The following is a 283559-nucleotide window of genomic DNA, read 5'->3' as shown; positions in this document are numbered from 1 at the left end:
CAGGGCTCTTTCTTGATCTGAGTGATCACAAGGGTTTTCCTGGTTGTTGTTTTCACTGCAGGTCTGACAAAGGGGAAAGAAAAGTTTTCCTTGAGGTCCCTTGTAATGCACCATTGGTATAAACAAACCCCTAGGAGGGAAGACAGTTGCTTTGATCAGACCAAAATAGTTTTGAGGTAAGTCAAAGTCGCGGTGAATAATTTCCGGATGCCCCATAGGATAGCATGAGGAACTCACTGCATGAGGATTAAGGGATGTAAAATCTACAAATCCTATTGTCTCGTCGGGTTGCGCTACATACCGCAATGTCAAAGCATTGGTACGGCCTCCATACAAGGCCTGTCGTGGTTCCAGGGGTTCTGGTGACAGAGATGCTTGTTCTAGGTCCCAAGAAACAAAGAGATCTTCTGTTGAATCTGACAATTAATCTTGATGGTTGTACAGTCGTCTCAAATAAAACTGTGAAGGACCTCGGTGTTACTCTGGACCCTGATCTCTCTTTTGATGAACATATCAAGACTGTTTCAAGGACAGCTTTTTTCCATCTACGTAACATTGCAAAAATCAGAAACTTTCTGTCCAAAAATTATGCAGAAAAATGAATCCATGCTTTTGTTACTTCTAGGTTAGACTACTGCAATGCTCTACTTTTTTACCCGGATAAAGCAATAAATAAACTTCAGTTAGTGCTAAATATGGCTGCTAGAATCCTGACTAGAACCAAAAAAAATTATCATATTACTAGCCTCCCTACACTGTCTTCCTGTTAAGGCAAGGGCTGATTTCAAGGTTTTACTGCTAACCTACAAAGCATTACATGGGCTTGCACCTACCTATCTTTCTGATTTGGTCCTGCCATAGATTCCTACACGTACGCTATGGTCACAAGACGCAGGCCTCCTAATTGTCCCTAGAATTTCTAAGCAAACAGCTGGAGGCAGGGCTTTCTCCTATAGAGCTCCATTTTTATGGAATGGTCTGCCTACCCATGTGAGAGACGCAAACTCGGTCTCAACCTTTAAGTCTTTACTGAAGACTTATCTCTTCAATGGGTCATATGATTGAGTGTAGTCTGGCCCAGGAGTGTGCAACGAACCGCCCTTGCTGTCTCTGCCTGGCCGGTTCCCCTCTTTCCACTGGGATTCTCTGCCTCTAACCCTATTACAGGGGCTGAGTCACTGGCTTACTGGTGCTCTTTCATGTCGTCCCTAGGAGGCGTGCCTCACTTGAGTGGGTTGAGTCACTGATTTTCCTGTCTGGGTTGGCGTCCCCCCTTGGGTTGTGCCCTGGCGGAGTTCTTTGTGGGCTATACTCGGCCTTGTCTCAGGATGGTAAGTTGGTGGTTGAAGATATCCCTCTAGTGGTGTAGGGGCTGTGCTTTGGCAAAGTGGGTGGGGTTATATCCTTCCTGTTTGGCCCTGTCCGGGGGTATCATCGGATGGGGCCACAGTGCCTCCTGACCCCTCCTGTCTCAGCCTCCAGTATTTATGCTGCAGTAGTTTATGTGTCGGGGGGCTAGGGTCAGTTTGTTATATCTGGAGTACTTCTCCTGTCTTATCCGGTGTCCTGTGTGAATTTAAGTATGCTCTCTCTAATTCTCTCTTTCTTTCTCTCTCTCGGAGGACCTGAGCCCAGGACCATGCCTCAGGACTACCTGGCATGATGACTGCAGTCCACCTGGCCAACTGTTCTGTCTGTGATTATTATTATATGACCATGCTGGTCATTTATGAACATTTGAACATCTTGGCCATGTTCTGTTATAATCTCCATCCGGCACAGCCAGAAGAGAACTGGCCACCCCTCATAGCCTGGTTCCTCTCTAGGTTTCTTCCTAGGTTTTGGCCTTTCTAGGGAGTTTTTCCTAGCCACCGTGCTTCTACACCTACATTGCTTGCTGTTTGGGGTTTTAGGCTGGGTTTCTGTACAGCACTTTGAGATATCAGCTGATGTACGAAGGGCTATGAGGGGGGGGGATCAGACTTTTTGAGGGCGGTCCATTCATGCTCCCACAACACCTCCACTTTTAACCTGTAAGTAGCCTGTAAAGAATCCAATTTGTCTTGAAACTCTTGGTACATTTCCCCAAAAGTCTTTTGGGTTAGGACACACATGGCCTGGGGCACAAAGCAAGATTTACAACCGTGGAAGAGACAACCGTTGTACTCATACACGGTCTCAACCCCATCAATCTGCGTATACATCTACATGGTAAGCGCTAAACGCCTTCTCCCCCCGATTCAAAGCATGTTGAATAAAAATATATTTATCCTGGGCGTCAGTAGTTGTCAGGCGAGGGGATAGCTATAGATGCTGTAGGTAGAAAGTGTGTACGATAGGTTTTCATGCATGCAATCGTTGTTCAACTCCAGGGGTCAGTGCCTGCATCTTTGATTACCTCTTCTCTGAATCTGAGGCATCCTTCACGAAGTATAACCACATCATTGTCACAGTATGATTCCATCTCTTTATGGAAATCAAAGGTGCTATGTCTTACTGTCTCGTACCACGTCATGAATCTCTCACACTCTTTGGGAGACATTTGATCACACCCGTACATTTCGGGTCTGGGATAAGATCCAATATAATGTACATTCTCCTCAGATGTGAAGAAGTGGGGGAACCAGCCTTTCACAGAGTTTTCAAAACCCAAGGCCTCTGGCATTTGAGCCAATCTCATGGGTAAGAAGCTTAAACTTTCAATGTATCTCTGGTTTAAGGCGGGGTCTACAAACACAAGATTTTACTATCTTCAGCTATGACACTGGGTGCAACTCCTTGCTGTATCAAGGGGTTCAGAAAAAGGTAGGAGTCATAGGCTCTAGCATTGTACGCTATAAACGTGAAGTTTCTGTACTGTTTCGCATTTGCATACGAGTTTCTGTAAGTGTTTTAGAAAGAGCAGTGCACAATTGGGTCCCTCTGCCAACCACTTTTCACCCTTGAAAGTCATGGTAGATACAAAAATAGGCAAATGAACCCCCAATTGCTGATTTGTCTCAAAATCATCTTCAGCCAAGGGATGAAAATAACACTCGTGGCACTTCTTGAACCACTTCTTGTAATTGCAATGGCATTAATGTCACAACTGTTTACAGATTTACAGGCCTTGTGGTGCCATGTTTCAATTTTGTGTTTTTCGTAACAGTCGGCCGAACGACATGTGCGGTGGCAATCCTCACAGGGTGTCAAGTTTAAGGGTTGCATAGGACAATTTTAATCCAGACAGACTGAACAGTTATAATGGCACGAGTGCCCCCCCATTCGGGTGTAGCCGGTATAGCACGATGGACAGACATATGGTGCGCCTAAAATGGCATAGTAATGTTCTTTTTGCACATAAAAGTACAGAATCTGACTGAGGATGAGGTTGGGGGTTGTTTTGGAATTTCAAGAGAGCTGCATTAGCTCTACTGTGGTACAAAACCACAATCTTGATATTCAGAAAGTTTTCAAATTTGACTATGTCAGAGAAAGCCACAGCATCCTGTATACCTAGACCCACGGCCGTTTGGAGCTCTCTAGCCTTTTGTAACGCCGCTAGATCAGTACATCTAGAGTTGAGTAAATGGGATAGGCCTATTGCAAAGGATAGCTTATTACCAGGATTGTGAACGTTTATGAGGTAGGCCCTTTTATTGCTTATGATTTCTGATTTCCTTCTCTGACCCCCACCACCCTGGGGTTGGTGTATTATTTGCACTACAAGCTCGAGGGTCCTATCGGCTATGACGGATACATTTGACTGAACAAGTCGTTCTAGCAGTGCGATAAATTGTTCAAGATCTGCTTCGCCATTGGGTAAAATAAGAGATACTGTGTTATGCAGGCTATCTCCACAAATGTCCAACTGTAAGACATCACAAGGTTCGCCATAATCTCTTGCCCTGTCTAACAATTTGTTCAGGGTATCCAATATCATTGCATAAAACACAGCATAGCCAAGATTCTGATTCACCCATGTGAAATTGAAAAACTGTCGAATCTCTGTAATGTTGAATTTATTTCAGTACACAACTCGGACACTTCTATCAATACCATCTCCCTCCTGATTTATTAGACAATTTTCCAATTCCTCAAAAACATCATATTGCGTTTCAGACTCTTCTGACCTGTGCGTTAATGGCTGGTTTTATGGGGGGTCCAATGTAGAACATCTTAGGCTCTCGTTCATCTGGGTAATTATCGATATGAGGGCTTTGGGAATCTGTGATAACAGGTTTTCATCGGTCGGCCCTGACTCATTCATACGATTAATAATTTCTATGAGTTCGGCTGGAATCTGTGATGATATGTTTTCATCTATCGGTATTATGTCTGTTACCCCCGCCTCGTTCATATGTTTAATTATAGCTTGGAGTTCTGGCGGTATCTATGATAAGAGGCTTTCAACTGTCTCAATTATGTCTGTTGGCTCAGCCATTTGGATAATTAATTATGTGTGTTCTTGGGTTATTCTGGAAGGATCCATGTTACATATATGATTTTAGCGCCTGTATTTGCATTTTTTAATCGGATTGCTGTTTAACATACGTGGAATTGTTCTATGCCAGAAGGATAGATCCTGACGGTATTGTCGCTCGAGTAAAACCCCCATTCGTTTGTGTAGAGCCCTGGAAAAGGCTGTTAGAGCCCTGGAAAAGGCTGTGAAAAACCTAGCTTGTTCTATTTCAGATCCGGGTGTTTCCACCAAAGAATTGGCTGAATCAAGAAGGTTGGCCGCATCCCATAAAAGCCGGTCGTCTGCCTCTGAAATGTCATTTAAAACGGTGAAATCCTCCGGTTTGGTTGTGTCATTGGGAATGTTTGGTGAGCCGGAATCCTCCGCGTGCTCTAGATGTGTGAGGTCTTCTGTGCCGTTGTACGCCGGGGAGGAGTCTGAAAGAAAATAAGACATACAAAAAATGTTATTAAACATAAAAATATGTTAGATAAAAAAATGTCAAATACATTTCGGGTATAATACTATATATTAACAATACATACTTAAAATACCTCTACTTTTTTGACGAGGGCTGTTCTGACGAATTGCGGAAACCGGGGGGTCTTGACTTTTCTTCATCAAGCATTCCCGATTCTGTCGGGCCTGTCTCGTGGAGTCTGAAAAAACATTATTTGTCCTTGTTTTAACATATTCAAGCCTAGAAATTTATAAATAATAAAATATGTATAACTAATAACATATATATATATATATATATATATATAATGGCTTCATACCGTGTCCATGGAGTGCCGTCTCGTGAAGCCGCAAGTTCCCTGCCCAGTAGTACTTTTCGGAACGGGATGATTCTGAGACATGTACTTGAGCCCGAGTTGTGCGTTGCTTGTTTGGGTCTGGAATGTGGAGCGAGCTGGTGGAGGTTCCCGGGGGAGTTGACGGGACGTTTAAATCCTCTGTTCTCTGTGTGTTTAAAAAATTTTTTGTACAGAACGGGAGAATAGCATCTGTGTCATCTGATGTGTCAACTGCTCCTCCGAAGTCGTTCAGGGTCCATAAGGAGCCCGTTATCCTTCTTGGCTGTATGTCTGCTGTAAACACAAAAATAGTTTTTAGTATAGGGTGTACACTTTTTGTTTTTTTAATGTATTAATATTCTTGTGTATGTGATTATTGGACTTACGTCTACAATAATGTGACGGGGATTGGTAGCATGCGTTTTTCTCCTGCGAATCTAACGCTGTCTGTTCCAGATCAATTAACCCTCTGAGCAGCTGCGATAAGGATGTAGAACCTACAAACGTTAGATTATATTAACATTTATTTATCCTACACATATATATATATATATATATATATATATATATATATATATATATATATATATATATACAGTGAGGAAGAAAGTATTTAGTTAGCCACCAATTGTGCAAGTTCTCCCACTTAAAAAGATGAGAGAGGCCTGTAATAAAAAATCCAGAAAATCACATTGTAGGATTTTTAATGAATTTATTTGCAAATTATGGTGGAAAATAAGTATTTGGTCACCTACAAACAAGCAAGATTTCTGGCTCTCACAGACCTGTAACTTCTTCTTTAAGAGGCTCCTCTGCCCTGCACTCGTTACCTGTATTAATGGCACCTGTTTGAACTTGTTATCAGTATAAAAGACACCTGTCCACAACCTCAAACAGTCACACTCTAAACTCCACTATGGCCAAGACCAAAGAGCTGTCAAAGGACACCAGAAACAAAATTGTAGACCTGCACCAGGCTGGGAAGACTGAATCTGCGATAGGTAAGCAGCTTGGTTTGAAGAAATCAACTGTGGGAGCAATTATTAGGAATTGGAAGACATACAAGACCACTGATAATCTCCCTCGATCTGGGGCTCCACGCAAGATCTCACCCCGTGGGGTAAAAATGATCACAAGAACAGTGAGCAAAAATCCCAGATTTACCACACGGGGGGACCTAGTGAATGACCTGCAGAGAGCTGGGACCAAAGTCAGTGCCAGACGTGTCCCACTGCTTAAGCCAGTACATGTCCAGGCCCGTCTGAAGTTTGCTAGAGAGCATGTGGATGATCCAGAAGAAGATTGGGAGAATGTCATATGGTCAGATGAAACCAAAATATAACTTTTTGGTAAAAACTCAACTCGTCGTGTTTGGAGGACAAAGAATGCTGAGTTGCGTCCAAAGAACACCATACCTACTGTGAAGCATGGGGGTGGAAACATCATGCTTTGAGGCTGTTTTTCTGCAAAGGGACCAGGACGACTGATCCGTGTAAAGGACAGAATGAATGGGGCCATGTATCGTGAGATTTTGAGTGAAAACCTCCTTCCATCAGCAAGGGCATTGAAGATGAAACGTGGCTGGGTCTTTCAGCATGACAATGATCCCAAACACATCGCCCGGGCAACGAAGGAGTGGCTTCGTAAGAAGCATTTCAAGGTCCTGGAGTGGACTAGCCAGTCTCCGGATCTCAACCCCATAGAAAATCCTTAGAGGGAGTTGAAAGTCCATGTTGCCCAGCAACAGCCCCAAAACATCACTGCTCTAGAGGAGATCTGCATGGAGGAGCGGGCCAAAATACCAGCAACAGTGTGTGAAAACCTTGTGAAGACTTAAAGAAAACGTTTGACCTCTGTCATTGCCAACAAAGGGTATACAACATAAAGTATTAAGGTAAACTTTTGTCATTGACCAAATACTTATTTTCCACCATAATTTGCAAATAAATTCATAAAAAATCCTAAAATGTGATTTTCTGGAATTTATTTTCTCATTTTGTCTGTCATAGTTGACCTATGATGAAAATTACAGGCCTCTCTCATGTTTTTAAGTGGGAGAACTTGCACAATTGGTGGCTGACTAAATACTTTTTTGCCCAACTGTATATATATATATACATTTTTAACTTATAAGAATACATGCATGAATGGGAAATAATTTCAGCCTCTCGATGTGCAAAACTGATAGAGACATACCCCAAGCGACTTACAGCTGTAATCGCAGCAAAAGGTGGTGCTACAAAGTATTAACTTAAGGGGGCTGAATAATTTTGCACGCCCAATTTTTCAGTTTTTGATTTGTTAAAAAAGTTTGAAATATCCAATAAATGTCGTTCCACTTCATGATTGTGTCCCACTTGTTGTGGGGAAAAAAAATACAGTTTTATATCTTTGTTTGAAGCCTGAAATGTGGCAAAAGGTCGCAAAGTTCAAGGGGGCCGAATACTTTCGCAAGGCACTGTATCTTCAACACTGTCACAAACAATATGGAAGCTGTCTGAATAGGATTATAAAAGATATTTGTTATAAAATCAACATTTACCTAATGCTCATGTGTCCCCCAAACCAATTCAATTATTATAAATATAAAATGTACTGTATGTAAAATCTAAAAAATTTACTATATTAAACCCTGACATAGCGGGCCCATCATTTAAATGTAAAAAAATACTTTCAATTCAGAATTTTTACATAAATCTAATCTTCTTGGGATTGTCCTTAACATTTCAGACTGAGCTCAGAAAACATTCCATTCATATTTATTCATCTTTGCCATTTTACTTAACAAATATTGTCAAGTTATGGGGTTGAGACTAGGGTGACAGGGTTGAATACTGTAACGGGGTTGAAGAGGCATCAGTTTCCATATAAACTAGTTTAGTTTACTATCATAATCCTTCCAAGATTTACCCCAAAACATTGCATTTCATTGTATGCAACCATGTAATAAGGACATTAGATATATTTAGAATAGTCTGGGTTTTATTAACCAAACTGTAGTAAATATCGAAACAAATAAAAACACAGGCATTAGGGAAATGAATAACATTCAACAGGTTTCATCAGAGAAGTTAAACATGTCATCATACTGTAGGAACATTTTCCAAGGGCATTTCGAATGCGAGAACAGCTGTAACTACAACACTAATGTCAACATGACTATCCTTCTTCTCAGGAGCACCATATTCATTCATTCATGGTTTTCTTCATGAGAGTCTGGCCCACACATTTATCTCAACCTCTAAGTGGTGGGATGTCACATATTCTTGGGGTGGAATCATCTCAAGGACTTCATCAAACTGATACCAGTGGATGTCGTCTCGAGAAGGCCATAAAAATCTGTTCGGTTCTACATGATGCATACTGTACATTTTACTTGTACACTAATTTCAGTGCGAAGTGTGAAGATTAAACAACCAACGGGACATTAAAAACTGTAACATCTTATGCTTTACGGAGTTGTGGCTGATCAATGACAATATCAACAGATAGCTGGCTGGTTATACGATGTACCGGCAGGATAGAACAGCAGCATCTGGTAAGACAAGGGGCGGCGGTTTATGTATTTTTGTAAACAACAGCTGGTGAATGATATCTAAGGAAGTCTCAAGCTATTGCTCGCCTGAGGTAGAGTTTCTCATGATAAGCTGCAGAACACATTAGATACCAAGAGAGTTTTCATCTCTATTCTTTGTAGCTGTTTTACATACCACCCCAGTCAGAGGCTGGCACTAAGATAGCATTGAATGAGCTGTATTCTGCCATAAGCAAACTAGAAAACGCTCACCCAGAGGCGGCGCTCCTAGTTGCCGGGGACTTTAATGCAGGGAAACATAAATCAGTTTTACTAAATTTCTATCAGCATGTTAAATGTGCTACCAGAGGGAAAAGAACTCTGGATCACCTATACTCCAGACACAGAGATGCATTCAAAGCTCTCCCTCGCCCTCCATTTGGCAAATCTGACCATAATTCCATCCTCCTGATTCCTGCTTATGAGCTAAAATTAAAGCAGGAAGCACCAGTAACTAGATCAATAAAAAGTGGTCAGATGAAGCAGATGCTAAGCTACAGGACTGTTTTGCTAGCACAGACTGGAATATGTTCCGGGATTCCTCCAATGGCATTGAGGAGTACACCACATCTGTCATTTGCTTCATCAATAAGTGCATTGATGACCTTGTCCCCACAGTAACCATACGTACATACCCCAACCAGAAGCCATGGATGACAGGCAGCATCTGCAATGAGCTAAATGCTAATGCTAGGAGCGGGACTCTAACCCGGAAGCTTATAAGAAATCCCGCTATGCCCTCCGACGAATCATCAAACAGGCAAAGCAGGATTAAGATCGAGTTGTACTACACCGGCTCTGACGCTCGTCGGATGTGACAGGGCCTGCAAACCATTGCAGACTACAAAGGGAAGCACAGCCGAGAGCTGCCCAGTGACACGAGCCTACCGGACGAGCTAAACTACTTCTATGCTCGCTTCGAGGCCTGAAACAGGCATGAGAGCACCAGCTGTACCGGAAGACTGTATGATCACGCTGTTCACAGCCGATGTGAGTAAGACCTTCAGACAGGTCAACATTCACAAGGCCGCAGGGCCAGACGGATTACCAGGAAGTGTACTGCGAGCATTCAATGCCTAACTAGCAAGTGTCTTCACTGATATTTTCAACCTCTCTCTGTCGAGTCTGTAATACCAACATGTTTTAAGCAGACCATCATGGTCCCTGTGCCCAAGAACACTAAGATAACCTGCCTAAATGACTACCGACCAGTAGCACTCGCATCGGTAGCCATGAAGTGCTTTGAAAGGCTGGTAATGGCTCACATTAACATATTATCCCAGAATCCCTAGAACCACTCCAATTTGCATACCGCCCCAACAGATCCACAGATGATGCAATCTCCATTGCACTCCACACTGCCCTTTCACACCTGGACAAAAAGAACACTTATGTGAGAATGCTATTCATTGAAGGAATGATGGATGGCGCTAAATACAGGGAAATTCTTGAGGGAAACCTGTTTCAGTCTTCCAGAGATTTGAGACTGGGACGGCAGTTTCACCTTCCAGCAGGACAATGACCCTAAGCATACTGCTAAAGCAACACTTGAGTGGTTTAACACTGTCTGTGTGGGTGGTCCATTTCAGTTTGTCAGTTATGTGTATGCCAAGGAACTTGAAGCTTTCCACCTTCTCCACTGCGGTCCCGTCGATGTAGATATGGGGATGCACCCTGCCGTTTCCTGAAGTCCGTCATCTCCTTTGTTTTGTTGACGATGACTGAGAGGTTGTTTTCCAGGCAACACACTGCCAGACCAGCTCACCAATTAACACAGAGATTATTAACATTACATGATTTGATTTGCTAATGGACAAGGATCAGCTGGAATGGAATGCTAGGAACACTAAGGGACTGTGTGTGTATGCGAGAGAGAGAGAGAGAGAGAGAGAGAGAGAGAGAGAGGAGATAGAGAGTGCGTGTAAGTAAGAGACTCATATCTCCCTCACTAGCTTTAAGCACCAGCTGTCAGAGCAGCTCACAGATCACTGCACCTGTACATAGCCAATCTGTAAATAGCCCATCCAACTACCTCATCACCATGTTGTTATTTTATTATTCTCCTTTGCACCCCAGTACTGCTATTTGCACACTCATCTTCTGCACATCTATCACCCCAGTGTTTAATTTGCCATACTGTAATAATTTCACCACTATGGCATACTTATTGCCTTACCCCCTTATCCTACCTCATTTGCACACACTGTATATATACTTTCTCTATATGTGTGTTTATTCCATGTGGTACTCTGTGTTGTTGTTTGTGTCGCACTGCGTTGCTTTATCTTGGCCAGGTCGCAGTTGTAAATGAGAACTTGTTCTCAACTAGCCTACCTGGTTAAATAAGGGTGACATAAATAAATAAAAGAGAAAAAAGAGACCATGAGAAATAAAGAGGGAGAGAGATCAACACAGCAATAGAAAGGGAAATGTCTTGTCAGAGGCAGGATGGATGTTATGGAGAGTTAGAGGTCTTCTGGCCTGTACAGACTGCTTTCTCCCATCGTAAACACCCTGTACATAGAGCAGGCCATAGAGGACATTCAATAAAATGATGTGACATAAAAGACTAAACTGCTCAGATACATACATTACCCAACCATACCTGGCTGAGATGACAACTGAATCCTCATCCTCTGTAATCTAGTAGTATTATGGTATGTCCCTGTGGGATATTGAGGAAATCAGTGATAGTAATGGCAGATGACTGGATGTGGTTTTGCTATAAAGGAGCAGGTCAGAGAGGTAACGAGAGGTATCTAATGATAACACGTGTCACGAAGGATGTTTCACACAGTGAACCCCTCTCGCCTAATAAGTAACGTTGCCTGAGACCTGAAGACTTACGTTAGTGCCTAGTGCTAATGCCTTTTTAGCTCAAAGGGCATGCAATTATCCAAATGACATTGCAGTTATAAGCTAACACTAGTCACTTACCAACGGTTTACACCACCAATAACAAAGGCAAGCACCATCATTGCATCATATTGAACTTTTATTTAAAACAACAATGACACCGAAGTTAAAAATAAATGTTCCAGTGAGAAGTATTAAAAAAACTGAGGTAACAATTCAAGTGAACAGTTATCTCCAATGAAACAGTTTTAAAATACATCAGTGCATTAAAATGTGAAACAGAGAATGGACCCCACAGGACATACTAGTTAAATAGTGGGATCCTTCACAGGCCAGACAAAATCAGTCACAAAATTCATAAACTAGCTACATCGTTGTATAAGTACTGTTGGCTTTAAAATAGCTCAGAGCATCACATAAAACAGAGAACTAGCTCCAAATGCATACATAGGAAATGCTTACCAAGACAGACAGGGGTTAAGTCAGTGTGTTATGTGAGGAGTTTGATGTTGGTTTGTTCGCTGGCAAGATTTCCACATTCATTCTACTATAGTCTATATATTAAAAGTATACATTTTTCAATACCCACACTACCTTTCAAAAGTTTGGGATCACTTAGAAATGTCCTTGTTTTTGAAAGAAAATTTTGTTTTGTTCATTAATATAACATCAAATTGATCAGAAATACAGTGTAGACATTGTTAATGTTGTAAATGACTATTGTAGCTGGAAACGGCTGATTTCTTTATATGGAATATCTACATATGCCCATTATCAGAAGGCCAGCATCCCGGAGTCGCCTCTTCACTGTTGACGTTGAGACTGGTGTTTTGTGGGTACTATTTAATGAAGCTGTCAGTTGAGGACTTGTGAGGCGTCTGTTTCTCAAACTAGACACACGAATGTACTTGTCCTCTTGCTCAGTTGAACACCGGGGCCTCCCACTCCTCTTTCTATTCTGGTTAGAGACAGTTTAAACTGTTCTGTGAAGGGAGTAGTACACAGCGTTGTACGAGATCTTCAGTTTCTTGGCAATTTCTCGTATGGAATAGCCTTCAATTTCTCAGAACAAGAATAGACTGACGAGTTTCAGAAGAAAGATCTTTGTTTCTGGCCATTTTGAGCCTGTAATTGAACCCACAAATGCTGATGCTCCAGATACTCAACTAGTCTATAGAAGGACAGTTTTATTGCTTCTTTAAAATCAGGACAACAGTTTTCAGCTGTGCTAACATAATTGCAAAAGGGTTTTCTAATGATCAATTAGCCTTTTTAAAATGCTCAACTTGGATTAGCTAACACAATGTGTCATGGGAACACAGGAGTGATGTTTGCTGATAATGGGACTCTGCACGCCTATGTAGATATTCCATTCCAGCTACAATAGTCATTTACAATATTAACAATGTCAACACTGTACTTCTGATCAATTTGATGTTATTTAAATGGACAAAAAAAATGTGCTTTTCTTTCAAAAACAAGGACATTTCTATGTGACCCCAAACTTTTGAACGGCAGTGTATGTTCCAGTATAATGTTTAACAGACATGTTTACGACCGCACTCTCAAAAGACAATCTAAGTAACATGTTATCTCTAATGTTAAGATCTCTTAGAACTCATTCTGGTCTACACACCACTTGTTATATGTTTAATAGCGGTATTTGCTTCCCGAGGTAATGCCTAGGCTTTAGCTCAAACAGGCTAGAAGATCCAGCTGGTTTTAAGAATGGAAAACTGACAAAATATACATTGTTCTTCATTTCACCATAGGTTTTAGAGTCCATATTATCTAAATGTCTATGGAGATCTTGTCCCCCGTGAGTCCATAATCTAACCGTCTCCTCCCCTCCAATAGGAAGGTAAGCACCGCTGTCCAGCGTTGTCCTAGCGACCGTGGCCGAGTCTCGCAGGTAGGTTTGAAGTAGGTGGTAGTCCCAATGGCGATGGCGTCAAACTGTTCCGTCAACAACCACACCTCCCAAAGGATTGTCAGAACGTTCATTATCGTCAGGGAGACCACCCAGAACTGTGCAGCTACTGCCCTAACCAATGACTGGTCCTCGAGGGACACCACGACCACATACAGGTGGTAAGTTGCCACGGCAATGAAAAGGAAGTGTGCTGTGGCCATGGAGAGGATAAAGATGATGAAGAGGCGGTGATTGCCACCGCCAACACAGCGGTTCAGGAACAGGCAGTGGTGGTCGTAATCCCTCACACACACATCACACAATTTACAGTGTTTAGTATGGTCTGGCTGGAACAACTAGATGGAGAGAGAGGGAATAGCAGTGAGAAATACTAATCTTTTCTATAATCATATCATATATAAATATGCCAAATTTGAGTTAACTAGAAATGGCAGAATGCCATAAACCTATCTTCGTAAAAGAAAACTGCTGAATGGATCGAGGCGCTCTTTGATGAGCATTTAGGGAATGTAGTTCTCTGTGGATGTGCACAGTTTCGTTCAAGAATATTGAGGATTGACGAGTCAACTTAGCATGCATTGCCCAATCAACACTTACTATAGTCGCCACTATAATACCATGACAAAAGGAGGGCAGGATAAACTGGCCACAACTCAATTCTCAGCTGCAACACTAACTTAAACTTGCTCTCCTCATGTTACAGTAGATACAGAACCTCTGTCTGTTTCAACTCATAATAAAGATTTGATTGACTGGTTCTTCTCACCTCACAGTAGATGCAGAACCTCTGAGGATTCTGGTTGTTCTCCAGCAGGTCTGTTATGGAGGAGTAGCGAGGATCTGCATCTCCCGGTCCCAACTCTCCAGGATCCTGGGTTAGAACCATCCAGAACAAGACCAGAACCACAGAGAACTGGACCAGCGACACATGACCCAGGACACCATCACCCCACAAGCGTCACAGTGGGTTAAGACTCAACCAACATTATAAACTGGGTGGTTCGAGCCCTGAATGCTGATTGGATGACAGCCGTGGTATAACAGACCATATACCAAGAGTATGACAAAACATTTATTTTACTGCTGTAATTACGTTGGTAACCAGTTTATAAGAGCAATAAGGCCCCTTGGATGTTTGTGGTATGCAGCCAATATACCACAGCTAAGGGCTGTAATCAAGGCATTCTGCATTGCGTCGTGCAGAAGAACAGCCCTTAGCCGTGGTATATTGGCCATATACACCCCCTCGTGCATTATTGCTTAAATATACTAGATGTAGGCTACATACATATGATGTATGATGGATAGTCAGTGTAAAGAATATTTATCATAATTCAGCTACAGAATAATTGACCACAACCTCCAGTAACTACAGTCACTAGCAAGATTTGCAATTTGATTTGGTTAAAGCCACAGTCTTCATCAGGCATTCAATGTATGTGAAAAGTATATACTTTGTAATAGAATTAGGCAGTACATGATATTAGGTAATATACTATCACTGTAATATAAAGGATATTAGGCGGTAGTATTCTATAGTAGAAGCAGACTAGAGAGTGGAACAATCCAGCTATCACAGTCCCTAGGTAGACGGGGTTGGCCAACCTGCAACACAACATAGGACAGGTAATGGAACAAAGACCAATACAATGGATTAATTTACTGTATAGTGCAGATACACAGTGTCTATACCTCTGGTAGGTCGTCATGCGGTGGAACTGGGAAAATATACTCCTGGCCAGCCAGGGGAAGAGGACGGCGCACGTTATCCCTCCGTAGCCCCCCAACATTGTTGCGATAATCAGAATAGCTCCTCCAATCAGACATGGGAAGAATAACGTCCAGTAGTAAAGGACTGGATGCATGCACGCGCAAACACACACACCCAGAGAGAGAGACCCACGCATACACACAATTATACAGAGAAACACAATTCAATGTCACACAATGTTCATTACAGTTAAACTTATCACAGCCTCAGCACTTACGGTGGGACTCATCAGGTTTGTTGAATGGTGGCTCCCTCATGTAGCGGGTCAGTAGTTTGGTCAGCTGCAAGTGTCTGTGGAAATACAACCCCAACATAATAAAGATGGTTAAAATGTTAAACTGATGTTTCAGGTGACGGTATGGCAATGGGACAGTTAGAAGGACAGAAGACGTTGACAGTGGAATACAATTCCTGGGTTGTATTCATTAGGTTACACAATGGAAAACGTTTAAAAAATGTTTCACAAGATGAAAATAAAAATTACATTTTGGTCAGTTTTTTCCCGTTTTGTGCCTAATGAACAAAACCAATTTGAAGGTAAATGTTATAGATATTGGGACCCACCTGAATGTCTTTCCCTGCCTGCAGAGGTCCAGAGGCGTGTGTCCGCTATAGGTCTTCAAGTGCAGCATCCTGAAGCCGGATCTCTGTAACAGTGTCCAACACACCTCTACACAGCCCCTCTCAGCTGCCACATGGACCGCTGTCAACCCATCCTCATCCACAGTCTCCACCATACACCTCTGCCACACACACAAACAAAAAATACTTTAAAACAGTGCAGCAACAATCCTAAAACGCTGAAGGATACTACTGCCGAGGGCTCCATCGGGCTCCAGATCTTTCAGCAAAGAGCGCATGTCACAGAGATTCAGCACCATTCTAGTGGACAGCGACGTCCACTAGAAAGTCAGCACCACATAACCGAGGACAGTGGCCATCTCAGGTGCAGTCAGTCGTCACCAAGAGAGGACACGATAAGTATGCAATCTCCATCCCTTCACTCATATGAATAATAAATATGGTATAATAAATATGGTGGGAACTCCAGATTGCCCATGCCTCCACAAATCCAATGCTTTTAGGAGAAAGGAGATATTATTGGTACACGACCCACAATCTTACATGCCCTGTTCGTAAGAGATAATGTGATTTGAGGAACGGAACTCTAAGGAAAACTCCATAGCAAAACTCCCCAATAGAAGTGAAACATGAAAGTCATCATCGGACTTACTTACCAAGCAAGTGTGTATGTCTCACCTTTCCTCGGAGCAGGTAACGGACCACCTCAGTGTTGCCAGTATCAGCAGCCAGGTGTAGAGGTGTAACATGGTACATGTCTCCATCACACCACCTAAACAGTCCTGTCTCCCACAGGTACTGCATCGCTACACTGGGAGACACAACTCGGGGTTAGAGCGTGTGTGTTTTGATGTGTGTGCATGCGTGTGTATAATAAAAAGCTGGAGCTGGAGCACACCCAGAGAAAATAATTTTATGTAGAGGTACTGACTCTGAAAACTAACAGTAAGCTATAAATATAAATGGAGGGTCGCACACGCTATATACAGTACCAGTCAAACGTTTGGAAACACATACTCATTGAAAGGTTTTTCTTTATTTGTTTTACTATTTTCTACAATGTAGAATAATGAAGACATCAAAACTATGAAATACACAAGGAATCATGTAGTAATCAAAAAAAGTGTTAAACAAATCAAAATATATTTTATATTTGAGATTCTTCAAAGTAGCCACCCTTTGCCTTGATGACAGCTTTGCACACTCTTGGCATTCTCAACCATCCTCATGAGGTAGTCACCTGGAATGCATTTCAATTAACAGGTGTCCCTTGTTAAAAGTTAATTTGTCTTTTTTTTCTTCTTTTTTTTTGAGCCAATCAGTTGTGTTGTGAGGTAGGGATGGTAAACAGAAGATAGGCTTTTACCAAATAGAGCTAAGTCCATATTATTGCAAGAACAGCCAAAATAAACAAAGACAACGACAGTCATCATTACTTTAAGACATGAAGGTGAGAAAATTTCAAGAACCATCAAGCGCTATGAAGAAACTGGCTCTCATGAGGACCACCACAGGAAAGGAAGACCCAGAGTTGCCTCTGCTGCAGAGGATATGTTTATTAGAGTTAACTGCACATCAGACTGCAGCCCAAATAAATGCTTCACAGAGTTCAAGTAACAGACACATCTCAACATCAACTGTTCAGAGGAGACTGCATGAATCAGGCCTTCATGATCGAATTGCTGCAAAGAAACCATTACTAAAGGACACCAATAATAAGAAGAGACTTGCTTGGTCCAAGAAACATGAGCAATGGACATTAGACCGGTGGAAATCTGTCCTTAATAATAATAATGTATATATATAATGAGTCCAAATTTGAGATGTTTGGTTCCAACAGCCGTGTCTTTGTGAGACGCAGTGTACAGTGGTTCCTCCTTTCAAAGTTGCGTCATACAGCGGTACACCTTGCGGGCTGCTGCAGCATTCTGCGGCACATTATTTATTTGTCAGACATTTTTTCTGTTAATACAAGTTATTGCTAGTGTGAGCACCAGAGGGCATCTTTGAGAATCATTTGATAGTCTTCTGCATTGGCATTGACAGAGAATTTAAAACCTTTTTGTAATAACATAGTATATGGGATTGATTTTAATAAGACATTTGGCTTAATATATTTGTTTAATATTATGGTGTTTCTATTCAGAGAAAAACAAAACACTCAGGGTTTCCATGTGAATGGAATGTAAAATATGGCGCTGTACAACGGGGGAAGGAGTAGGCTGTCCTTGTAAATAAGAATTTGTTCTTAACTGACTTGCCTAGTTAAATAAAGGTTACACTAAGGGCATAACATTTTTGCACCCGAATGTTCTAATACTCAAACGGAGATTAAGTGAAAATTTAAATCTCATTGATTTATCAAGACCAGTCCCCATGTTTGCCTCAGTACAGAGCGAAACCTTGCTGAAATAGTGCTAAAATAAATAATAGATTTTTGCTTCTAACTTCAATATGCTCCTTAAATAAATAAGACCTACACCATTTTTAACAGAACATTACTCAACACTAGTGAGACTCCTATGGCCTGTGGTAGGCCTACAGTATATCGGCAAATATTTTTTCAATGATGTGACTCTCCGCCAATAATTACATTTAGAGGATTTTCCATGAGATATTCTCACAGATCCTAAGGGGCTTTTATATAATTCTGAATGAATTTATAACAATAAAAAATGTACTTTTGTTATTGACCAAATACCTTATTTTCCACCATAATTTGCAAATAAATTCATAAAAAAATCCTACAATGTGATTTTCTGTCATAGTTGAAGTGTACCTATGATGACAATTACAGGCCTCTCTCATCTTTTTAAGTGGGAGAACTTGCACAATTGGTGGCTGACTAAATACTTTTTTGCCCCACTGTATGTATGTGAACCCTTTGGATTTCTGCATAAATTGGTCATAAAATGTGATCTGATCTTCATCTAAGTCACAACAATAGATAAACACAGTGTGCTTAAACTAATAACACACAAATTATTGTACTTTTCATGTCTATATTGAATAAATAATTTAAACATTCAGTGTAGGTTAGAAAAAGTATGTGTACCCCTTGGATAATGACTTTTCCAAAAGCTAATTTGAGTAGGAGTCAGCTAACCTGGAGACCAATCTATGAGACGAGATTGGAGATGTTGGTTAAAGTTGCTCTGCCCTATAAAACTCACAAAATGTGAGTTTGCTATTCACAACAAGCAGTGCCTGATGTGAACCACACCTCGGATAAAAGATATCTCAGAAGTCCTCAAATTAAGAATTGTTGACTTACATAAAGCTGGAAAGGGTTACAAAAGTATCTCTAAAAGTCTTGATGTTCATCAGTCTACAGTAAGACAAATTGTCTATAAATGGAGAGAGTTCAGCATTGTTGCTACGCTACCTAGGAGAGGCCATCCTGCAAAGAGGACTGCAAGAGCACAGAGCAGAATGCTCAATGAGGTTAAGAAGAATCCTGGAGTGTCAGCTAAAGATTTACAGAGATCTATGGAACATGCTCACATGTCTGTTGACGAGTCTACGATACGTAAAACACTAATGAATAATGGTGTTCCATGTGAGGACACCACAGACAAAGCCACTACGGTCCAAAAGAAACATTGCTGCAAGTCTGAAGTTCGCAAAAGAGCACCTGGATGTTCCACAGCGCTACTGGCAAAATATTCTGTGGACAGATTAAACTAAAGTTGAGTTGTTTGGAAGAAACACACAACACTATGTGAGGAGAAAAGGCACTGCACACCAACATCAAAACCTCATTCCAACTGTAAAGTATGGTGGAGGGATTATCATGGTTTGGGGCTGCTTTGCTGCCTCAGGGCCTGGACAGCTTGCTATCAAGACATTTTGCAGGAGAATGTAAGGATATCTGTCCGCCAATTGAAGCTCAACAGAAGTTGGGTGATGTAACAGGAAAACGACCCATAACACTGAAGTAACAGAATGGCTTCAACAGAAGAAAATACGCCTTCTGGAGAGTCCTGACCTCAACCCGATTTAGATGATGTGGTATGACCTCAAAAGAGCAGTTCACCCCAGACATCCCAAAAATATTGCTGAACTGAAACAGTTTTGTAAAGAGGAATGGTCCAAAATTCCCCCTGACCATTATGCAGATCTGATCCGCAACTACAGAAAATGTTTGGTTGAGGTTATTTCTGCTAAAGGAGGGACAACCAGTTATTAAATCCAAGGGTTCACATACTTTTCCCACTCTGCACTGTGAATATTTACATGGTGTGTTCAATAAAGGAATTAATGTATAATTGCTTGTGTGTTATTAGTTTAAGCACACTGTGTTTGTGTATTGTTGCGACTGAGATGAAGATCAGATACAATTTTATGACCAATTTATGCAGAAATCCAGGTAACTCCAAAGGGTTCACATACTTTTTCTTGCCACTGTATTTATATATAAATAATATATATATATATTACAGTGTGTGACTCTTTATGTATATAGTTTATGAATATCATATCTCATATGTTATGACATCATGTCACTTATGCACTATATATATATACAGTATACTGAAGAACCCCTTGACTTTTTCCACATTTTGTTACATTACTGCCTTATTCTAAAATGGATTAAATATATTTTTTCCCCTCATCAATTTACACACAATACACCATAATGGTAAAGCAAAAATGTGACCGACTGGCTCAAATCGGTCTTATGTAGCAAAATGTGAAATGGTGTTTCTTACATTGGACAAAGTAGAGACTCCGAGCTATAAAATTTTATTTTATTCACTACATTTGAGGAACAATGGGAAAGTAATTCTGCTTTGAAACTTGATAAAACTGAATTTTGAGAAAATGGCTGTTGAATATTTTGGTACACCTACTGGAGAGCTCTTCTTTGTCTACAACCATTCAGCATCGTTCACACCCTCTTAAGCTTTAGCCCCGCCCGTAAACTCAGAGCGTTGTCAGATTATCAATTTGTCAATTCAGAGCGTTTCGCTCTCAGAGAATTCAGAGTGCACACTGGATGCTCTGGCCGAGGAGTAGGGTTGATCTGAGCATTCTGTACTAATAACAGCAGTCAAGCACCCAAGCTAACTGGCTAACGTTGGCTAGCTACTTCCAGACACAAATAAGAGAACAGCTCACTCTGACCCTTTTATTCGCCCTAGCAGAGCTGGTTAGGCTGTTTTATGTTATTCAGGGTGTTGGTGACAGCAACTGTGCTGCTGGCAACAATTTAATGACACTTTTTCATCAGTTATTCTGCTCTCTGGCACACTCAGACGAGAGTGCCCCCAAAATCGGGGGAGTAGATAGCCAGAGAGAATTTACTATCAACAGTTGTCCCAGTGACATCATGAACATTCTTTTGAAATGGTTACTTGCATAGTGGAGTCTTTTGTTAAGACATGTTGCTAGCTAGCTAAACAATGAACCATAATCCCAACTCATGACGTTACTACCCTGCATGAATCTGCAGGTAGCTAACGAACCAGGTTTAATGTTAGCTAGCTAACATTAGGCTATAACTACCAAAGCAAATGGCTGAGATACGAATAATATTACTACACAGACCATATGTGTAACGTTAGCTAGCGAGCCAGCCAGCTAATGTTAGTTAGATAGCCAACAGTACACTAACTTTAAATTAAAATTACTTTGAAAAAAATTGAAATGTGTAATACCTGAAAATGTAGCTACAGTGGTTCTTCTTTTAAAAGTTGCGTCGTACTGCAGCACAGCTTGCGGGCTGCCGCAAAATTCTATGGCACGTTATTTAAGTGTCAGCTATTGTTGCCATTAATGCTAGTTAGTGCTAGTTTGACCACCAGAGGATATCTTTGAGAAGTGTTTGACTGTTTTTAATATTGGCTGTACTAGAGAATTTTAAAACTTTTTTTGTAAGAACATAGTATATGGGATTGATTTTAAGAAATGTAGTTTAATTAATTTGATTAACATTATGGTGTTTCCATTCCAAGAAAAACAAAAAATGATTCTGAATCAGGCACTGTTTGTCAGATGTAACACTAAACAAGGATTAGATGGAGGCAGACGTTATAGGAAGAGCCATTAATGTGTAGCTGAGGGAAAGGTGGGAATAAGAAATAGAGAAAAAGTTTTGTTAACACGGGGAGGTGGGGGGGAAACAGTGACTGGCTTTTAAAAATTGGCGCTGTACAAAGTAACTGGTCGGGAGTAGGCTACTAACTGAGATTCAGTGCAAATAAAAATCTATAATTAAAAATAGATTCATCAAGACCAGTCCCGATGCTTGTCTGAAATAGTTGGCCACACGCGGGTAGGCTATTGCTTCAAATCCTATTATAACAATTGGATGACATTGCGTGTTCCAGTAAGCAACAATTTGTTGCCTTCATTAGCCTACTTTATTCTTCAAAGAACTCCAGCACAGAGAAGAGAAAGGAGCCTAAAAAAATCAACAATAAAGCGATTTAATTCACAAATGCATTTGACTATTTTTAATATTGACCATCAACCAAAAACACAGCATCAACCGTGGTATTCCATTTCTAGCGAGACTATTCAAGCCATCAACTCACTGATGGATGAAGATGAACGATCGGCAAAGGCCATCTGGAATCTGCTGGCATCAAGGCACAATGTCACCATCGCTTTAATCACAGTCAGAAGACAGTTGAAGAAACCGGGTGGACTTATAGAAAGGCTTGGTAAAGACATTTTATATAAATCACACACACCACCGTTCAAGTTTGGGGTCAGTTAGAAATGTCCTTGTTTTTGAAAGAAAATCACATGTTTTGGCCATTAAAATAACATCAAATTGATCAGAAATACAGTGTAGACATTGTTAATGTTGTAAATGACCATGGTAGCAGAATGTTTTTAATGGAATAAAATAGAAAGAATAGAAAGAGGAGTGGGAGGCCCCGGTGTAAAACTGAACAAGTACATTAGAGTGTCTAGTTTGAGAAACAGAAGCCACACAAGTCCTCTGGGATGCTGGCCTTCTAGGCAGAGTTGCAAAGAAAAAGCCATATCTCAGACTGGCCAATAAAAAGAAAAGATTAAGATGGGCAAAAGAACACAGACACTGGACAGAGGAACTCTGCCTAGAAGGCCAGCATCCCAGAGTCGCCTCTCACTGTTGACATTGAGACTAGTGTTTTGCTGGTACTATTTAATGAAGCTGCCAGTAAATTTCTCGCCAGGGACCAGGCCCATATTTGATTTTTGATGGTAAGTTTAGCTATTTACAAAGCCAAAGGTATACAAAATACTGTAGCCTACACCTCACGGACTGCTATGTGCTCCACAATAATTCACTGTTGCCTCATTTTTCAGGTATCATGGCTCGAGATTTCTTTGAGGAAGAAATCATCAAGAAATACGCTGGACCCTACGTCAGAGAGGTGTTTCTGGGTACACATGGTTTCTTTCAAAGTAGAATTATAGCAATATTTTGTTCCGTTTAGGCCTATTTACATGTATATTTCTATTATTGTACCTAATTTTGTCTTTAAGGATAAATTTATTTTTTTATTCTCCAAATACAGACAATGACCCAAACATACCGCCGCCCAGGATTGCATTGTAAATGAGGGCATAAACTGGGTCTAGACACCAGAAGAGTAAGTAGACCTTTATGTAGTAAAATAAAGGTTAAATAAAAATAAATAAACAAATAAATAAAATACCTACAACACATTACTCAACACTAGTGAGACTCATGTCGCCTACGGTAAGACTACAATTTATCTAAAAATCTACTGAAAACATTCTTGGTACATTGGTACATCGAAAATCTCTCCCAAACTATTTTGCAATCTATATGGCACAGCTGTCAATTTTTTGGTCCTTAAATTAAACTGGTATATATTTGCATTCATCACAATTTTCTTTAAATAATTTTGGTCTTTAATGCAGGGCCGACAGACAAGTTCTTACTTTTTATTTAAAATTTTTATTTTACTGAAATTGCAACCAACTTTCTATGGCTTGTTTAAAAAAAATATATATATTTTGGACAGGATTTCGTTTCAAATAACCGAAAGTGAGAGATTGTAATCTGAATAAAGGGAAAAAGGCCATTCTTGAACATGGGCTGAGACATTCTTACTCATTTGTAAATAAAGCCAGTTACTTATTTAGAATGATTCATTTCTGTTTTTAGAGGGAGAGAAACCAAAAGCCCACCGTGGCTATTTTTCAGAAATCGTCAGTTCAAATATCAAGTTAAATTACCCATTGTATTTACCCAAGTTCTCTCTTAACTCCAGGACCACCGACAGTTTTTTTGTTGCTGCCTGATACAGGACTCTAGTACCAGAGAAGAGACTCTTAGACTGAAAACGGCTCCATTAATTGCCACAGTTTAGACTACCAACAGATCAGCGTTCTAACTCCCCCTTGTGATAGTGTGGTGTAATGACAGAATGCCACCATCTACCACTAACAGCGAGGCACAAGCTCGTAACTTTTAAAGGAAGAACCACTGTAGCTAGACTATCTGTATACATGGATGGACGCGTCTCCCTCTCTGTCACGGATGCCATGGTTGCCCTTATTTTACCTACACATACTGACCAGCTCAAATAGACAGAAGCATGCTACATGGCAGACCAATCCAAACTCATCAGCATGTCCAGCCCACTCCTTATCTCAGAAAATCATGGCTAGTGGGAAGGTTGCTGACTTTTTCTGTGGCTAAACCAACTAGGCTCATAATTTAACAATTGTATTTGTATTTACAGATGGCATACAGGTTTGCTACTTAGGCACATGAAAGTTCACATATTACAGAAAGCATTTCTACCCCCCCCCACCCCAAAAAGCCTAGTTTCCTGAAACGAGTCATAAACAGGTTTTAGAAATGTTTGCAAATGTATAAAAAAACAAAAACATTTTTACATTTACTTACATAAGTATTCAGACCCTTTACTCAGTACTTTGTTGAAGCACCTTTGGCAGTGATTACAGCCTCAAGTTTTATTGGGTATGACACTACAAGCGTGACACACCTGTATTTGGGGAGTTTCTCCCATTCTTCTCTGCAGACCCTCTCAAGCTCTGTCAGGTTGGATGGGGCGCGTCACTGCACAGCTATTTTCAGGTCTCTCCAGAGATGTTTGATCGGGTTCAAGTCTGGGCTCTGGCTGGGCCACTCAAGGACATGCAGTCCCAAAGCCACTCCTGCGTTCTCTTGGCTGTGTGCTGGCTGTGTGTTGTCCTGTTGGAAGGTGAACCTTCACCCCAGTCTGAGGTCCTGACCACTCTGAGTAGGTTTTCATCAAGGATCTCTTTATACTTTGCTCTGTTCATCTTTCCCTCGATCTTGACTAGTCTCCCAGTTCCTGCTGCTGAAATACATCCCCACAGCATGATGCTGCACTGTTGGGATGGTGCAAGGTTTCCTCCAGACGTGATGCTTGGTATTCAGGCCAAATAGTTCAATCTTGGTTTCATTAGACCAGAGAATCTTGTTTCTTATGGTCTGAGAGTCCTTTAGGTGTCCTTTTGGCAAACTCCAAGCAGGCTGTCATGTGCCTTTTACAGAGGAGTGGCTCCTTTCTGGCCACTCCACCATAAAGGCCTGATTGTCCTTCGGTTCTCCCATCTCCACAGAGGAACTCTGGAGCTATGTTGAAGTGACCAGCTGGTTCTTGGTCATCTCCCTGACCAAGGCCCTTCTCCCCAGAGAAGGGTTATGCTCTGACATACTCTGCAAACTGTAGGACCTTATATAGACAGGTGTATGCCTTTCCAAATCATGTCCAAGTTGTAGAAAAATCTCAAGGATGATCAAGGGAAACAGAATGCACCGCTCAATTTCGAGCCTCATAGCAAAGGGTCTGAATACGTATGTACATTTCTGTAGATTTTTTAAATTTTGCAAACATTTCTAAAAACCTGTTTTCGCTTTGTCATTATTGGGTATTGTGTGTAGATTGATTAGGGACATTTTATATTTAATCCATTTTAGAATAAGGCTGTAATGCAACAAAATGTGGAAAAGGTCAAGGGGTCTGAATACTTTCAGAATGTACCGTCTATAAACGCAACATGTAAAGTGTTATTCCCATGTATCATGAGCTCAAATAAACATCCCACCCCCCCAACATCTCTGTTGGTGAGCATTTCTCTTTCCTAAGATGATCCATCCATGTGACAGGTGTGGCATATCAAAAAGCTGATTAAACAGAATGGTCGTTACACAGGTGCACCTTGTGTTGGGGACAATAAAAGGCAACTCTAAAATGTGCCATTTTGTCACACCACACCATGCCACAGATGTCTCAAGTTTTGAGGGACTCCAGGACTGTCCACCTGAGCTGTTGCCAGAGAATTGAATGTTAATTTCTCTACCACAAGCCGCCTCCGTCATTTTAGAGGATTTGGCAGTGAGTCCAAACGGCCTCACAACCACAGACCACGTGTAAACACGCCACCGCAGGACCTCCACATCCGGCTTCTTCACCTGTGGGATCATCTGAGGGGAGGGAGGGGGTTTGCTGAGGAGTATTTCTGTCTGTAATAAAGCCCGTTTGTAGCTGGGTCTGGCTGCCCTGTGGGTGGGCCTGGGCACCCATGGCCCACCCATGCCCGCACCTGCCCAGTCATGTGTAACCCATAGATTAGGGCCTAATGAATTTATTTAAATGTAATGATTTACTTATATGAACTGTAACTCAGTAAAAATCTTTTAAATGGTTGCATTTAGATTGTTGCGTTTATATCTTGGTTCAGTATATATACACACACACATATTTTTTTTTACTTGTATCGTGCTTTTCAAAGAATTCTAAAGTGCATAAAAAGTTAAACAACAAACAAAACATTTTAATGATGGAGAATTAAAATCTGTCGGCTTGGGATGAAGTTGATATATAATATATAACATTATGCAGCTATGTGTGTGTGTTAATGTCTGTTTATGTGTGTATGTGTGTGTGTGTGTGTATTTACATGTTCCCTCCACATACTCCATGGTGTAGGGCGGTTTTGCCCTGATGGTCTACCATGCGCAGGTCAGCTCCATGCTGCATCATCTGGTGCATCACGTATACATTACCATGCCTAGAGAGACAGATACATTACCATCAATAACATATTAATAGCATTAAATAGTAGTACAATTCCATTTCTCCCTGAAGTGCATACTCAGTCACTCCCCCTCAAGCATTTAAAAGCATTGGATTGATGTAAGTACAGGCTGGAGGGAGGTTTAACCATATTTCTTACACCAGTCCTCTCCATTTACATCCATGAGGGTGACTGTATGAATGCACACTTCAGAGAGAAGAAGAGAGGGGAATTTCTAGAAGAGAGCGGCATTTCTGCTCCAGGTGCCTTGGGCTGACACAATTACCATATAACCAACGGTTACGGATGAAGACCATCATGAAAATAAAATAACTGCTGTAACATGGACTCTTAACAACGTGATGAAACGTTGTTGCTCCTTGCTGAAACAAGCAAGGTGTTGTAGCAAACGAGTCTTTGGTTTCCTAGGCAACGCCCCACTCCCTGCAGCAGCAGCACACATAGAAACAGAATGAATAGAACAGGGTTGGAACCTTTAACCCCGGTAATTTGACTGGTAAACTCATGGGTACACTCGCAATTGCTGCCTGGTAATTGTGATGCAATAATTTCCATGGTAATGTAAAATGTTCATTCAAATGATGATGTGGCTCATGCAATGGAATGTATTTTTTATAATGTCAGTTGAGTTGAATCAACAAATCAAAGCAAATATTGATGGGTAAATGTTCTGCTTTTACTTCCTACTTTAACTTCCAGCTTTGCTCCTATGGGTACACTCCCAATGGCCACCCATTACACCATCATTGACTTGAATGGGTACACCAGTTCTATTCATTCTATGAGAAAATGTGTCTTCATTTATTTATTTTTTATATTTGAACGGTCATTACGGTGACCGCAGTCATTTGGCTAGTCAATTACCTTCACCCAAAATTCCATGCCCGTCACAGCCCTTACAGGGGCCCAACGCTCTTCCCCTAGTCCCTTTCCACAGATTTAATAGGAGTGGATAGTGGGGCTTACCCAGTCCAATCAGTGTTTACTGACCTGCAGGCGAAATGGAAGGCTGTCATTCCTGCATCACAGGTCAGGTTGGGGTCAGCTCCGTTGCTTAGCAACATGTCAACCATGGCACGGTTACCATGGAGGCACGCAAAGTGGAGAGGACTAAAACCACCCCAACCTACACACACACACACACACACGACAAGTCTCATCAGCGTGAAAAGCCTGTGTTTTGCTGTTAAAAGGAGACAGTCTTGACTGAAGAACTATAGAGAAGATATTGAACATCTCACAGTAAAATAAATGTTGGTGTTTAAAGATGCTTCAAGTACTATGACTGTAAATGATCACATTTATACTATTACTTTGAGATAGTGTCACTCCCTAACCACCCAAAGAGCAGTAGGCCTACTATTGTCTCTTTACTACAGTCAGGAGCTGAAAAGTGTCTGAGAGAATAGACTGAACAACTACCCATCTCAGATCATTGATAAAACACAGACAAGTTAAGGTATCGCTCTCTATGACAAGGAGACATCAGCAGTCAGGTGTCATCAACTTGCCATTGTTAAAACTTGACATAATTAAAACTAGGCCTAATATGGCCAGTAGTTTTAAGATAGTTAGATTGGTTATATAAAGCAAAATCTGCTGCCTGTACCAAAGCAATTTACTCATGCATATTTGATGCAACTAAGTGACTGGGTAATACATGCTAATGGTAAAGATCTGACGACAGACATCTTTACTGACATCCTTTTTATTCAGCATTTAACTACAGAAAGTAATAACACATTCCCTAGAATAATGGTATGGTAAGCACCTTTCCCGGAAGTGACATTGGAATAGGCTACAGTCGGGTAGAGCTAGGCTAGTTGGAAAAAAAGAATCCATCCCCCATTTTCCCCAAATGTGTGTGCAGTAAATTATATAGGCTAATGCATACTCCAAACATGCATAGGTAATCCTTACCTTTCTCTTTGAGGATAGATCGATCATGTTGAATAATATGTGCACAATGTTCAACGTTCCCTCGTTGAACACAGTCAAAAATGTCCCCATCGACACTAGGCATTGGAAGCATTATGCGAATACTGCATACGATAGACCCCTGTGCCGCCTGACTATTACTCTGTCAACGTAAACAAAATATCCATAAAGAGACGATACATTGTAACAACAATTACACATTCATTTAACAGAGATCCTACGCGACTAAGTAGCTGGATATTTTATTGTGGTGAAAAACGATTGTACTGCAGTAGGCATGACAGACTCCGCCTAGGGAATCTGATTGGATAGAGACACATGTGACCTGGCTCTGCATTTTTGTAATCTCAATATGGGATCGTCACTAGTTACCACAGCCAAAAAGTCATAAAAACCGCCTATTTCGACAATGTATCTTCTTAAAATATGATTTAAAACCTAACCACACTGTTAACCTTATGCATAACGCTAACCTTAAATTAAGACCAAAAAGCACATTTCTGTTTTAATTTTTACTATAGCCAATTATGACTGTGTGGCTGTGGTAACTTGAGAGTATGGACTCGCCGATTTATATCCGTGAAACTGAAACATTCAAAATGAATTGTCTTTCATTGAATGCGCTATTTAAACATAAATTAATGTTGCTGGTTGTGGCTGCAAACGTTGCCAGTCGGATAAACGCCTACCTCAAGACACGGGACTGTTAAAGTTTCACTCAACGTTGAATAACAATAATATTGTGTCAACATTTCAACGCTTTGGACTGGAGCGGCCTGAAAAAGAACACAAGAATATGGTGTCATTGAAATCATAACCTCAGAATAAAGACAGTAGGTTGGCAATGTTTAATAACCACTTGCTCAATTTACTGTTCAGCGGTAAGTCAGTGGCAAAATTTAGGGGATAATATACGTGTATTGGTAGAAAGCTTTTGTTGATACCAAAAGTTAGGAACGTTTCGGTTGATTGACACTTCAGGCAAACAAATAAAAGGCATTTATTAAGGTAAATAGACCTATATATGACTTGCCTATCTATTTAAAACCCTGAACACATTTAAAACTGTGAAAGACATAGTTTATGCAAATTTAACTGCCCAGTTTGAATCAAAACACATTTTATTGGTCACATAAACATGGTCAGCAGATGTTAATGGGAGTGTAGCGAAATGCTTGTGCTTCTAGGTCCGACAATGCAGTAATATCTAACAAGTAATCTAACAAATTCACAACAACTACCTTATACACACAAATGCAAAGGGGTGAATAAGAATATATACAGTGGGGCAAAAAAGTATTTAGTCAGCCACCAATTGTGCAAGTTCTCCCACTTAAAAAGATGAGAGAGTCCTGTAATTTTCATCATGGGTACACTTCAACTATGACAGACAAAATGAGATTTTTTCCCCCAGAAAATCACATTGTAGGATTTTTAATTTATTTGCAAATTATGGTGGAAAATAAGTATTTGGTCAATAACAAAAGTTTATCTCAATACTTTGTTATATACCCTATGTTGGCAAATGACAGAGGTCAAACGTTTTCTGTAAGTCTTCACAAGGTTTACACACACGGTTGCTGGTATTTTGGCCCATTCCTCCATGCAGATCTCCTCTAGAGCAGTGATGTTTTGGGGCTGTTGCTGGGCAACACAGACTTTCAACTCCCTCCAAAGATTTTTTATGGGGTTGAGATCTGGAGACTGGCTAGGCCACTCCAGGACCTTGAAATGCTCCTTACGAAGCCACTCCTTCGTTGCCCAAGTGGTGTGTTTGGGATCATTGTCATTCTGAAAGACCCAGCCACGTTTCATCTTCAATGCCCTTGCTGATTGGAAGGAGGTTTTCACTCAAAATCTCACGATACATGGCCCCATTCATTCTTTCCATTACACAGATCAGTCATCCTGGTCCCTTTGCAGAAAAACAGCCCCAAAGCATGATGTTTCCACCCCATGCTTCACAGTAGGTATGGTGTTCTTTGGAAGCAACTCAGCATTCTTTGTCCTCCAAACACGAGTTGAGTTTTTACCAAAAAGTTATATTTTGGTTTCATCTGACCATATGACATTCTCCCAATCTTCTTCTGGATCATCCAAATGCTCTCTAGCAAACTTCAGACGGGCCTGGACATGTAGTGGCTTAAGCAGGGGGACACGTCTGGCACTGCAGGATTTGAGTCCCTGGCGGCGTAGTGTGTTACTGATGGTAGGCTTTGTTACTTTGGTCCCAGCTCTCTGTAGGTCATTCACTAGGTCCCCCTGTGTGGTTCTGGGATTTTTGCTCACCGTTCTTGTGATCATTTTTACCCCACGGGGTGAGATCTTGCGTGGAGCCCCAAATCGAGGGAGATTTTCAGGGGTCTTGTATGTCTTCCATTTCCTAATAATTACTCCCACAGTTGATTTCTTCAAACCAAGATGCGTACCTATTGCAGATTCAGTCTTCCCAGCCTGGTGCAGGTCTACAATGTTGTTTCTGGTGTCCTTTGACAGTTCTTTGGTCTTGGCCATAGTGGAGTTTGGAGTGTGACTGTTTGAGGTTGTGGACAGGTGTCTTTTATACTGATAACAAGTTCAAACAGGTGCCATTAATACAGGTAACGAGTGGATTGTGCATCTGTAAAATTTTGGGAGTGTTTTAGGTGACAAGCCACATTTCTTCAGCCTCCTGAGGTTGAAGAGGTGCTGTTGCACCTTCTTCACCACGCTGTCTGTGTGGGTGGACCATTTCAGTTTGTCCGTGATGTGTACGCCAAGGAACTTAAAACTTTCCTCCTTCTCCACTACTGTCCCGTCGATGTGGATGGGGGCTCCATCTGCTGTTTCCTGAAGTCCACGATCATCTCCTTTGTTTTGTTGACATTAAGTGAGAGGTTATTTTCCTGACACCACACTCCCAGGGCCCTCACCTCCTCCCTGTAGGCCGTCTCGTCGTTGTTGGTAGTCATGCCTACCACTGTAGTGTCGTCTGCAAACTTGATGATTGAGTTGGAAGCGTGCATGGTCAAGCAGTCATGGGTGAACAGGGAGTACAGGAGAGGGCTGAGGATGCACCCTTGTGGGGGACCCAGTGTTGAGGATCAGCGGGGTGGAGATCAAATCAAATTTATACATAAAGCTCTTCTTACATCAGCTGATATCTCAAAGTGCTGTACAGAAACCCAGCCTAAAACCCCAAACAGCAAGCAATGCAGGTTCAGAAGCACGGTGGCTAGGAAAATCTCCCTAGAAAGGCCAGAACCTAGGAAGAAACCTAGAGAGGATCCAGGCTATAACAGAACAACAACAGAACACTTATAACAGAACATGGCCAAGATGTTCAAGTGTTCATAGATGACCAAATAAGGGTCAAATAATAATAATCACAGTGGTTGTCGAGGGGCAACAGGTCAGCACCTCAGAAGTAAATGGCTGGCTTTTCATAGCTGATCATTCAGAGTATGTCTACCACTCCTGCTGTCTCCAGAGAGTTGCAAAACAGCAGGTCTGGGACAAGTAGCACGTCCGGTGAACAGGTCAGGGTTCCATAGCCGCAGGCAAAACAGTTGAAACTGGTGCAGCAGCACGGCCAGGTGGACTGGGGACAGCAAGGAGTCATCAGGCCAGGTAGTCCTGAGGCATGGTCCTGGGCTCAGGTCCTCCGAGAAAGAAAGAGAGAGAATTAGAGAGAGCATACTTAAATTCACACAGGACACCAGATAAGACAGGAGAAGTACTCCAGATATAACAAACTGACCCTAGCCCCCTGACACAAACTACTGCTGCATAAATACTGGAGGCTGAGACAGGAGGGGTCAGGAGACACTGTGGCCCCATCCGATGATACCCCTGGACAGCCCCAAACAGGAATGATATAACACCACCCACTTTGCCAAAGCACAGCCCCCACACCACTAGAGGGATATCTTCAACCACCAACTTACCATCCTGAGACAAGGCTGAGTATAGCCCACAAAGAACTCCGCCAGGGCACAACCTAAGGGGGGTGCCAACCCACACAGGAAGGTCACGTCAGTGACTCAACCCACTCAAGTGACGCACCCCTCCTAGGGACGGCATGGAAGAGCACCATTGACTACACTCAATCATAGGACCTACTGAAGAGATGAGTCTTCAATAAAGACTTAAAGGTTGAGACAGAGCTTGCATCTCTCACATGGGCAGGCAGACCATTCCATACAAATTGAGCTCTATAAGAGAAAGCCCTTCCTCCAGCTGTTTGCTTAGAAATTCTAGGGACAGTAAGGAGGCATGCGTCTTGTGACCGTAGCAAACGTGTAGGTATGAACGGCAGGACCAAATCGGAAAGATGGGTAGAAGCAAGCCCATGTAATGCTTTGTAGGTTAGCAGGAAAACCTTGAAATCAGCCCTTGCCTTAACAGGAAGCCAGTGTAGAGAGGCTAGCACTGGAGTAATATAATAAAACATTTTGTTTTTTGTCCAGATTCTAGCAGCCGTGTTTAGCACTATTATTTAGTGCTTTATCCGGGTAGCCGGAAAGTAGAGCATTGCAGTAGTCTAACCTAGAAGTGACAAAAGCATGGATTAATTTTTCTGCATAATTTTTGGACAGAAAGTTTCTGATTTTTTCAATTTTATGTAGATGGAAAAAAGCTGTCCTTGAAACAGTCTTGATATGTTCGTCAAATGAGAGATCAGGGTCCAGAGTAACGCCGAGGTCCTTCACAGATTTATTTGAGATGACTGTACAACCATCAAGATTAATTGTCAGATTGAACAGAATATATCTTTGTTTCTTGGGGCCTAGAACAAGCATCTCTGTTTTGTCTGAGTTTAAAAGTAGAACATTTGCCCCCATCCACTTCCTTATGTCTGGGCAACACGGGGGCAATTTTGGGGCTTGTACAGCTGCGTGTCATCCGCATAGCAGTGAAAGTTAACATTATGTTTTCGAATGACATCACCAAGAGGTAAAATATACAATGAAAACAACAGTGGTCCTAAAACGGAACCTTGAGGAACACCAAAATGTACAGTTGATTTGTCAGGGGACAAACCATCCACAGAGACAAACTAATATCTTTCCGACAGATAAGATCTAAACCAGGCCACAACTTGTCCGTGTGAGACACATTTGGGTTTCCAATTTCTCCAAAAGAATGTGGTGATTGATGGTATCAAAAGCAGCACTAAGGTCTGGGAGCACAAGGACAGATGCAGAGCCTTGGTCTGACGCCATTAAAAGGTCATTTACCACCTTCACAAGTGCAGTCTCAGTGTTATGATGGGGTTTAAAACCAGAATGAAGGATTTCGTATACATTGTTTGTCTTCAGGAAGGCAGTGAGTTGCTACGCAACAGCTTTTTCAAACAATTTTGAGAGGATTGAGTTATTCGATATAGGCCGATAGTTTTTATATTTTCTGGGTCATGGTTTGGCTTTTTCAAGAGAGGCTTTATTACTGCCACTTTTAGTGAGTTTGGTACACATCTGGTGGATAGAGAGCTGTTTATTATGTTCAACATAGGAGGACCAAGCACAGGAAGCAGCTCTTTCAGTAGTTTAGTTGGAATAGGGTCCAGTATGCAGCTTGAAGGTTTAGAGGCCATTATTATTTTCATCATTGTGTCAAGAGATATAGTACTAAAACACTTGAGTGTCTCCCTTGATCCTAGGTCCTGTCAGAGTTGTGCAGACTCAGGACAACTGAGCTTTGGAAGAATAGGCAGATTTAAAGAGGAGTCTGAAATTTGCTTTCTAATGATCATGATCTTTTTCTCAAAGAAGTTCATGAATTTATCACTGCTGAAGTGAAAGCCATCCTCTCTTGTGGAATGCTGCTTTTTAGTTTGCTTTGTGACAGTATCAAAAATACATTTTGAATTGTTCTTATTTTCCTCAATTAATTTGGAAAAATGGAATGATCGAGCAGCAGTGAGGGCTCTACGACACCAGTTTGGTGTGGCGCCATTTCCATTCCAATTTTCTGAAAGCTTCCTTCAGAGCTCGGGTATTTTCTGTATACCATGGAGCTAGATTCTTATGACAAATGTTTTTTTGTTTTTAGGGGTGTGACTGCATCTAGGGTATTGCACAAGGTTATATTGAGTTCCTCAGTTAGGTGGTTAATGGATTTTTATACTCTGACATCCGTGGGTAGGCAGAGGGAGTCTGGAAGGGAATCTAGAAATCTTTGGGTTGTCTGAGAATTTATAGCACGACTTTTGATGATCCTTGGTTGGGATCTGAGCAGATTATTTGTTGCGATTGCAAACGTAATAAAATGGTGGTCCGATAGTCCAGGATTATGAGGAAAAACATTAAAATCTACAACATTTATTCCACGGGACAAAACTAGGTCCAGAGTATAACTGTGGCAGTGAGTAGGTCCAGAGACATGTTGGACAAAACCCACTGAGTCGATGATGGCTCCGAAATCCTTTTGGAGTGGGTCTGTGGACTTTTCCATGTGAATATTAAAGTCACCAAAAATTAGAATATTATTTGCCATGACTATATGGTCCGATAGAAACTCAGTGAGGAACGCTGTATATGGCCCAGGAGGCCTGTAAACAGTAGCTGTAAAAAGTAATTGAGGAGGCTGCATAGATTTCATGACTAGAAGCTCAAAAGATGAAAACGTTTAATTTTTTTTGTAAATCCTTTGCGGGATGTGTGGGGCATACGGTCACTAGTGTAACCAGAATGTGAGGCCTCATTTAACACAGTAAATTCATCAGGCTTAAGCCATGTTTCAGTCAGGCCAATCACATCAAGATTATGATCAGTGATTAGTTCACTGACTATAACTGCTTTGAAAGTGAGGGATCTAACATTAAGTAGCCCTATTTTGAGATGTGAGGTATCACACTCTCTTTCAATAATGGCAGGAATGGAGGAGGTCTTTATTCTAGTGAGATTGCTAAGGTGAACACCACCATATTTAGTTTTGACCAACCTAGGTTGAGGCACAGACACGGTCTCAATGGGGATAGCTGAGCTGACTACACTGACTGTGCTAGTAGCAGCCTCCCTAAGCTGGCAGGCTGGCTAAGAGCCTGCTGCCTGGCCTGCACCCTATCTCATTGTGGAGCTGGTGGAGTTAGAGCCCTGTCTATGTTTGTCGATAAGATGAGAGCACCCCTCCAGCTAGGATGGAGTCCGTCACTCCTCAACAGGAGGGTGAGTCCCAGAATGAGGGCCAATTATCTACAAATTCTATCGTTTGGGAGTGGCAGAAAACAATGCATGAAGAAACCGGGTGGCTGTACCGACTCTGACAACATATCCCGAGTGAGTCATGTTTCCTTGAAACAGAGTATGTTACAATCTCTGATGTCTCCCATCTTGTTATCTAGAGATTGGACATCGGTGAGTAATATGCTCGGGAGCGGTGGATGATGTGCTCGCCTTCTGAGTCTGACCAGTAGGCCGCTCCGACTGCCTCTCTTACGGCGACTGCGTTGTTTTGGGTCAGCCTCTGGGATAAGATCCCATGTCCAGGGTGGAGGTCCGAACAAAGGATCCGCTTCGGGAAAGACGTATTCCTGGTCGCAATGTTGGTATGTTGACATCGCTTTTATATCCAATAGTTCTTCCCGGCTGTATGTAATAACACTTGAGTTTTTCTGGGCTAACAATGTAAGAAATAATACATTAAAAAAACAAATAACTACATAGTTTCCTAAGGACTTGAAGCAAGGTGACCAAATACATCTTAAATACATTAAATACCCATATACCACAAACCCCCGAGGTGCCTTATTACTAATATAAACTGGTTACCAATGTAATTAGAGCAGTAAAAATAAACGTTTTGTCATACCCATGGTATATGGTCTGATATACCATGGCTGTCAGCCAATCAGCATTCAGGGCTCGAACCAACAGTTCAAAAAGGCCTATGTCTAATTAACCTATTTCACTATAGTCCTTTGTTGTACCTGCACATTTATATACTGAACAACAATATAAATGCAACAATTTCAACGATTTTACTGAGTTACAGTTCATATAAGGAAATCAGTCAATTTAAAGAAATTCATTAGGCCCTAATCTATGGATTTCATGACTGGGCAAGGGTGCAGCCATGGGTGGGACCTGGGAAGGCATAGGCCTACCCACTGGGGAGCTAGGTCCAGCCAATCAGAATGAGTTTTTCCCCACAAAGGGGCTTTATTACGGACTGAATACTTCTCAGTTGTCCAGGTGGCTGGTCTCAGATGAACCCGCAGGGGAAGAAGCTGGATGTGGAGGTCCTGGGTGTGAGTGGTTACACGTGGTCTGCGGTTGTGAGGCCTGTTGGACGTACTGCCAAATTCTCTTAAATGATGTTGGAGGCAGCTTATGGTAGAGAAATTAACATTCAATTCTCTGGCATCAGCTCTGTTGGACATTCCTGCAAACAGCATGCCGATTGCACAATCCCTCAAAACTTGAGACATCTATGGCATTTTGTTGTGTGACAAAACTGCACATTTTGGAGTGGTATTTTATTGTCCCCAGCACAAGTTGCATCTGTGTAATGATCATGCTGTTTAATCAGCTTCTGGATTATCTTGGCAAAGGAGAAATGCTCACTAACAAGGATGTAAACAAATTTGTGCAAAGAAATGTAGAGAAATTAGGTTTTGTGCGTATGGAAAAAAACATGGGACCAACACTTAACATGTTGCATTTAATATTTTTGGTCACTATGGTTTACACACCACATGATGGTGCTATCTACAAGGACTAGTGGCAGGCTTCTCCATACACACAGCACTAGTATTACAATGTATAGCAATTATGAGAATTAAAGAGAATTAAAGAGCAACTGACCCTAAAAAAACAAAAAATCCCTTTGAAAATGGCCAATATGGCATCGGTATGTGTCAGAAAAATGTAGTATAGTGTCAAAATTGACGACAATGTGTAAATAGGATAATATTGGTCCCTAATGTCAGTCTCGTCTAAAACTGAGTTTGGAACCTGAGTGTGTCACAACGAGTAAATGAAGGTTGGGTTTGGATTACAATAATAACAACAATTCATGCCCTCCTTTGCCAAGTTCCATGTGCAAATCGCCCTTCCACCCACAGCTTCCCTCGCTCCGGTTCGACAATGAAGAGGTGGATTTGGCACATGCCCACTTGTTTTAAAACAATACTTAGATTATTTCCAAACAAGGGATGGACATTTTAACTTTTTTGACTGTTTGAGTACTAGAGTACTCAACAACAAAAATATATACATAAAAAATGTGCGCATTTATCTATATGTCAAAAGTGAGCCACAATGCCTAATTTATCATAACCACCAGATAGTGAATCCTAATTGCTAAATTGCCTCATACTGTACATTGTGCTCCAGTCCATACTGTCAAAAACAAGTTTAATTTAAGAAGACCACAAGTGGGGCTCTTAGTGCTCAATCTAATTCGTGCTCATAGGCCTAACAGACACATGTTTAAACTTGCAAACTTTTGATAGGCTTTAACAGCTGCATATGATCAAGATATCAAAGTGTCACTAACCAAAAAGTTAACAATAGGCCTATACCTCATGTCTTGAAAAGGCCTATAGCAGTATACAGGAAGATTAAGGAGTATTGAATTAATTGGAATGACTGCAAATCTGACAGACTCGTTTTTATTTAAAGATATAGCCTAATTGTATTATTATCTGTAGTAGAAGACAATGGGTTAGAAGAGGCCTACATAACCAACCCAAAAAGAAAAATGCAACATCCATTTATGACCAGCTATGTAAACTCTAACATTGATTTACCCTGCAATAGATGTTGTTCAATTGGTAAAATGAATTTGTGTCTTATTCTAATGTCTCTTAATGTGCTACTCCACCTCTTTTTAACCACATTTTTTATTATATCCAGCACAATACCGGTGTCTACATACACTAAGTGGCTAGTTTATTAGGTTCACCCATCTAGTACCCAGCTAGTACCTCCAGAACAGCCTGAATCCATTGGAGAATGGAAATGTTTCTCAATTGGTATCAAGGTACCTTATATGTGCCAGGAAAACATTCCCCGCATCATTACATTCCCGCCACCAGCACGTACCGTTAACACTGGGCAGGATGGGGCCATGGACTCATGCTGCTTACTTACGCCAAATCCTGACTCAACAGTAACCGGTATTCATAGGACCAGGCAAAGCTTTTACACTCCTCAAATGTCCAGTATTGGTGATCGCGTGCGCACTGGAGCCGCTTCTTCTCATTTTTAGCTGATAGGAGTGGAACCAGGTGTGGTCATCTGCTGAAATAGCCCATCCATGACAAGACTCGATGAGTTGTGCGTGTCGAGATACCATTCGGCGCACCGCTGTTTTACTGTGCCGTTTTTTGCCTGTTTGTGGCCCGCCTGTTAGCTTGCATGATTCTTGCCATTCTCCTTCAACCTCACATCAATGAGCTATTTTTCTCCCACAGGACTGCTGCTGACTGGATGTTTTTTGTTTGTAGCACTGTTCTCGGTGAACCCTAGACACTGTAGTGTGTGAAAATCTCTGAAGGCCGGCCGTTTCTGAGATACTGGAACCGGGGCGCATGGTACCAACGATCATGCTGCGCTCAAAGTCGTTTAGGTCACTCGTTTTGCCCATTCTAACGTTCAATTGAACAGTAACTGAATGCCTCAATGCCTGTCTGTCTGCTTTATATAGCAAGCCACGGCCATGTGACTCACTGTCCGTAGGAGACTGTCTGCTCCGACAGGAGTGTATGTGAACTGGCCAGGAGTGTATGTGAAAACGGTGCATTTCTTCGTTTTGTAGAATAAATATATAAAGTTAAAAAGTTATACGTGATAACATAATCAAAAGTTTAAAAAAAAAATGTAAAGCTGTTTTTCAAACATTATGAGAGTTAAAGTGGTGGGGAAAAATAAAATACCCTCCCTCTGGATAGAAACTTGTTTATAAAATGTCACAGATAAGCATTTTTTAGGACCTTTCTTATCTTTTTAACCACAGATCATAGAAATGCACAGTTTTCACATAAATAGACACTGTTATTGTGCTGGAGATAAGGACTATGAAGTTGAAGAGTAGCGGAATTCCCCTTTAAGGGGAAAGTAAATCTGAAAGTAACAGATTACGTTACTGAGTTTGGGTAATCTAAAGGTTACATTACAAGTAACTGTAACGGCCAAATCAGGAAGTGCGGTTCTCCTTTAACTACTTCCTCACCCTTTGAGAAAGCTACAACAACTGAATGAAAAACTATAGCATTACACAAAGTGATTGCCTTTGATGTAGACTACAGTCACTTCTAAACTTTTACATAGTTCCTGGAGTGCATGTTTAGTGTGACTAAAAGACCAGTACTTATGAAGTAATGATCATTAATATGGACATATTTCCTCAGCTTGAGTTCTCTTATGTGTAGAGAACATTGGCATGTATTCATGGATGCCAAGGGAAGCCAGGCTTCCACAAAACAATTGACCAAGAAAAAAACATACAAAATACTGTATCTTCCGTCTCTCTGTGTTTCATAAATGTCCTTCAATTCGCAAGAGGCTGAATGTATCTTACCAGAGAAAGCATCTGAGTGAACGAAACAGTGCCCCTCTGTCTCAGTAGCGCCCCTCTGATGCTGTCTGGTCAGAAAGAGTTGGACATTGTTGCCGCCAATAGCATTGAATGCAAGGGAACCCAGCGAGCATTTGGCCTCCCTTGATGAAAAAATAATAAAATAATAGCCAATCAGCATTGAGCTAAACTGAGTAAGCTCAGCTGTGAATGGTCCTGGCCCACCAAAAAAAAGTGTCAATGGAAGCCAGTTTGGATTTGGCCAAACGTCATTATCGACCAAAATAAAATATAATTGTTGTATCTTGTGTTGTTGTCTTCCGGTGTCTAGCGAGCTAGCTAGAATTGTCCCTTTCCGAGATTAGACATGGATGGAGATAGGGATTTGGCATTGTGGTTTTACTTCATTCTCCGTACTGGCCAATGATTATAATGGCGATTCTGATCCAACCATAAATTCATAAATTGTGCCCCTTGGCTGAGAAGATGGAAGTTCAACATGAATCTAGGTGTAGTATGCTAATGTTAACTAGTTGGCCTGGTGCATCGTCGCCCATGAAAGGTAGTTAGGCTAGCGTGCAAGCATTTTAGCCAGGTAGCCTAGGACAACAAAAACTAAAGGCGTGTACTATATGACAGAGTCATAGACCATATAGTCAACATGAAAGAGGAGGATGACATTGGTGTTTCTCTACAGGCAGGATGAATCAACATGCTTTGTCTACTTACACACACACACACACACACACTCACAGAAATCTGTACCATGGACAGCCACATCATATTTACCTGAAGTTGATTGGACTAAATCATTTTTGGCATCTTTTAGTTATCACTGTATTAGATTAAGCAGAAGTGATTTGATTATGTTAAAATGGTGCTGGAATAGTGGCGGCAGCTCCTGTTTTCTTTGCGACTTGCGGTAAACATTAGCTTGCTTGACCATGCTGTAGGTCATTTTTGTCAACTGTTAGTTACATGCGATATGTTTTGTGGACTTCAACAGACATGTTGTTGCTCTCCTGTTTTGTAATGAAACATATACAGTATGTGGTTGAATTTATTCTGCAACTGTGTCTCCTTATTGTCTCAGCCTTTGGCCTATTAAAAACAAAAAAACAATGTTTTAAGCACAGGAGGTTGGTGGCACCTTAATTGGGGAGGACGGGCTCGTGGTAATGGCTGGAGCAGAATCAGTGGAATGGTATCAAATACATCAAACACAGCCTCCACTGGTTTTAAGTGAGAATAGGCATTGGTCTGAAGCTGAAAAACAAAGGAAATTCACATGAGTACTACAATGCCTATTCCGCCAATGCTCTACAAAGGTTTTCCAGCACATAGCTTTGACTTACTACAGTAGCTACGTTGGTATTGCACTTCAAACTATGTGTAGGCAAGTTGCTTGGGATTCAAACCTTCTCAAACACACTAATTAGAGGAGGTGTTTCCACAATAATGTGATTTGAACCACACACAAAGGTAAAGAATTGGATTCTTCACACATTATCTCATTAAGACATTATCTCATGAAGCTACCTTTTCATGCTTTTTAAAATTAAATAAATGCAAGCTTTGCTTTTATACTTAGACCTTCAGGCTTGATTGAGCTGTTTTGTCTTGTAGTAAGGAGTTTCATGCCCGTATTTCTTTATTTTAGCAAAACATGTAATGTAAACATGTAAAAAATCATAACATCCCTTTTTGATAAGTAGGTGCCCAACATAACAACAGGTGGTGGTGCGTTGGACACAGTAGTTCAGATAGATAAGTTACTATGCCTGCCTGCATTCCTGATTTCTGTTACTGTTAGCTTACCTACAGTATGTAATATTGAATTAAGCTCAGAACCACTTGTGTTTCAAACATAGTCCTGTTTTATCAATTGCTGTGCTGATCAATGGATAGTTTATTACCTCTGTCCAAATAATATGTAGCTTAGATATATTTGTACAATAATACACATTTACAATAGGCCTATATCTAAAAATACATACAGCCAAATTATATAGATACAGTGCCTTCGGAAAGTATTCAGACCCCTTGACTTTTTCCACATTTTGTTAGGTTACAGCCTTATTCTAAAATTAATTAAGTACATTTTTTTCATCATCAATCTACACACAATACCCCCATAATGTTTTTAACCATTTTTAACCATTTTTGTCTAATTTAGATATATTTTTTAATGGAAGTATTTAATTTACAGGTATAGGTATTCAGACCCTTTACTCAGTACTTTGCTGAAGCACCTTTGGCAGTGATTACAGCTTCGATACTACTTGGGTATGACTCTACAAGCATGGCATACCTGTATTTGGAGAGTTTCTCCCATTCTTCTCTGCAGATCCTTTCAATCACTGTCAGGTTGGATAGGGAGCATTGCTGCACAGCTATTTTCAGGTCTTTCCAGAGATGTTCAATGAGGTTTAATTCCAGGCTCTTGCTGGGCCACTCAAGAACATTCAGAGACTTGTCCTGAAGCCACTCCTGTGTTGTCTTGGCTGTGTGCTTAGGGTGGTTGTCCTGTTGGAAGGTGAACCTTCACCCCAGTCTAAGATCCTGAGAGTTCTGGAGCAGGTTTTCATCAAGGATCGCTCTGTACTTTGCTCCATTCACCAGCCTCAAAGTCCCTGCCGCTGAAAAACATCCCCACAGCATGATGCTGCCACCACCATGCTTCACCGTAGGGATGGTGCCAGGTTTCCTCCAGACATGGTGCTTGGCATTTCGGCCAAAGTGTTCAATCTTGGTTTCATCAGACCACTCTCATGGTCTGAGAGTCCTTTAGGTGCCATTTGGCAAACTCCAAGCAGGCTGTCATGTGCCTTTTACTGAGGAGTGGCTTCCATCTGGCCACTTTACCATAAAGGCCTATTGGTAGAGTGCTGTAGAGATTTTTTATTTTACCTTTTTTTATCTAGCTAAGTCAGTTAATGATCTAGGAACAGTGGGTTAACTGCCATTTTCAGGGGCTGAACGACAGATTTTTACCTTGTCAGCTTGGGGATTCGATCTTTCAACCTCTCAGTTACTAGTCCAACGCTCTAAACACGAGGCTACCTAGGTTCTCCCATCTCCACAGAGGAACTCTAGAGCTCTGTCAGAGTGTCCATCGGGTTCTTGGTCACCTCCCTGACCAAGGCCCTTCTCCCACGATTGCTCAGTTTGGACGGCCGGCAGCTCTAGGAAGAGTGTTGGTGGTTCCAAACTTTTCCAAGGTCCAAGGTTGCCATGCTTATTTCCCTGTTGACGGGGCAGGCGTTGGAATGGGCTTTGGCCATTTGGGAGAGATGAGAGGAGAAGCTGGATTCCTATGCGAGGTTTATGGCTTTGTTCAGAGGAGTCTTCAATAATCCACCAGGGGACAGGGGTGAGCCCCTAACTCCAACTATGGCCGTAGGACCAGACAGTTTACCAGGATCTCCGGAAGTTTTTATCCAAGACCAGCACCACCTGTCTCCCTCTTCATCGCCCCTGAGACTGTGCCATCGACCTGCTAACAAACTCTGCGTCTCCGCAAAGCTGCATCTACCCCCTGTCGGTGGCTGAAACCAAGGCTCTGAAGAAGAACATCCAGAAGGCTCTCCTACAGGGTTTAATTTGCCCATCCACCTCCCTTGTGATGGCTGGTTTCTTCTTCGTGGTCTTTGTCCGTGTATAGACTACAATGCCATCACCACCAAGTACCGCTAGTTCCTCCCGGCCACCATTGAACAGCTCCGCGGTGCCTAGTTTTTTAAAACCAAAATGGACCTGTGGAGTGCCTACAATTTGATCCACACCCGGGAGGGGGATGAATGGAAGACGGCCTTCAGCACGGTGTCTGGGCAATATGAGTACTTGGTGATGTCTTATGGTTTAGCCAATGCTTCATCGGTGTTCCTTGCATTCGTGAACAAGGTGTTTCGGGACATGCTTGGGCGCCAAGTGGTCATGTATGTCGATTATATCCTGATCTACTTGGCCACCTTGGAGGAGCACATCGCCCACGTCCGGGTAGTCCTGGGACGCATCCTGGAGAACCATCTGTACATGAAAGCGGAGAAGTGCCAGTTCCATCAGGTCGCTGTCTCCTTCTTGGGATATCAGATCAGCCCACAATGAGTAGTTATGGAGGAAAGGAAGGTAGATGCGATCAGGTCATGGCCAGTCCCAACCACCATAAAGCGTTTGCCAACTTTTACCGCCACTTCATCAGGAACTTCAGCTCTATCACCTCTCCTCTCAACTCTCTCCTCAAAGGAAGTTGGCATGGAATCCTGCAGCTGATGAGGCCTTCTGCCTGCTGAAGGGGCATTTCAGCTCCACCCGTTGCTGAAACATCCAGACCCTACACGGCCCTACGTGGTGGAGATGGACACCTCAGAAGTGAGCGTGGGGGCCGTCCTATCACAATGCCAAGGTAATCCACAAAGACTGTATCCATGTGCAGACTACTCTAAAAAACTATCTCCTGCAGAGAGGTACTATGACGTCAGTGATCGGGAACACCTGGTGGTGAAGTTGGCACTAGAGGATTGGAGACACTGGCTGGAGGGCGCCACGGACCCATTTCTCATCCTCACCAACCATTGGATCTTGGAGTACATACGGACAGCGAGACGGTTGAACTCGCGCCAGACAAGGTGGGCCCTTTTCTTTGCCAAGGGGAAGTTGAATCTAGTATTCTGCCCAGGTTCAAAGTACATCAAAGCCGATGCCATGTCCCAACGTCACGATTCAGGAGAGGTTCTTGTCCTGAGTGGTCCCATCATATCGCCCTCCCGAATCATTGCCCCCATGCTCTGGGACATAGACGTGGACATCTGCCAGGTTGTGGAGAGGGAACTGCCACCGGCTACCTCTCCTCCGGAGCTCACCTACATTCCCACAGAGGTAAGGGATCGGCTTTTGACCTGGGCGTATACATCCCTTGCCGCTGGACACCCAGGCATCACCTGCACCACTCAATCCATCTCCATTAAGTACTGGTTGCCCACCTTGGCACAGTACGCCTCCTACAATGTCAACTCCTGCTCCGTATGTACCCAAACCAGGTTTCCCTGGAACGCACCAGCAGGGAAACTCCTTCCCCTCCCTGTGCCTCAGCAGACTTGGATCCATCTGTCAATACATTTTGTCACTGATCTTCCCCTGTTTGGTGGTTTCACCACTGTTATAAATGATGTGGACAGATTCTTCAAATGCTGTCGTTATATCCCTCTCTCTGGTCTCCCTACTGCCCCTCCAGGTCGCTGAGGCACTGTTTCAGTAGGTCTTCTCACACTATGGCCTTCTCGAGGATATCGTCTTCGACTGTGATCCCCAATTCACGTCATGTGTATGGAGAGCCTTGATGGGGGTCATGGTCATCCTCATGTATCAGTACAGGCCTCAGTCCAATGGGCAGGTGTAGTGGACCAACCAGGAGCTGGGGAGGTTGCTGAAGAGTCACTGTCAGGACCGTCAAAGGGAGTGGGCCCAATTTCTTCCCTGGGCGGAATACGCCCAGAACTCACTTCGTCACTCCTCCACCTTGTTGTCTCCCTCCCAGTGCATGTTGGGGTACTAGCCGGCCCTGGCTCCGTGGACCCAGTGCCAGACCGAAGCCCCTGCGGTGGATGAGTGGTGCCGGCGCGCAGGAGAGGTTTGGGAAGCTGCCCACTTGAGGCTCCAATGCACCATCCGGTGCAAGAAGGAGCGGGTGGACCGCCACCGCAATGAGGCACCCGTTTAACATTTTGGTGATCACATCTGGCTCTCCACCAGGAACCTCCTGCTCTGCCTGCCCTGCAGAAGCTGAGTCCCCAGTTTGTGCGGCCATTCAAAGTCCTCTTGAGGGTCAATTACCGATTAGAGCTTCCCAAAGACTATCGGATCTCACAATTTTTTCACGTTTCCCTCCTCAGGCCGGTGGTTCCTGTTCCCCTTGTTGATGCCGTCCCCCACAACACCCATCCACTTCCCCTGGGCATCGAGTGTAGTCCTGCCTATGCTGTCAGGTCCCTTCTGAACTCCAGACATCATGGGGTCGGCTCCAGTACCTGGTGGACTGGGAGGTTCATGGTCCAGACAATCTAGATCCCAACATAATCCGAGACTTCCACCTTTGTCGTCCTTTGCCATCCGGACCAGCCAGCTCCTCGTCCTTCTGTGCCATCCTCCTGGTCAGCGTCGTCCTGCGGCTTGTGCCGCGCATCCACTCCCGCTCCTCCTGTCACGTCCACTTCCTCTCCGGCGCTCTACGTCGCCGGTCTACTAACCACTGGTCCTCGCACCCCATCCATTATGCACACCTGTGCCTCATTAGGTACACCTGGACTTCATCACCTTCGTGATTACTTCCCCTTTACATAGCACTCTGTTGTTATCACCCACCAGGCAATATTGTTTATGTTTTCATGTTTAGACGCTTTCTTGTTTTGTATCATTCAATGTGCCGTCCTCGTAATTAAACTCACTAATTGCTCTTGCTTTCTGACTCCCTGCATCTACGTTACACTGACAGATTTTCAATCTGTGTGATCTCAAACAGCCTACTGTCACTCACAAATTCACAGACTAGCGGCAAATAAACTTGAACAAAGCGGAATCAGGAAATGAATGCCCACTCTCCATTGCTATTCATTGCAGATCCCGCCTTCATTCTGCTTTGATCAACCTTTTTTTGCCTCGGTGTGGGAATCTGGTCCGGCGATAGGCTACTTCGTTTTATAGAGGAGCCGGTACGCAATTCCCCCCAAAATTTGAAGTGCTAGTATGGCGCTCTGGACAGCTCCGGCCGAAGTCAAGCACTGACCATTACACTATGAATCTTGATTTTAACACCTTGACTTTGACAGACCATTTAAATGTCTGGAAGCATTAGTTCCAAAACTACTTAGTTCATTCACTCAATAGTGATTGCATGTTTATTAATCTTGTTTGGATAGAATATAATAGTGTAAAACAATTGATTTGTTACAAACATACTAATTTCATCAAGAAGTTAAACATGTTAGCAAGCTGGCTGGCTGCAACCTGATCTCATAGCATTTAGTATTATTCTGTACGTAAATCCGAGACACTCCATTTAGTATGATATGTTACGCAATTATCACAACACAGGTTGTAATATGGCTTTTTTTCTGGCTTGGCTTCTCTGGTGCTTTTATGCACACATCGCTACTTGTAGGGAAGTGCTAATCATAGAAAAACATATTTTGTTGATGTTTGGCAACATGTTTGTCCTGCTTTCATTACTCCTCATCACCACAAGTAACATGACAGGTCTATAAAAAGCCAAACAGGTCTCTTTTGCAGTCAAAATGTGGAGTGGCGAGAGCTTGGAGGGTTCCGCCATAGTTACCAGAACAACAGGGTTCTTCACTTCTGCTTTCGGCTCGTAGGAAATGAAGCACATGACCTGGCCCTGCTGATGTAAGACGGAGCAAAGTTCAGATCAGACCACTCTTGCTCTCTCTCTGCAGATTACTGAAGGGACTGCTGTAGTGGAGGAGACACAGATTAGTGAGAGGTTTGAGGACTCACACATACACACACTGTACTGAAGGGCTAGAGTAGTCATGTCCCTAATGGTCAAAGCCTGCATGCCCTGACATGGGAACAGAGAGAGGGAAAGGGAAAGAGAGAGAGAACCCTTGTTTGGATTTAACAACTCCGATCCCCCTGGCTGTCAGTGGACTCATAGATGACTCTCACACAGGTAGGTACAGTTACACTATATACTATGGGCGTGCTCTGAGACTAGACTTGTCAGGCTGTCTTTGTGCCAGGATGAGATTTTATTACAGTGAGGTTGTATTATAGCAAAGTTTTTTTGTGTGTGTGTGTTTGGGAGAACAGGTTTATGTTCTCGTGAACAGACATATTGCTCCTCCACTCAATACTGCTTTGCTGTACTGGAACGAACCAGTTCTGTCATGGTATGAGGAAGAGCTTAGCGAAGGGAAAGAGAGAGAGAGAGGGCTAGAGAGAAAGAACAGCGCTTGGTCCCCTTACATGGTTTTCACAGATCAACTTCAACTTCATGTGAAGCTCATTCTCATTACTCAGTTATGTTTAAATCTGTTTCTGTGTGTACCAATATAGCAGGGATAATGGGCAGCACAAAAGGCCCTGTGTGAATGTGTGTGTGTGTGTGTGTTCGCTTGATCACCGTAGTTCCTAAACACATCACCCCCCACACACACACACAAACACACGGGACAACCAGTATGAGCAAACAGAAGCAGATTTCCTTCCCTGCAGCAAGCCCAGTGTTACATCACAAGACAACAATTACATCTTAATGTGACTGTGAACAGCTGATAGGGAGAGCGTGTGCGTGTGTTCCCTCACCGCTGCGTGGGAGACTAGTACGAGATGTAGAAGGATTAGTCAGTGATGTCATAAATCTCAACATTCTTCAGAAATTAAAGTGCCGGTGATCCAAAAGGTGAGCTAATCTCTTAATGAATTGAACCAAATGATTTGAACAGTTAGCTGGCTCCCAGATGTACGTTTGTGTTGCATTTCATTCTAACCCCTTACCGTTCATATCTCTTTATAGTGCACTTTCAAATCACACACTAAAGGAGTTCATTAGGCACACTTAGTTCCTCTGGTGTGTTCCAGTTCGTCTTTATTGTGAGTCACATGGTGATTATCTCAGAAAAAGAAAATTGAGAAAATTCAGAGGTCTGTGTTTATTGTAGGAACTAGGGTTGTGAAATTCCAGAAACATATCTCCCTCCATGATTCCCTTCATGCGTATTTGCTCCTGATTCTGGGAATCCTCCAACCTGTTTTTCTGACAAACATGGGAAAGTTTCTATAATTTTGCAACACTAGTTGGGACCTATAGGTGTTGTCATGCTCACCCTTCTCACTCTGAGCTGTTGACTGCTTAGAGGTTGATAAAAATTGTGGTCAGACGGGGTCTATCAGTAGTCTAGCTTTCTCTCTTTATTTCCCTAGGTGAGCTGTTTATAGAGGGATTGCCATTCTGCAAACAGATGTGTCCAACACTGATTATAATCTATTCATTAATCAAATCAAATCAAATGTATTTATATAGCCCTTCGTACATCAGCTGATATCAGCCTAAAACCCCAAACCCAAGCCTAAAACCCCAAACAGCAAGCAATGCAGGTGTAGAAGCACGGTGGCTAGGAAAGGCCAAAACCTAGGAAGAAACCTAGAGAGGAACCAGGCTATGAGGGCTGGCCAGTCCTCTTCTGGCTGTGCCAGGTGGAGATTATAACAGAACATGGCCAAGATGTTCAAAGGTTCATAAATGACCAGCATGGTCAAATAATAATTTTCACAGGCAGAACAGTTGAAACTGGAGCAGCAGCACGGCCAGGTGGACTGGGGAAAGCAAGGAGTCATCAGGCCAGGTAGTCCTGAGGCATGGTCCTGGGCTCAGGTCCTCCGAGAAAGAAAGAGAGAGAATTAGAGAGAGCATACTTAAATTCACACAGGACACCAGATAAGACAGGAGAAGTACTCCAGATATAACAAACTGACCCTAGCCCCCTGACACAAACTACTGCTGCATAAATACTGGAGGCTGAGACAGGAGGGGTCAGGAGACACTGTGTCCCCATCCGATGATACCCCTGGACAGCCCCAAACAGGAATGATATAACACCACCCACTTTGCCAAAGCACAGCCCCCACACCACTAGAGGGATATCTTCAACCACCAACTTACCATCCTGAGACAAGGCTGAGTATAGCCCACAAAGAACTCCGCCAGGGCACAACCTAAGGGGGGGCGCCAACCCAGACAGGAAGATCACGTCAGTGACTCAACCCACTCAAGTGAGGCACCCCTCCTAGGGACGGCATGAAAGAGCACCAGTAAGCCAGTGACTCAGCCCCTGTAATAGGGTTAGAGGCAGAGAATCCCAGTGGAATGAGGGGAACCGGCCAGGCAGAGACAGCAAGGGCGGTTCGTTGCTCCAGAGCCTTTCCATTCACCTTCACACTCCTGGGCCAGACTACACTCAATCATATGACCCACTGAAGAGATGAGTCTTCAGTAAAGACTTAAAGGTTGAGACCGAGTTTGCGACTCTCACATGGGTAGGCAGACCATTCCATAAAAATGGAGCTCTATAGGAGAAAGCCCTGCCTCCAGCTGTTTGCTTAGAAATTCTAGGGACAATTAGGAGGTCTGCGTCTTGTGACCGTAGCGTACGTGTAGGTATGTACGGCAGGACCAAATCAGAGAGATATGTAGGTGCAAGCCCATGTAATGCTTTGTAGGTTAGCAGTAAAACCTTTAAATCAGCCCTTTCCTTGACAGGAATCCAGTGTAGGGAGGCTAGCACTGGAGTAATATGATCACATTTTGGGGTTCTAGTCAGGATTCTAGCAGCCGTATTTAGCACTAACTGAAGTTTATTTATTGCTTTATCCGGGTAGCCGGAAAGTAGAGCATTGCAGTAGTCTAACCTAGAAGTAACAAAATCATGGATAAATTACCAACCGGGAACTCTGGAAAAACTGGGGATTTAGGGAATATTCTGGAATTTTGCAAACTTAGGTTGACTATCCCAAACACTCTGAACCACCCCCCCACCCCATTGTCTTTCAGTCTCTCTCTTTCTCTATTTCACTCTCTGTCTCTCCTCTCTGTTTGTCTGTCAGGAGCAGATGGCTGACGTGGAGAGGATCAACAAGGAGACAGGGGAGCTGAGCGCTTCAGGGGAGCTAGCTGCCCCCCTGGATCTGAAGGAGGGAGGGGGGGGGAGGGAGGTGGAGGACCCCAGCCCCATCCCCTACTGGTCCTTCGAGAGATGCTCCAACAGATGGAGACACACACACACAAGGATAGTATGAACACCTCTGGCCAGAAACACACACACCTCTCCCCTGACCACACACATACCAAAAAGGAAACCATGGACCAGAGCGAGATAGACACACCCCTCCCCCTCGACCAAAAAGAGGAACACTTGCGCCGAGTCCTGCCTCTCTACATACAGGTACAGTACTGTGGTGTCTCTGGTCCCATATGTGTTTGTGCGATCTTGCCAACTTTTGTGGTTATTGTCATGCCAAACAGCCACAGGAGTTGGCTATATGTCACAAACAGATGTGGGAGCAGGCTAGGTATCCCCTTGCTATCTTTCTCTCTAACTATAGGAAATGGCCATTATCAGATCATGTTGGTTGACTCTAATGATAAAGTCACTTCTTTACTATAACCCAATCAGAGACCCTTTGACTATGCTTATAGACAAACTGATAGGATTTATCCTACGATTTCCTCCCATAATAGCAAGTTAATGACAATGACAATCATACTGTCCTTTGGCTGAATTCCAGCACTGATCGGTGTGCCCATTGAGCAGGCTGCTGTGTGCATGCGAGCGAGTGTGTGCGCACGTGTGCCCATTGATCTGGTCAGAACCATGGTGATAACCGTAGCCACAGGCGTAAGCAGTCTCTGAGTCTTTCCCTTGAACTAAAGGAGGGAGTTTTCATGTGTGACTGGTGTGTGTATGCAAACACAGGCTCCATGATCTGCGCAATGGGATTTCACCAGTATATAGGGGCCCATTCAAACACATCACCCATATCCATATCTTCTTACAGGTTTCAATGCAGACACTATACATCTGGTGTTGTGTATTTGTGGAGTTGGTATTGTATGTCTGGTATTTGTGTAGTTGTTATTTGGTGTATCTGATTCTGCAGTGTATAAAAAGAGAAACGAAACCTGCATCTGTGCTTCTGCTAAATACTAATTAATTGCATCCACTATTCCAGTATGCCTTGGCTCAGGTTTTTATCTGTATCAATACATTTACTGCCATAAGACTATTCACTGTAAAGTAAACTAGCAACACTCAATGCTAGCTAAACCTAACTACAGTAACCATCTCTCCCTCCCTCTCTCTCTCTCTCTCTCTCTCTCTCTCTCCCTTCCCTCTCTCCCTCTCTTTCTACTGTAGGTATGTGAAAGTGGTGGTGGGACAGAGGAGCTGGATCTGAGGAGTCTAGCTGTTCTGACTGCAAACACTGTGGTCTCCAACATCCATGCCATACTGGCAGAAAAACCTGCAGGTATGTTATGGTCATCATGCCTTTATTATGGTTATGGCATGACTTCCCTCTGTGTTCTGCTCAGTCACATTTCTCTGATAAACTTTACTGGGTTACTGCAGGTTATTAGAAGGAAGTGTGTGCGAGGTGAGCATGCTTGCGTGTTAGTACTACCTGACTTCTTTAGAGAAGTGGATACTTCTGTTTTTAATTCCCAACTATGTTTTCATGTTGTACTGTATGTCATGTTTCTCTGTTGTGTGTTTCTCTGCTGTACCAGAACCTCTATACAGATAACATAGTGTCTTGAAGTTATTGGTTTAATAGTTTAGTGTTTACATACCAGCACTGTACAGTAAATGTACTAGAGCAACTCTTTAGAAAGTCAACAATACAGTGTGGTTTAAAAACTCAGTCAAACTGAATAACAAAACCGAAATATACCTCATGCAGACCTTGGTGTTTGAGACTAGAAAGTGAAAGTAGTTTCAGTGGATGGTAAAAATACTATTATTATTTTTAACCTCTGCGTTAGAACAGGCTCTCTGAGAACTCTGATAGGATTCTTTTCCTATCCACTAGGCACTTCAAGTAGATCTGAAAGGAATGGCTACACACAGTGTAAGAAATATGGTAGTAGCTTCTCCACCTTGCCCTTTGATAAGCTTCAGTGTCTAAGGTCAGGTGTTATGGGGTTGTTCCTGGACAGATTTGTATGTGTTTCTACGCCTTTGGGTGTATCTGTGATTCTAACCCTTGTTGTGTCTCCTCTCCTAGAGGAGGCTCGCTACGAGGTGCAGCAGTTCTTCCAGAGAAGAGACGAGACGGACAACACAGACGATATAGACAACAGTGAGATAGACAGCAGGGAGACAGACAGGACAGAGGAGACAGACAGGGGAGAGTCACACAGCCAGACAACACAGACAGACAATGCAGGATGGCTTCTGTTGAAGACTCTGTCTTTCCTGACTGCTACAAACTCTGCTGTGAGTGAAGTTAAACATGTTTGAATCTAAAGCATGGCTACCCTGATCCTTTAACAGACTGACTGTGGTTTACCACATTATAGTTTAAGCTGTGTACTGTAGCCTGAAGTCCCAGGTAACTGGAAGTGAAACATCTGGAAACTCCCAGTGTTGTTTAGTTAAATGATGATTCAGTGTGTGTTAATAAATCAGAGTTGTTCCAGTGCATAGGTCTTGGCAAGCCCCTCACAGACAGACATCTCCTTGGTGGCATATTTTTAGTAAGCAATGCAAATGTGTTTTTGTTGTCAGTTACACGTTTTAAAGGCAAGTCATAAAAGCTGATCAGATTTAATCTTGCTAAGAGTAAAAGTTCCTCCTTTTTTATTTTATTTGTGTTTTTTCTCTCTTTAGGAATTGCTCTATTCAATAAAGTATATATATATATATAAAGTATACATATATTGTGTTCTCTTTCTCTGGGAGGTGATTTGGTCAGTAAAGTCAAATTGTTGTGTGTTCTTCACTATTTTTAGGAATTGATGTCTGTAGTAAAGCCAGGTCTGCCGGCGGCCCTGGTGAAGTGTCTCTACCTGCTAGTGTGTCTACCGTCCCGGAAGGAGAGTGCAGCAGTAGAGGAGACCTTTCAAGAACTGCTCATACAGGTGAGTTCTCTAGTCTATTTCAGCGGTATCCTCAAGGTTAGAGAGGCTGGCCAGTAAGAGCATGGTTGTCTGTTCAAATCCCAGTGCTGATAGAGAATATCAGTCCATAGTGAACAGTGCTGGCAATCAAATCTCAGGTGGTCCATTGTAGCTCAGTTATGGCACTTTGGCGCTTACAATAGTGGGTTTGGTTCCCGGGTCCAAACATATGTAAAAAAAAAGGTATGCATACATTACTAAGTTGCTTTGTATAAAAGCGTCTGCTAAATTATCTATATTATTATTAATATACTACTGTCATGTGACCTTGATCAAGGCACTTAACCCCTAACCTCCTCTCCTCCTTAGGTCCTGTTACAGCTGTGCTGTCACCCTTCCAGTGTGGAGGAGATGGTGGAGACTGAGGAGTTGCAGTGTCTGATCATCTCGCTCACATCACTACACGACCAGACTAGTGCCCCCTGGAGGCACCAGGCATCACGTGTTCTCAGAGCTGTCTCTGCTGCTAAGACACCCAATACCGTCCCCTTCCTACAGGGTGAGCTGAAGTGCAAAAAGTATCATTTTAGTAGTCAATTACACTAATATATTCAGTATTAGTGGCCCATGCAAGAATCAAACCCACAAGCTTGTTGTTGCAACCACTATGCTCAGAACAACAAACATGGTTCTCAGGTAGATATTGAACAGGAGTTGAGTTGAGAAGAAAGGGCTGACATTATCATCAGAGTCAACCAACATGATCTGATAATGGGCATTTCCTATTATTATTATTTTTTAAATGTTTTCCTAATCAATGCAACACTGGTGTTTGATTGCAACATACAATTCCTCAATTGAGAGTGGTAGTGAGTCTATATCAGTTTAGCTTCAATTTTCGCTTGGATATTTTTCCCATCAGTGATGTAAACCAAAATTGGTTCTGTGAAAGTTCCAACATTCCTTAGGTCGTGGCAAATGTTCTCATAACAAAATAACTGACCAGTCGTGGTGATGATTATAGAATATTTGTATAAAACATTCACCTGATGTTGCAACAACGCTCCTAGAAAACATTTATTATGTTCTTTAAAGGTTCCCAGAATGATTAATTAGGTTGTGGGAACAGTCTGCCGAGAACAATGTGTGGACATCACATTAGATATGTTCCCAAAACATAAAAATGGTCCATTTGGGTGGATGATTCTACAATGTTTATTTTTGGGTGCAGAAAAACATTCACAGAATGTTTCATTAGGTTGTTGAAATATCATGTGGACATGACAAGAGATATGGTCCCAAAACACAAACATTATTACAATATTTCTATCAGGTTGCAAAAAAAACATTTGCCTGATGTTGCAAGAACATTCCCAAAACACATTTTTTTCTGTCCTTTAAAAGTTCATAAAACATTTATTTAGGTTGTGGGAATATTGTACAGATATGACAAGAGATGGTTTAGTTGTGCTGACATTCAGATAATGTTTGTATCAGGGTGCAAAAAACGTTCCTTTGATGTTGCAAGAATGCTGACAGAACAGCCTTTCTGAGTTCTTTAAAGGTTCCCAGAATATTTAATGAGGTTGTGGGAACAGTGTGGGTACAATACAAGAAATAGGTTCCCAAAACAGAAAATATGCTCAGTTGTGATGACATTCATACAATGTTTAAGTTAGGTTGCACAGGATATTCTCTTAATGCTGTAAGAATTAAATACATTTTTATGCTGTTCATAGCATATTTGTTTTAGATTTAACATAATGTTCAATTTATGTTCGCGCAATATACATTTTACCTGGTCTTGGAGGTCCTCATAACATTTCAAGAACATTTAGAAAATTGTATATTTAAGTTTTACCTAATACAGATGTAGGATCTTAATATTATCACTCTTTTGTTGCTGAAAATTTTCCAGCACTACAGGAAATGCAAACTTGTAGTGTATTTGAGTTTTAAAAAGGCTTCTTAAGTTTGTAATTTCCACTTTGAAATGTCTGACTTTATTTGCCCTAATGAACCGTTTATCAACCCCTACAAAAATGTCCATTAATTATAATGAACATAAAAATGGACATTTCCTGTAGCCACAGGATGATTTTTCTGCTGTAGCCAACTGGCTCAATTAAGAGTGTTAAGTGTTAAGTGTTTTGACTTCCGGCGCCGACAGAGATGGCCGCCTCGCTTCGCGTTCCTAGGAAACTATGCAGTTTTTTGTTTTTTTACGTGTTATTTCTTACATTAGTACCCCAGGTCATCTTAGGTTTCATTACATACAGTCGAGAAGAACTACTGAATATAATATCAGCGTCAACTCACCATCAGTACGACCAAGAATATGTTTTTCGCGACGCGGATCCTGTGTTCTGCCTTACAAACAGGACAACGGAGTGGATCCCATGCAGCGACCCAAAAAAACGACTCCGAAAAAGAGGGAAACGAGGCGGTCTTCTGGTCAGACTCCGGAGACGGGCACACCGTGCACCACTCCCTAGCATTCTTCTTGCCAATGTCCAGTCTCTTGACAACAAGGTTGATGAAATCCGAGCAAGGGTAGCATTCCAGAGGGACATCAGAGACTGTAACGTTCTTTGCTTCAAGGAAACATGGCTCACTGGAGAGACGCTATCCGAGGCGGTGCAGCCAACGGGTTTCTCCACGCATCGCGCCGACAGAAACAAACAACATTTCTGGTAAGAAGAGGGGCGGGGCGTATGCCTTATGGCTAACGTGACATGGTGTGATGAAAGAAACATACAGGAACTCAAATCCTTCTGTTCACCTGATTTAGAATTCCTCACAATCAAATGTAGACCGCATTATCTACCAAGAGAATTCTCTTCGATTATAATCACAACCGTATATATCCCCCCCCAAGCAGACACATCGATGGCTCTGAACGAACTTTGCAAACTGGAAACCATTTATCCGGAGGCTGCATTCATTGTAGCTGGGGATTTTAACAAGGCTAATCTGAAAACAAGACTCTCTAAATTTTATCAGCATATCGATTGCGCAACCAAGGGTGGAAAGACCTTGGATCATTGTTACTCTAACTTCTGCGACGCATATAAGGCCCTGCCCCGCCCCCCTTTCGGAAAAGCTGACCACGACTCCATTTTGTTGATCCCTGCCTACAGACAGAAACTAAAACAAGAGGCTCCCACGCTGAGGTCTGTCCAACGCTGGTCCGACCAAGCTGACTCCACACTCCAAGACTGCTTCCATCACGTGGACTGAGAGATGTTTCGTATTGCGTCAGATAACAATATTGACGAATACGCTGATTCGGTGTGCGAGTTCATTAGAACGTGCGTTGAAGATGTCATTCCCATAGCAACGATTAAAACATTCCCTAACCAGAAACCGTGGATTGATGGCAGCATTCGCGTGAAACTGAAAGCGCGAACCACAGCTTTTAATCAGGGCAAGGTGTCTGGTAACATGACCGAATACAAACAGTGCAGCTATTCCCTCCGCAAGGCTATCAAACAAGCTAAGCGTCAGTACAGAGACAAAGTAGAATCTCAATTCAACGGCTCAGACACAAGAGGCATGTGGCAGGGTCTACAGTCAATCACGGACTACAGGAAGAAATCCAGCCCAGTCACGGACCAGGATGTCTTGCTCCCAGGCAGACTAAATAACTTTTTTGCCCGCTTTGAGGACAATACAGTGCCACTGACACGGCCTGCAACGAAAACATGCAGTCTCTCCTTCACTGCAGCCGAGGTGAGTAAGACATTTAAACGTGTTAACCCTCGCAAGGCTGCAGGCCCAGACGGCATCCCCAGCCTCGCCCTCAGAGCATGCGCAGACCAGCTGGCCGGTGTGTTTACGGACATATTCAATCAATCCCTATACCAGTCTGCTGTTCCCACATGCTTCAAGAGGGCCACCATTGTTCCTGTTCCCAAGAAAGCTAAGGTAACTGAGCTAAACGACTACCGCCCCGTAGCACTCACTTCCGTCATCATGAAGTGCTTTGAGAGACTAGTCAAGGACCATATCACCTCCACCCTACCTGACACCCTAGACCCACTCCAATTTGCTTACCGCCCAAATAGGTCCACAGACGATGCAATCTCAACCACACTGCACACTGCCCTAACCCATCTGGACAAGAGGAATACCTATGTGAGAATGCTGTTCATCGACTACAGCTCGGCATTCAACACCATAGTACCCTCCAAGCTCATCATCAAGCTCGAGACCCTGGGTCTCGACCCCGCCCTGTGCAACTGGGTACTGGACTTCCTGACGGGCCGCCCCCAGGTGGTGAGGGTAGGCAACAACATCTCCTCCCCGCTGATCCTCAACACTGGGGCCCCACAAGGGTGCGTTCTGAGCCCTCTCCTGTACTCCCTGTTCACCCACGACTGCGTGGCCACGCACGCCTCCAACTCAATCATCAAGTTTGCGGACGACACAACAGTGGTAGGCTTGATTACCAACAACGACGAGACGGCCTACAGGGAGGAGGTGAGGGCCCTCGGAGTGTGGTGTCAGGAAAATAACCTCACACTCAACGTCAACAAAACTAAGGAGATGATTGTGGACTTCAGGAAACAGCAGAGGGAACACCCCCCTATCCACATCGATGGAACAGTAGTGGAGAGGGTAGCAAGTTTTAAGTTCCTCGGCATACACATCACAGACAAACTGAATTGGTCCACTCACACAGACAGCATCGTGAAGAAGGCGCAGCGGCGCCTCTTCAACCTCAGGAGGCTGAAGAAATTCGGCTTGTCACCAAAAGCACTCACAAACTTCTACAGATGCACAATCGAGAGCATCCTGGCGGGCTGTATCACCGCCTGGTACGGCAACTGCCCCGCCCTCAACCGTAAGGCTCTCCAGAGGGTAGTGAGGTCTGCACAACGCATCACCGGGGGCAAACTACCTGCCCTCCAGGACACCTACACCACCCGATGTTACAGGAAGGCCATAAAGATCATCAAGGACATCAACCACCCGAGCCACTGCCTGTTCACCCCACTATCATCCAGAAGGCGAGGTCAGTACAGGTGACCTCATCAAAGCTGGGACCGAGAGACTGAAAAACAGCTTCTATCTCAAGGCCATCAGACTGTTAAACAGCCACCACTAACATTGAGTGGCTGCTGCCAACACACTGACACTGACTCAACTCCAGCCACTTTAATAATGGGAATTGATGGGAAATAATGTAAATATATCACTAGCCACTTTAAACAATGCTACCTTATATAATGTTACTTACCCTACATTATTCATCTCATATGCATACGTAGATACTGTACTCTATATCATCGACTGCATCCTTATGTAATGCATGTATCACTAGCCACTTTAACTATGCCACTTTGTTTACATACTCATCTCATATGTATATACTGTACTCGATACCATCTACTGTATCTTGCCTATGCTGCTCTGTACCATCACTCATTCATATATCCTTATGTACATATTCTTTATCCCCTTACACTGTGTATAAGACAGTAGTTTTGGAATTGTTAGTTAGATTATTTGTTGGTTATTACTGCATTGTCGGAACTAGGGACACATGGCATTTTGATTTAATTCGTAGAACATTCGAATAGCATTTAATCATACAATTGCAGCTGGGGAATGGTGTATGGTGTTTGTAGGCTTTACAATAACTTAGACTACAGGTCCACTGGGCGTTAGTTCAAGTAGCCTACTTAGGCTACGTGCAGGTTACAGCGCAACTCATGTGGGTTATAATACATTTGCATATTTGTAGGGGGTACATGTATCTTTCATGAGGGGAATTTTTTTTATTTGTATAAATTGTTTTATTATATGTTCAATGCAACCAATAGGCTGAATAAGGTGTTGGTTTCTTCAGTGCCTGTGTGGTCCACTGGTTACAGCTGGTGACCCTGACACTCATATGCCAGAGTTGGCATGGGTTCGAATCTAACTCACTGCCATTAGAATTTTTTTGTGGAACTAGTACTAGTTACTCTCTGTGGGTTGTACTGAGTGCTCTTACTCAAATAATTTCTAAAGGAAATAACTTAATTTTTACTCCATGACATTTTACCAAATAACTTCAGTTACATAGATTTATATTATTATATTGTCGCTGTCGAATGAAAACCTCACAACTCCACTTTTGATGATTTCAATTTTTTGCATGAATGTATACTATTGGTTCTCCTTTTCAAGTTTTACGTTTATGTCACGTCTGTATGAACATTTCATGACCCCTTGACCAATGAAATGTATTCAAAATAGCTTGTCATCAAAACTCTTAAATCAATTGGCTCTGTCTTGGAAATTCAAAATTTCCATCCATCACAAGTTGTTCGTCAAACCCTGTATCTCCACCAAGGCTCTTGAAGTGAAGCGCAGGTCTTCACTCCTGAGGATATTTTTGTTCATGGGTTCTTAGCCAGAGATAAGTTGGATCAGAGGTAAGTTGGACTTTATTCATGTTTGGTATTTCTCAGATATAATTCTGCTGTTTATATTGTGTTTTGAGGGCAAGTGCAAATAAATGATCTGCTTGTTGGCTAACTAGCCACCTTGTCATTGGCATAAAGTGTGAACAGATTAATCAGATGTTTGTGGCAGTAGGTAACTAGCTATCACATTAGGTTGCCAGTAGATATAAGCTGGCTAAACTAGCTAGCTGCAGTGTCATCCAGGTAGCTAGCTAATGTTAGCTTGATCAACTGCTCAGTCCAGCGCAGCATCCTCCCATTGCACTCTCTCAATCTGTGTGTGTCTAAATGTCATTCTGTTTTTATGACCAGGTCTATAAGCACATCTGTCATACAGTCAGTGTATCATCTCAGTAAGTTTTTTGAGCCATAAACTAGAAATACATTTTTTTGTGTGTGTCTTTTTATTTACAGCTTGTAGCGACACAACCCGAGGGGTAGGAGAATGGGCCAGCCAAGAAAATAAAATACCCTTCAAAGTGGAAAGGAGAGGTTTGGAAGAGGAGGTGGATGGAGGGTAAATTCTAGTGTACATTAAAAATATAATTGAGTTGGCAATTGATAACGGCACTATTTGATTATTTATTACTCACCTTGATGTTTAATTCCATGCTGAAATGTGTCTGATTTACATACTAGTAACATGACTGATAGTGAATATTCAATATAGATTTTTGTTTGACTGTTGTAACACTTACCAGATCCTCCTTGAAAAATTAAACATCACACATAACTTTGAATAAGACCGTAATTGAAACTGTACAGTCTACAGACTTTGTTTAATGTTAGTCTTCATTGGCAACTATCTGTGCTGGAGGACACTAAAAGATGGTGCTGGCAGGCTTAAATTATAAATTAATGTCAAATCAATTGCACTAAGTTGTTGTTTTTGTTTGCTATCACAGTTTACCAGAAGTTGTAAACAATTACCAAACTAAATGTGTAACTAGTACTTAAGTAGTTTTCTGACCGTATACTTTTTTACTCTTTCTTGAGTAGTTTCTTAAGCGGACTACTTTTACTTGACTTCATTTCAATCTAAGTAATAGTACTTTTACTTCAGTACAGATTTTCAGTACTCAACCCACCTCTGCAAATTATATATATAAAATGTGTGCAAGCATCCACACTGGAAGAAAGCTTATCGTTCCACAGTAGGCCTACATCTGTCAATCATCTGATAGCCCAAATCAGCTCATCAACTCAGCCATGAAAACACAAAAGGTAAACTACTATCAGTTTTCGCACCTTTCATTATGTGACAATGGATAGGTTAACGGGTATTCTACAAAATGTAGACTATTAGAATATGATCAATTAACAAAGGGCCAATTACAACTATTGATGGCACTAGATTATCACCAGCTGATGTTTCATTAACTATTAATATGCTCTAAATTCACCCGCAATGCTGATCTCAATTTCAACCATTATAGGTCACCTCATTTACCGCTCCCTAAAAGCTGATGTCAGTGATACCTGTGGTGGTTCATTTCTTTACTATCAAATGAGGAGAGACAAACTTATCACACAAGTCAGAGTTATACTTGAACTAAATCTTTAATAGTGAGAGCTTTGCAATAGCGATGGCTGGTCAACGAATCACCGTCTCTGATAATTCATTGAGAGCGGTGAGACAAAAGTACAAAGGTCTTTTATAGCCACGATACACCCCTTTCAACCAAGATGACGAACAACAGATATATAGAATGGGTCACAAGGTTAAGATCTGTATGAAAGATCCTATAATACATAACAGACAGTATCTGCTGTGTCAACAGTTTTCATTGTATAGACCAGTGTCTGGCCCTCCGACTCCAAACTGGAACCATCTCTCCCTGGTACGGTATAGAACAGAAACATTAACCCATGCTCTGGAATGTTCTTTAGGTTTTATCACCCAATAGACATCGTAAATCTCCTGTCAGTGTTATCTCCCAGAGGCCCATCCTCAGTAGAACACACACACAATAGTTAAGAATACTCTATTCTGTTGACTAAAACAACCATTTTATGCAATAAAAGTATTATAACATAATCTTGCAATTATGCCACCATATGCCTTAGTCAAAGATATGTATATAATGACAAGATGCTCATGTCTCTAACAATGGGAGTTGTTTTCCCAAAGGCAGGAAGGCAGGCGAGAAGTTTAGGTCTGCATATTAAGCCCATAGAAACGCATTGGGCTTATTCGCCTCTTCTTCTCTTCCTTAGTCCTGCTTGCAACCAAAGTCTTTCAAGATATGTTCGTACTCTGGTTGGTGTTGTCATTGGAACAACTAAGTAATTTTTTTGACAAGCATTTCGTACAAAATAAATAAATAATTTATGCGTTTACCATGGCTAATCTACTATAGCAATTTACCAGACAACTTATATAAATTAAAACTGTTGGTGTAGCCTGTTGTTATTATTTTATTTGTTTCCTATTTATATTATCCAAAAGTGTTTGGTATGGTAATTTCCTATCAATATCGGGGGTAAAACAATCCCTGGACTGTCCACATTTGAAATGTGTAACTAAATCGGGGCGGCAGGGTAGCCTAGTGGTTAGAGCATTGGACTAGTAACTGAAAGGTTGCAAGTTCAAATCCCTGAACTGACAAGGTACAAAATCTGTCGTTCTGCCACTGAACAAGCAGTTAACCCACTGTTCCTAGGCCGTCATTGAAAATAAGAATTTGTTCTTAACTGAGTTGCCTAGTAAAATAAAGGTAAAAAAAAAAGTAAATTGGTAACATGGCAACGCCAACACGGTAAGGCTATATTTACACACTGAAGGCAGCGGCCCTAACCACTAAACCACACCGCAACTGAACTCAATTTGGACAGTTCATTCGTAACCTTAGGATACACTTCACATTTGTATGTCGTAGCTTAGTGGAAACCAATATCTATCTTGTGATATTAAGATATATATAACGATGGTGGTTGATGTGTATGGCTGCATTTCAGATACATTTTTGCACATTTGAATGTTCCAGTAATTGGACCTAAGCCTAGTGTTTGAGCGAACGAGAATATTATTTTGATAGCAGGCCTGATCCCAATGACTCAACTGCCCCTGCATAGAGAGAAAGATAACTGCTCATTTTCAAGGAATCACAAGGCTCAATAGAATTTCCTGATGATGCAGCAAGAAAATTCTCTGCAACAAGAATGATCAAGTTAAGATCCGACATCTGTATGTTGACTGCACATAATTTAATTAATAGGACATTTGAACAGCATTTATTCATATAAACAAAACCATATTTTTTACACATCATATGTTGACACATGAGGTTTGAACCCGTAAATGGGTTTTTTCTCAGTATATAGCCATGGCAGTATGGTCAATCAGGAATTCCATGCTTCCCTTTTAACCTTATTAGACATAACTAACCCTGGAAAATACCAGTAACTGTGTTATTCACCATCACTTCACCATCCTCTTTATACAGTGCTTTCAGAAAGTATTCACACCCCTCACTTTTTCCACATTTTGTTGTGTTACAGCCTGAATTTAAAATGTATTAAATTGAGATTTTGTGTCACTGACCTACACACAATACCCCACAATGTCAAAGTGGAATTTTGTTTGTAGAAAATGAATGAAATTAATAAAAACATAATGCTGAAATGTCTTCAGTCAATAAGTATTCAACGCCTTTGTTATGGCAAGCCTAAATAAGTTCAGATGTGCTTAACAAATCACATGATTTGCATGGACTCATTCCGTGTTCAATAGTAGTGTTAAACATGATTTATGAATGACACCCCATCTCTGTAACCTACATATACAATTATATGTCAGTTCCCTCGACCGAGTAGTGAATTTCAAGCACAGATTCAACCACAAAGACCAAGGAGGTTTTTCAATACCTCGCAAAGAAGGGTACCGATTGGTAGATTTGTTAAAATCTAAAAAGCAGGTGCTGAATATCCCTTTGGGCATGGTGAAATTATTAAAAACACTTTGGATGGTGTATTAATCCACCCAATCACTACAAAGATACAGGCATCCTTCCTAACTCAGTTGCCGGAGAGGAAGGAAACTGCTTAGGGATTTCACCATGAGGCCAATTTTAAAACACTTACAGAGTTTAATGGTTTTGATATGAGAACTCAGGATGGATCACCAAAATTGTAGTTACTCCACAATACTAACCTAAATGACAGAGTGAATAAAAATATTACAAAACATATATCCTGTTTGCAAAAGGCACTTAATTAATACTGCAAAAAATGTGGCAAAGAAATACATTTTTTGACCTAAATACAAAGTGTTTGGGGCATATCCAACACAACACATACTTTTCAAGCATTGTTTGTGCATTGCCAATCAGGGGTGCCAGTAATTTTGGATACCACTGTATGTAATTAATCAGCTTCTTGACATGCCCAACTGTCAGGTGGATGGATTATCTTGGCAAAGGAGAAATGCTCAATAACAGGACTGTAAACACATTTGTACTCAAAATTTGAGAGAAATTAGCTTTCTGTTCGTATGGAACATTTCTGGGATCTTTTATTTCAACTCATGAAACATGGTACCAACACTTTACATGTTGGGTTTATATTTTTGTGTGGTGTAGTTTGAAGGTCTGTATTTAAGAAGGACATGAATACACAATAATATGAGTTAAAGGCTTTCAACACCTGTGGTGAAGAAAGAAAATCATAAAATGTAGTGTTTTAAGTACACCGCATATGAAGTGAAAAGGAACATTTTAATTACAAGGCCACAGCTATCCTCTAGTGACGCAGAGGGTTCATGATCTGGCTCCAGATCCAAAGATTGCAGGTTCAATCCACTATTTTCTTTAACCATGTTTCTTTTGAAAAAAAAAGTGAAATTGAGGCTCAAATACTAAAAGAGTATATTTCGTTCAGTTGTATAAATCCAGTCAGAAATGCAGTGGTGGAAAAAGTATCCAGTTGTCATCCTTATAGAACCTAACAGAAAATGACCCAGTAAAATATACTTGAGTAAAAGTCTAAAAGTTTTTGGTTTTAAATATACTTAAGTATCAAAAGTAAAAGTACGAATAATAAAAAAATCCTAATATTAAGAAAACCAGATGGAACAATTTTCTTGTTTTTTTAATGGATAGCCAGGGGCACACTCCAACACTCCGACATAATTTACAAACACAGCATTTGTGTTTAATGAGTCTGACAGATCAGAGGCAGTGGGGATGACCAGGGATGTGTGTGAATTGGACAATTTTCTGTCCTGCTAAGCATTCAAAATGTAACATGTACTTTTGGGTGTCAGGGAAAATGTATGGAGTAAAAAGTACAATATTTTCTTTAGGAATGTAGTGAGTAAAAGTAAAAGTTGTCAATAATATAAATAGTAAAGTACAGATACCCATAAAAATGACTTAAGTAGTACTTTAAAGTATTGTTACTTAAGTACTTTACAACACTGCAGAACCTGTAAAAAATAGAACTTTGTGTAAAAATTGACTCTTCAACTTTAAAAGACGCACCCTATATAATTCCTACTTTGAGATGATTGATATGGTCCCCACTGGCTTATTTTTCATGATCTGAAAAGCAAAAGCAAAGCAGCATACAGCATATAAAGAGGATGGGTGAAGTGATTGATGGTGAATAACCTAGTTACCAGTATTGCGATGGGTTTGTTATGTCTAAGAAGACTAAAAGGGAAGCATATAATTGCTGATTGACCATACTGCCATTGCTATATACTGATAAAAGAAAATGTGGTCCCTTGTGGAGCAGAGGATAAAAGACCTGGTTAAACATTGGTTAAGTTAATATTTTAAACATTGCAGGAATAAATTATGTTCAAATGTCCTATGAATTAAATAATGTGCAGCTTGTCAGCATAAGTGTAACATATATGGTTGTGTTTATATGATTAAATTCTGTTCAAATGTCCTATGAATTAAATAATGTGCAGGTTATCAACATATGAAGTGTAAAAAATATGGTTGCGTTTGTATGATAAAATTCTATTCAAATGTCCTATAAATTAAATTAAAATGCCATGTGTCTCTATATCACCTACAATACTGTCCTCAAATGCAAATTGAAAAAAATCTGGAGAGAAAATTAATGGGGATGTATTCCAATCAGCTTTCCCATGCGGCGAATGTGTGGTAGTATTAGGTCAAACGTAAATATATAATTTTATAAATGTTCTTGAAATGTTTTGAGTAAAATGTATATTGAGTGAACATCAATGGAATAACATTTTAAACCTAAAACAAATATGATATGAACATCATAAAAACTGACTTATTTCATTCTTACAACATTAAGGGAATGTCCTGTGCAACCTGGGGCGGCAGGTATCCTAGTGGTTAGCGAATTGGACCAGTAAGGTTGCTGGATCAATTCCCCTGGCTGACAAGGTAAAAATCTGTGGTTCTGCCCCTGAACCCACTGTTCCCCGGCAGGCCGTCATTGTAAATAATAATTTGTTCTTATCATTGTACATAATAAATTGTTCTTATCTGACTTGCCTAGACAAATGTTATCACAACTGAGCATATTTTGTGTTTTGGGAACCTATCTCTTGTAATGTACCTACACTGTTCATACAACCTAACTACATGTTCTGGGAACCTTTAAAGGCTGTTCTGTCAACATTTTTGCAACATCAAAGGACTTTTTTGTGCACCCTGATACAAATATTATCTGAACGTCAGTACAACTGGACAGTTTTTGTGTTTTGGAAATATACCTCTTGTCACATCCCCACAATGTTACCACAACCTAATGAAACATAATGGTAAGACTATGGATCATTTTGCTATTTGATTTTGAATTTTAGGACGCATTTAGGTATCTATTTGTTATTGTTATTATTTGATAAAATATTGAATTTTGAACCATCTAAATATTGAACCATCCAAAAAACAATTCCATATGTTAGCTTAGGCGACTTAGACTTTTAGAGGTTAATTGGGTTATAGAAACATTCTTCCAACATCAGTTTTATACAAACATTCCAAAATCATCACCACAAATGAACAGTTTTTGTGTTATGAGAACATTTGCTGCGACCTAACGAATGTTCTAGGAACTTTCACAGAACCAATTTTGGTTTTCTGATAAAACATTACTGGTACATTGTGTTATTACGTAAACAGGAAACCTAATGAAAACTTTTGAGGAATTTTCTGTGGTGGTTGTTGGACAAAAGATACTAGAACTTAATGGGAATCTTAGCTAATGTTATAGGAATGTTCAGTTTGCTGGGATGCAGTAATCACCAGAACATTAAGACCACTGACCTTATTGATGGGATGATTTTCCTCTCAGGAACGTGGGTAAAGATAAGCAGCAGTCACCAGAGCCCCAGGTCTCATGACAAACACAGAAGTAGACATTCACATGATATCCACTCAGACCTCATTATCTACTTAGCTGTTCCCATACACAGCCCAGAGCACAGAACATGACTGTTGTCTGGTTTGTTTTGGTGATCGTTATCAGTTTGTTTTGGTCATGGAGGACATATGTAAGGGATAATCAACGAGGGGCTATGCATTCTATGGAAAATCAGGAATGTGCGAAATGTGTTCCGCAACGCGCTAGTGGAGTGAAACGGAATTTACCTTCCACAGAGCTGCTTATTTTCCCATAGAATGCATAGCCCCTAGAGCCCATAGTTGATTATCCATGGCTATAATTTAACACATTTCCCGCAAGTGAAGTAGCTAGCAAGTTTACTAGATATAGTAGCTACAGTAGTTGCCTTGGTAACCAAACAGACTTGCTAGTTTAGCTAACCTTACCATCAGTCCTAGCTTGCTATTATGAAAATCGAATTCAACAATGTCAACAATGTTTACAATTCAACTTTTGCTTTCAAAAATAGCTCAAACATTGAACATGTAAGATTGAAATAGCCATTGAATTCTACCGTGCTGATATACCGGCGTTAGAGGAAAATAATGCACACTCTAGAATGCCCTTCAAGCAATAATAGTGGCACTCTATTTTTACTTTTTATTTAACCTTTATTTAATTAAAACTTCTTGAGTGTAGGGGGCAGGATTTTCGTTTTTGGCTAAAAAACATACCCATTTGAAACTGCCTATTTCTCAGACCCAGAAACTATAATGTGCATATAATTGTCAGATTAGGATAGAAAACACTCAACATATTGTCTGTGAGTATAACAGAACTGATATTGCAGGCGAAACCCTGAGGAAAATCAAACCAGGAAGTGGCTTCTATTTTGAAAGCTCCATGTTCCATAGCCTGCCTTCGCTCCATTTAAAGGGATATCAAACAGATTCCTTTCCCCATGGCTTCCTCAAGGTGTCAACAGTCGTTAGACAGTTTCAGGCTTCATTTTGAAAATTGAGTGAGAAAGATAACATTGTGTCAGTGTTTTGCTTGCGCAACAGAGTGGGGCAGCCATTGTCTCTCCCTCTCCTATTGAAAAAGCGAGAGTCCCGGTTGAAATATTATCGATTATATATTTTAAATACAACCTAAGGATTGATTATAAAAAACGTTTGACATGTTTCTATGGACATTACGGATACTATTTGGAATTTTCTTCTGCGATGTCATGACCGCTCGAGCATGTGTATTTCTGAACATAATGCGCCAAACAAATGGAGGTATTTTGGATATAAAAATAATCTTTATGGAACAAAAGGAACATTTATTTTGTAACTGGGAGTCTCGTGAGTGCAAACATCCGAAGATCATCAAAGGTAAGTGATTTAATCTATTGCTTTTCTGACTTTCGTGACCAATCTACTTGGCTGCTAGGTGTTTGTAATATTTTGTCTACTGAGAGAGATGTTCTTACATAAACGCTTGTTATGCTTTTGCCGAAAAGCTGTATTGAAATCTGACACACCAGGTGGATTAACAACAACCTAAGCTGTGTTTTGCTATATTGCACTTGTGATTTCATGAAAATTAAATATGTTTAGTAATTTAATTTGAATTTGGCGCCCTGCAATTCAGTGGGTGTTGATGAAAATGATCCCGCTAACGGGATGGGTGCGTCAAGAACTAGGCAAGCCAGTTAAGATCAAAGTCTTATTTACAATGATGGCCTACCCCGGCCAAACCTTAACCCGGACGACCCTGGGCCAATTGTGCACAGCCTTATGGGACTCCCAATCACTTCAGGTTGTGATACAGCCTGGAATATAATCAATATAATAATAATACTGTGCTAGTGTTTTATTTAATGCTATGGTTTTGGTGATGATGGGTGATTTGTTTTGGTGATGGTGAAGGCATTCAGGCAATGTGTCTGATGTGTATTTGTATGGTTAAATACTTGATTTACTCAATGTATGATTCATAGACCCTGTAACCCCTGCTCTCTCTCTCTCTCTCTCTCTCTCTCTCTCTATATATATATATATATATATATATATATATATATATTCTATTTCTCCACTCTCTCCTCAGCTAAGAACTGTGTGCGTATCTGTATTCAGAACCTGCAGCGTATCAGTGATCGTGCCCCAGCTCCAGTCTTAGCTGAGGTGGCTGTCACAGTGTTCAGCTTCATCAGAGACTCCTACCAGCTCAACCCTGCTCTGTTCACCGAGCTTGAAAATAACGATGGATACATTGTCTTACAGGCCATCATGACCCGGTGAGTTAGAGAGAAGGAGATGGGGGAGGGAATTGAGGGAGAAAGAGAGGGTGAGGAAGGATGATGGTGAGGGAGAGAAAGGGAGTGTTTAAAGGTGGGAGGGAGAGGGACAGAGTAAAAACATCTGTCTTTATTGAAAGCGTCAGTAGGGGAACTTATCCAGATTTCTTGGAAATATGGCTTCCAGGAATAAAGGTGCGTGCAACAGACATAATGTAATTTGATTTATTTTTGGGTTAAAGACAATTCTGCCCACAACACAATGCTATTTATGTCTCTGCAGTTTGTCTGCTTACAGATATATGGCTACAAATAATATTTTATCTTTCACTTTTTATCTAGACCCTTTACTGTGTCTCTTTCACACTCTCTCCGTGCCATTAATTCCCAATTTTTCACAATGGCAGGTGTGAGGAGGGTGTGCCTGCGGAGGAGTTTGGTCCAGTAGAGGACCTGTTATCTCTGCTAGCGTCTTTGTGTCTGTTTGGGAGGTCAGAGCTGAAGGTGGCGCTCTGTGTCACCAACCCTCAGCCACCTGGCTTCAAGTTTGACCCCTCACTCACCACAGGTAAGAAAACACTTCCTTTTATTCTCCCCCCTCCTGCCCCCATTTCCCCCACACTTTACAAGAACAAATGTAGGTGGGTTAATGGGAAACCTTTGTATGCCTCCCACCTCCAAACACTCCTCTACCCCTTCCCACACTCTTCCCTTGTACTCCCCAAACAGTCTCCTTCTCCCCTCCCTTGCTCCACCTCTCAGGTTAACAGGAGCCATGAGGTGATTATGTCCAAGATGATGAAGTGTCTGCAGTCCTAACTCTGTTAACAGACACACTGCATTCATAAAACACCACCGCACAGAGGCTACCCATCTATCACACACACACACACACACACACACACACACACACACACACACACACACACACACACACACACACACACACACACACACACACACACACACACACAGAGAGAGCCCATATATCACCTACAGGAGCACCTCTCTCACCAGCGTTGAGACAAGGGTATTTTAGGATGATCTTATTTGTCTGTGATATGATTTTCATTACAGGTGAAAATTAATCTTATTACAAACTACTTATATCTTTATTTACCACAAACATATCCATGTCCCTGCTCCTAAATCTAAGACCATCTCGGGAATATTCTGACAATGCTGTGCTTCCAAACTTTATCCGTCCGGATAATGATATTTTCCCAATTTTTTTATGCAACTTAACACATTCGTTATCTATCAATCTATGTGAGCGTAACTCGATTCCCTTGGTTATTTTCTCCTGTTTATGTTAATTGTTCAACCGTCATTGCTCTATGGAATTGAGCAAAATATGATAAATGGTTCCTAAACTAAAACATAACTTTGCTTAAATTGACCTTTGAGTAATGCCATAAGATTATTTTCACATATATTACTTTGTCAGCTGCATGGGAATGTATTTCCGGTCCCCTTTTCAGTCAACATCAAACACAAAACAAACATATTTTTCCAGGTAGGGATAGTGGTCATAGGCACTATAACTAACCAGCCCAGCCAGTGTCTTTCTATGTGAAACAAATCCTCATTGACTGAACCTTTTTTTGGGGTGTCTGTCGCTCTTCTTCGACCTAGGGGAAACACTGCTCCTAGTTTATTACACTTTTACATATGTGTTTCTATCTGAGCCTAGTTAAACCTTCTGCTTCAGGCTTTCTATCCTTGTGTCATAAGACGCAGTGCAGAGGGTCTGCACAAAAATATTTTCCTATGATGTGTTCTCAGTTTTGAGCAAATTACAGGAAGGAGATGATGAGAGGATTAAGGCACTTAGTACTTTTGAGATTCCCACAATAATGTATTTTTTTCCCCCTCATTTTTAACCCCTGTCCTTCCAGGCTCTGCGGTAAGGAACCTATCAGCGTTCCGTTTGCTCCAGGGTTCCTTCCAGCGGTCAGAGGACTGTGTTTTCTGCAGCCAGATCCTAAGCACCATCAGGACTGTGTGGTCATGGAACAGGGCCAACTTCTTCCTGTTAGAGTGGACTGTTCAATCACTGGCTCAGCTAGCTCAGTGTGTTTCGAAGAAACCACCTCCTGTACACAGACTGTTCTTCTCTATGTTAGAGATGGTGGGTTGAGTGACACATGCACCTGTGGGCAAGTAGGCACATACACACACATGCGTGCACAAGCACACACACTTGCATGCACACAAGGTAACTTCACTTGTTAAGTACATACACACAAAATCTGCATCAGAATCTATCAATGTCCTGTCATTCAAGGAAGCTATCCCCTTAACAATCTTTACATTTATAGTTCTCCATCCATGACTTCATATGTCCGTTATGTTGAATGAATTGCGCAATTGATCATTTGGTAAAATACTTATCTGTTGATTCACCACTATTGACTGAACTATCCTGTGAATGTGTCTGTCCAGGTGGCATTCCATCTTAATTACATCCCCCACGAGGCTGTGCGTGCGGTGCAGGCGGTGCTGAAGCAGGGCTGGGCAGGGGCCGGGGCCGGAGGGGCACAGTTTGGAGTGGCTGCCCTCGGCTGCTTCCACAGGTTTAAATTTAGGAATAAACTTTATTGATCCCCAAAGGTTAAATTGGATTCATCCCCAGTAAAAGACACATTGATTATTTTATAAATGACTATATGACTGGGATGAAACAATATGCACTCAGTGGAAAGTTTATTAGGTACACTTCCCCACACTATTACGCCACCATCCTGTACTGTTGACACCAGGCAGGATGGGGCCATGGACTCATGCTGTTTACGCCAAATCCTGACTCAGCCATCAGCATGAAGCAATCGGACCTGGCAATGTTTTTCCATGCCTCAGTTGTCCAGTGTTGGTGATCGCGTGCCCACTGGAGCCTCTTAATCTGCTGTAATAGCCCATTCGTGACAAAGACCGACAAGTTGTGTGTTCCGAGATGCCGTTCTGCACACCACTGTTGTACTGCGCTTTTATTTGCCTGTTTATGTCCCGCCTGAGAGCTTGCATGAGTCTTGACATTCTCCTTTGACCTCTCTCATCAATTATCTTTTTTTCGCCCACAGGAATACAGCTGACTTTGAGCATCATACCATGCTCAAAGTCGCTTAGGTCACTCGTTTTGCTCATTTTAACATTCAATCGAACAGTAACTGAATGCCTCGATGCCTGTCTGTCTACTTTATATAACCACAGCCACGTGACTCACTGTCTGTATGAGTAAACCATTTTAGTGAATGGGGTGGTGTACCGAAAAAACTGGCCACTGAGTGTATATTCATAGTAATATTTTACAGTATACAGTGCATTCAGAAAGTATTCAGACCCCTTGACTTTTTCTACATTTTGTTACGTTAAAGCCTTATTTAAAAATGTATTAAATTGTTGTTGTTCTTCTCATCAATTTACACACAATACCCCATAATGACAAAAGTTCAACCTTGGATTCATCAGACTAAAGTCCTTTAGGTGCCTTTTGGTAACACCAAGTGAGCTGTCATGTGCCTTTTTCTGAGGAGTTTGTTCTGTTTGAACACTCTACCATAAAGGCCTGATTGGTGGAGTCCTTCTGGAAGGTTCTCCCATCTCCACAGAGGAACTCTGGAGCTCTGTCAGAGTGACCATCGGGCGTCCCGAGTGGCACAGTGGTCTAAAGGCATTGTACCGCAGTGCTAGCTGTGCCGCTAGAGATCCTGGTTCGAGTCCAGGCTCTGTCGCAGCCGGCCACGACAGGGAGACTCGTGGGGCTGCGCACAATTGGCCCAGCGTCATCCGGGTTAGGGGAGGATTTGGCCATCAGGGATGTTCTTGTCCCATCGCGCTCTAGCAACTCCTGTGGAAGGCCGGGCGCAATGCACTCTGACATGGTCACCAGGTGTGTGGTGTTTCCCTCGACACATTGGTGCAGCTGGCTTCCGGGTTAAGCGGGCATTGTGTCAAGAAGTAGTGCGGCTTGGTTGGATTGTGGTTCGGAGGACGCTCGGCTCTCGACCTTCGCCTCTCCCATGTCCGTACAGGAGTTGCAACAATGGGACAAGACTGTAACTACCAATTGGATGACATGAAATTGGGGAGGAAATAAATATATATATAAAAAAAAGTGACCATCGGGTTCTTGGTCACCTCCTTGAAGAATGCCCTTCTCCCCCAATCACTCAGTTTAGCCAGGTGGCCAGCCCTAGGAAGAGTCTTGGTGATTCCAAACTTCTTCCATTTAAGAATGAGGGAGTTCTTGGGGACCTTCAATGCCGCAGATATTTTTTGGTATCCTGTGCCTCGACACACACAATCCTGTCTCATCGCTCTACAGAGAATTCCTTCGATCTCATGGCTCGGTTTTTGCTCTGACATGCACTGTCAACTGTGGGACCTTATATAGACTGGTGTGGACCTTTCCAAATCATGTCCAATTAATTGAATTTACCACAGGTGGACTCCAATGAAGTTGTAGAAACATCTCAAGGATGAAAAATGGAAAAAAGATGCACCTGAGCTCAATTTCGATTCTCATAGCAAGGTTCTGAATACTTATGTAAATAAGGTATTTCTTTTTAATACATTGGCAAAAAACTGAGAATCTGTTTTCCTTTCATCATTATGGGGTATTGTGTGTAGATTGATGAGGGAAAAAAATAATTTAATACATTTTTGAATAAGTGTAACGTCGATGCAGGGAGTCAGGAAGCATGTGCAGTTAGTGAGTGTAATATGAACCAACATAGCACAATACAATACAAGAGAAACGTATGACAAGGAAACATAACCAAAACTGCCTGATAACTGACAAGAAAAGAGTGCCATATAAAGGGCATCAGCGAGTAATTAAGTCCAGATGTGACTGATGATGAGATGCAGGTGTGCGTAAATATGGGTTGCCAGGACCGGTGCTTAGTAGACCGGCGACGTCGAGCGCCGGAGAGGGGGAGCGGGAGTCCAGAAGTGATTTGACGGTATAGGCAGGGTTCTCTTCAATGTCCAAGGGAGGCGGAGGGGTGTTGTGGGGGATGGCATCAGCCAGGGGTCAGGGGCCCCTGGTCTGAGGAGGGAAACATGAAAAGAAGGTGAGATCCGATAGTTATTGGGGAGTTGTAATCTGTAAGTTACCTCGTTGACCCTCCGGAGGACCTTGAACGGCCCCACAAACCAGGGACTCAGCTTCTTAGAGGACAGGCAGAGCGAGAGGTTCCTGGTGGAGAGCCAGACACGATCACCAGGATGGAACACAGGAGCCTCACTGACGGTGGATGGCACGCTAAAATCTCACGAGGGCATCGTTTCATACCTCTGCTGCGCACCTGAACCACTCGTCCACCACAGGAGGTTCGGTCTGGATCGGATTCCACGGAGCCAGTGCCGGCTGATAACCCAGAACACACTGGAAGGGAGTCAGCTTAGTGGAGGAGTGTCCAAATTAATTCTGGGCGTATTCAGCCCAAGGAAGGAATGGGGCCCACTCCCCCTGCTGGTCCTGGCAGTGAATCCTCAGGAACCTCCCCAGCTCCTGGTTCATCATCTCCACCTGCCTGTTAGATTGAGGCTGGTACCCAGAAGTGAGACTGACTGTGACCCCAGCTTCTCCATGAAAGCCTTCCTCCGGATGGTGAAAGTGCCGGAAGACCTGCTGGAACAGTACCTCAGCGACCCGGAGAGCGTTAGGGAGACCAGAGAGAGAGATGAAACTACATGATTTTGAGAATCTGTCCACAACCACCAAAATGGTGGTGAAACCGTCAGACAAGGGGAGATCAGTGATTACATAAATTGATAGATGAGACCAGGGATGCTGTGGCACAGGAAGGGGAAGGAGTTTTCCTGCTGGAGCATGCGGGTGAGATTTATATTGAGTACATACTGAACTTGACATGAGTTGACATAGTGTGCAACGTCCTGTGCCAAAGTGGGCCACCATTATTTCTCAGAAAGGGATTGAGTGCTGCGGGTGACACCTGGGTGTCCAGAGGCGAGGGATGTGTGTGCCCAGGTCAGCAACCGATCTCTAACCCCTGTTGGGACGTAAATACGCTCCGGAGGACCGATTGATGAGCTGGCGGACACACACAGGGCCCTTTACCAATGTGGAAACACAGGGACAGGGAAAGCAGGTCCTCCGACATCTTGGTCCCCAGGCGGTAATCCTCCTCTCTGACCAGGAGATGGTGGGATTATGGAGTTGGAGCCACAGGAGGCCAATGATGACTTTGTGCATGGGTGTGGAGGTGAAGAGGAAGGAAAGGTTTTCCTGGTGCTTGGGTCCCACAGTGAGGGTGAGTGGAACTGTGACGTGTGTAATAGTGCCGGATCCCAATGGTCGTATATCTAACGCTTGGACCAGAAATAGAGAAGAGAGCGGGTATGAGGTGATGTGCAGGGAGGAGGCAAAGGTCTCGTCAATAAAATTCCCTGTGTCACCAGAACCCTTTAGAGCTGTAGAAACAATAGATGAGGGACCGCCTCCTAGTGAAATCGATACTGAAAAAGGTTTGACGGACAGTGATGATGATGGAGTACTCATGCCTAACCCAGGAAGTCCCTCTGCTCTCGTGGATTCCGGGTTGGGATGAACCAGACACCGTTGAAGCTGGTGCCCTTCCTGGCCGCAATAGGGACAGAACCCTAACTGCCTCCGATGGCGTCGCTCAGCCGCGGGGAGGCTTGTGGCCATGGGTTCAGGCTCTGACGCAGAACAGTCAACGAAGGAGGGAGAGAGGTGATGGGGGTGCTGATGCTCCCGAAGGAGGTTATCCAGACGAATGGCCATCGCGATGAGTGTGTCCAAGGTTAGATTTTCATCTCAGCAAGCCATCTCCGTCTGGACTTCTTTGCGCAATCCTCTTCTGAATAGGGTGCAGAGCGCCGGATCATTCCATCCACTGGATGCTGCCACTGTCCTCTCTGCCCTCCGGTGAATGGTGGAAGACCCTGAACCCCTCATAGGAACCCAGATCCTCTTCTCTCTCAGACGGCCATAGCCCACTCCGACGCCCGTCCGGTCAGCAGGGAAATAACCGGGGCAACCTTGGACCTGTCTGTGGTGGGAACTCCCAACTGATGAGTGAAATAGAGGGAGCACTGGAGTAGGAAACCACGGCATTTGGAGGGAGACCCGTAATATTTGTCCGGGAGGGACAAACGGGGATCGCTGACCTGGGTGGACTGTTGGATGGGGCTTGGGTGCTGGCACGCTGGGTCGACTTGTGGTAGAGAATCCTCCGCTTGTTGGAGGTGACGCCCCTCCGGAAATGTCGAGATGTTGAAAAATGTGGAGGACCTCATCCATAGCCATCCGCAGTTGTGCCAGGTGTTCATAGTGTTGGCGAAGTAAGTGTCCCTGTTCGCTGACTATCTGGGAGATGTCCTGATTAACTGATGCTTCCATATTTTGAGGCAGTATTCTGTAACGTCGATGCAGGGAGTCAAGAAGCAGGTGCAGTTAGTGAGTTTAATATGAACAAACATACAAAACAAGACAAACGTCTGACAAAGAAACATAACCAACACTACCTGATAACTGATAACAAAAAAATAATTATATTAAGGGTAAGTAGTCAGGGAGTAATGAAGTCCAGGTGTGACTGGTGATGAGACGCAGGTGTGCGTAAAGATGGGTTTCCAGGACCGGTGGTTAGTAGACCTGCGACATCGAGCGCCGGAGAGGGAGAGCGGGAGTAGACGTGGCAAGGCTGAAACGTAACAAAATGTGGAACATTCAAGGGGTCTGAATGCCTTCCAAATGCACTGTATATCCAGTTACTCATTGCGTATTTATACCTTGTGTAATTATTTTTATATTACTTCTCTAGTCGTCTCTCTGCATTGTTGGGAAGGGTCCGTAAGTAAGCTTTTCACTGTTAGTCTACACTAGTTTACGAAGCATGTGACAAATCAAATTTGATTGGATTTGACTTTAGTTTAAAATATACAAAATCTCTTCCATTCCTCTTCAGGTTGACAGTGCGTAGTGGTCTGCTAGCGGAGGTTCTCAGTGATGGAGGTCTGTTGGAACTTCTGCTTGGAGAATTACGCAGGAGGGCCAAGATACTCAGGAAGGCTAGAGGAGCAGGTATGTTATTGTAACAATGATGTTACCACATATAGAGCCTATAGAGCCTTTCACTCTTCCTCACAGTGATCTCATCTCTCTCTGTCAGGTCCCCAAGATCAGTCAGCTGTAGAGGACAATGAGAGAGCTCTCACCACCAGCATGCTCACAGTAGTGGCTGCCCTCACCCTACGCTCCATCAGAAACACAGGTAAGTGTCGGAATCTGGTCTAGCAGTAGTGCAACCAACATTGCACCCAAAGGCACTGGTCCGATCCCTGGGTCCACCACTAGCCACTTTCCTCTCATCTGTCTCCCCTCGCTTTTATATCTGCGTCTATCCAAAGAAATGCTACAATCTATCAGGTACACACATCCCGATCACTCTCCAGCTCTCTCCCGCTCTCTCGCTTTCTCTCTTCCCCGCTCTCTCAGTGTCAGTCCGTGACCTTGGGATGGTTCCCTACATAAAGATATTTCTAGATGAGGAGCAGTACAGAGGACCAACCCTCAGCATCCTGGAGCAGCTGTCAGAGATAAACCCTGACGAGTTTATGTCTACGGCTATAGGAGCTCTCTGTTCCTCTACACAACAGGAGCTGGGGCTCAAACAAGACCTGCTGCAGGTACACACACAGACATTGATCTCTCTCTAATGTTTTATGGATTGTTTTCAGAAACACATTTTGCTAAAGCATGAGGAGAAATGACAGCCAACAAAAAACACGTGAGGGTCTCGACTAATCTGCAGATTTCATTTTCACGTCAAATTTTAACAAATTGTAACATGTTTAAAACATAATAAGGCAGTGAATTTGTTATCCCATCCTCCAGGAGCTTTATTGCATTATAGATAAATGCAGATTGATTAGCTGATACAGGTTTAGCTGTTAGCCGGGGCGCTATTTGATTACCCCTGCAGCCCTGTGCTGTAGCTCTATGAAGATTAGGACCTCTATCACATCAGAGAATGGCTGATAAACCTGATTAGGTCTAAGTGAGTTAGCGACTTACTGTACGTGTCTATTTTTATAGATCAGAATGAGAGGGGTACTAACTCGCAGACGATATATGTGTGTATGGGTGTGTGTGTGTGTGTGGTGGTGGGGTGTTTGTGTGTTTGGTGTGTGTGCGAGTGTGTGTATTTGTATACGAGTTTGTGTGAGTGTGTGTGCGCGAGTGTGTCTATGTGCGTTAACTTGATTAAAGCAGGTGGCAGTCAGATTTAGTGTGACCTGGTTTGGCGTGTGTTGAGAGCCATTGTGATTAGTCTAATTCTTGTTAATCACATTTCTCTCTGCGTTCTGCCACACACATTGCCTATCAGATGGATTAGACCACTAAATTAGATGAAGCTAATCACATTTAGCTTAGTCCTCAACAACGGTTACCCCAAATAATTTATGATTTTGTTATTTATTTATGTCAGGACTATTTTTCATCCCTTCATGACCTGCTTGTTTTAATTGGCCGGATAGAACCGAAGAGATAAGCTCGCATTTAGCTTTGTTTACTTATTGATAGGCAATTGAATGCATTATACATTATTACTCAAAATGTTTACACAGTGCCGAGTGAAAGTCTACACACCCCTTGCACAGATTCACATTTTGCTGCCTTAAAAAATCAATCTAAAAAGGGATAAAAAATAAAATTAAAATATGTCTTGATTGGGTATGTCCCCACACCCCATAGTTTATACTTGGTGGAAGCACCTTTGGCGGCAATTACAATGACTTTCCATGAGGCGTTGAGTGTTCTTGAGTAGTCTACTCTCAGTCCTGACTTGAGTCTGCTTGAAAGATTTGAAAATGACTGTCCATCAATGATTCTAAACCAAATTTACTGAGCATGAGCAATTTTGACAAAAACAATTAATATATGTTGCCTTAATTAAGAGTTGTGTGAAGTTGGTAGAATCTTATTCAAAATTATTCACAGCTGTAGTTGCTGCCAAAGGGGCTTCCACAAAGTATTAACTTTGGGGTAAGAATGTACTGTAAGCTCACTTCGCAGCTAGCTTGAAATCTTGCCGATGGAACTATCCAATTGGAACCTCTCGTGTAGTTCAATTGTTTTGCATGTTGTCAAGCGGGCAGTTAAGTGTGTTGGTAAGGTAGAGGACCCTGGTACAAGCCCAGTCAGAGGTAAGTCCAGGGTGGCAGCACTATATGCTAAGTTAGCATACTGACACTGGTTTTATAAAGACATGAGCAATCAAGACATATTTCTTTTACATTTTTAGAAATTAAGAAAATGTTCTAAAATGTTTCTTTCACTTTGAAAGTGGAGCAGGTTGTGTAGATAACTAGTAAAAAAAAGCAGAAAAAAATGAGTGCAAGGGGTGTAGACTTTCACTAGGCATTATACATATCTAGATGTTGGTCAGTGATGCCTTTTTGACAACATACTCCCAAACCTCAAACATCCCAAAGAGAATACTGTGTGTGAGCTGAATAGTTTGGTCCAGGCTATTCTGTTTGTGCTGTCTGTAAAGGGTTAATTCTGTATGGGTCAAGTTCAATAACCTCAATCTATGCCTGTAAACTTGCCATATAATCTTCTCAATAGCCATGTTAACTGGACTTTCTCGATCTGCCTCATCCACAGAACTGTATAATATAACATAGTCTACCTTGTTTGTTAGATAGTCAGAGAGGACTAAAGCACAAATGGAGCCAGATGTGTGTGTGTACATTTTCTGTAAGTGAATTCTCTCTCTGTGTTCTCCAGTCAGTTTTGAAGGTTCTGGAGAGACCTAACAGTTGGGGGGCGTTTCGACATGCGCGGGGCTTCACCGGCCTGCTGTCCCTGGTGGTGGACATGGAGGGGGCTCTGAGTGACCCCACTCAGGGTGGGGTGTGGGGTGCTAAGGGGCAGCAGGGGATACTAGACCTCCTCTTCCTCACCCTACACACCCTCGCCCTAGCTGTCCACGTACACCCTGTCAACTCACACCAGTTCCAGGTAAGTAACACCACAGTACTGTGATGTCATTAATTCAAATGAGGTGTCCAATAACCTCGTAAGCCAAAGGATGGGTTGTATGAAAGTGACCAGACATGAAAATAATTCATTAATTTGTTCCAGGCTGAAGGGTTCTACGAGAGGCTGGCTGAAGCCTTACTACGGCTGGGTTGTTTCCAGACTGAGGGCTGGGAGGCAACAGAGAGGATGGAGGGCCACACTGGGGGTATGATGAGTAGGGGCCTGGGCCAGAGATGGGGTCAGAGAGAAACAGAGGACAATCATTCACTTGGGAGGAGCTTCCACCAGTTTCTGGAGCTGTCTGAGACCCCAGTGCTCACCTCCCTCTCTTCCACCTCCAAGCCACCCCTGCCTCCCCCTTTACAGACCTGTATCAGGCTCCTCTCCTACCTGGACCAATTAGCTACAGGGACCTACGCTGCCCTTGAGATGACAGCAGGACATGTGGGAGAGAAGAGAGAGGAGGGGGGAGATGGAGAGACCCAGGGGGGTGGTGGTGGAGGAGAGAGGCTGCAGACTGTGCCACCAACCCGAAAGACTTCACAGACACCAGAGGATGAACTACCGGGGGGATCCAGACCTGCAGGCCACAGCGTCGCTGTTGTCTGCTCTGAGACTAACTACAGGTGGAACTGTTGTTTCTTGTTAAAGAGATACACTATCGTACCAGAGTATCTCTATTTCAATGTCCATCTATATCTATCTCCCTTTATATCTATCTCCTTCTACTTTCCTTCTCATTCTCCCCCTCCCTTTCCATCTTCACCTCCCTATATATTACAGTGGTTTTCTTCTAAGCTTTTACAGTGCATTCAGAAAGTATTCAGACCTCAGATCTGGGGAAAGGTACCAAAAAAATGTCTACAGTATTGAAAGTCCCAAATAACACAGTGGCCTCATTCTTTGTTATTTTGGAACAACCAAGATTTTCCTAGAGCTGGCCGCCCAGCTAAACTGAGAAATCGGAGGAGAAGGCCTTAGTCACGGAGGTAAAAGAACTCCAGAGTTCCTCTGTTGAGATGGGAGAACCTTCCAGAAGGACAACCATCTCTGCAGCACTCCACCAATCAGGCCTTTATGGTAGAGTGGCCAGACGGAAGCCACTCCTCAGTAAAAGGCACATGACAACCCGCTTGGAGTTTTCCAAAAGGTATCTAAAGGTCTCAGACCATGAGAAACAAGATTCTCTGGTCTGATGAAACCAAGATTGAACTCTTTGGGCTGAATGCCAGGCGTCACGTCTTGAGGAAACCAGGCACCAGCCCTACAGCGAAACATGATGGTGGCAGCATCATGGTGTGGGGGTGTGTCAGCGACAGGGACTGGGAGACTAGTCAGGATCGAGGGAAAGATGAAAACCTGCTCCAGAGCACTCAGGACCTCATACTGGGGCGAAGGTTTACCTCCCAACAGGACAACAACGTTAAGCACACTGCCAAGACAAAGCAGGACTGGCTTCAGGACAAGTATCTGAATATCCTTGAGTGGCCCAGGCAGAACCCGATCAAACATCTATGGAGAGGCCTGGAAATAGCTGTGCAGAGACGCTTCCCATTGAACCTGAAAGAGCTTGAGAGAATCTGCAGAGAAGAATTGGAGAAACTCCCCAAATACAGGTGTGCCAAGCTTGTAGCATCATAACTAAGAAGAGTCGAGGCTGTAACCACTACCAAAGGTGTTTCAATACTTATGTAAATGTGATATTTCATTTTTTTATTTTTCAAAAAATTCTAAAAACCTTTGATTTTGCTTTGTCATTATGGAGTATTATAGGTAAATTGATGTGGGGGGGAAAAGTATTTAATCCATTTTAAAATAAGGCTGTAATGTATCAAAATGTGGAAAAAGTCAAGGGTCCTGAATACTTTCCGAATGTACTGTATATTCCAGGTTGTTGCATGAGTGTTAATTTCTCTCGTACCCAATCTACCAGAGGCCAAGCAAGATTGCTTCATATTATAATTACGTTATAACTATGTGATACTATGTATCTGTGGGTTTATGGGTTCAGGTTTACCTGTGACCAGACCATACTGTATCCTGGAGCCCTCAGGGTCATCATGACTCTCCTGCCTCATGTCTTTACTGCAGAGGATCCACAGGTAACCTATCAGCAGACCGACTACACTGCTCTGTCATATGCAGGAATCAATTCAGGAATCAGTTAGAATTAATTCACGCTGTATTGCTCTTTCATATTATGTAGAAATCAATGAATTGGAATTCAACTCAGTTCAGTTCAATTGGATTACTCATAGCTCCTCTCTTCTCAGACTGCTTTGCTGTCATTTGAATTTTACTCAATTTGGTTAAATTGAACTCTTCATCATTCCTCCTCTCCCCCAGCTGTCAGTGGAGGTCCAGTACTCAGTAGCCCACCACCTCCAGGTGATGGTAACATCAGAGAAGAACCGGCAGATTGTCTGCAAGGGGGGTTTGGTGTCCACTCTACTAACCCACTGTCGAAGCATTCTGCTCAGGCCGGACCACCCACTATACCTGCCTGACACACGCATCCTAGAGAAAATCTCCTCACACTCCATCTCCCACATAGACCTCAGGTCAGCTGCTTTTCTTGGCACCAAGCTGGGGTGTGTATACGTATTAGGCACCAAATGGCAGAAAATGGACTGAAACAGGGAAGGACTATCTGGACACGCGTTTCCGCTTTCTGATTCAATAAGTTTTAAAACATTGTCCCTGTGTTGATCTCACTACCCACCATTGAGGAATCTTTTTTGTATTTAAAATGGATAGTTCACCCCAAAATCAAAGCTTGACAAATGTTATCTTACCTCTTATTTCCTTCTCCTCCAGGCGTTTCCTGTGTCTTTGTGATCCTCTGATGTGCCAAGCTAACAAAATTGCTGCCACCTCTGCTCCAGAATCCAACACACAATGCCCCTTTTCTCCCTCCAATGGTAAAGATACAGAACTTTTATCTTATTTTAAGTCCTGCACTAGCACTGTTGATTCAACTAATAAGGTCATAATTATATGACCATTTGAATCAGCTGTGCTAATTCTAGAATACATCAAAGAAGTGGACTGGCTAGGGGTAGTCGAGGAGTGGTTTGGGAAACACTGGTCTAGAGGGAGCAGACAGCATTTGAAATGTTGCACATCTGTGTTCCAAAAGGTGTAGCTTTTAACTTTAGGCCTATACTGTATGTAGTCTTTACATGTACTTCTGTAATTGCTCATGAAATAAACATGGTTGTAATCGCATAATTTATCTAATTTTGCAGGCCACAGCCCAGAGAAGGCAGACAGCTTAACAGATAGTGAGACCACCACTCGCTCCATCATGAAGCGCTCTTTTAGCCTGCTGAGCTCCTCTCCTCCTATTGGCTCTCCTGTCGGCCAGCCCCTCCCCCTGCACCAAATCATTAGCCTAGTCTCTATGACGTCACCAAGAAGCTTCCGACCACACCGAGTCTCCACCTCTCCGGCCTTTGTGGAGTTTGATATGACTGAGAGTGGCTATGGGTGAGTCCACTGTACTGGGTAGGTTGGAAGTGGGATTGGTTCTGATAGGTTTGCATAGGATTCCAATGATTCACTAGCCTGATCCCAGATCTGTTTGTGATGTCTTGCCAACTTCTATGGTCATTGTCATACGAAATGTTCTTTTGCTCACCATTGATTTGACAATGACGTGTGTTTCTGTGTGTGTGTGCATGTCTGTGTGTGTGTGTTTTCAGATGTCTATTTCTACCATCCCTGGCTACAGTGAAAGGTGTCAATGCTGACTCCATCCCAACAGGGGGGATAGGAGGAGGTAAGACAGGAGGGGAGGGAGTTCACCTAGTACTGTATCAACTATGTTTTACTTTTAACAACTATATGTTTTCCTATTTTACTTGTTTAAATGGATTTGCTTTGAAAATGCTGTATGACCTATGTTTGGTTTACTTTATCTCTGCTTGTCCCCTCTCCTCCTCCTCCTCTTCCATTCAACCAGACTGTCGTGGTTTCCCTCCGGCAGCAGGCCTGTCATATTCCTGCTGGTTCCTGATCAGCAAGTTCAGTTCAGCCTGTGATTCCCACCCGATCTGGCTGCTGTCTGTGGTGCGCCATATGTCCCGTGCCGAACAGCAGTATGTCTGTCTGTCTGTCTCCATCTCAGCCAGCGATGGATGTTTGGTCATCTCAACTGAGGAGGAGCCTTTCACCTTCCTGGGTAAAGACATGTTAAAGAGACATTGGAATGACCTAAACCTGTGCTGTAATGTTTTCTTTGGCACAATATGCTATTTACTAAAAAATACACCAATCCCAAACCAACCTCTCGACCAGGGGTGTCAAACTCATTTTTGGAGGGCCTAGTGTGTGCTGGTTTTTGGTGTTTCCTTTCAATTAAGACCCAGACAACCAGGTGAGGGGAGTTTCTAACTAATCAATGACATTAATTCATCAATCAAGTCCAAGGAAGGAGCGGAAACCCGCAAACACTTGGACCTCCGTGCAATGAATTAGACACGTGCTTTAGAACAATGTTCCGGCTAAGATGTGCGTGTGCACGCACTTCCTCCAGGAATGCCATGCAGAAGAAATGCAGTGCCGCACAGAAACGCAAGAGATTGAAATTCACTGAGTTCGCCCCATAAGTTTACACTATGTACACTACCGGTCAAAAGTTTTAGTTTTACATACTCATTCGAGGGTTTTTATTTATTTTTACTATTTTCCACATTGTAGAATAATAGTGAAGACATCAAAACTATGAAATAACACATATGGAATCATGTTGTAACCAAATAAGTGTTCAACAAATCAACATATATTTTAGATATTTGATTCTTCAATTAGCCACATTTGCCTTGATGACAGCTTTGCACACTCTTGGCATTCTCTCAAACTTTTTGATGATGTATCAATCAATCAAATGTTTTTATTTAGCCCTTTTTACATCAGCCGATGTCACAAAGTGCTATACAGAAACCCAGCCTATAACCCCAAACAGCATCAATTTAGGTGTAGAAGCACGGTGGCTAGGAAAAACTCCCTAGAAAGGCAGGAACCTATGAAGAAACATAGAGAGGAACCAGGCTCTGACGGGTGGCCAGTCCCCTTCTGGCTGTGCCGGTGGAGATTATAACAATACATGGCCATGATGTTAAAACATTCATAGATGACCAGCAGGGTCAAATAATAATAATCACAGTGGTTATAATCACAGGGTGCAACAGATCAGCACCTCAGGAGTAAATGTCAGTTGGCTTTTCATAGCCGATCATTCAGAGTTAGAGACAGCAGGTGCGGTAAAGAGTCGAAAACAACATATCCAGGACAAGTTAGCATGTCCAGTGAACAGGTCAGGGTTCCGTAGCCGCAGGCAGAACAGTTGAAAATGGAGCAGCAGCACGAGCAGGTGGACTTGGGATAGCAAGGAGTCATCAGGGCAGGTAGTCCTGAGGCATGGTCCTAGGGCTCAGGTCCTCCGGGAGAAAATAAGGAGAAAGAGAGAATTAGAGGGAGCATACATAAATTCACAAAGGACACCAGATATAACAGACTGACCCTAGCCCCCTCGACACGAACTATTGCAGCATAATTACTGGGGGCTGAGACAGGAGGGGTCGGGAGACACTGTGGCCAAGTCAAACTATACCCCCGGAGAGGGCCAACCAGGCAGGATATAACCACACCCACTTTGCCAAAGCACAGCCCCCATACCACTAGAGGAATATCTTAAACCACCAATTTATAGCCCACAAAGATCTCACCCACGGCACAAACCCGAGGGGGGCGCCAACCTGGACAGGAAGATCACGTCATCAACCCACTCAAGTGATGCACCCCTCCTTGGGACGGCATAGAAGAGCACCAGTAAGCCAGTGATTCAGCCCCTGTAATAGGGTTAGAGGCAGAGAGTCCCAGTGGAGAGAGGTTGAACCGGCCAGGCAGAGACAGCAAGGGTGGTTCGTCGCTCCAGTGCCTTTCCGTTCACCTTCACACCCCTGGGCCAGTCTACACTTATTCATAGGTCCTATTGAAGAGATGACTCTTCAATAAAGACTTAAAGGTCGAGACCGAGTCTGCTTCTCTCACATGGATAGGCAGACCATTCCATTAAAATGGAGCTCTGTTTTAGAAAGCCCTGCCTCCCGCTGTTTGCTTACAAATTCTAGGGATAATAAGGAGGCCTGCTTCTTGTAACAGTAGTGTACAATGTAGGTATGTACAGCAGGAACAAATCAGAAAGATAGATAGGAGCAAGCCCATGTAATGCGTTGTAGGTTAGCAGTAAAACCTTGAAATCAGCCCTAGCCTTAACAGGAAGCCAGTGTAGAGAGGCTAGCACTGTAATATGATCAATTTTTTTTGGTTCTAGTCAAGATTCTAGCAGCTGTGTTTAGCACTAACTGAAGTTTATTTAGTGTCGCTAGAAAGTAGAGCATTGCAGTAGTCTAATCTAGAAGTGATAAAAGCATGGATGAACTTTTCTGCATCATTTTTGGACAGAAAGTTTTAGATTTTTGCAATGTTACGTAGATGAAAAAAAGCTGTCCTTGAAACAGTCTTGATATGTTCATCAAAAGAGAGACCAGAGTCCAGAGAAACACCAAGGTCCTTCACAGTTTTAATTAAGACGACTGTACAACCATCAAGATTAATTGTCAGATCCAACAGAATATCTCTTTGTTTCTTTGGACCTAGAACTAGCATCTCTGTTTTTTCTGAGTTTAAAAGTAAAACATTTTCCCCATCCACTTCCTTAGGTCTGAAATACAGGCTTCCAGGTAGGGCAATTTTGGGGCTTCACCATGTTTCATCGAAATGTATCGTCCTCACAGCAGTGAAAGGTGGAAGGTGGAGGGAGTCTAGAAGGGCATCTTGGAATCTTTGGGTTGTCTGAGAATTTATAGCACGGCTTCTGATGATCCTTGGTTGGGGCCTGAACAGATTATTTGTTGTGATTGCAAACATAATACAATGGTGGTCCGATAGTCCAGGATTATGAGGAAAAACATTTAGATCCACAATATTTATTCCACGGGACAAAACTAGGTCCAGAGTATGACTGTGGCAGTGAGTAGGTACGGAGACATGTTGGACAAAACCAACTGAGTTGATGATGCCTCCAAAAGCCTTTTGGAGTGGGTCTGTGAACTTTTCCATGTGAATATTAAAGTCACCAAAAATGTGAATATTATCTGCCATGACTACAAGGTCCGATAGGAATTCAGGGAACTCAGTGAGGAACGCTGTATACGGCCCAGGAGGCCTGTAAACAGTAGCTATAAAAGGTGATTGAGTAGGCTGCATAGATCACATAACTAGAAGCTCAAAAGACGAAAACAGTATTTAAAAAAATTAATATATATTTGGTATTTTAAATGTTAGCAACACAGGGGATATGGTCACTAGTGTAGGAAGAGGAGAGGCCTCATATTACATAGTAAATTCATCATGCTTAAAAGCCATGTTTCAGTCAGGCCAATCACATCAAGATTATAATCAGTCATTATTTCATGGACTATAACTGCCTTGGAAGTGAAGGATCTAACATTAAGTAGCCCTATTTTGAAATGTGAGATATCACAATCTCTTTCAATAATGACATGAATGGAAGAGGTCTTTATTCCAGTGAGATTGCTAAGGCAAACACCGCCATGTTTAGTTTTGCCCAACCGAGATCGAGGCACAGTCAGTGACTGTGCCTAGGCACTGACTGTGCTCGTGGCAGACTCCACTAAGCTGGCAGGCTGGCCAACAGCCTGCTGCCTGGCCTGCACCCTATCTCATTGTGGAGCTAGAGGAGTTAGAGCCCTGGCTATGTTCATAGATAAGATGAGAGCACCCCTCCAGCTAGGATGGAGTCCGTCACTCCTCAGCAGGCCAGGCGTGTTCCTGTTTGTGGGTGAGTCCCAGATAGAAGGCCAATTATCTACAAATTCTATCTTTTGGGAGGGACAGAAAACAATTTTCAACCAGTGATTGAGTTGTGAGACTCTGCTGTAGAGCTCATCACTCCCCCTAACTGGGAGGGGGCCAGAGTCAATTACTCAATGCCGAAACATCTTTCTAGCTGACTTACACGCTGAGGCTATGATGTGCTTGGTGACCGCTGACTGTTTCATCCTAATATCATTGTTGCCGACGTGGATAACAATATCCCTATACACTGGCAGATGGGATGGTAGCGTCCCACCTGGCCAACATCCGGTGAAATTGCAGAGCGTGAAATTCAAACTACAGAATTATAAATATTTAACTTTCATAAAATCACAAGTGTAATACATTCTTGTTAATCCAGCCGCTGTGTCAGATTTCAAAAAGGCTTTACGGCGAAAGCACACCATGCGATTATCTGAGGACAGATCATACAAAAGCATGAAAAACATATTTCAACCAGGCAGGTGTGCCACGAAAGTCAGAATTAGCGAAATAATAAATGCCTTACCTTTGATGCTCTTCTTCTGTTGGCACTCCAAAAGGTCCCAGATACATCACAAATGGTCCTTTTGTTTGATAATGTCCTTCTTTAAATACATAAAAACTCAGATTAGCTGGTGTGCTTCATTCAGTCAATAATCCACCTAGTTTCCTTCCATCAAAATGCATTACAAAATGAATCCCAAACGTTAATAATAAACTTTTCCAAAAAAGTCAAACAACGTTTATAATCAAACCTTAAGATACAATTTAAGACGGAGAATCGTTATTGTCTTTACCGGAGAAAAATACCAAAGGAAGCGCTCTCTTTCACGCGCTTCGAAACACTACAGCCAAAATGGGAGCCACCTAGAAAAACTACAATGTCTGGCTCATTTTTCCAAAAACCAGCATGAAACTCTTTCTAAAGACTGTTGACATCGAGTGGAAGCCCTAGGAACTGCAATCTGGGAGGATTTCGCCTTATAATAAAAGTGAAAGCCTTTGAAAACAGTCGTAGGCTGACATTTTTGGGGGGAGATGGTTTGTCCTCGGGGTTTTGCCTGCCATATCAGTTCTGCTATACTCACAGGCATAATTTTAACCTCTTGATCCTACTTGAGACGCAGACGTCCCAACTAGAGCTCTGGAAATGCAAATGCGCTACGCTAAACGCTAATAGTATTAGTTAAAACGCAAACGTTCATTAAAATACACATGCTTGGTATTGAATTAAAGCTACACTCGTTGTGAATCCAGGCACCAAGTCAGATTTTTAAAATGCTTTTCGGCGAAAGCATGAGAAGCTATTATCTGATAGCATGTAACACCCCCAAAGACCCGTAGGGGATGTAAACAAAAGAATTAGCATAGTCGGCGCTACACAAACCGCACAATAAAATATAAAACATTCATTACAAAGTCGACGATAAACTTTCACAAAACACTTCGAAATACCTTTCTAATGCAACTTTAGGTATTACTACACGTTAATAAGCTATAAAAATCATCAGGAGGCGATGTAAATTCGATAGCTGGTCGTCTGGAAAAAATGTCCGGAAAAACACCGAGCCGATGCATCAAGTTGGTGGTCGGAGGGAATCGGTTCCCTTTGGTCGGATCTACCAAGAATCAAATCAGAATCAAATGAGAAGACTCTATACATCCTGTGGAAGCTGTAGGTATGGCAACCTCGGCCTCATTTAATACGGTTCACCTTTAACAATTGGTTGAAGTGGCGGATGGATATTTTTTTCCATCTCCAGTGATCAGATTTTCCTGCGCTTTTCGATGAAACAGACGTTCTGTTATAGTCACAGCCGTGATTTAAACAGTTTTAGAAACGTCTGAGTGTTTTCTATCCACACATACTAATCATATGCATATACTATATTCCTGGCATGAGTAGCAGGACGCCAAAATGTTGCGCGATTTTTAACAGAATGTTCGAAAAAGTAGGGGGTCGGCTTAATTTACAGTTTAAAACACTTTAGTGTTTTCTATCCAAATCTCCCAATTATATGCATATCCTAGCTTCTGAGCCTGAGTAACAGGCACGCTTTTCATCCGAATAGAAAATACGCTTTTCATCCGGATAGAAAATACTGCCCCTTACCCAAGAGAGGTTAACCAGCACCATCTTCAGATTACCCTTAACTTCGGTAGCCTTACCTTCTGGTAAAACAGTGACTAAATGCTGGATGATTCTTTTTAAATCTAATACTGCGGTTAAAGGAGTCGCCAATGACTAGGGTTTTCAATTTGTCAGAGTTAATGGTGGGAGGCTTACGGCATCTCAGACCCCGTAACGGGAGGAGGAGAGACCAGAGAAGGCTCGGCCTCTGACTCTGACTCGTTGCTTAATGAGGAGAACCAGTTGACAGTTTCTGTCGGCTGAATGAGCAGCACTGGTTGAGCATTCCTACAGCACTTCCTTCCAGAAGCCATGAGAAACTTGTCCGGCTGCGGGGACTGTAAGGGGATTTGTACTCCTATCTGTACTTACTGGTGGCACAGATGCTGTTTCGTCCTTTTCTACACTTAAATTACCCTTGCCTAACAATTGCGTCTGAAGCTGGGCTTGCAGCATGGCAATCCTCACCTAAAGGTGATCGTTCTCCTGTGTATTTTTTTTATTTCACCTTTATTTAACCAGGTAGGCAAGTTGAGAACAAGTTCTCATTTGCAACTGTAACCAAGATAAAGCAAAGCAGCTCGACACATACAACAACACAGAGTTACACGTGGAATAAACAAACACAGTCAATAATAGTGAGGGAGATATGAGTCTCCAGCTTAAACAATGGAATGATAGATGCCTTATGACTAATACTGGGGTGCAAAGTAAATAAATAAATGTGGTATGTGAGGTCACAGATGGGCTAACAGTGATCTGTGAGCTGCTCTGACAGGAACTAGTGGCGCCGACAGAGATGGGTGTGATCATAACCATACAGGAACTCCGGCGCCGACAGAGATGGCCGTTCCTAGGAAACTATGCAGTTTTGTTTTTTTACGTGTTATTTCTTACATTAGTACCCCAGGTCATCTTAGGTTTCATTACATACAGTCGAGAAGAACTACTGAATATAAGATCAGCGTCAACTCACCATCAGTACGACCAAGAATATGTTTTTCGCGACGCGGATCCTGTGTTCTGCCTTACAAACAGGACAACGGAGTGGATTCCATGCAGCGACCCAAAAAACGACTCTGAAAAAGAGGGAAACGAGGCGGTCTTCTGGTCAGACTCCGGAGACGGGCACACCGTGCACCACTCCCTAGCATTCTTCTTGCCAATGTCCAGTCTCTTGACAACAAGGTTGATGAAATCCGAGCAAGGGTAGCATTCCAGAGGGACATCAGAGACTGTAACGTTCTTTGCTTCACGGAAACATGGCTCACTGGAGAGACGCTATCCGAGGCGGTGCAGCCAGCGGGTTTCTCCACGCATCGCGCCGACAAACATCTTTCTGGTAAGAAGAGGGGTGGGGGCGTATGCCTTATGACTAACGTGACATGGTGTGATGAAAGAAACATACAGGAACTCAAATCCTTCTGTTCACCTGATTTAGAATTCCTCACAATCAAATGTAGACCGCATTATCTACCAAGAGAATTCTCTTCGATTATAATCACAGCCGTATATATCCCCCCCAAGCAGACACATCGATGGCTCTGAACGAACCTGCAAACTGGAAACGATTTATCCGGAGGCTGCATTCATTGTAGCTGGGGATTTTAACAAGGCTAATCTGAAAACAAGACTCCCTAAATTTTATCAGCATATCGATTGCGCAACCAGGGGTGGAAAGACCTTGGATCATTGTTACTCTAACTTCCGCGACGCATATAAGGCCCTGCCCCGCCCCCCTTTCGGAAAAGCTGACCACGACTCCATTTTGTTGATCCCTGCCTACAGACAGAAACTAAAACAAGAGGCTCCCACGCTGAGGTCTGTCCAACGCTGGTCCGACCAAGCTGACTCCACACTCCAAGACTGCTTCCATCACGTGGACTGGGACATGTTTCGTATTGCGTCAGATAACAATATTGACGAATACGCTGATTTGGTGTGCGAGTTCATTAGAACGTGCGTTGAAGATGTCGTTCCCATAGCAACGATTAAAACATTCCCTAACCAGAGACTGTGGATTGATGGCAGCATTCGTGTGTAACTGAAAGCGCAAACCACTGCTTTTAATCAGGGCAACGTGTCTGGTAACATGACTGAATACAAACAGTGCAGCTATTCCCTCCGCAAGGCTATCAAACAAGCTAAGCGTCAGTACAGAGACAAAGTAGAATCTCAATTCAACGGCTCAGACACAAGAGGCATGTGGCAGGGTCTACAGTCAATCACGGACTACAGGAAGCAATCCAGCCCAGTCACGGACCAGGATGTCTTGCTCCCAGGCAGACTAAATAACTTTTTGCCCGCTTTGAGGACAATACAGTGCCACTGACACGGCCTGCAATGAAAACATGCGGTCTCTCCTTCACTGCAGCCGAGGTGAGTAAGACATTTAAACGTGTTAACCCTCGCAAGGCTGCAGGCCCAGACGGCATCCCCAGCCGCGCCCTCAGAGCATGCGCAGACCAGCTGGCCGGTGTGTTTACGGACATATTCAATCAATCCCTATACCAGTCTGCTGTTCCCACATGCTTCAAGAGGGCCACCATTGTTCCTGTTCCCAAGAAAGCTAAGTTAACTGAGCTAAACGACTACCGCCCCGTAGCACTCACATCCGTCATCATGAAGTGCTTTGAGAGACTAGTCAAGGACCATATCACCTCCACCCTACCTGACACCCTAGACCCACTCCAATTTGCTTACCGCCCAAATAGGTCCACAGACGATGCAATCTCAACCACACTGCACACTGCCCTAACCCATCTGGACAAGAGGAATACCTATGTGAGAATGCTGTTCATCGACTACAGCTCGGCATTCAACACCATAGTACCCTCCAAGCTCGTCATCAAGCTCGAGACCCTGGGTCTCGACCCCGCCCTGTGCAACTGGGTACTGGACTTCCTGACGGGCCGCCCCCAGGTGGTGAGGGTAGGCAACAACATCTCCTCCCCGCTGATCCTCAACACTGGGGCCCCACAAGGGTGCGTTCTGAGCCCTCTCCTGTACTCCCTGTTCACCCACGACTGCGTGGCCACGCACGCCTCCAACTCAATCATCAAGTTTGCGGACGACACAACAGTGGTAGGCATGATTACCAACAACGACGAGATGGCCTACAGGGAGGAGGTGAGGGCCCTCGGAGTGTGGTGTCAGGAAAATAACCTCACACTCAACGTCAACAAAACTAAGGAGATGATTGTGGACTTCAGGAAACAGCAGAGGGAACACCCCCCTATCCACATTGATGGAACAGTAGTGGAGAGGGTAGCAAGTTTTAAGTTCCTCGGCATACACATCACAGACCAACTGAATTGGTCCACTCACACAGACAGCATCGTGAAGAAGGCGCAGCGGCGCCTCTTCAACCTCAGGAGGCTGAAGAAATTTGGCTTGTCACCAAAAGCACTCACAAACTTCTACAGATGCACAATCGAGAGCATCCTGGCGGGCTGTATCACCACCTGGTACGGCAACTGCTCCGCCCTCAACCGTAAGGCTCTCCAGAGGGTAGTGAGGTCTGCACAACGCATCACCGGGGGCAAACTACCTGCCCTCCAGGACACCTACACCACCCGATGTTACAGGAAGGCCATAAAGATCATCAAGGACATCAACCACCCGAGCCACTGCCTGTTCACCCCGCTATCATCCAGAAGGCGAGGTCAGTACAGGTGCATCAAAGCTGGGACCGAGAGACTGAAAAACAGCTTCTATCTCAAGGCCATCAGACTGTTAAACAGCCACCACTAACATTGAGTGGCTGCTGCCAACACACTGACACTGACTCAACTCCAGCCACTTTAATAATGGGAATTGATGGGAAATGATGTAAATATATAAACAATGCTACCTTATATAATGTTACTTACCCTACATTATTCATCTCATATGCATACGTATATACTGTACTCTATATCATCGACTGCATCCTTATGTAATGCATGTATCACTAGCCACTTTAACTATGCCACTTTGTTTACATACTCATCTCATATGTATATACTGTACTCGATATCAGCTACTGTATCTTGCCTATGCTGCTCTGTACCATCACTCATTCATATATCCTTATGTACATATTCTTTATCCCCTTACACTGTGTATAAGACAGTAGTTTTGGAATTGTTAGTTAGATTACTTGTTGGTTATTACTGCATTGTCGGAACTAGAAGCACAAGCATTTCGCTACACTCGCATTAACATCTGCTAACCATGTGTATGTGACAAATAAAAATTTGATTTGATTTGATTTTTGCAGTTTGTTCCAGTCATTGGCAGCAGAGAACTAGAAGGATAGGCGGCCAAAGGAAGAATTGGCTTTGGGGGTGACCAATGAGATATACCTGCTGGAGCGCGTGCTATGGGTGGGTGCTGCTATGGTGACCAGTGAGCTGAGATAAGGCGGGGCGTTACCTAGCAGAGACTTGTAGATGACCTGGAGCCGGTGGGTTTGGCGACGAGTGTGAAGCGAGGGCCAGCCAACAAGAGCATACAGGTCGCAGTGGTGGGTAGTATATTGGGCTTTGGTGACAAAACGGTTGGCACTGTGATAGACTGCATCCAATTTGTTGAGAGGAGTGTTGGAGGCTATTTTGAAAATTACATCCCCGAAGTCTAAGATCGGTAGGATGGTCAGTTTGACAAGGGTATGTTTGGCAGCATGAGTGAAGGATGCTTTGTTGCGAAATAGGAAACCGATTCTGGATTTAATTTTGTATTGGAGATGCTTAATGTGAGTCTGGAATGAAAGTTTACAGTCTAACCAGGCACCTAGGTAGCGGAGAACGTACAGTGGGATTTGAAATGGTCGGTAATCTGTTTGTAAAATTTGGCTTTCGAAGACCTTAGAAAGGCAGGGTAGGATAGATATAGGTCAGTTTGGGTCTAGAGTGTCTCCCCCTTTGAAGAGGGGAATGACTGCGGCAGCTTTCCAATCTTTGGGCATCTCAGACGATACGAAAGAGATGTTGAACAGGCTTGTAATAGGGGTTGCAACAATTTTGGCAGATCATTTTAGAAAGAGAGGGTCCAGTTTGTCTAGCCCGGCTGATTTGTGGGGGTCCAGATTTTACAGCTATTTCAGACCATCAGCTATCTGGATTTGAGTGAAGGAGAAATGGGGGAGGCTTGGGTGAGTTACTGTGGGGGGTGGAGGGCTGTTGATCAGGGTAGGGGTAACCAGGTGGAAAGCATGGCCAGCTGTAGAAAAATGGTTATTGAAATTCTCAATTATAATGGATTTATCGGTGGTGACAGAGTTTCCTAGCCTCAGTGCAGTGGGCAGCTGGGAGGAGGTGCTGTTATTCTCCATGGACTTTACAGTGTCCCAGAACCTTTTTGAGTTTGTGCTACAGGATGCAAATTTCTGCTTGCAAAAGCTAGCCTTAGCTTTCGTAACTGCGTGTTTATATTGGTTCCTAACTTCCCTGAAAAGTTCCATATCACGGGGGCTATTCGATGCTAATGCAGAACGCCACAGGATGTTTTAGTGCTGGTCAAGGGCAGTCAGGTCTGGAGAGAACCCAGGGCTATATCTGTTCCTGGTTCTACATTTTTTTGAATGGGGCATGCTTATTTAAGATGGTGAGATGGTATTATGAGTACAGCGACTGCAATTAGAAGGCATAATGTTAATTTTACTACTTAGCTTTGGCTGGTGGAGGTCCTGTAGAACCATGGTCAGATAAAGCGTCCGGGGGGAAAAGTTGTATGAAAGTTGAGCGAGGGAAAAAAATAAAAAATAAAACGTAATTAAAAAGTAAAAACTGTCAAGTTGGCAGGTAGCAAAGTTACGCTAGCAACGAAATGCACTGCAGCACGTAAACAAGTTAACAAGATGTGACAGGAAATTACGTCAGCAGTGATAACTGTGTATCAGGCGTACCTTCTTGGAAAGGCTTACAGAATGTAGTCACCTGGAAGTTCATTTGTGGAATTTCTTTCCTTCTTAATAATGCGTTTTAGGCAATCAGTTGTGTTATGACAAGGAAGGGGGGTATACAGAAGATAGCCCTATTTGGTAAAAGACCAAGTCCATATTATGGCAAGAACCTCTCAAATAAGCAAAGAGAAATTACTTTCAGACATCAATGTCAGTCAATATGCAAAATTTCAAGAACTTCGAAAGTTTCTTCAAGTTCAGTCGCAGAAACCATCAAACGCTATAATGAAATTGGCTCTCATGACGACCCCCACAGGAATGGAAGACCCAGAGTTACCTCTGCTGCAGAGGATAAGTTCATTAGAGTTACCAGCCTCAGAAATTGCAGCCAAAATAAATTCTTCACAGAGTTCAAGTAACAGACATATTTTGATTTGTTTAACATTTTTTTGGTTACTACATGATTTGTGTTATTTCATAGTTGTAATGTCTTCACTATTATTCTACAATGTAGGAAATGGTAAAGATAAAGAAAAACCCTTGAATGAGTAGGTGTTCGAAATTTTTTGACCGGTAGTGTAGATCAATGTTTTTTCTGCGATCGGATCAACATTACATCAACCGCTTTTCAATGCAACACACCAAAACAAATCTAACTTTGCAAGATTGAGTCTGTGATTTTGTTGTAGGCAGAGCTAAAGCGCAACGGAGTAGAATTCTATTGGCTGGGGTAGCCGACTAGCAGTCTTCAATCATGCTTTTCAGATCAGAGCTGCGCTTGTGCGCATTTGTTTATATTCTTTGCTAGTTACCGAGTTATTAGCCCAGTTTTGTCTAAGTATAGATCAGCAATGGGGATACTGCTTCCTAAAAGAGCACAAAACGTGTCGGCTACATTTCAAGCTGTCTTTGAAAACCTAGTCAGGTAAAAAGTTGATGTCTTAATTAAAGGGGCAGTGTTTGAGATTGAAATTGTGTGTTTTACATCGGATAAAAGTAGAGACTCAGAGCTACAAAATGGTATATCATACACTGCAGTTGAGGAACAATGGCAAAGTAATTATTCTTAGAAAGTTGATTAATGTTTTAGTACCCCTACTGGAGAGCTCTTCTTTGTCTACACCGATTCAGCATCGTTCACACTCTCTTAAGCCGTAGCCCCACCCTTCTATTTAAGGGGTCACATGAGGCCATGTGGTAAACACATGCTATATCAAATAGAATGTAAGTGTATTTGTCACATGCACAGGATACAGAACGTGTAAATAGTACAGTGAAGTGGTAGCTTACATAGTAGCAATATCAAAAACAAAGTGTTTAAATTGATGGGTCATGTGAAGGAAATGCTATAACCACTTCCCAGCCACATCTACTGTAGCTAAGTGTATGGGTCACTATTGTCTTGACATGTACACATCTTCATGAAATACACACCTGGCTAATTTGATGGATCATGTAATCATCCGGCTGAAGTGGAGTCTTTTGTTTAGACATATAGCTAGCTAGCTAAACAATGAACTGGCATAATCCCAACTCATACTACTACCAATACAAACATTGTCATAGCTGTGGTATGATTCTTCAGGTAGCTAACAAACTATGTGCAATGTTAGCTAGCTAACATTAGGCTACAACTAGCAATGAAAATGGCTTTCTGATTCAAATAATATTACTAATCAGACTATACACAGACTAATTTAACATTTTTGTTCATATTTATGGATGGAATACAAGTTTGTTATTAAGGCACATGAAAGATCACATGTTCCAGAAGGCATTTCTATAAAAAAAACACTTTTTTATAAAAATAAATAAATAGTTGTTTACATTCAAATGCCGCTCCTGTGAAGTAGTTATAAAAATAAATAAATAGTTGTTTACATTCAAATGCCGCTCCTGTGAAGTAGTGACGTGCGACATACGCCTAGTTTCCAAAATGACTCACATATAGGTTACTGTAGGCTATATCATATAAATCAAAAGCTATATCCATGTGAAAATGTAATGGGATTTTCTATTTACTATTTATTGGTTACTGTTTAAAACTGTAAGGGTACAAGCCTCAGTGTTCACTGTGTCGTGTCTTTGGCATCATTAAATTGAAGACTGGTAGCTCTCATGCTTGAAAAGGTTGTAGACCCCTGCCCTACACCCTGTGCACTTCGAAATTTGAGAGGATTTGATTGGTATAAACATTATGATATAACTTCCAACTATCTTATGACAGGGCAAGGAAGAGAGATTACCATTATTGCTTACACCTGTCAAATTCTTTCAGATATCCACAAGTGGTCTAGAGGTCAATTTGGGATTGGGGCTATGATTGCTCTGAATTACCTAATTTTAGAAAGATTTAGCAAAAGGTGGATTTTTGTAATTTTAGTTGATTACTGTTTGATCTGGACTGCAACTCCTTCTGTGATTGATTGATTGTTGTATAATTGATTGATGTATTAATTGCCAGATATGATGGAGCCAGAGGTGCGGACCCCCAGCCCACTGCCAGGTTCTCTGAGGTTCAAATGCTCCAGTCAGCTGACCCCAGGTCAGTGGCACCATCTGGCCATTGTCATGGCGAAGGACGTGAAGAAGAGCTGTAAGGTCACGGCCCACCTCAATGGGGAACTGGTGGGAGCAGCAAAGGTACAGCAGTAGGAGAGAGTAAATTCATCCATTTTACATTGAAAGATGATCGAATAAACTTCTGTTGTGTTGGAGGCCATTGGCGATTTTTCCGCTGCTGCTGTGATTTTTAGCTGTAGCTCATGTCATTGGTTGAAGTACTGTCTACTCCCTTACTCACTCTGTGCTGTGAAAATGCAGAGAACTCTCTATGTGTTCTGATTCGCTGTCAGATGCTGTACATCCAACCGTTCCCGGGTCAGTACATTTCCATGGAACCCACGGCGGTGATTGACGTGTGTGCATTCATTGGAACGCCGTCTATATGGAAACAGCACGCTTCGTTGGTGTGGCGCGTCGGGCCCACCTACCTGTTTGAGGAAGTGCTGAGTCCAGGGGCTGTAGGAGTCATCTACAACCAGGGAACAGCCTACTTGGGAAACTACCTGGCTCTACGCAACACAGGTGTTTGTCTGATCATTAACTGGCCATGGACTCAAGACCGTGTAGTCAATTTACTTAAAGCTTGCAGATACTGTATAACACATTATGATTCCTTTAGCATCTACGACCCCTTATAATCTATTAGAATCATCTCATGATGACCTTGACATATGCCAGCCATTTTGAGTCAGTTGTGTTTCCAGAAATACAGAAACATATTTGAGTCAGTTGTGTTACCAATGTCAGTTTGACCAGGATTTGTGTCTGACAATGTAATTCTGTAATTCTATGTGTTCATCTAGGCTCTGGCCCAGACCTCCTCCCTTTCAGGCTGGTCCCTGAGGAGAGGATCTCATTTGGCATCAACCCGGCTGTAGCAACTTTAACCACGGTAGCAAAGATACGAGAAAGCTACAACGAGGTGGACTGCCGTCTCATCGCCAAAGAGGTAAAGAGGGTCCAGCGCTGTCTTCATGATGCCCGATCAGAAATACGGGGTCCTACTAATCACCCCAAACAACCACAAACAGGTACCCTAAACAACCACAAACAGGTACCCCAAACAACCACAAACAGGTAACACAAACAACCCCAAACAACCACAAACAGTTACCCCCCAAAAACTAAAATGACCACAAACAACCCGAAACATACCCTAAACAACCACAAACAATGAGAAGCATCCAACTGCAGATATGCGTGCTGAGGCCACCTGCCGGGTAGTCTAGAAAGATGGTTGAATAAATTCAGGATTCCCTGAACATAACCTACTTCTCTTAACCTGATAAGGGAGTCTGGGATTTCTTTGTTCCAGGGCTGCTGCTTCTCGCTTAAGTAATTAGGCTAAGCACAGCACAGATTGGTTGGTCCGACAACTGTCGCGGGTACGCAACATACAAAAAGGTCCTCATGATGATGACAAAAAAAAACTCAAATTTGGAGTCAAACGACAGAGTTCAATATTTCAAGTCTAGAACAAGAAACAATTGTAACAACATACAATGAATATGTTCACAAATTTACTACGGATGTAATTCACCGAAACACATCGGTCCCTGATTCAAATGTTTAAGATATGACTGCATTGGACCCCAAGAAAATAGATTCAAACATTAGGAATCATTGATTTTGCTCATATTACTTTCTTTCTACCTAGTGAAAAATGCATAATCTTTTGTGACAACTGATGCGCCCTGGCCTTTAGTGTCAAACTAAGTATGTAGTTGTGTTGACAGTCATTGATATTCAAGTCATTTTGCATCCCGAACAGCCCTAAGGAATGTCAGTAGCCTAGTCAAACTACGCACTGTGACGAGCTTCATGCTCTGACCAAGGTGAGGTAGGCGGCCTGTTTCTTGCACATACAGTTGAAGTCGGAAGTTTACATACACTTAGGTGTATGTAAACAGGTACAAAAGTATCTATATCCACAGTAAAATGAGTGCTACATGTATATCGACATAACCTGAATTTCCGCTCAGCAAGGAAGATGCCACTGCTCCAAAACCGCCATAAAAAAAGCCAGAATACGGTTTGCAACTGCACATGGGGACAAAGATCGTACTTTTTGGAGAAATGTCCTCTGGTCTGATGAAACAAAAATAGAACTGTTTGGCCATAATGACCATCGTTATGTTTGGAGGAAAAAGGGGGAGGCTTGCAAGCCGAAGAACATCATCCCAACCGTGAAGCACGGGGGTAGCAGCATCATGTTGTGGGGGTGCTTTGCTGCAGGAGGGACTGGTGCATGTCACAAAATAGATGGCATCATGAGGTAGGAACATTTGGTGGATATTTTGAAGCAACATCTCAAGACATCAGTTAAAGTTAAGTTAAAGCTTGGTTGCAAATGGGTCTTCCAGATGGACAATGACCCCAAGCATACTTCCAAAGTTGTGGCAAAATGGCTTAAGAACAACAAAGTCAAGGTTTTGGAGTGGCCATCACAAAGCCCTAACCTCAACCCTATAGAACATTTGTGGGCAGAGCTGGAAAAAGTGTATGTGAGCATGGAGGCCTTACAAACCTGACTCAGTTACACCATCTCTGTCAGGAGGAATGGGCCAATATTGGGAAGCTTGTGGAAGGCTACCCAAAACGTTTGAACCAAGTTAAACAATTTAAAGGCAATGCTACCAAATACTAATTTAGTGTATGTAAACCTTTGACTGCTGGGATGTGATGAAAGAAAGAAATGCTGAAATAAATCATTGTCTCTACTCTCTCTATTCTGACATTTCACATTCTTAAAATAAAGTGGTAATCCTAACTGACCTAAGACAGGGAATTTTTACTACGATTAAATGTCAGGAATTGTGAAAAACTGAGTTTAAATGTACTTGGCTAAGGTGTATATAAACTTCCAACTTCAATTGTATGTGTGGAAACTTCAGCATTCAAACACTAAATTGCTTGCACAATATTATGCTTTATTAGCTGTGACAATCTATGTAATTTTGTACATTATTGTTATCTATGCACTGTTGAAAAGCGTGATTTACTGGAGTTAAAGTAAGCTACCGGAGACACAACTCTCATCTAGCTGTACATGCTGAATGGGGCTTACTTTATATTTATTTTGAATGTTCAGGTAGACCATCAGCAATAGTTTTGGTAGTTAGCTTTAAACAATCAGTATACAGTGCATTCGAAAAGTATTCAGACCCCTTGACTTTTTCCACCTTGATTCAGTTTTATGTAGTAAAATGTGAAATGGTGTATTTTACATTGGATAAAAGTAGAGACTCAAAGCTACAAAATGGCATATCATACACGGCATTTTAGGAACAATAGGAAAGTAATTCTGTTTTGAAAGTTGATTCACTTGTTAACAAACGTTTGAGAAAATTGCTTTTGAATGTTTTGGTATCTAGTGAAGTGCTCCTCTTTGACTGCACCCATTCAGCATCATTCACACCCTCTTTAGCTTTAGCCCCACCCATCTCGTTTCGCTCTCGTAGCGCACAATTGACGCTCTGGCCGATGATTTGTTTACCGCTGGATAAAATTAAAACAGCCTAACCAGCTCTGCTAGCAACAATTGTTGTACACACGTGACATGACGTTAGCTAACGAGCCAGCCAGCTAACGTTAGCTAGTTAAACAACTATGAATAAAGTACCAACAATGCCTAACATTAGGCTCTAACTAGAAAAGCAAACGGCTCTGGGAAACAAATAATAACGTTCGCTAGGGAGCCAGCCAGCTAACGTTAGCTAGATAGCTAACAGTACACATCAGCTTAAGACATATAGCTAGCTAGCTAGGTAAACAAAGAACCTAGCTAGGTAAACAAGGTTTAAGACCACGCACGTCACGTAACGTTAGCTAACGAGACAGCCAGCTAATGTTAGCTAGTTAAACAACAATGAACAAAGTGCCAATAATGCCACAGTGCGGGCAGCTAACCAACCAGGTCCAATGTTAGCTAGCTAACATTAGGCTCTAACTAGAAAAGCAAACGGCTCTGGGAAATAAATAATAACGTCAGCTAGGGAGCCAGCCAGCTAATGTTAGCTAGCTAGCTAACAGTACACTTTAGCTTAAAAGGAAACCACTTTCTGTCAAAATTAGAAATTAGAAATTAGAAAAATGTCATTTCTGAAAATGTAGCTAGCTAACTCCAGACGGTCTTGCATACATCATCATGCATGATGGCCGCGTCTCCCTGTCAGGAATACCATACCACGTTTGCTCTTAGTTTGAAGATGTAATCCGGAGACAGGTGTTTTCTCCTTCTCTTTAGCTATCATACTCCTTTGATTTCAAAACTTGATCCTCCAGAAAGTGGAGAGCAACTCTTATGCAGTTCCACAACACAATCATTTTTTTTAAAGCCGCATTTCGAAAAGATTACCAGCACAGACTGACGAGCTCAAAAAGACAGAAGCTTTCAATATGGCAAACTAATCCTCTCTCCTCTCTCGGCATGTCCAGCCCACTCATTATCTCAGCCAGTGATGGCTAGTGGAAAGGTTGCTCACTTTTTCTGTGGGTTAACCAACAAGGCTCGTAATTTAACAATTTAATTTGTATTTACAGATGGTATAGAAGTTTGTTATTAAGGTACAAATTTCACATGTTCGAGAAGGCATTTCTGCCCAAAATACGCATTTTGATAAAAAACACATTTTTTACTTTAAAACGGCTCTCCTGTGAAGTCGTGACTTGCGACATACGCCTAGTTTCCTGAATCGGGTCACATTTTGTTACATTACAGCCTTATTCTAAAATTGATCAAATATTTTTTTTCCTCATCAATCTACACACAATATCCCATAATGACCATGTTTTTGCAAATGTATTACAAATAAGAAACTGAAATACCTTATTTAGATACGTTTTCAGACCCTTTGCTATGAGACTCGACATTGAGCTCAGGTGCATACTGTTTCCATTGATCATCCTTGAGATGTTTCTTCAACTTGAATCACCTGTGGTAAATTCAATTGATTGGACATGATTTGGAAAAGCACAACCCTGTGTATATAAGTCAAATCAGTTCAAAATACATGTCAGAGTAAAAACCAAGCAATGAGGTCAAAGGAATTGTCTGTAGAGTTCCGAGACAGGATTGTGTCGAGGCACAGATCTGGGTAAGGGTACCAAAACATTTCTGCAGCATTGAAAGTCCTCAAGGACACAGTGACCTCCATTCTTAAATGGAAGAAGTTTGGAGCCGCTAAGACTCTTCCTAGAGCTGGCCGCCCTGCCAAACAGAGCAATCTGGGTAAGAAGGACCTTGGTTAGGGAGCTGACCAAAAACCTGATGGTCACTCTAGCAGAGCTCCAGAGTACCTCTCTGGAAATGGGAGAACCTTCCAGAAAGACAACCATTTCTGCATCACTCCACCAATCAGGCCTTTATGGTAGAGTGGCCAGACGGAAGCCACTTCTCAGTTAAAGGAACACGACAGCCCGCTTGGAGTTTGCCAAATGGCACCTAAAGGACTCTCAGACCATGAGAAACATGATTCTCGGGTCTGATGAAACCAAGATTGAACTCTTTGGTCGACAAGTCTCTGAATGACCTTGAGTGACCCAGCCAGAGCCCTTGACTTGAACCCAATCGAGCATCTCTGGAGATACCGAAAATAGCTGTGCAGTGATGCTCCCCATCCAACCTCACAGAGCTTGAGAGGATCTGCAGAGAAGAATGGGAGAAACTCCCAAAATACCGTTGTGCAAAGCTTATAGCGTCATAACTAAGAAGAAACGAGGCTAAAAAAAGGTGCTTCAACAAAGTACTGAGTAAATGGTCTGAATACTTATGTAAATGTCATAGTTCAGGTTTATTTTTATTTTTATACACTACCGTTCAAAAGTTTGGGGTCACTTAGAAATGTCCTTGTTTTTGAAAAAAACAAACATATTTTGTCTATTAAAATAATGTCAAATTGATCAGAAATACAGTGTAGACATTGTAAATGTTGTAAATTACTTTTGTAGCTGCATTTCTTTATGGAATATCTACATAGGCGTACAGAGGCACATTATCAGCAACCATCACTCCTGTGTTCCAATTGCACGTTGTGTTAGCTAATCCAAGTTTATCATTTTAAAAGCCCCATTGATCATTAGAAAGCCCTTTTGCAATTAAGTTAGCACAGCTGAAAACTGTTGGCCTGATTGAAGAAGCAATAAAACTGGCCTTTAGACTAGTTGAGTATCAGCAGCATCAACATTTGTGGGTTCGATTACAAACTCAAAATGGCTAGAAAGAAGGACTTTCTTCTGAAACTCAGCAGTCTATTCATGTTCTGAGAAAAAAAGGCTATTCCATGCGAGAAATTGCCAAGAAACTGAAGATTTCATACAACGCTGTGTACTGCTTCCTTCACAGTACAACGGTCACCTAATAATCCCCAGTTAACAATTGGCTCATTCATCCCCCTCCTTTCCCCTGTAACTATTCCCCAGGTCGTTGCTATAAATGAGAATGTGTTCTCAGTCAACTTACCTGGTAAAATAACAGGTAAATAAAAAAACAGCGCAAACTGTCTCTAACCAGAATAGAAAGAGGAGTGGGAGGTCCCGGTGCATAACTAAGCAAGAGGACAAGTACATTAGAATGTCTAGTTTGAGAAACAGACACCTCACAAGTCCTCTACTGGCAGCTTCATTAAATAGTACCCGCAAAACACCAGTCTCAACGTCAACAGTGAAGGCGTGACTCCAGGATGCTGGCCTGTCTTTTCTTATTATCTGCTAAGCCATTACAATTAAGTAAGTAAACCTCCAATTGTTCTCCACTATTCCACCCGTTAAACCCTTCCCCATCCCAAGTTGGGTTGTCATCCCAGTGACCAGCAGACCAGTGACCAGTCATCCCAGTGACACCCCACCAGGGCCCCGAGAGATCAGGTAGCCATCCCTCGAAAAGAGCACACAGTGCCACCCACAGAATAGAAGCAGATCAACCACCAAAATAATTTCCAACATCCTCACCTCAATTTGTATTATATATAGTTATCAAAACATATACAGTACCAGTCAAAAGTTTGGACACACCTACTCATTCAAGGGTTTTTCTTTATTTCTACTATTTTCTACATTGTAGAATGATAGTGAATAAATCAAAACTATGAAATAACACATGGAATCATGTACTAACCAAAAAAGTGTTAAACAAATCAAAATAAATGTTATATTTGACATTATTCAAAGTAACCACCCTTTCTCTCAACCAGCTTCACTTGGAATTATTTTCTTGAAGGAGTTCCCACATATGCTGAGCACTTGTTGGCTGCTTTTCCTTCACTCTGCTGTCCAACTCATCCCAAACCATCTCAATTGGGTTGAGGTCTTGTAATTGTGGAGGCCAAGTAATCTGGTGCAGCACTCCATCATTCTCCTTCTTGGTGAAATAGCCCTTACACAGCCTGATTGTGGTCATTGTCCTGTTGAAAAACAAATTGATATTCCCACTAAGCGCAAACCAGATTGGATGGGGTATTGCTGCAGAATGCTGTGGTGGCCATGCTGGTTAAGTGTGCCTTGAATTCTAAATAAATCACAGACAGTGTCACCAGCAAAGCACCCCCACACCAACACACCTCCTTTTCAAAGTAGCAAAAAAAATAACAGCAATTACAATTCCCCAAAAATATTTTTTATGTTCATTGTAGTGTCAGCTATGCCTTTATATTATTTATATTCAAGAATAAAGCCAATAATTTATTTTTATTGCGATTTATATGAATGTACCCTAGTAAAATGTAATTCAATATAACACCGTGTTTATTTTTTAATTTTTTAAATTTTATGCCCATTTTTCATAATCACAAAGTTATATATCCATTCTCAGACTGGCAGAAATATAACTACCCAGATAAAAATCACATTATTTTATTTTGAATACCACATGATGAAAAAATTCCTGCCTTACACTGAAAGAAAAATGAGTCAACTAAACTAAGTTATTGTATTTTAATATAAAATACTGGTGTTATACTGTATGACAATATTTTGTTGCCCTGAATGACACAATAAATACATGAATTATTTGACCTTTGCATGCCCTTTCGTAATTTGTCACTTTTTTGTTGTGATTGTTTTAAGTTGCATTTCCAGTTGGAGAATTTTCTTCTTTAGTTCTCATTTTTCCTTTTGCAGCCGCTTGCAATGCTTTGATACCTTTTTCACTTTTTCTGGAGTGGAGGAAGCAAGTGGTTGAGATTGAGGCTCAAGGGATTGCTCTAGTTTTGGAGTCAAGGACTCAGATGGTTGCTCCAGCTCTGGAGGTGCAGATTCATGTTGTACTTTTACAAGTTGTTCAGGGGGCTGCTCAAAAGAGTTTCCTTCAGTGGATACTGGAGTTAAGTTCATCACCACATTCATTTGTTTGATTTTTTCACGGCACCTTCTCTGATTTAGTCTCCATTTCACCTCTTTTTAAAAAAAGAGAATTTAAGATGGAGAATAGTATGTTCATTACCGGTGATAAATAACAAAGTGCGCGCCCTCACCGACACGCTGCGCCACAACACTACAGCCATAATGTGAGCCACATAGAAAAACTACAAATTCTAGTTCATTTTTCAATATCCCCAAAATGTCAATTTATTTGTTGCGTTTGATTCAGAAAAACACCGGTTCCAAATCGCCCAACATGACTACAAATGATCTAATAAAGTACCTGTAATCTTGGTCCAAACATTTCAAACAACTTTCCTAATCCAACTTTAGGTATTTTAAAATTTAAATAATCGATCAAATTTAAGACGGGATAAACTGTGTTCAATAGAGGATAAAATGAAAGAGGAGCGAGCGCCAGGTCGCGCGCCCCAAACAAAAGAGTCCACTTGGCTCGACTCCAGAAAGGAAAGGGCTACTTCTTCATTATTCAAAGGAAAACATCAACCAACTTCTAAAGACTGTTGACATCTAGTGGCAGCCATAGGAACTGCAAGCATATTTCTATTAAAACGGGCTTGCCATAGAAAACTAATGGAAAACAGATTCATCTCAAAATAAAAAGTTTCACCTGCCAAATCAGTTCTGTTATACTCACAGACATTATTCAAGCAGTTTTAGAAATTTCAGAGTGTTTTCTATCCAATTCTACTAATGATATGCATATCCTAGCTTCTGGGCCTGAGTAGCATGCAGTTTACTTTGGGAACGCTTTTCATCCGGATGTGAAAATACTGCCCCCTATCAGGATAACAAAGCTACTGTCATTCATATTGTCATTCATTTTGGGTGACATTGTGGTATAGCATGAAACTTTTGTTGTGCTGAAGGTCAAAAGTGTGATACTGAAGGACGGATTTCATCCATAAACATATTTAACAGGCAGTTCCTTGGCCACCTATGTAAAGTAATGACCTTGACCTATAAAGATTATCCTTACTTTTCATATTTTTCATAGCTTTTTATAAAATAATATCATTATAAGAATGTTTTCTGTGTTGTACTGAAAGACATGCGGTTTTGTTACAAAGGTTACTAAATGGTGAAATGGAGAAATCACCACATTTTTCAGAGAGATTTACTCACCTCATCACATTGATAGAGGGTCTTCAATGGGTCTTCTTTGTGATGTCACATGATTACTATCATGTGATATGCTTTAAAATGGCTTTTTCCTTTGTTATACTGAATGACATTGATGAAGCGCAAAAATACAAAAAAAAGTTATTCAAGTTTTAAAATATTTTTTAGATACAATATGTCGCCCATTATTCTATATATTGTGATTTAATGTTATATTTATACATGTTTATCTTTTTATGTTAAATGAATGGCCTTCGGACACCAAATTTACTCGCCTCGTCTTTCACCCAACTACACATGCAGAGAAAATTTGTTAAACTAGTCTGCGTCTCACAAAGACATGGCGGTTGGAAACAAAAATCAAAAATTCAGACCAAAGGACAGATTTCCACCGCTTGAACTTATCCTCTGCAGCAGAGGTAACTCTGGGTCTTCCTTTCCTTTCGTGGTCCTCGTGAGAGCCAGTTTCATCATAGCGCTTAATGGTTTTTGCGACTGCACTTTCAAAGTTCTTGACGTTTTCCGGATTGACTGACCTTTATGTCTTAAGGTAACGATAGACTGTCGTTTCTCTTTGCTTATTTGAGCTGTTTTTGCCATAATATGGACTTGATCTTTTACCAAATAGGGCTGTCTTCTGTATACCACCCCTACCATGCCACAAGACAACTGATTTGCTCAGATGCATTAAGAAGGAAAGACATTCCACAAATGAGCTTTTAGCGAGGCAGACCTGTTAATTGAAATGTATTCTAGGTGACTACCTCATGAAGCTGGTAGAGAGAATGCCAAGAGTGTGCAAAGCTGTCATCAAGGTAAAGGGTAGCTACTTTGAAGAATCTCAAATTTAAAATATATTGGATTTTTGGATACTTCATGATTCCATATATGTTATTTCAGTCTTCACTATTATTCTACAATTTAGAAAATAGTTAAAATTAAAGAAAAACCCTGGAATGAGTAGATGTGTCCAAACTTTTGACTGGTACTGTATATTTATACAAATCTTGCATATCTTACTTTCCACAATTAACAAATAATATGCGTAATAATGTAAGCAGTTCATGTGAAGGATTGTTACCTATAACCAGTATTGCCATTACAAAGAATACATTTTTGGCAAGCAATTATTATTTTAGCAAACAGTTATTGTGATTCATCCAATATTGGCACTAACATCCTAACCCCATAGCAACAGATGTGGGACACACACACACACACACACACACACACACACACACACACACACACACACACACACACACACACACACACACACACACACACACACACTCATACATACTAGACCCCTTTCCCCCATAAACAACCACAGGCTCAGATGTTGTTTCATCCCCGAGCCCAACTCAAGAAAATACTTGATGTGCGAATGCATATACAGTTGCAGCTGTTTGAGAAGGCATGCAAAACAGAACAAAAATTATTTGATTAAACAATATCTAGTCCTAGATAATTGAGCTCGCATACCCCCCTTCCCTCCAACCCACACATGCTTGTCCCCTGATGTGACCCATCTTCCCAAGTACCTCTGTGCAGTCAGACCTTTGATCATTTCCTGCCACCAGGGCCACAATAATTGGCCCCCTCTCTGATTGTCCGAGTGTGACCACTTCCCCATGGGTTACTGCAGCTACTGTTGCTAGCACTGTCACTACTTGGGTAGGGGCACCTCACCGGAATTTCCACCGACTAGGTACAAGGTCGTCAAGGTTCTCATTAGCAGCTTTGAGAAATTCCTTGTATATTATGCTCACCAATCAGGGGGCTTTGGCTTTGTAGGACCAACCCTGCCAGGCAGGCTCAGAATCTTGAGGGGGCGGTGCTGCTTTAGTGGGTCTCTTACTGCATTTATCTTTCTGTTTTTGATTGTGTATAGGCTACTCACAGTAGGCCCATGAAACAGATAAGGACTTTTAATTAATTGATAGGACAATTAATTAAATTATCTATATTTATAATTTATTTTAAAATGTATATACCATATCTGCACAAAGTTGAAAGCTCTCTCTCACAACCCCTGCTCGCAGACACACATGGTATTTGCAACTATTTTCACTCAACTCTACATTTTTCCAAACACAAAAACACACACCCAACCTTCCATCACAATACACCCGCACATACCCACATACTTGACATTATGTATTGCGATTCTCACGATTCTATATGTATTGCGATTCGATACTGTGATCAGTCATGGAAATCAAAGTGCTGAAAACACCCTATTGGCTCCCTATTTAATAGGAAGATAGAGAACAGGCTATGAAGGAACAATACTGGAGTTTTGGTGCAGGTACAGCCAACTAGCACAAAAATAACATTGCGATATTGTCAGCTTTTACCTGGGAACGAACGAGAGAGAGCTTGGTTTTTTGTTTTAGTGCCCTTTGGATTGGTGATGTTTGAAAAATTATTTGGTTAAAAGAAATTATGCAAAAGAGGTGGTAAACAAATCAGGCTGCTCGGGGCTGATTGGTTGAAATACTCTAAATCGAGAAATGTTGTGACTAAACATAACATAAAATATGAAATTATATTACCAAACCAAGATAAATGACATACAACACAATGGAAAAAGACTTTGGAGTACCTAAATAATATCATGGGCAGAAAACACAATTAATCTCTATCGTTCATTGAAGTTGATGGCTAATTTACAACAAAACCTTTCAATATTGCCAATCATTGAAATGACTATTTCACTAGTACAATGCACAAACTCAGAAGTTAAATTACAACATTGAACAGTGAACCATCCAATTTGTGTATAACATTTCTAATAATGAATGAGAATGATTGATGTTTTGAATTTGGTCAAGTTAATGTGGGAGAGGTAGAAAAACTATTGTTATCCATCAATAATGATAAGCCACAAGGTATAGACAACCTTGATGGGAAACTATTGAGAATGGTATCACACTGTATTGCCACCCCTGTTTGCTATATCTTTAACCAAAGCCTAAAGGAGTGTGTGTGTTCGCATGTGTGGAAGGAAGCTATAGCAAAACACCCTTTCCTGGCTCTAACAGCCGCCCAATCAGTTTCCTGCATGTTCTTAGTAAACTGATGGAGAGAATTGTGTTTGACCAAATACAATAATCTTTTTTCAGAGAAGAAGTTAACCCTTTAGACCCCATTAGAATTACAGAATGCTGCTGTAGCTTACTGAGGATTTTCAAGATAAAGCTCATGTTCTCACACATTCTTAACAAACAGACATAGCAAAAAAAAGTTTACTTAGTTTTAAAGAGTACAACCTCTCTTTAATGACACTGCATTCATGTCAATAGGAATAAAACAAATGTTGTCTTCCATTGTGTGAAGACACCCCTTATCAAAATGTACCAAGTATAATATATTTATAAATGTTATTTACATATAAATAAATAAATAAAATATCCAAAATGTGACCAAAGGACAATATTCAAAAAGTATTTCAAAACCCGTGCAAAGTGGGCAATTTGATTGACGATGATTCTTTCTTCTGTAACAATGAAAAATGCGAACAACTATTCAGAGACTATTGGAAAATGTAGGTAACCTCTCTCAATACGATTTAGTAGAGACCAGGCCTGACACCAAATGTAGAAATAGTAGCCTACTTTGACAACAATTCAATTAATGCAACAAGTATTAGAAAGTGTTAGCAATTGATGCTATTCTACAATAACACAAACCCCAAAGCAAATCGGGGGGAGGAAAATAGGTTTATTCGAAGAGGACAAATCAAAGATGTTATGCTGGAAGGTCTCCCTTTCCTCAGATTTTTCTCCAACGAACAAAGGGACAGGACGCCATTTATAACCCCACACCCTAGCCTGGGGTTGACCAATCAGAAGGCCTTGCAGTACAACTGGGCCGAAGGCCCAGACTCAATGTACCCATAGCACACGTTGCTCTGGGTTCAGGAGGGACATTCCACAGATTCTAAACAGCTGTTGAACTGAAACCCAACTCCTATTTACATTTCCCTAGGTACTCTTGTTTTTAGTCCTCTCATCCTCTTATCTTCTGCGTTGTGTATTTATCTTCAAAATATTCTTATAATTGCGACAGATCAACAGACAAGATACAAAACACAACTGCTCAGAGAAAATAAAAGATTTGTAGGACAAATTAATATTTCACAATGTCACCTTAGTGTTTGCATTCAGCCTACAACATGTCATGGAACTTCTGGAAGCACTCCCCATCCTGCAAAGTGGCACAGAACACTTAGAGCACTCAAAGGAGCCTGCTTTCAAATTAGTTACAACTCAGTCCACACGTACTGGTGCCACACTCTTGGCTCCCCTCTTCATGCCACTGTAGCCATATCACAAAATGAATGCACAAGCTGCATTTTGAATGCCTTCAGGGACCAGTGTATGCGGTTTCTGGGAAGAGGCTTTTGCAGGGCCCCCCACACAATGTACTCATTTATGATGACAATGTTGAGCTTCCCCCAAAACACATACTTCCACTATTTTCAGCCTGTGCGTCCAACATTGTAATAGCTCCTCAATTGGTCAAGATGGTCAACCTTGGCCATTTTCTTGTTGTAATCCATTACAAGCTCTGGAACAGATATAACTTCCTAACACTTCCTCTTAGAGCTACCCGCCTACTTTTTTCAATTTCCACCTGAAGAAATACCCAAATCTAACTGCCTGTAGCTCTGGCCCAGAAGCAAGGATATGCATATTCTTGGTACCATTTGAAAGAAAACACTCTGCAGTTTGTGTAAATGTGAATTGAATATAACACAATAGATCTGGTTTAGATAATACAATGAAAAAAAACATTTATTTTTATTTTTATTGTTGTATCATAATCTTTAAAATGAACAAGATAAAACAAACATTCAAAACAAACATTCAGATAGGATGATGGGGACAATTTCAGTGAAAATTATAAGAGGGCAACAGTACTTGTGCAACGTTTCAGAATGATAACTTCCAAAATGAGTGTGCTACATGACATTTATCATGAAGTCACCCAGGTGTCCCACACAAGTAGCCCAAATGTACCCAAGTGGCCAAATTGGTGAAGGTATACATTGAAACAAATAACTATATACAAAATGCCAAAATTGTATTCTAACACACCCCCCCCAAAAAATTGAGAAAAATAAATGGGGAAAAAAATAGGAAGAAAAAAATATATACATTTACAAAATAACATGGGTAACTATTTACACACTTTCAATATTATGAAGACCCTCAGTCCTCCAAATATAGCAAATCAAATGTATTTATTTAGCCCTTCGTACATCAGCTAATATCTCAGAAACTCAGCCTAAAACCCCAAACAGCAAGCAATGCAGGTGTAGAAGCACGGTGGCTAGGAAAAACTCCCTAGAAAAGGCCAAAACCTAGGAAGAAACCTAGAGAGGAGCCAGGCTATGAGGGGTGGACAGTCCTCTTCTGGCTGTGCCGGGTGGAGATTATAACAGAACATGGCCAAGATTTTCAAACGTTCATAGATGACCAGCAGGGTGAAATAATAATAAATAATAATCACAGTAGTTGTAGAGGATGCAACAGGACAGCACCTCTAGAGTAAATATGAACAGTTTAGGGTTCCATAGCCGCAGGAAGAACAGTCGAAACTGGAACAGCAGCAAGGCCAGGTGGACTGGGGACAGCAAGGTGTCATCATGCCAGGTAGTCCTGACGCATGGTCCTAGGGCTCAGGTCCTCCGAGAGAGAGAAAGAGAGAATTAGAGAGAGCATACTTAAGTTCACACAGGACACCAGATAAGACAGAGGAAGTTCTCCAGATATAACAGACTGACCCTAGCCCCCCGACACATAAACTACTGCAGCATAAATACTGGAGGCTGAGACAGGAGGGGTCAGGAAACACTGTGGCCCCATCCGATGAGACCCCCGGACAGTGCCAAACAGGAAGGATATAACATCACCCACTTTGTCAAAGCTCTACACAATATTGGGCTGCTGAGGTATAATAAACAGATATATACATATAGAGTACAGGGAACATAAGGTTGAATATATTATTATAGACCTGCTACATCTACTGTCTCTTTTCTATTATGAAATTTCAGCTAGATCTACTGTCTCTGTTATATTATGACAGAGCATCTAGATCTACTGTCTTTATTATATTACAACAGACCAGCTGTATCTACTGTCTCCATTTCACTTTGGCCATTGTTGTGGGCCTGCCCTCCACTCAACAGCCTCAAATAGGCTATTTCATTTCACAAATAATATTTTCTATTGTTAATTTCAAACAACGGCATTAGCATGGGAGGAACTTACCAGTCCAAAACGGTGACATTGTTCCTCTTCTGCAGGCACGTAACAGATTATACACAATGGCTACAACGGTGTCCTCTCCGTTCAAAAAATATTCCTCCACTTGGGAAGCGCTAAATGAATCGTCCTACAACAATCTCTCTCACTTTTATGATCAATTTCTTCTAAAATTGTGTGTACATCTGTATATCTAGACTTAGATTTAGCTTTCCCTGACTTAGTTGCCATACTGATTGATATATAAACAGCTGAATCTGCGCGTTTACCAAAACAACGCTGTGCGTAAAATGCGTTGCCCCTTCCGGAATAAAACTTCAATAGCGAATGACTCTCTTTACGCTGCCGTTTACGACATGGGTTGGTCTTCCAACACACAACCATTGCATATTGCCGCTTACCTCAGCTCATTGGCTATCTACCCAGCTAGATTTCAAGACGATCAGTGGTCATTGGGTTAAAATACAGTCAGTCATATAATTGGTGCACAATGAGCTCGTCACTCGTTGTCTTCCAATCGTTTTTTTCCCGGGTCAATATGTCCCACAAAATGACCCATCAAGTTTGGTTGTGTTACAAACAAACAGTTGATTGCAAGGAAACCAAACATGACTGGATAAAGTCAGGTATAGTCTGTGTATTTACGTTGGATGTTTCGTCGAAAATTGAATGACACGAAATTCAATGAGATAAGCGTTCACAAAATGTTTTGTGTTAGGCAATTAAAAATGGATTTAACTGAACAAAAGACCATTCATTGTGTAACAATGAGCCTTGGGATTGCAAACAGAGCAAGATCTTCAAAGGTAAACAATTTATTTCAATGCAATCTGTGATTTTGTTACGCAAGAGCTGGTTGAACAAGTAGTTTGATACGGGGGTCTGTGCTCAGATAATCGCATCGTATTCTTTCGCTGTAAATCCTTTTTTAAATCTGACAACGCAGTTGGATTAGCAAGATTCTAGGCTTTTGAAGCATGCGAGACACTTGTATTTTCAGGAATGTTTAATTTGACTATTTGTGGCGAACACCGTATGTTGTCGAATTCAAACCCGGATCCGGTATGGGTGGTTCAGAGAGGTTAAAACAACTCCAAAATCCCTGCCACTTTCACTTTAGGCCCAGGCTATGTGGTACAAGGGTGAATTGTGGAACTTGGGGTAGACACACTCCATGGAAATGTAAGCTCCCGTCTCAGGTGTGTTCTACCTCTTCTCCTCCCTCTTCCTCCTCCACTCTCTGCTTCATCCTCTCACTCTGCTTTGTCCTCTCCCTCCTCCTCTCCCTCCCCTCCTCCTCTCCATGTTCTTCTCCCTTCACTCTCCTCTCCCTCCTCTTCACTCTCCTCTTCCTCTCTCCTCTCCTTCACTCTCCTCTTCCTCTCTCCCTCTACTCTCCCTCCTCTTCACTCTCCTCTTTCTCTCTCCCTCCACTCTCCTCTCGCTCCACTCCTCCCTCCACATCTCTATCCCTCCAATCATCTGTAACTCCTTATCCTCCCTGCCTTTTGCTGCTAAGCCCTGATTCTCCATATCACTTCCTTCACTTTCACTGACCTAGAGGAACATAGTAACAGAGGGAGAGAAGCAAAAAATAGGATACAATTGTGGTCAGGAACATAATCTCTCTCTCCCTTTCACACTGTTTCTCTCTTCCTTCCGCTCTCTCTTTTTCCTCAACCATACACATATTAGGAAGAGAGTAATGGATTTCCATAATAAATTATGTGATACAGTTACATGACTCCCATCCCCCCCCCCACACACGCACACACACACACTCTCCTCCAATCAACTCTTGCTTTCTTGCCTGACAGACTACCTATAGTGTATGCTGGAAACTTTGGGTTTATTTTTTATTAAAACAAAACGTTTGATCATTAAATACGTATACCGAACTTGTTTCTAAGTGGACTCTGCGACGAGGTTAGCTTTCATCCGCCAGGACCACTATTTCTTGTCCCGGAATCCTGCTTACAGTTTGAAGCCTGCTTGACTGAGATGCTAAGCTGCTAGCCATCAAGCTAACGAAGTTGGTACCAGAGGAGTTTTTGCAATGGAGCCCTCTTTGTCTGGAGAAATAAATGAACAGTTCCAGTGCTGTAGGAGCTTTATCTACTATGCTTTATTTCGGGACAAACTGGATCACTCAGTTCCAAGGTGGCATCCTTGATCACGCACGTCGCTAGCCTACGTTAGAAACTGGGGAAAACGCAGAGTGGAATGTTTACATTTTCTACGCCGGTGGCTGGAAGGCGTTCGCGCTTGTTGGATACATCTCCGCCTTGTCGTTTGTCGTTATCCGACTGGTCGGTGTTGCCCAGAGCTCCCCATCAAAGGAGCACAGCAAGAGGAGCAAGGCAATCAACGTTGGTCGCATGTCACGAGCCGTGGAAGCCGAGGCCTCCCGCAAAGCAGTCTACACTCCCAACGAGAGGCCCCGTGAGGATACAAACAACGAATAGTTTCGCTGTCCTGGAGCCTGATCTTCCTGCACCTTCGATGCTGGGCGTGCCCATGTCTTCAACCACAGTGCCTACTACTACGATTTCGTAGTCGACAAACTTTCGTCCCTGCTTTGTATCGAGCGGGGCTCCTCCATCTGTCGGAGGCCTGCACCAGGTGCCGGGAGCAACCGTTCCTGGTGCAAAAACAATGTCCTATCCTGGAGATCGAATAAATTACATTACTAAGCTGCTCCCGAATGTACTACGTCAGGACATGGAAATCGATTATATTTCGTAGTCCATGTGGGTTTAGTGACATTATGAAGGGCAGCTCTGAACAGTTGAAACTGGATTTTAAAGGGCTGATTGACTCTCTGCTAGACACTAACAAAAGACCCATCATATCTGGCCGTGTGCCCTCTCTGAATTGTGGCATTGAATGCTTTAGCAGGATTTTTCTCTTCACAACTGGCTACGTGATTATTGCAGCTAAATGGGTGTACCTTTTGTTGACAATTTAGATACCTTTTGGAAACAAACAACACATTTTATAAGGAGGAAGGGATCCACCCTATCATTTGTGTTCCTGGATCCTTTCACAGCATTATAAGGCTGCGTTGAGACAATGACTTATCAATGACCCAAGCCCAGCTCAGCTAATCCCTACCATTGTGATGCAGAGTTGTCATAATGCTTCAACAAATGTACATTACACCAAGGGCGTTGGTAGACACAATGTAAGTAACCAAATGTCCCTCTAACTGCTCTGAATGCCACTGCTGATCCTACAGCTATTGTATGCAGTAATCATGTGCCTACAAACCAGATGCATACTGTTAGCACTGAGGCGGTGTGCCCTAGGAGGAAGACCATTGTGTGCAGCTCACCCTGCACTAACATAAATAACATGAGCATATCTACTTCTGCTAAGCCTCCCAGTAAATCAATACAAACAAGTAAGCATCCCAGAAGAAAAATGCTCAAAATAGCCCCAGTTAACATACAGTGGGGCAAAAAAGTTTAATCTTCAATGCCCTTGCTGATGGAAGGAGGTTTTCACTCAAAATCTCACGATACATGGCCCCATTCATTCTTTCCTATACACGGATCAGTCGTCCTGGTCCCTTTGCAGAAAAACAGCCCCAAAGCATGATGTTTCCACCCCCATGCTTCACAGTAGGTATGGTGTTCTTTGGATGCAACTCAGCATTCTTTGTCCTCCAAACATGACGAGTTGAGTTTTTACCAAAAAGTTATATTTTGGTTTCATCTGACCATATGATATTCTCCCAATCTTCTTTTGGATCATCCAAATGCTCTCTAGCAAACTTCAGACGAGCCTGGACATGTACTGGCTTAAGCAGGGGGACAAGTCTGGCACTGCAGGATTTGAGTCCCTGGCGGTGTAGTGTGTTACTGATGGTAGGCTTTGTTACTTTGGTCCCAGCTCTCTGCAGGTCATTCACTAGGTCCCCCCGTGTGGTTCTGGGATTTTTGCTCACCGTTCTTGTGATCATTTTTACCCCACGGGGTGAGATCTTGCGTGGAGCCCCAGATCGAGGGAGATTATCAGTGGTCTTGTATGTCTTCCATTTCCTAATAATTGCTCCCACAGTTGATTTCTTCAAACCACGCTGCTTACCTATTGCAGATTCAGACTTCCCAGCCTGGTGCAGGTCTACAATTTTGTTTCTGGTGTCCTTTGACAGCTCTTTGGTCTTGGCCATAGTGGAGTTTGGAGTGTGACTGTTTGAGGTTGTGGACAGGTGTCTTTTATACTGATAACAAGTTCAAACAGGTGCCATTAATACAGGTAACGAGTGGAGGACAGAGGAGCCTCTTAAAGAAGAAGTTACAGGTCTGTGAGAGCCAGAAATCTTGCTTGTTTGTAGGTGACCAAATACTTATTTCCCACCATAATTTGCAAATAAATTCATAAAAAATCCTACAATGTGATTTTCTGGATTTTTTTTCTTCCCATTTTGTCTGTCATAGTTGAAGTGTACCTATGATGAAAATTACAGGCCTCTCTCATCTTCTTAAGTGGGAGAACTTGCACAATTGGTGGCTGACTAAATACTTTTTTGCCCCACTGTATGTAGCTTAAGAAACAAGGTTCATGAAATCAATAATTTGCTAGTAAAAGGTGACAGTCATAATATGACTATCTCACTTAGAGAATACCTTTGATGATACAGTGGTAGCAATACAAGGTTATACCATTTACAGAAAATATAGAAATGCCAATGGTGGAGGTGTTACTGTTTATATTCAGAAACACATTCCTGTAAAGATTAGAGAGGATCTCATGATAAATACTGTTGAAGTAATATGGCTACAGGTTCATCTGCCTCACCTAAAGCCCATTCAAGTGCTAACAGTCCGTATCTGGATAACATGTGTTAAATACTTGATAATGTATGTGATGTCAACAGAGAGGTATGTTTAGCTGGGTGATTCAAATATTGACTGGTTTCCTCAAGCTGCCCACTCAAGAAAAAACTTCAAACTGTAACCAGTGCCTGCAACCTGGTTCAGGTTGTCAACTTACCAAGGTAGTTACAAATAGCACAGGAATGAAAGCATCAACATGTATTGATCACATCTTTACTAATGCTGCAGAAATTTGTTTGAAAGAAGTATCCATCCATAGGATGTAGTGATCACAATATAGTAGCCATATCTAGGAAAACCGAAGTTCCAAAGGCCTAATATAGTGTATAAGAGATAATACAATATGTTTTGTAGCGATTCCTATGATGTTGACAAAAATAATATTTGTTGGTCTGTGGTGTGTAATGAGGAGCAAACAGACGCTGCACTTGATACATTTATGAAATTGCTTATTCCAGTTACTAATAACCATGTACCCATTAAGAAAATTACTGTAAAAACTGTTAAATCCCCTTGGATTGAAAAGGAATTGAAAAATTGTTTGGTGGAGAAGGATAAGGCAAATGGAATGACAAATATGTTTGGCTGCACAACCGATTGGCAAATGTACTGCTAATTGAGAAATCATGTGACTAAACTGAATAAAAAGAAGAAACTACACTATGAAACAAAGATTAATTACATAAAGAATGATAGTAAAAAGCTTTGGAGCACCTTATATAAAATGTTGGGAAAAAAGGCAAACTCAGCTCCATCATTCATTGAATCAGATGGCTCATTCATCACAAAACCAATGGATATTGCCAACAACTTTAATTATTTTTTCATTGGCAAGCTTAGCAAATTTAGGCATGACATGGAACAAACGCTGACACTACACATCAAAGTATATCTGACCAAATTATGAAGACAAGCATTGTAATTATGAATTCCGTAAAGTGAGTATGGAAGAGGTGAAAACATTAACATGACAAGCCAGCAGCCATGACAAGCCATGACAAGCCAGCAGGGTCTGACAACTTGGATTGAAAATTACTGAGGATAATAGCGGACGATATTTCCACTCTTGTTTGCCAGATTTTCAATGTAAGCCAACTAGAAATTGTGTGCCCCCAGGCTTGGAGAGTGGGTTAACTGACTTGTTCAGGGGCAGAACGACAGATTTTTACCTTGTCAGCTCAGGAATTTGATCTTGCAACGTTCCGGTTACTAGTCAAACACTCTAACCACTAGGCTACCTGCCCCCCAGGGTTAAGGTTTGTGCTTTGAGGTTCACAGACCAGGTGCCCTAAGCGTGCATAATCTGCAGCTGGATGCTTCCCTGTTGTTAATGGTTGTTTGGGGTATCTTTTTGTGGTTGTTTGTGGTTGTTTTGCATTGCTTGTAAGTTGTTTGTGATTGTTTGCGTTATCTGTTTGTGGTTGTTTATGGTTGTTTGGGGCGATTAGTAGGACCCCATATTTCTGATTTGGGGTTGTTTGGGGGTTATTTGAGGTACTTGTTTGGGGTAGGCATATGCATAGAATTATTAGAATGGGCTTGGAACCTCTAATGCTGGCAATTTGACTGGTAAACTCATGAGTACACTCAAAATGGCTGCCTGGTATTGCGAGGCAATCTTTTCCATGGTCATGTAGAACATTCATTCAAATTATGTTAACTGATGTGAAACAACAAATCACATCACGTATTGATGGGTACACTTCCTGCTTTCACTTCCTTCTTTGCTCCTATGGGTATACTCGCAATGGCCGCCAGTCCACCCATTATGCCATCATTGAATAGGACGCCAGTTCTATTCATTCTATTTCTATGGTTTGTGTTTGTTTGGAGTACCTATTTGTGGCTGTTTGGGGTATATGTTTGTGGTTGTTTGGGGATATTTGGGGTATCTGTTTGGTTGTTGATTAGTAGGACCGGGGAAGTCCTGACAATACCTGATCAGAAAATATAGGGCCCAGGGCTGTCCTGTCAGTACTGAGAGTGTAACAAATTGTATGTTGTCTCCTGTGTGTTCTATTTCAGATGGGAATCACGTCCAGGGATAACTCCACCCCTGTGTTCCTGTCTCAAAACATCAGCCACCACCTAACTGGCACTGCACGCACCATAGGAGCTGCACTGGTTGGACACTTTGGTAAACAACCAACATTCATTCAAATTAATTTGGTGCACTTAACTGTTGTGGAAGACGTGTGAAATTGTATTTCTGTAAAGGGAAACTTTAGTATTCGGATCATATTATTTTCTAAGACTAACAAAATACACAGTGAACTCCTGTTTAACCCTTTACACTCGTGGGAATTGGCCTATATGGATAGGGCTAAATTGAAATGTTTCTTACAGAATAGTTATGAAATGCATAACTATGGTAGCAATTGAAAGGGAACAGTTTGGAGATAAGGTGAGTACACAATAGGTCACCTCAGACAAGACTGAATCCAAACATGGCACTGTTGATTTTATGTCCATTTTACATTTACAGAAAATACTCTGGATGCATTCAGTAGCATTTCCTGGACAACAAAATGACAAGGGTTTGAGTGAGAGGACTAACTGGTGTCTCCAAGTGGCAACACACCTCTCCAAGGTGTGCACAGTCCTTAAGCAATTTCAATGCACTTTTTATGCCTTAAAGAAGAGTCTAACTATAAGGTACTTTTTTTTAGTTTTCCTGGCTGTGCTGTTGAGGAACTAGAGCAAGCACACTTGTAGTTGTTTTGTGAGGAACACAACTCTGCTACCCCTCCATCACACAATTACTGTTATTGTTTACGCAATCCAAAAATGGTCTATTCTAAATCGCAATATGGGTCAGGTGGACATGATTTGAAAGCCTGTTCTAATGCCAACATGACTAGCTAAGTTATAAAATATGATCTTATGGTGTTAGGCTTTCACAAGGCAATTCAGAGAAACACATCGTAATTTTGGTGCGTGAGTGCATTCAGGGGCGTGTGAATTGTCTTCACAATAAAGAAACAAATTAAGTAAAATTATGTTCAGAACAACTCAAGGTATTACACAGTGGCTGTCAGTGCCGTTAAAGATGTGGAAGGACATTTTTTTTTTCATGAGCATGGCCTTATTTGTATTAGAGCATATTGAATGACTCTCTTTCATATTCCATTTGCCCAGTTCAATGTAACAGGAATGGGTTTAGCCTACTACATGATACTCAAATTTTCCCTATACCCATCATGAAGTTGCTACAACCTAGCCTATGAATGAAAGTTTACAACGTTGGTGCACACAGGTCGAGAGACAAATTTGAGGTGACAGACAGTGACTTTCAATATTGCCTTAAAAACTCTTGACTGCATCTAGCTGATATAACTTGTTCTCAACTAGCCTACCTGGTTAAATAAAGATGAAATAAAATAAAAAATATTGGGTGTAATCATTAGTCCAACAGTTGCAAACGAGAGTTTCTATTGGACAAATTCAGGTATGTTTATCCCCATTTTTTTCCGCTTTCTTCCACTTAAGAAAGGTTTTTCATCAGAATCAGCGGAATGAATACACCCATGATCAAGTGTAAACACAGTTCACTTTCATAGCATAGTATTCCTTCTCGCATCTAAGAGCTTTCCTCCTCTTACATTTTCCCTTCGCTTTTGCACAACACATCAGCTGTATGTGACCAGGTGAAAAAAACTTTCCAAGCCAAACCACTACACACAGCCTACATCGTTGTCATCATATTAGCTAAGGTAACGTCTTAGTCAGCATAGACAATTGAGCGTTAGTAAACCTTTGCTTCTCCTTCATTTTGGAAGAAATTAATTTGTTCAGAACTGTCCAGCTATTGTTTTTCACTCTCTTTGAGTCAGCTACTCACCACATTTTATACACTGCAGTGCTAGCTAGCTGTAGTTTATGCTTTCACTACTATATTAATTCTCTGATCCTTTGATTGGGTGGACAACATGTCAGTTGATGCTGCAAGAGCTCTCATTGGCTGGAGGATGCCCTCCAGAAGTTCTCATAATTAGTGTGTAAGTCTATGGAAGGGGGTGAGAACCATGGACATCCTAGGTTTTGTATTGAAGTCAATGTACCCAGAGGAGGACAGAAGCTAGCTTTCCTCCAGCAACACCATGGTGCTACCCTACGGAGTGCTGTTGAGGCTACTGTAAAACTTATTTGTAAAATAGTGTGTTTTAATCAATTATTTGGTGACGTGATTATATTTAGGTTAGTTTTATCTAAAAAGGATCATGTTTTACAATTTACATTTTTATGAAATTCACTGAGGAGGATGGTCCTCCCCTTCTTCCTCTGAGGATCCTCCACTGGTATGACTGCATGTCATATTGTAACTCTACATAATCTTGTAACTCTACATCTTGTAACTCTACATCAAACTCTACATTGTGTAACTCTACATAAACGTTGACACTGTATATGACATGAGTTTTATGATTTGGAGATGTGAAGTATACCTTTGGACTCACAGGCGTTTGGCTTGCTTGTTTTACATCAAAGCGGTATTTATTATAATCCTCAACATCTCATCTTTCAAAATACATTGAGTCATCTTAATTTACAGCATTTTCCTCACTCAGACAACAAAACATTAGCAAAAGTTGACCAATTACCAGGATGGATGGGTGCAACGTCTGAATGAGGGAAATGATGAAAATTAAGATGACTCGATGCAGTGTCAAGGTTAGAACGGTTATCCGTTAAAACACATACAGTGCTGTGAAGCGCAGCCACTACGTTCATATTTTGTCACTTATTAGTACCCAAATCTGACATTTACAACCCGTATACGGGTACGAGTGTAAAGAGTTAAGAAATGTAAGTGTGCTTTCATCAGAGGTCAATCTGTATGGTACTATTAACTGTTCACAGTATACGGTTTGAATGTGTGTTGTGGTGTCGGTCAGGAGTGCGGACGTTCGCTCCCAGCATCGCAGGGGATAGCTTTCTGTACCTTGGTGGGCCAGCGGTGATCCTAAGCATGGTTGCTATGGCGGCAGACGATGGAGCGCTGTACGCAGCAGTGAAAGTTCTGCTGTCTGTGTTGGAGACAAGCCCTGCCATGGAGCGGGAGATGACACGCATCAACGGCTACAAGGTAGGTACAACCCAAACACCTGTCATTAAAGTCGTGTTCAGGCACCAAATGGAATAAAATGGACTGAAACGGTGTGATTAACTGGACTTCTCTTGCAAAATGTTTTGAAATGTTTTCCACTGCATTCCCTAATGAACACAACCCAGTCAGGTCTTTACGAAACGGAATGGATAGAATTATGGCGCCTAATGACATACATATCTGTACAGCCCAAACTTATTGATGACATTTACATAAAAATTACATTAAAAAGCGGTTTCCTTGGAATGACTCTGTTCCCCATCTCCTCCTCCCTGTCTCTAGCTCCTAGCATTCCTGCTGAAGATTAAGAGCAGTGTGTTGAGCAGTAGAACCTTTCAGCTGGTGCTGTCTCTGTCTGGTTCAGTGGACCACCTGGGATCTGGAGCCGCTTGTCTACACAACAGACCCGCCTTCAATGCTCTGCTCTGTAACCTGGAGGTACCATACTCCCGTCCGGCCCCACACCAACCCTACATTCCCAAATCAACTCCTAGAGCTGATACCTAGACACCTCCTGTTAGATATAGACTGGGTGTACAACATTTTAGGAACACCTGCTCTTTCCATGACATAGCTTTCACCGGGATTCACCTGGTCAGTCTATGATCCCTTATTGCTGTCACTTGCTAAATCCACTTCAATCAGTGTATATGAAGGGAAGAAGATGGGTTAAATATTTTTTTTATGCCTTGTGACAATTGAGACATGGATTGTGTATGTGTGTTATTTTAAGGGTGAATGGGCAAGACAAAATATTTAAGTGCTTTTGAACGGGGTATGGAAGTAGGTGCCAGGTGCACCCATTTGAGTGTGTCAAGAACTGCAACGCTGCTTGTTTTTTCATGCTCAATAGTTTCCCGTGTGTATCAAGAATGGTCCACCACCCAAAGGACATCCAGCCACTTTGACACAAGTGTGGGCCAGCATCCCCGTGGAACGCTTTTGAGTCAACATGGGCCAGCATCCCTGTGGAACACTTTTGACACCTTGTAGAGTTCATGCCCCGACGAATTGAGGCTGTTCTGAGGGGGTGGTGCAACTCAATATTAGGAAGGTATTCTAACATTTGCTCCTTCCCTTGAAGGTGTGGAAGAACACTGCGGAAAGTCTGGACCTGTCAGTTCTCAATCACTTTGCTGAAATCCTGACATCATCAAGGTAGAGTATCTTCATGATCCATCAAAACGAAATGTTGTGCTACCCTTGTTAAAATTACACACTTACTTTACTTCAACCACAAGTAAATTGAACAAGGACCTTTTGCACCTCCACCCACTCTTTCCCCCAGTGGGGACCATGGTAATGCAAAGGTCATGCATAACCTGGGTCTGGTGCCTAAACTGCTCTTCCTATTGGCTGACCCCATGGTGACCCCCAGGAAAGTAAAGGTTGCCACCTGTATCATCACTTGCCTGCTTAGAGGACACTTCACCTCCACCGACATACGCAGGTACACACACCTCTGTGTCACAGGCATATGCAGTACTTACATGTTTCGTTTTAGCGTTGTCTTTTATGGGACAGCCATTCATTCTTCTTATTGTGCAGTGTGTATGTCACTAGTATACTAAACCAGGTGTGTGTTTTCTATTTGTTCCAGACTTGGCCTCTTCCTGGTGTACACCGTGCCTCCCCCAAGTGTGAGTGAAAGCTCTGGACTCTCTGACACTCTTGATGAGGAAACCAAAGGTACAGCCCCACAAGTAGCCAATAGCTCTATTCCAGTCCAGCCTAATCTTGCGTGGACAGATGCACGTAACATAACTAGTGTCATAGTGTTTGTCAACAGACTGTGGGATGCGACGAAGAACAAGGAACTTGGTTCCAGCACACATTTTTTTTCAGATAAATTCTGATTTTGCAGGTGTTTGCGTCTTTGTAATTTCGGTAGGAAAGGGGACATTTGGTCCGTAGACTTGTCTGTAACTTGCGAAGAGAGAGGTTGGAGCATCCACCCTGCTTCCACTCCTCGTTCTAGTATTGTCTAACACGTCTCACCCAGAACTTAATCGAGCATCTGACGACACATTTTAGTTCTGGTTTTCTAAGACTAACCCTAATCACATCCTTAACGCCCCCGCATAAATCGAATTAGCATAACAATAAAAAAATCCCTGTCAAAATCTGTCTGTTTAATTTAGAGATATCTGTTTTTTTGTAATCCACCACATCCACCGAGGTCAGCCTTCCGCATTTGCGGTGGAAGGTGGCAGAGCTACAGCAGTTTTTGTCAGACCAAGAGACATCCCGAAAATCGGTCTTCTCACGAAACGTCTGGAGTGTGCAAACGGTTTTGCCTACAAACTAATATGACCCCTCTATGGAAAGACAAACATGATGGTGTTCTATGTTTTACTCTACGACCGCCACAAGAGTCACGGGACTCGTCTGAAGTTGGTACCGCCGATTTGCCAAATTCTGTCTGTAGCGTCCGAACAGTTTAGGCTACACACTAATGTGACCCTGACATCGAAAGGTGAGACTCTCACAAACATGTTGGTTGTTTTGCTCTAGGGTGCCCACAAGCCTCACAAAACTTGTCTGAACGTAGCCCAGTACCAGTTTTTTTTATTTATCTGGAAGTACAGTATACCCTTAGTGTACAAAATATTAAGAACACCTGTTCATAGACTGAACAGGTAAATCCAGGTGAACACTGTGATCTCTTATTGATGTCACTTGTTAAATCCACTTCAATCAGTGTAGGTGAAGGGGAGGAGACAGGTTTTAAGAAGCATTGAGACAATTGAGACATGCTTTGTGAATGTGTGCCATTCAAAGGGTGAATGGGCAAGATATAATATTGAAGTGCCTATGAACGGGGTATGGAAAGTAGGTGCCAGACGCACCAGTTTGAGTGTGTCAAGAACTGCAATGTTGCTGAGTTTTTCATCTCTACAGTTTCCCGTGTGTATCAAAAATGGTCCACCACCCAAAATACATCCAGCCAACTTGACATAAATGTGGGAAGCATTGGAGTCAACATGGGCCAGCATCCTTGTGGAACGCTTTTGATACCTTGTAGAGTGCATGCACCATCTAATTAAAGCTGTTCTGATATAAATTGGGGTGCAACTCAATATTAGCAGGGTGTTCCTGATGTTTTGTACGTCCAGTATATATGGAAGTACTTTAGTGACAAAAAAAGGGCTTAAATATGGGTAAAAAAACACATAAATAATTTCCTGATCCTTGTTATATGTCTCAGATATCCACTCAGTGTCCAGGTTATTAGGTACACCACCCCGTTCACAATGGTTAGATCCTACAGACAAGGAGTCATGTGGCTGTGGCTTGCTATATAAAGCAGGCTGACGAGGCATTCAGTTACTGTTCGATTGAATGTTAGAATGGGCAAAACAAATGACCTAAGTGACTTTGACCATGGTATGATCGTTGGTGCCAGGCGCGCCGTATGCTATACCTCAGAAATGGCAGGCCTCTTGTACTTTTCACACATGACAGTGTCTAGGGTTTAATGAGAATGGTGCGACAAACAAAAAACATCCCGTCAGTGGCAGCCCTGTGGGCGAAAACAGCTCATTGATGAGCAATCAAAGGAGCTCAAGAATCGTGCAAGCTAACAGGTGGGCCACAAAGAGACAAATAACAGCGCAGTACAACAGTGGTGTGCAGAACGGCATCTCGGAATGCAGAACTCGTCGGTCCTTGTCACGGATGGGCTATTGCAGCACCATCCTGCCTGGTGTCAACTGGTGGTGGTGTAATTGTGTGGGGAATGTTTCCTGACACACGTTTGGTCCCTTGATACCGATTGAGCAGCGTTTCCATTCCCTGAAGAATTCAGGCTGTTCTGGCGGCAAAGGGAGGTCTGACCTGGTTCTAGATGGTTGAACCTAATACACTGACCACTGAATGGAGGACAGACACAAAACTTACTTCCTTTGGATAAATGTTTTGACTGTGTTTTGCCATGTATGAATATGTTATTCAATGCATTTCTATGTGCTAATAGCAGTAAGACCAAATTCAACTATTTTTTTGTGTATCTTTTTTTATACTTACTGGGGACCTAAAATTCAAATTCAAATTGCTAAATGATCCATGGTATGGCCATCTTAAAACAATGCCATATATTAGCTTAGTAGAAACCCTAATTCTCTCCTCTCTCTCCTGTAGCTCAAAGTTTCAGTCCAGCCAGACTAGTGTGGGTCCGTAATCAACTGCTGTCTTCTCTCTGTGACCTCATCAGCTCAGACAGTCTTCTCACTGCAGAGTGAGTACCTGCAGGGTCAAACCGCTCACCATCGGGTTAACATGGGTTTCAATGGAACTACTGCATTTTTAACATGTTTGATCTACTGTGTGTGTGTGTGTGTGTGTGTGTGTGTGTGTGTGTGTGTGTGTGTGTGTGTGTGTGTGTGTGTGTGTGTGTGTGTCCACCTGCAGTGAGCAGAAAGAGCTGATCCAGACACTGGGCAGTGATTGGTTCCTGCTGTTCCTGCAGCCCCGCCTCCACTCTTCCACCCTGTGCCTAGGGCTCCGCCTACTCACACTCCTCCTGGCCAATCAGAGCGAGCGGAACAGCTTCAGAGAGGGCGTGTTCCCAGGCACCCTAGTAGAGAGCCTGGATGAACCCTCTGTTGTCATAGGTATGATATACTTTTGTTTAGATACTGTATGTTTTATAGTTCATTAACATAATTTGTATTATGTTTCATAAACATAAACATGTTGTTAATTATTTTGACCCAATCTTTCATTCTATTCATTCCACGTTGCAATGTTAAATAAATCATTGGCATGTAGCTAGCTAGCTAGCAGAGGTTCAATGATGACGAGCGACAAGAACTTCAATAAATAGGCCTAATGATTTAATAAATAATTTATACTGAACAAAAATATAAACTCAACATGTGAAGTGTTGGTTTCATATTTCATGAACTGAAATAAAAGATCCCCAAATTTTTCCATAGGGGCAAAACGCTTATTTCTCTCAAAACTGTTTTTTCAGTTAGTGATTTTTTTTCTTCCTTTGCCAAGATTATCCATCCACCTGACAGGTGTTCAATAAGCTGATTAAACAGCATGATCATTACACAGGTTCAACTTGTGTTGGGGACAGTGAAAGGCCACTCTTTTGAGGGAGTGTGCAATTGGCATGATGACTGTCCACCAGAGCTGTTGCGAGAGAATTGAATGTACATTTCTCTAACATAAGCTGCCACCAACTTCGTTTTAGAGTATTTGTCAGTATGTCCAACTGGCCTCACAACCGCAGACCTCATGTAACCACGCCAGCCCAGGACCTTCACATCTGGCTTCATCACCTGCAGTATCATCTAAGACCACCCAGACACTTGATGAACTGAGGAGTATTTCTAATAAAGTCCTTTGGTGCGGAGAAACTAATTCTAATTGTCAGGGCCTGGCTCCCAAGTAGGTGGCCCCACCCATGGCTGCGCTCCTGCCCAGTCATGTGAAATCCATAGACTATGGACTAATGCATTTAATTAAATTGACTGTTTTCTTATATGAACATTGACTGTTTTCTTATATGAACTGTTACTCAGTAACCTCTTTGAAATTGTTGAATGTTGCATTTATATTTTTGTTCAGTATATAACTAGGCAACAAGAACTTAATGATTTGATGAATAATGTATAAATAGGCAACAACCAGCTGATTGTCAAGTCAATAATATAGTTATGGAGGATAGCTAGGCTAAAGGCAAGCTAACACACAATAACATCAAGCAGCTGAAATGACTGCAAACTATGTGCACTTTTGTTTCTTTTACCTTCATTTCTTTATCGCCATTTTTTTTGTTTATATCCTTTATAATGATCCTGATAACTGAATTTGCCTTGCTCAGAGAAGCTGTCAGTCACGCCTGTGGGAGAGTGGATGTTAACAGGAATTACCTGTGGAATGCGGGTATTGTGGTGCTATAACTCCCTGCTATCAACCAATCAGCATCCAGGATCCAAACAACCCGTTTTCTAATTGTTTATATTACATGAGTAGATATGCAAAGAAGTTTATACTCTCATCATGTCGACTGTGTAGACTTAAACTCTAATCAATGGTTTGTTGTTTTGTGTACTACCCTCCAACCGAACGTATTGTAAAACACCTTAAATACCCACCGGAGTCTGGCACCGGTGGTGTATTCTTTCCTTTAATGTATTGTATGGTATTTGTCTTTGTGTGTCTCTTAGACAACCTGAGAGCTTATGAGTGGTCCTATGAGTGTCAGAGTGTCACCTGCGCAGGCTTCGACGTGCTGCAAAGGCTTCTGGTCCGCCAGGCTCACCTGCCTCAGGTGTACGGAGCGCTGGCCGCTCTACTGCTGGGGAAGAGAGGAGGAGAAACACCTGACGGACAGGTAACATGACACTAACTGACCTGGATATAAAGTAGTTAAAGTACATTAAAGTGACTTAAGTTATATTGAAGTGACATGGCAAGATATTAGGAGCATTTTAATAGGGCTCCTACCACTCCTGTTATTTTGCACAATTCAATTCTCATGATTAACTGTAAAGTAAATCAAACAAAGCTAAATCTATTTTGGCGTCCATGAGATGATTCCTGTGTTGGACTTTAAAAGTGTATGTCCTCTGTGGTCTCCTCTGTAGCTGGATCTGGATGAAGTTCTGCAGGCAGTGATTGACAGCACAGAGTACACAAACTCTGCTCCCTTACAGCTGTGTTCCAAGTCTGCAGCCATGCTACTGGAGCTGGTCAAGGCCATCATCACACAGGTGATGGGTTCAAAACACAACACAGAAGTTGTTTTACATTCTCACTCTGAGACAATTGCGCTAATGTAGTCTCAAAGCACTTAACATTGTAAATGGTTACTATTAATGGCATCTGTTTGAACTTACTATACACCCTTCCTCAATCTAAATACTGTCCTGTTTGTTGTCGCTCTACCATGTATAGGGGTCATCTGCCGCTGATGCATCTTGGGAGTTGCAGTTTCCCGGCAGTGTGATGCAGTTCCTCTGTCTGGTACACAATCACCGCCCCCGAGACCCACTATGGACATCTCCAGAGTTTCTACACACGCTCGCCAGCACTGTGTTTCCCCCTGAGGTGTGTGTTTCTTTCTCCTCCTCTACTTCATCTTCCTTTTGTAGTGGCATCAGCCCTATGATGGGGGTTTTGATAAATAGTGAAATTCTTGCTCTCATCTCCTCAGAGTGAAGAGGAGGTGTGTCAGCCAACCAGGAAGCAGGTGTGTGACTTCATCCGTATCCTCTTAATGGACAGCCTGCTCAACGTGCCTGCCAAAGAACACACACACCCCCTACTGCTGCTACTGGAGGTATACACACACACACACACACACACACACACACACACGGGTGAGGTTAATAAACGACTGTATTCCCCTGTTTTTTTTATCCAGAATGTGCCGCTCTTGGCCCAGTTATAAGACAGAGAGGGAGTGTATTCGTTGAGTACCTTAGCATGCACACTAATAATTCAATATTAACCTATCAAGCGTGGAACCCCTCGACAACATTCCCCTGAAAAGGCAGCGAGCGAAATTAAAAAATATTTTTTAGAAATATGTAACTTTCACACATTAACAAGTCCAATACATCAAATGAAAGATAAACATCTTGTTAATCTACCCATCATTTCCAATTTCAAAAATGCTTTACAGCTAAAGCACAACATATGATTATGTTAGATCACCGCCAAGTCGAAAAACACAGCCATTTTTCCAGCCAAAGAAAGATCGGAGTCACAAAATGCAGAAATATGGATACAATTAATCACTAACCTTTGATGATCTTCATCAGATGACACTCATAGGACATAATGTTACACAATACATGTATGTATTGTTCGATAATGTGCATATTTATATCCAAAAATCTCAGTTTACATTGGCACCTTACGTGCAGTAATGTTTTGATTCCAAAACATCCGGTGATTTTGCAGAAATACTCATAATAAACATTGATAAAAGATACTAGTGTTATTCACAGAATTAAAGATAGACTTCTCCTTAATCGCTCTGGGACATGTAGGACGCTAGCGTCCCACCTGGCCAAAACCCAGGGAAAATGCTGAGCGCCAAATTCAAATAAATTACTATAAAAATCAAACTTTCATTAAATCACACATGCAAGATAGCAAATAAAAGCTACACTTGTTGTGAATCCAGCCAACATGTCAGATTTCAAAAAGGCTTTTCGGCGAATGCAAACGATGCTATTATCTGAGGATAGCACCTCCGTAAACAAAGAGAGAAACCATATTTCAACCCTGCAGGCGCGTCACAAAACACAGAAATAAAAATATAATTCATGCCTTACCATTGATGAGCTTCTTTTGTTGGCACTCCAATATGTCCCAAAAACATCACAAATGGTCCTTTTGTTCGATTAATTCCATCGATATATATCCAAAATGTCCATTTATTTGGCGCGTTTGATCCAGATAAACACCGGTTCCAACTTGCTCAGCGTGACGACATAATATCTCAAAGTTACCTGTAAACTTTGCCAAAACATTTCAAACTACTTTTGTAATACAACTTTAGGTATTTTGTAATGTAAATAATCGATAAAATTGAAGACGGGATGATCTGTGTTCAATACAGGAAGTAAACAAACTGAAGCATGGTTTCTGGTCACACCCTCGTTCAAGATGGCCGTACTTCTTCATTACACAAAGGAATAACCTCAACCAATTTCTAAAGACTGTTTACATCCAGTGGTAGCGATAGGAACTACAAGAAGGTCCCTTAGAAATCTGGATTCCCAATGAAAATCCAAAGAGGGTGACCTCAATCTGAATGGTTTGTCCTCTGGGTTTCGCCTGCTAAATAAGTTCTGTTATACTCACAGACATGATTCAAACAGTTTTAGAAACTTCAGAGTGTTTTCTATCCGAATCTACTAATACTATGCATATCTTATCTTCTGGGGATGAGTAGCAGGCAGTTGAATTTGGGCATGCATTTCATCCGGACGTGAAAATACTGCCCCCTGTCAGCAAGAAGTTAATACAACCGCTGTCTCAAGTTTCAAAAACACTTTACGGAAAAAGTATAATCTGAGAACGGCGCTCAGAGCCCAAAACAGTCATTTTGGAATCAACAAAGTTAGAAACAACACCATAAATATTCACTTACCTTTGATGATCTTCATCAGAAGGCACTCCCAGGAATCCCAGTTCGACAATAAATGACTGATTTGTTCCATAAAGTTCCATCATTTATTTTCAAATAGCCACTTGTTGTTAGCGTGTTCAGCCCAGTAATCCATCTTCATGAGGTGCAGGCACTTCATCCAGACAAAAACTCTAAAAGTTCCATTACAGTCCTTTAGAAACATGTCAAACGATGTATGGAATCAATCGTTAGGATGTTTTTAACATAAACCATCAATAATGTTCCAACCGGAGAATTCCTTTGTCTTCAGAAAAAGCACTGGAACGCGAGGTAACGCTGTCGGGAGCACGCGTCATGAGACCAAGGCTCTCTGCCAGACCACTGACTCAAAGAGGTCTCATGAGCCCCTCCTTTATAGTAGAATCCTCATTCAAGTTTCAAAAGACCGTTGACATCTAGTGGAAGCCGTAGGAAGTGCAACTTTATCCATATCTCAATGTGTATTTGGTAGGCCAAGCTTTGAAAAACTACAAACCTCAGATGTCCCACTTCCTGGTAGGATTTTTCTCAGGTTTTCACCTGCCATATGTGTTCTGTTCTACTCACATACATCATTCAAACTGTTTTAGAAACTTCAGATTGTTTTCTATCCAATACTAATAATGATATGCATATATTAGCATCTGGGAAAGAGTAGGAGGCAGTTCACTCTGGGCACGCTATTCATTCAAAAGTGAAAATGCTGCCCCCTATCCCAAAAAGGTTAAACAGATTATGGCAGTAGGCCGAGTATGGCAATAGTCATGTAAACACTTTACTCTGCTTATCTTAATCAGCATAAGGTCAAAATCAAAGTAAGCATACACTGATTAAAACACCTCGTTTGTAAGCAGCTTAACTTCTTATGGGCAGGACGGTAGCGTCCCACCTGGCCAACATCCGGTGAAATTGCAGAGCGTGAAATTCAAACTACAGTATTATAAATATTTAACTTTCATAAAATCACAAGTGTAATACTGTCGCGATACGAAACCTTCAGCCCCGCCCCTTGGCCGGCAGCGGGGTGCTAGAGGTGGTTAGCGTCCCATTCCCTGGATTGGACAGGGCACTATAGATACTTCAGGTTATCTCGGTATAACCAGGACCGCTCGCGTAGCCCTGCCTCTCTTTCTATATCGAAGCATTGTCCGCGTAGAGAGGTCTTTTGCCTTGTCACTCTCAACGGTCTAGCTCTAGCTGGGATGTGTGAACCTCACCTTTATCCTCTAGACTCTTTGCTTCACCACTAATTGGTCCTTGAGTTATTATTAAGCACTAGTCCTACCAGTCTCTATATGATTTCCCTGTGGTTGAGTGTTTCCCCTCTGTGATGTATCTAGTTTAAAGTGTGAAGACCTTTAGTCAACTTAGTCTCACTACTCTGCCCGTCGGCTATGTATCGCTTGGAAAATAAAACTTAGATAGATCGATAAGACAATTAAATGAATCACTACTGGACACACCTTCCTCCTTGTCTTTTAATGGTAACTCATTCTGTCATAGAGCATTGATCCCCATTTCCAGTGTCCCGGTAGCGGGGAGTGTCAGAGTTGTTATCTCCCATGCCGTTAACTGTCTTTGAGAGAACCTTTTGCTCGAGACAAAATAAGACTACTGTTTATTTTTGAAAAAACTCTGTTTTTTGTCTTTTACAATCAAACACACTTCCAAATACACAATTTGTTACTCGGTCACACACAGCGTTAATCAAAAACATGCAAATGACTTAATGCTCTTATAAAATGCCTGGTACAATGATAACACTTATCTCTATATTAAATACTTATAATAGTTATTTAATTACCTTTGAGAGATGACGAGGAGACCCACGAGATCAGGAGCAGCGTTTCAATCGGTCAGAGTTCTTTTAGAATTTAGTTAGTAGCGACTCCCCTCTACTGGCTGAGAGGTTGACTTGAAGTCGGTGGTTTACTAAATTTAGAGATTCAAGTTTGAACTGGATGGGAGAACCCGCTGGTGATTCCCTGCCCCAAATGGAATGTCAAAAAGTCCGCGCCCGCAACGAGGTCGAGATACTGAGCTCAATCGAGAGGCTACAAAGAACTCTCTGGATATATTTGCATCAGCACCCACGTACCTGGCGTGGCGCAAAACCCACAAAACAACTGTTCAATAGTTAAACGGTATATCGGAGAGTTACTTCTCAGATCCAACAAGTTAGAATCTTTTAAGTAATTTGAGTCAGGTGTCAATTTACCCAAAGTCAAATGGTTGTCTAAATGAATTCAGAATTCAAGAAGTCAGCGCCAAAGTAATGGCATATGTCTCTTTATATACCTTTTGATTCTCTGCACCCGATCCGCTGCTCCTCCCATTCCCCCAGAACAGAGAGTGTGATGACATATCTTACAACAGGAAATACTTTTCTTTACAGTGCATATATGGGCCTCTGGTTATGACAGAGCCTATTATTCTAGCAACAATGAGGAAACACTTTTCTTACAGTGCGCATATGGGCCTCTGTTTATGACAGTGCCCTTACTCTATCAGCAATGAGTCTATCAGCTGTTCCCATTCAGAGGTGTCACTTGAGGCAGAGGGTGATTCTTCCTGACACCAGTCAGGTTCAATAGTTGGTTGGCTTGAGTCGTCTTCTGGTGGCTTTGCCCAATCCGGTATTTCAGTAGGCGAGGTCATCTCTGTCTCTACACTTGGTGGGTAAAAACAGGGGAAGAGGACCAGGAGGTAGATCCCTTTGGCGTTTTACTACAATACATCAAAATAAAGCTTCACTTCTTGTTAATCCAGCCGCTGTGTCAGATTTCAAAAAGGCTTTACGGCGAAAGCACACCATGCGATTATCTGAGGACAGCGCCCCGCATACAAACACATGAAAAATAATTTTAACCAGGCAGATGTGACACGAAAGTCAGATATAGCGACATAACAAATGCCTTCCCTTTGATGCTCTTCTTCTGTTGGCACTACAAAAGGTCCCAGTTACATCACAAATGGTCCTTTTGTTCGATAATGTCCTTCTTTATATCCATAAAAACTCAGTTTACCTTGTGCTTCAGTCAATAATCCACCCAGTTTCCCTCCATCAAAATGCATACAAAATGAATCCCAAACGTTACTAATAAACTTTTCCAAACAAGTCAAACAACATTTATAATCAAACCTTAGGTACCCTAATATGTAAATAAACGACACAATTTAAGACAGAGAATCGTTATTGTCTTTACCGGAGAAAAATACTAAAGAACGCGCTCTCTTTCACATGCTTGGAAACACTACAGCCAAAATGGGAGCCACCTAGAAAAACTACAATTTCTGTCTAATTTTTCCAAAAACCAGCCTGAAACTCTTTCTAAAGACTGTTGACATCTAGTGGAAGCCCTAGGAACTGCAATCTGGAAGTACTTGGCCTTATAATAAAAGTGAAAGCCATTGAAAACAGTGGTAGGCTGATTTTTGTTTGGGGGGTGGTTTGTCCTCGGGCTTTCGCCTGCCATATCAGTTCTGTTATACTTACAGACACAATTTGAACAGTTTTAGAGTGTTTTCTATCCAAATCTACCAATTATATGAGTATCCTAGCTTCTCGGCCTGAGTAACATGCATTTTCCTTGGGCACGCTTTTCATCCGGACGTCAACATACTGCCCACTACCCAAGAGAGGTTAATCTGCATTTCAGCTGTGTGTTTGATCAGTGCATGTGCCCGCGTCGGTAGCTCATGTCAGTTCGGAAAAAACATCTTAGAAATATTTTTCACATACAAACTTAATATGTCCAAACTCAATCAAATAGGCTTTGCAAAATAACATGGCCGCTGTGGTAGAACATTTATTTTGATTGGTGAAATGCGTTTTCTGCTTTTATTTAATGAAGTCCCATTAGGTAGCCTGATTTCAGATGTGTCCATGTAAACAGGATTATTAGGTAGATTGTTAAATCGTTCTTCTTGCAAAGCATGTAAACGTTTTAAAGATATTATTATAACTATTTTAATTATAATTATAATTATTACAACTTTTGTCATGATGTGACTATAATTAATCTGATGACTGTTATTTATCGAAATAAACTAACTATGTTTAATTGGGGTGGCAGGTAGCCTAGTGGTTAGAGTGTTGGTGCCAGTAACCGAAAGGTTGCTGGTACGAATCCCTGAGCTGACAAGGTCAAAATCTGTTGTTCTGCCCCTGAACAAGGCAGTTGTTCAGGTTGGGCATCATTGTATATAATAATTTGTTCTTAACTTAGCCTAGTTAAATTACTTCTTGCGTCGAGCAATCCCGTATCCGGGAGCGTAATCATAGCCTCAAGCTCATTACCATAACGCAACGTTAACTATTCATGAAAATCGCAAATGAAATGAAATAAATATATTCACTCACAAGCTTAGCCTTTTGTTAACAACACTGTCATCTCAGATTTTCAAAATATGCTTTTCAACCATAGCTACACAAGCATTTGTGTAAGAGTATTGATAGCTAGCATAGCATTAAGCCTAGCATTCAGCAGGCAACATTTTCACAAAAACAAGAAAAGCATTCAAATAAAATCATTTACCTTTGAAGAACTTCAGATGTTTTCAATGAGGAGACTCTCAGTTATATAGCAAATGTTCATTTTTTCCAAAAAGATTATTTGTGTAGGAGAAATCGCTCCGTTTTGTTCATCACCCCCTATATCCAAGAAGTAAAAAAATAAAAAATAATGTTACTCAATTGAATTAATCATGTAACAATTAACTCGTTAGGAATTTGGGGCACCATGGGAAAAGTTGTTTAACGAGTTACAATCTCCCGACTTAAACTCTAAAGATATATACATCAAAAACAGTCAATTATTAATTATTACCTCATCAGTCTCATTCTGAACATCGCAAGAACCCTAGCCCTTCTGAATATTCAGTACTACACACATGTATTGAATAATTTATTTACTAACTAAATAATAACACAGACTACACATACACACTTAGATGAGATAAAAGTCCCTAGTGGACACACGATATGATGGCTTGTTACAAAATGGAATGGGGTTGGGGAAAGATAAAGTCAGGTAGAGACAAAGACAGTCAACTTATCTTACATACATTTGGAAACTATGCTCACAGTAACCAGAATATCTAGCACCCTAACCACTGCTCATTCGGATTAGAAATGCAATATATATTTACGCGTAGCTGTCTTTCTCTGTCGTCTTTCTGTTGAAACCAATCGATCCGTCTATGGGTAGTGGCTCAATGTAAGGCTCTGGTTGTCCACCAGAGATCACAAAGTCCTTCTTCTTTGGTAGTAGAGTGGTTGTTAGAATAGATGCTTCAGATGTACCAAGAGGGATCTGTTCTTTCCCCTCGTGTCTTTGGCCAAATTCTAGCACCAATTTTACTTGCACAGCTGCTGACTGTGAATGTTTCTGGTCTCCTATGGAAGGCTATCTTCTCGTGTTGAGATTTAGAGCTTCAGAGTTTCTAACCATTTCAAAGTGTGGACCACGTTCTCACATATTTTGGTCTCATAGTGATCTCAATGATTGATTTACATGCCAGCTGCTGGCGTGTAAAGTTGTCGGGAGCTGAACCCTGAATAATCAATCATTGAGACCACTATGAGAACAAAATGCATGTTTTGGTCTTGTAGTTTTAACCATTCGTGACATCTGGTTTACACCGTCCGTGTGCTTAGTCTGTAGAGTTTAAACCATTTCGTAACGTTCAACTCATGCTGTCCGTCAGGCTGGTATAATGTACATTTCTTTAACGAGTCCTTTTTAAGCACTCTGGCCAAAAGGGGCATTCCATCACACCAACACAATGTCTGTTCTCACTTGGGCATGGCTACTGGCTGGGCACAAGTTGATATGAAAAGCAATTATCTCATTTAGAAGGCTAAAATCACATTGCTATCTTCACAAAAGTATTTTCATATTTAATCATATATTTTATACAACATTTAGATGTAAACTTGATACATAGGATGTGTACACTTTCAGAGTTACAGTTACTTAGTTATACCATCCATAATGGCATCACAAAATAACAAACCATATGACAGGATTATTCTTTAGATCCCCACGGATCATTCTTAATATTCCTATCTTATGAATATTGTTCCAATGTTCATTCTTTGGCCGTTAGAGTTTTTGGCGGCAAAGGTCTTCTGTAGACAAAGGGATTTCTTTCCCAATACTGCAGGGCAAAAAAATAGAAAGTTCTCTCTAAATTTACGACCCGATGTTAAGGTGTCAAGATCGGCACAGCCCCCCTTCCCCTCTTCTGTCGGAGAGAGGAGGTCTGGCTATCTTCAAACATTTGCCTAGCTAATGGGTCTTTTGATCCACTGTCAGGTGAGTCATGACACTGTCTATAGCATGCTATTAGATACTCATAGACTCACATCTTGACTGGCTGCATCACCATTTGGTATGGCAACTGCTTGGCATCCAACCTCAAGGCGCTACAGAGGGTAGTGCGTATGGCCTAGTACATCACTGGGGTCGAGCTTCTATACCAGGCGGTGTCAAATGAAGGCCCTAAAAAGTGTCAAAGACTCCAGCCACCCAAGTCATAGACTGTTCTCTACGCTACTGCACGTCTAGAGGTACCAATGCACCAAGTCTGGAAGCAACCAGACCCTGAACAGTTTCTACCCCCACGCCATAAGACTGTTAAATAGTTAACCAATAGCTACCCGGGCTATCTGCATTAACCCTATTTGCACTCACTCTTTTGACTCATCACATACGCTGCTGTTACTGTTTATTATCTATCCTGTTGCATAGTAATTTATCCCTACGTATATGTACATATCTACCTCAATTGCCTCGTACCCCCACAACAACTCTGTACGGATACCCTGTACATATAGCCAAGTTATCATTACTCATTACGCATTTATTCCTTGTGTTATTATTTTTATATTATTTGTAAATATATATATATATATTGTTGGGAAGGGCCAATAAGAAAGCATTTCACTGTTAGTGTTCACCTTTTATTTATGGAGCATTTGACAATGCTCCAAATAATTGTATTTTATTTGACTTCCAGTCATTAGCATTGGCTTGCGAAACTACCTCTAACTTCTTTCATACTTTACACAGATGCATAAAATATCTACTAGTTCATCTGACTCTGGGCAAGTAGATAAAGGATTTCACTGCCAAAATCCCGAAGTATCCCTTTAAAAACCTGTTTGGGCTGCAATCCCTTTAATGGGATGATATGACAATAGCCAGTGAAAGTGCAGGGCGCCAAATTCAAAACAGAAATCTCATAATTAAAATTCCTTAAACATACATGTATCTTATACCGTTTTAAAGGTAGTCTTGTTGTTAATCCCACCGCAGTGTCCAATTTCACATATGCTTTTTAGCGAAAGCACCACAAACGATTATGTTAGGTCACCACCAAACCACAATAAAAACAGCCATTTTCCTGCCAAAGAGAGGAGTCACAAAAAGCACAAATAGAGATAAAATTAATCACTAACCTTTGATGATCTTCATCAGATTACACTCTTAGGACTTCATGTTACACAATACATGTATGTTTTGTTTGATAAAGTTCATATTTATATAAAAAAAAGTTTACATTGGCGCATTACATTCACAAGTTCCAAAAACATCCAGTGATTTTGCATAGGCACACCGATTCAACAGAAATACTCATCATAAATGTAGATTATAATACAAGTTATACACATGGAATTATAGATATACCTGTCCTTAATGCAACCGCTGTGTCAGATTTTTTTTAAACTTTACAGAAAAAGCAAACCATGCAATAATCTGAGACGGCGCTCAGAACATTAGTCAAATTAGCCGCCATGTTATAGTCAACATAAACCATAAATTACATGCTGAATATTCCCTTACCTTTGATGATCTTCATCAGAATGCACTCCCAGGAATCCCAGGTCCACAATAAATGCTTGATTTGTTCGATAATGTCCGTTATTTATGTCCAATTAGCTACTTTTGTTAGCGCGTTTGGTACACCTATCCAAACGCTGGTGCTGGTCGACCATTTTTTCTGTCAAAATCTTTAAAATGTTATATTACAGGTCGAAGAAACATTTCAAACTAAGTACAGAATCAATCATTAGGATGTTTTTATCATATATCTTCAATAAAGTTCCAACCGGAGAATTCCTTTGTATCTTGAGGAGGAACGGAAAGCAGGAAGATAACATGTGCTATGCGCATGACCTGGTACTGGCTCTCTGCCAGCAGTCTGATGCATTCTATTCTTATTCAGTCCCACAACACAGTAGAAGCCTCATTCAAATTTCTATAGACGGTAGACATCTAGTGGAAGCCTTAGGAAGTGAATCTTCATTCATATCTAACAGGGATTTCAATAGGCAATGGTTTGAAAATATACCAACAGATTTCTCACTTCCTGTTTAGATTTTTTCTCAGGGTCTTGCCTGCCATCTGAGTTCTGTTATACTCACAGACATCATTCAAACAGTTTCAGAAACGTATGAGTGTTTTCTATCCAATACTACTAATAATATGCATATATTAGCAACTGAGACTGAGGAGCAGGCTGTTTACTCTGGGCACCTCTGGGCACCTTTCATCCAAGCTACTCAATAGTGCCCCTGCAGCCATAAGAAATTAAGGCCTCTGAAGGATCCGCCCCTTTTTTCAATTTGCACCTAAAATGATATACCCAAAGTTAACTGCCTGAAGCTTAGGACCATCAACATGGCATGAAAAGGGATGCCAGTAAGGGGAGAGGAAAAGTTCTCCATATGGTTCACCAGAGCACTCGCTCCTACCTACAGGTGGAGACAAAATGACCAGTAGTCCCGCAATAGAGGAAGCTCTTAGTGTGAAGCCTGTATAGCCGTTCAGCTGGAGACAGCCTAGCTCTGCCTCGTTGCATGGGCTCGGGAAGAGGTGAATCGGTAGTCTTCGGAGGCTCTCGGGGGAACTCGGGTAGCCTAAGGTTCTCTTTGCAACGGAGCCGCCGGGGACTTCCGGGCTCCCTCGGAGGCGAGGTGGAATCGAATCTTCTCTCATTCCTTCATTTCCGTAGTCACCCATCGATCCGAATGGTCAAGGCGATGAGCGAGTCGAGTAGTTCCTCCGATAATCAGTGAAGGAACATGTTGAACAGCGCTTCCGGGTTCCAAGCACTCTCAGCTGACAATATGTGGAAATACACTGCATAGTCTGCCACACTACGGGAGTAATGACGTAGCTGGAGCAGCCTGCGAGCAGCCTCTCTCCTGGACAACAGGGAATCAAGCACCTTCCGAACCTCCTCCATGAACTCCTCCAGACTGAGGCAGAGGGCGGATTGTTGCTTCCACACCGCCGTGGCCCAGGCACGTGCCCTCCCGGACATTAGTGTTATGATGTACGCTATCCTCGTGCGGTCTAAGGTGAATAAAGAAGGCTGCAGCTCGAAAATGAGAGAGCACTGGGAGAGTAAAGCCTGGCAGGTTCTGGAATCCCCAGCGTAGTGATCTTGAAGAGGTAAGTGGGGTTCACAGGACACTGGGGTAGGCTGCCTAACAGACAACCCACAGAATTGCTCCAGCAATGTGTTAAACGCTCGGTCATGGCATTCGGCCAAGGTCTGGAACCCTTCCATGAGACCACGAAGCAACTCCTTGTGCCTTCCAATGATGGCTCCTTGGGAGGAGAGGGCGTTGCGGAGCTGGTCTGAGTCTGCTGGGTCAGTAATGGCCAGTTCGTACTATCATGATTCAGGTATGACCCAGATGCAGACAATGTCGAAGAAACAACATTTACTTTCTAGTACAGGGGTTGGCAAATGACATGTCAAAGGCAGGCAGAGGTCAGTAATCCATAAAGGGTGCAACATGTCCAGAACAGCAGGCAGTCTCAGGGTCAGGGCAGGCAGGGGTCAATAATCCAGTGAGATGGGGCAAGGTAAGAACGGCAGGCAGGCTCAGGATCAGGGGAGGCAGATGGTCAAAACCGGGAAGGACTAGAAAACAGGAGCAAGAACAGACAGGAGCAGGGGAACAAACGCTGGTAGGTTTCACGAAACAAAACGAATTGGCAACAGACAAACAGAGAACAAAGGTATAAATACACAGGGGATACTTTGGAAGGTGGGCGACACCTGGAGGTAGTGAAGATATGCACAAAGACAGGTGAAACAGATCAGGATGTGATTGTGTGTCCTTACTCAACATTGACGAGAGGGCTACAAACAAAAGAATGAAATAAACCAAAACGTGTTCCTCACAGTGTATCCTAGGTTGTGCAGTCCTCAGACAACGTGCCCACTCCGACAATGACAATGGTAAAAGACTGTAATAATAATATATTGAATGCATTAACAGAAATAACCTTAACCAAACAAACATTGTAGATTAGAAATAATGGGAATTAACAGTAAATGTACTACTGGTGATACTGGTGTGCCATCCCCGCAGCCTCCGCAATGGATTAGTCCACTGGGACAGGCGTGAATCAGACAGGTGTCTCGTCTGCCATAAGAAAATATATATATACTGTACTAGTCAAAAGTTTGGACACACCCACTCATTCCAGGGTTTTCTTTATTTGTACTATTTTTTACATTGTAGAATAATGGTGAAGACATCAAAACTATGAAATAACACATATGGAATCATATAGTAACCCAAAGAAGTATTTAAAAAATCTAAATATATTTATTCGAAGTAGCCACTCTTTGCCTTGATGACAGCTTTGCACACTCTTGGCATTTTCTCAACCAGCTTCATGAGTTAGTCACCTGGAATGCATTTCAATTAAAAGGTGTGCCTTGTTAAAATTATTGTGTAGTTCTTTTCCTTCTTAATGCATTTGAGCCAATCAGTTGTGTTGTGACAAGGTAAGGTTGGTATATAGAAGATAGCCCTGTTTGGTAAAAGAGTCCATATTATGGCAAGAGCAGCTCAAATAATCAAAGAGAAACAACAGTCCATCATTTTAGACATGAAGGTGAGTCAATACGGAAAATGTCAAGAACTTTTAATATTTCTTCAAGTGCAGTCTCAAAAACCATCAAGCGATATGATAAAACTCTCATGAGGACCGCCACAGGAAAGGAAGACCCAGAGTTACCTCTGCTGCAGAGGATAAGTTCATTTGAGTTACCAGGCTCAGAAATAAATGCTTCACAGGGTTCAAGTAACAGACACATCTCAACATATACTGTTCAGTTGAGACGGCGTGAATCAGGTCTTCATGGTTGAATTGCTGCAAAGAAACTACGAAAGGACACCAATAAGAAGAAGAGAATTGCTTGGACCACGAAACACAAGCAAATTACATTAGAGCGGTGGAAATCTGTCCTTAGGTCTGATGAGTCCAAATTTGAGATTTTTGGTTCCAACTGCCTTTAGTTTGTGAGACGCAGAGTAGGTGAACGGATGATTTCCGCATGTGTGGTTCCCACCTTGAAGCATTGCAGAGGAGGTGTGATGGTTTGGGGGTGCTTTGCTGGTGACACTATCACTGATTTATTTAGAATTCAAGGCACACTTAACCATTATGGCTACCACAGTGATACGCAGTGATACGGCATCCCATCTGGTTTGCGCTTAGTTGGACTGTCATTTGTTTTTCAACAGGACAATGACCCAACACACCTCCAGACTATGTAAGGGCTATTTGACCAAGGAGAGTGATGAGTGCTGCATCAGATGACCTGGCCTCCACAATCACCTGACCTCAACCCAATTGAGATGGTTTGGGATGAGTTGGAAAAGCAGCTAACAAGTGCTCAGCATATGTGGAAACTCTTTCAAGATTATTAGAAAAGCATTCCAGGTGAAACTGGTTGAGAGAATACCAAGTGTGCAAAGCTGTCATTAAGGCTAAGGGTGGCTACTTTGAAGAATGTACAATATAAAAGCATTTTGATATTTATATCACTTTTTTGGTTGCTATGTGATTCCATATATGTCTTATCATAGTTTTGATGTCTGCACTATTATTCTACAATGTAGAAAATAGTCAAATAAAGAAAGAGCATTGAATGAGTAGGTGTGTCCAAAATTTTGACTGGTACTGTATATTTGCGACTGCTCGACTAAAAACATATTTGTCGGCCTATCGACCAGTCGATTAAATGGGGTCAGCCTAACCTGGATTGTACAATATTTGCACATTATTCTTTCTTCAATTATTCAAGCTCTGTCAAGTTGGTTGTTGATCTTTGCTAGATAGACAGACATTTTCAAGTCTGCCATAGATTTTCAAGACAATTTAAGTTAAAACTATAACTAGGCCACTCAGGAACATTCAATGTCATTTTGGTAAGCAATTCCAATGTATTTTTGGCCTTGTGTTTTAGGTTATTGGCCTTCTCAAAGGTGAATTTGTCTCCCAGTGTCTGTTGGAAAGCAGACTGAATCAGGTTTTAGTCTAGGAAATTACATTTTTAAAAACTCCCTAGTTCTTGCCAATGACAAGCATACCCATAGCATGATGTAGCCACCACCATGGTTGAAAATTTGAAGAGTGGTACTCAGTGATGTGTTGTGTTGGATTTGCCCCAAACATAGTGCTTTGTATTCAGGACATAATGTTTCTTTCTTTGCCACATTTTTTGCAGTTTTACTTTAGTGCCTTATTGTAAACAGGATGCATATTCAGTACAGACTTCCTTCTTTTCTGATCTGTCATTTAGGTTAGTATTGTGGAGTAACTACAATGTTGTTGACCCATCCACAGTTCTTCTATCAGAGCCATTCAACTCTGTAACTGTTTTATAGTCACCGTTGGCCTCACGGTGAAACCCCTGAGCTCTCTGGCAACTGAGTTAGGAAGGACGTCTGTATCTTTGTAGTGACGGTGTATTGATACACCATCCAAAGTGTTATTAATAATTTCACCATGCTCAATAGGATATGTCAGCTTCCAATAGATGCCCTTCTTTGCGGGGCATTGGAAAACCTCCCTGGTCTTTGTGGTTGAACCTGTGTTTGAAATTCACTGCTAGAATGAGGCACCTCACAGATAATTGTATGTGTGGGGTACAGAGATGAGGTAGTCATAAAAAAATTATGTTGAGTCCATACAACTTATTATATGACTTGTTAAGCTTTATTTTTACTCCTGAACTTATTTTGGCTTGCCATAAAAAAGGGGTTGAATACTTATTGAATCAAGATATTGAATATTTTTATTTGTTATATTAATTAGTAAAAATTGACATATGGGTATTGTGTGTAGGCCATTCGAAATCTAAATCTAATCCATTTTAAATTGAGGCTGTAAACACCATTTTTTATTTTATTTATTCAAGCGGTGTGAATACTTTCTGAAGGCAATGTATTTATAATATCGGGATATTGGTATGCATCTAAACGTGGTCCCTTTAGCTAAACACCAGGGGAGATGGAAAGAAGACAGGGATGGCTACTATCTTAGGAGCACATGTTCAACCCTGTGTGTGTGTGTGTGTGCGTGTGTGCGTGTGCGCGTGTGCGTGCGTGCGTGCGCACACTTGTGCGTTGCAGTATTCCCCAGAAGGAGCATCGTTGGAGCGGAGACAGGTCTTCCAAACTGAATTGCTTGAGTTCTTCATGGAAATCATCCACATGACCAGCCAGGAGAATGGACATAACACACACCTCACCACACAGGGTAGAGCATGCACTCACACATGTCCACAAAGCATACACAGACACACCTCACACATGCGCACACACTTGCGCATGTACACAGACACACACAAATAATCACAAAATAATTTCCCATGCAAATGGACAATAAAATATTGTATCATGTCACTCAACAGATCTTTCTCCCTCTCTGTCACCAGAGTCAAACTCCCAGAGTCCTGAGGGGCAGATGGCCACACTGATGGAGAACATGGTGCTTTTCAGTCAGACGTTTCTGGAGAAACTCTACAGCGGCATGTTTCTGGTTGAGCCAGAGAACCTGCTCACCTTCCTAGCAGACCAGATCGTGGTGGTGAGAAACTCTGAAGGCTATGTGCTGCCATGGGTGAAAGTAATGTTAAAGAATGTTCAGATAAAATGTAATGTAAAACACAAACATGATTGTTCTTCATTTACAGAGTAAGTCAAGATTTGTCAGCTCTATTCAGCTATATTCATAACATTTTTGGTAGCGTTCCAGGCTGACTACGTTGTAGTCGCCTGCCCAATCTTACAACGCCTGGATAAGTGTTAAACAAATTAGCAGTCTGATGTCCGACTTCGAAGTCGGTGACATGGCATGCAACTGCAACCACAATTCCACACAGCTCGACTACAATGTAACACAGGCTTTCTGTTTATCTGCAACCGTCTGAATGTTTTCACCTGCCGTTTCCTTATCAGGTGATGGAGAAGGGCCTATCACAGAAAGAGAACACAGTTTCCTCCCTCTACACCAGCACCAACCGAGCTCTGCTCTACTTCCTTTCCCGCCCACAACACACACAGGCCGAACAGGATGCTGTCATCAGGACGCTGCAGGTGGTCATGGCGCGCTGGGACGTAGTCATGGCAACCTACAATGCCAACGTGAACTTTATTACCTGCCTGCTGCACTGTCTACTGTTGATACGATCTGGCAGGTAGGTTACACACACACATGTGCACGCGCACTCATACACACACAAACGTACACAGGGTGTTAAAAAGTCAGACCTATGATTGGCTTTATGATCATGGATTCTTTGTACAGTGGCGATTTTAGCATGTAAATCTCGGTGGGGCAAACTCCCACCCAATTGTTTTTAGATGCATGCCAGCAACACAACACAACACTAAACAATACATTAACTTCCTGATGCACCCATCCTGTTAGCGGGATCATTTTCGTCAACATCCGCTGAATTTCAGAGCGCCAAATTCAAATTAAACTTCAGAGTGTTTTCTATCCAATACTAATAATAATATTGCATATATTAGCATCTGGGACAGAGTAGGAGGGAGTTCACTCTGGGCACGCTATTCATCCAAAAGTGAAAATACTGCCCCCTATCCCAAAAAGGTTAATCCTCCTGGCGTGTCAGATTTCAAAAAAGCTTTTCGGCGAAAGTATACCAAGCGTTTATGTAAGGACATCTCTCTCAGCAGACAAAACAAAGCTTTCAGGAAAAACAGCACTTCCAGGTTGGATTTTCCTCAGGTTTTCGCCTGCAATATCAGTTCTGTTATACACACAGACAATATTTTGACAGTTTTGGAAACTTTAGAGTGTTGTCTATCCTAATCTGACAATTATATGCATATTCTAGATTCTGGGCCTGAGAAATAGGCAGTTTCATTTGGGTACGTTTTTCATCCAAACATCAAAATACTACCCCCTACACTCAACAGGTTAATTGCACTATAACGATGATGAATGGTGCCCACAAACTGTTAGGTCCTACATGAAGCTGTCCCAACAGCAAAGATTTTTTTTCAGTACCATGGAGTGAATCCTTACTGTTGCTACACCTGGCTATCAACGGAGCCTTGAAAAGGTTTCTACTGGCAATTGAGATGTACAAACTATGGCATAAGGGAACGATGAGTGGATAACTCTTACTGACAGTGGTGGCTGCTTTGTTTGTGTGATGTATTGATGTCTCTATCTTTGTGAGTTTGTCTGTGCCTAATAATGTTTTACCATGTTTTGTGCTGCTACAATGTTGTGCTGCTACCATGTTGTGCTGCTACCATGTTGTGTTGCTACCATGCTGTGTTGTCATGTGTTGCTGCCATGCTATGTTGTTGTCTTAGGTTTCTCTTTATGTAGTGTTGTGGTGTCTCTCTTGTCGTGATGTGTGTTTTGTCCTCTCTCTCTCTCTCTCTCTCTCTCTCTCTCTCTCTCTCTCTCTCTCTCTCTCTCTATATATATATATATATATATATATACATATTTTAAATCCCAACCCCTGTCTCCTCAGGTACCAAATTATTAGGGTGAGGCACAAACTTTGTCATCACAGTTTGGCATTCTCTGGATTTATGGTGCTTTCAAGACAACAAAAACAAGACTGAATCATGACATCAGTGATCTTCAGGTCGGACCTTTAGAAAGAGGCCTGAGTTCCCGACTTGGAATTCCGAGTTGGAATACCTTTCTAAACATATCTTCCTCGTCTGAGCAAATCTTTTTCAGATTGACCAGTTGTCTTGAACTCACTGAAGTCTGAAATTTCCCAGTTCCGAGTTTACAGTTGTTTTGAATGCGGCAGAAGTCATGTTGGATTGACAGCATGGCCAATGTATTCAACCTTTTCTGGTGTTGCATAAGAAAATGTATCCTTTTGAGCTTGGAAAAGAGACCCTTAAACCCAGACTTGGACCACAATCTCCACTGAATAGCAGGCTAGTGATTGCTTTGCAAAGCTTGCAGTTAGCCCCTGATTCCTTCCAAACCACTCATTGTTGAATTTGAATTCCTACTTGTTGTGTAATGTTTATGTCCAATGGCTGATGAGCACCGATACGTTTTATCTATATTTTATTTGATCTATAATGGATTTGCCAGTAGATTGTCAACTTGATTCATGACGATGACTACTTGTCTAGCTTGCTAGCTAAGATTTTGAAAATATGATGTTGACATGATCTTTCCAATCAAAGCTACGGTAAAGCCACGTGATTTGACTTATTTTTTTCTGTGGCCATTGACCTTCAGCCTTCTTGGATGGGCATTTCTAATGTAAATCTATGGCAGCACTCAAGGGGCTTGAATTGTCAAACTCTTCCTGTAGATTTAGCTGAGTGACGAAGTGTCCCCATGAGTGACAGAACACTGAGCCAATCACAGAGCAACTAGAGAAAATTACCAACCACTATTTTCTTTTGGCTGCCCCACCACCACATAAACCACTGAGCTAGGCTGAAACACCTGTAACATTTTTTGCAAACTGATTTGTGACAGGTATTCATGTCAAAATATTATTATAATTATTTATTTTTATTTCACCTTTATTTAACCAGGTAGGCTAGTTGAGAACAAGTTCTCATTTACAACTGCAACCTGGCCAAGATAAAGCATAGCAGTGTGAACAGACAACAACACAGAGTTACACATGGAGTAAACAATAAACTACTCAATAACACAGTAGAAAACAATAAAAAACGAGTCTGTGTACATTGTGTGCAAAAGGCATGAGGAGGTAGGCGAATAATTACAATTTTGCAGATTAACACTGGAGTGATAAATTATCAGATGGTCATGTGCAGGTAGAGATACTGGTGTGCAAAAGAGCAGAAAAGTAAATAAATAAAAACAGTATGGGGATGAGGTAGGTAAATTGGGTGGGCTATTTACCGATAGACTATGTACAGCTGCAGCGATCGGTTAGCTGCTCAGAGGGCAGATGTTTAAAGTTGGTGAGGGAGATAAAAGTCTCCAACTTAAGCGATTTTTGCAATTCATTCCAGTCACAGGCAGCAGAGAACTGGAAGGAAAGGCAGCCAAATGAGGTGTTGGCTTTAGGGATGATCAGTCAGTTACACCTGCTGGAGCACGTGCTACGGGTGGGTGTTGCCATCATGACCAGTGAACTGAGATAAGGCGGAGCTTTACCTAGCATGGAATTGTAGATGACCTGGAGCCAGTGGGTCTGGCGACGAATATGTAGCAAGGGCCAGCCGACTAGAGCATACAGGTCGCAGTGGTGGGTGGTATAAGGTGCTTTAGTAACAAAACGGATGGCACTGTGATAAACTGCATCCAGTGTGCTGAGTAGAGTAATGGAAGCTATTTTGTAGATGACATCGCCGAAGTCGAGGATCGGTAGGATAGTCAGTTTTACGAGGGTAAGTTTGGCGGCGTGAGTGAAGGAGGCTTTGTTGCGGAATAGAAAGCCGAATCTAGATTTGATTTTAGATTGGAGATGTTTGATATGAGTCTGGAAGGAGAGTTCACAGTCTAGCCAGACACCTAGGTACTTATAGATGTCCACATATTCTAGGTCGGAACATCCAGGGTGGTGATGCTAGTCGGGCATGCGGGTGCAGGCAGCGAACGGTTGAAAAGCATGCATTTGGTTTTACTAGCGTTTAAGAGCAGTTGGAGGCTACGGAAGGAGCGTTGTATGGCATTGAAGCTCGTTTGGAGGTTAGATAGCACAGTGTCCAAGGAAGGGCCAGAAGTGTCCAAGGAAGGGCCAGAAGTATACAGAATGGTGTCGTCTGCGTAGAGGTGGATCAGGGAATCGCCCGCAGCAAGAGCAACATCATTGATATAAACAGAGAAAAGAGTCGGCCCGAGAATTGAACCCTGTGGCACCCCCGTAGAGACTGCCAGAGGACCGGACAACATGCCCTCCGATTTGACACACTGAACTCTGTCAGAGAAGTAGTTGGTGAACCAGGCAAGGCAGTCATTAGAAAAACCGAGGCTACTGAGTCTGCCAATAAGAATATGGTGATTGACAGAGTCGAAAGCCTTGGCCAGGTCGATGAAGACGGCTGCACAGTACTGTCTTTTATCGAGGGCGGTTATGATATCGTTTAGTACCTTGAGCGTGGCTGAGGTGCACCCGTGTCCGGCTCGGAAACCAGATTGCACAGCAGAGAAGGTACGGTGGGATTCGAGATGGTCAGTGACCTGTTTGTTGACTTGGCTTTCGAAGACCTTAGATAGGCAGGGCAGGATGGATAAAGGTCTGTAACAGTTTGGGTCCAGGGTGTCTCCCCCTTTGAAGAGGGGGATGACTGCGGCAGCTTTCCAATCCTTTGGGATCTCAGACGATATGAAAGAGAGGTTGAACAGGCTGGTAATAGGGGTTGGGACAATGGCGGCGGATAGTTTCAGAATTAGAGGGTCCAGATTGTCAAGCTGATTTGTACGGGTCCAGGTTTTGCAGCTCTTTCAGAACAGCTGCTATCTGGATTTGGGTAAAGGAGAAGCTGGGGAGGCTTGGGCGAGTAGCTGCGGGGGGGCGGAGCTGTTGGCCGAGTTTGGAGTAGCCAGGAGGAAGGCATGGCCAGCCATTGAGAAATGCTTGTTGAAGTTTTCGATTATCATGGATTTATCGGTGGTGACCGTGTTACCTAGCCTCAGTGCAGTGGGCAGCTGGGAGGAGGTGCTCTTGTTCTCCATGGACTTTACAGTGTCCCAGAACTTTTTGGAGTTAAAGCTACAGGATGCTTGAATTTCTGCTTGAAAAAGCTGGCCTTTGCTTTCCTGACTGACTACGTGTATTGGTTCCTGACTTTCCTGAACAGTTGCATATCGCGGGGTCTATTCGATGCTATTACAGTCCGCCACAGGATGTTTTGTGCTGGTCGAGGGCAGTCAGGTCTGGAGTGAACCAAGGGCTATATCTGTTCTTAGTTCTGCATTTTTTTAACGGATCATGCTTATCTAAGATGGTGAGGAAGTTACTTTTAAAGAATGACCAAGCATCCTCAACAGACGGGATGAGGTCAATATCCTTCCAGGATATCCGGGCCAGGTCGATTAGAAAGGCCGGCTTGCAGAAGTGGTTTAGGGAGCGTTTGACAGTGATGAGGGGTGGTCGTTTGATTGCGGACCCGTAGCGGATACAGGCAATGAGGCAGTGATACCAAGGCTTTTTCGATCACAGAAGTCAACAAATGAGGGTGCCTGGGGACATGCAGGGCCTGGGTTTACCTCCACATCACCCGTGGAACAGAGGAGGAGTAGTATGAGGGTGCGGCTAAAGGCTATCAAAACTGTTCGCCTAGAGCGTTGGGGACAAAGAATAAAAGGAGCAGATTTCTTGGCATGGTAGAATATATTCAGGGCATAATGCGCAGACAGGGGTATGGTGGGGTGCGGGTACAGCGGAGGTAAGCCCAGGCACTGGGTGATGATAAGAGAGGTTGTATCTCTGGACATGCTGGTTGTAATGGGTGAGGTCACCGCATGTGTGGTAGGTGGGACAAAGGAGGTATCAGAGGTATGAAGAGTGGAACTAGGGTCTCCATTGTAAACTAAAACAATGATAACTAACCTGAACAACAGTATACAAGGCATATTGACATTTGAGAGAGACATACAGCGAGGCATAAAGTAATCGCAGGTGTTGATTGGGAGAGCTAGCTAAAATAACAGGTGAGACAACAACAGCTAATCAGCTAACACAACAACAGCAGGAAAAATGCCGATGACTAGGCAGAGAGAGTTGGATTAACTACACACAGAGCCTGAGTTCGCGGCTGGGGCCGACAGATAAAAAATATATAAACAAAATGGAGTACCGTGATTAATGGACAGTCCAGCAGGCATCAGCTATGTAGCCAAGTGATCATAGTGTCCAGGGGGCAGCAGTAGATGGAACAGGGAACCCGCCACTACGTTAGCAGGCGACAAGGCGTTTAAAGTTAGTAGCCCTCCGACGGAGGCCGGTTGAAGGCACAGCGAATGGAGTATTTGTCGGCAGACCAGTCGTGGTGGTGCAGCGGGGCGCCGTGTCGACAGAGAATCCAAGCCAGATGGCGACAGAGGTATTGTAGAATTTAGTTTGCTGGCCGGGAGATGCGCCTGGCTCACGGCTAACTGGTGCTAGCTTCGTGGCAGTGGCGGTAGCCACTATAGCCAATCGGTAGCAGCGGTGATCCGGTGCCAAGGTCCAGAGTTTACAGCAAGGATCCGGTGGAGTATCGGGCTCTAGCCGTGTATTAGTGGGGTTCGGGTGATCAGCTGAGTAGGCCGGGAGTAGGGGCTCAGGGATAGCTTCGGTACTAGGTGCCACGGTGAGCTAGCTGTGAGCTAGCTAGCTGTGAGCTAGCTAGCTGTGAAGATCAGAAGTAGTGGTCCAGGGATTATGGCAGGAATCCGGCATTGTTGTGAGAGACAGTCCGATACTAGTAGACTGGCGAGTTTTATCCAGGCTAAGAACAGGGCTGGTATCTGTGCAGAAGGTAAAAGCCGCTAGCAGTGGCTAACAATGACTGAATAGCTAATTAGCTGGTTAGCTTCTGGAGGTTCTTGAATGTGTTCTAAAATTGAAAATAATAGCGATACCGTATCACATTGGGAAGGTATAATGGAATTAAAAATCGAAAAGAGATTGAAAATAAAATTGAAATATACATACCAAAAAAAAATACAAAAAAATACACGAGACACGAACAAAACACATCTTCACTGCTACGCCATCTTGGTAAAAACAGACAACTAAAATTATGTGTATGTGTGTATTTATATACAGTGGGGCAAAAAAATATTTAGTCAGCCTCCAATTGTGCAAGTTCTCCCACTTCAAAAGATGAGAGAGGCCTGTATAATTTTCATCATAGGTACACTTCAACTATGACAGACACAATGAGAAAAAAAATCCAGAAAATCACATTGTAGGATTTTTTATGAATTTATTTGCAAATGATGGTGGAAAATAAGTATTTGGTCAATAATAAAAGTTTATCTCAATACTTTGTTATATACCCTTTGTTGGCAATGACAGAGGTCAAACGTTTTCTTTTCAAGTCTTTTCAAGGTTTTCACACACTGTTGCTGGTATTTTGGCCCATTCCTCCATGCAGATCTCCTCTAGAGCAGTGATGTTTTGGGGCTGTTGCTGAGCAACACGGACTTTCAACTCCCTCCAAAGATTTTCTATGGGGTTGAGATCTGGAGACTGGCTAGGCCACTCCAGGACCTTGAAATGCTTCTTACGAAGCCACTCCTTCGTTGCCCGGGCGGTGTGTTTGGGATCATTGTCATGCTGAATGACCCAGCCACGTTTCATCTTCAATGCCCTTGCTGATGGAAGGAGATTTTCACTCAAAATCTCACGATACATGGCCCCATTCATTCTTTCCTATACACGGATCAGTCGTCCTGGTCCCTTTGCAGAAAAACAGCCCCAAAGCATGATGTTTCCACCCCCATGCTTCACAGTAGGTATGGTGTTCTTTGGATGCAACTCAGCATTCTTTGTCCTCCAAACACGACGAGTTGAGTTTTTACCAGGAAGTTATATTTTGGTTTCATCTGACCATATGACTTTGTCCCAATCTTCTTCTGGATCATCCAAATGCTCTCTAGCAAACTTCAGACGGGCCTGGACATGTACTGGCTTAAGCAGGGGGACACGTCTGGCACTGCAGGATTTCAAATCAAATCAAATCAAATTTTATTTGTCACATACACATGGTTAGCAGATGTTAATGCGAGTGTAGCGAAATGCTTGATTTGAGTCCCTGGCGGCGTAGTGTGTTACTGATGGTAGGCTTTGTTACTTTGGTCCCAGCTCTCTGCAGGTCATTCACTAGGTCCCCCCGTGTGGTTCTGGGATTTTTGCTCACCGTTCTTGTGATCATTTTCACCCCACGGGGAGATATCTTGCGTGGAACCCCAGATTGAGGGAGATTATCAGTGGTCTTGTATGTCTCCCATTTCCTAAAAATTGCTCCCACAGTTGATTTCTTCAAACCAAGCTGCTTACCTATTGCAGATTCAGTCTTCCCAGCCTGGTGCAGGTCTACAATTTTGATTCTGGTGTCCTTTGACAGCTCTTTGGTCTTGGTCATAGTGGAGTTTGGAGTGCGACTGTTTGAGGGTGTGGACAGGTGTCTTTTATACTGATAACAAGTTCAAACAGGTGTCATTAATACAGGTAACGAGTGGAGGACAGAGGAGCCTCTTAAAGAAGAAGTTACAGTTCTGTGAGAGCCAGAAATCTTGCTTGTTTGTAGGTGACCAAATACTTATTTTCCACCAAAATTTGCAAATAAATTCATAAAAAATCCTACAATGTGATTTTTGGGATTTTTTTTCTAATTTTGTCTGTCATAGTTGAAGTGTACCTATGATAAAAATTACAGGCCTCTCTCATCTTTTTAAGTGGGAGAACTTGCACAATTGGTGGCTGACTAAATACTTTTTTGCCCCACTGTATATATATTTATTATTATTATTTTAGCTAAACAGGTGGGGCTCAAAACAGGTGGGCTCAGCCCCACCTGCCCTTAATGATGTGTCGCCACTGGCTTTGTATTAATTGTAGGTCTATGCTATGGGGTATTGTTTGTGTGCCCTACAGCTACCCAGAAGGCTTTGGGTTTGAAAGTCACAAGAAACACCAGCGGAGAATCCTGTCTCATCTGTTCCCTCTTAAGACCAGCCACACTACCACATTCAGCCAAGTACCTGATTCAGACACAGGTAGGACTGTGTGTGCATGTGTGACAGTAGTGACACCTGAGCTGTTGTCCCTGGTCAAGGCCTGCATCCATAACCCATGAGAGTGAGCTGAATGTGTATGTGTGTTACAGAGCTGATGTCCCAAGTAGAGTCTGTGTGGTCTAAGATCCTTACTGAGAGACGCACCATTCTAGAAGACACCTATAAGATTGAGCTCTCAGCTAATCAGACACAGAGGATGGGACCTGTCAGCATGAGTGACATCAGCCCTTTGTGGGAAGAGACAGCACTCAAGGTGTGGCAGTTATACACAGGTGAGACCACACACAGGCATGGACGTAGACAGACATCACTCGGGTATACACACAGGTGAAACCACACACATTAATTGACGTACATACACATCACTCAGGTATACACACAGGTGAGACGCAGGCCTGCACAGAATATCAGATCTTTATACCTGAAAAAGTCAACCGCAATCAGTATGATCTACCGATCTTGTAATATACTCAGGCCTGCACACTTGTATTTATACTTGTATTTGCACTTGTATGTCTGACTGAAGGATTGATGGTTTTTGTCCCGTCAGGCAATGTGAAGAGGAAGCTGACTAGCACCATCCAGAGGAAAGATAGTGTAATCAGCTCTGCTATTCGCTCTGTCCACAAACGACTGGGGAGAGAAACTGGCACTGTGGAGGTAATGCACGTACACACACACACACACACACACACACACACACACACACACACACACACACACACACACATGAAGGGAGAGACATGCACAGACACACACACACAAACAAACAGTTTGTGGGGCAAGACTGAAAGACAGAGAGATGCTGTATTTCATGCCTGTGCGCATGAGTAATACGTCTCCACGTCCTGATCCAGATGGTGCGACGTCCTCAATCTGCAGGAGGAAATAATGATGTGGGCAGCGTGTTTCGGGAGGAAAACAACAAAAAGCGCGTCTTTAACCTTCAACAGCAGCCTGAGCGTGTGTGTGTGTGTCTGTGTATTACTACAGATAAAACTAACAGATATCAATTACTGGGCCCACTGAGGGGTGGTCAGATGGGACAATCCAGATCCATTTACAGACATAATCAAAACACACCCACAGGGCTGGACGGACCAACGCACACAGCACAGTGACATTGGTGTGTGTGTGGTGCTTTAGGTGCATGTGGACATGTTTGACTATACTTGTGGGGACTAGACGTCTCCAGAAGAATAGTAAACAAACAGTTGACCAACTGGGGATGTTTTGTTTGTCCCCACAAGGTCAAATACTATTTCTAGTGGATTAAGGTTAAAATTATCATTAGAATTAGGTTTAGCGTTAGGAGCTAGGGTTAGTTTTAGGGTTAGGAGATAGGGTTAGGCTTAGGGTTAGTGTTAAGGTTAGGTTTTGGGGATAAAGTAAAAAAAAAAAAAAGATTTTGATTGGGACTGAATTCTGTGTCCCCACAAGGTTAGCTATACAAGACTGTGTGTGTGTGTGTGTGTGTGTGTGCGCGTGTGTGTGTGTGTGTCGAGCCACCTAAACAGGCGTTGGTAATTTTAGCGGTACAAATCTGATTAAAACATGATTTTTTTGTGTTCTTGTTTATCATATCATCTGCTGACAGACCATCGACTGCTTGATGAATGGTCTCTACCTTCTGAAAGGCAGAGCAGTCAGGAAATAGGATTTAACAGAATATATTTTTCATCACATTGGCCCCACAACAAGCGGTGTTCGTCAGACCATGAGACAACCAGAAAATCGGTCTTCTCATGTAATAGTCTGTAGCGCCGGAACGGTTTAACCTACAACACTATTATGACCACTTTATGGAACGGGGAGACTCTCACAAACACTATGTGTCAGGAGACTCGACTGAAGTGCACCTGCTCTAGAGCGCTCAGGATCTCAGACTGGGGGTGAAGGTTCACCTTCACTGACCCTAAACACACACAGCCAAGACAACGCAGGAGTGGCTTTCGGACAAGTCTCTGAATGTGCCCAAGAACACTAAGGTAACACTAAGGTAACCTGCCTAAATGACTACCAACCCGTAGCACTCTGTAGCTATGAAGTACTTTGAAAGGCTGGTCATGGCTCACGTCAACACCATTATACCAGATACACTAACTCCAATTTGCATACCGCCCCAACAGATCCACTGATGATGTAATGTCTATTGCACTCCACGCTGACCTTTCTCACCTGGACAAAAGGAACACCTATGTGAGAATGCTATTCATTGACTACAGCTCAGTGTTCAACACCATAGTGCCCTCGAAGCTCATTACTAAGCTAAGGACCATGGGATTGAACACCTCCCTCTGCAACTGGATCCTGGACGTCCTGACAGGTCATCCCCAGGTGGTAAGGGTAGGTAACAACACATCCGCCACGCTGATCCTCAACAGGGTGGCCCCTCAGGGGTGCGTGCTCAGTCCCCTCCTATACTCCCTGTTCACTCATGACTGCATGGCCAGGCACAACTCCAGTGGTAGGCCTGATCACAGACAACAATGAGACAGCCTATAGGAAGGAGGTCAGAGACCCTGCCATGTGATGCCAGGACAACTGTAGTGGAGCAGGTTGAGAACTTCAAGTTCCTTGGTGTCCACATCACCAACAAACTGTCATGGTCCAAACACACCAATACAGTCGTGAAGAGGGCACGACAAAGCCTATTCCCCCTCGGGAAACTGAAAAAATGTGGTTGTACAGCTGCACCATCGAGAGCATGAGAGCTGACTGGTTGCATCACTGCCTGGTATGATAACTGCTCAGCCTCTGACCGCAAGGTGCTACAGAGGGTAGTGTGTACAGCCCAGTACATCACTGGGGCCAAGCTTCCTGCCATCCAGGACCTCTATACCAGGTGGTGTCAGAGGAAGGCCCTAAAAATGGTAAAAGACTCCAGCTACCCAAGTCACAGACTGTTCTGTCTGCTACCGCATGGGAAGTGGTACCAGAGCACCAAGTCTAGGACCAAAAGGCTTCTTAACAGCTTCTACCCCAAAGCCATAAGACTCCTGAACAGCTAATAAATTGTCTACCTGGACTATTTGCATTGCCCCCCTCTTTTACTCTGCTGGTATTCTCTGTTAATTATCTATGCATAGCCACTTTAACTCTCCCTACATGTACATATTACCTCAATTACCTCGACTAAACAGTGGCCCTGCACATTGACTCTGTACCGGTACCCCCTGTAAATAGTCTCGCTATTGTTATCTTATTGCTGCTCTTTAATTATTTGTTACTTTAATTTTCCATTTTTTACTTAACTCTTGTTTTTCTTAAAACTGCATTGTTGGTTAATTAAGGGCTTGTATGTAAGCATTTCACTGTGAGGTCTACACCTGTTGTATTCAACGAATGTGACAAATCAAATTTGATTTGATTTGATGTCCTTGAGTGGCCCAGCCAGAGCCCGGACTTGAACCCAATCAAACATCTCTGAAGAGACCTGAAAATAGCTGTGCAGCAACACTCCCCATATAAGCTGACAGAGCTTGAGGGCATCTGCAGAGAAGAATGGGAGAAACTCCCCAAATACAGGTGTGCCAATCTTGTAGTGTCATATCCAAGAAGACTGTTTTTGCTTTGTCATTATGGGGTATTGTGTGTAGATTGATGAAGAAAACTTAGCAAAATGTGATGAAAAATTTGCAAAAAGTCAAGGGGTCTGAATACTTTCTGAAGGCACTGTATATATTTCCTGAGTTTTTAAAAATATCTCTTAGATTTAGGACAGACATTTCAAAACCTTGTTTCTTATGATTTATTTGAGCCTATTATGAATATGTTATTTAATGCGTTTCTATGGGCTTTAGTAGTAAAGGACAACATCTATATGTTATCCAATTTTTTATGTACTGTATATATTTTCATATCCTAAAGGTCCTGAAATTCAAAATCAAATACAGTTGAAGTCGGAATTTTACATTCAGTTAGGTTGGAGTCATTAAAACTCATTTTTCAACCACTCCACAAATTTCTTGTTAACAAACTATAGTTTTGGCAAGTCGGATAGGACATCTACTTTGTGCATGACACAATTTTTCCAACAATTGTTTACAGACAGATTATTTCACTTATAATTCACTGTATCACAAATCCAGTGAGTCAGAAGTTTACATACACTAAGTTGAATGTGCCTTTAAATGGCTTGGAAAATTCCAGAAAAGTATGTAATCTCTTTAGAAGTGTCACACCCTGACCATAGTTTGCTTTGTATGTTTCTGTGTTTTGGTTGGTCAGGGTGTGATCTGAGTGGGCATTCTATGTTGGATGTCTTGTTTGTCTATTTCTATGTCTGGCCTGATATGGTTCTCAATCAGAGGCCGGTGTTAGTCATTGTCTCTGATTGGGAACCATATTTAGGTAGCCTGGGTTTCACTGTGTGTTTGTGGGTGGTTGTTCCTGTCTCTGTGTTTTGCACCAGATAGGACTGTTTTAGGTTTTCGCACGTTTGTTGTTTTGTTAGTTTATTCGTGTACAGTTTCTTTATTAAAGTACAATGAATAACAACCACGCTGCATTTTGGTCCGCCTCTACTTCACCTAAAGAAAACCATTACAGAATCACCCACCACAACAGGACCAAGCGGCGTGGTAACGGGCAACAGCAGCGAAAACAGGAATGGACATGGGAGGACGGTTTGGACGGCAAGAATATGGACTATACTACTTGGGAGGAAATGGACAGGTGGGCGGTCGACCCAGGGAGAGTGCCGGAGCCCGCCTGTGATTCGATGGAGCAGTGCGCGGAAGGTTACAGGAGAATGAGGTTGGCGAAGCAAGCACGGCGGCGCGGACGGAAGCCTGAGAGTCAGCCCCAAAAATTTCTTGGGGGGTGGCACAGGGGGAGTGTGGCAGAGTCAGGAGTCAGACCTGAGCCAACTCCCCCCGTTTATCGTGAGGAGCCAAGGAGGAGCTCAGAACCAGAGCTGGTTTTGGAGGTGAGCGAAGCAGAGACTGTGAAGGAGTTAATGGGGAAATTGGAGGAGAGAGATATGAGGGAGTTGCTGGTTTGGTGCATGAGGCACGACATTCGCCCGACGGAGCGTGTCAGGGATTTAATGGCACCTGGGTCAGCTCTCCATACTCATCCTGAGGTGCGTGCTAGGGGTCTGGTGAAGACTGTGCCAGCCTCACGCACCAGGCCTCCTGTGCATCTCCCTAGCCTTGCACGTCCTGTGCCATCTCAGCACTACAGTGCTCCTAACAGTGCTAACCGTGGCGGGCATGGTGCTGGTCAGGCACCGTGTTATGCGGTGGTTCGCACGGTGTCCCCAGTACGCGTGCTTAGCCCGGTGCGCTACATCCCAGCTTCCCACATCTGCCGGGCTAGGGTGAAGATCCAGCCAGGGCGGTTGGTGCCAGCCCTGCTCTCAAGATCTCCAGTACGCCTTCACAGTCCGGTCCATCTAGGGCCACCTCCACACACCAGCCCTCCGGTGGCAGCTCCCCGCACCAGGCTCCCTGTGCGTGTCATCGGCCCAGTACCACCAGTGCCAGCACCACGCATCAGGCCAACAGTGCGTCCCGCCTCTCCGGCACTGCTAGAGCCTTCCTCCTCTCCAGCGCTGCCGGAGTCTCCCGCCTGTCCGGCACTGCTGCCGGAGTCTCCCGCCTGTCCGGTGCTGCTGCCGGAGTTTCCCTCCTCTCCAGCGCAGCCGGAGTCTCCCGCCTGTTCGGCGCTACCAGAGCTCCCGCCCCTCAGTCCAGAGGCGCCAGAGCTACTCAGTCCAGCGCTGCCAGAGCCTTCCTCTCCAGCGTTGCCGGAGCTTCCCGTCTGCCCAGCGCCATCTGAGCTTCCCGCCTGTCCGGCGCTGCTGCCGGAGTCTCCCGCCTGTCCGGCGCTGCTGCCGGAGTCTCCCGCCTGTCCGGCGCTGCTGCCGGAGTCTCCCGCCTGTCCGGCGCTGCTGCCGGAGTCTCCCGCCTGTCCGGCGCTGCTGCCGGAGTCTCCCGCCTGTCCGGCGCTGCTGCCGGAGTCTCCCGCCTGTCCGGCGCTGCTGCCGGAGTCTCCCGCCTGTCCGGCGCTGCTGCCGGAGTCTCCCGCCTGTCCGGCGCTGCTGCCGGAGTCTGAGGCATCAGAGTCCCTCAGCCCAGAGGCGCCAGAGTCCCTCAGCCCAGAGGCGCCAGAGTCCCTCAGCCCAGAGGCGCCAGAGTCCCTCAGCCCAGAGGCGCCAGAGTCCCTCAGCCCAGAGGCGCCAGAGTCCTCAGCCCAGAGGCGCCAGAGTCCCTCAGCCCAGAGGCGCCAGAGTCCTCAGCCCAGAGGCGCCAGAGTCCTCAGCCCAGAGGCGCCAGAGTCCCTCAGCCCAGAGGCGCCAGAGTCCCTCAGCCCAGAGGCGCCAGAGTCCCTCAGCCCAGAGGCGCCAGAGTCCCTCAGCCCAGAGGCGCCAGAGCCCTCAGCCCAGAGGCGCCAGAGCCCCTCAGCCCAGAGGCGCCAGAGCCCTCAGCCCAGAGGCGCCAGAGCCCTCAGCCCAGAGGCGCCAGAGCCCCTCAGCCCAGAGGCGCCAGAGCCCCTCAGCCCAGAGGCGCCAGAGCCCTCAGCCCAGAGGCGCCAGAGCCCCTCAGCCCAGAGGCGCCAGAGCCCTCAGCCCAGAGGCGCCAGAGCCCCTCAGCCCAGAGGCGCCAGAGCCCTCAGCCCAGAGGCGCCAGAGCCCCTCAGCCCAGAGGCGCCAGAGCCCCTGCCCTCTGTCCCGAGCTGCCGCCCCTCTGTCCCGAGCTGCCGCCCTCTGTCCCGAGCTGCCGCCCCTCTGTCCCGAGTTGCCGCCCCTCTGTCCCGAGCTGCCGCCCCTCTGTCCCGAGCTGCCGCCCTCAGTCCAGTGGGGTCATTAAGTAGGGTCGCCGTGGCTAGGAGGCCACGGAAGCGGACAAGGTGGGGGACTAAGACTACGGTGAAGTGGGGGCCACGTCCAGCACCAGAGCCGCCACCGTGGACAGATGCCCACCCAGACCCTCCCAATAGGTTCAGGTTTTGCGGCCGGAGTCCGCACCTTGGGGGTACTGTCACACCCTGACCATAGTTTGCTTTGTATGTTTCTATGTTTTGGTTGGTCAGGGTGTGATCTGAGTGGGCATTCTATGTTGGATGTCTTGTTTGTCTATTTCTATGTCTGGCCTGATATGGTTCTCAATCAGAGGCCGGTGTTAGTCATTGTCTCTGATTGGGAACCATATTTAGGTAGCCTGGGTTTCACTGTGTGTTTGTGGGTGGTTGTTCCTGTCTCTGTGTTTTGCACCAGATAGGACTGTTTTAGGTTTTCGCACATTTGTTGTTTTGTTAGTTTATTCGTGTACAGTTTCTTTATTAAAGTACAATGAATAACAACCACGCTGCATTTTGGTCCGCCTCTACTTCACCTAAAGAAAACCGTTACAAGAAGCTTCTGATATGCTAATTGACATCATTTGAGTCAATTGGAGGTGTACCTGTAGATGTATTTCAAGGCCTACCTTCAAACTCAGTGCCTCTTTGCTTGACATCATGGGGAAATCAAAAGAAATCAGCCAAGACCTCAGAAGAAAAATGTGTAGACCTCCACAAGTCTGGTTCATCCTTGGGAGCAATTTCGAAATACCTGAAGGTACCACGTTCATCTGTACAAACAATCTGTGCAAATCAATCCCAGAACAACAGCAAAGGACCTTGTGAAGATGCTGGAGGAAACAGGTACAAAAGTATCTATATCCACAGTAAAATTAGTCCTATATCGACGTAGCCTGAAAGGCCGCTCAGCAAGGAAGAAGCCACTGCTCCAAAACCACCAAAAAGAAGCCAGACTACAGTTTGCAACTGCACATGGGGACAAAGATCATACTTTTTGGAGAAATGTCCTCTGGTCTGATGAAACAAAAATAGAACTGTTTGGCCATAATGACCATCATTATGTTTGGAGGAAAAAGGGGGAGGCTTGCAAGCTGAAGAACAACATCCCACAACGTTTCTTTCAGACAAGTCCCGTGACAGTTGTGGGGGTTGTAGAGGTTGTAGAGCAAACCGGAGAAATAGTTTGTAGGCCAACCCGTTGGAACTCTATAGACGTTTTCGTGAGATGACCGATTTTCAGAATGTCTCATGGTCAGTCAAACACTGTTTGCTGTAGCTCGGCCATCTTTCACCCCAGATGCGGAAGGCCAACATAGTATATGTAAAAACTCGTATCTCTATCTTAAACTGACAGATTTTGATGGGGATTTTGTGATTATGTTACTTAGATTGACGCACAAGGATTTTATATTCTGTCTCTTTTTTTTTACAAAAAAATAAGTATTTAATAAAACATTGCATTTATTTCCCCAGGTGTAGGCAGTAGAGTAGAGAAATATGATTACCAATACCACAAAGAAATCGAGTTAGCCATCCACGACCATGACTGAAGCTCAAGTCTGCAGCATGTTCATTTAGTCTGTAATGTTCTGTCTGTAACCGACTGAAATGTGCATTCTCGGTCACACGTTATGGCAGGAGATGTGTTGTTTCACCCTCTCAGTGAGGCCTATGTTGTGATGATTGTCTTAATGATTCTGTGAGCCGTGCCAATGTGAGTCCTAAGTGTCACTAGCTAGTGCTAATGTAGTAGAAGGACATGCACACACACAAATACACACACAAGGACTCACAGACACACCACTGCACACTGCCCACTGCCGCAGCGTACCACTGAGATATTAATGTTTAAGCTAATTAGATCACAGACACCAAAGGTTTAGATCCATAGACAGTATTATTGGAAAGCTGTGTAGCCACTAGCTTATTTCACCCACCGAATGCAATTTATATGAGCTGTAATTATATGAGTGTATGGTAATTTCATGATGAAACAAACAATACTAATATAAATACACAGTATGGGAAGTGGCTGTTTTACGCTACAGAAAGGTCATAAGGAAAAGATGGGACATTGTTTTTCATACAGAATTATTGAGGTGTGTTGTTTTTACACACACAGTACTGTAGAACTGGTCTAAATGATCACTGAACATTGATTATAATTTTCAGTTTTTTCAGTGATTTGTTCGATATTTGTTTTATGATGTAACACACTTTGAGGGATAGTCATAGTAGTGTTGCCTGACGACTCAAACGGAATCCTTTCACTTCTTCATGTTCGCTACATACACTATATGACCAAAAGTATGTGGACACCTGTTCATCGAACATCTCATTCCAAAATCGTGGGCATTAATATGGAGTTGGTTTCTTCTTTGCTGCTTTAACACTCTTCTTTCCACAACATTTTGAAACATTTCTGCTGGGACTTGCTTTCAGCCACAAGAGTATTATTGAGATTGGGCACTGCTGTTGGGCAATTAGGCCTCGCTAGCGGTCGGCGGTTCAATTCATCCCAAAGGTGTTCGATGGGGTTGAAGTCAGGGCTCTTTGTAGGCCAGTCAAGTTCTTTAACAGGGTCATTGTGATGCTGAAACAGAAAAGGGCCTTCCCTAAACTGTTGCCATAAAGTTGGAAACACAGAATCATCTAGAATTTCATTGTATGCTGTCGAGTTAAGATTTTCCTTCACTGGAACTAAGGGGCCTAGCCCAACCATTCCTCCTCCACCAAACTTTACAGTTGGTACTATGCATTGAGACAGGTAAACCAAGATTTGTCCAGATTTGTCCATTGGACTGCCAGATGGTGAAGTTTGATTCATCACTCCAGAGAACGCTTTTCCACTGCTCCAGAGTCCAATGACGGCGAGGTTTACACCACTCCAGCCGACACTTGGCATTGCGCATGTTGATCTTAGGCTCGTGTGTGGCTTCTCGGCCATGGAAACCAATTCATGAAGCTCCCGACGAACAGTTCTTGTGACGTTCTTTCAGAGGCAGTTTGGAACTTGTTAGTGAGTGTCGCAACCAAGGACAGATGATTTTTCAGCGCTACTTCTCGGCTCTAACTCTAACCAGAGTATCAAATCATCTCTAACCAGGCTTTCATACTCTGGTTAGAGATGATCCAATCGCAGATGACTTTTTTTGTACAACAGACCTCATTTTGACGTTACATTGTCTTTTATTATAATTTTTTACCCCTATTTCATGGTATCCAATTGGTAGTTACAGTCTTGTCCCATTGCTGCAACTCTCGCATGGACTCGTGGGAGGCGAAGGTCGAGAGCCGTACGTCATCATAAACACAACCCAGCCAAGCTGCACTGCTTGGCTGGGTTGCCAGCTGCACCAAGGTGCCTGTACACCTGGCGACCGTGTCAGCGTGCATTGTGCCCAGCCTGACACAGGAGTCACTAGTGAGCGATGGGACAAGAACATCCCTACCAGCCAAACCCTCCCCTAACCCAGACAACGCTGGGCCAATTGTGCTCCGCGTCATGGGTCTCCTGGTCACGGCCGGCTGCGACAGAGCCTGGACTCGAACCAGGATCTTTAGTGGCACACCTCGCACTGTGATGCAGTGCCTTGACCACTGTGCCATTGGGAGGCAAATTACACATTTTCTAAACATCGCTTTAACCACGTGTGTTCTGCCTCTGGCCCAACCCATCAGTTTCTGGGAGCAATCAGAACAGAATGTGTTTGCATTCTAGAAATTGTCGAGGCGATACTCAGATCCAAACTCAATACGGAGAAGAAACTACAAGTGGCATAGCGTTTGGCTATGCCACTTGAGCTCTGAAATTGTTCATTTATATATTCCTAATTCCATTCCTTTACTTAGATTTGTGTGTATTGGGTATATGTTGTGAAATTGTTAGATATTACTTGTTAGATTTTTCTGCACTGTCGGAGCTAGAAACAATAACTACACCCGCAATAACATCGGCTAAACATGTATGTGACCATAAAATTTGATTTGATTTGTCTCTCTGTCTCTCTCCTCCTTTCTAGGAGTTCCTGTCTTGTATGGAGGCCCATTTGAAGAGAGGTCAGGAGATGTTTGAGAAGCTGAGGAAGAACCACACACAGGTACTGCGAGATCTTTTGTGCCCATATAGAATGTGATTGAACAGCCTTTTGTGGAACATTTTTTCATTCCTACAGTATTCCTATTACATTCCCCGAGCATAATTTTACATTCCTCTTATGGTTCCCCAACATAATTCTGACATGCCTCTAATGTTCCCCATATGTAATTTTCACGCTCTTCTTATCTCCCCCAATGTTTATTTTTACATTCCTTTCCCTCTCCTGCAGCTGTGTGTTTATGAGTGGGAGCGGTTGGGGACTATGTGGCTGTGTGTGGAGGAGGAGCTGCTAAGGGAGAGGGGTGTGTTCGGCCCGGGGCCGGGGGTGGTGCTGACACGAGGCTGGGTCCAGGATGCAGCTGAAGGCCCCAACCGCACCAGGCCTCGCATCCGCAGGAGAGCCCAGCGACACTCCAAACGGGTACTGGCCCTTATTGTATACCATAGCTGTCTCACACTCAACTGTATCTCTCTCTATTCCCTCTTTGTCAGCCTCTCTCTCTACGAGTCTATAGCTTTCTCTCTCTTTCTGTCTCTCTCCATTAGGTTTTACATCGCTACATCATTAATGAACACAGTAACAATGATTCATCTAAGACATTTCTACTTGAATCAGTACCAATCTTTGATTATGTGAAGTCCTCCTGGCATGTGGACACTGGGGAACGTATTCATAAAGCAACATCTCAAAGTAGAATTGCTGATCTAGGATCAGTTTTCACAGGAACAAATCATCGGCTCAGCTAAATTAACTAGTGCCCAGTTGAAACCAGTTGTTTTATGAGTGTAATGGCTGTTCTTTGAGTAGTGTGTAACAAATCAAATAAAACTGTATTTGTCACATGCGCCGAACACAACAGGTGTAGACCATACAGTGAAATGCTTACTCACAAGCACTTAACCAACAATACAGTGCCCCGCCGATCATATATATTTTAAAAATGTTTCATCTCAATTTCCATCTACAGACTGAACATACTGTCCTGCAACCCGCCTCACCCAATGTGGTACGGATCTGCTATTTTTTTTAATACTTTAGAACCAAAACCCCATCAGAAGCTACCTAGCTACTAGCTAGTAGTCAGTTAGCCACTGCTAGCGGTCATCACCGTTAACTCGGACATCAGCCAGCCTCAGCCCGGTCAATTCCTGCCAGTCTGCACAGCGCAATGTCAACCCAGAGCATATCGGACTGCTTTTTCTCTACCATATTTCCGGATTCCTACCGCAAGCTCTGAACCTTTACACCGGATCATCGGAGCTAGCTAGCTGCTATCCAAGTGGCTACTCCTGGTTAATGTCTCTGTCCTGAAGCAAGCACCAGTTAGCCTGGAGCTAGCCTCGAGCTAGGCCCATCCTCTTAGATATCATCCTGGCCAACTTGCCCTCTAAATATACCTCTGCTGTCTTCAACCAGGATCTCAGCGAACACTGCGTCATTGCCTGCGTGCACAATGGGTCCACGGTCAAACGACCATTAACCAGGAGTAGCCACTTGGATAGCAGCTAGCTAGCTCCTCATCACTGTCAAACGCTCCCTAAAACACTTCAGCGAGCAGGCCTTTCTAATCGACCTGGCCCGAGTATCCTGGAAGGATATTGACCTCATCCCATCACTAGAGGATGCCCGCTTGCTCTTCAAGAGTGTTTTTCTCACCATCTTAAATAAGCATGCCCAATTTAAAAGATGTAGAACTTAGAACAGATATAGCCCTTGGTTCACTCCAGACTTGACTGCCCTTGACCAGCATAAAAACATCCTGTGGCGTTCTGCAATAGCATCAAATATCCCCCGCGATATGCAGCCTTTAAGGGGAGACAGGTACCAATATACTCAGTCAGTCAGGAAAGCTAAGGATAGATTTTTCAAACAAAAATTTGCATCCTGTAAGAACTAATTCAAAAAGTTTTGGAACACTGTAAAGTCCATGTAGAATAAGAGCACCTCCTCCCAGCTGCCCACTGCACTAAGGATAGGAAACACTGTCACCACTGATAAATCTACGATAATCGATCATTTCAATAAGCATTTTTCCATGGCTGGCCATGCTTTCCACCTGGCTACCCCTAACCCTGCCAACAGCTCAGTACCCCCTGCAGCATCTTGCCCAAGCCCCCTCCCCCACCCCGCTTCTCCTTCACCCAAATCCAGACAGCTAATGTTCTGAAAGAGCTGCAAAATCTGGATCTCTACAACTCAGCTGGGCTAGACAATCTGGACCCTCTCTTTCTAAAATGATCTGCCAAAATTGTTGCAAACCCTATTACTAGCCTATTGAACCTCTTTCGTATCGTCTGAGTTCCTTAAAGATTGGAAAGCTGCCGCGGGCATCCCCCTCTTCAAAGGGGGAGACAATCTAGAACCAAACTGTTATAGACCTATATCTATCCTGCCCTGCCTTTCTAAAATCTTTGAAAGCCAAGTTAACAAACAGATCACCGACCATTTCGAATCCCACTGTACCTTCTCCACTATGCAATCTGGTTTCCGAGCTGATCATGGGTGCACTTCAGCCACGCTCAAGGTTCAAAACGATATCATAACCGCAATCAATAAAAGACAGTATTGTGCAGCCGTCTTCATCGACCTGGCCAAGGCTTTCGTCAATCACCACATTCTTATTGGCAGACTCAATAGCCTTGGCTTCTCAAATGACTGCCTCGCCTGGTTCATGCTAACTACTTCTCAGAGTTCAGTGTGTCAAATCGGAGTGCCTGTTGTCCGGACCTCTGGCAGTCTCTATGGGGGTGCCACAAGGTTCAATTCTCGGGCCGACTCTTTTCTCTGTATATATCAATAATGTCGCTCTTGCTGCTGGTGATTCTCTGATCCACCACTACGCAGACGACACCATTCTGTATACATCTGGCCCTTCTTTGGACACTGCTAACAAACCTCCAAACAAGCTTCATACAACACTCCATACAACACTCCTACCGTGGCCACTCCAACTGCTTTTAAATGCTAGTAAATCTAAGTGCATGCTCTTCAAACGATTGCTGCCCGCACCCTCCGCCCGACTAGCATCACTACTCTGGACGGTTCTGAGAATATGTGGACAACAGCAAATACCTAGGTGTCTGGCTAGACTGTAAACCGTCCTTCCAGACTCACGTTAAGCATCTCTAATCCAAAATTAAATCTAGAGTCGGCTTCCTATTTTGCAACAAAGCCTCCTTCACTCATGCTGCCAAACATACCCCCGTAAAACTGACTATCCTGCCGATCCTTGACTTTGGCGATGTCATTTACAAAATTGCCTCCAACACTCTACTCAGCAAACTGGATGTAGTCTATCACAGTGTCATCCATTTTGTCACCAAAGCCGCATATGCTACTCACCACTGCGATCTGTATGCTCTCGTTGGCTGGCCCTCACTACATATTCATCGCCAGACCCACTGGCTCCAGGTCATCTATAAGTCTTTGCTAGGTAAAGTCCAGCTTTATCTCAGCTCACTGGTCACCATAGCAACACCCACCCGTAGCACTCGCTCCAACAGGTATATTTCACTGGTCATCCCCAAAGCCAACTCTTACTTTGGCCGCCTTTCCTTCCAGTTCTCTGCTGCCAATGACTGGAATGAATTGCAAACATCACTGAATCCTTATATCTCCCTCTCTAACTTTAAGCATCAGCTGTCAGAGCAGCTTACCAATCACTGTACCTGTACACAGCCAATCTGTAAATAGCACACCCAACTACCTCATCCCCATATTGTTACTTATCCTGTTGCTCTTTTGCACCCCAGTATCGCTACTTGCACATCACCATCTGCACATCTATCACTCCAGGGTTAATGTTAAATTGTAATTATTTATTGCCTTACCTCCATACTCTTCTACATTTGCACCCAATGTACATCGATTTTTATATTATGTTATTGACTGTACGTTTGTTTATGTGTGTAACTCTGTGTTGTTGTTTTTGTCGCAATGCTTAGCCTTATCTTGGCCAGGTTGCAGTTGTAAATGAGAATTCCTGAACATTTTTTATTTTAATTTTATTTCACCTTTATTTAACCAGGTAGGCCAGTTGAGAACAAGTTCTCATTTGCAACTGCGACCGGGCCAAGATAAAGAGTAGCAATTTGACACATACAACAACAGAGAGTTACACATGGAATAAACAAAACATACAGTCAATAATACAGTAGAACAAAAGAAAACAAAAAGTCTATATACTTTGAGTGCAAATGAGGTAAGTTAAGGAAATAAATAGGCCATGGTGGTGAAGTCATTACAATATAGCAATTAAACACTGGAATGGTAGATCGGCAGAAGATGAATGTGCAGGTAGAGATACTGGGGTGCAAAGGAGCAAAATAAATAAATACCAGTATGAGGTAGGTAGATGGGCTGTTTACAGGCTAAGTACAGGTACAGTGATCTGTAAACTGCTCTGACAGCTGGTGCTTAAAGCTAGTGAGGGAGATGTGAGTCTCCAGCTTCAGAGATTTTTGCAATTCGAGGATAGAATTATGGTCAGATATGCCAAATGAAGGGCGAGGGACAGCTTTGTACGTGTCTCTGTGTGTGGAGTAACGGTGGTCTAGAATTTTTTGTTCCTCTGGTTGCACTTTTAACATGCTGATAGAAATTAGGTAAAAGTTATTTAAATGTCCCTATATTAAAGTTCCCGGCCATTAGGAGCGCCGCCTCTGGATGAGCGTTTGAACACAGTTTTTAGTGCCAGCAGCGGACTGTGGTGGTATGTTGACAGCTACTAAAAATACAGATGACAACTCTCTAGGTAGACAGTTCGGTCTACAGCTTGTCATGAGATACTCTACCTCAGGCGAGCAAAACCTTGAGACTTTCTTAGATATCGTGCACCAGCTGTTGTTCACATATATGCATAGGCCCCCACCCCATGTCTTACCAGAGGCTGCTGTTCTGTCCTGCCGATGGAGTGTGTAACCCGCCAGTTGTACTTTCTTAATGTCGTCATTCAGCCACGACTCGTTGGTAGGATATACATGCTTTCAGCTCGTCCCCATTTATTTTCCAACGATTGAACATTAGCTAGCAGGACGGAAGGCAAGAGCAAGTTAGCCACTCGTCGCCTGATCCTCACAAGGCACCTGGATCTTTTTCCACGAAATCTCAGTTTTCTAATCCAGTGAATTACGGGGATCTGGGCCTGGTCGGGTGTCTGTAGTAGTATATCCCTCCCCTCCGACTCATTGAAGAAGAACTCTTCTTTCAGTTTGAGGTGAGCAATCGCAGTTCTGATGTCCAGAAGCTTTTTTCGGGCATAAGAGACGGTAGCAACAAAATTATGTACAAAACAAGTTACGAACAACGCAAAAAAAAAAAAAAAATAGCATGGTTGGTTGAGAGCCAGTAAGATGGCAGCCCTCCTTTACGGCACCATCGTATTTGCTTCATCTGTCCTCTCTGTGTTGCTGTGTAGTTGGCAGATATGTGTGTGAGAAATGGTCTGCCAGAGGAGAGCAAAGGAAGGACAGAGACCGACTCAGGTAAGACCACAGACACACACCTGACATAATATAATATGTCATTTAGCAGACAATTTTATCCAAAGCAACTTACAGTCATGCGTGCATCCATTTTTCGTATGGATGGCCCCAGTGGGAATCGAACCAACAATCTTGGCATTGCAAGCGCTGTGCTCTACCCACTTAGCACCTGTGCCCACACTCATGTGTCTCTGTATGTGTTCCAGAGTCAAGGATCCTCTTTGAGCCAGGGACAGAGGAAGAGGAGGATGGTGGAGAGGACTGTAACCGCCTAACCTTTTTCCCTGTCCTGACTGAGACTACTGCACCTCTCACTGAGCCCTTCGCCCCAGCGTCCACCACCCCTGAGCCCTGCTCACATACACACACCTGCAGCCACACACACACCATACTACAGGAGCTGGAGCCTGAGGAAGAGGTGAGTGTGTGTTTGTGTGTGTCAGGTTGTATACTGGTAAAATAATGTATTTTTAGCAACCAGAAATATAAATATTTATCATGTTTTAATCAGATCTGACCAGATATCAACCAAAATGTGACGTCTTTCCCATGAGATTTTGTCATAAAAAAGACGTCTTTAACATGTTACAAAGACCCGTTGGTTGTAATCCAGTATCATGTCTTCTCAACCAGAAAAGTCCCACACTTTGAGAGAGATCTATATTTTTTTATCGTCCAGATAGTCTATGGGATTCCAATACCTCCCATCTGCTATCAGAATCTCATCTGTTATAGTTAGTTTAATGTGTGTGTTTGTGTTAACCCTGGGTTACCCCAGGTAACCCTGTGGTAACCCAGGGCTGTTTAAAGCTCAGACAACGAGCAGAGTGTTTTACTAATGTTTCTGACAGAAGAATTAACAAAAAAACAGTAGGAGGTCGTATCAACTGTCTCTCAGCTAACTGGCTAATGTGGCTGTGTGTCCTGATGAGCTGTTGTCAGATACACAGGCCTTTACACGCTTATTAATCCAGGAGCACTATTCTTAGAGCCCCCCTCCCACACACACACACACACATACAGTACTTGGCATGATTAGACTGCCACTGCCGATAGTGTGATTATGATGGTAATGTTTCTTGGGAGAATTCAATGTTGTGACATTAGCATCTCAACCAATAAGAACCCTCCTATCCTCCACTTCACTCATCCACTGCTCTCTCTCTCTCTCCTCCACTCATCCACCTCTCCTTCTCTTCCCTTCTATTTTCCACTTATCCATTCCTCAGTTCACCTGATGTCCTCCTCTTTTCTACCCTTTTTCCTCCTCTCCCTCCATTAGTTGAATCACATCAGCTTGATAATTCATAGTCACTTTAGTTAGGGTCTCTGTAGGTTGTAGGCATATTATTGTGGGGCGTTTTTCTGTTGGCAATAAATAATGTTTTTTCTACATCAATTACACTGTGTGAATGTGAATGTGGTGTGTGTGTGTGTGTGTGTGTGTGTGTGTGTGTGTGTGTGTGTGCGTGTGCGTGCGAGCACTCACTCGCTCATGTTTGTTCAGTGTGTTCAGACGAGAGGCTCTTATCACTTAGCTGGTTTCCTATTGTGTGTGTGGCAGTGATTAATTTCCCTAATAATCACTAGGCCCCTCTCTCTCCCAGTGTGTGGGATTTGATTAGTATTCATTGTGAGAGGCCTGTGGGTGCGTTGGAGCCCCATATGGTTTTTTGGGTGGTGGGTCCCTTGGGGCCGAGAGAGGGAGAGAGACAGGGAGGGGCAGGTGCACGCACACATGCATGCACACACTCACACACAGTGGTAAATGAGGGGAGACAATAGAATTAGTCACACATAATCACACTCGTAGCAGTGACTGTCTTCAGAGTCACACATAATACAAGCATCAGGGTCCATTCAGTCTCTGAGTCTATAGCGGGAGCACCGCCATCTTGGTGAAAAGGGGGACAGTTTCTCTATGATCCATCAATCAATGTTAATAATCTGAATAATGAAGTGGTGACTGTGTCGTTTTAATCATGATGAAGACGTGTGATTAAAATGATCAATCATGTGCAGCCTGGAGTGGTGATGATGTCTTGACGTCCCATGGGAACATAAAAGTAGACGTGGGCTGGGTTTCATGGTTTTCACATTATTTTTTGAAACTTTACAATGGAACACCTCTGGTTACTTAATACATACACCTCTCCTCTAACTGACCTAAATAACTTGTAAGCCTAAGTGTATGTACCAGTGGAGGCTGCTGATGGGATGATGGCTCATAATAATGGCTGAAACAGAGCAAATGGAATGGCATCAAAGAATGTGTTGGATATAATTTATACCATTCCACTAATCCCACTCCAGTCATTAACATAAACCCATTCTCCCCCATTAAGGTGCTACCAACCTCTTGTGATATGTGTGTATGTTTGTGACTGGTGTATGCTGCTGGGTGTGAATGTGACATATGGAAATGTAAGACAAGTTGCTGAGGTAGAAACCGTATTAACAGGTCATGTTAAAGCAAAATCAACCAGCAGAGTGTTTTAATAATGTTAATACATTTTAAAAAATGTTTAAACAGTAGATGGTTGTATCAACTGTCTCCTAGCTAGTTGACGTGTGTGTGTGTCCTGCTGAGCCGTTGTCAGATACACAGGCATTTACACGCTTATTAATCCAGGAGCACAGCACCCCCCCCACACACAATATTTAGCATGATTAGACTTCCACCGCCGATAGTGTGATTATGATGGTAATGTTTCTGGGGAGAAATCAATGGTATGACATTAGCCTCTCAGTCAATAAACCATTAAGTTGAATCTCTAGTGGGAGTAAACTCCACACGATTCAAGGTATGAATCTTACCTAATGAAATCCATGGCGGGTGGTACTGTAAAAACTCAATATTTTACCCCATGTTACCTATTAAGGGCGATAACTGTAGATGACCATGTAGCTTTATTCATCTCGGAAATGTAGCGAAACAAGGTAGATTTATTCACGTCAGGGGAATTTAGCAAAACAGGGTTGCTTTATTTACGTCAGGAGAATTTAGTGAACAAGGTTGCTACATTCGTCTATGAATCACAAATATGCATAGTATTGACGTCAAACAGAACAAACAAGGACATGGATGGTTCGTGATGTTGTGAGATTCTCTTTGATGCTTACTGAAAGATTGGAATCTGTGTGGGTAGCTGGACAGGTAGGATGACTGACAGTGAAGGTGAACAGGTGGTCACAGGTCAGGTGACAGAGGAATGGATGAGACGGAGGCAGGAATTCCTTTAACCATGAAGTGGTATATTTACTGGGTAGTCTGTGCTGCGTAACAAAGGAAACAGAATAACAGGTATCCAATCAAATTCATAATCACAAAGATCAAATCATAACAATCATTCATTATTAACATAATTAGGTAATTCAGCAATCCAGTTCAATAAGAAGTCAATAGGAATCATCCTTGAGTCATTTTGGCTCATAACTATTTATCATAATCATGAGAAGAATAATACAAATAATTCAAACAGTGATTCAATCTATTATCACCATTAGTTTGATATCAGAATTGATCAGTTCAGCAAACAATGACGTTTCATATTTCAAGTTTGTCTTCATATGTACATGTAATTTCATTACATAATACCATATATCGATGGCACAATTGGCTTGTGATGATCTGTAGGGCTGTGATCATTGACCATTTACATTACACAATAGATTTGAAGCATGCTCTCTGCGGTAATAACTATAAACAATAACTGATGGCCCACTCTCCCGATCGCAACAGGTAGTTCAGCTGAAATGTAACAGATTCGGTGGCCTTATATGGATTCATGGACGCACAGAACTTCTGGAGCAGATGGAGTTAAGGAAGAGAAAGCAGCAAGATCGGGTGATAGCGATTTCCTCATTTTATGGAGTTGAAATCTGTCGGACATTTCCACTTGACCTAATTAAAGTGCCCCTGGCCCAGCTGAGCAAGAGGCCATGAATTAAAGGATTCTTCCACCAACTCCATGGGCCTTTTCACAGATCGACTGGTGCTATGCGATTTAGGATATCAGGACCTGCTTGGTCCAAGCAATTGTAACAGTAGAGCAAAGGATCGCAATATATGGGAAAATTAATGGCTGCAGTGTTGCCGTTATAATGAGTACATGAGGCATGGAATGCTAAGGCATAAATGTACGAAAGTGTGTATTCTTATTTTAAATTGATGTAGTTCTGTCCTTGTGCTGTGCTTGTCTATTAACCCCCTAAGGTCGATGTCTGCGCCCCCATGGAAATCTAATTAGCATAACAAAAACAATCCCCATAAAAATGTCAGTTTAAGCTAGAGATATCTATTTTGCATTGGATGCATCTCAATCAACCACATCCGCCTATGTCACACGTTCGCATCTGCGGTGAAAGGTGACAGAGCTAGAGCAATGTTTGTCAGAAGACCATTAGACATCCCGAAAATCGGTTTTCTCACAAAATCATCTGTAGCATCCAAATGTTTTGACAAACTGTTACCCCTCTATGGAAAGATGAGACTCTCACGAACACAACGTTGTCCTCCATTTTGCTCTATGACCCCCACAAGCTTCTTGGGACTCGCCTGAAGTTGGTACAGCCAATCTGCCAACTCCTGTCTGTAGCGTCCATACAGTTTGCGCTATACACTAATACGACTCTCACGAACACGTACATGTCGGTTGTTTTGCTATAGGACACCCACAGGCCTCACAATACTTGTCTGAAGGTCCCCTGATATAGGACAGACACTTCAGAACTATCATGATGTAACACTGATTGTGAATATAACCTTTATTTAACAATTTAATATAACCTTGACTTTTCATTTACAATTATGATCTTTTGTGTCCTCTCTCCCCCAAGGTTAAAGCGAAGGTATGTGTGGTGGTGGTCAGTGGGCTGTCTGTAACAGAGGGGCTGCTGTTGTTTGGGACAGACAGTCTGTACATGTGTGAGGGCTTCACCCTAAGCCCCGCAGGAGACGTCTGCTGCAGAAAACACCACCCCACTGGGTACTGTGTGTGCGTGCGTCCGTACGTGTGGCTGTGTTTGTGAGAGAGAGAGATGAGTTGGACAATGTCTGTGTGTAATTACATATAGGGATATATGGGAAAACATACTATACTATACTATTGAATATTAATCATTATGAACTGTTGTTCACACCCAGTGTCTCTCTTTCCCCCAGTGTGCGTGACGCATTCGTTTCCAGTATGCTGACTAAAGACATATCTTCATCCAGCCCCAGCTGCAAACGATGGCCCTACCAGGACATAAGAGATGTCCGCTTTATGCGTTTCCTTCTAGAGGTGAACTTACACGGCAAATCTGAAATGGCACCTAATTCCCTATATAGTCTACTTTTTGGAGTAAAATGTTAAAACATATATATTTCTCCGTCTGCATGTTGGTGTGTTTCATGTGTCTATTAGAAAGTTGTTGCAATGTTGTGGAAACGTTTCCCGTTTTCTGACACCTCAGGAAAATGCGCTGGAGATCTTTATGCAGAACGGACACTCTACTTTCCTGGTATTCTTCAACAAAGACCATGTGTCTGCTTTTAAAAGGTAAGAGATGGAGAGAGATAGGAAAACATGGAGAGAGAGATGGAGAGTGTGGCTTTATGGGACAGGTTTGATTTTCTTTCTTTCTCTCTGTTTTCCATTCCTACTACTTTCTGTAGGCTGTGTTCAGTGGTGCCAGCATTGATAGGTAGAGGGGTTGCTGAGGTCATAACTAATGCCAGGTGAGTGTGGACACATACACATACACATCAGGTACAGTTGAAGTCGGAAGTTTACCTACACCTTAGCCAAATACATTTAAACTCAGTTTTTCACAATTCCTGACATTTAATCCGAGTAAAGATTCCCTGCCTTTTGGTCAGTTAGGATCACCACTTTATTTTAAGAATGTGAAATGTCAGAATAATAGTAGAGAGAATTATTTATTTTATTTCTTTCATCAAATTCATAGTGGGTCAGAAGTTTACATACTCTCAATTTGTATTTGGTAGCATTGCCTTTAAATTGTTTAACTTGGGTCAAATGTTTCGGGTAGCCTTCCACAAGCTTCCCACAATAAGTTGGATGAATTTTGGCCCATTCCTCCTGACAGAGCTGGTGTAACTGAGTCAGGTTTGCAGGCCTCCTTGCTCACACACACCTTTTCAGTTCTGGCCACAAATGTTCTATAGGATTGAGGTCAGGGCTTCCTTAAGCCATTTTGCCACAACTTTGGAAGTATGCTTGGGATCATTGTCCATTTGGAAGACCCATTTGCGACCAAGCTTTAAAATCCTGACTGATGTCTTGAGATGTTGCTTCAATATATCCACATACTTTTCCTCCCTCATGATGCCATCTATTTTGTGAAGTGCACCAGACCCTCCTGCAGCAAAGCACCCCCGCAACATGATGCTGCCACCCCCATGCTTCACAGTTGGGATGGTGTTCTTTGGCTTGCAAGCGTCCCCCTTTTTCCTCCAAACATAACAATGGTCTTTATGGCAAAACAGTTTTATTTTTGATTCATCAGACCAGAGGTAATTTCTCCAAAAAGTGCAATCTTTGTCCCCATGTGCAGTTGCAAAACATAGTCTGGCTTTTTTATGGCGGTTTTGTAGCAGTGGCTTCTTCCTTGCTGAGCAGCCTTTCAAGTTGTGTCGGTATAGGACTCGTTTTACTGTGGATATAGATACTTTTGTACCTGTTTCCTCCAGCATCTTCACAAGGTCCTTTGCTGTTCTGGGATTGATTTGCACTTTTCGCATCAAAGTACGTTCATCTTTAGGAGACAGAATGTGTCTCCTTCCTGAGTGGTAGGATGGCTGCGTGGTCCCATGGTGTTTATACTTGCGTACTATTGTTTGTACAGATGAACGTGGTACCTTCAAACATTTGGAAATTGCTCACATGGATGAACCAGACTTTTTTGGCTGATTTTGCTGATTTGGCTGATTTCTTTTGATTTTCCCATGATGTCGAGCAAAGAGGCACTGAGTTTGAAGATAGGCTTGAAATACATCCACAGGTACATCTTCAATTGACTCAAATGATGTCAATTAGCCTATCAGAAGCTTCTATGCCCATGACATCATTTTCTGGAATTTTCCAAGCTGTATAAAGGCACAGTCAACTTAGTGTATGTAAACTTCTGACCCACTGGAATTGTGATACAGTGCATTATACATTATAAGTGAAATAATCAGTCTGTAAACAATTGTTGGAAAAATGACTTGTGTCATGCACAAAGTAGATGTCCTAACCGACTTGCCAAAACTATAGTTTGTTAACAAGTATGTAAACTTCCGACTTCACCTGTAGAAACACTACATGGCCAAAAGTAGGTGGATACCCGTTCAAATTAGTGGACTCGGCTATTTCAGCCACACAGCTGCTGACAGGTGTATAAAATCCAGCACACAGTCATGCAATCTCCATAGACAAACATGGGTCTCCCGGTCATGGCCAGATGTGACAGAGCCTGGACTCCAACCAGGACCTCTAGTGGCACAGCTAGCACCGTGATGCAGTGCCTTAGACCACTGTGCCACTCGGGAGGCCCACAAGATCCAGCTTATTGAACTGGGAAGCCTCTCCCAGGTGGAGAGTGTGTGTGCTTGTGTGAAAAGAGACGGAGTCAAATCAGGACATTGAAAAATTACAGTTAGGGCTTGTGTTTGTGTTTGCGTTTTGTGTGTGTAGCAGAGTGTGCAAGGGTGTGTGTGTTTCAGAGAGCAGAGTGTGTCTGTATTAAAGCCCTAAGGCCCTCTATCACCTCATTAATCATATTGAGGATCACAGAGAACAGAGAAGTGATTCACCATCGCTTGTTTCCACTACAACCTCCTATAGGAAATTATTGCTTGCAATTACTACCTGCAATTATACTATATTGTACAGCGGGACAAATGCAATGATTGATTTAGGCTGCTTTCTACAAAATAATGTGGTAAGGAGTTACTGGGGATAGAAATTGGATATACTTCAGATGGCTCTTGATTTGTGAAATCAAGTGTATGACTTTGTATGAGTATCATATAACCCAGAGATATTTCTGGAAATTGGAACGAGAACATTTACTACAAGTCTGCTGTTTAGACTTTATTTCTTCGCCTTATGAGTGAGAAATAACTCAATATTACTGCTGTTTCTGAGCTTAGTTAAGCAACCTGTCCGGATTAAGCCCATGTCCATTATTAGATGTAATTTAGGGGCTTTTCACACGACTGAGCTGAAGCAAGCTGAGTCAAAGCAAGCTGTACTGAGCCCACCTGTTTACATACACATCAACCATAGTCGTGGAAACCAAGCCTGCATAGTTTGTACTGTTATGTACAAAACAGTACTGTACTGTAGTAATCTATGACGATAAGTACATACCATTTTCTATTTACAGTAGAGTGAAGAGGTTCAACCAGTTGATATGGCCTGCAAAGTTAGGTAGCAGTGTAGTCTGTCTGCAGCTCCAGTTAACTGGCCATTCCATTCCACCTGAGAGCTCTTCCATTGGTTCACACACACAAACTCACAGTATTAACTACCCAGCAATCCGGGAACATTCCCAGAACATTAGCTAAGATTCCCATTAAGTTCTAGTTAGGGTTTTATTTAACATTAGCATGGTAAAATCCCCAAAACATTCAGAGAATGGGTGGAAAATATTTATCTGATGTTACAAGAATGTTCCAAGAACACATTTAGTCTGTTCTTTAATGGTTCCTAGAATGTTTCATTAGGTTCTGAAAGATATGTTTCCACAGAAACTGTCCAGTTGTGCTTACAGTCAGATGATGTTTATATCAGGGTGCACAACACGTTTCTTTGATGTTTCAAGAATGTTGACAGAACAGCCTTTCTGAGTTCTTTAAAGGTTCCCATAACAGGTAGGAACAGTGTAGGAAAAGTACAAGCGATAGATTCCCAAAACACAAAATATGCTCAGTTGTGATGACATTCATACAATTTTACATTTTAAAATGTTTTTCTTGCCTGAGTAGCCTGGTTTCACTGCCAAAAATAAAATTAAACCATCTAGTGTTCAGCGAACAGTGTTCAACACAATGTCAAATACAGGTAGCCTAGTCAAATAATTAACATCCAATCATATTAACCATTACTCTCTTGTGGGAATTCCACTAATGGTCCGTATGTAGCTGCTGCACATGTTGGTATCTGTACTGATGGCGCAAAAGCCATGACAGGGAGACATAGTGGAGTGGTAATGCGTGTGCAACCGGTTGCTCTGTGCAACTTGGGTACACTGCAGCATCCACCAAGAGGCTCTTGCTGCCAAGGGAATGCCTGACAGCTTGAAAGACGTTTTGGACACTACGGTGAAAATGGTTAACTTTGTTAAAGCAAGGCCCCTGAACTCTCGTGTATTTTCTGCACTATGCAATGCTATGGGCAGCGACCATGTAACGCTTTTACAACATACAGAATTGCGCTGGTTATCAAGGGGCAAAGTATTGACACGTTTTTTGGGAATTGAGAGGTGAGCTTAATGCATTCTTTACTGACCATCATTTTCACTTGTCTGGCCGCTTGCATGATGACAAGTTTCTCACACGACTGGCCTATCTGGGTGATGTTTTTTCTGCCTGAATTATCTGAATCTAGGATTACAGGGACTCTCCACAACTATATTCAATGTGCAGGACAAAATTGAGGCTATGATTAAAAAGTTGGAGCCTTCTATGCCTGCATTAACAAGGACAACACACAGGTCTTTCCATCATTGTATGATTTTTGGTGTGCAAATGAACTTAAGCTTACGGACAATGTCAAATGTGATATAGCGAAGCACCTGAGTGAGTTGGGTACGCAATTACGCCAGTACTTTCCCGAAATGGATGACACAAACAACTGGATTCGTTATCCCTTTCATGCCCTGCCTCCAGTCCACTTACCAATATCTGAACAAGAGAGCCTCATCGAAGTTGCAACAAGCGGTTCTGTGAAAATTGTATTTAATCAGAAGCCACTGCCAGATTTCTGGATTGGGCTGCGCTCAGAGTATCCTGACTTGGAAAATTGTGCTGTTAAGCCACTGAGGGCGGCAGGGTAGCCTAGTGGTTAGAGCGTTGGACTAGTAACTTAAAGGCTGCAAGTTCGAATCCCCCAGCTGACAAGGTACAAGCTGACAACTGTTCCTAGGCCGTCATTGAAAATAAGAATTTGATCTTAACTGACTTGCCTGTTTAAACAAAAAAGACACTGATGCCCTTTGCAACCACGTACCTATGTGAGAGTCTATTCTTGGCCCTCACTCGTATGACACCTAAATACAGGCACAGACTGTTTTTGGAAAAGGTTTTAAGACTGAGACTCTCCAATACAACCCAACATTGCAGAGTTATGTGCATCCTTTCAAGCACATCCTTCTCATTAAACTGTAGTGAGTTCTTCACCATTTTCAATGAACAAATAAGGTTTTATATGTAAGATGGTAAATATAAAGAGCAAAATGATTGATTATTATTATTATTATATTATTTGTGCCCTGGTCCTAAAAGAGCTCTTTGTCACTTCCCACAAGCCGGGTTGTGACAAAAACTTACACTTGTTCTTATGTTTAATACATGAATCGTAAAGTGTGTGTGTGTGACAAGCTTACAATGATGGCAAAAAACAACATTTGAGAGTGCGCTGACCCCGGTGCTAAAGGGGGTACGTAGCTGAAGGTTGAATGTTTGAAGGGGTACGGGACTATAAAAAGTTTGGGAACCACTGGCATGGAGGATTAATGATCAATCCCACATGTTCTTTAAACGTGTTTCTTTTGAGAAAAAAAGGGAAATTGAGGCTCAGGTATACTCTACTAAAAGAGAGTAAATCTTTATTTAGTCCAAATTTATAAATCTAGTCAAATGCAGAATTTAGACTAACTGAAAAAAATAAATAAACATGGTGTAAAAATGAACTGTTCAACTTTTTATAAACGCACCCGATATGATTCCGAAATGTGTTCTGGGAAAGTTCTTGCAACATCAGGTGAATGTTTTTTGCATACTAAAAGAAACATTGTAGATCATCCACACAACTGGACAGTTTTTGTGTTTTGGGATGTCCCCACATTGTTCTCACCAGACAGTTCCCACAACCTAATGAAACATTCTGGGAACCTTTAAAGAACAGATTAAATGTGTTCTAGGAACATTCTTGCAACATCAGGCAAGTGTTTTATACAAACATTCTATGAGAACATTTGCCGTGACCGAACAAATGTTCTGGGAACTTGCACAGAACCAATTTTTGTTTGCTGGGTACACATTACACACACTCATCTCCACTAGGGCTGTTGCGGTGACCGTCTGTCACGAGTCATTTAATAAAATAAAAAAATAACCTTTATTGAACTAGGCAAGTCAGTTATGAACAAATTATTATGTACAATGACGTCCTAGGAACAGTGGGTTAACTGCCTTGTTCAGGGGCAGAACAACAGATTGTTACCTTGTCAGTTTGGGGATTTGATCTAGCAACCGTTTAGTCACAGTGTTTAGGCTGCTGGCAATAAGAAAGTCTGTGTGTGCAAAAAGTGTGTGCAAATGGCATGAGGAGGTAAGGCAATAAGTAGGCCATAGTAGCAGAGTAATTACAATTTAGCAAATTAACACTGGAGTGATAGATGAGCAGATGATGATGTGCAAGTAGAAATACTGGTGTACAAAAGAGCAGAAAAGTAAATAAAAACAATATGGGGATGAGGTAGGTAGATTGGGTGCGCTATGTACAGCTGCAGCGATTCGTTAGCTGCTCAGATGTTTAAAGTTAGTGAGGGAAATATAAGTCTCCAACTTCAGCGATGTTTGCAATTCATTCCAGTCATTGGCAGCAGAGAACTGGAAGGAAAGGCGGCCAAAGGAGGTGTTGGCTTAGAGGATGACCAGTGAGATATACCTGCTGGAGCGCGTACTACGGGTGGGTGTTGTTATCGTGACCAGTGAGCTGAGATAAGGCGGAGCTTTACCTAGCATAGACTTATAGATGACATGGAGCCAGTGGGTCTGGCGACGAATATGTAACGAGGGCCAGCCGACGAGAGCATACAGGTCGCAGTGGTAGGTGGTATAAGGGGCTTTGGTGATGAAACGGATGGCACTGTGATAGACTGCATCCAGTTTGCTGAGTAGAGTATTGGAAGCTATTTTGTTAATGACATCGCCGAAGTCGAGGATCGGTAGGGTGGTCAGTTTTACGAGGGTATGTTTTAGAGATCTACCGATTATGATTTTTCAACACCGATACCAATTATTGGAGGACCAAAAAAGCCGATACCGATTGATCGGCCAACTTTTTTATTTATTTGTAATAATGACAATTACAACAATACTGAATTAACACTCTTTTTTTACCCCTTTTTCTCCCCAATTTCATGGTATCCAATTGTTTTAGTAGCTACTATCTTGTCTCATCGCTACAACTCCCGTACGGGCTCGGGAGAGACGAAGGTTGAAAGTCATGCGTCCTCCGATACACAACCCAACCAAGCCGCACTGCTTCTTACCACAGTGCGCATCCAACCCGGAAGCCAGCCGCACCAATGTGTCGGAGGAAACACCGTGCACTTGGCAACCTTGGTTAGCGTGCACTGTGCCCGGCCCGCCACAGGAGTCGCTGGTGCGCGATGAGACAAGGACTATAAATTGTTGGGACTATTATTTGTTTTTCAACAGGACAATGACCCAACACACCTCCAGGCTATGTAAGGGCTATTTGACCAAGAAGGAGAATGATGGAGTGCTGCACCAGATTACTTGGCCTCCACAATCACAAGACCTCAACCCAATTGAGATGGTTTGGGATGAGTTGGAATGCAGAGTGAAGGAAAAGCAGTCAACAAGTGCACAGAATATGTGGGAACTCCTTCAAGACTGTTGGAAAAGCATTCCAGGTGAAGCTGGTTTAGAGAATGCCAAGAGTGTGCAAAGCTGTCATCAAGGCAAAGGGTGGCTACTTTGAAGAATCTCTAATATAAAATATATTTTGATTTAACACTTTTTTGGTTACTACATGATACCATATGTGTTATTTCATAGTTGTGGTGTCTTCACTATTATTCTACAATGTAGAAAATAGTAAAAATAAAGAAAAACCATTGAATGGTACTGTAGGTCATGACTAACATGAGCATGTCGAGTAGCCTATGTAAACTGGTAGATGTGGTTTAATGCAGTTGACAGTTGATATTCTGATGTTCTGTTGTTGTTGTGTTGTTCAGGAAGACTCCAGTGATGGAGAAGACTACTCAGGTGAAATGGCAGGTACTGTACTGTTTGACATAATTGATAGTGATCTACTGAGAACTTCAGTTGTTTTTCTATGACTGACAAATGTTTGTATTTATTGTGAACATTGTGGCAAACACATTATATTTTAATATTCTTAATATCTTCTAGTCTTCTTGATCTTCTATCAACATGATATATCAAACATGTGTGTGTTCTCTCTGACAGCGCAGTATTATCTAAATACAGATTGTGTTTGTCTGTGTTCTTTTACTCTGACAGCGTGGGGACATTAGTAATTTTGAGTACCTGATGCATTTGAACACTCTGGCTGGTAGAACCTATAGTGACCTCATGCAGTACCCCGTCTTCCCCTGGGTCCTAGCAGACTACAAGTCGGAGGTGAGGAGTAATACTGTTTGTCTCTGTCTGTCTGTGTGTCTGTCTCTCTGTGTCCATATCTGTCTCTGTATGTCTCATATCTGTAATAATACTGGCTGTGTAACTACTTATTTAACCTAATTTTGTCATAAAGAGCGCATGTTCAACTTAGTAACAAGCATGATTTCCCATCTTAAGAATTTAAATTAAGAAAAAGGACTGTATGGAAGCTTGTGTGCATCAGGGAGGGGCAATTGAATGCAAGTTTAACCAAAAATGTGAACTTGTTAAAACATTTCTAGCCTATCTATCTATATGTAATAGGGTTGATGTGTTATGCTCCGACGCACTCAGTTTTCCACCACAAAACACCATAAAATGGCCAAATAGAGTATAATCATCTTACCTGCTTCTACACAATGATTTGACTATAAGGTGTTCCTTTTGAGAAAATAATGTACAAAATTAGTTTTATCAAATTGAAACAAGAGTTCAGTTCACGTTACAGGGATGACCTTAAACCTGAGGGACAAATGTAAATGAATCACTATTCACATTAAAGCTGCAATATCTAACTTTTTTGGCGACCCAACCAAATTCACATTTTTGTGAAATTTTTTGTTATAAATCTATCAATCTCATTGAAAGAAAGTCTAAGAAGTAGTAGAACTGTTCTATTTGTGCTATTTCTATGCTTCCCATTCTTAAGTTTTGTTTGTGCAACTTTTACTTTCAGTTTTGTACACCAGCTTCAAACAGCTGAAAATATCATGTTTGGGGTTATGGAAAATATATTTCCCAGCGGTTTAGTTGGTACAATGATTCTCTACATTATTACTTGCTTGTTTTTGTCACAAACTGAAATTTGGCTAAATATTCTAACTTTAGCAACCAGGAAATGGCAGAACGATTTGTATATAGTGCATCTTTAAATAAGTAAATAATTTGGGCTTTACAATGATGGTGAAAACGTAGGGAAAATCTTGGGGTTAAGGGATTTTAAATCTTCCTAGAAGTTGGACAAACAGGATGTGGGACATGCCAATAATGGGATTCTTTTATGAAAACACACTGCTATTGGAATTTCTAACATGGTTTAGTTAGAGCATAGATGTATGTGTTCCAACTGTTTTATCGGCTTTTTATGGTAGTTATGCTGTCAACATCAGGAGGATACGATTTGAGAGCACTAGTTGGCTCCACAAGCTGTAAGTAGCTTTGACTGCATGCTCAGCTGACCGTGCATTCAGAGCCATCCAGTGGCTCACCACACTACAGACTTTATTTTACCATGTTCCTGTGAAGCAATTATAATGACAGTCCACCACAACATGCTTGAGAGGCTCCTGATTAGCAAGGGGTAGTCTGTTTAATTTCATTGTGTATTAAAAACACAGTTTACTATCATTGTGAGGGGTTTTCTCCAGTGGTTTGAAACGGCTATTGGGCTTCCTGGGAAAACTTTGATCGAGGTTGCAGCAGTAACCAAGGGGACAGGGCTTAGCGAAGGGTGAATTGTTATATTATTGATTGCATATTTACATGTCATATACTATTTATTGATAGACCCTGGATCTGACCAAACCGGCGACATTTCGTGACCTCTCGAAACCAATGGGAGCCCAGACAGAGAAGAGGAGAGACATGTTTATTCAGAGATTTAATGAAGTGGAAAATAGTGAAGGTAGTGTACCATACCATGTGCTGATGTTGTACTAACTGCAACCCCTACTGCAACAACTCAACACTTTAATTTCACATTACACTGCCCCCAGTTCTAACATCACTGATATTTAACATGTATGGCCTACAATCTGAAGCAATACAGTGTCCAATCACATGATTTTCTCATGATTTTCTTCATTTCAGGATGCATTTTGTGTTGTATTGGTTATTCATGGCTGAGTTTTTTGGCTATTCTAGGTGACCTGGCAGTGAGGTGTCACTACTGTACCCACTATTCTTCGGCCATCATCGTGTCTTCCTTCCTCGTTCGGATGGAACCCTTCTCACACACCTTTCTGACCCTACAGGTGAGAGGTCAAGGGTCAGCTGCTCTGTTTGGCTCATTACATCTTGACATGTGCCCCCATTGGCCAGTGTTTTTCAACCAAGGTCCAGGAGAGCTACATGGTGTGCAGGCTTTTTTTCCAGACCAACCCGAACACACCTGATTCAGCCAGTTGGTCAGTTGAAGTTGTATTCGTGCAAGGCTGGAACAGAGGCCTGTACATACTGTATCTCTTTTTTCCATAGTACTGTTTCACTGGTGTATGCTGAGCTAAAGAGCAAGCACAGTACATTAAATACAACAAATATTTTACCAGAAAATGTCAAAATAGTATTTTGGGCTTTTCTGTAGATGTCATAAAACGAATAATCCTTAAAAAGATTATCCGGTACTTTTGTATACTTTTTAGCCTGTAGTTCTGAAAGTAGCGCTCACAAGCAAAAAGTGGTCCCTGAAAATTGCTCTGCTATATGTACATCTTGCTAGCTGTCACTCAAATGGCAAGGCGCTGAAGCTCATTGGCTAGAACTGGAATTGCTAGGGGCTGGCCCACGTTGGGGAAAATGTAGGGAAAATGGTGCAGCACAGCTTCCAGAAAAACAGTCGCTTTCAAACTAGAGATTTTGTGGCTAATTGAGGTAAAACAATAATTCTGCTCATAGATTATGCATGTATGAACTACCAAAGTTGCAGAGTGTAACGGTTTTCTAGTGGTGATGAAGGAGAGTCGGACCAAACTGCAGCGTGTCGATTGCGATCCATATTTATTAAACAAAACGTAAACACGACTAAACACTAAACACTACAAAACAATAAACGTAATGAAAACCGAAAACAGCCTATCTAGTGCAAACTAACAGAGAGTACAAGTAAGACACTAAGGACAATCACCCACGACAAACTCAAAGAATATGGCTGCCTAAATATGGTTCCCAATCAGAGACAACGATAAGCACCTGCCTCTGATTGAGAACCACTCCAGACAGCCATAGACTTTGCTAGACAACCCACTAAGCTACAATCCCAATACCACCACCAAAACCCCAAGACAAACACACCACAATTACAAAAACCCCATGCCACACCCTGGCCTGACCAAATACATAAAGATAAACACAAAATACTTTGACCAGGGCGTGACACAGAGCATGTCTTTAATGACTGCCTCCTTATTTTGGACTCGCTGGATTCCATATCAGCTTTTTAATTTAGAAACAAATTAATTTAAATGAGATTTCAATAAATACTGAACAAAACTATAAACGCAACATGCAACAATTTCAACGATTTTACTGTATAAGGAAATCAGCCCACTGAAATTAATAAATTAGACCCATTAAACCCGATGGATTTCACATGACTGGGAATACAGATATGCATCCGTTGGTCAGTATCTGTTGTGACCACCACACTTTGCATAGAGTTGATCAGGTTGTTGATTTTGGAATGTTCTCCCACTCCTTTTCAATGGCTGTGCGAAGTTGCTGGATATTGGCCGGAACTGACACACACTGTCGTACATGTCAATCCAGAGCATCCCAAACGTGCTCAATGGGTGACATGTCTGGTGAGTATGTAGGCCATGGAAGAACTGGGACATTTTCAGCTTTCAGGATTTGTGTACAGATCCTTGCGACATGGGGCCGTGCATTATCATGCTTATACATGAGGTGATGACAGTGGATGAATGGCACAACAACGGGCCACAGGATCTTGTCATGGTATCTCTGTGCATTCAAACTGCCATTGATAAAATGCAATTGTGTTCATTTTCCGTAGCTTATGCCTGCCCAAACATAACCCAACCTCCACCATGGGGCACTCTATTCACAATGTTGACATCAGCAAACTGCTCGCACACACGACCCGGTTGGACGTACTGCCAAATTCTCTAAAGCGACTTTGGAGTCGGCTTATGGTAGAGAAACAAACATTAAATTATCTGGCAAAGCTCTGGTTAACTGCAGTCAGCATGCCCTCAAAACTTGAGACATCTGTGGCATTGTGTGGTGTGACAAAACGGCACATTTCAGAGTGGCCTTTTATTTTTCCCCGGCACAAGGTTAACCTGTGTAATGATCATGCTGTTTAATTAGCTTCTTGATATGCCACACCTGTCAGCTGGATGGATTATCTTGGCAAAGGAGAAATGCTTACTAACAGGGATATAAACAAATTTGTGGACACAATGTGAGAGAAATATTTTTGTGCCTATGGAACTTTTCTCTGATCTTTTTTTTTCAGCTCAATTAACATATGTGTATGTTACATACACTTTATATGTTGTGTTTATATATTTGTTCAGTGTATATTAAGCAAATAAATGTGGTAACATTACAAAACAAAAGAAGAATCCCATTTGGTTGTAAAAGCTGCTGATTTCCAGTCTAGGAATCCAATAGATGCTAATGAGAAGGTCTGCATATTTGATAGTCATCATCAGACAATAAAACAATCAAGATATTAGCTTGTTGAAAACACAGTGCTCACTTTTTCCTTTCAACCCCAGACTAGTGTATGCAGTTGCAGTAATATCTATAACTTGATTTATAAGAGTTTAGCCAGTATGGGTGTTATTCTCATTGAATAAAGGTAATTGTTTTGCAGTAAATTACATTCCTCCTCATGGCATCTCTATCAAGGGGTTAGAAGATTTTATGGAAAAATTAAAAGCTTCAGTCAACGTCTGGATGTCAAGAATGAAAACGTGTTTAATATGGTTTAGGTTACTTTATTAAATGTTTCTATTCCAAAGTTTGGTTTACAATGAAAAACGCTGCATCTTCTGCCATTACGCACACATGTGCACGAATGTGTGCACGCAAGAGCACGCGGACATACTGTACATTCTTACCCACTTCTTATGTCAATCTAGCCACACAAAGGTACAGGTAGCTTAAGTAACAATGACATGCCTGTGTGAGTGAATGAGTGGACAGCTAAAGTTGATGTCGCTTTCTCTCTCTCTGTCTCTTTCTCTCTCTCTCTGTCTCTCTCTCTCTCAGGGAGGGTATGACATAGCAGAGAGAATGTTCCATAGTGTGAAGAAGGACTGGGACTCCGCCTCCAGAGACAACATGAGCGATGTCAGAGAGCTGATCCCAGAGTTCTACTACCTACCTGACTTCCTGGTTAACACAAACAACTTCAAACTAGGTGTGTATTGCGTGTGTGTGTGTGTGTGTGTATTTTGATGGGGAATATGTATTCTGAAGATGGTTGTGTCTGTCTCCAGGCTGTATGCAGGACGGTACCACTCTAGGGGACGTTGTCCTCCCTCCCTGGGCTAAGGGAGACCCCCGGGAGTTCATCAGAGTTCACCGAGAGGTCAGTTGCCTTTCACACATGCTGTTAGTTGTACACCAAACATATCTTCTAGTCTGCCGACCACGTAAAGTTGCCATGAATACAAGAAGTACAGTAGGATGAAACATTTACTGTTACATTTATATTTTTTACCTGAGAAACATTCCCACAAACACCCACAGTGCATCACCCCTGGAAAAGTTGCCTTTCTAAGGGGGCACAATGGCTGGAGATAGCACAGGGATGGGGATGTCGGTTCTTGTCATTCTAATTCTATATTTTTAGGACTGACTGCTCTCAGTATGCTAGTGTTTTAGCTGTTATCCATCTTAGTGGAGATATCCCTTATTCTTTAGGCCCAGTCACTTCTTAACAATTTTAAAGAAAGGGGTAAACATTCATGCTGTCCCGTTAAGTTGGGCTCGGGGTTGAACCAGAAAGAGTGAAATTGTTTTCTGCACTTAAATAGATAAACAGCTCTTGTGCTCATCAACAAATGCCTATTATAAATAGGTTAAAGGCTTGTTTTACTGTGTTTAAAACCACTGGCATTACAGGATAACAGGCTTTTCAGAGCCATTAAGAACACACACAATACACTCTCTCATAACCTGATACTACTGCCTGACACTCGGGATGAATGCCTGCTCTCTCTCTCTCATTCTCTCTATTTTTCTCTCTCTTTTTTTTCCCCTTTCACTCTCGCTATATTTCCTCCCCCTCCACTCCACTCCAGGCCTGTATGGTGTTTATCAGTCTGTAATCTCATAAAATCTCAAATTGCCTCCAATTCCCACCAAATTAGCTGTTTTAGCTGCATGTTTATTCTTCCTGATATGCAAATGAACTCCATATGGAACAATATGAACAATAGAAAGCAGTTATGAGACTGAGATCTGTTGTTATTAAGGTCTCCTTAACGGAGACTTCTGGTCATAATGTCCACTATTTCTAATGTTCAAAACATGTCTCTAATTCAAGCTAATTCAAGGCAAATGATTCTGTAATTCTGTGATTCGGTCGTGATGAGAGTATTAGCTCACAACATTTTCCTGCTCCTCACTTTTAAATGGACTCATGTAGGAAATCACACCTGAGTAATCTGATAGATACTGGGCTTTCTAATGAGTTTCTGTTTCCTTGTTCACACTTTGAGTCATAATTCAGAGGTTATAAAAGGCTTAGATTTGTTTTTTTTAATCTCATACTGTTGCGGATGAATGATGGTTTTAGGGTTAACTCTCCTATCTGAGTTGCTCCTGGTTTGTATGTGGCTAGAAGGTCCTCCTCGTACATTTTCATATATTCAACTATACTGTAAATGCCAGTCAACAAAGAATTGGATGTTTCTTGAGTGCATTTATATTACTGTGCGTGTGTCTGTCTGTCCGTCCGTCCATCCATCCATATGTTCATACAGTGGTTGCTCAACTAAAAGTTTGGAGATTATGCTGCGGGACATAGAGGTAATTTGTGGTTTAGTACAATACCCTGCGTCACTGCTTCAATGCTCCAGACCACCGCAAGGGGGAGTTAGAGCTTATGCTTTTGAGAGCCATATAGTTTGGAAAATAATTGGGAAGAGATTTTCAATGGCACGTTTTATGAATTGACACAAAATTTCCCGTTCCCCCTGAACAATAGTGTAAGAATTGCTTGTCCTCTGTCTTGCACGCACACCCAAAAAAAGACACTTATTTTTTTGTTTCTACTTGATCAGAACAAGCTGTTACTGGATTGTAGCGTATTACTAACTAAAACTGTTGTAACACTAAGGTTTTAATTCTAAGAGAAACTAAAATGACCTGGACCTGGATGCCATGTACAGTATCATAGTCTCTAAAAGGAAAAATATTACCACCGTCTCTTGCGCTTGTCATTTTCCTTTTTATAATACATCCTTATTTACAAAGCGATTATTATTATTATTAGATATTCTCACAGTGCATATTTGTAAACCCCAAACTCTAAAAGTAATTGGAAAGGTAGATGCAAATTATTTGTGACATTGTGGTTACAATAAAGAATGTAAACAATATGCTGTGTTTTTATTTACAGTAGTGATGGACAGCTGGAGGAATTTTGAAAACAGGTTTTCAAACATCTGTTTTTCACATGTACTGTAGCAAGTGTAGCCCATCATGCAAACAATGTTTCCTATTAGCAGGACAATAGACTCTTCATAGCCCGGCTACTGTAGGTGTGAAAATCCCCCAATTTGCTATGTATTCGATGCTTAAGTACTCTAAAGTGTTACATTTCTAACTCAAGACCTAATGCAACCGCAAATTATCAGAGAACCATTTAGATTGCAAAATAGATGGGAAGAGATTCCAACTCACATGGTTTTGACATGCAACTCTTCAAAGCCCAGCTGCTGTAGGTGCGAAAATCCCCCAACAGTTCTTCATCAACATCTTTATGCTTTCATTAATAAAATAAAGAGAAAAAATACACTCAAAAAGCAGATGTTTATTTAAACTACATTTTAGTTGCACTTCCCCCCCAGCTCCACGACCACAGGCCAAACCTTGCTGAGATGATCAATGTATTTGTTGCACTGTTGTATCGGCTATTTCTCAAGCCAAAACAACTTGATGGCCTTCACCAGTTGGGGCAGCAGGTAGCCTAGTGGTTAGAGCATTGGGCCAGTAACCAAAAAGTTGCTAGATCGAATCCCGAGCTGACAAAGTAAAAATCTGTCATTCTGCCCCTGAACAAGGCAGTTCACCCACTGTTCCTAGGCTTTCATTGTAAATACAAATTCTTTCTTAACTGACTTGCCTAGTTAAATAAATATAAAATAAAACCAGTTCATCTTTGCTTGTACTGTAGGCTTGGCAGAGTTACGGACTCATGTTTTCAGTTGATGCCAAACAAGTTAGATTGGGTTTAAATCAGGAGACCTATACATGTAGAGATTGAATACATATTTTGAGATATACTGTAGGCCTACCGTAGGTGTTGTAGGTCTTTTATTTATTTATTTATTTATTCATATTTTACAACATAAAGGTCTACTTACTCTGCTGGCGTCTTCAGCCAGTTTATGCCCTCATTTGCAATGCAAACCCAGGCAGCAGTGTGTTTTGGGTCATTGTCTGCATTTGGAGCAGAAATAAAACATTTAGCCAAACAGCCAACATTAGGTACAATAATATAAATATAAATGTTTAGTTATGTTTAGGCCTATGTAAATAGGCCTAAACATAACAAAATATTGCTATAAGTAGTCACTCAGCTGCTTGATGAAACCTTCCATCACCTCTGTGACAATGCTGCGGTTATTTCTTTGTCTTCCTTGCCTGGTGGCGGCCCGTCAGGAAGTCCAGAATCCAGTTGCAGAAGGAGGTGTTTGGTCCCAGGGTCCTTTGCTTATTGATGAGCTTTGAGGGCACTATGGTGTTGAACGCTGAGCTGTAGTCAATGAATGGCATTCTCACATAGGATTTGAAGCAATAGCCTACTGGGTAACTGTTTTAGCACCATTTCACGCTGCTCTGAGACAAGCATGGGACTGGTCTTGATAAAACAATGAGATTTTTATTTTCACTGAATCGCTGTTTGGGTGTTGGTTAGCCTACAATTAGGGTGTGGAAACGGGCATGTTGTACAGTGCCAGGGTTTTGTTTTTCATAGAAACACCATAATATTAATCAAACTTTTGAAGTTAAATTTCAAATCAATCCCATATACTATGTTCTTACAAAAAAACGTTTTTAAATTCTTTAGTACAGCCAATATTACAAAAAGTCATGCTTCTCAAAGATGCCCTCTTGTGGTCATACTAGCACTAACTAGCATTATATTATAGCATTGTATATAGACTTATTTTTCTACTGTATTATTGACTGTATGTTTGTTTTACTCCATGTGTAACTCTGTGTTGTTGTATGTGTTGAACTGCTTTGCTTTATCTTGGCCAGGTCGTAATTGTAAATGAGAACTTGTTCTCAACTTGCCTACCTGGTTAAATAAAGGTGAAAAAAATTAATTAAAAAAAATTAATGACAACAATGGTTGACAATTAAATAACGTGCCATAGAATTCTGCGGCAGCCCTCAAGGTGTGTTGCAGTATGACACAACTTTTACAGGAAGAACCACTGCATGTGGGTGCATGTGCGTTTGTGTTGTATCTTACTATTTTGCTCTGTCCCCCAGGCTCTGGAGAGTGAGTATGTTAGCTCCCACCTCCACCTGTGGATCGACCTGATCTTTGGGCACTGCCAGCAGGGACCAGCCGCTGTAGAGTCCCTCAACACATTCCACCCCTACTTCTACGCCCAGAGAAGGAAAGGGACAAGGGGGCAGGATGCACTCAGAGACCCCCTTATCAAGAGTACCATCCAGGGATACGTCAATAACTTTGGACAGGTTCCCAAACAGGTAGGAATGAGAGAAGCCTTGACAATCTACCATTACACATATCTAGGAGGTACTGGTTGTAGAAATGGGGTATATTTCAGTTGGCTCTTGATTTGTGCCAGATTTAGCCAGTGATGGCCAAAGTGAGGGTTGTCTCTATGAATGACCTCTACCCTTTGGCACCTCAGCTGTTCAACAAGCCCCACCCTCCTCGTGCCGGCTCAAAAAAGGAGGGATCAGCACCCGCCCAGCCAACCCCCTTTTTCTTCAGACTGGACAAGCTCAAACCCTCCATTCAACCATTCAAAGGTAAAGTTCCAATTATAACACGATCATAACATTACTCAAACTTTCTGTACCACTCTCAACACTGTCTAGCACTATTCAATCCCACACAAACCGTATCCAAGCACTTCTCTAACAATACCCCAAAACAGTAGAATCAGGAGTGCTGTGCTTTACTTTTCTGACTTTATTTTCCCTGTGGGGTAAAATTGTTTGCAGTACTATGTGGAAATCACAGAAGGCTGCTGAGAGGAGGACGTCTCATAATAATGAATGGAATGGTATCAAACCCATGGAAACCATGTGCTTGATGAGTTCGATCACCATCCCAAAAATTCAGTTCCAGCCATTGCTATGAGCCCGTCCTCCCCAATTAAGGTGCCACCAATCTCCTGTTGTGAATATTTAAAAGGCGTTACAAAGAACTAGACTTGTATACAGAAGTGCGAGCGTATGCAGTGTGTGTACGCAAGAAAGACTCATGTATTTAATCATTTTCATTCACCTTATTATTTCAAAATAACGTTTTTGTACCTCAATTATTTTATCTAACAGCGTTCCTCAATTATTTTATATACTAGATGGGCCAGGTCCATAGGGAGCAATAGGAAGAGGTTGGCTAGACACTCTTCATAGGGTCATTTACCCAGCACACACACACAGATCTGCTACTACGGACCTACAATATTGAGATGGACCCACCAGCGAAGCCTTGCTTAATAATCGGATTAGCCATTCTGAAGGAGATGAGCTGAATGTGTGTGTATGTTGAGGCGATGCATACCTTCCTGCATATTACATCTCAGAGTGTTGTCTGATCAAGAAGCATGTAGAGATGACTAGAGAGAAAGATATTAAGGTGATATTAAAGGATATTATTAAGGGTAATGCTGAAACATTCTCCAGGCTCTTTCTGCTTCCAGGGGATTTGGAAGGTAAAGGTGGCGATAGGAAAATAAATATTTTTCCCATCCAGGTTGGAGCAGATCAATTAAAGGCACAATTACAGGACGCCAGATACACAAACATCCTGATCCTTATAAAGATGTATGTGTATCCCCTAGGGCAGGGTGGCAGTGTATGGTCTGCAATGCAATATGGGATATTAATTTAATTGAATGAAATTCAGCAGAAGTTGAGAAACTCTTTCATGTGATGGTTTTGAAGTAGGACTATTATTATTATTTTCCCAGGTAATTTGATCCATGTACTTGGTGGCAGAGATGAAGTGTAGCCGATACTACGCCATCTAAGTTTACTAAGGGACTCTTTCCATAAATATATAGCACACAGATACAAACAATCTGGTGGGAGCGTGCAACCTGGTTCACACAGACTGGAGGCTGAGACTGAAATAATGCGAGGAGATTTTAATGGAGTTTAATTTTTTTAACCTTTATTTAACTAGGCAGATCAGTTAAGAACAAATTCTTATTTTCAATGACGGTGGCTTAGGAACAGTGGGCTAACTGCCTTATTCAGGGGCAGAATGACATATTTTTAGCTTGTCAGCTCGGGGATTCGATCTTGCAACCTTTCGGTTATTAGTCCAACCCCTAACCAATAGGTTACCTGCCGCCTATAACGAGTTCTAGGGGAGTCGTGTAAAGGCCACCCATAACATCCACATAACTGCAAGACAGAGACAACTGGTGACAGTATGATTGTCTGAATCACTGAATAACTCGTAAGGAATAACAGCAATTCAACCAGCTCAAGGACTAAACCTACTCAAATCAAAATGGTGCCAAACACTAAAGAAAAAAACATTCAAATCAATTGCTAAATTTAAACTGTAATGTTATTTGCGTAACCCTGGTTCTGATAATATGTGTGAGATATATCACTATGGGGATTTGCTTTAGTGGATTCTATAACTGAAGTACCAATCACAGTCTGTTGGAGACTGACAGACTGGTAATTCTCTATCATGCCTCTCTTCATTGCGCTCTAGCGAGCAAGGAAACACAGTGAAATATCTCACTCATATTATCATAGAACCATGGTTATGCAAGTAAAGCTAAGTTCTATTTGAAATATATTGTTTCGATATCTCACTATGGGGAAATAGACTACCCCCATATCGAGACGTGCTCTCCAAAGCCAGACTATTTCCAACCCTTCAGAAGCTCTGACAGTAAGGAAGTATATACCAACAAAAGTACAGTGACATCCAGCAGGTAAAAACCTCATAAATGTATCAGGTGTGGTTCAAATAGCCATAGTGATGATCTATTGTTGAAGGAGATGGATTTGGACCAGCGGAGGCTTCTGAGTTTAGGACGGCTCATAATAATGGAACGGAATGAATGGAATGGCATCAACACATGGAAAGCATGTGTTTGTTGTATTTGATACCATTCCACTAATTCCGCTGCAGGCATTACCATGAGCCTGTCCTCCCCAATTAAGGTGCCACCAACCTCTAGGGTTTCGAATAGTGCCCAAGAAGTGGTCATACTTCTGATGGAATGAGCTCTTCCGGGCCGCAACCGTTACTGTCATTCTTTCCAACATAACAGCCTCCTCTACTCAAAAGGACAGTGAGAGAGAGGCCTCCCCTTGCAGGTAGATGCCCAAGAAACAAAGAGGTAGTTCTAGCTCTTCTCCAATACTCTCGCTCCATCCAAGTTAAGACGAAACAAGCATAGTTGTTGCTAACCTTGTGCATAAAAGTTGGGGTCAGGTAACAAGGTAACCTAGGAGAACCCGGGGCAACTGTAGGCATGAATTGTGGACTGATATGTCATGCAGCTCACTCGCTTGCAGGCGGGCAGACTGCACAGAAGGAGAGGTGTTACCTCTCCGCGCTTTCCATCGGCTGTCAGGAAGCCCCAAGCGCAATAGAAAAGTCCCAAGACTGGGCTAAAGGCCTGGAGACTAGGCGCCTGGAGACTAGGCGCAAGCGATGCGCATACTCTTTCAACGACATGCGCAGACCAGCTGGCTGGAGTGTTTACAGACATATTCAATCTCTCCCTATCCCAGTCTTCTGTCCCCACATGATTCAAGATGTCCACCATTGTTCCTGTACCCATGAAAGCAAAGGTAACTGAACTAAATGACTATCGCCCCATAGCACTCACTTCTGTCATCTTGAAGTGCTTTGAGAGGCTAGTTAAGGATCATATCACCTCTACCTTACCTGATACCCTAGACCCACTTTAATTTGCATATAGCCCCAATATATCCACAGACAATGCAATTGTCACCATACTGCACACTGCCCTATCCCATCTGGACAAGAGGAATACCTATGTAAGAATGCTGGTCATTGACTATAGCTCAGCCTTCAATACCATAGTACCTTCCAAGCTCATTATTAAGCTTGGGGCCCTGGGTCTGAACCCTGCCCTGTGCAACTGGGTCCTGGACACTTCGCTGATCCTCAACACAGGGACCCCACAAGGGTGCGTGCTCAGCCCCCTCCTGTACTCCTTGCTCACCCATGACTGCGTGGCCACGCATGCCTCCATTTCAATCATTACGTTTGCAGACGACACAACAGTTGTAGGCCTGATTACAAACAATGACAAGAAAGACTATAGGGAGGAGGTGAGGACCCTGGCGGAGTGGTACCAGGAAAATAACCTCTCCCTCAACGTCAACAAAATGAAAGAGCTGATCGTGGGCTTCAGGAAACAGCAGAGAGAGCAGTGAAGAAGGTGAAAGCCAACAGCATCTCTTCAACCTCAGGAGGCTGAAGAAATTTGGCTTGGCCCCTAAGATCTTCACAAACTTTTACAGATGCACAATTGAGAGCATCCTGTCGAGCTGTATCGCCGCCTGGTACGGCAACAGCACTACCCACAACCGCAGGGCTCTCCAGAGGGTGGTGCTGTCTCCCCAACACATCACCGGCGGCGCACTGCCTGCCCTCCAGGATACCTACAGCACCCGATGTCACAGGATGGCCAAAAAGATCATCAAGGACATCAACCACCCGAGCCACGGCCTGTTCACCCCCCTACCATCCAGAAGGCGAGGTCAGTACAGATGAAACAAAGCTGTGACCAAGAGACATCAGACTGTTAAATAGCCATCATTAGCCTGCACCTTAGAGGCACCTGCCCTATATACATTGACATGGAACACTGGTCACTTTATAAATGGAACACTAGTCACTTTAATAATGTTTACATACTGCTTTACTCATTTCAAATGTATATACTGTATTATATTCTACTGTATTTTAGTCAATGCCACGTCGACATTGATTTTCCTCATATTTATATGTTTCTTAACTCCATTCTTTAACTTTAGATTTGTTTGTATTGTTGTGAATTGTTAGGTATTCCTGCACTGTTGGAGCTAGGAACACAAGAATCTCACTACACCTGCAGTAACATCTGCTAAATATGTGTATGTGACCAATACAATTTGATTTGATATAACCATACTGTGTAACTGTCAGAGCCTGCATGACAAGCCAAGATAGTGGTTTAAACAGAAGTTGACAGAAATGATCTGTTCAGGTCATATCACTTCTCAGAAGAGCATTACTAATTTCCACAGTGAGCGTAAAGAGTGGCGCTTTTGATGATCTCAAGTGGCATATTTGTCGCATTCAGCCTTTACCTCTCATGGGCCACACCCAGAAGGTCATAGTGCTAGGTGAGGGTGGTACATTTTTCTGTGAGCATGGGACCGACGATCCTTGCGTAATGGCAACCGCCAGGGATGGTTGTAAGCAAGAGAGTGATATCCACCAACCATCTCCATCGCCGAGGGGGCTTGAAGATGAGAGATAAGATAATCTGTATAGATGGGTGGTTAGTTGCAACGTCACAAAAAAACGATGTGCAACAGAAGTGAGCATGTTGTTGTGATTCTGGGTGGCCAGATTGCTAGCATGAATGATAAGAACCTGCCACGTGGGGAATCGTAAATGGCTCATTTCAGCTTGTTTCGTCTTGTTCTGAGTGATTTCATGTCAATGCTAATATGGCTCAAATTCGCTAGCTAGCTAACCAACAACTGTAACGATGTATTTGAGAGGAACAAGTGCTTATTGTGCAAATGTTTTTGTCAACACAGACTGGTGCGTGATGACCATACTATTTTCCAGGAGAGTTTTCATCTGTATTTTTCATAGCAGTATATTTACCACCACAAATCGATGCTGGCACTAAGACCACACTCAGCGAGCTGTATAAGGCCATAAGAAAACAAGAAAAAGCTCATCCAGAAGAGGCGCTCCTAGTGGCCGTGGACTTTAATGTAGGCAAACTTAAATCTGTTTTAGCTCATTTCTACCAGCACATCACATGTGCAACCAGAGGAAACAAAACTCTAGACCACCTTCACTCCGCATACAAATCTCTCCCTCGCCCTCCATTTGGTAAATCTGACCATAATTCTATCCTGCTGATTCCTGCTTACATGCAAAAACTGAAGCAGGAAGTACCAGTGATGCGCTCAATACGGAAGTGGTCATATGATGCGGATGCTACGCTACAGGACTGTTTTGCTAGCACAGACTGGAATATGTTCCGGGATTCATCCAATGGCATTGAGTAGTGTGTCACCTCAGCCACCGGCTTCATCAATAACTACATGGACGACGTCGTCCCCACAGTGACTGTATGTACATATCCCAACCAGAAGCCATGGATTACAGGCAACATCTGTACTGAGCTAAAGGCTAGAGCTGCTACTTTCAAGGAGTGGGACACTAATCTGGACGCTTTTAAGAAATCCTGATATTCCCTGAGACGAACCATCAAACAGGCTAAGCGTCAATACAGGACTGAGATTGAATCCTAATACACCGGCTCTGAAGCTCGTCGGATGTGGCTTGCAATCTATTACAGAATACAAAGGGAACTGACGAGCACCAGCTGTTCTGGACGATTGTGTGTGATCACGCTCTCCGTAGCCAATGTGAGCAAGATCTTTAAACAGGTCAAAATTCACAGGTCCATGGAGCCAGATGGATGGCAATACAGAGTTTAGTGCGTATGGCCCAGTACAACACTGATTCCAAGCTTCCTGCAAGTCAGGACCTATATACTAGGCTGTGTCAGAGGAATGCCTAAAAAATTGACAGACTCCAATCACCCAAGTCATAGACTGTTCTCTCTGCTACCGCACGGCAAGTGGTACCGGAGCGTCAAGTCTAGACCCAACAGCATCCACCCTAAAGCCATAAGATCGCTGAACAATTAATCAAATGGCCACCCGGACTATTTACATTGACACCCCCCCCCCCTTTGATTTTACACTGCTGCTACTCAGGGTTTATTATCTATGCAAAGTCACTTTACCGCTACCTATGTACAAATTACATGAACTAACTTGTACCCCCACACATTGACTTGGTACTTCCTGCCTAGCTTCTCAAGAAACTTTCCCGCCTCGACTGGTGTTTCAAAAATGTAGGAACAATCGCCGTGGGAGACCCCTAGGCGCGCTGGAAAGATGATTCCATACCGGATAGCCTTAGCCCGTTAGCCACTGCTTGACACTGTCAAAGCGTTTCTGCTGCTTGTGAACTGACTTCCATGGAGAGATCTGGGAAGAACATAACTTACCGGTACTCTCCCTTTCGCCCTGGCTGCATTCATCACGCGTATCTTTATAGTTTAAGAACTTCCTTATCAGAGCCCTCAGGGGTGCGTTGAGGACGTATCGTGGGCCAGAATTCCGATGAGTTCTCTCAATGATAAAAGTAGAGCGGAGTGGCCTCAGGATGCCACCGCTCTAGGAATGAGCAAGCATCGCTCCGCTCAGCACCTTCAGGGAGATGTACTAGTCTCAAGTTCGATCTCCTGCTGCGGCCCTCCAAATCAACTAGTTTAGAGGTAAGCGATTCAACCTTTTCCACAAGAGCGGTGGTCGTTGCCTGCATGGCTATAACGTTGTCTTCGGTTCCAGAGATGCGTACCTTAGCCTGAGAGATTTGCCCAGCACATTCTTTGACTTCAATTTTAGCGTTGTCTACTGCAGACAGTACATTTTCAAATTTGATATAGAATTATACATTGATATCTTTGATGGCCTTGAGGATTTCGGAGCTAACTGCACGTGTTTATTGCCTCAGTCCTGCTTCCACCACTAGCACATGAAGCTAGCACCGCGTCTTCGTCCTCAGACTCTAAACTTTCACTCGGTAAGTCTGGCTTTTTGGTGTGACTTTTCCTTGTCGGCATTGTGGGTTTTGGAAGCTAATAATCTATTACTGCCTTTCCTGGTACATTAAGCTTAAACCTCCTGTTGTGATCCTTTCATGTTAATTAATTCTGTGTTCCCGGTTCAAAATGACCGCCCCATTATAGGTGATTATAAATCCACAATAATACATATATTATCACCTAATGTTGTGTTAAATCTTTTTATCAACTTAAGTTCTTGTGAACATTACACGTTTTGAACGTCTACTTGCTATTCATGGCCTGTAAGCCTCATTGACCTGAGCTCATTCAACTAGTTTTTGAGTTTTAAAAAAGCATAATATATGGATTATTTTGACTATAACAAATACTCAGATGAAACATTGTGCTATTTACCACAGACTACTTTGTGTCCAAGTTTAACAAGGTCTTACTCCTCCTCACCAGTGTCATGATCAAAGATATGATCAAGAGCCTCACATACAGTATATCGTTTGGTCGTTGTGAGCAAGGCCTCAAAAAAGCTTTATATACCAGAGCAGCTCTATATATTATTGAAACAATGTTGTGATTGTTTGTGAGAAAACCAACAGGTGTGGTTCCCATGGAATAAAGATTCTATTGGGGAAAGGTTCCCATGGAGGTTGCCAAGGAAGCCAAAAGGGATTTTTTTTTTTTTTTTAATGATTTAACCTTTATTTAACCAGGTAAGCCAGTTGACAACAAGTTCTCATTTACAACTGCGACCTGGACAAGATAAAGCAAAGCAGTGCGACACAACCAACACATGGGATAAACAAACATACAGTCAATAACACAATAGAAAAATCTATATACAGTGTGTGCAAATGTAGTAAGATTAGGGAGGTAAGGCAATAAATAGGCAAGTGGCGAATGACAATTTAGCAATTAAACACTGGAGTGATAGATGTGCAGAAGATGAATGTGCAAGTAGAGATACTGGGGTGCAAAGGAGCAAAAAAATTAATAACAATATGGGGATGAGGTAGTTGGGTGGGCTATTTACAGATGAGCTGTGTACAGGTGCAGATGTGTGTACAGGAGTGAGGTGTGTGTGTGTGTGTGTGTGTGTGTGTGTGTGTGTGTGTGTGTGTGTGCCCAGGCTGCGACATTACCGCTAGTCCAGGCAAGCTACCAGAGTTGCTTTCTGATTTCTCTGATTTCCCCCCCTTCGTGGTGCATTAGGCCAGGTGGTTTGTGTGGATAAAGAGGATCTGGACTAATTGTACCTCCTTCTATTCATATCTCGATCTCTTCTTCTCCTCGCCCTTTCCCTATCTTCTCTTCCTCCCCTTCAGAGCTCCTTCGTGGTCCAGTAGGCCAGGTGGTTTGTGTGGACAAAGAGGTTTTGGTCGTAGAGAAGAACAGACTACTGATCCCTCCTCTGTGGAATGTCTACTTCTCCTGGGGCTTCCCTGATAACTCCTGCTCCTTCGGACACTACACTACTGAGAAAGTATGTACACTATGGAGGCCTTTTATTCACTTACTCACACTAACAAAGGTTCAATTAGATTGCCATCCATCCATCATGAGGTAGCAACATGACATGAAGCTTTAAAGTTGGCCAAACCATTTCCAACATAGACAATGACTAACATTTGTGTGTGTATTTCTATTTCCCTCTCCTAGACCTTTGCTGTATGTGAGAGTATGTGTGACTGGGGGAAGATGCTGTGTGCAGCGTGTCCCAACCAAGCTACCATAGTCACTGCTGGGATCAGCTCAGTGGTGTGTGTGTGGGATGTTTCCATCAGCAAGGACAAACTCACTCACATGAAACTCAGACAGGTGTGTGTGATGTGGTGTGAGAGTGATGTGGTGTGAGAATGTATCTAGCCCAATACACAGTAAAATGTGTGTGTGTTTGATAAAGTGAATCTCATATTGGTCTCCCAGGCGCTGTATGGTCATACCGATGCAGTAACGTGTCTGGCGGTGTCTGAGGTTCATGGAGTGATAGCCAGCGGTTCGCGTGACCTCACCTGTATACTGTGGGACCTTGAGGAACTCAACTACATCACTCAGCTACCAGGACACAAGGCTAGCATCACAGCACTTGCTATCAATGACCTCACGGTGAGTCTACACTCTCTTTTTACCTCTTTCACATCATTATCTCTCTCTATTTTTTCTCTTTTTCTCCCCCCACAAGTCCAGAATCCATGTGCTAACTATCAACAACATCTGAGAGTTGACCTCTTTCTATACCTCCTTTTGCGATCCGTCTATCGCTTTTCTTTCCACTTTCTATTTCTCTCTTTAGTGGGATCCTGTTGGATCCTGCCTGCTGACTGATAAACATTTTTTTTTTTTAAGTACCACACAAGTACATAGGGACCATCATCATTTAGCCAGTCTATTGCACGAGCATTCCTGGAACTCAGAATGAGGAAGGGAGGATTTCCTTTTCTGGCTGCACACACATCCTCTACTATGCTCGGTGCTCATAGGTCTACCATGTGTGTGGTCACTGATAGAGACACTTTTCCGTTCATTCCCTCATTTGTTTGTATTTGTATTTATTATGGATCCCCGTTAGCTGCTGCTAAAGCCATGTGTGTCTGTGTGTCTGTGTGTTTGTGTGTGTCTCTGTGTGTGTGCCAATGTTTGTGTTGCTTCACAGTCCCGCTGTTCCATAATGTGTTTTTTTAATCTGTTTTTTAAATCTAATTTTACTGCTTGCGACAGTTACTTGATGTGGAATAGAGTCCCATGTAGTCATGGCTCTATGTAGTACGGTGAGCCTCCCATAGTCTCTTCTGCATTTGGGGATTTGTAGCATGGCCAACCCTTTTTACCTGTGTATGTTAACCCTCTCCTTCAGGGTGAGATAGCATCGTGTGCAGGGCCGGTCCTGTACCTATGGAGTATGAAGGGTCAGTTACTCACCTGGCTCGACACATCCTGTGGCTCTGATGTCACTTCCTGCAGCTCAGATGGGGACATCCTGTCTGTCTGCTTCACTCAGAGACACGAGTGGGATCCACGAAACGTTATAGTCACTGGCTGTGCTGACGGGATAGTGAGGGTAAGAGAGTGAGAGTGTGTGTTTGCTAGTTCTTATTCGACAATGTGTGTATGTGTGTCTTGCCTACTACTTACTAAAACTACCTAATGTGTACTAATCATACTAAATACTATTTAGAACTTACTGTTTAGTAGAAATGTATGCCGTAAGCATCAAATATTAACATACTAGGCTAACCCATAATGAGAATGCGTCATATAATGCAAAATTCGTTCATTTTGTACAATGCATCCCCTTATATGATTATCAGCTTAATTAACAGCTTATGTCAAACACACGTGGGTTTGAAAATACTTTTTTTTCTCACTAGTTTGCAGCGGATTCTACTAAATGAAAGGCAGAGATGAGTTTGATATCCTGCCATTTAAATCATATCGAATTGTTGAGATTTCATATACTATAAAACCTTATATTATCGCACAGCTTATCAGCCTACTACTTAGAACACAAATACGACTATTCGGACACAGCCTGATTGTTTGTTTGTGTGTGTGCATGCACATCAGGGTGTTGTGGGAGGTTTGCGTGTGTATGCACGTGCCTATGTGCATGTGTGTCTGTCTTTAATGCGTTCCGTTATGCTGGATTGTTTGTGTGTAACAGATCTGGAGGACGGAGTACACTAGAACATCACCTGATCCTCCACAGCAGCCCACATCCCCAGGACAGGATCAGTCTGCAATTACCATAGACGGTAATGCTAATGCTAATTTAATGCTAATAACAACAAGACAAATATTCCTCAAATGGAGAAGAATATGATTTTTTAAAACACTTCTGGTTCATAATCAAATAAGTGCTTTTACACTCCCCCAGATATACATTTGGACAGTGAAGCTAAAACTTTTAATTTGGCTCTATACTTCAGAATTTTGGATTTGAGATCAAATGTTTCATATGAGGCGACAGAACAGAATGTCACATTTTATTTGAGGGTATTTTTATACATATCTGTTTTAGCGTTTTTAAATTAAAGCACTTTATGTATCTAGTACCCCCATTTGAAGGTGTCATAAGAATTTGGACAACTCACTTAAAGGGCTCTATTTTCAGGTAGTACTAGTGTCAAACACACGTTAGTTTGCATTTCGTCATGTAGAAACTTGCGCACTGACATTTTTCAGCCCTAACGCTATGTTCGGCAATATACCTGTCTAACATCAGCTCGCTTGCGCTGAGGTGGCACTATTTGAAGTGTGTCCTTTAATAGCGCTAATGGGAAGTTTAAAGACACACAAAAAGCAGGTCTTTAACGGTATCACAATTTATAATGGCATGGATTTTGAGAGCGGAAGTGCAGCCTATCCAGCCTATCCAGGAGAGATGTGCCCTTTGTGCCAGTGAATCTCATATTTAGAAAACATAAAAAAATATTGTTTTCCCCCATTTTGTTTAATTTGAGTAAAAACAAAGCATAGGCTAATCAAGGCTGGTTTAGCAGCATTGCATAGATGCGTCTATTTTATCCTTGCCATAAACCAAAAGTAGACTAAGAATAAAGGGGTTTTAAGTGGTCTACTGAGGGTGCTTTTTAAATGGTCTACTGAGAGGTTTTTGCCCTCATGCTTCTTCATTATTTACAATTCACATACCTGTATTTCGCTTGCTCACGTAGGCCATCCATCCACATTTTCAAAGAGCGCCCCTCGTGCGATTACCAGTCCAAACGATTCAGTCTTCCTATGATGCCATTTTTTTTGAGAATCTGCCTTGCACATCAGCAACGATGCAATTGACAGGAGCATAGTATTTTGTAAAGACGTTTGAATTTTATGCATAAAGGCATTTAGGCCTACATTTAGGCCTACACAGTGCCATGGAACAAGGGAAGTGATTTATAATATCACGCGTCTCGAACCCCTTCCTATTTAGAAATAGGTATGTCTAAATACAGTTACAGGCACCATAATTGCCCCCTGTGGGCATATAATACAGACAAGGCAATTTAGACTATGGAGGGTTTTACGCACGTCCAAACGTTACACAGGAGCTGAATAAAGATCCAATATAAAGAGAAAATGGGAATGTCCACTCGTCGCAAATGTAATGATTTATAAACATCACGGAACCATCTTACAGATCATATTTACACTTCTCCAGAAATACCAGACATTGCATTCAAGCCATGTACGTTCACACCATCCCATGGATGGTGAATCTTTAATAATACGTTTTTAATTAAATTAAACAAAAAACAATCCACTTTTTTTTTAAACAACAATATTTCAAAGAAGTTGTTGTTTAGTTTTTTTATCAGAATTTGATTTGAATTATACATGACTTTTTAGGCCTTATCGATAGCCTAGTGAATTTAATCTTGCTTATTGACTGTTTGCCTCATCCTATGTTCAGACTGCAATTTACAGTCGGCCTAGCCCCTATATCAGTGTGAACGCTAAAGCCTATGTTTAATAATGGATTTCCATATTGAAGCAATTACAACAATGTGGACTACAAATAGTTTGGATAGCAATTTGACTAGATGTTCAGGAGTCTTGTGGCTTAGAGGTAGAAGCTGTTTAGAAGCTAGACTTGGCATTCCGGTACTGCTTGCTGTGCAGTAGCAGAGAGAACAGTATATGACTAGGGTGGCTAGAGTCTTTGACACCGCCTGGTATAGAGATCCTGGATGGCAGGAAGCTTGGCCCCAGTTATGTACTGGGCCGGTCAAACTACCCTCTGTAGTGCCTTGTGGTTGGAGAAAGAGCAGTTGCCATACCAGGCAGTGATGCAACCAGTCAAGATGCTCTCAATGGTGCAGCTGCAGAATCTTTTGAGGATCTGAGGACCCATGACAAATCTTTTCAGTCTCCTGAGGGGGAATAGGTGTCTCTGACTTCCTCCCTATAGGCTATCTCTTTGTTGTCGGTGATCAGGCCTACCACTGTTCTGTCATCGGCAAATTTAATGATGGGTTGGAGTTGTGCCTGGCAGTGCAGTCATGACTAAACAGGGAGTACAGGAGGGGACTGAGCACGCATCCCTGGGGGGCTCCTGTGTTGAGGATCAGCGTGGTGGATGTGTTGTTATCTACCCTTACCACCTGGGGACGGCCCGTCAGGAAGTCCAGGATCCACGGATGTGTTTACTCGCAGGGTCCTTAGCTTATTGATGAGCTTTGACGACACTATGGTGTTGAACGCTGAGCTGTAGTCAATGAATGGCATTCTCACATAGGTGTCCTGGTGGGAAAGGGCAGTATGGATTGCAATGGCGATTGCATCATCTGTGGATCTGTTGGGGAGGTATGCAAATTGGAGTGGGTCTAGGGTTTCTGGGATGATGGTGTTAATGTGAGCCATGGCCAGCCTTTCAAGGCACTTAATGGCTACAGATGTGAGTGCTACGGGTCGGTAGTCATTTAGGCAGGTTACCTTGGTGTTTTTGGGCACAAGGACTATGATGGTCTGCTTAAAACATGTTGGTATTACAGACTCGGAAAGGGAGAGGTTGAAAATGTCAGTGAAGACACTTGCCAGTTGGTCAGTGCATGCCCGCAGTACACGTCCTGGTAATCCATCTGGCCCTGCGGCCTTGTGAATGTTGGCCTATTTAGAGGTCTTACTCACATCGACTGTGGAGAGCGTGATCACACAGTCTTCCGGAACAACTGGTGCTCTCATGTACTGTATGTTTCAGTGTTATTTGCCTCGATGCGAGCATCAAAGTAATTTAGCGCGTCTGGTAGGCTTGTGTCTGTGGGAAGCTCGCGACTGTGCTTCCCTTTGTAGTCTTTAATGGTTTGCAAGCCCTGCCACATCCAACGAGCGTAAGAGCCAGTATAGTACGATTCGATCTCAGTCCTGTATTGAAGCTTTGCCTGTTTGATGGCTCGTCGGAGGGGATAGCGGGATTTCTTATAACCTTTCGGGTTAGAGTCCCACTCCTTGAAAGTGGTAGCTCTAGCCTTTAGCTCAGTGCGGGGTATGTATGTGCGGTCACTGTGGGGATGACGTCATTGATGCACTTATTGATGAAGCCAATGACTGATATGGTGTACTCCTCAGTGCCATTGGAGGAATCCCGGAACATATTCCAGTGTGTGCTAGCAAAAAAGTCCTGTAGCTTAGCATCTGCTACATCTGACCACTTTTTTATTGATCTAGTCACTGGTGCTTCCTGTGACTACATTTTTGCTTTTAAGCAGGAATCAGGAGGATAGAATTATGGTCAGATTTGCCAAATGGAGGGCGAGGGAGAGCTTTTTATGCATCTCTGTGTGTGGAGTATAGGTGGTCCAGAGTTCTTTTTCCTCTGGTTGCACATTTAACATGCTGATAGAGTTTTGCTAAAACAGATTTAAGTTTCCCTGCATTAACCTTTCTAGCGCAGGGGTTCGCTAGGTCGACAACATTCCGCTGAAATTTTTTTGGGGAAATATGTAACTTTCACACATTAACAAGTCCAATACAGCAAATGAAAGCTAAACATCTTGTTCATCTACCCATTGTGTACGATTTCAAAAATGCTTTACAGCTAAAGCACAACATGTTAGGTCATAGCCAAGTCGAAAAAACACACAGCCATTTTTCCAGCCAAAGAAATATAGATACATTTAATCACTAACCTTTTGATGATCTTCATCAGATGACACTCATAGGACATCATGTTACACAATACATGTATGTTTTGTTCGATAATGTGCATATTTACATCCAAAAATCTCTGTTTACATTGGCGCCTTACGTGCAGTAATGTTTTGATTCCAAAACATCCGGTGATTTTGCAGAAATACTCATAATAAACATTGTTAAAAGACACAAGTGTTATTCACAGAATTAAAGATAGGCTTCTCCAACTGCTGTGTCAGATTTCAAAAAAACTTTACGGAAAAAGCATAATCTGAGAACGGCTCTCAGAACCCTAAACAGCCAGAGGAATGTCCGCCATTTTGAAATCAACAAAGTTAGAAACAACACCATCAATATTCACTTACCTTTGATGATCTTCATCAGAAGGCCCTCCCAGGAATCCCAGTTTGACAATAAATGACTGATTTGTTCCATAAAGTTCCATAATTTATGTCCAAATAGCCACTTGTTAGCGTGTTCAGCCTAGTAATCCATCTTCATGAGGTGCAGGCACTTCATCCAGACAAAAACTCTAAAAGTTCCATTACAGTCCTTTAGAAACATGTCAAAAGATGTATGGAATCAATTGTTAGGATGTTTTTAACATAAACCATCAATAATGTTCCAACCGGAGAATTCCTTTGTCTTCAGAAAAAGCACTGGAACGCGAGGTAACGCTGTCGGGAGCACGCGTCATGAGACCAAGGCTCTCTGCCAGACCACTGACTCAAAGAGGTCTCATGAGCCCCTCCTTTATAGTAGAATCCTCATTCAAGTTTCTAAAGACGGTTGACATCTAGTGGAAGCTGTAGGAAGTGCAACTTTATCCATATCTCAATGTGTATTCGGTAGGACAAGCTTAGAAAAACTACAAACCTCAGATGACCCACTTCCTGGTTGGATTTTTCTCAGCTTTTCTCCTGTGGTGGTATGTAAAACAGCTACAAAGAATACAGATGAAAACTCTCTCGGTAGGTAGTGTGGTCAACAGCTTATCATGAGAAACTCTACCTCAGGCGAGCAATAGCTCAATAGACTTCCTTAGATATCGTGCACCAGCTGTTGTTTACAAAAATACATAGACTGCCGCCCCTTGTCTTACCAGGCGCCGCTGTTCTATCCTGCCGGTACATCGTTTAGCCAGCCAGCTGTATGTTGATGTCGTCGTCGTTCAGCCGCAACTCCTTGAAGCATAAGATGTTACAGTTTTAATGTCCCGTTGGTAGTTTAATCTTCCACATAATTCGTCAATTTTATTGTCCAAAGATTGCAAGTTTGCTAACAGAATGGAGGGAAGTGTGGGTTTATTCGATTGCCTGCGAATTCTCAGAAGGCAGCCGGACCTTCGTCCCCTCTTTCTCCGCCTCTTCACTCAGATCACAGGGATCAGGGCCTGTTCCCGAGGAAGCAGGGTATCCTTTGCATCGGGCTCGTAAGAGTCGTGAAAGGAAAAAGAGGATTCTGCTAGTCCGAGGTGAGTAATCACAGTCCTGATGTCTAGAAGTTATTTTCGGTCATAAAAGATGGTAGTGGGAACATTATGTACAAAAATAAATTACAAACAAAGCAAATAAGCAAAGAAAAAAAACACAATCAGCTGGGGGCACGTAAAACGCCTGCCATCTTCTTCGGCGCCATCTTACAAAATAAAAAGTTTGGACACTCCAAGGTTTTTCTTTATTTTTACTATTTTCTACATTGTAGAATAATAGTGAAGACATCAAACCTATGAAATAACATATATGGAATCACGTAGTAACCAAAAAAAGTTGAAAAACATCTAAATATATTTTATATTTGAGATTCTTCAAAGTAGCCTCCCTTTGCCTTGATGACAGCTTTGCACACTTGGCATTCTCTCAACCAGCTTCAATGAGGTAGTCACCTGAAATGCCTTTCAATTAACAGGTGTGCCTTGTTAAAAGTGAATTTGTGGAAATTATTTCCTTCTTATTAATGTGTTTGAGCCAATCAGTTGTGCTGTGACAAGGTAGGGGTGGGTATACAGAGGATAGAACTATTTGGTAAAATACCAAGTCCATATTATGGCAGGAACAGCTCAAATAAGCAAAGAGAAACTACAGTCCATCATTACCTTAAAGCATGAAGGTCAGTCAATCCAGAAAATGTCAAGAACTTTGAACGTTTCTTCAAGTGCAGTTGCAAAATCCATCAAGCGCTATGATGAAACTGGCTCTCATGAGGACCGCCACAGGAAAGGAAGACCCAGAGTTACCTCTGCTGCAGAGGATAAGTTCATTAGAGTTACCGTTCTCAGAAATTGCAGCCCAAATAAATACTTCAATTAACAGACACATCTCAACATCAACTGTACAGTGGAGATTGCGTGAATCTTGAATGAGTTCCCACATATTCTGAGCACTTATTGGCTGCTTTTCCTTCACTCTACGGTCCAACTCATCCCAAACCATTTCAGTTGGGTTGAGATCAGGTGATTGTGAAGGCCAGGTCATCTGATGCAGCACTCCATCACTCTCCTTCCTGGTCAAATATCCCTTACACAGCCTGGAGGTGTGTTTTGAGTCATTGTCCTGTTGAAAAACATATTATAGTCCCACTAAGCGCAACCCAGATGGGATAGAGTATCGCAGCAAAATGCTGTGGTAGCCATGCTGGTTAAGTGTGCTTTGAATAGGGTTACACATTTTGGGGAATATTCAGAAGTGGAAACTTTCTATGGGAATTAACGTTAATCCCATATATTAACGTTAATTACCATAGAAAGTTTCCACTTCTGAATATATGGGATTAAACGGGAATTGACAGAAATATATGCAAATGAATAATAATACCATTGACATTTAGATGTTTTTTTTGCATTGGATATATTTACCATGTCATATGAAGACAGAAACATAAACCTTTTACCTTATCATAAGTAGACACAATTGCAAATGATTAAATCCTTCCAATAGAAATAAAATGTAAAAAATGGTTACGAATTAAACTTTCATTAAATGAGTTGACTCTTCACACGGGATGATTGCACTGAAAAACGACAGATAGGGAATATTGAATGATCCCCAATGATCCATCACATCTCCCAAAAAACGTTTTCAACATACATCTGTAAAATGATAGTCGAGAAACTAAAGCTTTGGTTGTCTTCCTCTCAGGCTTCCATGTCTTCTCCCTGGACCTCCTCAATGTCCACCCCTTGAACACCAGACTCTGAGTCCTCATCTTCACTGTCATTTAACAATTTGTTGAGGATGGCTCAATGTTAGGCTCAAAAAGCCTCAAATTTGCCCAGATGGCCACCAGTTTTTTCAACTTTTGTATTGGTCAGCCTGTTGCGTGCTTTGGTGTGTGTGTTCCCAAACAAGGACCAGTTGCGCTCTGAGGTGGTTGATGTTGGTGGGATTTGGAGGATGATGGAGGAAACAGGGGAAAAAGCCTCATATCCACAACGTCCCTTCCACCAGGTGGTTGATGAGATATGTTGGCACGACTGCCATATTGCATCTCCATACCAATGCCCTTGCTTGGAAGTGTACTTCGCCAGACTGCTAAGAACCATGCCCTCATCCAGGCCAAGGTGGCAAGACATGGTAGTGATGACACCATAGGCCTTGTTGATCTCTGTACCAGACAGGATGCTCCTGCCAGCATACTTGGGATCCAACATGTGCGCTGCGGCATGTATGGGCTGCAGACAGAAGTCTTCACGCTTTTTGATGTATTTCAGAACTGCAGTTTCCTCTGCTTGGAGCAACAGTGAAGTGGGCAGGGCAGTATGGATTTCTTCACTTACATCTGCAAGCAGAGTCAGACAGGATGGCATTGTCTCCATACTGCTATATGTTTCAGGAGTTTCAGGCTGCTTACCACTCTCTCCCAAAATACATCATCCAGGAGGATCCTCTTGGCAGACTGTGATATGGTCATGTAATGAACACGATGGGAGACAGAGAGCTGGTTTCAAGCACAGGGCGCAGCAGGTGTTTCATTGTACAGGACCACAGAAGGAGGCAGGTAGCTGTGTCCAGTTGCAGGCAGAAGGTCATACACAGAGGATCCAAAAAGGCTAAAGTACAGGCAGGGAATAGGCAAAAGGCGTCGTTAGTGAGGCAGGCCAAAACTATCATACACGGGAGGATTAAATCACGCGAAAAACAGAGCTTTGAATAGAAGTGTGTCACAAAACAAACAATACCTCCCAATGATGGGGTGCAAAGAACTGAATTAAATAGTGTGTGATAATGACATGCAGGTGTGTGAACAGGTGATCAGAATTCAGGAGATTGGGATGTGGAGAGTGAGCTGCGTTCAGGGGATCTATGTGTTTGTGAGTGTGAGCTGGAAAGTGGGATGGAAAGTGAGCTGCATTCAGGGGATCTACGTGTTTGAGAGTGTGAGTTGGAAGCAGACGTTACAGGCCATTTCTTGGAGAGACTCCTTCCCCTCCAGGAGACTGTCAAACATGATGACAACACCACCACAACGGGTGTTGGTGGGCAGCTTCAATGTGGTGCTCTTATTCTTCTCACTTTGCCTGGTGAGGTAGATTGCTGCTATAAAAATGACCCTTCACATACCTAACCATTTCCTTTGCTCTCTTGTAGAGTGTATCCATATTTTTCAGTGCCATGATGTCCTTGCATGAGCAGCACAGCCAATGGGTATGATGTGGGGATAGGACTCCTCCACTTTAGCCCAAGCAGACTTCATGTTCTCAGCATTGTCTGTCACCAGTGCAAATACCTTCTGCGGTCCAAGGTCATTGATGACTGCTTTCAGCTCATCTGAAATGTAGAGACCGGTGTGGCTGTTGTCCCTTGTGTCTGTGCTATTGTAGAATACTGGTTGAGGGGTGGAGATGATGTTGTTAATTATTCCTTGCCCACGAACATTCGACCACCCATCAGAGATGATTGCAACACAGTCTGCTTTCTCTATGATTTGCTATTTCAAGGCCACTTGAACTCTGATGAGCGCTGCATCCAGCAAATTAGTAGATAAAGAATGTCTGGTTGGAGAGGTGTATGCTGGGCGAAGAACATTCAGAAATCTCTTCCAATACACATTACCTATGAGCATCAGATGTGAACCAGTTGCATACACAGCTCGAGCAAGACATTTATCAGCATTTCTCTGACTATGTTCTTCCATTGAGTCAAAAACTTCTGATTCCCGGAGAACCATGAGCTGTTGCTATCGATAAGGTGTCTGATTCATAATTTTCATCTTCGAATAGAAGTAGAGGGACTTTTGTCAGAGGTTGCTTGTTATGACCGCCGAGGGAACTTTAATGCCTTGGTCAGATGATTCTGCACCTTTGTTGCATTCTTCAGATATGATTTGGCACATCATTTTCAAATGTACACAGCTTTTCCTTCTACATTAGCTGCAGTGAAATGTCTCTACACATCAGATGGTGTGGCATTTCCCTGTAAAGATATTTTTTGTTGTAAAAAAACAACATACAGTTTCATGTACAGATAAATAGTTAAGCAGTTACATTAAACAACTCCTTTGGAAGATTATTTTTTTAAATGAAACATGTATGGAAACAGGTTAATTAACACTCCTCAGTTAGTAGGCTCAAGCAAGCTAAAACCCACATGGCTGCAAAAACTAACTAGCAGAAATTGTTAAGCTAGAAATGTTTTTTAAAACACTTTGCTGTAGGCTACTATTTACTAGTTAACCTCTAGCGTCGAGCAATCCCGTATCCGGAAGCGTAATCATAGCCTCAAGCTCATTACCATAACGCAACGTTTCCTGTTCATGAAAATCGCAAATGAAATGAAATAAATATATTGAAACACAAGCTTAGCCTTTTGTTAACAACACTGTCATCTCAGATTTTCAAAATATGCTTTAACCAAAGCTACACAAGCATTTGTGTAAGAGTATTGATAGCCTAGCATAGCATTAAGCCTAGCATTCAGCAGGCAACATTTTCACAAAAACAAGAAAAGCATTCAAATAAAATCATTTAATTTGAAGAACTTCGGATGTTTTCAATGACAAGACTCTCAGATAGCAAATGTTCATTTTTTCCAAAAAGATTATTTGTGTAAGAGAAATAGCTCCGTTTTGTTCATCACGTTTGAATAAGGAAAAAAAACGAAAATGCAGTCAACACAACGCCAAACTTTTTTCCAAATTAGCTCCATAATATCGACAGAAACATGGCAAACGTTGTTTAGAATCAATCCTCAAGGTGTTTTTCACAATTCACAAAATCATTCCTGGCAGTCGGTTTCTCATCCGAGGCAAACGGAAAAATACTGCAGCTGGAGATTACACAATAATTGCGAAGGAGGACACCAAGCGACCACCTGGTAGATGTAGTGTCTTATGGTCAATCTTCCAATGATATGCCTACAAATACGTCACAATGCTGCAGACACCTTGGGGAAAACGTGGAAAAGGTAAGCTGACTCCTAGCTCCTCCACAGCCATATAAGGAGTCATTGCCATGAGGCGGTTTCAAAAAATGCGGCACTTCCTGATTGTATTTTTATCTGTTTTTTTTCTGTAACATCAGTTCTGTGGCACTCACAGACAATATCTTTGCAGTTTTGGAAACGTCAGAGTGTTTTCTTTCCAAAGCTGTCAATTATATGCATAGTTGAGCATCTTTTCGTGACAAAATATCTTGTTTAAAACGGGAACGTTTTTCATCCAAAAATGAAATAGCGCCCCTATATCCAAGAAGTTAACAAACAATCATGTACGTCATATAAAATATATTCACTCCACCCAGTATTGTAATCAACACTTACCAGAAAGTAGTCATTTGCTAAGACATTGTAGTAGTGTGGGCTCAATAGCATCTTATTAGTATGTAAGATCTTGAGAATCAGCTGTACATGTGATGGAAGAATGGACTGTGCAAGCTGAGGGTTTCAAATCCATTAATTTGTGGGTAGTTTAACCAAAATACAGTGGCTTGCGAAAGTATTCACCTTCTTTTTTCCTATTTTGTTGCCTTATAACCTTCCGCTGGTGTACAGCAATATTTACAGTTGAAGTCGGAAGTTTACATACACTTAGGTTGGAGTCATTAAAACTCGTTTTTCAACACTCCACAAATTTCTTGCTAACAAACTTTGTGCATGACACACAAAGTTTTTCCAACAATTGTTTGCAGACAGATTACTTCACTTATAATTCACTGTATCACAATTCCAGTGGGTCAGAAGTATACACACACTAAGTTGACTGTGGCTTTAATAGCTTAGAAAATTCCAGAAAATGATGTCATGGCTTTAGAAGCTTCTGATAGGCTAATTGACATCATTTGAGTCAATTGGAGGTGTATCTGTGGATGTATTTCAAGGCCTACCTTTGAACTCAGTGCCTCTTTGCTTGACGTCATGGGAAAATCAAAAGAAATCAGCCAAGACCTCAAAAACAATTGTAGACTTCCACACGTCTGGTTGATCCTTGGGAGCAATGTCCAAATGCCTGCAGGTACCTCGTTCATCTGTACAAACTATAGTACGCAATACCTTGTGAAGATGCTGGAGGAAACAGGTACAAAAGTATCTATATCCACAGTAAAATGAGTCTTATATCGACATAACCTGAAAGGCCGCTCAGCAAGGAAGACGCCACTGCTCCAAACCTGCCATAAAAAAGCCAGACTACAGTTTGCAACTGCACATGGGGACAAAGATCATACTTTTTGGAGAAATGTCCTCTGGTCAGATTAAACAAAAATAGAACTGTTTGGCCATAATGATCATCGTTATGTTTGGAGGAAAAAGGGGAAGGCTTGCAAGCCGAAGATCATCATCCCAACCGTGAAGCACGGGGGTGGCAGCATCATGTTGTGGGGGTGCTTTGCTGCAGGAGGGTCTGGTGCACTTCACAAAATAGATGGCATCATGAGGTGGGAAAATGATGTGGATATATTGAAGCAACATCTCAAGACATCAGTCAGGAAGTTAAAGCTTGGTCGCAAATGGGTCTTCCAAATGGACAATGACGTGTGCGAGCAAGGAGGCCTACACACCAGCTCTGTCAGGAGGAATGGGCCAAAATTCACCCAACTTATTGTGGGAAGCTTGTGGAAGGTTACCTGAAACGTTTGACCCAAGGTAAACAATTTAAAGGCAATGCTACCAAATACTAATTGAGTGTATGTAAACTTCTGACCCACTGGGAATGTGATGAAAGAAATAAAAGCTGAAATAAATAATTCTCTCTACTATTATTCTGACATTTCACATTCTTAAAATAAAGTGGTGATCCTAACTGACCTAAGAAGGGCATTTTTTTCTGGGATTTAATGTCAGGAATTGTGAATTACTGAGTTTAAATGTATTTGGCTAAGGTGTATGTAAACTTCCGACTTGAACTGTAAGTCATACCACAGATTCTCATTTGGATTGAGGTCTGGGCTTTGACTAGGACATTCCAATACATTTAAATGTTTCCCCTTAAACCACTTGAGTGTTGCTTTAGCAGTATGCTTAGTGTCATTGTCCTGCTGGAAGGTGAACCTCCATCCCAGTCTCAAATCTCTGGAAGACTGAAACAGGTTTCCCTAAAGAATTTCCCTGTATTTAGCGCCATCCAATCATTCCTTCAATTCTGACCAGTTTCCCAGTCCCTGACGATTGAAAAAAACATCCTCACAGCATGATGCTGCCACCACCGTGCTTCACTGTGGGGATGGTCGTCTTGGGGTTTGCACAAGACATAGCATTTTCTTTGATGGCCAAAAAGCTCCTTTTAGTTTCATCTGACCAGATGTCCTTCTTCCATGTGTTTGGAGAGTCTCCCACATGCCTTTTGGCGAACACCAAATGTGTTTGCATATTTTTTTCTTTAAGCAAATATATTTTTTCTCTGGCCACTCTTCCGTAAAGCCAAGCTCTGTGGAGCGTACGGCTTAAATTAGTCCCTATGACAGATACTCCAATCTCCGCTGTGGAGCTTTGCAGCTTCTTCCGGGTTATCTTTGTTCTCTTTATTGCCTCTCTGAATAATGCCCTCCTTGTCTGGGCTGTGAGTTTTGGTGGGCGGCCCTCTTTTGGCAGGTTTGTTGTGGTGCCGTATTCTTTCTTTCTTTTTTACGGATTTAAATGTGCTCCGTGGGATGTTCAAAGTTACGGATGTTTTTTTATTACCCAACCTTGATCTATACTTCTCCACAACTTTGTCCCTGACCTGTTTGTGGTGTTGCAGACTCTGGGGCCTTTCAGAATAGGTGTATATATATTGAGATTATGTGACAGATCATGTGACACTTAGATTGCACACAGGTTTATTTAACAAATTATGTGACTTCTGAAGATAATTGGTTGCACCAGAACTTATTTAGGGGCTTCATAGAAAAGGGGGTGAATACATATGCACGCACCACTTTTCCATTTTTAGCTTTTTAATTTTTTTTTAAACAAGTTATTATTTTAATTTCACTTCACCAATTTGGACTATGCGCGGGCACGCATATCCACTATTTGAGCTGTTCTTGCCATAATATGGACTTAGTCTTTCACTTTTACCAAATCTTCTGCATACCCACCCTTAAATTGTCAAAACACAACTGATTGGCTCAAACGCATTAAGAGGGAAAGAAATTCCACAAATTAATTTTTAACAAGGCGCACCTGATAATTTAAATGCATTCCAGGTGACTACCTCATGAAGCTGGTTGAGAGAATAACAAGAGTGTGAAAAGGTGTCAAGGCAAAGGGTGGCTACTTTGAAGAATCTCAAATATAAAATCTATTTTGATTTGTTTAACACTTTTTTGGTTAGTACATAATTATGTTACTGTACATAAAGTGCTTTCATTTTAAAACGGAAAATCAGATATGTTTAAAAATACCCTCAAATACAGCGTGACATTCTGTGCTGTTGCCTCATATGAAACATTTGATCTCCAAAATGCTGGAGTATATTGCCAAATTAAAACTTTTAGCTTCACTGTCTAAATAAATATGCAGCGAAGTGATACTGTGATAGAAGTAAACTATCAGGGAGTCTCACATAACATATTATTAATAGAAATCTTCCATAGATATCTGTTTATATATGCTGTTAAGTGTGAGCTGATCATTCTGAGCCAACTATCTCTTAGTCTGACTGTTAGCTTCCAGAATCAAGTTTATAATAAAATGTTCCTTCCAAGGTAACATCTAGCCTGGAATTATGGAGTTATACAATTATTAAAGATAACGAAAGTAAACACTGATGAGCAATTCTGCTGATGTGTGTGTTCGGGTGCGCATGTGTGTGTGAGCGTGTGTAATTTAGAAAGCGATAATACCCAGCTGTTATTTGTTTGTCAGCTCATGGCAGTATTATCCTGGTACATTACACCAGAACAGTCCTGGTGTAACTGTGAGGTTTATTTAAGAGGGATTCTTCTCACTAACAGCCTGCTGACCATGTAATATACACTACTGTAAATACAGCCTCTGGTGATGCCTCTGAAGGTTTTGTGTTCCTTTAAAGTTTGTCAGGGTCAGAGGTTGAAAAAGACCCTGATCGACTACTTTAAAAAGATATCCTTCCCTCCTCGAATAACTAGATGGGCGAAAGCGTAGAGACCCTGTTGTCTGTGTTGTTATGTTATATTATATTTTTGTTGTATCCTGTACTATAGGTCTAGCAGGTCAGGTCTGAGAAAGACCTCTTGTGTTGTTGTTATACAGTATAACAGGAGATCCCCTGTACTGTAGATCTATTAGTGCAGGACTGATTTTCTACAATTGTAATATTGTTAATTGCTGTGTAGGAATGTCGGGTCCGAGTCAGAGCTGGGAGAGACACCTGGTGTTGTGTCGGCCACTAAACAGGAGTGAAGCAGTGTCCAGACGGCGCTACAAAAACAACCCTGCAGTCACTGCTCTAGCCATGTCCAGGTACTGTATGCACACACGCACATACATCCGGCAAATGTACAGATAGGGCTCTACCTATGCAGAGAACATTCCCCTTACCCCTTTCAGTCTGCCCTTTTCGGTGGTGGCATAATTTCCATGAAAAATATTTTTTGTTTTTGTTCTGAACCCAGGCAAGTCGTCTATTCTCAACGTGTCTTGATTGTTGATCATTTGTTGTTGATCACCAATCATCAGCATTGGAGAGCAAAGGCGTGCGCGCATATCCAGTTTAGTGACCAAATAACTGCCTGGCAAAAACAGATGAGGCCTACGTTTATATCATCCATATAAAATACAATATACTACTGACTCATCTTTGCCAGATTGATAATTTTCCTATTTCAGATAGGTCTAGTTTGGGTGGTTACTGGCTTTATGTCTAATTATAAGCAGCTGTAACATCGCACTGCCTTGAATATTATGGGATGAAGATGTAACATATTTTGGTGAATTGATTACTATATTTGTGAGCAAGAACAGGGCTGGCAACGAGCACTCGTCAGGCAGGCTGTCCTCCAAACTGATGGCGCGGTGCAGAAAGAACATGCTTTCCATCCGATCCCGCTACCTCCGTTAAAAGTAGTCCACATTCTTGCTCTGGACCAGAAAAGTGACATGATATATCCCCAGTTGATTTTGGCTACTAACATTAACCTGTTGCGACGAGCAATCCCGTATCCGGGATCCTATTTATAGCCTCAAGCTCATTACCATAACGCAACGTTAACTATTCATGAAAATCGCAAATTAAATGAAAGAAATATATTAGCTCTCAAGCTTAGACTTTTGTTAACAACACTGTCATCTCAGATTTTCAAAATATGCTTTTGAACCATAGCTAAACAAGCATTTGTGTAAGAGTATTGATAGCCTAGCATAGCATTAAGCCTAGCATTCAGCATGCAACATTTTCACAAAAACAAGAAAAGCATTCAAATAAAATCATTTACCTTTGAAGAACTTCAGATGTTTTCAATGAGGAGACTCTCAGTTAGATAGCAAATGTTCAGTTTTTCCAAAAAGATTATTTGTGTAGGACAAATCGCTCCGTTTTGTTCATCACGTTTGGGTAAGAAAAAACCCGAAAATTAAGTCATTACAACGCAAACTTTTTTCCAAATTAACTCCATAATATCGACAGAAACATGGCAGACATTGTTTAGAATCAATCCTCAAGGTGTTTTTCACATATCTATCGACGATAAATCATTCGTGGCAGTTTGGTTTCTCTTCTGAAGAAAATGGAACGCGCATGGACCTGGAGATTACGCAATAATTTCGACGGAGGACACCGGGCGGACACCTGGTAAATGTAGTCTCTAATGGTCAATCTTCCAATGATATGCCTACAAATACGTCACAATGCTGCAGACACCTTGGGGAAACGACAGAAAGTGCAGGCTCATTCCTGGCGCATTCACAGCCATATAAGGAGACATTGGAACACAGGGCATTCAAAATCTGGACCATTTCCTGTATGAAATTTCATCTTGGTTCGCCTGTAGCATTAGTTCTGGGGCACTCACAGATAATATCTTTGCAGTTTTGGAAACGTCAGAGTTTTTTCTTTCCAAAGCTGTCAATTACATGCATAGTCGAGCATCTTTTCGTGACAAAATATCTTGTTTAAAACGGGAACGTTTTTTATCCAAAAATTAAAAGAGCGCCCCCTATCTCGAAGAAGTTAACGACTTTCAGCTCTAAATGCAGGTGTAAAACACAGTTTATTTTTGTAGCCTATCTTGCATTTTGAAAATTCATCACCGTTTCTGGATGTAATGACAGGTTATATTTGTGCAGCGATTGTGCGAGTAAGTTTGGTGTGCATACAGTGCAAAAGTATTCACCCCCTTGGCATTTTTCCTATTTTGTTGCATTACAACCTGTAATTTAAATCGATTTTTATTTGGATTTCATGTAATGGACATACACAAAATAGTCCAAATTGGTGAAGTGAAATTAAAATAATAACTTGTTTCAAAAAATTCTAAAGAATAAAAAACGGAAAAGTGGTGCATTCATATGTATTCACCCCCTATGCTATGAAGCCCTTAAATAAGATCTGGTGCAACCAATTACGTTCGGAAGTCACATAATTAGTTAAATAAAGTCCACCTGTGTGCAATCTGAGTGTCATATGATCTCAGTATATATACATCTTCTGAAAGCCCCAGAGTCTGCAACACCATTAAGCAAGGGGCACCATTAAATGTATTGGAATTACCTAGTCAATGCCCAGACCTCAATCCAATTGAGAATCTGTGGTATGACTTAAAGATTGCTGTACACCAGCAGAACCTATCCTATTTGAAGGAGATGGAGCAGTTTTGCCTTGAAGAATGGGCAAAAATCCCAGTGCCTAGATGTGCCAAGACTTGCAGCTGTAATTGGTGCAAAAGGTGGCTCTACAAAGTATTGACTTGGGGGGGTGAATAGTTATGCACGCTCAAGTTCTCTGTTTTTTTTGTCTTATTTCTTGTTTGTTTCACAATAAAAAATATTTTACATCTACGAAGTGGTTGTGTAAATCCAATTATACAAACCCCCCCAAAATCAATTGTAATTCCAGGTTGTAAGGCAATAAAATTGGAAAAATGCCAAGGGGGTAAATACTTTCGCAAGCCACTGTACATTCAATCGTCTTTTATTGACTGGAATTGTGTTGGTCATTGTAAATAAATGCAGCATTTATTCCAGCTCAAAATAGTTTTGGAAAATACTTAACTCCTCAGATTGTGCTGCTATCCCCTATTCTTGTAATAATTGCTCAACGACTCTGTGAACCCGGTTGCGGGATTGTTTTTTGGGGGGTGTCCCTTTTTTAGTTTGAGCGTATGCCCTCCAAAAGGTCTGTGCATGGCCTTGATGCACACACAGCTATGATAAACCATTCAATGTATGCCTCTGTGTTCACAGGACGCATGCTACTCTGCTGGTTGGAGATGGCTGGGGTAGAGTCTTCACCTGGACCTGTGAGTGATGGGGAAGGAGCAGTTGGGTGTGTCTGTTTGTGTGTGGGTGCCTGCGTGCATGCATGGGTGTGGTGTGTGTGCATGTGCGTGCATGGGTGGGTGCGTGCGTGAGTTCCATACAACCAACAATACACCAAAACCCAGCCTGCACTTCAGGAACCTCTTATTCCACTGCACATGTGCACTCTCACCAGCCCCTGCCTCACCTCCAGACCGACCACCACACTCCAATCGTAGGGAGATGTTCTCTCTCTCAAAGTCTCCAGGCACAGGGAGGAAATGGAGAGAGGGAGGATCAAGATTTCTTTTTGAGTGTTTACAAACTATTTACACTGGACCTTATTACAAGATTAACACATGACATGGAAGGAACAGATCAATGAATCATGTGGTTTCAACCTATATACAGATCGTACATTTGAATGTACTTCATAGTAGTAACTTTTAGGTATTTTGTTGATGAAGCCCGATAATTTAATTGTGAATGTATCTGTTTACAGTGCATTCGGGAATTATTCCGACCCCTTCACTTATTCTAAAATGGATTAAATAAAAAAAAGTCTCAAGAATCTGCACACAATACCCCATAAGGACAAAGCGAAAGCAGGTTTTTAGAAATTTGTGCAAATGTATTATTTATCTATTTACATAAGCATTCAGACCCTTTGCTATGACACTCAAAATTGAGCTCAGTTTCGTCCTGTTACCATTGATCATCCTTGAGATGTTTCTACAACTTGATTGGGTCCACCTGTGGTAAATTTATGCATGTCAGAGCAAAAACCAAGCCATGAGGTCAAAAGAATTGTCCGTAGAGCTCCGAGACAGGATTGTCTGGGGAAATGTACCAAAAAATGTCTGCAGCATTAAAGGTCCCCAAGAACACTGTGGCCTCCATCATTCTTAAATGGAAGAAGTTTGGAACCACCAAGATTCTTCCTATAGCTGGCCTCCCGGCTCTGACAGAGCTTCAGAGTTCCTTTGGGAGAACCTTCCTGAAGGACAACCATCTCTGCAGCACTCCACCAATCAAATCAAATGTATTTATATAGCCCTTGACAGGAAGATCACGTCAGTGACTCAACCCACTCAAGTGACGCACCCCTCCTAGGGACGGCATGAAAGAGCACCACTAAACTCAGTGACTCAGCCCCTGTAATAGGGTTAGAGGCAGATAATCCCAGTGGAGAGAGGGGAACCTGTCAGGCACAGACAGCAAGGGCGGTTCGTTGCTCCAGAGCCTTTCCGTTCCCCTTCACACTCCTGGGCCAGACTACACTCAATCATATGTCCCACTGTAGAGATGAGTCTTCAGTAAAGACTTAAAGGTTGAGACCGAGTTTGCGTCTCTCACATGGGTAGGCAGACCATTCCATAAAAATGGAGCTCCATAGGAGAAAGCCCTGCCTCCAGCTGTTTGCTTAGAAATTCTAGGGACAATTAGGGGGCCTGCATCTTGTGAGCGTAGCGTACATGCAGGTATGTACGGCAGGACCAAATCAGAAAGATAGGTAGGAGCAAGCCCATGTAATGCTTTGTAGGTTAGCAGTAAAACCTTGAAATCCGCCCTTGCCTTATTAACAGGAAGACAGTGTAGGGAGGCTAGCACTGGAGTAATATGATCAAATCTTTTGGTTCTAGTCAGGAGTCTAGCAGCCGTATTTAGCACTAACTGAAGTTTCTTTAGTGCTTTATCCGGGTAGCCGGAAAGTAAAAGCATTGCAGTAGTCTAACCTAGAAGTAACAAAAGCATGGATAAATTTTTTCTGCATCATTTTTGGACAGAAAGTTTCTGATATTTGCATTGTTACGTAGATGGAAAAAAGCTGTCCTTGAAACAGTCTTGATATGTTCGTCAAAGGAGAGATTAGGGTCCAGAGTAACGGCGAGGTCCTTCACAGTTTTATTTGAGACGACTGTACAACCATCAAGATTAATTGTCAGATTCAACAGAAGATCTCTTTGTTTCTTGGGACCTAAAACAAGCATCTCTGTTTTGTCCGAGTTTAAAAGTAGAAAGTTTGCAGCCATCCACTTCCTTATGTCTGAAACACAGGCTTCTAGCGAGGGCAATTGTGGGGCTTTACCATGTTTCACCATGTTTACAGTTGATTTGTCAGAGGACAAACCATTCACAGAGACAAACTGACATCTTTCCGACAGATAAGATCTGAACCAGGCCAGAACCAATCAGGCCTTTATGGTGGAGTGGCCAGACGGAAGCCACTCCTCAGTAAAAGGCACATGACAGCCCACTTGGAGTTTGCCAAAAGGCACCTAAAGGACTCTGACCATGAGAAACAAGATTCTCTGTTCTGATAAGACCAAGATTGAAATATTTGGCCTGAATGCCAAGAGTCACATCTGGAGGAAACCTGGCACCATCCCTACAGTGATGCATGGTGGTGGCAGCATCATGCTGTGGGGATGTTTTTCAGTGGTATGGACTGGGAAATTGGTCAGAAGAGACTAGTCAGGATCAAGGGAAAGATTAACGGAGCACAGTACAGAGAGATCCTTGATGAACACCTGTTCCAGAGCACTCAGGACCTCATACTGGGGAGAAGGTTCACCTTCCAACAGGACAACAACCCTAAGCAGACAGCAAAGACAATGCAGGAGTGGCTTCGGGACTAATCTTTGATTGTCCTTGAGTGGCCCAGCTAGAGCCCGGACTTGAACCCGATCAAACGTCTCTGGAGAGACCTGAAAAAAGCTGTGCATTAAAGCTCCCCGTCCAACCTGACAGAGCTTGAGAGGATCTAGAGAGAAGAATGGGGAGAAACTCCCCAAATACAGGTGTGCCAAGCTTGTAGCATCATACCCAAGAAGACTCAAAGCTGTAATCACTGCTATAGTGCTTAGACAAAGTACTGAGTAAAGGGTCTGAATACTTATGTAAATGTGATATTTCCATTTTTTATGTTTAATTCATTTGCAAATAAATTTAAAAAACTGTTTTTGCTTTGTCATTATGGGGTATTGTGTGTAGATTGAGGAGGGGGGGAAAACTATGTAATCCATTTTAGAATAAAGCTGTAATGTAACAAAATGTGGAAAAAGTGAAGGGGTCTGAATAGTTTCCGTCTGCACTGTACAATGGGGCAAAAAAGTATTTAGTCAGCCACCAATTGTGCAAGTTCTCTCACTTAAAAAGATTAGAGAGGCCTGTAATTTTCATCATAGGTACACTTCAACTATGACAAACAAAATGAGAAAAAAAATCCGGAAAATCACATTGTACGATTTTTTATGAATTTATTTGCAAATTATGGTGGAAAATAAGTATTTGGCCAATAACAAAAGTTTATCTCAATACTTTGTTACATACAATTTGTTGGCAATGACAGAGGTCAGAGGTTTTCTGTAAGTCTTCACAAGGTTTTCACACACTGTTGCTTTTATTTTGGCCCATTCCTCCATGCAGATCTCCTCTAGAGCAGTGATGTTTTGGGGCTGTTGCTGGGCAACACGGACTTTCAACTCCCTTCAAAGATTTTCTATGGCTAGGCCACTCCAGGACCTTGAAATGCTTCTTACGAAGGCACTCCTGCATTGCCCAGGCGGTGTGTTTGGGATCATTGTCATGCTGAACGACCCAGCCACGTTTCATCTTCAATGCCCTTGCTGATGGAAGGAGGTTTTCACTCAAAATCTCACGATACATGGCCCCATTCATTCTTTCCTTTACACCGATCAGTCGTCCTGGTCCCTTTGTAGGAAAACAGCCCCAAAGCATGATGTTTCCACCCCCATGCCTCACAGTAGGTATGGTGTTCTTTGGATGCAACTCAGCATTCTTTGTCCTCCAAACACGACGAGTTGAGTTTTTACCAAAAAGTTATTTTTGGTTTCATCAGACCATATGACATTCTCCCAATCTTCTTCTGGATCATCCAAATGCTCTCTAGCAAACTTCAGACGGGCCTGGACATGTACTGGCTTAAGCAGGGGGATACGTCTGGCACTGCAGGATTTGAGTCCCTGGCGGCGTAGTGTGTTACTGTGTGTTACGGCTTTGTTATTTTGGTCCCAGCTCTCTGCAGGTCATTCACTAGGCCCCCTGTGTGGTTCTGGGATTTTTGCTCACCATTCTTGTGATCATTTTGACCCCACGGGGTGAGATCTTGCGTGGAGCCCCAGATCAAGGTTGATTATCAGTGGTCTTGTATGTCTTCCATTTCCTAATAATTGCTCCCACAGTTGATTTCTTCAAACCAAGCTGCTTACCTATTGCAGATTCAGTCTTCCCAGCCTGGTGCAGGTCTACAATTTTGTTTCTGGTGTCCTTTGACAGCTCTTTGGTCTTGCCCATAGTGGAGTTTGGAGTGTGAAGGTTTGAGGTTGTGGACAGGTGTCTTTTATACTGATAACAAGTTCAAACAGGTGCCATTAATACAGGTAAAGAGTGGAGGACAGAGGAGCCTCAAAGAAGATGTTACAGGTCTGTGAGAGACAGAAATCTTGCTTGTTTGTAGGTGACCAAATACTTATTTTCCACCACAATTTGCAAATAAATTCATTAAAAATCCTACAATGTGATTTTCTGGATTTTCTTTTTCATTTTGTCTGTCATAGTTGAAGTGTACCTATGATGAAAATTACAGGCCTCTCTCATCTTTTTAAGTGGGAGAACTTGCACAATTGGTGGCTGACTAAATACTTTTTTGCCCCACTGTATATAATAAATTGCATTGAATTATAATTACTCTGTTTCCTGTTATTGTGGTGTCCTGGATCCTTTTTTTGGAGTTGCTTTGGACACAAACATACACACACTGAGCGTCAAAACAGGAAGTTCAATGTCAATGTTGATACGACATTGTTTATTTCAGCCAATTACATAGAAACAAAACAGAATTATATTTAGAAAAACTGTGGTCGTACGATCTCAGACTTGTTTATATGTGAAGTATGCAGAGAACCAAAAGGCTGAGCTTGGATTATTTGCCACTAAACATGCACTGACAAAATGTCCTGTTAAGTGGCCTGTTTATAAGCAGTATGGTATGCTTCAGACCCATATTTCTAACCCAGCATTCTCTAGACAGAGAGGGGGAGAGATGCATGTTAAGAGGGAAAATCCCAAACACAGCTCTCCGTCTTTTCCACTCTCCCCATCTCTCCCTCCATCACTATGCTCCATGGCTGCCCATAGAGGAGGTGCTTCCAGCAAACTGGGAACATTCCCAGAACATTACCTAACATGCCCATTAAGTTCTTGTCACGACTTCCGGCGAAGTCAGTTCCTCTCCTTGTTCGTGGTGGTGTTCGGCGGTCGACGTCACCGACCTTCTAGCCATCGCTGATCCATTTTCCATTGGTTTTGTCTTGTCTTCCTTCACACCTGGTTCCAATCCCATCAATTACATGTTGTGTATTTAACCCTCTGTTTCCCCTCATGTCCTTGTCGGAGATTGTTTGATTGTATGTTATGTGCAAGTTATGTTTTGGTGTGCGACGGGTTATGTACCCACTTTTATTATTTTGTATATTTTGGTTTTTGTAGTTTTGTGAGCAGTTATTAAACGACTCCGTTTATACCACGTTCGTTCTCCTGCGCCTGACTTCCCTGCCACCAAAACCCACCCATTACAGTTCTAGTTAGGATTTTATCTAACATTATGATGATACAGTAACATCCCAAAAATATTCAATAGAATGTTTTTCATAACAAAATGTTTTTTTTCTTCAGAAAATATTTTAAATGAAATATCCTTGATATTCCTAATGTTCACTAAAATGTTGTGCACAACATCTGTAACCACAGAACATTCCCCAAACGTTCTCATTAGGTTTCCAGGTACTTTAATGTAATAACACAATGTACCAGTAATAATTTTAGAACATATTGCCGTGACAAAATGTGAACGCAATAGAAATGGTTCTGAGAAAAGATTACTGGAACACTCTGCTAATATTGATTGAGATTAAAAACACCCATAACAAGAAGCAGGGAATATTCCCACAATGCTATCATGAAGTTATAGTGTGACATTATGACATGATTCTTCCAATAACGTTTCCTAAACATTCTTCAGAAATCTTGTCTGGATTCCATTAAATTAGTTCTGACATTACTGGAACATCCCACTAACATTAATTGAGATGACATACGAGACACCTACTGTATAACATTGCTGCAATGTTCTGCTAATATTGATTCGTAATGTAACAGTATTAAATTACGTTTCCAAACTTTTAAACAAATGGCATTTCAGTCTTCTTACATCATTATATTTTATTAGAGTATTGTCCAAACATAGCGATATCTTTTTTAAAGACAGATTTGAACCTGCAATCTGCAGGCTACTTAGTCAGCTTCGCCACCAGGATCCTAATGTTTCTAGTGGATTTCCCTTTAAAAAATCCTTAAATCATAACCCAAACTATGGATATATGTCTTAGTACATATGTACATCTATTTAAACCTCACCACAAACTGCCATGCAATAATTTGACATGATTTCTGAAATCAAGTTTGTAGGAGAAATAAAATCATAAAACATCCAACTTTACAGTATATAAATATTAGTAGAGTAGGAAATAATAGACAATACTTATTTTTCTACATTTAGTCATCTTCACTTTTGCAAAGACAAAGACCACAACCTGGAAGTCAGAGTAAAGGTGTAAACAGCTTTATATTTGTGTTAGTCTCAGTGGATTGATTCCAGGGATAACACTCCAATGCTCCTGTGGTCGGTCAACAAAATATGGTAAAACTATGTTTGTACAATAACATTTCAGATACATTGTCATGTGATTCCAAATAATTGCCATTTGTGTTTGTGCATAGATTGTTGTACAACTAACTTCCTCAACAGTAAGATAACATATGAACATGAACACATGGACTGGGGACAACTAGATTTTAATCATTCTGGAAACATTCTATAAACATTGAGGGAATTGTTTTGTGCTCCCTGATATGAACATTGTAAGAATGTCATCACAACTGGACAGATTTTGGGAACCTATGTAGTGTCATGTACCCACTGTTCCCACATCCTAATTAAATATTCTGGGAAACGTTGACGTACTCAGAACGGCTGTTCTGTTAACATTCTTGCAACCTCAAAAGAATGTTTTGTGCACCGTGAAACAAATATCTGAATGTCAGCACAACTGGACAGTTTTAGTGTTATAGGAACAAATATCTTGGCATATTCCCACAATGTTCCCAAAACCTAAATAAATGTTTTAGGAAATTTGAAAGAACATAAAAAAATGTGTTCTGGGAAAGTTCTTGCAACTATTAAAGACCATAAGAACAATATTCTGGGAGCATTCTTGTAACATCAGGTAAATGTATTTTGCACCCTAAAAGAAACATTGTATAATCATCCACACAACTGGACAGTTTTGGTGTTTTGGCAAAAATATATTTTGTGATGTCACCACAATGTTCCCACCAGACTGTTCCCACAACCTAATGAAACATTCTGGGAACCTTTTAAAGAACAGACTACATTTTGTATTGGGAAAGTTCTTACACGTCAGGTGAATGTTTTATACAAACACTATTGTTATGAGAACATTTGCCTCAACCTAGTGAATGTTCTGGGAACTTTTACAGAACTAATTTTGGTTTGCTGGGCTCTGTCTTTAACTTTTGAGCGTGATGCTAATTGTGCTAAGTGGAGTGGCTTAATAGACTGGAAAATAGTCCCATAACTCTCCCATAGAGCCAGCTATGACCTTCTCAGAGACAACAGTCCACGGCCGTTCTCTCTCCTCCACTGGCTTTATGATATTAAACGCCACACCGTTGGGTTCCTCAGAATAATTAAATCAAATAAATTATAGCACCTAGGCAGAACCATCTTGTAGTTTAACCCAATTATAGTGCACTGTAAAGCTAATTATTAAGCGTGATTACAATTTGTTTAATTTGAATAAATGTTCCCATTAGAGGGTTCATCCCAGTCACTGACTCCACCTCCTCCTCCTTCATATCTCTATTCTCGCTCTCTGCCCCCCCCCCTTTCTGTCTCTCGTTCTCTCCATCCATCCCATCACTCCATCCATCCTTCACAATCTGACCTTCACAAAATGGCCTCCTCCTTCACCCCTGGTGGGCAGTAGAGCATGGAACCTCCTACCTCCGGGATGAGTCACATTTGTTTATGTCTGTGGTGTTTATGACTGGGGTGTGTTGTTGAAAATCTAGAACATAGACTGAAAATGAGGAGTGCTGCTGTGCTTTAGTAAGATGTCTGTCTTTCTGTCCCGTGAGATCTCTGTGTCTATAAGCTATTTCTAGTGTTTAGCCTTAGATTTTCTGCCATATATTTTCCTGATTACCCTGATGTAGATGTGGGTCTATATGCTCAAGAGAGTCGTTTAAGAACTCAAACAGTTTATTGAAATGGGAAACAAATATGAAAAGAAGGACCATATCATATGTCAGGTTAAATTCAGTTCTAAAATTATGTATACAGCAATTTATATATGAAACATCTCCACAATCATTAGATACATTAGTAGCCTATTTACACATTTCAACATTAAACAGAGTTCCAATGCTTTCTGCCTGAGCCAACGTGTTGTTTTGCCAATATGTTTGCAAGGTAATGATATACAGTAGCTAGCATATACAATTTCTAGCATTGTTGAATGCAGAAATTATATACAATTATTTTACACACATCTCTAACACAGATAATCTGGCACCTAGGCAAAACCACCAGAGATGCACACTAAACAACCCCTCAAAACCACATAGATATTTCATCAATAGTGTCAAGGTGTGAAGCAGGTTTTTCTCGTTTATCTCGTTGAGTCCTTTGAAATAATAATGGGTTTGTTTAATTTCTTTTCAATGAACTCTGTCTGAAACCTTGAAGGTTTGTAGCTTGTGCCAAAACATTGGCTCAGCAGGCTAACACAGTCTATTGGTGCACATCAATGGCCAAAAGGCAGTGCCAAAGATCCGATGAGTCTATGTACTGTATCTTGCCAGGTCGCCTACACAAAAAACAAAAAAAAAGTTTTCAAACTCAAAGTTCTTTCCTGGTTAAATAAGACATCTACAGCGGTTTCTCCCGGAATAGGATCTGGGCGTAGACAGTGTCAGAGCTGGAAGGGCTGGAGGCTAGAGGCTCGGGGATGGAGAGAGAAGACGGAGAGGTGGAGCAGGAGGGCGTTTCAGGCCTGGGTCGTACTAGCTCCAACTCTGCATACGTCAGGCCGTCCTCCTCATAGACGCTCGACTGGAAGAGAGGAGAGGAGTGGAAAAGGAGAGTTGAAGGTTGACATAGTTCAAACCTCTCTCCCTATCATTTGCAGTCATTGAAGGTATTTGTTTATAACAGGATAACATTTAGTATAACAGGAGAACACTCTGTGTAGTGGAAGAACTGGACAGGGATCTAAGGAGGGGGAATTTTCTGTAGTGGTAGATCATTCGGTATAAAAGGACCTCTATCCCATGTCCTCAGATCCCTTTCTAGTCACACTAATCCAATCAGCAATCTGCGGCGAGCGACTCTGTTCAGGTCCTTCCTTGCCAATCAAATTCAGACCAGGTGAATTACAACCAATTAGAGCAACCCTTTGCTACCAGATTGAAAAATAATTGGTGATCCTCTGATTTTTTGTTGTGGTCAATATTTTTATGACTGAATAAATAATTGCGTTGGGGAAGCAATAAAATTGACTAGAATTGGCAGGCTCATAACAGGAGGACAGAACAGCAATAATAACCGTAGAGAACACATACAACAGCCCTCTGAGACCCGCTCCCTTAGCTTCTATGCCCAATAACTCAATTGAAAAATATATGAAAATGTGCTTTTAAATGTAAACCTTGTACAATTTGTAAAAAAAATAGATTAAACTCAGAAAATGATTAATAAAGGATATGACTTAGAAGGCAGAAATCCTGTAATGTAATAATATAACATTAATGTGTTGTAATGGGCTGAGGGTGTGGGTGAACAATAAGAGGAGCTCTTACCCTAACCGGCCTCCTGGGCTGGCTCTTTAAACGTAGAGGCTTCCTGGGACTCTGTCTCTCTGTAGCTACAGGCACTGGAACAGAATAACATGATTGATTTCTACTAGGTCGAAACTGTAATAGGTATTCTAAGTTCTTGTTTATCTAGGATTATCTATCTATTCTCATATAAATACTAGAATGGACATTTCCATTCTGGTCAACGTTCTGTGCTGGTTGCGGACCGGCGGCCAATTTTGACATAGCCATGAATGTATTGTCAAATTGCCATGGTCTAAAGGTGTTTCCCCATTCTAGTCATTATATTTGAATGCTACTGTTGGGAGGTCATTCTTGAGTACATAGATGTATTGTACCTTTATCTACTCTGTGTGGTGGTGTCTCTGGTTCTCTGGGTGTGTCTCTCCTGCATGCTTTGTGTCTCTTTTCCTTCCTGTGGTTTCCAGGAGACAGGCTGGAGGAGCTCACTGAACTGGTCACCGTCTCTCCAGAGCTGGGGTTACACAGGAACAGCAGGGGTTAACATTAATGGGTGTTTAAGCAGCAATGACCGTCAATCACCCTTATAAGATATAAGTTATTCTAGAAAGACGTAACTTTGGAAGTTGCCTAAATTGTATTAATCTATGATCTTCCAAGTTGTGTACAGTATTAATGTGAGCTTTAGCTATTGATCATGGAGATTATGAATTAATGGTAAAGACTTACCAGCTCTCTGGACACTTGACCAGGTAATAACTGGCTGTAGAGAAGAGAAGTCAGAGTTAGGGGCTAACAGGGGGCAGCAGGTAGCCTAGTGGTTAGACCTTTGGACCAGTAACCGAAAGGTTGCTAGATCGAATCCCTGAGCTGACAAGGTAAAAATCTGTCGTTCTGCCCCTGAACAAGGCAGCACTGTTCCTAGGCTGTCATTGAAAAAAAAAAGTTCTTAACTGACTTGCCTAATTAAATCAAAGTTTAAAAAACAAACAATGATGGTACAGAATTACATAAATACTGCTTCTTTCTTTACGCCAAGCACACAAGGCTACGAAACACAAGTGACGGGGAAGATAAATTGTAACCTTTGAGTGTGTGTTTACCTTTTTTGAGTGTATGACGTGTGTGCAGGTACTGGCAGGTGAGGACCAGCGTGAACAGGAAGATGGAGAGCAGTCCCAAGGAGCAGAGGAGCACTGCACACAGGTACACATCTGGAACACACATACATGTTTTACTATCAAAGTGGGGACACATCTATAACACATCTGGAAGAGTTAGACAGGCACAGGAATGTCATGTTTTGATTCCAGATTGGGTTTGTTTCTGATTAGAAAGAAGTGTAACACTAGTGCTAATGTTGTCAGTACAGGACAAAGATGGGCTGAGTAAAGACATATGAGAAAATTCTACCTCCAAATAGACGCCACACTCCCTCATCGCTCCTGTCCAGTGGGATGTATACTGACATAAAAAGAGAACATTGGATACAGTAAGTGAAAAATCAGTAGATATTGGTAATATAAATGTCAAGTGCTTCATTTTACTCACCTGTGGGCAGAGTTAGCACTTTTTTAGACTTTACAATTGGTTTCAATTGACATCAAGTGCACCTCAAGTGCTAAATCAAGTGCACCTCAAGTATTTGTCATACTACTTTGTGTACTGTATGTATTTGACCCAGGTCTGGACATTAGCATTTCATCTAATGTAGTCTAAGAAACTCAATGAAAACAGTAGAGTTGAATGTTTGCTGAAGACAGAGGAAAACTGAAATATGTATGTTAGTGAAATGGTACATTCTTTGTGTGCATTCACCCATGGCAGCAGACAGACTCCCTCAGTGGTTCACAGAAATACACTGAAATACACCCAGGCCCAGACCGCCATCAGACTGAGGCAGAGAGAGATGACTGCAGGGCATGCCAAACCCACACAACCCCACAAACAGGGCTGGCTGGAGAGTGAGGGGGTTCCCCCATTTACAAGTCTACTGAGTTGTGCGGGCGTGCACAGTATGAATGTGTGTGGATATGAGTGTGCCAGATAAGGCTTTCAGTATGAGCCAAGGGCATTTAGGAGAACAGAGGAGAGGAGTGAGATTGAGGAGAGATGGAGGATAGACAAAGGAGAGGAGAGATGAGAGGTGTTCTACATACTTAGCCTCTGAACCTGTAAATGAGATTTTAATATGCCTCTTTAAAACAGGGAGTGATACAACATTAATACTGACTCACTTCAGTTAACCTGAGATGGCTTTCTTTTCTTACCACCCATATAGCATATCTGCTCCAGGTACATTGAGATAATGCTGTCATGTTTACATTTTTACCTAAATATTGACATTTACATGATCTCAGTAATAGTTAGTGATATACTGTAGAGATAGAGCGCATAAAGCTAGCTGTATTTGTCTGAACAGAGGCTAACCTTGCTGATAACTGAAGTGATGCGGAGGGCTGGAGTTCCAAGAAAGATGAGGTACAGGCTTGTTAGTGAGGGGCTCACAGACACACACAGTACTAAATATTTATGTTTGAACATCTTGAAGAACGATCTGGCCTTAATGGTCATGTACTCTTATAATTTCCACCCAGCATAGCCAGAAGAGGACTGACCACCCCTCAGAGCCAGATATTTGGACACAGCCATGGTTTCATCTGTTTCTACTAGTACTATAGCTTCTACATCAGACAGATGTGCATTGAGAATATAAAAGCATTACTGAGGCCAGATGTTCAACCTTATATACTGTTTGCTGTAGTCAAAAGGCAGTTGAGCAATTGTATGTTTATTTATTTTACCTTTATTTAACTAGGCAAGAACAAAATCTTATTTTCAATGACAGCATAGGAACAAGTGGGTTAACTGCCTGTTCAGGGGCAGAACAACAGATTTGTACCTTGTCAGCTTGGGGATTTGAACTTGCAACCTTTCGGTTACAAGTCCGCCACTCTAACCACAAGGCTACCCTGCCGCCCCAATGTATGTAACAGTACTTATGATGTCATATAAACATACTGTATGAAAGATTATGTTCATGTCTATGAACAGCACTGACTGTTCTCCTCAACGTAGTTGAAAAGAGCAGAAGTCAGCATTTGTCTGCAGACAGTGGTCTGGGGTGAGTGTGTGGGCGAGAGTTGGCCATCCCTCTGCTTGATACAGCATCTCTACTTTGACTGGTTTGGGTTAGGGTTAAGTGTGTGGGCGAGAGTTGGCTATCTGGTATAGCATATTTGTTCCGAGGTGAGTAAGTGGGCTGTCTCAGCAGGGTGTAGTCTTTGTTTTCTGACTGAAAGGGACTGAGTTGAACAGGCAACTACACTTCATGTCTCGCCTCTCGCTCTCTTCTCTCCCCCCTCTCTCTCCCCCTCTCTCTATCTTCCTTCAGACTGTCTTACGTGTGTTTTTGTGCAGTAATTCATTTCTGAGATTCCAAAGGTTTATACAAAGTTGCCAATGTATTTGCAATTGATATTAACAAGCGACATATAAAAATATGCTTTAAATGAACACAGAAATGACCACATTAAAAAAGAAGCAGTAGACTATTATAATCAATTTAGTTATATTTTGCTATTAGTAGGCTACGGTCTGTATTTGCCTCAATATATTTTAAGATGTGTAACCTAACATGTGTGCAACGATGTGCCAAATCTGTGATTTTGTGCATTTTCATAGGGTAAGCATTATAATAAGGCGCCTCAATATTTGCAGCCGTAGGTAGTAATATCTCTGTAGGAGCTGATCCGTTGTCAGTATTGTGTAATAATTATAATGTTAAGGAAAGATTTGAATGGAGAAAGTTGATCCATGAGCAGCACTCCCTTTCTTTCGATCCTACTCTATCATTATTGTTCCATCACTATCAGGAACCTGGCCCCGGCATTTTTTCATGCCACGACCCACTCATCCTGCTGTGTTGAGAATCCGGGGTCGTATTCATTGAGCATTAAACAGAGAAAAACAACCTTACTGAAACTACCTAAAGTTGATCTCCAATAAGAATCATTTTCCATTGCAAAATAGTTTTATTAGTCGTACAGGATGCACATGGTATACACTGTCCAGCTAAATGCTTACTTGCAGGTTCCTACTCGACAATGCAACAGCAATTAGAAAAAATAAAATATAAGAATAAGAACATAAAGTAAATGGCTCAGTAAAATAGAATAAATATTTTAGCATAAGTATAATATCGGAAGGCAGAAGTTATAGTCCAATATTTACACATGTTTTGGGGACGGGGGGATTAGGGGACAAGTGTTTCAATTATGCAGTATTTAGCAATAATAATAATAATAATAATGTTTGCCGTAATGAATATAACCCCAGTCTAAATGAGTTTTCCTGGCGATCCTGGACCCAAGTACAAAAACAAGCTAGTTAGCTGATGTCTGGTATAATTTATTTGCTAAAGACAAGTGAAAGCTAAATTATAGACTATTTGAAACTGATGGAAACCCAGGAATTCCCTGTAATTCACAAGGAAACACTGAATGGATGGAAGAAATGAGCCTGTCTCTCTGTGAGTCAAGCTAACCCCAGTATGCTTCTGTCATGATGTTGGCCTGGGGGGTAGGTTTATGACAGTCATAAATACCTCTTCCCCCCTTTTTCCTCTCTACCCTACTGAGGTTACATTTGCAAAATCCTTGCAGAGAACGTCTGAGAATGTCAGAATGTGGGGGGAAATGAACTATATTCGGGTAATCCGAACAATTGAACATATGCGGTGGTACTTATTAATGAATATGATGTCAGTTCGGTTGTCATCTGAGACATTCTCATCAATGATAAGATGACATAAACTCTACAGTGGAAAGTCTACACATCAGAGTTATCGGATTCACATGGAATTGTGGTTCAATTTAAATGTTTGAATATTAAATTATTTGTGATGGGATGAAATGTGATTTTAGCTTCTAAAATGTGAGATGTGGGTTTTCATAAGATATTGCTGCTCACTCAGTGGCCCGCCCACGTGAAGAGACAGAGGTTGTAAACTATGACACACACCCCTTTTCTCCCTCCTATTATATAAAGCCTTGACGACAACATAACGTCCTGTTCCGAGGATATGAGGGTGACGGTCCTATGTCAGAATGGTTCAGATAATAACTACAGAACAAAGCCAACATCAGCATGAGCTTTGGTTGCGAATGGTATGAACTTTTGAACTCTTATTCACTACAGAAGTGATACCTCCTAGCTGTTGAGTTAGCGACCGCAGCTGCAAACGCAGGTTAGTATCCCGTCTATCACACAACGACGTTACTACAACGTATCCAATTGACAACCAGAGTCATTCTACAAAGGACAGAGGACTCGGTTTGGCAACACGGCCTTCCATCTACCACCAACCTACTGAAGCGCAGCTCAGAGTAAATATTTATTGCATTTTCCTTTTCCAAATGGGCGGTAATTTAGAATGCATAAGATACTGTATTTACGATAGCACATCTTTTTTCCCTTTGTTCCTCAGTCTCCCGCTCTTTCACTCAACCCAGGCCCTTTTCCTTTGTGTAACAAGTTGTCATATCTGTTCCCGCACGCTAGGGACGTTTTCCTTTATGACGTCATTTGTAATCAAGTTATGATTAATTGTGTGTATGTGAATTCTGTGTGATTAGTTAGGTTTTTAGTAAATAAATATTTAAACCCAATTTTGTATTGCTGATTCAAATTGTTAGCCAGGGTCCTTGCAGATATCAAAGAATTTACAACTTTCAGATGAGACTGAAATAAAATGAAGATTAATGTTGACTGCTATGGATGTAAAATATTACTAGGTCTTTAAGAGTTTATTCGGAGGATAACAGCTCTATAAATATTCTTTCATGGTGCCCGACTCTCTAGTTAATTCCATTTACATGATTAGCTCAATCAGGTGATATTAATTACAGAGAAATTGTTTTATAGAATAGCATGTCATATCACATAATCTGGCATAGCCAAAGACACGACACTTCCATGTAAAAACAATGAGTTCACACTGTGTGTGTGTGTGTATGTGTGTGTGTGTGTGTGTGTGTGTGTGTGTGTGTGTGGCGTCGGTATGGAGATTTATATATATACTGTATATAGAAAACAATATACAAGCAGTGAGTCACAAACAAAAAATGTGTTGTGCAAATATAAAATGCAACTTTTAAATAAATATCACAGTCTGTAAATATTCCCATATAGTTTTACAAACATATGTCATGATCCAAAAGCAAATGAGTCAACAAATGATGATTTGCAAATAAATGCAACAGATTTTTTTTTATTAACACGGCACACTTTACAAACATACTATGTTTGTTACTTTGCGAACACAACAGTTGTCAAATATGTTTTCGTGAATGTGACAACATTTGTGACTCAACAGATTACTTTTGTGGTTTGCATTCATGTATTTGTGACTTGCATTACATTTGTGACTGCCCTCCCATATTTATGATTTGGCTGTGTTGCTGTGCAGATCAAAAACACAGCATGCATATTTGGACTTCCTCAGTTCTCATCATTCCTTTAATAAGGCAAAAAAATAAAAATAATAGTAAGGCAAAAAAATAATAATAATAATATATGGAATATTTTGTTTTAGGTGTAAGTATAAGATGTTTGTTACATTTGACATTGTCCATGATTTTTACTTATTATTCATTCACACAGGGTCTTTCTTAAAATGTATACTACCGTGCTCCGAGCATACTGTGCTCCGAGCACACAAAGTGGAGCATGGGAGGGTCAGAGTATGAGTCCAAATCAAAGTCTGCAAAACGGAGCACGGAGGGCACTTCTCGAATGTGTACTTATTTTGAAGCATGCAGCGATGCAAGCTTCAACGGAAAGTATGCAAAGAAATATGACACAACCACCAGAAGAGGCATGACTTGATGTACTGTAGTTCTCCACCTAGAAGAAGTCATTTTCAGTCAACCCATCTTTGGACGCTCCCGGTAAGTAAAACACTACAATGTCACACACGCTATGAGATCCTCTTGTGTGCAGTAGTGTAGTGGGTGATATACACAGGTACACGCCGTATACCCACTTTTTTTTCAGTGCTTATACTCACTTCCCACTTGCGTATCAAAGTAGTGTATGCTGTATCAATTATGTAGTACAATAGATAATCATGCACAAACTAGTCTAAACAATTGGAAAGTATGTGAAATAATGTCAGCAAAAAAAGAAACGTCCCTTTTTCAGGACCCTGTCTTTCAAAGATAATTTGTAAAAATCCAAATAACTTCACAGATCTTCATTGTAAAGGGTTTAAACACTGTTTCCTTTGCTTGTTCAATGAACCATAAACAATGAATGAACATGCACCTGTGGAACGGTCGTTAAGACACTAACAGCTTACAGAAGGTAGGCAATTAAGGTAAAAGTTATGAAAACGTAGGACACTAAAGAGGCCTTTCTACTAACTCTGAAAAACACCAAAAGAAAGATGCCCAGGGTCCCTGCTCATCTGTGTGAATGTGCCTTAGGCATGCTGCAAGGAGGCATGAGGACTGCAGATGTGGCCAGGGCAATAAATTGCAATGTCCGCACTGTGAGACGCCTAAGACAGCGCGACAGGGAAACAGGACAGACAGCTGATTGTCCTCGCAGTGGCAGACCACAGGTATCAACACCTGCAGAGGATCGGTATTTCCGAACATCACACCAGCGCGACAGGTACAGAATGGCAACAACTGCCAGAGTTACACCAGGAACGCACAATCCCTCCATCAGTGCTCAGACTGTCCGCAATAGGCTGAGAGAGGATGGACTGAGGGCTTGTAGGCCCGTTGTAAGGCAGGTCCTCACCAGACATCATCGGCAGCAACATCGCCTATGGGCACAAACCCACCATCGCTGGACCAGACAGGACTGGCAAAAAGTGCTCTTCACTGACAAGTTGCGGTTTTGTCTCACAAGGGGTGATGGTCGGATTCGCGTTTATCTTTGAAGGAATGAGTATTACACTGAGGGCTGTACTCTGGAGAGGGATCGATTTGGAGGTGAAGGGTCCTTCATGGTCTGGGGCAGTGTGTCACAGCATCATCGGACTGAGCTTGTTGTCATTGCAGGCAATCAATGCTGTGCGTTACAGGGAAGACATCTTCCTCCCTCATTTGGTACCCTTCCTGCAGGCTCATCCTGACATGACCCTCCAGCATGACAATGCCACCAGCCATACTGCTCGTTCTGTGCGTGATTTCCTGCAAGACAGGAATGTCAGTGTTCTGCCATGGCCAGCAAAGAGCCCGGATCTCAATCCCATTGAGCACGTCTAGGACCTGTTGGATCGGAGGGTGTGGGCTAGGGCCATTCCACCAGAAATGTTTGGGAACTTGCAGGTGCCTTGCTGGAAGAGTGGGGTAACATCTCACAGCAAGAACGGGCAAATCTGGTGCAGTCCACGAGGAGGAGATGCACTGCAGTACTTAATGCAGCTGGTGGTCACACCAGATACTGACTGGTACTTTTGATTTTGATCCCCCTTTGTTCAGGGACACATTATTCAATTTCTGTTACTCACATGTCTGTGGAACTTGTTCAGTTAATGTCTCATTTGTTGAATCTTGTTATGTTCATACAAATATTTACACATGTTAAGTTTGCTGAAAATAAACGCAGTTGGCAGTGAAAGGACATTTCTTTTTTTGCTGAGTTAATATTTAAATAACATCATGTGTCATGCAGCAAGAGTGCGCAGTTGCAGGTTGTTGCATAGAGCAACTCAGAGAAAAATAACAGTAGCCGGTGGGGTAGGTAGGAAAGACGGTGGAACTTATGATATTGACCAGTAAATACTAACTAACTAACGCAACAATGGGTACACAAACAGGTATTGACTTAAAAAAAAAAAAAATTGGTAGATCAACTTTTTTTTTACTACAGATAGATTGTATCTTCCATCAATGTAATTGTCTGCATAATTTCCAATTCCTCATATATACAGTTGGGCAAAAAAGTATTTAGTCAGCCACCAATTGTGCAAGTTCTCCCACTTAAAATGATGAGAGAGGCCTGTAATTTTCATCATAGGTACACTTCAACTATGACAGACAAAATGAGAAAAAAATTCCAGAAAATCACATTGTAGGATTTTTTATTAATTTATTTGCAAATTATGGTGGAAAATAAGTATTTGGTCAATAACAAAAGTTTATCTCAATACTTTGTTATATACCCTTTGTTGGCAATGACAGAGGTCAAACATTTTCTGTAAGTCTTCACGAGGTTTTCACACACTGTTGCTGGTATTTTGGCCCATTCCTCCATGCAGATCTCCTCTAGAGCAGTGATGTTTTGGGGCTGTTGCTGGGCAACACGGACTTTCAACTCCCTCTAAAGATTTTCTATGGGGTTGACATCTGGAGACTGGCTTGGCCACTCCAGGACCTTGAAATGCTTCTTACGAAGCCACTCCTTCGTTGCCCGGGCGGTGTGTTTGGGATCATTGTCATGCTGAAAGACCCAGCCACGTTTCATCTTCAATGCCCTTGCTGATGGAAGGAGGTTTTCACCCAAAATCTCACGATACATGGCCCCATTCATTCTTTCCTTTACACGGATCAGTCGTCCTGGTCCCTTTGCAGAAAAACAGCCCCTAAGCATGATGTTTCCACCCCCATGCTTCACAGTAGGTATGGTGTTCCTTTGGATGCAACTCAGCATTCTTTGTCCTCCAAACACAACGAGTTGAGTTTTTACCAAAAAGTTATATTTTGGTTTCATCTGACCATATGACATTCTCCAAATCTTCTTTTAGATCATCCAAATGCTCTCTAGCAAACTTCAGACGGGCCTGGACATGTACTGGCTTAAACAGGGGGACACGTCTGGCACTGCAGGATTTGAGTCCCTGGCGGCGTAGTGTGTTACTGACGGTAGGCTTTGTTACTTTGGTCCCATCTCTCTGCAGGTCATTCACTAGGTCCCCCCGTGTGGTTCTGGGATTTTTGCTCACCGTTCTTGTGATCATTTTGACCCCACGGGGTGAGATCTTGCGTGGAGCCCCAGATCGAGGGAGATTATCAGTGGTCTTGTATGTCTTCCATTTCCTAATAATTGCTCCCACAGTTGATTTCTTCACACCAAGCTGCTTACCTATTGCAGATTCAGTCTTCCCAGCCTGGTGCAGGTCTACAATTTTGTTTCTGGTGTCCTTTGACAGCTCTTTGGTCTTGGCCATAGTGGAGTTTGGAGTGTGACTGTTTGAGGTTGTGGACAGGTGTCTTTTATACTGATAACAAGTTCAAACAGGTGCCATTAATACAGGTAACGAGTGGAGGACAGAGGAGCCTCTTAAAGAAGAAGTTACAGGTCTGTGAGAGCCAGAAATCTTGCTTGTTTGTAGGTGACCAAATACTTATTTTCCACCATAATTTGCAAATAAATTCATTAAAAAATCCTACAATGTGATTTTCTGGGTTTTTTTCTTTTAATTTTGTCCGTCATAGTTGAAGTGTACCTATGATGAAAATGACAGGCCTCTCTCATCTTTTTAAGTGGGAGAACTTGCACAATTGGTGGCTGACTAAATACATTTTTGCCCCACTGTATATAATGTAAAAAGCTGTCATCGAGGCAAAGGGTGTCGATTTGAAGAATCTGTTTGTTTAATACTTTTTTGGTTACTACATGAATCCATTTGTGTTATTTCATAGTTTTGATGTCTTCACAATTTTTCTACAATGTACAAAATTGTAAAATTAAAATTAAAAACTTGAATGAGTAGGTGTTCTTAAACTTTTGAGCGGTAGTGCATAAATATACAGGTGAAGTCAGAAGTTTACATACACCTTAGCCAAATACATTTAAACTCAGTTTTTCACAATTGCTGATTTTTAATCCTAGTAAAAATTCCCTGTCTTAGGTCAGTTAGGATTACCACTTTATTTTAAGAATGTGAAATGTCAGAAAAATAGTTGGTAGCATTGCCTTTAAATTGTTTAACTTGGGTCAAACATTTCAGGTAGCCTTCCAAAAGCTTCCCACAGTAAATTCCTTTTGACAAAGCTGGTGTAACTGAGTCCGGTTTGTAGGCCTCCTTGCTAGCACCTTTTTCAGTTCTGCCCACAAATGTTCTATAGGATGGAGGTCATGGCTTTGTGATGGCCACTCCAATACCTTGACTTTATTGTCCTTAAGCCATTTTGCTTCAACTTTGGAAGTATGCTTGGGGTCATTGTACATTTGGAAGACCCATTTGCAACCAAGCTTTAACTTCTTGACTAATGTCTTGAGATATTGCTTCAATATATCCACATAATTTTCCTACCTCATGATGCCATCTATTTTGTAAAGTGCACCAGACCCTCCTGCAGCAAAGCACCCCCACAACATGATGCTGCCACCCCCGTGCTTCCCGGTTGGGATGGTGTCTTCGGCTTGCAAGCCACCCCTTTTCCCTCCAAACATAACGATGGTCATTATGGCCAAACAGTTCTATTTTTGTTTCATTTTGTCCCATTTGCTAACTGATGGTAGGCTACACTGAGACACCAACAACACTAGTCTGTCATATGTACTTACCCACAATCCATCTCCTTAATGCTGAGTGCCAAGCAAAGAGGCATCAGGTCACATTTATTTAGTCTTTAGTATGACTCAACCAGAGATCGAACCCCCACCCTACCAATCTTATGGTGGACACTTTGCCACTGATTTGCTGCTACTGTTAAAGTCACTGTAATAGTAGCAGTAGTAGTAGTATAGAATACCAGAAGTCACATTGCAATAGTAGTAGCCTTAGTTGTAGGACTGTAGAAGTTTTGTAGAAGGAGGAACTGAGGAAGTTTTGCTTGAGAACTGAGGATTTCCTAGTATGGATGCCTTACCATTAATCTGCGCAAACTGATCTGTAAAACGCAACTCACAAATAAGTGAGCCAACTTACATACTGCACACTGTATCATTTCTGATTGGCTTGAAGGCCATTCTAGAGTGTGCATTATTTCCCTATAATGCAAGGTATCATTCAATGGCTATGAATTTCATTCTTACTTTTCTACAGTATCTTTAAGCTGCTTTTCAAAGCATATTTGAAGACATTTTTGGCATTGTTGAATTCACTTTTCATAATAGCAACTAGGACTGATAGTTTGGTTTGGCTTACCAAGGCAACTACTGTAGCGATCACACAACTTGCTAGCTACTTCAGTGGATGTTGAACACATTTCTACCAGTAAATGAACATATTTCTAGAGGGGCTCTATATGTTCTGTGAAAAATAATGCAACTCCATGGAAGGTGAGTTCCACTCTGTTGACACGCCATGGAAAACACATTCCACGTCATTCATTATTTTCCATATAAGGAATAGCCCCTCATTGATTATCCCTTACTAATATACCAATAAAAAAGAGGCTTCCAAACCTCTCTGCCAATAACAGTTCGTTTTCAGTTTTCCCCTTCCCACTCCCCAATGCTCCTAGCAAAATTCATGCTTGAGAAATTGTTATTCGCTATGAATAACTTTGTTTCTTTTTGACAATTTTTATTTATAACAATCACATTAAGGTACTTAATTGTTATCGAGAAATGATATGATATTGAGGTAAAAATGGCTGCATTGGGCCTTTAAAAGTGAGTAAAGTTTATTCAATTTAAGAGACAAGTAGGAGAAAATGCCCATCGTTCCTCTTAAGACTTAGCCGCACCCCACACATGTAAACACACGAGTCAGCAAGGTATTGTCTTCCAGAAAGTATTATCTGGCAGCAATTAAAACTGTGAGTCTTTCTGAGTAAGTCTCTAAGAGCTTTCCACACCTGGATTGTGCAACATTTGCCCATTATTCCTTTCAAAATTTGTCAAACTCTGTCATATTGGTGTTTGATCATTGCTAGTCAACCATTTTCAGGTCTTGCTATCGAATTTCAATTCTTTTTTTCAAGCAGATTTAAATCAATGTATCAGTGTATATTAGGCCTTGTGTTTTAGGTAATTTTTCTGCTGAAAGGTGAAATCATATCCCAGTGTTTGGTGGAAAGCAGACTGAACCAGGTTTTCCTCTAGGAAGTCCATTCCGTTAATTTTTCATCCTGAAAAACTGCCCAGTCCTTAACTCTATTACATTTATTTGTTATCCTTAAAAACTACCCAGTCATAAATGATTACAAGCATACCCATAACATGATGCAGCCATCACTATGCTTGAAAATATGGAGTGGTACTCAGTGTGTTGTATTGGATTTGACACAAACATAATTATTTGTATTCAGACATTAGTACTGTAGTGCCTTGTTGCAATTTAAAACAATTCTGTACAGGCTTCCTTCTTTTCATTCTGTCAATTAGGTTAGTGTTGTGGAGTAACTACAATGTTGTTGATCCATCCTCAGTCTTCTCCTATCACAGCCTTTAAACTATTTAACTGTTTTAAAGTCACCATTGGGCTCATGGTGAAACCCCTGAGCGGTTTCCTTCCTTACTGGCAACTGAGTTAGGAAGGACACCTGTATCTTTGTAGTGACATGGATGTATTGAGTGACATGGATGTGACATGGATGTAATTAATAACTTCACCCATGCTCAAAGGGATATTCAATGTCTGTTTTTTTTATGTTTACCCATCTACCAACAGGTGCCCTTCTTTGTGAGGCATTGGAAAACCTCCCTGGTCTTTGTGGTTGAATCTGTGTTTGAAATGCACTGCTTGACTGAGGGACCTTACAGATAATTCTATGTGTGAGGTACAGAGATGAGATAGTCATTCAAAACTCATGTTAAACACTATTATTCCACACAACGTGAGTCCATTAAACTTTTTATGTGACTTGTTAAGCAAATTTTTACTCCTGAACTTATTTAGGCTTGCCATAACAAAGGGGTTGAATTCTTATTGAGTCAAGACATTTCAGTATTTCACTTTTAATTCATTGTAAATAAATAAATAAATAAATCCCCAAAAATGTCACTTCGACATTATGGGGTATTTACTGTGTCTAGGCCAGTGACAATTTAATACATTTTAAATTCAGTCTGTAAAACAACAAAATGTGGAGAAAGTCAACAGTAGCATAAGAATTATTTGTTGAACTGCTTAATTGAATGATATTATTATTATTATAACTTCACAAAGCCAGATTACCACAAAAAAACAACAGACTAGTCATCATCATGCCTGTTTTTCTTCACCTTTTTCTTCCTTTTTCCAGGCACTGTACTGTATATACTGACTAAGGAAGCCTGTGACATGACAGACCAATCAGGACTCATATCTCGGCATGTCCAACCACTCCACTATTTCAGCCAGGAAGGATCCTTTCTTTCTCGCTGTATAGCGCAGTGTTTTCTACTTCGCTAAATTAGGCTCATAATTTAACATTTGTATACATATTTTCGTATCCTATTCAAGTTTGTAAGTAAGCCACATGAAAGTTCAAGAAGGCATTTTTCTGTAAACAGCCCTACTGTGAAGTAGGAACTGGCGTCAAACACCAGATCCTGTTACCTGCCACAAATGTTTTCACATTAACATTGTGTTTGCAAGGTAAGAAATATACTACAGTAGTATTGTGCTGTGTTAATCAGAAAAAAATCTGTCTTGCATTTATTTGGTAATCAGCATTTGTTTTTGACTAATTTGCTTTTGGATCATGGCATATGTTTGTGAAACTATATGGGTATCTTTAAAGACTCAGATTTAAAGACATCTTTTGTTTGTGACTCACTACTCATATATTTGAAACATTTTGATAAATATCTATCTCCATACGTTGGTCCCAGGTCTCCCCATGCTTCATATTGTTAGCCTCCAGGCCTGTTTACTGTACATGGCAGGAAAATCTTGTAGAGTTGAAATTATTGTGTGTCTACACAAGTAGATAGTTTTACTGGCAGTCAGTTATCTGTGGCATAACAACCAGGGCCAGGAAAGCTCTATTCTGAGAGCTGTGACTGACTAGAGGTAACCTCTCTCTGATTTTGAGCTGAAGGAAACAGCTGTGTAACTGACCTTGAGACCATCCTTCTTTACATAACCATAGAGCAGTCCTGGGCAGTAACACACACACACACACACACACACACACACACACACACACACACACACACACACAAGCACATGAACACACCCATAGGTACACATGAAAAAACACACATGCACAACTCACATACTCTTACCAGTGAGCTGGGCTGCAGAGGTGCCATTAGACGAAGCCTTCCAGCTGTTTCTGTGTCTGCGTATCTCCTGGACCCTACAGGTATAGAACCCTCGGTCCCTTCGTGTCACATTCAGAACCAGCAGTCCATACACCTCTCCCTCTGTCCTTCCCTCTCTCTCCTCATACAGATGGAACTTGGGCTGGGAGAACCGGCAACTGTAGTTCCCATATATCTGTATCTTCTTCATGGTCAACTTCACAATCAGCTGTTCAGGAAGAGGAGGAGATGGGGATGGAGGGAGAGGAGGGAAAGAGGGAGGAGGAGGAGAGAAGAGCCATCGGAGGACAAGGAAGCTGTTGCTCCTCTTCTTCTGGGAGACAAGGCAGGACAGGTTCAGGTTCTCACCCTCACTAACCATTACAACTGGCCCAGGGATCACGGTCACGTTCAGGGCCTCACACACACCTGTGGGGTCAAACATACTGTTAAAGTAATTTAAATGTTGAAAGATAATGATGAAATAATTCCACTCTGAAACCTTATAACTGTATGAAATTGATTAGAATCATACATTTGTTATCTGATGGGTTTGTTTAGGTTTAGTCAATAAATTATATATCTGTACAATAGATCTTTATAGTATCTTAAACACAGACTGTCTCAGCAAAATTTGGTGCCGACCTTGGCTGGGGGCCACTGAGAGATTTGGGAGAGGGCAGGGAGTACTTCTCACCGCCTCCCTAATCTTGAGAGAGGACAGGGAGTGCTTCCCACGGTCTCCCTAATCTTTGTTGGCTGAATAGTGATACAGTATGTGCGTAGGATACCTACTGTTTGTGTGTGAATGTAAGTGCGTAAGGAGCCAGTATAAAATTAATGATTTTGTACAACGGACTAGCGCTCTCGTGAATAAACATTTTGACTATCATTGCTGGGCCTCCGTCTGTTTCATTCAACCAGAATCTTACAAATTCTGGGTCGCAGACTGAGTAGTTTAATTGAAGTGGTTTATGAACATTGAGAACATAATTCTCATAACACATACACACACCCACATGCACGCATACACGCCCACACACACCTACTCAGAGACTGTACTGACACTATTGCTCAAATATACTCTATCTGTGATTCTAAATACTGTACATTATCACCTCTTGAATAACAACTGTAACATTCATACTGGATCATCAGTACATTTATAGATAAATAGAAGTCCAGACAGGGTCTGGAGAGGTTTAAGAGAGGTTCATAGATTTTGACTTGTTCACAGACTGTACACTTTCTTAAGGGGGGTTGTGTGTGTTGATGCCCACAGTGCTACCAGCTGGGTCAGGTCTGTTCAGGGGATAAGTCTGTCTGGAAACAGTATGGACAATTTGCCAGCGGAGACAGAACAGCTACAAGTGGTACACATTTATCTACTGTACAGAGAGAAAAGGGGAAGAGAGAGAAACACGATAGGATAACAAGGACCACCTGTGTTCCATAAATAGTGTGTGTGTGTGTGTGTGTTTACTATAGAGCTTTAGTCTTGTTAATATTTCCTACCCCTACAGTCTGTCCATGAGAGTTCATATGTTACACATTTCAGACAGGAAACGCCACGTATTAAATTAACCATTTATAAGAAAGATTACAATACATGCAATACATTAGTCTTGGCGTTAGGCTCTGCTCATTCAGGGTAGCTCACTGCCAGAGCATGCATATTGTTAAGATAATAATAATTACAGGCATAGAGCATGCTAAACCAATTCACCTACAGGAAGGAAACACAGAACCAAAAAGGTGGAGGCTGGGGGGAAAGCAAGTAACAGACATGCATGCGAGTAACGCATGTTCCTGCAATAGCATGCCACGAGAACACCAGTGCATAGTTTGCGCATGGCAGCCATCAGAGAAGTATGTGCAGAACCTGGTGGACTAAATAGACCACCATATTAACGTGGAGTGATGAATCTAATTGGTGCAATACCAGCTGATGCTATCAGCTTATGCCAATACTCTTGTTTCCTGTATGAACTAGCGCTGCGCATCATGCACATACAGTGGGGAGAACAATTATTTGATACACTGCCGATTTTGCAGGTTTTCCTACTTACAAAGCATGTAGAGGTCTGTTTTTAAAAAAATCATAGGTACACTTCAACTGTGAGAGACGAAATCTAAAACAAAAATCCAGAAAATCACATTGTTTGATTTTTAAGTAATTCATTTGCATTTTATTGCATGACATAAGTATTTGATCACCTACCAACCAGTAAGAATTCCTGCTCTCACAGACCTGTTAGTTTGTCTTTAAGAAGCCCTCCTGTTCTCCACTCATTACCTGCATTAACTGCACCTGTTTGAACTCGTTACCTGTATAAAAGACACCTGTCCATACACTCAATCAAACAGTCTCCAACCTCTCCACAATGGCCAAGACCAGAGAGCTGTGTAAGGACATCAGGGTTAAAAATGTAGACATGCACAAGGCTGGGAAGGGCTACAGGACAATAGGCAAGCAGCTTCTTGAGAAGGCAACAACTGTTGGCGCAATTATTAGAAAATGGAAGAAGTTCAAGATGACGGTCAATCACCCTCGGTCTGGGGCTCCATGTAAGATCTCACCTTGTGGGGCATCAAAGATCATGAGGAAGGTGAGGGATCAGCCCAGAACTACACGGCAGGACCTGGTCAATGACCTGAAGAGAGCTGGGACCACAGTCTCAAAGAAAACCATTAGTAACGCACTACGCCGTCATGGATTAAAATCCTGCAGCGCACGCAAGGTCCCCCTGCTCAAGCCAGCACATTTCCAGGCCCATCTAAAGTTTGCCAATGACCATCTGGATGATCCAGAGGAGGAATGGGAGAATGTCATGTGGTCTGATGAGACAAAAATAGAGCTTTTTGGTCTAAACTCCACTCGCCGTGTTTGGAGGAAGACAAAGGATGAGTACAACCCCAAGAACACCATTCCAAACCATGAAGCATGGAGGTGGAAACATCATTCTTTGGGATGCTTATCTGCAAAGGGGACAGGACGACTGCACCTTATTGAGGAGAGGATGGATGGGACCATGTATCGCGAGATCTTGGCCAACAACCACCTTCCCTCAGTAAGAGCATTGAAGATGGGTCGTGGCTGGGTCTTCCAGCATGACAATGACCCGAAACACACAGCCAGGGCAACTAAGGAGTGGCTCCGTAAGAAGCATCTCAAGGTCCTGGAGTGGCCTAGCCAGTATCCAGACCTGAACCCAATAGAAAATCTTTGGAGGGAGCTGAAAGTCCATATTGCCCAGCGACAGCCCTGAAACCTGAAGGATCTGGAGAAGGTCTGTATGGAGGAGTGGGCCAAAATCCCTGCTCCAGTGTTTGCAAACCTGGTCAAGAACTACAGGAAATGTATGATCTCTGTAATTGTAAACAAAGGTTTCTGCACCAAATATTAAGTTCTGCTTTTCTGATGTATCAAAGACTTATGTCATGCAAAAAAATGCAAATGAATTACTTAAATATCATACAATGTGATTTTCTGGATTTTTGTTTTTGATTCCGTCTCTCACAGTTGAAGTGTACCTATGATAAAAATTACAGACCTCTACATGCTTTGTAAGTAGGAAAATCTGCAAAATCGGCAGTGTATTAAATACTTGTTCTCCCCACTTTATGTTTACGTCATAACCACTAAAGGCTATATAATGTATGTTCACTGTAGATATGAATTGGTCCATTCATCTGATAAGTTACGTGTGTAAAAAAAATGTTTTAGTTGTTTCAACTCATTTAAGTAACTGGTTCCACAGGCTTTTTTTGTTTGTTTACTCAACAGTTCGGTGTTATCTGCAAAAAAAGTATATTAAAAATTATATGTTTGTTTAACTTGTCTATTCATTCAAGTATGAATTATTATTTGTGCATCTTACCTAAAAAAAGACTGTGGAATTAGTTACACACACAGTGCTTTTAACATACAATGTAGTTACACAGCCTTTTTCAGTTAAGATGCTCAGATAATAAGTTATATGTGAACAGACATGTGATATGTGAATGAACAGACAAATTGAGAAATCATATCATTTAAAATATATTGCATTTTTGTCTAAGTTTTCTCAAGTTGGAGCTAAGTCTTGGCCAACTATTGTTTTTTTAGTTCAGGTAACACTTGGACCGAAAAGTTGAATTAACAACAAAATGGCTGTGGAACCAGTTACTTAATAATAATTAGTTGAAACAACTAGATTTATTTTGCAGTGTATGTACGGAATATCTTTATGTCATAACCATGTTCATATGTTGTCCATGACCACGCCATAGAGACAAAAGCCCACAGGTGCATACATGGGCTCTGGTCAAAAGTCGTGCACTATTCGGAATAGGGTGCAATTTGGGACAAAGACAGTGACACTGAAGTCAGAACAAGGGCTGAATTCAACCAAACCACAGCTATGTCTGCGCTGTTTCTTTGTTTACAAAACCAGTGCACGCAAACACACACATAATAACACACGCACGCACATCTCTGCAGAGCATGGCGCTTGCAACGCGAGGATAGTGGGTTCCACCCATACGTAAAACATGTATGCACAAATTACTGTAAGTCACTTTGGATAAAAGCATCTGTTTAATGGAATATACTATATATATATATATATATATATATGGGGCAAAAAAGTATTTAGTCAGCCACCAATTGTGCAAGTTCTCCCACTTAAAAAGATGAGAGGCCTGAAATTTTCATCATAGGTACACTTCAACTATGACAGACAAAATGAGAAAAAAAATCCAGAAAATCACATTGTAGGATTTTTAATGAATTTATATGCAAATTATTGTGGAAAAAAAGTATTTGGTAAATAACAAAAGTTTATCTCAATACTTTGTTATATACCCTTTGTTGGCAATGACAGAGGTCAAAAATTTTCTGTAAGTCTTCACAAGGTTTTCACACACTGTTGCTGGTATTTTGGCCCATTCCTCCATGCAGATCTCCTCTAGAGCAGTGATGTTTTGGGGCTGTTGCTGGGCAACACGGACTTTCAACTCCCTCCAAAGATTTTCTATGGGGTTGAGATCTGGAGACTGGCTAGGCCACTCCAGGACCTTGAAATGCTTCTTACGAAGCCACTCCTTCGTTGCCCGGGCGGTGTGTTTGGGATCATTGTCATGCTGAAAGACCCAGTCACGTTGCCCTTGCTGATGGAAGGAGGTTTTCACTCAAAATCTCACGATACATGGCCCCATTTGTTCTTTCCTTTACATGGATCAGTCGCCCTGGTCCCTTTGCAGAAAAACAGCCCCAAAGCATGATGTTTCCACCCCCATGCTTCACAGTAGGTATGGTGTTCTTTGGATGCAACTCAGCATTCTTTGTCCTCCAAACACAACGAGTTGGAGTTTTTACCAAAAAGTTATATTTTGGTGTCATCTGACCATATGACATTCTCCCAATCTTCTTCTGGATCATCTAAATGCTCTCTAGCAAACTTCAGACGGGCCTGGATATGTACTGGCTTAAGCAGGGGGACACGTCTGGCACTGCAGGATTTGAGTCCCTGGCGGTGTAGTGTGTTACTGATGATAGGCTTTGTTACTTTGGTCCCAGCTCTCTGCAGGTCATTCACTAGGTCCCCCCGTGTGGTTTGCTCACCGTTCTTGTGATAATTTTGACCCCACGGGGTGAGATCTTGCGTGGAGCCCCAGATCGAGGGAGATTATCAGTGGTCTTGTATGTCTTCCATTTCCTAATAATTGCTCCCACAGTTGATTTCTTCACACCAAGCTGCTTACCTATTGCAGATTCAGTCTTCCCAGCCTGGTACAGGTCTACAATTTTGTTTCTGGTGTCCTTTGACAGCTCTTTGGTCTTGGCCATAATGGAGTTTGGAGTGTGACTGTTTGAGGTTGTGGACAGGTTATATTTTATACTGAGAACAAGTTCAAACAGGTGCCATTAATACAGGTAACGAGTGGAGGACAGAGGAGCCTCTTAAATAAGAAGTTACAGGTCTGTGAGAGCCAGAAATCTTGCTTGTTTGTAGGTGAGCAAATACTTATTTTCCACCATAATTTGCAAATAAATTCATTAAAAATCCTACAATGTGATTTTCTGGATTTTTTTTCTCTCATTTTGTCTGTCATAGTTTAAGTTTACCTATGATGAAAATTACAGGCCTCATCTTTTTAAGTGGGAGAACTTGCACAATTGGTGGCTGACTAAATACTTTTTTTGCCCAACTGTATGTATATATATATATATATATATATATATATATATATATATATATATATATATATATATATATATATATATACCTAGCTTATATACTTTCGATATGTGGTTGATTTTGAGGTGCTAGCACTCTGAACTTCAAAACTGATATATGAGGAGTTAGTGACTGCTTATCTCCTGTTGCTGACAGATGGTAGATACAATGCCTTGCAAACGTATAACAAAGTCTGATTAAAATGAATTGAATTATGATTTTTATTTGTCAACAATCTACTCAAAATACTCTAATGTCAAAGTGGAAGTTCATAACTAAAATATAGTCATTGCATAAGTATTTCGACCCTTTGTTTAGGCAAGCCTAAATTAGTTCAGGAGTAACATGTGGCTTAACAAATTACATAATAAGTTACATGGAGTCTCTCTGTGTGAAATAATAGGGGTTGACAGGATTTTTGAATGACTAAACGTTGCTCTGTCCCCCAAACATCCAACATCTGTAAGGTCAATCAGTCAACTATTGAATTTCAAGCACAGATTCAACTAAAATGACCAGGGAACATTTTGAAAGCCTCATAAAAAGGGCAGTGATTGGTAGATGGGTAACAATAACAAATCAGACATTTATAATCTCTTCATGCATGGTCAAGTTAATAATTATGCTGTGGATCATATATTAAACAACCTAGACACATCAAAGATAGTCATCCTTCTGAACTGAGCTGCAGGACAGGAATTAAACTGCTCCAGGGATGTAATGGAATAAAACTAGTGACTCCACAATAATGACCTAAATGACACGGTGAAAAGAAGAATATAAATATACAAACTATGCCAAAAAATGCATCTTGAATTGCAACAAGGCACTTAAGTAATACTGCAAAAAAAAACACAGTAAAGGAATACACTTTTTGGACTAATTGCAAAGCATTATGTGTGGGGGGCTGCGTCATGGTATAGGCATGCTTTACTTCGGCAAATACTGGGCGGTTTTTAGGATTAAAAGAAACGGTATGGCGCTAAGCACAGTCTGCTTTAGTCTGCTTTACACCAGAAACTGGGAGAATAATTCACCTTTAAGCAGGACAATAACCTCCAACACAAGGCGAAATCTAAACTGGAGTTGCTTACCAAGAAGACAGTGAATGTTCCTGAGCGGGCAAGTTACAGTATTTACTTAAATCTGCTTGAAAGTCTATGGAAAGACTTGATCCCCAACATCTTGACAGAGCTTGAAGAATTTTGAAAAGAATAATGGGAAAATATTTCACAATCCAGGTGTGCAAAGCAAGTATAGACTTACCCAAGAAGACTCATAGCTGCAATCAATGCCATAGGTGATTGTAAAATGTATTTGATGCATGGAGCCATATTTTAGGTATTTAATTTCTATTAATAAATTTTTTTATTAAGAGGTTCTTCCACTATTCCAATTAAATACATTTTTATGCCCTTTGTAACACAATAAAATGTGAAGAATGTTTGTATGGGATAACATATAAAACAGTGGCCTGACAATGTACTGTATAAGTTCACATGGTTGAGAGTGAAGAGTATCCTGACAATTCAAACTGAAGAATGTGCAAAAGTATTTATTTATCCCTACTTATACAGAGATAAATTAACAACAAGTAAATACAGGGTAGTAGTATGTTAGTACAGAGGTAGTACAGTATGTGAATACAGTAGTAGTATGTAAGTAGAGCACCTTACCTGCTATGAGAGCTCTAGTCAAGAGAACGTACATTACAGAGGAGAAGTTCATTTTCCACAGTCAACCAATCCATAAACGCACACTGCACCTTTACAATAAACTACGCAATAAAACAAGATGTAGCTATACATCTAGACACAGCCACGTAACAACTCTCCAGTAGTTACACCATCCTCCAGAGCCCAGGCCACCATCTAGCCTACTCTACTTTTCTCTATTTTTGTCTCTTCTCTCTCATTTTCTTTCTCTGTTCCCAAAATCACAGTGTGTAATAAGAAACAGTACATGCTCTGTTCTCACTTAGAAACTCCCCTCAGTTCTTTCTTTCTCATTCTCGCTCTCTCTCTCTCTCTCTCGCTCTCTCTCTCTCCCCTGTTAAATGTAGGGAAATGTCGTTTCCTGAGTGGTGTTTTGGAACAGCCGCAGATTTCCAGCTGAAGCTGCCTAAGAAGCATTAGGCAGGCCTAGCGGGCATCTTTTTGTGTGTGTGTGTGTGTGTGCGTGCGTGCGTGCGTGCGCGTGTGTGCGTGCGTAAGCGTGACCTGTGTCTGTGTCTGTCTCTCCAACAGAGTGGCAAGGTTAGTCTCAGGCTGTGGTCAGACTGGTCCAGTAGACTACAGGCCTGCTGGTTTAATGACCAGGCTAAAGTGCTGAGCTAGTATTACTGCTGGCTCTAGGCCATCCCTAGCCCACTGATGTTACACAACACATAACCCTTTATATACTATGTCTAACAGCCTTCAGGAATCACTCTTTCAAAATTATTTTTATTTTACAATTTCTGTTATATAGTGTTGTTTAATTTTCATGCAGATTAATGTGAAATCACATGTAGTTTACACCTTTCCTTTATGCTCTAGCTGATGACTCCACAATTGGCAGCCAACTCAGAGCTGAGTTTTGGAATTCAGGAATAGAACACTGAAAATAATGACATTTCCAACCTTTTAATGGTTGCATGATGACAGATAAAGGTTATAACCATGTGTGAGTGCATTTTATAAAGTGTTAATAACTGCAGGTCAAATTTGGCTTACTATTTGGCAAGTACTGAACAGCTATCACACTATTTTGACCAATACGTTATAAAAGCTACCTCAATGTAAAGTGTTAGCACTTTGTCAAATGTGGCTGGTGTCATGCAAACTTCACTTTTTCCAATCTTGTGCAGGATGACATTGAAAGCTCTTCCTACATTAACTCCTTTTGTAAAGATTAATTTACTGTACAGCAACACAACAATGTCTTCCAAAAGGTAGCGTCACGCCTACTTGACACTCGTCCCTCAACTGATAGTTGCAGATGGTTTGTCGCACTATCTGACGTAAAACAATGTTAACAGAATAGAATAGAATAGAGAAACCAGATGTGGAAATTCTTGGCAATGGTCACATGATGCTTTAAGACACCTTAAAATACAGTAAATCATGTTGACAGGGTTTTAAAGTGAAATATGGAGCTCTCTGTACTGTCTCCACTCCCAGAGTATTCAATTGATTCTGATTAACATGTAATGGAGGATAACAAACAGTTGATGCAAACAAAATGGTAGTATAAAGCTACCTGTAATCCAGGAGTAGGCATCTGGCTCTTAACATAAAACATAAGATTGATGCTTCTACCCATCTGCTACCACACACACACACTAACACACACACTTCTGTTTTGTATTCCCTGTTGCTACCTACTATGCTCCTCTCTGCCCCCATGTGGTTAAAAGAGGCTACTTTTCACTTGGCTCACACATCTATACACCAGTACAACCATGGAATTAGATCTGGCAATTCAGATTATTCCAGAGAAAATGAAAAACCTGCGCTCACTGAAATATTATTTAAGTAAAAAAATGTAATGTCAGTAGAGGTCAAAGCAAACGTACGTACGTGTTTTGGCAATAGTCTACGTCAGCATTTGGATAACAATAGGCCTTCATGATATTTCAAATCAAATCAAATTGTACATGTCACATGCACCGAATACAACCGGTGAAGACCTTAACCAATAATGCATTTTTAAGAAAAAGTGTTAAGAAAGTATTTACTAAAATAAACTGAAGTAAAAAAATTATAAATAAAATAAAAAATATAAATAAAGAAGAAAAATAACAAATAATAGAGGAGCAACAATAAAAAAACAGTAGCGAGGCTATATACAGGGGGTACCAGTACAGAGTCAATGTGCGGGGACACAGGTAAGTTGAGATAATATGTACATGTAGGTAGAGGTAAAGTGACCATGCATGGATAATACACAGAGAGTAGCAGCAGTGTAAAAATGGGGTGTGGGGCAATGCAAATAGTCCGGTTAGCCATTTGATCAGCTATTCAGGAATCTTGTGGCTTGGGCCTTCCTCTGACACCGCCTGGTATAGAGGTCCTGGATGGCAGGAAGCTTGGCCCCAGTGATGTACTGGGCCGTACGCATTACCCTCGGTAGAGCCTTGCAGTCAGAGACCGAGCAGTTTCCATACCAGGCTGTGATGCAACCAGTTAGGACGCTCTCGATGGTGCAGCTGTATAACTTTTTTGTGGATCTGAGGACCCATGACTAATATTTTCAGACTCCTGAGGGGGAATGGGCTTTGTTGTGCCTTCACAAATGATAGTTTGTTGGTGATGTGGACACCAAGGAACTTGAAGCTCTCAACCTGCTCCAATATATCCCAGTCGATGAGAATGGGGGCGTGCTCGGTCCATCTTTTCCTGTAGTCCACAATCATCTCCTTTGTCTTGATCACGTTGAGGGAGAGGTTGTTATCCTGGCACCACACTGCCAGGTCTCTGACCTCCTCCAAATTGGAGGTCCCTCAGTCGAGCAGTGATTTTCAAACACAGATTCAACCACGAAGACCAGAGAGATTTTCCAATACCTCGCAAAGAAGGGCACCTATTGGTAGATGGGTCAAAACAAAAAAAACCTGCAACTGAATATCCCTTTGAGAATGTTGAAGTTATTAATTACACTTTGGATGGTGTATCAATACACCCTGTCACTGCAACAATCCATGTTTAACTGTACTTTAATTTTTAAAACAAATACTTACATTTTCTTGATGATCTTTTAATTAAAGTCTTAGCTTTTCACAAACAGGGTGAAAATAAGGTTTTTAAAGATTTTTTAAAAATTCTTCCAAAATGAAGGAAATTCCAATATGGCAGGTCCTTGAGGCAGATGTGTTCCTTATGATGGTAAACACTTAAAGGTACAATGGCTCTGCCATTTCTTGTTTCTTAAATCACTGTACAATCTAAACCGCTCTGCAATTTCAATAACCAAAAATATAGTATTGTCAGCTGTTTGAAGCTGATGTTAAAAAAAAAAAACAGTAAAAAGATGCAAAAGTGAAACTTAACGACCGCAAAGAATAGAAATAGCACCCATAGCCAGACCTACCGCTTATCAGACTTGCCTCCGATGAGAATGACAGATCTACAACTCACATTACTATGTGAATTTGGTCGGGTTGCCCACAAAGTTGCCTAGTGAACCTGCCTACTGTACTGGTTTGCAATGTCCCCATTCCAAGCACCCCCTGACGTACTGACCTCTGATGTCATAGTTCAGAGGTCAGACTGTGAAACAAATAGGGATCATGGTGTGTGTGTGTGTTTGTTTGTTTCTGTGTTTCTTTGTTTGTTGTGAGGTTGTGGATCAGGGGAAATTAAAGGAAAGGCATTTTCATAGCAGATGTAGCTTCCAGGCCTCTGGGGGCAGTTGGCGCTCATTTAACTCGTTTGGGACGTTTATACAGCAACAGGAAAGATACACACACAAACACACACGCACACTAACACTAATAAATAAAGAGTAGGGAAGAGAGAGGGTGATGTTGTTGATTCAATAGAAGAGAGAGGGAGAGAAAGAGACCTAGAGTGACAACAGTAGCAGCGTAAGAGTGTGATTACTTAAACCTCCCTAATGAACTGTGGTAATTATCTGTGTGATAAAGACAGTCCCATTTCTGCCTCTGAGACATGGGGACAGTGGAGGAGGAAGAGGAGGAGGAGGAGTAGCGAGTAGGTTCTGATTCTGTATCTTTTTCTTTAGAAAATGTGAGAAGGTTAAACATCCTCATCACCATTAATGATTAGCATGAAGTGCTATGGTACCACAGCCAGGACAGTTGTACTGTATCATGAACTGTATGTACAGTGAATTCAGAAAGTATTCATGCCACTTATCTTATTCCACATTTTGTTATGTTACAGCCTGATGTCATAATGGATTAAATACACAATACCCCATAATGACAAGTGAAAATATGTTTTAATACATTTTTGCAAATGTATAAAAATGAAATACAGAAATATCTAGTTTACACAAGTATTTACACCCCTGAGTCAATACTTTGTAAAAGCACCTTTCGCAGCGATTACAGGTGTGAGTCTATCTGGGTAAGTCTCTAAGAGCTTTCCACAACTTGATTGTGCAACATTTGCCATTATCTTTTTCAAAATTCTTCAAGCTCTGTCAAATTGCTTGTTGATCCTTGCTAGATTTTCAAGTAGATGTAAGTCAAATATTCACTGTCTTCTTGGAAAGCAACTCCAGTGTAAATTTGGCCTTGTGTTTAAGGTTTTTGTCCTTTCTGAAAGATGAATTCATCTCCCAGTGTCTGGTGGAAAACAGACTGAATGTAAGGGTTTTTGTCCTCCTCTTCTGACTTGGAGGAGTAGTATGAAGGATCGGAGGACCAAAACGCAGCGTGGTAAGTGTTCATGTTTTTTAATGAATAACGAACACTGGACAAAGCAATAAACGTGACGTAAATCAAACCGAAACAGTCCCGCGTGGCACAGACACTAACACGGAAAATAAACACCCACAACTCAAAAGTGAAACCGGGCTACCTAGGTATGATTCTCAATCAGGGACAATGATTGACAGCTGCCTCTGATTGAGAACCATACTAGGCCGAACACAGAAATCCCAAATTATACAGTAGAAAAACGAACATAGACAACCCACCCAACTCACGCCCTGACCATACTGAAACAAAGACATAATAACAGAACTAAGGTCAGAACGTGACACTGAACCAGGTTTTCCTCTAGGATTTTGCCTGTGCTTAGCTCCATTCCGTTTATTTTTTATCCTGAAAACTCCCCAAAACTATGCTTGAAAATATGAAGTGTGGTACTTAGTAATGTGTTGTGTTGGATTTGCCCCAAGCATAACACTTTGTATTCAGGACAAAAAGTGAATTCTAAAGTTAATTCTACAGGCTTGCTTCTTTTCACTCTTTCAATTAGGTTAGTATTGTGGAGTAACTACAATGTTGTTGTTCATTCGGGAATAATTGCAATCAATATATATTTACGCTCAGTGTGTTGTCGTGATCTCTGTTGGAATTGTCCATCTTTCTGTTGGAAAGTTCATCCAAGCGTCTCTCTGCTTCCCTGAAGTGGTTGGATACTTCAGAGTACCATTCAGAAATGTTCTTATAGAATAGATGTCTTGGCGGTTGTCGGTCTTCACATCCCAGGTTAACAATTTCTAGCTGCAGTCTACTAATTAGTATCTAAGATTTACTCTTATTCTGTAGGGATCGATAGTCTCAGAGTTTAACCATTTCCTGCAGTGTAGCCAATGCTCCATGTGGTATTGTTAGGAATTCAACAACCATTATAACCTTAGTTTACTGAGGTTTTTGTGGTCTCCACTCAAACCTTTGCCCTCTCAGCTGACTAAGGTATGCATGGTCTGAAGAGGATTTCTTCAGGTGTTTTTTTTATTCGTAACAGTAGAAAAGGGCTGTCCCATGAGCCAGATCATGTCTGTGCTCATGGGTGCTGGCCAATGACTTAGTTAAACATTAAAGGGAATACAATTCTCTAACATTAACACCATTATATCATTTCACAAATAGTTTCATCTTTACTCGTTCATTTTATACAATAATTAGACGCAAACCTCATAATGGAGGCACCTGTATAAACAGAGTTATGGTAATGTGGCTGTATTGTCTTTCATGAGGTCACAAACATGAAACAAAATGGACCGGGTCGTAGCTGGCTTCTCCACCGAACATTTACACATTCTCCAAAACATGGACATTATTCAGTTCTCAAGTTCTGTGATGTAGAAGAAGTTCCTTTGTTCTACTGTGAAACTCTCTCTCTTTATATACTGCATGGCCAGGAGGAGAGAGTCTCCTCCAGGAATTTACAACCTGAGATAACAGAACCTGGGTGTAGGAGGGAGAGAGAGGGGGATTCCATGCTCTATACCCAGAAAGGGCCACATCATGACATAGCTAACCAAATACATACTGACACTGATATGTCCTAATGTATTACCCAGCCAGCTAGTTAGCTATAAGTTATATGAATCGAAATGATCACTACTTCACTTTATTGTCTGCTAGCTGGCTGCTAACAAAGCCCACTGTTTATAACATTAGTGATTGTTGCAAGCCTGTTTGTAAACTTTCCTTTTCACTCTCACTCAAATGCTTGTAATGACTAAGAGTAAGTAAACTATTTCACCACTACATTACGTTGTTGACTACTAGGTGTTTGCTAACAAAAGTCATTGTTCATAGCGAATGTATCCTGCTTGGTAACTTTGCTTATCACTCTCTCCCACACAGACTATGACGAGAGCCATGCAGCAACTATAGCCCTGGGCCCAGCAGCAACCCTAGCCCTTGGCCCAACTAGAAGTACAAGAATGATGCTGGAATGTATAGCGGCAGTTTTACTGGCTCCTATTTTAAAAATTTTTTTTGCACTGATCTTAACTGTTTTTGTACATAATGTTTCCACGATCGTTTCCTATGACCAAAAAGAGCTTCTGGACATCAGACCAGCGATCACTGAATTTGGTTGAAGATTTCTACTTAAATGAGTCGACAGCACAGGAGATACTGCTCACCCGGAGTCTACTTGGTCCTAAACGTGAGAGACAGAAATAACACTACATTGGGCCAAGCTAGTATAGAGGTATGAGTCCTTTTGACATTTTCGCCCTCAAACACTAGACGTGTGAGGTGTTTGAATATCGTTTAAAAAAAAAAATTTTAGTCTCTGATCGCGACACTTGGAAGATGAGGAGACAGCGATATAGAGGCCGACGTGCGGGTACCCTGATGAAACTATGACAATAAGTAAATATTCCGCCTCTACCCTCTGTTCTATTGGCAAATGTACAATCACACGAGATCCTATCGACGGGACTTGAAGAACTGTAATATCCTATGTATCTCTGAAACTTGGCTGAACAAGGACATGGATAATATTGTAGCTGTTTTTCTATGCATCGTCAGGACCGAACAGCAGCGTTGGGTAAGTTCAAGGGGGATGGTGTATATCACTTAAACAACAGCTTCTGCTCTTTGTGTAATATTAAGGAAGTGTCAAAGTTCTGCTCGCCTGAGTTAGAATACCTCATGATAAGCTGTAGACCATACTTTTTATCAAGAGAATTTTCAGCTATATATTTTGTAGCTGTCTATTTACCTCCACAAACCAACGCTGGCACTAAGACTGCACTCAACGAGCTGTATAGGACCATAAGCAAACAAGAAAATGTACATCCAGAGGCAACACTCCTAGTGACTTGTGCTTTCAATGCAAGAAAACTGAAATACGTTTTGTCTAACTTCTACCAGCATGTCACATGTGCAACTAGAGGTGGAAAAACTCTAGATCACCTTTCCTCCACACACATGCAATGATTATCCTCATCCTCCACTTGGCAAATCTGACCATATCTCTATCCTCCTGATTCCTGCTTAGAATCAAAAACTCAAACAGGAAGTACCAGTGATGCGCTCAATAAGGGATTGGACCGATGAAGCGGATGCTAAGCTACAGGACTGTATCTCTAGCACAGACTGGAATTTGTTCCTTGACTCATCCGATGGCATTGAGGTGTTTACCACATCAGTCACCAGCTTCATTAATAAGTGCATTGACGAAGTCGTGCCCACAGTGACTGTATGTACATATTCCAACCAGAAGCCATGGATAGAGCTGCCACTTTCAAGGAGCGGGACACTAACCCGAACGCTTGAAAGAAATCCCACTACGTCCTCCAAGGAACCATCAAACAAGCAAAGCGTCAATACAGGATTTAGATTGAATCCTACTACACCGGCTCTGACGCTCGTCAGATGTGGCAGCGCTGGCAAACTATTGTGGTTTGCAAAGTGAAACCCAGCCGCGAGATGTCCAGTGACGCAAGCCTACCTGACGAGCTAAGTGCCTTCTAAGCTCGCTTTGAGCCAAGCATCACTGAACCATGCGTGAGAGCACCAGCTGTTACAGAGGACTGTGTGATCAAGCTCTCTGTAGCCGATGTGAGTCAGACCTTTAAACAGGTTAACATTCACAAGGCCCCAGGGCCAGGTGGATTACCAGGATGTGTACTCAGAGCATGTGCTGACCAGCTGGCAAGTGTTTTCACTGACATTTTCAACATCTCCCTGACCCAGTCTGTAATACCTACATGTTTCAAACAGACCACAATAGTCCCTGTGCCAAAGAATGCCAAGAGAACCTGTCTACATGACTATCGCCCCATAGGACTCAGATCTGTAGCCATTAAATGCTTTGAAAGGCTAGCCATGCTCACATCAACACCATCATCCCAGACACCCTGGACCCACTCCAATTCGCATACTGCCCCAACAGATCCACAAATGACGCATTATCCATTGCACTCCACTGCCCTTTCTCACTTGGACAAAAGGAACACCTACGTAAGAATACTGTTCATTGACTACAGCTCAGCATTCAACACCATAGTGCAGGATTCATCAACTAGATTCAGCCGAGGGCCAATATCTTCTTGAGTAGATGGTCGGGGGGCCGGAACATAATAAAACAAATATTTTTAAATTGCAAATTGATCGCAAGAAGCCTAAACAGGTGTAAAATGTGAATAAAACAATCATTTTAAACCTTTAATACATTTGAGGACATTACCCTGCGTAAGGTGCCGTCTTTCGGATTGGGCTTTTAAAATGGGTGTCCCAACTCTCTGTGTTCATTCAAAATCCCATGGCACTTATTGTAAGAGTAGGGGTGTTCCAGTGGTTTAATGGTGCCTGGAAAAGTGGGTATACTCTAATTTTGGAGGCAATTATTTTTATAAAGACTTACTTATATGCATTCTCTGTCCTACTGGTTTTATTTCAACATTCTTTCATTGTCTAGCAGCCAAAGGCATTATCCTATTCAAATTAGTAACCCATGATAGTTTTTGCATCTTTAAATCCCCCCCCCCTCTTTCTAACTGATATTTCCATCTCTGTCCATGAAACTGCTTGCTTGTGAGTTGTGCTTTTTAGAATAGTGTTTTCCCACAAACTGCATTTTGTAAAACACTCACTCTTAGGCCTACTGCTGTGTGTACATTGCTGTGCCTAAAATGTGAAGAATAATACATTTTAAGCTAAACATTCTGATCTGTTCTGTCAGCCCTATTAATTGATACAATGTATACCTCAACTATACATCTTTGATATGTATCAGTGGGGATTAAGAAGTGAGCATACACAATGCCCACTGAAAATAAGTGGGAATACTGCGTATACCTTCACATATCCTCCACTACACCACTAGGGTGTTCACTATTTGGAATTCAACTTTAATGAACCTAAAAGCATTGCTTTATCTTAGCAAAGTTTAAAAGTATATCATACAGTGTAACCTGAACTATTCCAAAAACAATTACTGGAGATTCATCGCCATCAGAGGTCACTGATAGCACAAGCTGAAATCAAAATTGATTCCCGCACGGCGCAGGATTTCACTTTGAACAAAGGGAAACACAAAAATGGCTGCTCCCCCTTGTTTGCTTAGCATTTGGTGCAATGCCTAGCCTCACTTGTGCAGAATCTTACTTTCTAGCATTGTCAAAAGTCCCCTCCAACAAGAGAACGGGTTTACTAAGTGACGTCTCACATTCAACCTTTCGGCGATATTTTTCGAGATGTTAACCGGAACCCGTGGAAAACAAAGAAATACACTATTGGTCTACTCACACCACTGCAAACGCGAGAGACGGATAGATAATTATTCGCTTGGTCAAGCTAATCTCTACTCAAATTTCAATCGGCTTGCCCTATATCCTCGCTCGAGAAATTAATAATGACCGAGTCTACTTGGTTCTAAACGCGAGAGACAGAAATAACACTACATTGGGCCAAGCTAGTATATTTCTCAGAATGCCTGCATCAACTGGTACATATGCCCTAGCTCATAGTATTCAGTAAATCCCCTACACACTGACTTTCAACAGATATACAACACATGAGGCAATCTCTCTCCAATAGTATCTGGGTGAAAAAGAACCACACACACGCCACTCAACAATGATCCTGCCTATAGCGCTATTGGTGTATAAGTATCGTGCTACACAATTCCTAAGGACTGAATTCAACCGTGAGGCATAGTTTAATCGTAGATTCCTCGCACGGGGGCGTCGTTGCAATCGTTAATGTGATGACATGCAATTTATCGAAATAATTACTTATGTTTATTATTATGTGATTAAATTAATCATGTAATAATTAACTCAGTAACCTGGGGCACCACGGGAAAATTGTTTAATGAGTTACCATTTCCCGAATTAACACAAAGAAAATATCAGAATCTCAATATCATAGCAGTCCACCATTTCCTTATATCAACCTCATTCTGAATGTTGCATAGTCCTTTAAATCTGCACAAAGTCTCACTAATCATTCCGTACCACACAAATTGAGTTGATTATTTATTTACTAACAAGCGAAATGGTAACATAAGATACACACACACACAGTCTAGGTTATTGATTAGAACTTAATATAATGATGACATGTCACTAGCGGACCAAAACAATTTGACACGTGTCACACAAGATGGAGATTTAAAGAGAGAAACGCAACACTTGGATACATTTGTAAACTATGCTTAGTTTTAGCCCTGACATCTCGCCACAAATTATCTTATGGGTAAGAATTGTAATGCATGTATTTACAAAGGTATCCATTGGGTATCTCTTTGTTTGCTGAGTTCCGCTTAGTGGGATAGGTTCGGCCGACACCTTGTTCTTTCGATGGCCGTCTCCTTTGTTATCGGATGTAAGTCTCTGATTGTCCACAGATGTCACAATGTCCTTTCTCTTAGTTGGCTGTTTCCTTGCACTCGTTCTGTGAGAGTGGGCTTCTGAGGAGAATAATCAGCCATGTTGACGCTCTCAGTGTGGGTAGGAGGGCCATGTAGGCAACTGGTGACTTAACTTCTTCGATATAGGGGGCGCGCTTTTAATTTTTGGATGAAAAACGTTCCCGTTTTAAACAAGATATTTTGTCAAGAAAAGATGCTCGACTATGCATATACAATGCCTTGCGAAAGTATTCAGCCCCCTTGAACTTTGCGACCTTTTGCCACATTTCAGGCTTCAAACATAAAGATATAAAACTGTATTTTTTTGTGAAGAATCAACAACAAGTGGGACACAATCATGAAGTGGAACGACATTTATTGGATATTTCAAACTTTTTTAACAAATCAAAAACTGAACCCACTCTCTGGGTTCCCTGGGGCGTTGCTTGTTACTAGGCAAGGTATTAGAATTTACTATGATCCTGTTTAGACTAAAGTCACAGTTCATTGTCACAAAAACATTCTCTCTAATCTGGATATTTTTATAACATCCTCATTTAACTTTTAATGACATCACAAAATCAACATTTATTTTCATATTCCATCTGTCCTTGTTAACACCATTTTGGCTGATGAAGCATAATGTCCTAAGTCCATGTATTGCCTGTTACAGTTCTGAGGTAGACTCTCCATAAGGCCCACACAGACATTCCAATCCCCAACACTTGAGGAAAAAGGATTCCTCTGCTGCCTGAGGTGTCATAAAATCCACAATCAAACCTACGCAAATACGGCGAGGATCTCCCCATCCAACTCAACTACATTGAAAGTCAATATATCTAAAAAATATTTAAATAAATAAAAAGAGTTCTCCATGCGGGAGAGAGAGAGCTCTGTAGAGTTGATATATGGTAACCTGATCCTCGCAGGCCAGTGTAATGACCAAATTCCCAACCTGGCCACATTCCATCATGGCCACCTAAACATCCCGATCATTCTTAATTGGCATACACTGTACTGGAAATTATACAGACAATTTGACTTTTTCCACATTTTGTTACGTTATAGCCTTTTTCTAAAATTGTTAAAAATATATATATATCCCACATCAATCTGAACACAATAACCCATAATGACAAAGCGAAAATAGGTTTTTAGAAATAAAAAAACAGAAATACTTTTTCAAAAGTGTTCAGACCCTTTGCTATGAGACTCGAAATTGAGCTCAGGTGCATCCTGTTTGCATTGATCATCCTTGAGATGTTTCTACAACTTGATTGGAGTCCACGTGTGGTAAATTCAATTGATTGGACATGATTTGGAAAGGTCACACACCTGTCAATATAAGGTCCCACAGTTTGTCTGAGGAAAAACCAAGCCCTGAGGTCGAAGAAATTGTCTGTAGAGCTCCGAGATTGGATTTTGTCGAGGCACAGATCTGGGGAAGGGTAAAGAAAAAAAATCAGCAGCATTGATGGTCCCCAAGAACACAGTGGCCTCCATCATTCTTAAATGGAAGAAGTTTGGAACCACCAAGATTCATCCTAGAGCTGGCCACCAAGCCAAACTGAGCAATCGGGGGAGAAGGACTTTGGTCAGGTGACCAAGAACCTGATGGTCACTCTTACAGAGCTCCAGAGTTCCTCTGTGGAGATGGGAGAACCTTCCAGAAGGACAACCATTTCTGAAGCATTCCACCAATCAGACATTTATGGTAGAGTGGCTTGACGGAAGCCACTCCTCAGTAAAAGACAAGAGAGCCTGCTTGGAGTTTGCTAAAAGGCACCTAAAGGACTCTCAGTCCAAGATTCTCCGGTCTGATGAAACCAAGATTGAACTATTTGGCCTGAATGCCAAGCGTCACGTCTGGAGGAAACCTGCCACCATCCCTACAGTGAAGCGTGTTGGTGTCAGCATCATGCTGTGGTGTTGTTTTTCAGCGGCAGGGGCTGGGAGACTAGTCAGGAATAAGGGAAAGATGAACGAAGCAAAGTACAGAGAAATCCTTAATGAAAACCTGCTCCAGAGCGCTCAGGACCTCAGACTGGGGTCAAAGGTTCACCTTCCGACAGGAAAACAACCCTAAGCACACAACCAAGACAAAGCAGCAGTTTCTTCAGGACAAGTTTCTGAATGTCCTTGAGTGGCCCAGGCAGAGCCCAGACTTAAACCCAAACCAACATCTCTGGAGAGACGCTCCCATTCCATCCTGGCAGAGCTTGAGAGGATCTGCAGAGAAGAATGAGAGAAACTCTCCAAATACAGGTCTGTCAAGCTTGTAGCGTCATACCCAAGAAGACTTGAGGCTGTAATCGCTGTCAAAGGTGCTTCAACAAAGTACAGAGTTAAGGGTCTGATTATTTACGTAACTGTGTAATTTAATATACAGTTGCAGTCGGACGTTTACGTACACTTAGGTTGGAGTCATTAAAACTCGTTTTTCAACCACTCCACAAATTTCTTGTTAACAAACTATAGTTTTGGCAAGTCGGTTAGGACATCTGCTTTGTGCATGACACAAGTAATTTCTCTAACAACTGTTACAGACAGATTATATCACTTATAATTCACTGGATCATAATTCAAGTGGGTCAGAAGTTTACATACGCTAAGTTGACTGTGCCTTTAAACAGCTTGGAAAATTCCAGAAAATGATGGCATGGCTTTAGAAGCTTCTGATAGGCTAATTGACATCATTTGAGTCAATTGGAGGTGTACCTGTGGATGTATTTCAAGGCCTACCTTCAAACTCAGTGCCTCTTTGCTTGACATCATGGGAAAATTAAAAGAAATCAGCCAAGACCTCAGAAAAAAAATGTAGACCTCCACAAGTCTGGTTCATCCTTGGGAGCAATTTCCAAATGCCTGAAGGTACAACGTTCATCTGTACAAACAATAGTACGCAAGTAAAAACACCATGGGACCACGCAGCCATCATACCGCTAAGGAAGGAGACACTTTGTCTCCTAGAGTTGAACATACATTGGTGTGAAAAGTGCAAATCAATCCCAGAACAACAGCAACGGACCTTCTGAAGATGCTGGAGGAAACAGGTACAAAAGTATCTATATCCACAATGAAACAAGTCCTAAATCGACATTACCTGAAAGGCCGCAAAGAAGAAGGAAGAAGCCACGGCTCCAAAACCGCTATAAAATAGCCAGACTACGGTTTGCAACTGCACATGGGGATAAGGATTGTACTTTTTGGAGAAATGTCCTCTGGTCCCCTTGATGATCTTTATGGCCTTCCTGTAACATCGGGTGGTGTAGGTGTCCTGGAGGGCAGGTAGTTTGCCCCCGGTGATGCGTTGTGCAGACCTCACTACCCTCTGGAGAGCCTTACGGTTGTGGGCGGAGCAGTTGCCGTACCAGGCGGTGATACAGCCCGCCAGGATGCTTTCGATTGTGCATCTGTAGAAGTTTGTGAGTGCTTTTGGTGACAAGCCGAATTTCTTCAGCCTCCTGAGGTTGAAGAGGCGCCCACTGGACCCCACTCCACCATAGTCTTAGTCCGCTTTTGTGGCATCCTAGGAACGGCGACCATCGCCGCCAACCTAGGATTGGCAACCCTACTAAATGGCCCCACTGGACTGAGGGGCAGCTCCGGACTGCGGGGTAGCTCAGGACTGCGGGGTAGCTCAGGACTGCGGGGTAGCTCAGGACTGTGGGGTAGCTCAGGACTGCGGGGTAGCTCAGGACTGAGAGGTAGCTCAGGCTGGTTGACGGCTCTGGCGGATCCTGGCTGACTGGTGGCTCTGGCGGATCCTGGCTGACTGGCGGCTCTGGCGGATCCTGGCTGACTGGCGGCTCTGGCGGATCCTGGCTGACTGGCGGCTCTGGCGGATCCTGGCAGACTGGCGGCTCTGGCGGATCCTGGCAGACTGGCGGCTCTGGCGGATCCTGGCTGACTGGCGGCTCTGGCGGATCCTGGCTGACTGGCGGCTCTGGCGGATCCTGGCAGACTGGCCAGCTCTGGACAGGCGGGAGACTCTAGCAGCTCTGGACAGGCGGGAGACTCTAGCAGCTCTGGACAGGCGGGAGACTCTAGCAGCTCTGGACAGGCGGGAGACTCTAGCAGCTCTGGACAGGCGAGGCACACTGTAGGCCTGGTGCGTGGTGCCGGCACTGGTGGTACTGGGCAGAGGACACGCACCTCAGGGCGGGTGCGGGGAGGAGGAACAGGGAGTACTGGGCTCTGGACACGCACAGGAAGCCTGGTGCGGGGGGCTGCCACAGGAGGGCTGGTGCGTGGAGGTGGCACAGGATAGACCGGACCGTGCAGGCGCACTGGAGCTCTTGAGCCCCGAGCCTGCCCAACCTTACCTGGTTGAATGCTCTCGGTCGCCCTGCCAGTGCGGCGAGGTGGAATAGCCCGCACTGGGCTGTGCAGGCGAACCGGGGACACCATGCGCAAGGCTGGTGCCATGTACGCCGGCCCAAGGAGACGCACTGGAGATCAGATTCGTAGTGCCGGCTTCATGGCACCTGGCTCGATGCCCACTCTAGCCCGGCCGATACGAGGAGCTGGTATGTAGCGCACCGGGCTATGCACCCGCACTGGGGACACCGTGCGCTCCACAGCATAGCACGGTGCCTGCCCGGTCTCTGTCGCCCTCCGGTAAGCACAGGGAGTTGGCACAGGTCTCCTACCTGGCTTCGCCACACTTCCTGTGTGCCGCCCCCAATACATTTTTGGGGCTGACTCTCGGGCTTCCATCCGCGCTGCCGTGCTGCCTCCTCATACCAGCGCCTCTCCGCCTTCGCTGCCTCCAGCTCTTCTTTGGGGCGGCGATATTCTCCTGGCTGTGCCCAGGGTCCTTTCCCGTCTAGGATCTCCTCCCAAGTCCTGATTGCGCTGCTCCTCCTGCCGCTGCCTGTCACCACGCTGCTTGGTCCTGTTTTGGTGGGTGATTCTGTCACAGCAGATTTCCTCCTCTTCCTCAGAAGAGGTGAAACAAGGATCGGACCAATATGCGGCGTGGTAAGTGTCCATGGTTTTAATGTGAAAAACTTGAACACGTATACAAAATAACAAAGTGAACTGTTAATGAAACAGTCCCGTGTGGCACAAACAAAGACACAGGAAACAATCACCCACAAAATACCCAAAGAATATGGCTGCCTAAATATGGTTCCCAATCAGAGACAACGATAGACAGCTGCCTCTAATTGAGAACCAATCTAGGCAACCATAGACATACAATTTACCTAGACAGGGAACAGCCCCATAAACATACAAACCCCTAGACAAGACAAAACACATAAATCCCCCATGTCACACCCTGACCTAACCAAAATAATAAAGAAAACAAAGATAACTAAGGACAGGGCGTGACACTGATGAAAGAATCTGGGTGTCCACCGGGTCAGGATTACTAATGGAAAGTAGATATTCCGTAGTATTAGATCATCCCTGTATGGCTGTATTGTGGTCTGCATCTACTGTAGCTATTATAGCGTATCTGGTATGTAATGAGTGCCGTGTGATACTCCCGGTCAGGTTAGGAGGCATTAATGACCCACCAGTAGATATTCTGGGCCGTTGGAAGACTGCCTGGTAGCTGCAGTAAAATAAATCAACCAGGATGATCACCCTGTATTACCCCGTTTTACATTGCTTCATTACTGTATTGCACTGCTATTCAAGGTCACTACACAGCAAGTGTTTTAACTCTGCATCAGGCTTAAATGGATGTTCCACTAAACATTTTTTAAAATATTAATGTAATATGTGTTGAATTGAAGTGTTTGCAATCTAGCATATATTTTCAGGATGAATGGAACCTCTGCAATTCTAGCTCAACAAAATATGTAAGTAATCGCTTTAAGTTAGCAAGGGAACATGCACACTACTGTAGTGCTGTTATGAACTTTAATACTTTTCTGTCACACCCTGATCTGTTTCACCTGTCTTGTGGTTGTCTCAACCCCCCTGCAGGTGTCACCCATTTTCCCCATTATCCATGTGCATTTATACCTGTGTTTTCTGTTTGTCTGTTGCCAGTTCGTCTGGTCTCATCAAGCCTACCAGTGTGTTTTTCCCGTACTCCTTTTTCTCTCTAGCCCTTGTTTTTCTAGTTTTTCCGGTTTTGAGCACTTTGCCTGTCCTGACCCTGAGCCTGCCGTTCTGTACCTGTATGCCACTACCCTGGATTACTGACCTATGTCTGCCCTGACCCGAGCCTACCCACCATTCTATACCTTACTGACTCTGCCCTGGATTTATGGACCTCTGGATTACGGACCTCTGCCTGCCCTTGACCTGTCTTTTGCATCTGTGATTTGAACTGTCTACGTCTGGGTCTTATCCTGAGCCGTGATATTTTCAGATATCAGTTATTCTTTAGAGACACGAGAGGTTATTATTTGAGTGGAAATACTATACAAATACTATATTTGCCCAATAATATTATTACGTGATTGTTTGCATTGACTAGAACATATTTCCAATTGAATATCTTATCTTTAAGTTCTGAGAGCTGATGTTTGACTGGCTCAGGTACCATGCTGTTGTATAATCCTTGTGCAAGCAGCAATTCATTTATATGGAAGACCATTCTCCTGCTCCTCCTTGAACGAGCATCCTCTGGTATTGACATGGTAGTTACATAGGCAGGCATAGATTATTTACAGTGTAATAGATACATATTGTTACTTACAGGTTTTATAGCCTGCTTGCAGTTTATGTAATTACCTGTTTACATTTTGGTCTGTGTAACCAACACGTAATACCATACATATTAGGGACACATGGCACCAAACTCAGTCGTATCAAGAAGATTTGGCGTAATGAAAGTATTGTCCAGCAGTCTATAATTATTTTCACCCTACCCCTACATGCAACATCACTATTCGTTTTAGATTTAAGCCATTGAACAGGTAATCGTTTTCTTATGAATAGCTCGACTAACGTTGAGTACAATCTCATAATGAAGTGGTAATGATGACTTGGTCAAGACCCTGGATGCATGACCTTTATTGTTGTCAAATTATTTCCTAAGTAAACATTTTAACTTGACTCACATCTCTTTGACTCCTCCATATAGCTAATAACATAACATGGTGTCAGAAGTGGGATCCAAACCCACTTCTCCATGACAGAATGTTTATGTCCAAACTATTCTAAATTGTGAATCACTTACCGGGGTTCATATGAAGGACTAAATAATGTTATAATGTTTTTAAATTTTATTTATTTCACCTTTATTTAACCAGGTAGGTTAGTTGAGAACAAGTTCTCATTTACAACTGCGACCTGGCCAAGATAAAGCAAAGCCATTTGACACATACGTACAACAACACAGAGTTACACATGGAATAAACAAACATACAGTCAATAATACAGTGGAAAAGTATATATACAGTCTTTGAAAATGAGGTAGGATAAGGGAGGTAAAGGCAATAAATACGCCACAGTAGCAAAGTAATTACAATATAGCAATTAAACACTTCAATGATAGATGTGCAGAAGATGAATGTGCAAGTAGAGATACTGGGGTGTAAAGGAGCAAGATAAACAAATAAATACATTATGGTGATGAGGTAGTTGGATGGGCTATTTACAGATGGGCTATGTACAGGTGCTGCTCTGTGAGCTTCTCTGACAACTGGTGCTTAAAGCTAGTGCGGGAGATATGAGTCTCCAGCTTCAGTGATTTTTGTAGTTTGTTCCAGTCATTGGCAGCAGAGAACTGGAAGGAAAGGCGGCCAAAGGAAGAATTGGCTTTGGGGGTGACCAGTGAGATATTCCTGCTGGAGCGCGTGCTACGGGTGGGTGCTGCTATGTTGACCAGTGAGCTGAGATAAGGCGGGGCTTTACCTAGCAGAGACTTGTAGATGACCTGGAGCCAGTGGGTTCGGCAACGAGTATGAAGCGAGGGCCAGCCAATGAGAGCATACAGGTCACAGTGGTGGGTAGTATATGGGGCTTTGGTGACAAAACGGATGGCACTGTGATAGACTGCATCCAATTTGTTGAGTAGAGTGTTGGAGGCTATTTTGTAAATGACATCGCCGAAGTCGAGGATCGGTAGAATGGTCAGTTTTATGAGGGTATGTTTGGCAGCATGAGTGAAGGATGCTTTGTTGTGGAACAGGAAGCCGATTCCAGATTTGATTTTGGATTGGAGATTCTTTTTTTCTTTTCTTTTTTATATGTTTATTATTTTCCCAAAAAATTTATGTAAAAAGACAGCAATACAAACATTGACATTCATTGTACTGATGGCCAATTTACATGACAAAACAAAATGTAACTCACACAGGTATGCGTCTAAGCGCCACGGTCGCGCCATGGTCGCCGACCTGTAAACATATTATCGAGTTTCAGAACCATGGACAGAGGAGAGTTCTGGAATATGATTTATGAACTGATGAAAAAAAAGAATAATCCCTATCTGTTGGGTGCGTCAGTCTCCAAATATCAACAATGTTAAGGTTTGTCATCAATGTATATAGACAGACACTGGCATTTGATTGTTGAAGTGAACTTGATAGCTGTTTATCTAAAAGAGGATCTAACGTACAGTTAAAGTCATCTGCAACAATCATATTTGTATCCGAGATATTTGGTATGGCCTTAAATACCCTTTGAAAAAATAATGGATCATCGAAGTTGGGTCCATATAAATTGACCAAGGTCATGGTTTCGAATTCAGTGTAGCAGCCACAATAAGTTCCCTACCATTAGGATCTGAAATCGAGGATGAGTAAACGAAAGGAATGTTTTTCCTTATACGGATTGCTACCCCTCTCACTTTTGCATCAAAGTTAGACTGGTATATCTGACCGATCCAGCCGAGTCGTAGCTTGTCCTGAGCTAAACGTTTTAATATGAGTTTCTTGAAGAAGCACTATGTCAGCCCCCAGTGATTTAAGATGAAAAAAACCTTAGCTCGTTTCACGACATGCCCTAAGCCAATACAGTTCCAGCTGACTATCTTAATTCCACTAGGTCTACTCTGTGCTCGGTCACTATGTTGCATTTCTTATTTTAGAGAAAATTGTTGCTGTCATACAAAGCCCAAAAGAAAAATGTTCCGCCATGCGGGAGCTTGTCATGCCACCTGTATTAATAAATGTGAACATAAAACACAGACCCCATCCCCCCTCCCGTCACTTTACTGAGTGACTTCCACAAACGAAGCACTCCTTGACTAACACACAAACCTTAGGGTGTCTAGACATACAGCTTGAATTAACTAGTTGTCTATAGATGCTCCACATATAAACTAATATTAAATAACACTCTCACATTAGGGGGTCAGTGGTGCTAAAACATGATAGGCTAAACAATGCTATATAAGCCACAACATCTCACCCATCATATAAGTCCCGATTTCTGATCTTCTGATCGAAAAGACATAGGCAGGACATTCCTGGCCTGTATTTGGCCATTTAGCCAGTTGACCCAGCCGTTCTGATTCCTTAGCCAGGGAATTGCTGACAAGAACAGATTGGCCTCTTTTGGGTTGTCAAACGTATGTGTTGATCCCCCGACTGTCACCTTAAAGCGGGCTGGGTAGAGGAATTCATATCGGATGTTGGCAGCCCTGCATTTGTTGTGTTATGGCAAGGTAGCCTAGTGGTTAGAGTGTTGGACTAGTAACAAATCAAATCAAAATCAAATCAAATGTATTTTATAGCCCTTCGTACATCAGCTGATATCTCAAAGTGCTGTACAGAAACCCAGCCTAAAACCCCAAACAGCAAGCAATGCAGGTGTAGAAGCACGGTGGCTAGGAAAAACTCCCTAGAAAGGCCAAAACCTAGGAAGAAACCTAGAGAGGAACCAGGCTATGTGGGGTGGCCAGTCCTCTTCTGGCTGTGCCGGGTGGAGATTATAACAGAACATGGCCAAGATGTTCAAATGTTCATAAATGACCAGCATGGTCCAATAATAATAAGGCAGAAGAGTTGAAACTGGAGCAGCAGCACGGCCAGGTGGACTCAGGACAGCAAGGAGTCATTGTCAGGTAGTCCTGAGGCATGGTCCTAGGGCTCAGGTCCTCCGAGAGAGAGAAAGAAAGAGAGAAAGAGAGAATTAGAGAGAGCACACTTAAATGCACACAGGACACCGAATAGGACAGGAGAAGTATAACAAACTAACAAACTGACCCTAGCCCCCCGACACATACACTACTGCAGCATAAATACTGGCGGCTGAGACAGGAGGGGTCAGGAGACACTGTGGCCCCATCCGAGGACACCCCCCCGACAGGGCCAAACAGGAATGATATAACCTCACCCACTTTGCCAAAGCACAGCCCCCACACCACTAGAGGGATATCTTCAACCACCAACTTACCATCCTGAGACGAGGCCGAGTATGGCACACAAAGATCTCCGCCACGGCACAACCCAAAGGGGGGGCGCCAACCCAGACAGGAAGATCACATCAGTGACAAAACCCACTCAAGTGACGCACCCCTCCCAGGGACGGTATGAAAGAGCCCCAGTAAGCCAGTGACTCAGCCCCTGTAATAGGATTAGAGGCAGATAATCCCAGTGGAAAGAGGAGAACCGGCCAGGCAGAGACAGCAAGGGCGGTTCGTTGCTCCAGAGCCTTTCCGTTCACCTTCCCACTCCTGGGCCAGACTACACTCAATCATATGACCCACTGAAGAGATGAGTCTTCAGTAAATACTTAAAGGTTGAGACCGAGTTTGCGTCTCTTACATGGGTAGGCAGACCATTCCATAAAAATGGAGCTCTATAGGAGAAAGCCCTGCCTCCAGCTGTTTGCTTAGAAATTCTAGGGACAATTAAGAGGCCTGCGTCTTGTGACCGTAGCGTACGTGTAGGTATGTACGGCAGGACCAAATCAGAGAGAGAGGTAGGAGCAAGCCCATGTAATGCTTTGTAGGTTAGCAGTAAAACCTTGAAATCAGCCCTTGCCTTGACAGGAAGCCAGTGTAGGGAGGCTAGCACCGGAGTAATATGATCAAATTCTTTTGGTTCTAGTCAGGATTCTAGCAGCCGTATTTAGCACTAACTGAAGTTTATTTAGTGCTTTATCCGGGTAGCCCGGAAAGTAGAGCATTGCAGTGGTCTAACCTAGAAGTGACAAAAGCATGGATTAATTTTTCTGCCTCATTTTTGGACAGAAATTTTCTGATTTTTGCAATGTTACGTAGATGGAAAAACCTGTCCTTGAAATGGTCTCGATATGTTCTTCAAAAGAGAGATCAGGGTCCAGAGTAACGCCGAGGTCCTTCACAGTTTTATTTGAGACGACTGTACAACCATTAAGATTAATTGTCAGATTCAACAGAAGATCTCTTTGTTTCTTGGGACCTAGAACAAGCATCTCTGATTTGTCCGAGTTTAAAAGTAGAAGGTTTGCAGCCATCCACTTCCTTATGTCTGAAACACATATGCTTCTAGCGAGGGCAATTTTGGGGCTTCACCATGTTTCATTGAAATGTACAGCTGTGTGTCAAAGTTAACATTATGTTTTCGAATGACATCCCCAAGAGGTAAAATATATAGTGAAAACAATAGTGGTCCTAAAACGGAACCTTGAGGTACACCGAAATTTACAGTTGATTTGTCAGAGGACAAACCATTCACAGAGACAAACTGATATCTTTCCGACAGATAAGATCTAAACCAGGCCAGAACTTGTCCGTGTAGACCAATTTAGGTTTCCAATCTCTCCAAAAGAATGTGGTGATCGATGGTATCAAAAGCAGCACTAAGGTCTAGGAGCACGAGGACAGATGCAGAGCCTCGGTCTGATGCCATTAAAAGGTCATTTACCAACCTTCACAAGTGCAGTCTCAGTGCTATGATGGGGTCTAAAACCAGACTGAAGCATTTCGTATACATTGTTTGTCTTCAGGAAGGCAGTGAGTTGCTGCACAACAGCCTTTTCAAAAAAAAATTGATAGGAATGGAAGATTCGATATAGGCCGATAGTTTTTTATATTTTCTGGGTCAAGGATTGGCTTTTTCAAGAGAGGCTTTATTACTGCCCCTTTTAGTGAGTTTGGTACACATCCGGTGGATAGAGAGCCGTTTATTATGTTCAACATAGGAGGGCCAAGCACAGGAAGCAGCTCTTTCAGTAGTTTAGTTGGAATAGGGTCCAGTATGCAGCTTGAAGATTTAGAGGCCATGATTATTTTCATCATTGTTTCAAGAGATATAATACTAAAACACTTGAGCGTCTCTCTTGATCCTAGGTCCTGGCAGAGTTGTGCAGACTAAAAACTAGTTCCAGAGTATGACTGTGACAGTGAGTGGGTCCAGAGACATGTTGGACAAAACAAAAAGTCGATGATGGCTCCGAAAGCCTTTTGGAGTGGGTCTGTGGACTTTTCCATGTGAATATTAAAGTCACCAAAGATTAGAATATTATCTGCTATGACTACAAGGTCCGATAGAAATTCAGGGAACTCAATGAGGAACGCTGTATATGGCTCAGGAGGACTGTAAACAGTAGCTATAAAAAGTGATTGAGTAGGCTGCATAGATTTCATGACTAGAAGCTCAAAAGACAAAAACGTCATTTTTATTTTGTAAATTGAAATTTGCTATCGTAAATGTTAGCAACACCTCCGCCTTTGCGGGATGCGGGATATGGTCATTAGTGTAGCCAGGAGGTGAGGCCTCATTTAACACAGTAAATTCATCAGGCTTAAGCCATGTTTCAGTCAGGCCAATCACATCAAGATTATGATCAGTGATTAGTTCATTGACTATAATTGCCTTTGAAGTAAGGGATCTAACATTAAGTAGCCCTATTGTGAAGTGTGAGGTATCATGATCTCTTTCAATAACGACAGGAATGGAGGAGGTCTTTATCCTAGTGAGATTGCTAAGGCGAACACCGCCATGTTTAGTTTTGCCCAACCTAGGTCGAGGCACAGACACGGTCTCAATGGGGATAGCTGGGCTGACTACACTGACTGTGCTAGTGGCAGACTCCACTATGCTGGCAGGCTGGCTAACAGCATGCTGCCTGGCCTGCACCCTATTTCATTGTGGAGTTAGAGGAGTTAGAGCCCTGTCTATGTTGGTAGATAAGATGAGAGCACCCCTCCAGCTAGGATGGAGTCCGTCACTCCTCAGCAGGTCAGGCTTGGTCCTGTTTGTGGGTGAGTCCCAGAAAGAGGGCCAATTATCTACATATTCTATCTTTTGGGAGGGGCAGAAAACAGTTTTCAACCAGCGATTGAGTTGTGAGACTCTGCTGTAGAGTTCATCACTCCCCCTAACTGGGAGGGGGTCAGAGACAATTACTCGATGCCGACACATCTTTCTAGCTGATTTACACGCTGAAGCTATGTTGTGCTTGGTGATCTCTGACTGTTTCATCCTAACATCGTTGGTGCCGACGTGGATAACAATATCTCTATACTCTCTACACTCGCCAGTTTTAGCTTTAGCCAGCA

At 42.2% G+C, this 283559-nt stretch overlaps 3 protein-coding genes across 3 annotated transcripts; 1 reads left to right on the top strand and 2 right to left on the bottom strand.

The window, feature by feature from the left end:
* Positions 1-13098: 13098 nt before the first annotated feature.
* Positions 13099-29242, bottom strand: LOC112252334 (palmitoyltransferase akr1). Its single transcript, XM_024423469.2, has 10 exons — positions 28936-29242; positions 28006-28141; positions 26878-26988; positions 16633-16765; positions 15937-16115; positions 15590-15663; positions 15294-15456; positions 15121-15206; positions 14368-14558; positions 13099-13936 (listed from the first exon to the last, which is right to left on the bottom strand). The coding sequence occupies exons 1-10, from the start codon at positions 29045-29047 to the stop codon at positions 13460-13462; spliced, it is 1662 nt and encodes a 553-aa protein (XP_024279237.1). The 5' UTR covers positions 29048-29242; the 3' UTR covers positions 13099-13459.
* An 18606-nt stretch (positions 29243-47848) lies between these two features.
* wdfy4 (WDFY family member 4) lies at positions 47849-226704 on the top strand. Its single transcript, XM_024423457.2, has 65 exons — positions 47849-48142; positions 51076-51413; positions 52386-52497; positions 53254-53465; positions 53981-54109; positions 54458-54647; positions 69952-70141; positions 70549-70709; positions 72040-72272; positions 72587-72717; positions 78100-78215; positions 78304-78405; positions 78630-78820; positions 80928-81161; positions 81285-81808; positions 83194-83284; positions 83529-83743; positions 84000-84103; positions 84431-84671; positions 84887-84963; positions 85147-85365; positions 99546-99724; positions 99937-100168; positions 100450-100595; positions 122289-122400; positions 125159-125349; positions 125653-125808; positions 126455-126528; positions 126659-126820; positions 126971-127059; positions 129511-129607; positions 129781-129983; positions 131553-131719; positions 131973-132098; positions 132283-132435; positions 132542-132667; positions 147963-148089; positions 148268-148419; positions 148791-149029; positions 157415-157536; positions 157647-157829; positions 158108-158217; positions 168387-168464; positions 168693-168884; positions 173881-173947; positions 174154-174365; positions 178787-178935; positions 179112-179232; positions 179405-179490; positions 179607-179669; positions 187151-187193; positions 187440-187559; positions 189105-189222; positions 189462-189571; positions 192555-192705; positions 192785-192876; positions 197019-197243; positions 197411-197531; positions 205939-206096; positions 206273-206431; positions 206540-206719; positions 207468-207671; positions 208275-208365; positions 222969-223095; positions 226033-226704. Exons 2-65 carry the CDS (start codon positions 51225-51227, stop codon positions 226094-226096), a joined length of 9738 nt encoding a protein of 3245 aa, XP_024279225.2. The 5' UTR covers positions 47849-48142; positions 51076-51224; the 3' UTR covers positions 226097-226704.
* A 6009-nt stretch (positions 226705-232713) lies between these two features.
* On the bottom strand, positions 232714-259474 carry LOC112252321 (V-set and transmembrane domain-containing protein 4). Its single transcript, XM_024423444.2, has 8 exons — positions 259064-259474; positions 251149-251595; positions 237442-237492; positions 237132-237242; positions 236758-236791; positions 236406-236542; positions 236050-236123; positions 232714-235303 (listed from the first exon to the last, which is right to left on the bottom strand). The coding sequence occupies exons 1-8, from the start codon at positions 259113-259115 to the stop codon at positions 235121-235123; spliced, it is 1089 nt and encodes a 362-aa protein (XP_024279212.1). The 5' UTR covers positions 259116-259474; the 3' UTR covers positions 232714-235120.
* Positions 259475-283559: the final 24085 nt, after the last annotated feature.

This window comes from Oncorhynchus tshawytscha, linkage group LG01 (assembly GCF_018296145.1).
Source record: "Oncorhynchus tshawytscha isolate Ot180627B linkage group LG01, Otsh_v2.0, whole genome shotgun sequence".
Classification (NCBI taxonomy): domain Eukaryota; kingdom Metazoa; phylum Chordata; class Actinopteri; order Salmoniformes; family Salmonidae; genus Oncorhynchus; species Oncorhynchus tshawytscha.
Note: the sequence above shows the minus strand (reverse complement) of the source record. Positions and strands in the feature narration are given on the sequence as shown.

Excerpts from the sequence above, each read along its gene's own strand:
- LOC112252334 (XM_024423469.2), bottom strand. The coding sequence starts at position 29,047 with ATGCTTCCAATGCCTAGTGTCGATGGGGACATTTTTGACTGTGTTCAA. Across the intron at positions 16,116-16,632 it reads GTTACCTGCTCCGAGGAAAG|AGGTGTATGGTGGAGACTGT; the intron begins GTGAGACATACA and ends TGTGTGTGGCAG. Across the intron at positions 13,937-14,367 it reads GGTTCTGCATCTACTGTGAG|TTGTTCCAGCCAGACCATAC; the intron begins GTGAGAAGAACC and ends CTCTCCATCTAG.
- wdfy4 (XM_024423457.2), top strand. The coding sequence starts at position 51,225 with ATGCTCCAACAGATGGAGACACACACACACAAGGATAGTATGAACACC. Across the intron at positions 54,648-69,951 it reads TACCGTCCCCTTCCTACAGG|CTAAGAACTGTGTGCGTATC; the intron begins GTGAGCTGAAGT and ends CTCTCTCCTCAG. Across the intron at positions 158,218-168,386 it reads GAGAAACTGGCACTGTGGAG|GAGTTCCTGTCTTGTATGGA; the intron begins GTAATGCACGTA and ends CCTCCTTTCTAG.
- LOC112252321 (XM_024423444.2), bottom strand. The coding sequence starts at position 259,115 with ATGAACTTCTCCTCTGTAATGTACGTTCTCTTGACTAGAGCTCTCATA. Across the intron at positions 237,243-237,441 it reads AGTGTGGCGTCTATTTGGAG|ATGTGTACCTGTGTGCAGTG; the intron begins GTAGAATTTTCT and ends TGTGTGTTCCAG. Across the intron at positions 236,124-236,405 it reads ACCACACAGAGTAGATAAAG|TGCCTGTAGCTACAGAGAGA; the intron begins GTACAATACATC and ends ATTCTGTTCCAG.